General features: G+C 55.3%; 15 protein-coding genes and 1 non-coding gene across 33 annotated transcripts; 4 read left to right on the forward strand and 12 right to left on the reverse strand.

The window, feature by feature from the left end:
• The first annotated feature begins 7,718 nt into the window (after positions 1–7,718).
• Positions 7,719–16,395, forward strand: GIPR (gastric inhibitory polypeptide receptor). 4 transcript variants are annotated; one of them, XM_037058770.1, is made up of 13 exons: positions 7,719–7,834; positions 8,239–8,338; positions 8,867–8,974; positions 9,482–9,585; positions 10,410–10,513; positions 10,716–10,860; positions 11,849–12,008; positions 12,216–12,276; positions 12,604–12,673; positions 12,869–12,957; positions 13,049–13,187; positions 15,474–15,515; positions 15,613–16,395. In XM_037058770.1, exons 1-13 carry the CDS (start codon positions 7,757–7,759, stop codon positions 15,817–15,819), a joined length of 1,407 nt encoding a protein of 468 aa, XP_036914665.1. In that variant the 5' UTR covers positions 7,719–7,756; the 3' UTR covers positions 15,820–16,395. The 4 variants fall into 4 exon arrangements, with proteins under 4 accessions (XP_036914665.1, XP_036914670.1, XP_036914663.1 ...); XM_037058775.1 differs by lacking the exon at positions 8,867–8,974; XM_037058768.1 differs by lacking the exon at positions 12,216–12,276 and having other exon boundaries at positions 10,410–10,860.
• Positions 16,396–19,084: 2,689 nt separating this feature from the next.
• On the reverse strand, positions 19,085–25,613 carry SNRPD2 (small nuclear ribonucleoprotein D2 polypeptide). The gene is made up of 3 exons (XM_037058787.1): positions 25,507–25,613; positions 23,502–23,681; positions 19,085–19,350 (listed from the first exon to the last, which is right to left on the reverse strand). Coding segments are annotated over exons 1-3 (357 nt in total). The 5' UTR covers positions 25,509–25,613; the 3' UTR covers positions 19,085–19,175.
• A 422-nt stretch (positions 25,614–26,035) lies between these two features.
• QPCTL (glutaminyl-peptide cyclotransferase like) lies at positions 26,036–33,207 on the forward strand. The gene is made up of 7 exons (XM_037058815.1): positions 26,036–26,539; positions 27,012–27,155; positions 27,668–27,949; positions 29,486–29,638; positions 29,741–29,840; positions 30,269–30,385; positions 32,422–33,207. Exons 1-7 carry the CDS (start codon positions 26,327–26,329, stop codon positions 32,565–32,567), a joined length of 1,155 nt encoding a protein of 384 aa, XP_036914710.1. The 5' UTR covers positions 26,036–26,326; the 3' UTR covers positions 32,568–33,207.
• A 4,617-nt stretch (positions 33,208–37,824) lies between these two features.
• Positions 37,825–52,520, reverse strand: FBXO46 (F-box protein 46). 3 transcript variants are annotated; one of them, XM_037058804.1, is made up of 3 exons: positions 52,448–52,511; positions 40,569–40,623; positions 37,825–40,261 (listed from the first exon to the last, which is right to left on the reverse strand). In XM_037058804.1, the coding sequence occupies exon 3, from the start codon at positions 40,183–40,185 to the stop codon at positions 38,374–38,376; it is 1,812 nt and encodes a 603-aa protein (XP_036914699.1). In that variant the 5' UTR covers positions 40,186–40,261; positions 40,569–40,623; positions 52,448–52,511; the 3' UTR covers positions 37,825–38,373. The 3 variants fall into 3 exon arrangements, with proteins under 3 accessions (XP_036914699.1, XP_036914693.1, XP_036914705.1); XM_037058798.1 differs by lacking the exon at positions 40,569–40,623 and having other exon boundaries at positions 52,448–52,520; XM_037058810.1 differs by lacking the exons at positions 40,569–40,623; positions 52,448–52,511 and adding an exon at positions 52,370–52,435.
• Positions 52,521–59,702: 7,182 nt separating this feature from the next.
• MEIOSIN (meiosis initiator) lies at positions 59,703–75,332 on the forward strand. Its single transcript, XM_037059734.1, has 13 exons — positions 59,703–59,707; positions 60,387–60,531; positions 65,698–65,809; positions 66,993–67,127; positions 67,994–68,164; positions 69,232–69,340; positions 70,029–70,129; positions 70,837–70,992; positions 71,404–71,477; positions 72,931–73,065; positions 73,130–73,374; positions 74,139–74,228; positions 74,789–75,332. The coding sequence occupies exons 1-13, from the start codon at positions 59,703–59,705 to the stop codon at positions 74,955–74,957; spliced, it is 1,647 nt and encodes a 548-aa protein (XP_036915629.1). The 3' UTR covers positions 74,958–75,332.
• Positions 75,333–75,658: 326 nt separating this feature from the next.
• On the reverse strand, positions 75,659–79,870 carry SIX5 (SIX homeobox 5). Its single transcript, XM_037058819.1, has 3 exons — positions 79,028–79,870; positions 77,266–78,068; positions 75,659–77,012 (listed from the first exon to the last, which is right to left on the reverse strand). The coding sequence occupies exons 1-3, from the start codon at positions 79,834–79,836 to the stop codon at positions 76,393–76,395; spliced, it is 2,232 nt and encodes a 743-aa protein (XP_036914714.1). The 5' UTR covers positions 79,837–79,870; the 3' UTR covers positions 75,659–76,392.
• Positions 79,871–80,751: 881 nt separating this feature from the next.
• DMPK (DM1 protein kinase) lies at positions 80,752–91,270 on the reverse strand. 9 transcript variants are annotated; one of them, XM_037058836.1, is made up of 15 exons: positions 90,955–91,269; positions 88,614–88,705; positions 88,291–88,374; positions 88,106–88,201; positions 87,384–87,532; positions 86,953–87,046; positions 86,531–86,737; positions 86,200–86,448; positions 85,226–85,311; positions 83,803–83,914; positions 82,750–82,907; positions 82,565–82,662; positions 82,354–82,400; positions 81,980–82,065; positions 80,752–81,608 (listed from the first exon to the last, which is right to left on the reverse strand). In XM_037058836.1, the coding sequence occupies exons 1-15, from the start codon at positions 91,112–91,114 to the stop codon at positions 81,449–81,451; spliced, it is 1,878 nt and encodes a 625-aa protein (XP_036914731.1). In that variant the 5' UTR covers positions 91,115–91,269; the 3' UTR covers positions 80,752–81,448. The 9 variants fall into 9 exon arrangements, with proteins under 9 accessions (XP_036914731.1, XP_036914737.1, XP_036914726.1 ...); XM_037058842.1 differs by having other exon boundaries at positions 81,980–82,069; XM_037058831.1 differs by having other exon boundaries at positions 83,803–83,932.
• A 1,455-nt stretch (positions 91,271–92,725) lies between these two features.
• DMWD (DM1 locus, WD repeat containing) lies at positions 92,726–99,893 on the reverse strand. 2 transcript variants are annotated; one of them, XM_037058857.1, is made up of 5 exons: positions 99,411–99,893; positions 98,074–98,256; positions 94,676–95,944; positions 93,599–93,673; positions 92,726–93,293 (listed from the first exon to the last, which is right to left on the reverse strand). In XM_037058857.1, the coding sequence occupies exons 1-5, from the start codon at positions 99,843–99,845 to the stop codon at positions 93,246–93,248; spliced, it is 2,010 nt and encodes a 669-aa protein (XP_036914752.1). In that variant the 5' UTR covers positions 99,846–99,893; the 3' UTR covers positions 92,726–93,245. The 2 variants fall into 2 exon arrangements, with proteins under 2 accessions (XP_036914752.1, XP_036914762.1); XM_037058867.1 differs by lacking the exon at positions 93,599–93,673 and having other exon boundaries at positions 99,411–99,892.
• Positions 99,894–102,492: 2,599 nt separating this feature from the next.
• On the reverse strand, positions 102,493–117,688 carry RSPH6A (radial spoke head 6 homolog A). The gene is made up of 6 exons (XM_037058880.1): positions 116,854–117,688; positions 114,279–114,513; positions 108,782–109,546; positions 107,842–107,986; positions 106,058–106,175; positions 102,493–102,737 (listed from the first exon to the last, which is right to left on the reverse strand). Exons 1-6 carry the CDS (start codon positions 117,513–117,515, stop codon positions 102,500–102,502), a joined length of 2,163 nt encoding a protein of 720 aa, XP_036914775.1. The 5' UTR covers positions 117,516–117,688; the 3' UTR covers positions 102,493–102,499.
• A 188-nt stretch (positions 117,689–117,876) lies between these two features.
• SYMPK (symplekin scaffold protein) lies at positions 117,877–151,362 on the reverse strand. Of its 2 annotated transcripts, none has more exons than XM_037058900.1 (27): positions 151,241–151,362; positions 146,789–146,912; positions 146,618–146,683; positions 145,092–145,145; positions 144,928–145,001; positions 142,839–142,965; positions 141,966–142,215; positions 140,429–140,599; positions 139,015–139,254; positions 135,418–135,572; positions 134,239–134,389; positions 132,949–133,153; positions 131,751–131,901; positions 130,764–130,999; positions 129,749–129,830; positions 129,495–129,608; positions 128,462–128,609; positions 127,447–127,607; positions 125,743–125,851; positions 125,395–125,495; positions 124,824–124,914; positions 123,799–123,900; positions 120,146–120,333; positions 119,096–119,272; positions 118,805–118,900; positions 118,208–118,543; positions 117,877–118,052 (listed from the first exon to the last, which is right to left on the reverse strand). In XM_037058900.1, exons 2-27 carry the CDS (start codon positions 146,891–146,893, stop codon positions 117,906–117,908), a joined length of 3,837 nt encoding a protein of 1,278 aa, XP_036914795.1. In that variant the 5' UTR covers positions 146,894–146,912; positions 151,241–151,362; the 3' UTR covers positions 117,877–117,905. The 2 variants fall into 2 exon arrangements, with proteins under 2 accessions (XP_036914795.1, XP_036914787.1); XM_037058892.1 differs by having other exon boundaries at positions 130,764–131,002.
• A 785-nt stretch (positions 151,363–152,147) lies between these two features.
• On the forward strand, positions 152,148–159,351 carry FOXA3 (forkhead box A3). The gene is made up of 2 exons (XM_037058911.1): positions 152,148–152,356; positions 157,611–159,351. Exons 1-2 carry the CDS (start codon positions 152,288–152,290, stop codon positions 158,604–158,606), a joined length of 1,065 nt encoding a protein of 354 aa, XP_036914806.1. The 5' UTR covers positions 152,148–152,287; the 3' UTR covers positions 158,607–159,351.
• A 7,829-nt stretch (positions 159,352–167,180) lies between these two features.
• On the reverse strand, positions 167,181–169,954 carry IRF2BP1 (interferon regulatory factor 2 binding protein 1). Its single transcript, XM_037058923.1, has one exon. It carries the CDS (start codon positions 169,340–169,342, stop codon positions 167,576–167,578), a length of 1,767 nt encoding a protein of 588 aa, XP_036914818.1. The 5' UTR covers positions 169,343–169,954; the 3' UTR covers positions 167,181–167,575.
• A 2,624-nt stretch (positions 169,955–172,578) lies between these two features.
• Positions 172,579–181,277, reverse strand: MYPOP (Myb related transcription factor, partner of profilin). Of its 3 annotated transcripts, none has more exons than XM_037058935.1 (3): positions 181,090–181,277; positions 179,631–180,193; positions 172,579–173,864 (listed from the first exon to the last, which is right to left on the reverse strand). In XM_037058935.1, exons 1-3 carry the CDS (start codon positions 181,101–181,103, stop codon positions 173,170–173,172), a joined length of 1,272 nt encoding a protein of 423 aa, XP_036914830.1. In that variant the 5' UTR covers positions 181,104–181,277; the 3' UTR covers positions 172,579–173,169. The 3 variants fall into 3 exon arrangements, with proteins under 3 accessions (XP_036914830.1, XP_036914850.1, XP_036914840.1); XM_037058955.1 differs by having other exon boundaries at positions 179,631–180,307; XM_037058945.1 differs by lacking the exon at positions 181,090–181,277 and adding an exon at positions 180,922–181,054 and having other exon boundaries at positions 179,631–180,307.
• Positions 181,278–194,789: 13,512 nt separating this feature from the next.
• Positions 194,790–195,326, reverse strand: NANOS2 (nanos C2HC-type zinc finger 2). The gene has a single exon (XM_037059831.1). It carries the CDS (start codon positions 195,324–195,326, stop codon positions 194,910–194,912), a length of 417 nt encoding a protein of 138 aa, XP_036915726.1. The 3' UTR covers positions 194,790–194,909.
• Positions 195,327–207,358: 12,032 nt separating this feature from the next.
• Positions 207,359–207,465, reverse strand: LOC118996508 (U6 spliceosomal RNA). The gene has a single exon (XR_005068504.1). It is a non-coding gene; the product is annotated as a U6 spliceosomal RNA (small nuclear RNA).
• A 10,463-nt stretch (positions 207,466–217,928) lies between these two features.
• NOVA2 (NOVA alternative splicing regulator 2) lies at positions 217,929–247,206 on the reverse strand. Its single transcript, XM_037058970.1, has 4 exons — positions 246,949–247,206; positions 238,332–238,475; positions 232,713–232,879; positions 217,929–222,453 (listed from the first exon to the last, which is right to left on the reverse strand). The coding sequence occupies exons 1-4, from the start codon at positions 247,031–247,033 to the stop codon at positions 221,371–221,373; spliced, it is 1,479 nt and encodes a 492-aa protein (XP_036914865.1). The 5' UTR covers positions 247,034–247,206; the 3' UTR covers positions 217,929–221,370.
• Between the last annotated feature and the right edge of the window lie 11,231 nt (positions 247,207–258,437).

Consider the following 258,437-nt stretch of genomic DNA (forward strand, 5'->3'; position numbering starts at 1 on the left):
AAGGAGGAAGCTGGGAGGGGTTCTTCTGAATGAAAGTCCATTGGAGAAGAGCCAGAGTAGGGGAGGACCGTTTCTCATTGGCTAAACTGCCGGGGTAGTGGATTTCCAGCATGAGATGCAGGGCACACCCTCTGCTGGGCCCTATGACTGATGCTTCTTTTCTAGGACATTCTTCCAGTGGGGTGTGCAATTGACAACTTCCTGTAATTGACATCAAGCACTACTGCGCCAGCGCTCCGCCTTCTGGCCTCCCGACTCCATTTTAGTGAGGTTTCCCTGTTTTAATTTTGGCAATCAATCATGGGTTTCAAGTGATGACCAAAATTGATGCGGGCCATCATTCCACGATCACAGCTAATTGTGTTACCGACAGAAGCAAAGCAGGATATCATGTTTCAGGCCTTCCAGACTCCCAGTTCTCCCAACCTCCACCCTGATGAGCTCAGATTCTAGGAGAGGGGACGTCAGACTCCTGCATACGGAACTCTGCAGCAGGCGGCAGGGTGCTGAGGGCTGCTCCCGAGTGTCCCCAGAGGACTGTGGGAACCCAGCCCTTAGGCGATCCACTTGGGGGGGCTGTGGACCCTGTGCTGGTTTAGGGAACCGCCAGCAGGAGTTTAGGCGGGAAGCCTGTGTACGCAGAAAGTGTGGGGGTTGATACACAAAGATGAGTTAGGCCTTGCCCTTGGGGTGTCAGGAGTCATGGGGACACAGTGACCTTGGCCAAGGAGCTTGGCTTTTCTTTCTCTGCAAAACGGGAGTCATCCCAGCACCCACTTCCCAGGGAAGAAAAGCAGGTTCCGTGAGCTCATGCCCGTTAAGTGCTCAGCACAGGGGCTTTGAGTACAGCTAATGGAGCTGATGTTATTACAAGGGCTTTCACGAGCAGTCTTGGGGAGGAGGCTGGAGGGTAGGGGACAGGGCTCAGGGCCATGCTTTGTCTTTCCCCTCTGCCTCTAGGCTCCCTTCTTCATGCTGCCTTCCTCTCTCATCGCTATGTCTGTCTCTGGAAATTGGATCCTTGGTCCATTGCTTGTGAGCTACGTCCCCCTGAGCAAGTTACTTACCCTCTTTTTTTTTTTAAAGATTTTATTTATCTTTAGAGGGGAAGGAAAGGAGAGAAGGAGAGAAACATCAATGTATGGTTGCCTCTCATGAGTCCCCCTCCGGGAACTGGCCTGCAACCCAGGCATGCTCCCCGACCGGGAATCGAACCGCGATCGTGTGGTTCGCAGGCCTGCACTCAATCCACAGAGCCACACCAGGCCAGGGCTACTTACCCTCTTTGAACCTCAGTTTCTTCCTCTGGCAAAGAGAGATGCAAAGAGTCTGTTATGAGGATTAAATGAGACAGATACATGTAAAATGCCCATTATTTGGTACTTATTATTATTATTATTATTACCATGACTACTATTAATCTTTAAAAATATTTTTTAGATTTTATTTATTTACCTTTAGAGGGGAAGGGAAGGAGAGAGGGAGAGAAATATCAATGTATGGCTGCCTCTCGTTCGTCCCTTACTGGGAACTGGCCTGCAACCCAGGCATGTGCCCTGACTGGGAATCAAACCTTGATCCTTTGGTTTGCAGGCCCGTGCTCAATCCACTGAGCTACACCAGCCAGGGCTTTAAATTATTTATTTGTTTATTTATTTACTATTAATCTTTGCCTTTGCTTTTCTCTCAGCTTCTTTTTTCCCTTTTCTGGCTCATTCTTTCTTTGCATTTCTCATCTGTTCGTCGGTCTCCCTATTTGGGTCTGTGCCTAGGCTCCGTGAGGCCAGGACAGGGCCTACTGCCTCCACCCAGGTCCCCAGCACTGTCACGCCCAGGTCCTGATATGTGCCCTGTACCCCAAATGAATGGAACCCTGGTCTGTGCCACACCATGTTGGGCAATGCTGGGGACCAAGAGTGACTGAGCCAGCTGCAGCCCTGCCCTCACAGAGCTCACAGTCTAGGAGGGAAAATATTTATTTATTTGTTTGTTTGTTTGTTTGTTTATTGAATAAATGAATGAATGAGCTAACTTTGAGATGGGCTGGGAAGACTCAAAAAATTGGGCGGAGGCATTGGAAACAGAGAAAGCTATTAGAAACAAGGTTGGTGGGCACTCCGGGAAGAATTTGAAGAATTAAGAAGTCATAGAAAGAAGGGCTTGGAGGCTGTGGAGAGGAGCCCAAGCCTTTCTCCTGAGGGCACTGGGGAGCCATGGCAGGTTCTGGGCAGGGGTGGAACGGGGTCCCCTTTGTTCTTTAGCATGACCACTCTACCTCGCTGCCCTATTGGAGGGCGGGGATGCAGCGAGATGGAAGGGAGAGAGGCCCGAATCGGGTAGGAGACCTCGGAAAAGTGGAACCTGGGCCAGAGCAGGGGCTAAGAGGAGGGAAATGGAAGAGGAACCAGATTCTACGATAGAAACCTGGAGGAAAATGCTTTAGACCAGCCTGCTCTCCTTGAGCTAGGAAACGGGCTTCGGGGCTCACTCGCCACCACCACCAGGGGGCAGCCAAGGCTACAAGTTTCTCAGGGGCTCCTCCCAGAGCGGGGAGGTTTACACCTTGATTTGGAGGTGGGAGAAGGTTGGAACTGTCTGTTGGGCCCCAGACGGGAGCCCCTCTGCTATCCTGCCCCCATCCTAGCTTCTCGGGCCCCTGGAGCCCCCACCCCACCAGCACGAGATTATGTCAACACAGACCCGCTGTTTCTGGCCGGGGCAATATTTGTCCTCCGGATCTGGGGAGGTCTCTATGGAGACGTGCTGCAAGCAGGAGGGGAGGCTAGGTGGGGGGAGCACTGCCCACCCCCGTCCGGAAGGGGGCAAGGGGAACTGGGCATCTTGCCTCATCTCTGTGGGGTCGTGTCTGAGAGAGTTCTTACCCCCACATCCATCTATCGGGGTCCCAAGTCCCTCTCTCTCTCCATCTCTGCCTGTTTTTCTGGATACCTGCCTCTCAAGTCTCATCTCTCTGGGCGTCTTCCCCCACCTTTTACTCCCTCTCCCTGGGAGAGGGACACATAGAGGGTCCCCACCTCTATGTGTCTCCACGTTTCTGTCTGGCTGGGCTTCGTGTCCCTACGCCTCCATGTCTTTCGGATCCTTGTCTCTCTCTTAGATGCCACGTTGTACCGTGTTTCTCTCTCTAGGCCCCTGTCTCTGGGTTCCCGTCTTCCTCTGGGTTGTGTGTGAGTGTGCGCATCCCTGTCCCCGGAGCACTGTCACTGTCTCCCTGGGCCTGTGTCACAGGCCTCAGCCTCCATCTCTCTGCCTGTCTCTGGATCCCCATGTTTGTGAGTATGTCTCTCTCAGCCCATCTCTCAATGGCGATCTCTCACTCTCTGTGTCTCTCTGTCTCTGTGTGTGTCTCTCTCTCTGGGTCTCTATCAGATCTGCTCTCAGCAGTCCCGAATCTCAGGGGGCCGGCTCAGCCTTCCCTTTCTGGTCTCAGTCCCCAGGGGGCACCCCCTCTCCCCATCCCTCTCTGCCTCATTTCTCCTGCACCATCTGCTGGCCCTCCAGGCCCCTGCCTGCTCCCTCAGGCTCTGCTTGGCTGGGCAGCCCCCTGGGGGAGGCACAGGCCCTCCAGCTTCCTCCCCGCATGGCATCCTCGGGTGGGGGCGCTGCCTGCTCATCTCTGGGAGGTGGAGGGAGAGGGCAACAGGCTAGAAACTCAGAACCAGGGCAATGGAGGGAGAGAAACAGACAGACAGACATGCAGTGAGAAGATGGGGAAAAGGGGAAGAGAAAGGAGAAAGTTTAAAGACAGGCGAAAAGAGTCTGATCTGGAGAAGGTGAGAGAGCAAGAGAAATAAGCAGAGGAACAGAATGAAACAGGCGGTGGGGGGGGGGCGGCGGATGGAGAGAAAAGACAGCCCGGCAAGCAAGAGAGGAAGACAGACAAACGGAGTGTGAGCTTGGAGAAAAGGGGGCAGGGGGATTCGAACCAGGGAGATGGGGAGAGAGATGGACAGCGAAGGAGAAGGGTGAGGGAAAGGGCATGGCTGTTCCTATCGGCAGTTTCCTGAAACCCTGAGCATAGGCACTGGGGAGGCCATGCTGTCCCCTCCCCAGGTCCCAGGAGACTGCAGAGGACCCCAGGAGAGCTGATGAGGGCAGGGGGCCAGGCAGGGACCCAGGCATCTTCCTCCCGCCCCACCCCCGCTCACCCCCGCTGCCCCCACTTCATGCGCAGTTCTGTTCTGCGTTCTCTGGGAAGGCGTGATGGAGGGCCTCCGGGCTCTGAGCCCAGCATGGCGCTCATGCAGCTCCTGCCTTGCTCATCTCTCTTCAGGGCCCGTATTTCAGGCACCCTCTCCATCTTCATCTCCCCATCTTCATCTCTCAATATCTCCATCTCTGTTTCATTTTTAGAGAGGGAGGGAAGGAGAAAGAGGGAGAGAAACATCAGTGTGTGGTTGCCTCTCACGCGCCCCCTACTGGGGACCTGGCCCTAAACCCAGGCCTGTGCCCTGGCTGGGAATAGAACCGGTGGCCCTTTGGTTCCCAGGCTGGCATTCAATCCACTGAGCCAAACCAGCCAGGGCCCCTGGTTCCTCTCTTTTTGTTCTCTGTGTATTTCTGTCTGTTTCGATTTCTTNCTGCGTTCTCTGGGAAGGCGTGATGGAGGGCCTCCGGGCTCTGAGCCCAGCATGGTGCTCATGCAGCTCCTGCCTTGCTCATCTCTCTTCAGGGCCCATATTTCAGGCACCCTCTCCATCTTCATCTCCCCGTCTTCATCTCTCAATATCTCCATCTCTGTTTCATTTTTAGAGAGGGAGGGAAGGGAGAAAGAGGGAGAGAAACATCGGTGTGTGGTTGCCTCTCACGCGCCCCCTACTGGGGACCTGGCCCTAAACCCAGGCCTGTGCCCTGGCTGGGAATAGAACCGGTGGCCCTTTGGTTCCCAGGCTGGCACTCAATCCACTGAGCCAAACCAGCCAGGGCCCCTGGTTCCTCTCTTTTTGTTCTCTGTGTATTTCTGTCTGTTTCGATTTCTTTCTGCCTGTCTCTTTCTCTTGGTCTCTCTCGTCTCTGTCACTTCCTGTCTGTTTCTGTTCTTTCTTGATCCTTGGTCTTTTTTCTTCTTCCTCTCATCACCTCAGTGTCTCTCCACTGCTTCCCCTCCCTCCTAGTCAGTTCCCTCCCCCGTTCCAACCTCCTCCCCACCTTCCCAGCCCTAGCAGAGAGACCCCCCCCAGGTTCCCTGGGGACCAAGGAGAGACTCCCTCCCACCCCAGCCTCTCCCTGAGGTACTGGGCAATCCCAGACTTGGCTCCCTCTCCACCCCACGAACGAAGCCTTTCCCAGGACCCAGAGGGAGCCAGGAATGTGGGGCAAAGAGCGGGAGGCGATCTGGAGGCCAGGAAATCAGGACACCCCCCATGTTGTGCACCCCCCACCCTCGCCTCCTTTTCCTTCCAGCCTCTGGTGCTGGACCTTATGCCACCCCTTACTCCCTGCCTCTCCTCGGGCCTCTAGGCCTCAGTGTCCCCTCCGAGTCGGAGACAGACTCGCCTCTGACCCAGTTATCTCTTAGGTCCCAGGGGAGTGTTTGCTCTCGAATGTTGATACATGATGAATGTGTACCCACTGGTAGTTTGTATTAACAGGAGCCAAGAGCGCCGAGAACTGGGCCTCCATTTCTAAGCCTTCCCCGCACATGTGCAGATGCCCCTCATATTTTAGGGCGAAGGAAGGGTCTGGAAGTGGGGACTGTGAGAGGCGGAAGTCAGTGGTGATTGGAACCATGAGGCCGGGGAGGCTGCGGGTCCCTGGGGGACTGTGGGGTGATACTGTGTGACTTCCAAGTGTGGGAGAGGCTGTGATGGAGAGAGTTGTGTATCAGTAGACCCGCGGCACTGGAGGTGACTGTGTGAGGGGGACCGCCTGACAGTGTGCTGCTGGGAGTCTGCGAGACTGTGTGCCTCAGTGACAGTCGGGGCCTGGTGTCATTGGGGTGGTGATGTGACTAGGCGAAGTGTGTGAAGTGCTGGGAGAGAGTTCACGGGCATGGCTGTGTGACCTTGTGAGTTACCTATTGTGTGTCATTGAAGGATTATAGGGCTGTGTGAGGAGCCACCATGGAACTGCATTTATTTAAACAACAACCATTCTTTGAGTCTTTCTGCCTCATGCCCAAACCTGTGCTGAGTGACACTGGGGACCCAGAGATGCCCTGGGCCTGTCTTCAGGGGGCACACAGGCCAGTGTGCCCCAGAGGGTGTCCGTGATGTGACCTGGTGGCTGTGTGAACATGTGTGATTCACACATTGTCACTGGAGCCGTGGGAAGTTGCCGTTTTTGTCCACGCCCCAGGACGTGTGGCTACATGTCCCTCAGGAGGAATGCTAACCTGCAGGCGAGAGACCCAGGCTCTCTGCATGAGACTGTACATTGTACAGCTTGAACATAGTGAGGGACATGTTGGGCGAGGAGCAGGATGTGGCATTCTGTGCCGAGCCTCTCTGTGTCTGTTAGTGGGACTGTGTGGGACATCGTGTGTGTGGCTCTGTGACTGCCTGAGACTCTGCCCATGATGGCTGGGTGGGATGGTGTGGGATGATGACTCCACCACTGCTCTCCCGTGTGACCTTGAGTGAGTGGGACTCTCACAGGCGACTGGCCCCCTGCTCCCGGTCCCTGTTCGCCGCCAGCCCTGGCCCCGCCCCCTCCCACCACCGCAGGCTGTCGTCTCTTCCAGAGCCCAGGCGGGGCAGTGGAGGCAGCACTGGCAAAGGCGGCAGCAGGACTGGTGAGGGCTCCCCCAACCCCAGCCCAGCCCCCTACCCCCTGGCCCCCTGAAGTTTTTGGGTCCCTCTCTCTTAGCCTGTTCGCCCCCTCTCCTGCCCGCGGCCTCTCACCTCCTATCTGTCTGTCTGTCTGTCTCTCCGCATCGTCCCAATCCCGGCGTCACCTCTACCTAGCTCCGTAACCTCTGCCTCTCCCCCCATCGTGGGCTGTCTCCACGCCTCTCTCTCCTCCTCATCTCCCAGCCCACGTTTTTGCCTGTTTCTCGGCCTTTTGGTCCCTGGTCCCGGCTGTGCCTCCCTAATTTGACCGACTGCTGCCCATGGGCTGGTCTGAGACGCCCCCTGCCGCCCTCCGCCGGCCCCCCCCCCCCCGCCTGGAGCTGGGTAGGGGCTGTTCCGAGTGGGGCAGATCTGCAGGCTGGGGGCCCCTGCAGACCTGGGCCCGCGGTCGGACGCCTCTCCAGTGCCTCAGCGGAGGGATGTCCCATGCACTCTGGGCTTTACGCACAGCAGGGAAAGTTTTATAAGGCCGGGTTTCCAGCCGTGATTCGAACACCCTTTGGGCTCCGAGAGTGGCAACTCCAAGGGTCGTTTCAGACTCCGCGCCCGACGGCTTCTGCGCCTCCCCTGCAGGGCGCCCCCAGGTTCCCCGGAGCCTCCACGTCCAGACTCGGGGCGGCGTTAGCGCTTCCCCCGGGCGCAGCTCTAGGGCAACCGCGCCCTCGGCAAACAACCCCCTCCCCTTTCCGCGCGGCCTCTCCGCTCCGGTGACAATCCGGGGCAGGCCTGGGGGTCACGTGTCCGATCCCAGCCTCCCCCCCCCCGCCCCCAATTCACCACGCGTGGGGCCGAGGTGCTGTCTCGGAGTCCACGTGTATGAGTCCCGGAGTTGGCTGGCCCTGGGGCTGGGGGCAGCGGGGTGGTGGTGACCCCTGACCCTGCCTCCGACCCACAGGCCGGCTGCCCCCGCGTGCCCGGACCCCCGCCGCCCAGGCGCCCGCACCATGCCCAGCCGGCCGCCCTGGAGGCCGCTGCTGCTGCTGCTGCTCTCGCTGTGGGGGCCGCTGCTCCGGAGGGCGGAGGTGAGGACCCGAGCAGCCCCAAGAGTTCAAGGCTTGGAGGAGCGTCTGGGGCCGGTTTTAGGTCTTCCCCCACTGCAGAGAAGGGGGAAGGCTGGCCCGCAAGTCCAGATTCAAGTTCTGACGGTGGTTTCCAATCCCCCCTCTTTCCTTCGTAAACCCTCCCGATGATTTCCAGCCACCACTTCCCCTGCTTTTCCTGAGGGTTTTCAGTCCCTCTCTCGCGCCTGGTGGTTACTAGGCACCCCTCAAGAGACAGAAGAGGTTTCTCTGCCACCCAAGACACCGTGCTGACAGGACAGCCCCTCCAAGTCCCTCCAGGGCTTCTGGCCCACACGAATCACGAGGCCTGGGTGGGAGCAAAGGTCGGCGGGGGGGTAGGGGTCCTCTCTTCTCTTTTTCCTTAGACAGGCTCCGAGGGGCAGACGGCTGGGGAGCTGTACCGGCGCTGGGAACGCTACCGCTGGGAGTGCCAGGAGACGCTGGAAGCCGCGGAGCCCCCAGCAGGTGTGACTGGGGAGGAGGCGGGCTGGGGGGACGGGAAAGGCTAGGGTTCGGCGGGGTGGGCCTGGGGCAGTCCAAGGACTAAAGGGCAGGGCCCGATAGCGTTGTCTGGGACGCAGATGCGGACTGGCTCGGGGAGGCCTGGGTGGGCTTGGCCTCGGTGGGAAGGGCCTAGACCTGAGGGCGAGGCAGCTTACATTAGCGTGAGAAGCCCGGGAAGAAGCTTGCAATGGGCGGGGTCTTCGGGGTGCTGCACTGGGGGAGCGGAGCCTGTAGTGGCCTGCAAAGGGACTTGGGGGTAGAGCCGAGGAATGGCCCAGCGGAGTGGGAAGCACGTGCGAAGGGAACTTGCTCGGTGTAGAGCCCCGAGTAGGGCTAAGGGGGTGGGCGGGGCCTTTGGGGTCTTGTGGGCGGAGCCATGGCGACGCAGGTGAGGATCCCTCTGGGTGGGCGGGCCTAGGGCAGGGCTTGTGTGTGTAGGGGGCGTGGTGCGGTAGGTCCACCCGACGTCTGGCCCCCACGCCCACCCAGGCCTCGCCTGTAATGGGTCCTTCGATATGTACGTCTGCTGGGACTACGCTGCGCCCAACACCACCGTCCGTGCGTCCTGCCCCTGGTACCTGCCCTGGCACCGTCACGGTGAGGTGCTCCCTGGACCGCGGGCCCTTCCTGGCACAAACAGCTCCTAACCCTTGCGCCAGACACCGCTTCCCCGAAACTCACCTACGCCCCATCTCTTGCTCCCCTCTTTCCAGCTGGGTGCCCCACCCCCGCGACTGTCCAACACTGGATGGGCCGCCCTGATCCTGGCTCTGCCTGATAATGCCCCTTCTCTGTCTCTACCTGTCCGAGGACCACCCGGTTCTTATTTCCTCTCCTTTTTCTGAGAATGTCTCTGGGCATCCTGGTCTTCCTTTCCTAACTAGCCCTGTGGTCCAGGGCAGTTTAACTTCTTTATGGGATTGATGATAGTATCCCCTTCATAGGCTCTTTATGAATATAAAATTAATACTGTGCACAATTCCACATAATTGAGGGCCTATCCCCATCACCATCACATTGGCTGTCTCAGCCTTTGCCTCACAACTGGTCGTTCTGTCTCCCTCTCTCTCTGTGCCTCTGATCCCCTCCCTCAATTCCCCGCAGTGGCTGCAGGCTTTGTCCTTCGCCAGTGTGGCAGTGATGGCCAGTGGGGACCTTGGAGAGACCATTCTCAGTGTGAGAACCCAGACAAAAATGGGACCTTCCAGGTAAGAAGAGGTGAGGGATTCAGGTTGGATGTCCAGGGAGAGGTAAAGAGGCAGCCCCCTCAGACCAAGCCTGAACCCCTTGTACTGTTCAAGATTCAGGGTTCCAAGTGATAGAAACTCAACTTAAACTTGCTTGATGGAAATAAAATGTATTTACTTCTACAGCTTCAGGCACAGCTGGATCTAGATGCTGGAACTATGCTGTTGGAAATCTTTTTTTTTTTTTTTTTTGGCTCACCATATTGTGCCTATGTTTTTCTTTTTGCTGGTCTGATCTTTTCTGTGGAGTGGAAAAGATTTTCCCCATTAACACTGGACTCACATCCCACCCAGCAGGCAACACTGTGGGGGGACTGAGCTTCATTCTCAATAGCTCCAGCATAATGTCCCAGGACTGCCTTTTGAGGAATTTTATTCTTCATTTACAGTTGACATAAAATATTACTTATATTGCTTTCAGGTGTACAGCGCGGTAGTTAAGCAATCACACAATTTACAAAGTGACCCCCTCAATATTTAAGTATTTCCCTGGCTCCAAACTCACAGGACTCATGGCTCTTAATGGTTTGGGTCCGATGGCCACCCTGGACTAATCGCTCTGTAGGAGAGTGTGGGGGGGGGCAGGGTGTTACAATGCTCTGATTGGCTGGTCTCACGTCCAGCCCTGGAGCTGAGTGGTGGCATTAGCCCCACTCAGACAAGGGGAGTTGGATTCTCAAGAGAAAACTGAGGCACTGGGCGAGAAGAGCGGAAGTCCGTCTGGCCCCTTGGTGGTCCCAGGGAAACAGCCGAGTTCTCTTCCTGTGTCTTCCCCACACCCCCAGGACCAGAGGCGGATCTTGGAGCGGCTACAGGTCGTGTACACCGTGGGCTACTCCCTGTCCCTGGCCACGCTGTTGCTAGCCCTGCTCATCTTGGCTTTCTTCAGGTGGGACCCCCGAGCCGTGAGGGGCAGAGGCAGAGACCGAGCCTCAGTTTGGCGAGCAAGATGGGGTGGTCAGCCTCCACCAGCAACGAGCTCCCGGCCAGTGGTGGTTCTGTGGGAAGAAGGGCTGGGAGGTGGTTTAAGGGGCTCTGTGTGGCCAAGGACAGGTCTCCAGGAGTCCCCAGACTGCCTCCCGAACCCGCAGGCGGCTGCACTGCACTCGAAACTACATCCACATCAACCTGTTCACCTCTTTCATGCTGCGGGCGGCAGCCATCCTCACCCGAGACCGGCTGCTGCCTCCGCCCGGCCCCTCCCCTGGGGACCAGACTCCCGCTCTGTGGAACCAGGTGAGCCTCATCCTTCTGCTCCACAGACTGCGATTCTGCCCGCTGTAGTAGGCTAGGCGGTTCCCCTTCTAGTGACTACCCCGTACACTCTAAGTTTTTCTGTCTCTTGACCACTCCAGATACTTTGGGAGAGGGACTCCCAACTCAGCCCCCTCCATTGTTAGCCCCATCACTTCCTTAATTGGAAATTTCCATTCTCTTTCACTGTATTACCAGTCATGGGGCTTTTCCACCAATGGGAAAGTCTTCTGCCGGAGGTGAGGAGAAGACAGGATAGGAGAAAGCAGCTGGTGGTGGTGGGGGGGGGGGTTTGATTGATCTTTGTTCCTAAGAGACAGTGTGAGAGAGGCCAGAGGCTGAGGGCAGAGTTGAGAAAAACTGTCCTGTAGCCGTTTGGCCCACTCCAGCTGTTAGGACACAGTGGGGTGGGGGAATCCGTATGCGGGTGGGTAAGGGGTGATGGAATGGAAGAAACCTTTGGAGAGATGGAGATGGAACCTTCTGAGAGGTTCCCACTCTAACCTCTCAGAAGGAGAGAGGCTGGATTTGGGAGGGTCTGGGAGAACTTTGATAGCGAGATGGAAGATACCAATTGTTGAAGAGGTTAGAGTGGGAAACCAGACACAAGTACTGTCCTTTGGTAACGGGGAGTGGGAGGATATTGGATGACAACAGATAGGGGTGGGCCCTGCCTGACCTGCAAGCCAAAGGGCTGTGGGTTGGATTCCCAGTCAGGGCACATGCCCGGGTTGCGGGCCAGGTCCCCAGTAGGGGGCGCGCGAGAGGCAGCCACACATTGATGTTTCTCTCCCTCTTGTTCTCCCTTTCCCTCTCTCTAAAATCTTAAAGAGAGAGAGAGAGAGAGAAACAGAGAGAGAGAGAGAGAGAGAGAGAGAAATGGAGTGGAAAGACGACCAGGTGGAGGAGAGCTTGGGGACACCTGCAGCTCTGACTGCCCCCTCCCCATTCATGTCTCGCCACCCCTTAGGCTATAGCCACCTGCAGAACGGCCCAGATCGTGACCCAGTACTGCGTGGGCGCCAGCTACACGTGGCTACTGGTGGAGGGCATTTACCTGCACAGCCTCCTGGTGCTCGTGGGAGGCCCCAAGGGGGGCCACTTCCGCTGCTACCTGCTTCTCGGCTGGGGTGAGCCCCGACCCTGTCCCCTGCCCAGCCCAGTGCACCAGCGCGCCCCGACTACCCTGCTTGTCTGCCTCGGGGAGTCTCTTCCTCTCTCCAGGCGGTTGCCTCCCCACCTCGGCCGGGGAATTCCGCGGGTCTTGGGCCAGGCGGGGCCCGTGCGCGTGCTGACAGCTGCGGCGGGGTGGGGGGCGGGGCTCGGGGTCTGCACAGGGGCCCCCGCGCTTTTCGTCATTCCCTGGGTGATCGTCAGGTACCTGTACGAGAACACGCAGTGAGTCGCGGGTCCCGGGCCCAGCCTGGGCGGTGGGCGGGGCTTTGAGGCACCTGGGCGGGTGTGATGGAAACGCGGGGCGGTTCTGATGGCTTCTGGGGGCTTGGAGGGACGGTGGGTGGGGGTCTAAAGAAATGGCAGCTTGGAAAGATGGTGTCCGAGGACTACTGGAAGGGGCGGGATGAGCGCGGGGCCAGCATAGTAATAGGCGGGCTTTAAAGAATGTGGGTGTGGCATTGAGGAAGAGGGGCGGAGCCTGGCGAGTGAATAATTGACCTGTGCCTCTAGCAGTTTCAACCCCTTAGCTTTCCAACCCCTCCTCTGCAGGTGCTGGGAGCGGAACGAGGTCAAGGCCATTTGGTGGATCATACGCACCCCTATCCTCCTGGCCATTTTGGTACGGCCGGCCCTGCCTCCTCCAGGCTGTCTTCAGGGATTTCCTATCCTGGGAAGAGGGGTGCCACCCTCTACCTCCCAGGACAGGATCCGAAGGGCTCAGCTTCTCTCTCTCCCCGCAGATTAATTTCTTTCTCTTTTTAAAAAAATTATTTATTTAACTGTTGTTCAAGTACAGTTTTCTGTCTTTTCGCAGATTAATTTCTTCATCTTTATCCGCATTCTTGGCATCCTCGTGTCCAAACTGAGGACACGGCAGATGCGCTACCGGGACTACCGGTTGAGGTAGGGAAGGGAGGGGGATAAGTAGGGATTGAGGGCCGGGCTGGAGATGGGGACCCGGGGCCACGGCACCGCTGCCACCCTTTCCCTCTAGGCTGGCTCGCTCCATGCTGACGCTGGTGCCCTTGCTGGGTGTCCACGAGGTGGTGTTTGCTCCCGTGACAGAGGAACAGGCCCGGGGCCACCTGCGCTTCGCCAAACTCGGCTTTGAGATCTTCCTCAGCTCCTTCCAGGTGCTCAGGCTGGGCGCGGGGGCTCCACCCTTCCACCCAGAGGGGCAGGAGGGTTACAGCCATCCTCTGGCGCAGCTGCTGAAGGGGGTGTGAGGACTTTGAATGGATGGACTTTGTTCATTCATTCTACACAAAAGACGGAGCTGGTGCTATCCTGAGCTGAGGAAGCAGCAGGGACCAAGACAGGAGGCGGGTGGCCTCAGCAGTACTGCCTCCTGATGAAGACCTAGGGCTTTAAGACCTGATAGGGCTGGGGCCACACTGGGGTCTGGCACTGGGCTGCTCTGTGGCCTTCACCTGAAGGTCGGAGCTAAGGGTGGGCAAGAGAGTTACTTAAAGGGTAAAATGTAAGAAGGGCCTCCCTCCAAAATTAAAGGCTGACCTTGCACTTGCTTGCCCTCACCCAGGGCCCCACCCTGCTGACCCTCCTCAGGCCCAGTTTTCTCAACTCTAAAGTGGGGACGACACTAGTTTCACCCAAGCCTGTTCCTTTCATGAAATTCAGCAAACATTGACCGAATATTTACTGTGTGCTGAGAGCACTTTTCCAAGCTCACTGTGGGCGTGCCAAAAAGAACCAAATGGTCTCTACTTTCTAGTGGGAGAGACAGATGCTAAACACACCACATAGGCACTGGTTTGGCCAGAAAGTCCATTCAGATTCTTTCCATAAAAGACACATTGTTCATTTGCACCAATAACTTTATTGATGTGGATAATTATGAGTATGTCCAGTATCTCCCGCTATTGGCTTCTAGTGGGTAGAGGCCAGGGGTGCTGCTAAACATCTTCCAGTGCATAAGACAGCCCCACTGCAGAGAATTATTTGGCTAAATCTCAATAGTCCCAACAAACTTTGCAAACCACTTTTGACACATTCGATCTCTCACAGCATCTTCCCCGCACACTGCACAAATCTTTTTATTTTTTACATTTCAGTTGCACTTTTTAAAAAATATTTTATTTATTTTATTTTTTTTTAGAGAGAGGGGGAAGGAAGGAGAAAGAGAGGGAGAGAAACTTCAATGTGTGGTTGCCTCTCACATGGCCCCCACTGGAGACCTGGCCTGCAACCCAGGCATGTGCCCTGACTGGGAATCAAACCGAGATCCTTTGGTTCACAGCCTGCGCTCAATCCACTGAGCTACACCAGCCAGGGCAGAATGGCAGATGTTAAGATATGCCTGGGGGGAGGGGAGGCAAGAAAATAGAGGTGAGCATCAGATGAAGGGCAGGGGTATAGGTGGGGGGTCAGGGAGGGCCTCCCTGAGAAGGAGATGTTGGAGCAGAGACCAGAAGGGGCAGGGGAATAAGCGAGGCAGATACTGGGGGAAAATGTTCCAGTAAGAGAACCCTTAAGGGTAAGGTCCCTGAGGTGGGAGCGAGGGTCTTGTTATGATGAAGGCTGGCATGGCCGAAGCAGTGGAAGCCCGCGGGAGAGAAGACAATAGCTTAACAATGACCCATGTAAATGATCAACTTGCAGTAATTTATCCAGTGATTTTATTATTAACTATAAATCCAAGTGTATTTATATTTATTTAAATTTCTATGTGAACTGTATCCAAATAGAAAACAATGCATGATTGTGAAAACTATTAATAATGTATAACCAATCATTAACATGAACTGATATCCACAATTATAATAACAGGTTTGTTAATCATTGATAATGATTATATAATATGTAATAACAGAAAAGTCATAGTAAGATTAAGAAAAAGGTTCGACACTATGTCCCAGGCACTACAGCTTCTTGCATTTTTTTAAAATTTATTTTTAGAGAGTGGGGAAGGGAAGGAGAAAGAGTGAGAGAGAAATATCAGTGTGTGGTTGCCTCTCATGTGTCCCCTACTGGGGGCCTGGCCTGCAACCCAGGCATGTGCCCTGACTGGGAATCGAACTGCGAACCTTTGGTTCACAGGCCGGTGCTCAATCCACTGAGCCACACCAGCCAGGGCACTTCTTGCATATTAATACCTCAATTCTCTCACCGCCACCACTGTATTATCCATTTTCCAGATGAAGAAACCGAGGCTCAGAGGGGTTAAGCAGCTTGCCCAAGTGGGATAGAAAGTAGGGAAGTGGTTATCACACGCAGGGTCCTTTTTATTGCTCAGCAAACCAGACAGGGCAAGGGGAGGGGAGGGCAAGTGTGGGAGCCAGGGAGGTGACTACAAAAGTTTAGGACTTTTGTGGTCTAGGGCCTGGCAAGGGTCTGAGCTCTGAAGGGGTGTTTATAATCCTGTCCTCAACCCCCGATTTAACCGCTGCCTTCTTTGACAGGGCTTGCTGGTCAGCTTCCTCTACTGCTTCATCAACAAGGAGGTAGGGAGAGCCCTGGCCCGCCGCCCGCGCCCTCTGGCGGCCGCGTGGGGAACGGCGTGCTGGGCACCGCCTCTGAGCGTCGTCCTGTTTGTTGCAGGTGCGGTTGGAGATTCGCCGTGGCTGGCACCGCTGCCGCCTGCGCCGCACCCTCGGCGATGGGCCGCGCCAGCCCCCAGAGCGTGTCTCTTCGACCCTGCCGTTGGGCTCGGGATCCCGCCAGATGGCAACTGGCTACACCATGTCCTCGGGGAACCTCGCAGGGCCTGGGGATGAGGCAGGCCGGGCCTTGGAAAGTTACTGCTAGGCAGGGGATTGCTGCGATCATTCAGTTAGCATGTATTTATTGAGTACCTACTGTGTACCTGGCCCCTTGTGGAGGGCGCTGGGGAAATGGGGGCCGGTGAGGGTAGGCAACAGAAGACAAGGTCCCTGTCCTAGAGTTCACAATTGAGTGGGGGGAAGCAGACCGTGAAGACAGTACAAGTTATATACACACTGTGTGGAATGGCTGATGAAGAAAAATTAGAAGGGTGCCGGGGGTGGTCAGGGAGGGCATCTCTGAGGAGGTGACATTTAAACCACGATTGCAAGCGGTGAAGGAGACAGCTTTGGGAAGAACTGGCAGGCAAGGTTCTAGGCAGAAGGAACAGCATCTACAGAGGCGCTGGGGCAGGAAGGAGCTTGGCCTTGTCTTGGGAACAGAGTGGTGGCTTTCACGGCTGGAGCTGGGATGAGTCAACAAATGGAGAGAGAGCGGGCAGGGGCACAGGAGTTGGGGTTTATTCCAGGTGCATTGAAAATTCTTAGCAGGAGCACCTCATGGGCTAATGTATTTTTAATTTATTGCATTTTATTTATTTATTTTTAGAGAGGGGAAGGGAGGGAGAAAGCGAAGGAGAGAGACCAATGTGTGGTTGCTCCATGTGTGCCTCATACTGTGGACCCAGCCCACAACCCAGGCATGTGCCCTGATTGGGATTCGAACCGGCGACCCCCTGGTTCACAAGCCTCGCTCAATCCACTGAGCCACACCAGCCAGGGCCTAATACTTTAAACAGAGCTTTCTGTCTGCCCTGTGGGGGAACAAAGTGTTAGGGAAACGGGAGCCCAGCGAGGGCACTGCAGGCGGAGGCAGATGATGGCCCAAGCAGGGTGGTGGCCATGGAGGGTGTGAAGCAGCTGGACTCTGGAGCTGTTTGGATGGTAGAGATGAGCGTTTGGCAAGGGATGGCATGAGCAAAGTTCGGCAAGAAGTCCAGGAAGGCTGGTAGGTTTGAGACCATGGAGAGAGGAGATAGGGAGGCTGCATTCGGGATGGGGCGAGCCAAGAGTATTCTTTGGACACGTTAAGCTGGGACTAAGGGCCCGGAGCTCACGGGAGAGGTTAGAGTGTGAGACAGAAGTGAGAGTCCACTGGGGTGCAGAGGATTCAGTGTGCAGACGAAGGCCTCGCCCAAGACCTGATATCCTGCGGCCAGGACCATGGCTAGGTGGGGAGTGTGGCTGCACATTCCCACCTTCCTTCGGGACCCCCGGGGCACTGGGAGAACTGGGGGGAACCTAGAGCCACAATGTAGTTGGACCACCTATACAACATGTAAAGCCCTCACTTCTGAATCCTTCACCCCCACAGCTGCTCACAGATTCAGTTAGTTCCTGGGTGTTGCTGGTTCCTCTCCTTGGGTCTCCAGCTCCATGGGCAGATGAACTCAGTCCTTTAAGCGCAAAGTGGCCTTGTTGGGCCCCCTGTGTGGGTTCTGGGAGGGTAAGGCCCCAGGGCAGGGCCCTTGTGAATAAAGCATGACGAAACAGTTGTGTGTGTGCTTATAAAAATTTTTTTTAAAGATTTTATTTATTTATCTTAGAGGGGAAGGGGAGAGAGGGAAATATCAATGTATGGTTGCCTCTCATGCGCCCCCTGCTGGGAACTGGCCTGCAACCCAGGCACGTGCCCTGACTGGGAATCAAACTGCGATCGTCTGGTGCACAGGCCCGCGCTCAATCCACTGAGCTGCACCAGCCAGGGCCAGTTGTGTGTTTTTAATCCTTATCTGAGGATGTTTGTTGATTTTAGAGAGCGGGGAAGGGAGAGAGACATCGATCCAACCCACAACCTAGGTATGTGCCCTGACTGGGGATCAAACCCAAAACCTTTTTGGTGTATTGGATGTTGCTACTATCACGCCACCCAGCCAGGATAGCAGTTGTGTGTGTGTGTGTGTGTGCGCGCGTGTGTGTGTGAGGATCTTCCTGGCCAGGCCTTAAAATGATTGAGACAGGCTGTGTGGTCGGGCACCCGTGGTGGCCACACCCCCTAGAGGGTAGCACTGTTCATCCTGCCACATGTTGCCATGACAACACGGACATCAACAGGACATGATGGGACCACTGTCCGCCCTGCATCAGAGAGCTGCCAATGAAAACATCCGTGTGATCTGACGCTTACGTATAAACATGTACAGTGTACGCAATTAAGATTCCATGTGTGGGCCCTGGCTGGTGAGGCTCAGTGGATTGAGTGCTGGCCTGCAAACCAAAGGGTCACTGGTTCGATTCCCAGTCACGGCACATGCCTGGGATGGGAGCCAGGTCCCTAGTGTGGGGAGTGCGAAAAGCAACCACACACTTATGTTTCTCTCTCTTTCTCCTCCCTTCCCCATCTCTAAAAATAAATAAAACCTTAAAAAAAAGATTATGTGTGTGGGCCAAACATCTTCTGAGGGCTGCCCCCCTAGGAAGGTAGCATTGAGTGAGGCTGCAAGCCTCAAGTCTTCAAATCAAGTCTGATTATTCGGCTACTGAGTACCTAGCTGTGAAAGGTTACATATATTATTTACATACAGCCATTTTTACTTAATTGTAGTTTTAACCATATTTTTTTTATCGTAAAATATATACAAGTATGCTATTTTAATGAAAAGAAAAAGAGTAAAGCTGCAGAAAACAGCCTGGTTCAAATCTTAGTCTGGCTACTTATTAGCTGTGTGACTTGGGGAAAATTCTCAGCCTCTCTGTGCCTTAACTCCCTCTCCTGGGAACAGGAGGTGGTAAATGACAGTGCCTGCTCAGAGCTGTTGGGAGGGAGCCTAGGGCTGGCAGTGACAGCTCAGCAGGTGACAGACAGCATGATGGCCATCAGTATTTGGGTACCAGTGGCTTTTAATGTGTATCTCTTCCCGTCAGTGAGGGCAGGTTGGGGGCTGTCCCAGGCCCTGATGTGTCCCCAGCATGACAACACAGAGCTAAACACAGAAGAGGTATTTAGGGGACATTTCCCCGATTCAACAAACAGAAAAGAGAACAATCGAATTTTTGAACAAGGATGACGCAGTGCGAGGCAGGAAGAAAGGCGAGAGTAGTAAGCACAAGCTAAGAAAGACTAAAATGGGGAAGAGCAAAAGCTCTAACTGATTCACTGCACAGATGGGGAAACTGAGGCATGGAGGGGGCAGAGACAGGGCCTGTTCGCCTGTTCGAGGTCCTGATGCCGATGCCAGGCCCCACACCCAGCTGTATCCCTCCCCCAAGTCCGCCCCACTCACAGGGCCCTGGGAACAGACAGACGCCACTAGAAAAAAAAAACCCAGGAGTTTATTGTTTTCACATCAAGGGTCAAGTCTTTGGAGGGCGGGCGGCGAGTCCTGTGGGAGAGACGGGGCCCTACTTGCCGGCGATGAGCGGGTTCCGCAGGACCACGATGACCGAGTCCCCGCGCAGGAACATCTTGGAGATGTAACGGTCCTTGTTGACTGGCTTGGACTTCTTCTTGCCCTTGCCACTCTTGGGGACCTCGGTCCACATCTCCTTCACATTCTCTAGCACCATGTTGCAGTGCCTGGTGGGGACAGGGAGTGGGAAGGGCGGCGGGCGTGAGGGGGCAGCCTTCTCTTTGAGGTGCTGCCCCTCCCCTCCAGCAGCGTGGCTGCAGGCCCTGGGCCAGGACAGCTGGGCAGCCACCGCCACCTCTGCAAGTCCCCACGGGGAGGCTGGGGCAAAGGACTGCATGGCTCTGTGCCTCAATTTCCCCCTCTCCAAAGCATCTCACAGGGCCAGTGTGAAGGTTACATGCACCAACACAGGGTTCTGGTGTGAAGGACTGAGAACAGGGCCCGGCACAGAGCAAGGCAGACGACATGGTTCTGCTTGCACTTTTTAACTCGAAGTATTTCTAGAGGCATCTGCAAAGGAGCTGCTTCCCTTTGGAGAACCAGAGGCCCCTGGGGCCTGAGGCGGCACCTGAGCCTCCACTCACCCTGCTCTGTCCCAGTCGTCAGATTGCTGGGCGGGCATGCGTGAAGGCAGTATGGAGCAGCTGGCTCAACAAACGCTTGTAACGAACAAAACAGACAATACCCTGCCCTCGTGGGGGTGTGCATTCTAGTGAGGCAGGTGAACAGAGACCTGGACCTGGAATGTGCTGTCAGGTGCTAGCCGCTAAGAAGAAAAACTAGCCCTGGCTGGTGTGGCTCAGCGGGCTGAGCGCCAGCCGCTGAACTGAAAGGTCACCAGTTCGATTCCCAGTCAGGGCACATGCCTGGGTTGCAGGCCCAGTCCCTGGTTGGGGGGCGGGGCGGGGCGAGGCGGGGGCGCCAGTGAGAGGCAACCAATCGATGTTTCTCTCACACATCAATGTTCCTCTCCCTCTCTTTCTCCCTCCCTTCCCCTCTAAAAATAAAATCTTAAAAGAAAAACTAAAGCAAGGTGAAGGGATAAGAGGATATACAGAATTATCTCCAGCCCTGGCTGGTGTAGCTCAGTGGATTGAGCACAGGCCTGTGAACCAAAGGGTCGCCAGTTTAATTCCCAGTCAGGGCACATGCCTGGGTTGCAGGCTAGGTCCCCAGTAGGGGACACATGAGAGGCAACTACACATTGATGTTTCTCTCCCACTCTTTCTCCTTCCCTTCCCCTCTCTCTAAAAATAAATAAATAAAATATTTTAAAAAAAGAATTATCTCCAAATAGTAAGAAAAAATAATTAAGAAGAGCACGGAAGCTCTGTGCCTTGCTATGGAGTAAACCCCAGGAGACACCGTGGAGTGAAAAAGGCACGCGCGGAACAGTGCGCATGGGAAGTTATCCTTTGCAGGGAAAAGCGGGTAAGGGCGGGAGAAGACTCCTGCCCACATGCTTTATTTTTATTTAACATATTGCCTTTAGAGAGAGAGGAAAGGAGAAAGGAAGAGAAACACCGTCAATAAGTTGTTGTCCCACTTATTGACACATTCATTGGTTGCTTCTTGACATACACCTTATGGGGGATCGATCTCCCAACCCTGGCTTATGGGGATGATGCTCTGACCAACTGAGCTACGTTACCGGGCCATGGCTTGCCCATGTGCTTCTCCAAGGCAGAATCTTGGAAAGACACCTAGAGATTGGTGGCAGTAGGGTGACCCAGGGGACAAGCCAGATAGAAACTTTTCACTGGACTCTTGTTAAGTGAAAAAGCCAAAGTCAAAAACTGTGTGCTGTGCCATTGGCAGAGACTTAAAAATAAAAAGCATCATCCTCTATCATTATGTCTGATGCTATGTTCAAGCAATATTCCAGGAGGGAACCTGAGCAATTAGCCACGGGGGCCCTGGGGCCTGCAACTGGGGGCAGGGGGCAGGGAGGAAAGACTTGCTCATCATTGGGTGCCTTTTTAAAAAAAGATTTTATTTATTTATCTTTAGAGGGGAAGGGAAGGAGGGAGAGAAACATCAATGCATGGCCGCCTCTGGTGTGTCCCCTGCCAGGAACTGGCCTGCAACCCAGGCATGTGTCCTGACTGGGAATTGAACCACGATCGTCTGGTTTGCAGGCCCGTGCTCAATCCAATGAGCTACACCAGCCAGGGCCACTGGGTGCCTTTTGTAGCTTTCAAATTTGGCTCAGTAAGTGCACTACCCACTCAAGAAAGCAACATAATTAAGTAAATAAATAGGGTGGTTGAGAACGCAGTAGCTGAGTTACAGCAGTATCCTCAGCCCACTCGTATGTGTGAATAGATGCCCCAGAGCACAGGGAAAGTTCTCTTTTAAAAACAACCAATTTATGGTACCAACACCATGAAAGACTCCCTGAGTGAAATGTGACAGGGTACACGGTAGGGGGGAGGCTGGGTCGGCGGGAGAGGTGGGAGGTTCACATGGGGGCAGACAAGAACTAGGGGAGGATGGAAAGGAGTCAACTTAAAAAACTGAAATAGCCCTGGCTGGTGTAGCTCAGTGGATTGAGTGTGGGCTTGCGAACCAGATGATCAGGGTTTGATTCCCAGTCAGGGCACATGCCTGGGTTGCAGGCCAGTTCCCGACAGGGGCCAGCTCCCAGCAGGGGATGCACGAGAAGCAACCATACATTGATGTTTCTCTTCCTCTCTCCTTCCCTTCCCCTCTCAAGATAAATAAATAAATATTAAAAAAACTAAAATAAAGCTTGTATATATATATATACACCGCCACCTGCTGCATGCCTGCCAGGCGCCCAGGCCTCCTCTAAGCACTTTCTAAGCATTAAGCCATCGATGAGGGCATCTCACCCCCGGGAGGTAAACACCAGTGTCGTCCCCACCTCCAGAGCAGGCACCTGGGCACCCCAGGTCACACAGACTACGTCCGAATCCACGTTTCTCTGCCTCCTTGTGCTCGCACTTCCTGTCACTCTTAATCTCATTTTACTCAAGGAAAGTGAGGCTCAGGGGGCAAGACTTGCTCATTGTCACGCAATAGCCAGTGGCCAAAACATTGCAGAATTAAGCCGGAGCGTACTCCTGTGAGGAAAGTGCTTCCCCAGTGCTAACTAAACGCTGCGGCTTCTGTTTGATGAGCATTATCCCACGATAGATACTGAGTCCAGTGCTTTTCCTAGTATCTGTAGTCCTCACAAGTGTTCTCTGAGGGGCACGACAGGGAAAGAGGCCCAGAGAGAAAACCCACTTGCTGCTGTTCCCTGCCGCTGGAACACCCAAACCCCAGCCTGCGAGTTCATTTTACTCAGGCCTGCTCGCCGCCGCCGCCTCTTCAGAGGGGGCTTCCCTTTGCAGTACTCCACACTCTCAGCTGGCTTTACTTTTCTCCGGAGATGCTATCACTTCCTGCCGCCTCCCTACCTGTGACAAGCTCCCCGAGTTTAGGGACCACGTTTGTTTTAGTCGCTGCTGCATCTCCAAGCCTGAAACAGCATCTGGCATGGCGCACGCTCTAATTATGGAACAGCTGGATGGAGAACACCCTGTGTGCCAGGTGCTGGACTTAGTGATTACCACACTTGACATGTATTAAGCCATTGAGTCTCTGCAACCACTATGGTTACTGTCACCATACAGATGAGCCACGTGACTTGCTGAAGGTCACACGGCTGCTAAGAGGCAGAGCTGGGACGTGCACCCATGGCTTCTAAGCAGATGACCATAACCTCTGCATGGCACAGCTGGAGGGGAAGCAAGAGCTGGTCACACCTCGGGTATTACGGTGCTCCCTCTCCTGCCTTCGGAGAAACCTGGTGGGCAGCCTCCTCGGACTGGAACTGGGACTGCTTCTCCAGGCCTAGACAGCACCCCTCCCAAGACCCTGTCAAAAAGCCTTCTTGGGCACTAGCTGGTGTAGCTCAGTGGCTTGAGTACGGGCCTGAAAACTAAAGGTTCGAGGTTCGATTCCCAGTCAGGGCACATGCCTGGGTTGCAGGCCACTTCCCAGCAGGGGATGCACAAGAGGCAACCATACACTGACATCTTCCTCCCTCTCTCCTTCCCTTCCCCTCTAAAGATAAATAAATAAAATCTTTAAAAAAAAAAAAGCCTTCCCAGAGGCCCTGGCTGGTGTGGCTCAGTGGATGGAGTGCTGGCCCGAAAACCGAAGGGGTCACTGGTTCGATTCCCAATCAGGGCACATGCCTGGGGGCGTGAGAGAAGCAACTGATAAATGTATCTCTCACACATGATGTTCTCCCTCTCCTTTCCTCTTCTCTAAAAATAAAAATCTAAAGTCCATAAAAAGCCTTCACCTGTCAAAAGCCTTCACACGTCCCAGGAGCTTCTTGTTGTTGCGACAGTTGATGAGCACCTGGGTGTTGTTCTTGACCGACTGCGTGAGCACGGACAGCGGGCCTGTGTTAAACTCCTCCTCCTCCCGCTTCTGCAGCTCCTCTGGGGTCATCTCACTCTTGGGCTTGTTGAGGAGGCTCCTGAGTGGGCAAGCATGGAAGTCAGAGGTGAGAGAGCCCAGAGCTGGAGCATGGGTGGGCACGTCTTGGGCTCCAGGTCTCTCCAGCCTTTCCCCAGCACACCCACCCTCCTGCTTAATCCTTCCTTGGCACCCCCATTTGGACGCCTAATACGTTTCCAACCTTGCACACCCCAGGCTGAGCTCCACAATGCCCAGCCACCTCAATTTACTCTATCTGCAGCCTTCCTCATCTCCATACATGGTGACTCCATCCTTCCAGTTCTCAGAGCAAAAGCTCTGATGTCAACTTCATTCTTTTTTTTTTATATTTTATTTATTTATCTTTAGAGGGGAAGGGAAGGAGAGAGGGAGAGAAACATCAATGTATGGTTGCCTTTCGTGCGTCCCCTGCTGGGAGTTGGCCTGCAGGGAACTGGCCTGCAACCCAGGCATGTGCCCTGACTGGGAATCGAACCTCGATCGTCTGGTTCGCAGGTCCTTGCTCAACTTCATTCTTTTCATTCCCGCCCATCCTACATTTCCATCTGTCAGCAAATCCTATCATCTGCCCATCTTTTACCGTGGCCTGAACCTCCATCATCTCTTTCCTAGAGTCTTACTGGGCTCCCTCTCTTCACCCACACTTCCCAACGTGTTCTCGCAGCAGTCTCAGGGGTTGTGCCAAGGCCCAAGTCACATCGCCTCACTGATCAAAACCCTCTCATGGCTCCCACCTCACTGTAAAAAGTAAATCCCAAAGTTTTTACCATGCCCTGCATCTACCCATCTTTCACTCTGTTCCAGGCCCAGTGGTCTCCTGGGTGGTTTAGAGATGAGGCATCTTGGGCCTCTGCATTTGTTCTTCCCTCTGCCTGGATGCCTCCCCAGGTACCTCTGTGGTTTGTCCTCTCATTTTCTTCAGGTCTTTTGCTCAAAAGTTGCCTTCTCAATATGTCCTGTGCTAGCTTTGAAGTTCATGTCTCTCAAAATTGGTATTAGTTATTGTTTTTACTCTGCCCTGATCACCTAACACACCATATACTCTACCAGTTTATTAATCATTACATGTAACCACCTGTCTCTTCCCATACCATAAGCTGCAGCAGAAGCCCTAGCTGGTGTAGCTCAGTGGATTGAGCGCTGGCCTTCGAACCACATGATTGCGGTTCGATTCCCAGTCAGGGCACATGCCTGGGTTGCAGGCCAGTTCCCAGCAGGGGACTCACAAGAAGCAACCATACATTGATATTTCTCTCCTTCTCTCCTTCCCTTCCTCTCTAAAGATAAATAAATACAATCTTTAAAAAAAAAAAGCTGCAGCAGAGGATTTTTTTTGGGCGGGGGGGGCGGTGGATATTCACTGATATATCCCATGTTATATATAACAGCGTCTGGTTCATGGGCACTGAATACATAATTGCTTAATTGATAACTAAGTAAAATCATTTCTGTGTCTCATGCTCCGGAAATGTCGCGAATTATGGGTCGAAAAGCCAACCGTCTCCAGCTCAAATTACACGGATCGTCTCAAATCGTTCTTTCTAAAACCCCGCACTTCCCTCTCCTAGGTTCTTTATTCGTAAAGTCGCTTGCACTTAGAATTCATTTCAATAAGACTAATTATTTGAGAAAGCCCCCAATCTATCATATGATAACGCTGTTCCTTCTCTGGAACTCAGGAGCCGTCAAAGGCCCCACGCCCTTTCTCAAACTCAGGAAAAAAATCGCCACTTGACCCCGAAAATCGCCGCCCCCGCCCCCCATTCTGCCATCCCCTTCCTCCGGTCAATGGCCAAATTTACACCCTCCACCCACTACCGCCGTTTAAGCCTTGCCCATCTCACATGGTGCCGGTAGCTACACTCGCAACACCTCCGTCTCCTCCGCGTTGCCTCTGCCTCCGTAGAGAGCGCGCGAAGGGGCGGGACTTCCGCTTCCTGCAACTCACTTCCGTGGGCCCCGACGCAAACTCAAAGAGCAATGTGGGCGTGGCCTGTTGCCATAGCGAGGCCCCCCGCCTTGCCCAGCGTTGGGGTTAAAGCCTGGCTTAGTGGTTCAAGGCCATTCAGTATCACACGGCTTAGGTGTTCACAGCAATGGAGGGGGGAAAAAGCGGGTCTGACTTAAACTATTTCATTGTAGATCAGCACAGGTGGCAGGGAATAAGAACACGGCTTTTCCAAATGCCCGCCGGCCCTCTTTTGGGGGCCCGGCCTCCGAGAAGCCAATCCGCTGTTCAGTTTCAGGAATAGACTCCACCCCTTTCCCTTAGGGGAAGGTTCGTTGACGTGTCTATTGATCTTTAGGACTACGCGAAACCAATCCTTTGCCTACATCCGGGGGGGGGCGTGGACCTGCGCCCGGGAGTCCGATTGTTTTCCATGATCAAACGCTTCTAATTGGCTTCCCCTCCAAAGCTGAGGCGGAGCCTATCCTTTCGCGCTCCCTTTTGGCTTGTGCAACTCTCAGAGGAACCGACGCCGAAAGCCCCAGGGAGGAGAGGCGTGTCCTCAGAATGAGAGTCCCCATTGGCTTCACTGCTGGCAGAGGGTTGGATGGTGCAGCCGCTCTTGTTGTTCATTCGTCCAGTGATTCCATGGGGTGGGACTTGGCTGGGCCTAAATTCGATCCGCGGTCCGGGACCGGTTTCTGGGCCAAGCTGCCATGAGTTCCCGGGGCCGCGGGCGGCCCCGGCTACGGCTCGGGGAACGCGGCCTCTTGAAGGCACCCACGCCCCCCAGTCGCCGCCTGCTACCGCGGGCGCAGCTGTTGCCCCTGCTGCTGCTGGCGCTGGCCGTGACCTCGGCGTTCTACACTGTCTGGAACAGCTGGCACCACCACCGGAGTGAGGAGCTGCCTCCGGGTCGGGATCTGCGGGTGAGGACCGGCGGGGGCACAGCGGGGGCTGTCAGTTCTTCATCTCCCCTTACCTAAGATCTCAGGTGGACGTGGCTTTATCATACGGCCCTAGCCGCAGGTGTTGCCGTTGTCTTTAGGACGCCTGTCAGTGGAATGTATCTTCGGGCTTGTTCTGTAATAGTGGCTCTCCTTTAAGATGAGGGGTCTGGATTAATGAACGTGGGAGTTCTGGGTTGTAATCCTAAAGACAACTATTTGGAAGTGTCTCTTTCTCTTTCTGGGCTTCGATTTCCCATCAGGATTGGGGTTGGCCGGCCCGGATGGGCTTCGAGGGACTTTTCCCGCGTCTAGGATTTATCCTAGAAACCTCTAAAGCTGGAAGCCGCGATGAGAAAGCGGAACCGGGCCTTCTTGGAGGCGACGGTCAGAATGGGGTTGCTCACACGCTCTGTTCTTCTCTTCCCTATCGTCCCCCCAACCCCAACGCAAGGGCCAGTTGGTCGGAAGCCTCCCCGAAGCCCGAATGCGGAGGGTGGTGGGGCAACTGGACCCACAGCGTCTCTGGAACACTTATCTGCGCCCCCTGCTGGTTGTAAGGACCCCTGGCAGCCCAGGCAATCTCCAAGTCAGAAAGGTAGGTAATGGGCCGCGCTTGACTCAGACCGCTAGAAAATGGGAAATGGGCATTCTGCCCAAGATCCCAAAGCATTGAGGGCAGAGCCGTAGCTCTGAGTGGAGCTAGTCTTCCTCTAGAGGAACCACCATACTGTACTGCCCTCCGTTACTAGGCACAAGTAACAGCCCGACTGAGGTGGCTATCATTGTGATATTTATGCAGAGAGGGAAACTGAGGCAGTTGAATCACTGATAGTCCCTACCCTACAGAGTTCCTAGAACAGGCCTTGGCACACAGTGAGTGCTATGGAAGGTGAGCCTGGATCAGTCTTGGCATCAAGAGGTGGGGTCATTCCATGTCTGGCACTTAGTGGGTACTCAGCAGAAGTGTGCCAAAGGGATGATTCAAACCCAAATGGGACTTGTGAGGCAGCCCGACTGGACTGCTCTGCATGGCCCAGGTCACACGGCCCCTCTCCTGACCTCCCCCCCCAGTACCCCCGCCCACCCTCCCACCTCTCTTGCCACTAGTTCCTGGAGGCCACTTTACGGACGCTGACGGCAGGCTGGCATGTGGAGCTGGACGCCTTCACAGCCTCGACACCCCTGGGGCACCTGAACTTTGCCAACGTGGTGGCCACGCTGGACCCTGGGGCTGCCCGTCACCTCACCCTTGCCTGCCATTATGACTCGAAGCTCTTCCCATCTGAGTCGGCCCCCTTTGTGGGGGCTACGGATTCAGCTGTGCCTTGCGCCCTGCTGCTGGAGCTGGCCCGGGCCCTCGACCAGGAGCTGAGCAGAGCCAAGGATCGGGTGAGGAGTCGGGGTAGGGTAGGGAAGGGGTGGAGGGCTGGTGCCGCCTCTCCCTTGATTGAAGTCACGACCCTCCCCTGCCTGGTCTTGTCTTCTTGCATCCTGGACACACACAAAAACAGGAATCTTTCTCCATCTTGAATGTCAGGCCCTGTCTCTCCCCTGCCCCAGACCCCCCATGGCTCCTACCTCATTCCATGCATTAGCTGGAATTCTTACAGGGGCCCAAGAGGTGTGCCTTGCTACCTCTCTGGTCTCATCTGCGAGCCCTTGCTCGCTCCACTCTGGCTACTTGCTGCCTGTGTATCTCAGATCCATAAGGTTCACTCCCATCTCAGGGCATTGGCACTTACTGTTTGCTCTGCCAGGAATGTGATTTTCACAGGTGTCTCCCCAGCTGGCTCCCATCCTTCATTCAGGTGTCCATTTCGACGTGACCTCTCCAACCAGGCCTTCCCAAGCCCCCCGCCCCTGTCCCATGACTTGTGGTGCTTATGTTGGTTTGTCTGTCCCCACAACTGGAATACGCTCCATCTAAGCAGGGACTTGGCTGCTTTGGTTCCTGCTCTGTTCCCTGGGCCCAGAGTGTTGCCTGGAATAGAGTAGGATGTCAGTTAGCATGAGTGGAATGAATGAACGAAAACCCAAGTCTCCTCACACTCTTCCCCTGCTCAGACCCGCTCCTGTGGCTTAAACCCCAGGGTCCCAAAGCTCCCTGGTCCTTGCTGGCCCCCCAGGCCTCTTAAACCTCTCTGGCCTCAGCCCTGGTCCATATTGCTTCCTGGCCTGGGAACACTCTTCCCTCCACTCCGTTTTGCCAGGCCAGCTCCCACTCACCCTCAGTGCAAATGTCCCTTTATTTATTTTATTTAAAAAAAAAGATTTTATTTATTAGGGGAGGGGAAGGAGAAAGAGAGAGAGAGAAACATCAATGTGTGGCTGTGCCTTGCGCGCCCTGCACTGGGGACCTGGCCTGCAGCCCAGGCCTGTGCTCTGACTGGGAATCGAACATGATTCTTTGGTTTGCAGACCTGCACTGAGCTACACCAGCCAGGGCACAAACATTCCTTTCCAACAGACCCAACATGCTCCCCAGGCCCGGCTATCCCACTCCCTGGGCTCCTTTAAGACCCTGTAGTTCTGGGAAGCATTTGTCTCAATTGCATTTTACTGCTTGTATAACTTTTCACTTTGGGGCCTGTCTCTTTTGGTAAAGGGGCCATAGGATTTAATGGTGATCATCACAGCCAACCCTTACTGAGTTACTGTATGCCCGTCACTATTCTAGGACCTGGATTCGAATCCTACCCCTATACTGTTATAACCCCATTTCTGCATGAGGAAACTGATTTGAGGAGTTAGTAACTTACCGGTGACTAACAGCCGCTGAGCCAGGATTTGAACCCAGGCAGTCTGGCTCAGAGCCTGTACTCCAGGTCTCTGTGTCTGTGAGTGAGCAGACCGAGTTTGTCTCATTCAGCTCCCCAAGTGGGCAAGAAATGGGGGAGGGCCCACACTGAGCCCCAGCTCCCACAGGCAGCCCCCGTGACCTTGCAGCTGCTCTTCTTGGATGGCGAGGAGGCGCTGAAGGAGTGGGGACCCAAGGACTCCCTCTATGGCTCCCAACACCTGGCCCAGCTCATGGAGTCTGCGCCCCACAGTCCCGGCCCCACCAGGATCCAGGCTATCGTAAGACCGGGGCCCCCGCTGGGTTCCGGTGAGGGAGGGAGGAGGCGAGGCAGGGTGGGCAGCCTCCCTCCCGGCCTCTCCCACCCTGGCCTCTCTCTCTAGGAGCTCTTTGTGCTGCTGGATCTCCTGGGCGCCCCCCATCCGACCTTTTACAGTCACTTCCCTCGCACAGCCCGCTGGTTCCATCGGCTGAAAAGCATCGGTAAGGCTGGCGGAGGAGGCAGGCTCCAGCCTGCGGTGCGGGCGGGAGGGCTGGGGTGGGGAGGCATGCGTCCTCAGAGGGCTCGTCCAGTCCTCCCCCTGCCTCCCTCTGAGGCACTAACGCAAAGGGCAGAACACAAACCGAGCACAGGTCAGATAGTCCTGGGTTCGAATCCGGCCTCTCCTCACCAGCTGTGTCCTCTTGGACAAGTGGCTTCATCCCTGAGCCTCAGTCTCCCGTCTGTGAAGTGGGCACAATAGTAATGCCAGCAGGGAACACAGGCCACCTGCAGGAAGGGTAACTGTCATTCTCTCCGTGGGATAATCGTGCTTTACCTTCAGATCCTCTGCCCACCTCTGATTTGTGAGCAGGGGAACCTTTGACCCCCGAGGGGCTGACCTTTGCTCTCTAACCCCCACTACCCCCAGAGAAGCGCCTGCACCGGTTGAACCTGCTGCAGTCTCATCCTCAGGAAGTGATGTACTTCCAGCCCGGGGAGCCGCCCGGCTCTGTGGAAGATGACCATGTCCCTTTTCTCCGCCGAGGTACTGGCCGCGGGAGCAGGGGTGGGGCTGAGGTCCGCAGGAGCCACAAATGGGAGCAGGCCCCGGCCCCTTCCGAGCGTGGGGGACTCGTTTCAAGTGGCTTAATCTCCCTGTGCCTCAATTTTCTCATCTGTTGGATGGGAACGATGACAGCCCCTGTCTCGGTTCCTGCCTTGCTGAGGGGCTGAATGCGCTGGCACAAAACGTGAAGACCTTCCCCTTGGACCAGCGCCCGGCACACGACGAGCATTTATTTGAGAATGTGAGATCTCGTGCGTGCGTCAGGCCCCGGCAGCCCAGCAGAATCACCCAAGGAGCTTCGAGAAATGCCCAGGCACATGCCTACCACGTCACGGTCTCCCGTCTTCCTGTTAGAGCTCCGGGGTGATGCCGAAGCACAGCCAGGGTGGCCGGCGTCTGGCTGAGGGGTTCAGAACATAGGTTTCAGGACTGGTCTGGGTTCTAGGGTCTGCAGCTTAGCACTGGTTGACCTAAGGCGAATGATTTAGCCTTTCTGAGACCCCATTTCCTCAGGAAAAAAATGAAGGGACTTTTACATAAAGAGCACATTTATGTTGTATATGGGTAATCACAGGGTTGCTAGGAGCTGAGATTAGGTGTGTGAAATGCCTGCTTACTCAGTGCTTGGCTGCTTCTTAAATTTTCACCCTGCAGTTGACTCTTTCAACTAATATGCACTCCTTACAATGCCTTCTTTTTCCTTTTTTTAGAAAGAGACTATTAGCCCTGGCTGGTGTAGCTTAGTGGATTAAGCTCGGGCTATGAACCAAAGGGTCACCAGCTCGATTCCCAGTCAAGGCACGTGCCTGGGTTGTGGGCCAGGTCCCCAGTGGGGGCCGCATGGGAGGCAACCACACACTGATGTTTCCCTCCCTCTCTTTCTCCCTCCCTTCTTTCTCTAAAAATAAAAAATAGAATAAATAAAATCTTTTTTAAAAAAGAATATTCTTTTAAAAAAAAGAAAAGAAAAAGAATATTTATTTATTTTTAGAGAGAGAGGGAGAGAAACATTGATGTGAGAGAAATGCATTGATCAGTTGCCTCCGGTATGCTCCTAACCGGTGGGGCCAGGGGGGCTGGCCTGCAACCCAGGCATGTGCCCTGACTGGGACTCGAACTGGCAACTTTTCAATTCGCAGGCTGGCACTCAATCCACTGAACCACACCAGCCGGGACTAACAACGCCTTCTTTACTGATCCATTCAATGAACACCCCCCAAGGCGCTGAGTGATGTGTCAGGGATACAGTGATATGCCATAATCCACCTGCCTCCTGTCTAGTGGGGGACCGATATTTAGCAAATCTGGACACACACAGAGAGAAGTGCTCCGAGCACAGGAACCCAGGGTAGAACGGTGGGTAAGAGCACAGACCCTGGAGACAGGTGGCCTGGGTTCAAATTCTGACTGTGCTGTTTACCGGAGGCGTGAGCTTAAGCAAACCTCTCTGCCTGCCTCTTTGCCTGCGTTCACACCTGTACAATTATTATAAGGGTAAAATGGTATGTGCGATGGACAGCCTTGGACTACGGCCTGGAATAGGACAAATGCTATGTGAGTGCTAACAACTAGCAAAGAAGAGAAAAAGAGCCTGATAGATAGACCTGGCGAGGAAGGTCAAAGACATCCGCCCCTTTCCCTGGTCTTCCCTAGTCCATTGTTGTTTTTTTACATCCTTTCCTGGGGGGTGCATTTATTGCTTTTAAAGAGGGTAAGGGAGAAAGAAACATCAGTCATTTGCCTCCCATATGCACCCCAACGGGGGATCAGACCCACAGCCTAGGCATGTGCCCTGAACAAAGGATCAAACCTGCCCCCTTTTGGTGTACAGACGACTCTCCAGTCAACTGAGCCACCCCACCAGGGCACTGGGTGTTTATTTTTTAGCTAACGTGGACCCTCTTGCACTTATAGTTCGTTGCCAGGACAAAGTGCTTTCTGCGGGGGAGGGCTGGCCTCAGCCTGGGCTCCTGGGTCAGCCAGGGGCCTGACCCAGCCTTCTCTCTGCCCTCCAGGGGTCCCCGTGCTCCACCTCATCTCCACGCCCTTCCCCTCCATCTGGCACACGCCCGACGACTCGGAGGCCAACCTGCACCCACCCACGGTCCACAACCTGAGCCGCATCCTCGCCGTGTTCCTGGCCGAATACCTGGGACTCTAGCCTGCCGGGCTGACCCTGAAGGAGAAGCGTCCAGCAGGGCCCGTGGCAAGGACACCCAGAGCCAGCAGGGTTCAGGCTGGCCCATCACGGGGGTGTCGGCTTGTCCTTCTTAACACCTTAGGCTCTACTTGTGCTGTGATCGGAAGACCCTCTTTCCTTTGACCACCTCAAGCTGCTGCTCCCCAAAGACCTAGAAGAGACCGCTGTGGGGTGAAAGCCAAGGGAATATGAGGTTGGGCGCTGCCCTGTGGGAGACACTGGGCTGAAGGTTTGCAGGGCCCGAGTGCCGTTCTCAGGTTTGGTCAGCAAACCACGGACCGGCATGTGGACCAGCAACACCACCGAACCCAACACGAGGTCTCTCCGGCCTTTCTCTTGGTGGCAGTTCATTCTCCAGAGTGGCAGCCTGGCCATGGCACCAGTCAGTCCGAACCTAACTCCCACAGAGGGCGCGCTCAGAAGCAGGAACAGAGGGCGGGAAGCCTGTCCTTGGGAACTCCAGATTCTGCAGACCCAGTGGGCAATGAACTGGTGTTTATGCAAAACATACTCTGCAGAACTAGCCTAGTAGGTGTTGCATGAAAAAAGACCAAAGAAGCCGGGTGAGGCCACATTAAATGAGTTTCTACATTGCATGATATGAGTTTTCGAGTGTAAAGCGATGCACTGTTTCCCCATGTAGTTCACCATGGAACCCCTTGCTGGGAGCACCGCAGAGAACCACAGGTACGTGAGAAGATACTTTGGGAAACATCGGGTTTTAATAGTTTGAGTATGCCTATAGAAAGGACAAGACAGACCAGGAGTCGCTGCAACGTAGTTGCACCAAACCACGCTGTCCCCGTTAGTTGTGCGGATAGGAGTGCGAGCTAGTGGCTCTAACTATAACTAGCCACGGCCTGAGGAAGTATTTCCAAGTGCTACCTAATCTCCAGACTCAACTGGGGTACTTACGAAAACCTGCAGACTGCCAGGTTCCACCCAGACCTAATGAATCAGAACTGTAGGGAGGGGCCGGGACTCGAACAAGCACCCAGGGAGATCTCGTGAGCAGCAACGTTTGGGACATGATGACCCTCCTTTGCTACGCAGCTGGGGACGCACCTCCACCTCCTCCAAGGACATGGAGGGTCCTTGGAAAGGGCGCCCTGTGCTGGCTCGGCACCTGTGGCCTCTGACTTGGAGGGAGACCTAGTTGGTAGCAGGGATGCCAGGCCAGGATGGAGGGTTATTAATAGTCAAGGTGAGCATTGGCCTCCTGAGGCAACTCAGGGCTGAAGATTCGAGAACTCAGTGGGCTGAAACTCCAGATGCTGACTGAGAGGATGAACCGAAGGTTCTCGTTTCACATTCTGCCACAGTCACTGACATTTGTTGGGTACCCACCACAGGCCAGGCACCAGGAGCCCTTTATATTATATATTCCAACTCAGTCTCCCACAAACCCTGTGGTAGGTGTACTTCCGGGTCTCATTTTGCAGGTGAGGGGGTCAGGTCCAAGACTTAGGAACCATTGTTCACACAGAGCCCAGATTCTCATGACTGTGCCCCTAACCCTGTGATCTACCTCCCTTCCAAGTCACCTGTGTGGGACCGACAGATGGTTAACAGTGACTCCTCCTGAGACTTTTTACTGGGTGCGGACGGATGGCCTCTTAGAGGTGGGATTGGCAGAGGTTCGGAGTTCAGAAAGGGCTACTGGCAAACACCAGCCAGGGGGCTTCACACCACAGTTCTTTCATTTCTTGTGTGATAGGCATGGCGCCGTGCACTTAAAAGTACACCCTGTCGCCCTGGCTGGGTGGGTCAGTTGGTTGGAACGTCATCCCATACACCAAATGGTTGCAGGTTGGATCTCCAGTTGGGACACAGACCTAGACTGTGGGTTCGATCCCTGGTCTGGGTGCATACACAAGGCAACCGTTTGATGTCTTTCCTTCCTTCTTCCTCTAAAAATCAATAAACATGTCCTTGGGTGAGGATTACCAGAATAAATGTGCCATGTCCCCTTAGCCCCACAACCATAAGCAAGTAGACGAGCATCATCTCCAAGTCCGAGAGGGGAAGCAGTGTACTCGGCTGCATCCCCAGCCCCGTCGCGCTGTAAGGCACCCTGGTTGATGGTACTGTATGCCCGGCCCCAGCAAAGGGCCTGATGCAGTTTTTCGTGAATCCGGGGCAAGGATTCTGAGCTCCACTTCACACACGGCTGCTGCTGCTTGGTCAGGCGTTTTCCCCTGCTCTCATTTGTGGCCCGAATTTGGGGTCCCTCAGCCTCATACAATGAAGGGGCCACTGTTATGTATTTAGTAAACACACTTGTTGAGCACTCTGGATGTGATGTATCACGTCAGTCTTTTGAAGAACCATCAGTGTTCTAAGTTTTCAGATTAAGAAACTGAGCTTCACACTGACTGGTGTGGCTCAGTGGGTTGAGCGCCGGCCTGCAAACTGATTGGTCGCTGGTTCCATTCTCAGTCACTGATTGGCCGCGGATTCCATTCCCAGTCCGGGTACGAGCCTGGGTTGCCAGCCCAGTCCTCAGTTGGGGGGAGTGCGAGAGGCAAATGGTCGATGTTTCTCTCCCTCCCTTCCCTTCTCTAAAAATAAATAAAATCTTTTTAAAAAAATGATAAGAAACTGAGCTTCAGAAGAATCCGTGGCTGACGAGCACAGAGCTGGACACTGGCTGCAGTGTCTAGGTGTACATTTCTTTTTATTTATCCTGCCTATGATTCCCTGAGCTCACTGGCCTTTTCCCAGCCAGGAGTAAAGGAACCATCATCTTTAAATATTTTTGCCCTGTTCTCTCTTCTGATTCTAGAATGCCAACTAAATACTAGACTCTCACTCTACTCCCCCTACAAACTTTTTTTTTTTTTTTTGCCTCTGCTACTTTTCCGACTTACCTCTGGCTCAGTAAATCATCAGTTGTGTCTAATTTGCTGTTTAGCTCAGCCACTGAGTTTTTAACTTCTGGTTATTACCGTATTTTGCTGTGTATAATGTACCCCCATGTATAATGTGCACCTACATTGTAGTGCTAATTCCCACGTATAATTCTCATTATACGTGGGAATTAGCACTACCCACGTATAATGCACACCCTTATTTTTCCCTCAAAAATCTGGGCGACAGACACAGGTGAGTGTTATACAGGGCCGAATACGGGTCTACGTGGGCATTTTCCTTTCCTATCTGCTAGGCCATTATTCAGTTCTGAGTTCCTGTGGCTATTTCCAAGCTCTTGTCGTTTTCTGATCTGCCATGCAGTCGTATCCACCTGAAGATGCTTTCGCTGCTGTTTCTGCCGGCCCTGGCTCCTGCTGGTTTATCTCCATGCGTATTTGGTTAACTGTATACTCCTTATTGTCTGCACAGTATTTGTGGGGACTCTAGATGGCAGTTCCTTTTACTGGAGGATTTATGTCAGACACTTCAGCTGGAAGTATCGCTGATGCAAACCCCAGCTAAGGGCCAGTCTGCGAACATGAGTGTTCAGGTCTGCTTTTTTCTTTCTTTCGTTTTGTGTTGCCCTTGGTATTTGGAACATCCTTGCCATCTTCTGGGTCATCCTAACCTCGGTTCAGGGTGGGGATCCCAGCTCCTAGGAGGCTTCCCACCTTGGACAGGCATTGGCCTTGACTTCTCTGCCTGCCCCAGTAAGGCTACAGATAGGAAACCCAGGTTTGTCCACACCAGCAACTGCCCTCAGAGCAAGACTGGCTTCAGGGCCCCATAGACTTTTCCCTTAAATTTTCAGCTTAGTGTGTCCCTAGTTATTTTATTGGCTATTTGATGCTTTTAAGATATTTTTGACTTCCAGAAGGCTCCAAATAATCCGGTCCTCCCTCCACAGGAAACTGAAGTCCCAGAAAACTAAGCCAAGATTCAAACCCAGGTCTCTTTGATTCTAAAATCTAAGCATTCAGTAACTACTATGATCCATCCTAGTCTCTCTGGAAATTGTGATTCCCTGATAAGATCATCAAAGAATGTGAGCTGCCTCTCAATATCCATTTTCCCTTTTCTTTTATACCCGAGGCTTTTAAATGTCTTAATGCCCTTCATACTTAGTAAATAATTAAGTGGATATTTTAAAACTACCATTACAAGGATCTTTTTTTATAAAGAATCCTTTATGCTGGGGGCATAATGCAGCTAAAAGACTACACTTCCCAGTCTCCTCTGCGGCTCTTCACATGGCCAAGTTCGACCAGTGAGAACTGTGTAGAAGTAGAGTAAGTCCTCACTGAACACTGTTGACAGGTTCGGCAACTTGAAGCAAAGTGACATATAACAAAACCGACTTTACCACAGGCTGATATAAACAAGAGTTAAGTTCCTGTGTCATCTCATCAATATAATGAAATGATGTTGAATGAACTGTTACTGGAGGGCCTACTCTTCACTGCAGGACCCCCAGGAGGAAGGGGGGTTCCCTTCCTGAAAAACCGGTGATGGCTGGAGCGCCCGCAGTTCCCTAGGGCCGGGTGTGTAAGGGCAACAGGCAAAGAACGATCCGGTGAGCTAGGAGGCCTGGGTTCCTGGTGACTTCGGGGCCACTGGATTCCTAAAGAAATACACACTTTCCTGTTTAAGCTACTACTATTTTGAGATTTGAGTCCAAACCGACACAGATGAACCGTCAAAAATAATTTCATGCTCAGAATCCTTTTCCCTCAGCCTCTTCTGTCTCCCCACGCATGGACCCGGGGCCCCCGCCCCTCCCAAGTCCCCTCCCTAAACCCCTCCTTGAACAGCATAAAACCAGTCTGGGCCCAGCCTTATAAATACGGATTTTATAGAAAGGACCAATTCAAAACTGGTCAGATGCCACACGCTAGAAGCTTCCAGAACCATAGGGATAGAAAAATGAAGGACGACAACAAAAAAGCAGAAACAAAAAATCCAAACAGAACAAACAAAAACACCCCAGACCAAACCGCCTGAAAAATAAAGGTCTCAGTTAACCAGAGGCTTCTAAAGAAATACGGGGCTGGGGGCGGAGACCCCAACGCCTGAACAAGTAACCAGAGCGGAATGGAAAGCAACCCAGAAATTCAAGCCCACAGTCCCTGCCCACCGGCCCCCCACGCTGTCAAGAGCGAGGCAAGGGGCTTCACAGCTTTTTTTTTTCGGGGGGAGGGGGGTGATGGCAGTAGCTTAAATAAAGGGAGGGGAAAAATTTTTATAGTTCATCTTTTTTTTCTCTTCCCCTTCGGGGGCAGTGGAGAGACTGGTAACTAACTTAAGGTTAAAGAGAAAACAGTGATTTTTATTTTGTGATGGGGAAGACATCTAGAGATGGCAGGCTGCCAGGAAACATGCCCAGTCTGATCTGGGATCAGACGCTCCCCGCCCCCCAGTTTCTGAAGAGGGGAAGCCTTCACAGGGTAGCTTAAGAGAGGTGCCAGCCTTGGGTGCTGTGGCCTCTTGGGAAAGAAAACTCAGCAAACTGGGGGAAGGTGCAGGACGGGGCCAAGATGGGGGAACCCTTTAGTAGTACCAAAATTAGCTGCCGTCTGCTCCCTGCTGGTGGGTCCCTGGGGTGTAGAGAGTGGCAGGATGGGTGCTAGGGCTGAATGCAGAAAAACTTGAGATGCTGATAAAAAAAAACACCCTCCTTGAAACCCATAGGGGTCAGTCAGGGTGCTTTCTTAGGTCACCCCCTGCGCCTGGGGTCAGTCCTGGAGAGGGCGGTCAACACTGCCCGGACCGGGGGTATGGGCTGGTGACCCAGTCCTGGCTCTCGGCTCCCACGGGGAGGGGGTGGGCATGGTGGGCACTCCCCCTGCCCCCGACTTCACCTCCCCTCCTCCCGGCCGGCCCGGCCCCCGCCGGGCCCATTGCAGGGCAGCACCCAGTTGTTATCGTGCAGACCCAGGCGGCAGCCCGGCGTCTCGCGGTCGGCCCGGCGGCAGCACATCCAGTAGGAGCGTCCGTAAGGCAGGTCGTGGTGGTAGGGCTTCGGGTGCCAGCGGCAGAGCGACACGTCGCCCTTCTCGTATCTCTTGCGGCACTGCTTGCACGGGTCATCGCGGTAGAGGGGGTCTCGGCTCCAGCGTGAGTCTATGGCCCGCACGCCGAACGCCTCGATGATGCCCTTGAAGTGGTGGCAGGTGCACTTGAGGGCCGCCAGGGCCCGGGTGGGCAGGAAGCTGAAGATCTTGACCAGCACGTGCTCGGGCAGCAGCAGCATGTACTGCCGCGGCTCCAGCAGCCTCTGGATCTTGAAGCGGATCTCGAGGAAGTCGTGTGACACATGCCGGTACAGGCGGCACAGGGAGGTGTCCGCGGTGCCCTCAGCATCGTCCGGGCCCGGCGCAGTGGCTGGGGAGTCAGCTGGGGGCGGTTCAGGGGGCCCATCGGGCCCACGGGACTGGAGGAAGAAGAGCTGGCCAGGCGGTGGGGGCTCCTCGGGGCTCACGGTCAGGCACACCGTCTCCTCCTTCACATTCTTGGTACCGTCCTTGCCAAAGAAGATGCACTCGTCCACCACGCCCGTCACCACCACGTCCACGTGGAAGCCCGATGCTCCGCAGTCCCGGGCAGGGGGCGGAGGGGGGGCTGGGGGAGTGTCCTCAGGCCTGGCAGGGGCTGGGGTCTCCCCCTCACTGGCTTCATCTGCCCTGGCCAGAAGGAACTCCACATTGCTGGGGAGGGCGTCCCGAGAGGGACTGATGAGCTGGTACAGGTCGCAGGTGATCTTGTCCTTGGCTCGAGCCCCGGGGCCAGGGCTGCCCGGGTAGGCACAACCCTGCCGGCCTGCGCTCCCGTTGGACAAACTGCCATCCGGTGCCCGGGGCTCTCGGCCGTTGGAGATACGGAAGGCGATTCGTACCTCCCCGGGGCCTGGCCCAGGCCGCTCCTCCTTGTGAAGGCCCTTGGCCGGAGGGTTGTCCCGTTGGGCCTCAAAGTGGGCCACTGCCTCAGCCACACGGCTGCAGTCCCCGCCACCAGACCGCCGTTCAGAGCCCAGGCCCTTGGCAGGCCCACCCTGTTCTGCCGACACGAAGACCATAGGTGCTGGGGTACCGGGGTGTGGGTAGTTCTGCAGGGCGAGAGCGGCCCGCTGTTCCACCAGGGCCACCATCTCGGCCACAGAGAGGAGGTCCACATCCTCCCCAGTGGAGGCTGGGGTCCCCTGAGCAGCAGCAGGCCCCTCCCGGCCCCCTGGGTCCGGGGGAGCTTTCGTAGGCTCGAGACAGCGCCTCCTCCGCTTGGCCTTGGAGCTGTCACTGCCCCAGTGCCCCTTGACCTTCATGGAGCTGGCCCGGCTGCCGCTGCCGCACTGGTGGGCCACAAAGAAGGCCACCTTCTCCTTTGTATTCCCAGGCTTGATAACATACCACGTGTCCAGCAGGACTCGACCCTCATCGCCAGCAGCCGCAGCTGAGAGGAGCGGGGTGGGCTGGGAGGCCGGGGCCTCCGTGGCCAAGGCGGGTGGTGTGTTCTCTGAGTGGGCAGGCCCGTGGTCTGGCTCGGCCCTGCCGCCTGCCTCGGGGCAGGCTGCCGGCTTGAGGGCTGCGGAAGGCGGGCGTGGCTGGTTCTGTGAATAGGTGCCAAAGGGCCGGGGGCACCAGAGCTGGAAGGGCAGGAGGCTGCCACGGTCCATGCTGGGGAATGGTGGCAGACAGGCAGGGTCACTGCATCTCAGGACCTGGATGGTGGTAGGGGACTCCACAGGCCACCTGGAGACAGGAAAGAGAAGGTTGGGGAGCTGGGGGAAGCCTGCCCTTCCAGTACCACCCTAACCGCAACCTCCTCCGATGGAACCAACCAAATCACACCACCAAGAACGCTGCTCCTGCCCCACTGCACAGGCAAGCCAAGGAAGGGTCGCAGAGGAAGCGGGACTTGCTCTTTTAACACCCAGAGTGTGAACAGAGCAGGCAGCTCGCTCCACGCCTACGGATCCTACTCCACTGCCCCTGCCTTCAATGCCGATCCGGGGACCTCCTGCTGCCATGGCCCCTCAAAGTCAGTGAAAATACCAACCGAACAGACAGACGGCTCCTCCCTTTTCTGTTTGCTCCTGCACAGTAGCCAGTTCCTGAAAAGACAAGAATTCCCAGCCCTGCCCACAGCTATGGCGACTGCAGCCCGCAGACGAAACAAGGCGGGCTGGGCGGGGGAAGCAGATCGGAGGCCAGAGCCAGCCAGGCCCTGAGGAAACTGGTTCCTCGCTTTGTTCTGCTTGTGGGGCTCTTTCAGGATTTCTTAAGAGTTGTGTGTCCTCCTCCAGAAAAACACGTACACTTGCACCACATCATGCAGGTAGTTCCCCTAAGTACATCCGCAGACCCCTGGGATAAGAAGGCCTGCTCTAGTCTAGCCTCCCCTCTGAGCTGCACAGAGGCCCACAAGACCAGGCCCTCAAACTTGCTTTCCAGACTTTTTAATTCAGGCTGTCTTAATAATGATCACTTTATTTTGCAGCAGTTTTTGTGCATGACCTAATCTGCAGACAACTCTGCTGCTGAGTCAGACACGACCATTTTCCACTGCAGGGCCAGCAGGGAGCATGTCCCTCAGTCTCCATCTGTCCTTGGCCCACCTGTGACCAGACCTTGCGAAACCAAAGTTCCTTCCACACCTGAGCCCTTCCACGTGTCTACAGACCAGAGGTCAGCAAACTGTGGCCCTGGGGCCAAATCTGGCCTACTGCCTGTCTTTGCAAATAAAGTTTTATTGAAACACGCTTAGTTGTTTATGGCTGCTTTCACACTACAATGGCAGAGCTGAGTAGTTTCAATGGAGATCATATGGCCTTGCAAAACCTGCAACATTCATTATCTGGCCCTTTATGGAAAAAAGTTTGCTGACCCGTGAAGTATAGATCGTCCTGAATACAGGCAATTCCACAAATACCACTAGAAGCTCATCATTTTGTGGTCCTGTAGTCTCCATTAAAAATCCAGACACCAGTTACAAAGAGTCCTAATCCTAAAAATCCTTACCCCCATTAGCCCTAATCTCACCTACCACTAAAATACTCACAGCCTCTGCTGGAATTCCAGTTCCTTGCTAAAAGAAAAATCACCATATGGCCCCTAAAACTTACAGATGCCTGAGGTTACTAACCACCAGGACATGCGAATGCCCTGAAACAGACACCAATACAGCGAAGGCCATTTCCTATAGACATTCTCCCTCTCCAACTGGACCACCTCCTGGAATCCTCCAATCCGTTCCTAGTCATCTCCAGAACATCAATACCCCCCAAAATATCTAGACACTCCCAAATCCCACTTTAGACCTCCAAACCTATAAATATCCCCTCTAGCACAGAAGGCCCCAACCTCAAGGAACCCCTAACAAAAGCCAAGGCTACTAAGAACTCTAACATACTACCACAATTTCCCCAACTCCCAGATGCCCCAAAACCAGTTTCCTGAGATTCTATACTCAGCTCAAACCTCCACATGTATTCCCTAATTACACAGACGCCTCTCAGATAGCAAAAGAACCCACTAAAACGTAAAAGCTCCCTAATACAATTTCAAACCATATATGTCTCCATCAAAAGAACCCCCCCCCAAACACTCCCAAAGAAACCCTACAAAGGTTTTAATAGCAGACATGCTTATTGCATGCTCATTAATTAGATACTGTTCTAACAATTCCCGCTGACCCTCCCAGTCACTATGAAGCAGGCTGGGTGTTCACCCCTCTGTCCAGATGAGGCACTGAAAGGTTGAATCCCAAGTCTGAAAAGTCAGATAAGTAGGAAGAAGTCAGAAGAAGCGAAAGCCCAGGCATTCTGGCTCCAGAATTAATACTTGTGGAGTCTACGTTGCTTCTAAGTCTCTCTGTGAGCTCCCCAAATCACATACACACCGAATATCCCCAAACACAAAGGAGACCCCTACAAAACACAGAACCTGCCACATTACAAAAGAAACCCAAACCCAAACCCCAAGGCGCCCTCTAAGCTCAAGGGAAGCATCCTCCAAACACACGCAGTTGCCCAAGGCCCAAAATATTGTTTCAATGGAAAGGGAATCCCCAAATTTTGCAACTGCCCTGGAATTCGCCAACCCCCTCAGACCACCCTCAAAGGCTTGACACGCCCCCACGGCACCCTCACGCACCAGCCCCGCCCCCCCACAGCGGGAGACCAAGGCGACCACACGCAGGCGCAGGAGAGGGTAGAGGGCCCGCCCACCCGCTCATTTCCTCTGGCAGTGGAGCGGGCGGGAGCAAGACTAGTTTCCCTCCGCCCCTTTGTTGACAGACTCGCGCGTGACGCCCCCAGCCAATGAGCGGCTGCCGTTCGGGGTTGTGCCCATATAAGGAAGGCCTTGGCCAAGGGGCCCAACTTTGAAAGAGGGAGGAGTAGGCAAGAGGTGACAAGGAGGTGTGGAAACAGCAGCGTGTAAGAGAGCATGGAACAACTCCCAACTTCCTGCTAAAAGGAGGAACCAGGCCAGGACGGAGGCCACCGCGTTCAAGGAGATGTTTATTACAGGACGTTCCCTTGAAGCAGGAGCCCTGATTGACAGTTGAGATTTAAAGGTCCAAGCCGCTCTGGGACTGGACTCCAGGGCGGAAGGAAGCAAGCAGAAAGATCTGAGAGTGCCTAGCTTGGGTTGGGAACCTTGGGGGCCGAGGTTTCCTGCGGGGAGAACTGGACAACCAAACTGCAGAACGCTGCGAAGGCCACCGCGGCACTGAGTCCAACCCTCTGGGCATGGCATTCAAGGCTCAGGCCCTGTGGCCGAAAGAACTTCTCTGTCCAGCCTTACCAATGAGGCACTCAGATCTGACTCAGTACTAGAAAAGAATATGAAACACCTCAGTAATGACTTTTAAATATTGATTACCTATTCAGTTAACATTTATATAATGTAGTTAAGTAAAATACTTCAAGTTAACCATCTCTCTTTTGACCTTTATGTGGCTATCGGAAGACTTTAAATTACACATATGGTAGCATTACATTTCTATTGAACAGTGCTGGTCCAGATCCTTTCAATGCCAGGCTGACTGGAAAGACACCCAGAGGTCCCCTTACTGCAGGATCCTGTCCAGACATCACTTACTCGTTGACTGCCCTGTCCCAGCGTTACCGGCTTCCAACCATCCCACACATCACCACTGGAAGGTCTTCTTAAAGCACAAACCTGACCCTGTCCCTACCCAGTTCAAAACATGCCAGGACAAAGTCCAGGGACCTCCCTCATCCAGGCTCATCCCTCCCTACTCCTCCACCCCCAGGGGACCCCCACAGGGGCCCTGAATCTGGCATAGAGAGTGGTTAGAATACTCAGCCTTGTCTGAGGCTCAGTAGGAGCAGGGAAGACAATAGTATCATCTATACTATATGAGGAAACTGAGGCAGGTCAGGTGGGCTAACCAGGCCAAGGTCACCCAGAACTGGTGTGACTGGAGCAAGGATGTGAACCCGGGGAATGTGATTCCTGATTATGGTGCTCTCTTGTCTCACCATATGTTCTCTGGGGTCTCAGCTCGGCCACCCTCTCCTTCCAAGTCGCTAACCCCCCAGGCTGGGTAAGGCTCCAGCTCCGGGCTCCCACCCTGGCCTTGCTATGGGAGTCACCTAGCTCTTTCCTTCTACGGCCTTTGCATTTGCTGTTCCTGCTAACCAGAATGCTTTCCCCACAAATCTCCATATAGCTCAATTCCTTACTTCATTCCTGTCTTTGCTGAAATGGAAGTTTCCCAGAGAGGCCTTCCCTGAGCCCCCTTCGGGTCCCTTGTCCCAGGGTCATAACTGCCTAAAGGTGGGTCAGTCTCCTCCACTGAACCGGAAACCCCTTGGGGCAGAGCTATTATGGTCATCATTATCCCCATGGTGCCCAGCATGGGACCAGACTAGTCAAAGCTCCCTTCCCTGCGGCTCCACGTCCTTAACTTCACAAGGCCTTGGCAGGGTGACCTCTGTTTCACACCCAGGTCTGTCTGAGTTCTAGCTGGAGGGGTCACTGGGGCAGAGTTTCTGAACTCCTCACACACTGAACCCGAGACAAGGCCCTACACTAGGTCAGCTTTCAGAAAGTGCTCTACAAAGATCCACTTATTATAAAACATCACAACACAGAAAGACAGAGTGAATAGAGGGAAAAAGACTGACCAAGCAAACACGAACCAAGAGGCAAATGGAGTGACATTACCACTGAAACGAATATAATTGACAAATCCAAAAGGCATTATTATGGACCAAGGTCGTGACAAAACAAATGTACCCATTACTTACACAAAAAGGTTCTCAACAGAAGTGCTGCTAAGGTAGAAACTTTAAATAAGTGTCATGTCATAATTTGGCTGCAGAGTGGAAACAAATCGTTTTGACTTTTTAAAAAACCTGCTTGTGCCCTGGCTGGTGTAGCTCAGTGGATTGAGCGCGGGCCTGCGAACCACACGATTGCAGTTCAATTCCCAGTCAGGGCACATGCCCAGGTTGCAGGCCAGTTCCCAGCAGGGGACTCACAAGAAGCAACCATACATTGATGTTTCTCTCCTTCTTTCCTTCCCTTCCCCTCTAGAAATAAATAAATAAAATCTTTTAAAAAAAATCTGCTTGCCCTGGCTGGTGTGGCTCTGTGGATTGAGCACCTGTCTGCAATCCCAAAGGTCGCCGGTCCCATTTCTGGTCAGGGTACATGCCTGGGTTGCAGGCCAGGTCCCCAGGTGGGGACTCCCGAGAGGCAACCGATCAATGCATCTCTCAAGACACTGATGTTTCTCTCCCTCTCTTTCTCTCTCCCTTCCCCTCTCTCTAACACTAAATAAAGTCTTAAAAAATCAAAATTAAAAAAGCTGTGTAGATTAACTTGATAGTAAAATAAAATAAAAATAGGCAGTCGGTGATCTAAATTAAAAACTCAGAACACACACAAACACACACAAACTCAGGACAGGTGCTAGAATGCACTTGCAACAACTTTTAGGGCTGTTTTGATGAATGCGTTGTGACATCAGTCTTAATGAATTCTCTCTCTTTTTTATTTTATTTACTTACTTTTAGAGAGAGGGGAAAGGAAAGAGAAAGAATGGGAGAGAAACATCAATGTGTGGTTGCCTCTCATGTGTCCCCCACTGGGGACCTGGCCTGCAAACCAGGCATTGCCCTGACTGGGAATCGAACAAGCAACCCTCTGCTTCACAGGCCCGAGCTCAGTCCACTGAGCTACACCAGCCAGGGCTTGAATTCTTTATGTCTAAAACATAGTGTAATATACAGAGTATTCCTGCCACTGAATAGTCTTCAATAAGAGATTAATTGCAAAATAAAAACAGTAAGTGCTCCTAATACTATGGCCTCCAAATATATACAGCAAAAAAAACATGACAAAATTTGGCACATCCACAACTGTCATGAGAAACCTCAACATAGCTTCCTCCATACAGATGAGCTGAAAGGATGACATGAGCAGGGACCTGACCCACACAGTAACACCCCTGACGGAATGCCCCCAACAACCGGAGAATCCACATTTTACACCCCTAGTCCGACATCCAGAGGTCTTCCTCCGCGCTGGCCCTGGGTCAGGCGCGCGGGACAAAGAGACGGCACTGAGCTCACCAGGGAGAGCTCATGGGAAAGGAGGCAGAAATCCAAATAAACAGTCGTGACCAACAAGCATAAATTAGAGAAAACAATGACCACCACAGCCGCTATCACTTGTGAGCCGCGCTTTGCTGAAGTGCTCTATAAACATTAACTCATTCGATTCCCACATTTCCCTATTTTTTTTAAAGATTTTATTTATTTATTTTTAGAGGGGAAAGGAAGGAGAGAGAAATATCAATGTATGGTTGCCTCTGGTGTGTCCCCAGCCTGGAATTGGCCTGCAACCCAGGCATGTGCCCTGACTTGGAATTGAACCGCGATTGTGTGGTTTGCAAGCCAGCGCTAAATCCACTGAGCTACACCAGCCAGGGCCCACATCTCCCTGTTTTTCATCTCACGTTAAAGATTAGGAAATGGAGCGGCAGAACGGCTAAGTCCTTGGCTTTGGACGCAGCTTTGTGGCGGAGCTTTGAATCGAACGGGCTCAGCTGTCTCCAGAGCACAGTTGCTGAGCGTCCGGAGCACTTAGTGAGGATCAACTTGTTCAGTCCTCAGGGCCTTTGCACTCTCTGCCCACCCAGCCCCCAGACAGCCCTTCCCTGGGAACCCACAGGGATCACCCCCTTCGTTCNCACCAGCCAGGGCCCACATCTCCCTGTTTTTCATCTCACGTTAAAGATTAGGAAATGGAGCGGCGGAACGGCTAAGTCCTTGGCTTTGGATGCAGCTTTGTGGCGGAGCTTTGAATCGAACAGGCTCAGCTGTCTCCAGAGCACAGTTGCTGAGCGTCCGGAGCACTTAGTGAGGATCAACTTGTTCAGTCCTCAGGGCCTTTGCACTCTCTGCCCACCCAGCCCCCAGACAGCCCTTCCCTGGGAACCCACAGGGATCACCCCCTTCGTTCCCCAGGCGTGGCTCACAAATCACCTTCACAAGACCTTCCTTCATTCAGAACTGCAGCGCCCGCTCCCCTGCATCCCGCAACAGACACACACACACCCTCTCCTTCCCCTGTTCTGATTTATATTTTCTCCTTCCCACGCATTGCTATATAATATACTATAAACTTCGTTAAGTTTGTTGTCAGTCTCCCCCTCACTAAAATGAAAGGTCCCCCAGGGCCAGCTCTTCTGTCTGGTTTCGTCACTGCTGCGTCCCGTCACTGCTGTGTCCCGGCCTTCAGAGCAGCACTGGGCGCCTGGCTGCTTAAAGCTCGGTGCCAGGGCGAGGTCCCTGGGAGTGTCTGTAAATGCTCCAGCCCACACCTGCTGAATCAGGACGTGATCTCCCACAAGATCTCCAGGGCGCTGGTATGCAAACTTAAGTTCGAGAAACAATGCCCTTAGCACCTCATAGGTGTGCCATGCATAGCTGTCGGAATTAATGAACGAACTTCTGAAGCGGCCGTTCATTCAGTACATGATCTGTTTGGGGCCTCTTGTAAAAACAAAAAACAAAAACAAAATATAGCTGGTTCCATCCCTGGGCGACAGGCCTGGGCCTGGGTTGGGACCCAGTCCCAGGTCCCCGGCCCAGGTGGGCACAGGTGGGCGTGTGTGGTAGGGGCCTGTGCAAGATGAAGCTGATTGGTGTTTCCCTCCCTCTCTTCCTCCGACCCCTCCCCTCTCTCTAAAACAAAATAAATACAATCTTAAAGAAGGGGAAAAAAAAAAAAACCAAACAGCTGGTTCCCGCCAAATCCACCTGTGGAAATCCTGTCCCCAAGATGAAGATGTCCTTGCGCCCTCCCAAGCTACATGGGACCTCTTCCTCCCGGGGCCTCCTCTTGCAGGACCTGGCCCCGCTGAAGGACAGCACCTCCTCCCCACCCTGCGGGTTTCTGGAAAGCGGGACCGCTCCTGCAAGGCGCAGCTGCTCCAGCCTCCACACTTGGCTCGCTGGGAGAGCTCAGCCCTTCCAGCTCCATGCTGGCCGGGGAGAGCTTTCCAAACACAAACCGGGCCCTACCACTCGCCTGCTTAAAACCCTTCCATGAGAGGCGCAAGTTCACAACAACTACATGTCCGTGAACCCTTTGTCAGGAAGCTACTGGAGGACTTGCTCCCCGCAAACGAAGGAGCAAAACAAGAAAAAGGAAGCAATCAGATCAGGGAAATATGATCTTGCCCCCCCAAAGGGGCCAAAGGAATCCCAGATGAAGGCTGAGGACCAGGTCTAGGGAAGTCTCCAAAATGCACAAAGACAAGGAGAAAGGCGGACAATTCTTGAGCTAAGCGTGGAACAAGATGTTGGAAACAACATCAATGGCAAACCAAAGAAAGGAGAAAGAAAATGGTAAAAACAGATGTCTGACCCCCTCCATGCTGAGTCAGGTGACGCCCTTCCCCCACCTTGGGCCCCCCCCACCCCCAGGTGCTCTAGGAACATGCTTCCTCACACTCACACAGCAATCAGTGACAGGGCACCAAGGCCGTATTCCTATTCCTTCTGTCCCCTACCCTCTCCATACCCCCCGACCCACCCCACCGCAACCCTGCTGGAAATCCTGATCCATCTGCACCCTCATCTTGGCTTTTCGGCCTCAGGGCCTGCTGACCTCTCTCCCTGGCAAGTTTTCCTTCCTATTAGCTAGCTCCCTAACAGTAGGGACCACGTAAACCCAAACCATCAGGTACTAGAGGTCCAGGAGGCACACAGCCTCCAGGAAGGGCCTGCCGGCACCCAGTGCTCCCACGTCTGGGGGCGTGACCTCAGGCAGGATGCTTCACCCTCCATGCCTCGGTTTCCCCCACTGTAAATGCAGGTCATAATAGCGCCCACCCCTGGGCTGACTGATGACTCCCTGAGATCAACCTAGGAGAGCGCTCAGTGCCAACTAGGCCCCAAGGAGAGCCTCATTATGCAGGTGCTGCGATTTATTAAGAAAAAGGAAGACTACCTAAGAGTTTAGAAATCACTGACCAAGCCAAAGGCTTCTTCCCTCTTTATTTCACGTTCTGAACCTAGTCCTGCACAATAACCAAAGTGTGGCCCTTCCTTTGCTGTGGTTGGTTATCGGATGTCACTTGTTAATTGCATAGATATTTACAGAGCCACTACTGTGCACCAGACACTGTTCCAAGCACTGGGGATATGCAGGGAAAAGGAAAACGGAATCCTTGTCCTCTCAGGGCTGACAAACCTACAGTAAGTTTCAAGGTGGCAAGTGCTATGAGGAACAGACAGCAAGTAAGAGGGGTCGGGAGTATTAAGGGGGAAGTTACGATCTTAAGGGGTCAGGGAGGCACCACAAAGCAGGTGCTGAGCCATCTTTTTACAACACCTGTGCTCTTAGGAATGCTATGGCTTTAACCACAGCTGCCAGAAGTACACCATTAAACACGGTAAAAATATCATTTTGTACAAGTAAGCTTCAGACAAGCACAGGCTGAAAATACATTTAAGATTTTAAGAAAAGGCGAAATGACTCGGAAAGCAGACGTATTTTCTAAGACAAACAGACAAAGGAAAGGGCGGAAGAGTGTTGCATCGCCCCCGGGTGCCCAGATGCGACACACGGGAACAGGGATGAAGGAAAGATTGGCAACTTCTCCCCAAAGCAATAGGAGTTCAGATAGTTCACTGACCGTCGGAGACAAAGGGTGAAAAAAGTCCACGCAAACAATGACGAGCAGGCAAAGCTGGCATGAGGGGCTGAAAATGAATCACGCAAACCTGACAAACGAGCACAAGTGCCACCAGCGCTGTGACAACAGGAAGCTCCCCAAGGGCAGGCCCTGGCACACAGTAGGTGCTCTCACACCGCTGTGGACTCCTCGAGAAATAAACTTACATTTTCCAGAAGAGGAAACCGAGGCCCAGAGGGGTTAAGTGACTTGCCCAGAGTCACACAGTTGGGGGGTGACAGAGACAGGGTTCAAATGGGATGTTCTGGTTCCAGAGTGCATGCTCAATACATTTTTCTTGAGAGCATACAAATCATTTTTTTAAAGATTTAAAAAATTTATTTATCTTTTAGAGGGAAAGGGAAGGAGAGAAGGAGAGAAACATCAATGTATGGTTGCCTCTCATGGGTCCCCTGCTGGGAACTGGCCCGCAACCCAGGCATGTGCTCCAACCGGGAACTGAACCACTATCGTGTGGTTCGTAGGCCCGTGCTCAATCCACTGACCCACACCAGCCAGGGCAAATCATTAAAAGACTGCGCACTTATTAAGGGCTTCAGAAGCCGTAGGCATTTCACATGTTAACCTCACCAACTCCTCAAGAGCCTCAGTTGGAATGTAGCCCTATTTTACCTATGAGAAAACTCAGGCCCAGAGTGGGAATCCAACTCGGCCAAGGACACACAGCAGCAGCGATGGGGATTTGAAACTGGACCTATTTGACACCAAAGCTTTCCTATCAGAGTCAGAGAGTTTATGTGATAAATGCAGGACCAAACTGTTTCATGATGCATTACAAAGTTGCCAAATTGTCCAGTGAGGCCCTAATGTCCAAGAGGCTGGTGGGAGGGGGCGGTGATTAAAGAAAAAAAAAAAAACACAGTTGTAGAAATATTTCCTATTCATTGAAATACCTGGAGTTGGGCCAGGCTGGGCATTGGCAAGTGAATTATTTACATTTGGCTGGGGATACAGATGGGAATGAGGACAGATTGAGTTTCTGAGCACCCCCTTGGGGAGCCACCTTGGGAGCCCAGGGGTAGAGGATGGGGAACCAGAAGAGTCAGGATATGGTGGGGGGGTTGGGGTGACCTGGGAGAGAAAGGAAAGGAGGCGGCCTGGCTGATGTCTTGCTCACGGGTACCTCTCTACTGCCTTCTCTCTCAGGGCTGTTTCCCATTCATGTTTGTTTGTTTGTTTTTAATTTACAGCTCATGTACTGAGCACTTACTCCAAGCACTTTACCTGCTTACCCCTGTGAACCTTTGTCGCAACCTTCCTAGGGTTGCCGATCCCATTCTATAGCCCAGGAGAGGCCAAAACACTCGCCCAAAGTCACACAGCAAGGAAATGGCAGAATTAAACCTCAACCTGCAGACTGCTTCAGTTCTCGAGTCTCTGTCCCACTCCTGAGTCCCCTCAGGACACGGTACTTCAGGACAAGGAGAGGGGACTAAATCAGCAGTAAAAGGCAGATGCTGGGCTGGGATGTCTAGGCTGCAATCCTGGTTCTACCATGTAATGCTGGATGGTCTTGGGAAAGTTGCTTTACTTCTCTGTGCCTCTGCTTCCTTTCCCTACAATGGAAATAGTTACAGCACCTACACCTTAGGGGTGTTGTCAGAATTAAAGTGAGTTAAGGCGCTAGAACAGCTAAGAACAGGGCCAGGCACTTCCTCAACAACAGACTGCCAGGAACCCCTGCAGGGTTCTGACCTGGGGTGTGCCCAGGTCAGTGTCCGGTGTTGAGAAACGCCCCTGGGGCTGAACTGAAAAGGAGGGAATCCATTAGCACCTGCGACCCAGTCACATTCCTAGGGTGGGGAACTTCCTACCAACAACTCTCAGAGGGAGGATTTACTGCTGGCCAGGGTAACGATCTCATGGCACCTCCCCTCTTCTCAGTGACAAGTTGTTCCCACAACACAGATAAGGGCACTGAGTTTCACAGAGAGGAGCCTCGCACAGGTCACAAAGGAGTGGCAGAATGAGAGATCTGAATGCCGGGCTGCCCATACACATAAACCACTACACTTGCCCAAATCCCACTGGAGAAACGAGAGTGCAAAATGTTGTCTCGATGGCCCGTCTGGCCATATTCTCTTACAGTTCTGTGCCTGTCCAGTTTATCAGGAGTCTCTGGCTGCGCTAGGAAAACTATCGCTACATCCAGGCCGCTAATCCCACGCTCCCATCCCACCCCCAGTCCTGGAGCCTAACCCACACAACACTCTACCATTGATTTCACTCTCCCACTATCTCAACTTGCTCTCCAGTTCTCAATCCGATCCAGGGGCCCCCACCCACCATCCACTGCTGACCTCTCCCTCGAAACCTCCAGCCCCCCGTCATTCATCTAGCCCTGACCACCCAGGTCTTTCCATAATACCCCCAGGTTAACTCCCTCAAAACTGCCCCCATCAGGGCCTCTGCCTGGACGCCTAGCCCCTTCCCCAACTCGGGACTCTCTTCCCAAAGCTCTCAGCTCCTTTACAATCAGTCCCAAAGCTCGACTCCGTCCCCACCTTCAAGACTCATCCCCAGCCCCCATTCTTTTACTACTCCCTCCGCTCCTTTCCTCCTAACCCCCTCCCCGAAACGATCTCCCTTCATCCAGCCCCTTCTTTAGCCCCTACCTCTCCCTTCACGTCACACGGTTCCGAACCCCCGCCTCGGCTATTAAGCGCCCCTCGGCCCCCGTTCGCGGTCCTCACCATCTCCCCGCGCCGAAGCTCTCTCAGCTACGCGGGTTTCCCCCCACTCGCTCCTCTCCAGCCTCCCCTTCCGGGTTCCCGCCCCGAAGCCCGCTGGGAATTGGAGTCCGTGCGGTCACGGACTACACCTCCCAGAAGGCAGCACGGTCAAGCTTGGAGGTGGGAGAGGAAACCAACTGGGCGGGCTGGAGAAAAGAATGACTAACTCTGGAGGCAGAGAGGGAGCTTGGCAGCGCAGGCGCAGACAGCGCTCCCGCCTGGCGCGCTGGGAGATGGAGTTCAAGCTCCTCCATTTTGGCCCCAGGCCCTTGGAAAGGGAATTGAGAAAACTGCAAAAGGGAGGTTTGTGAGAGGTGGAGAATTGGGAAAAGACAGGTTTATCTATGTACGTAAACTTATCACTACAATAATTAACAGTGCCCTGTATTTTCTCAAACACTCTTCCATCCATTTACCCCCCGGGGTTTTCTTGCGACCATCCCCTAATTTACAAATGAAAAATTAAGCTTTAGGAGGGAAGAAAGCCCGACGACCAGGAACTTGTCCGCATCGTAGTTAGACTAGAAGCTCCATGACGACAGACACCTTTGTGTATCTTGTTCAAGCACCTAGAATAGTGTAAAGAAGTGTTGAGTAAATATTGCATGCTAATTATATGCGAGACGACCCTAGTAAGAATTATTCTAAGGGTAGAAATGAGGCAGAAACAGATTGAGCCTCTTCTCCATGGCAACAACACAGCGAGAAAGTGACTGGAACTGAAATGTGGTGGACACCCTGGCTTCTACTCCTCCCTCATTTTCCAGTCTCTCCTCCTCAAGAGCCATGAAAGGACTTTCTAAAATGGAGAGTTTGCTATATAAGGGCACATTCATCTTCGTGAGGGGAACTGCTGCTGAGGCCCAGTTCCAATGGCCCTCTAATTTGAATGTTTTCTCGATGTATCGCACTTTAATGTAGCCCCTGCCTCCCTAGACTCTGAAGGTCTGTGAGTCTCCCAGACTGCACCGGGAAGATCGCGGCTAGAGTCCCAATCTGCAGCACGCGGTGCTCGGCAACCACGGGCCCCAGTTAGATGTGCGCGGCAGGGGAAGGATGGAAATGGGACACCTGAGGGTCTGGAGGGTGACAGGCCAGATCTCTCTTCCGGAGAGTTGGCAGTTGGGGACACCCCGCCTGCCATTGAGTAGGATCCGCAGATCCAAGACCGCTGGAGCCATCGTGGGGCGTGACCATGCAGGGCGGGGTCCCCCGGAAAGGTGGACATCTGACTGAGCTCTGATTGGTCGGCACTTTGGCGCCCTCCAGGAAAGGCTGTCAGAAGGTGCGAAGTCAAGGTCAGACCGTGCTAGAAGAGAGGACTCTCCGCCAGACGCGCGTGCGCCCGGCCACTCGCGCCTGGCTCTTTCATCTTTCCAGTCTCCAGCTCCTCACTCTTGGCGGGAACTGGTGCGGGGCGTGGCCTGGCCTCAGGAGTGAAGTCTTGCTCTTCTCCTCAGGCCTCGTGCAGGATCCTTGCTCCAGAGCATTCGCGCCCGCGCCACGCTCGAGGCCGGACCGGGGTGACCGAGGCCGGCCTGAGGCCCACACACACCGCCAGCCTTCCAGGACCGGCAGGAGTCGCAGTTTGCTCCGGCTCCCACGTGTGGCACTAAACCAGAAGGGGGCCTTCACGCCATTTTGCACAAGCTGAGGCGTGTGCTGGAGGCAGAGGGGAGCCGGGGTGAGGAACCAAGCGGCACTACGGGCCAGAGGGGAGCCTGGGGTCCAGTCAGGAGCAGAACTTGGCAGAGATGACCTCTGTCTGGGGGCTTTAGAGGGTAGGGGCCAGCGTGCCTCGGGTGCAGGGTTGTGGGTGAGGCACGATTGAGGCAGCAGAGCTGAGGTAGAGTTTGAGGCTGGGTCTGGGTTTAGGGATCCAGACTCCAGCTCGAGATACTGCAAGGCTCTGTTTGTATAGTGTTAGGGATCAGGGGTTTCAAGATAGATTTCGGGCGGGGGGGGCGGTGTCTCAGGATTTGTGTCTGGATATAGCTAGTTTTGGAATCTGAAGTCTTGGGTTTTGTGACTGGAAGCTTTCTTATTGGAATCTGGAGACCCTAATTTTGAGATCTGAAAGCCTTAGCTTTGAGTTCTGGTGTATCATTTTGAGGATCTGGGGGTCCGATTTAGAAGGTTGGAGGCCTCGGAATAGATTTAGGGTCTAGAATCCCAATGTAGGGTATAAGGTTTGAGAATTAGGATCTGGAGTCACATTTGGGGACCTTGAGAATTAAGTTTAAGGGCGTGGAGTCTCCGGAGTATGGGGCTTCAATTTTAGAGTCTGGCCTCAGAGTGGGACTCATACGTGACATCTCTGTTTTGGGGTTGGGCTTACAACTTGAGGGTCTGAAGTGAGAGTTTGGGGGTCTTGAGGTCTGTATTTGAGGCTCTGAGGTCAATTTGGGGTCACTGAGGTTTGCTTTTGAGGGCTGAGATTTCTTTAGGATTTGGATTCTCTGTGTTAAGATCTGTGGTCTGTTATCTTAATATTAGGACTAGGGCGATATTTGGGGATCAGAAGTTGACAGTTGAGGGGTCTGCAGTATCTCAGTATCAGAGTTTAGGGTTTTGAGGTTTGGAAGGGCTCCTTTTTGGGTTCTGAGTCCTTACTTTGGGAGTTTAAAGCCATAGTTTCTGTGTCCTAGTATCTCAGTTTGGAGATCCTAAGCCACAGTTTTCAGCCTGGTGGTCTCTGTTTCAGGGCCTGACATCTGACTATTGAGACTGAAATTCTGAAATCAAAGTTTGGGAGTTTGCTCTTTTGGTTTAGCTTTGAATCGTGACGTAGAGATCCCAAATTTACAATGTGGGATTCAATGTCGAGTTTTGGGGTTTTTTGATTTGGTCTCTGGGCCCTTATTTTGAGACCTCTGGGGCTCAAAGGAACACCCCTGGGAAAATGAAGGCTGCTCGTCAAGCTGCCCATTTCTCCTGGAGTCCCAGGGGTCACTAATGTCTTCCTTTTTCTTCCTTTGCAGATGTGGGGTTCCAGCAGCTATTTGTGTTCCTCGGAACGTCCCAAAGTCAGTTCCCTGCGTTCCAATGACAGGTAAGCATCCCCCACCCCTACTCTTCCGTATAGGTCCAGCCATTCTGGTGGAATAATAATAATAATACTAGTAATGTTTACTGAGCATTTTGTTTTGCCAGACTCTTTGCGAAGCCTTTTGCTTGCATGGGATGATTTAATCCTAAAAACAACTCCACAAGGAATACAGTATAACCACCCCTGTCAAGATGAGAGAAGTCTGAGGTGATCAGCAAAGATCATCCCTGAGCCCTTGCAGGCTTTGGCATTCTGCGTGTCTTAGTTGCTCTTCCCCCCTTTCTCTTTTATTCACATATTCATTCATCCACCGAACACCTAGCAAGTGTCAGGAGCCTTATAGAGGAGATTTTCACAGCAGATGGAGGGTTGGATCTGTTTTCTCCCTCCCTTTGATGTCAAGATAAAGAAAAAAATTGCCAAAGGTCGTCTTATCCCTACTGTCTTCCCCACCCCATCTGCGCCAGTGACCTTCTGTTCATTCATTCATTAACTCCCAAAATAAGTGTCCACTTTGTTCACATTCTCTACTTAGGTGCTGCGCCCGGGAGGAGCACTATGAGGATGAAGAACACCTGCCTTGCTGCCCATTCCTCCTGGAATCCCAGAGGTGACCAGCAACGCGTTCTCTTTTTCTGCTTTCTAGATACGAGGTCCTTATATGAAGAAAGATGCTTAGTGGCAATGAACAAAAACCTAGCTGAAACTCCCTTAAGCCTAAGAGGGGGTTTATTGGATTCTATAAACAAAAAATTCAGGGGCATCAGGCTTGGCTGGTTTCGGGTGGGGGTTAAATTGTGTTGCCGTGAAACTGTCTTTCCCAGCTCAGCTTTGGCCCTATTGGCTTCTTTCTCAAGCAGGTTCTCCCCTTGCCAGGGCAAGGTGGCTTCCAGCAGCTCCAAATCCCCATCTTGTTAACTTGACAACCCCAGCCCAGCGGCTCATTCCAGAATCCATTGACTCTGATTGGCCAGACCTGGGTTACGACCTCACTCCTAAACCAATCAGTGTGACTTGTTGCTTCTGTGCTCCCTAGTGGAAGAGAAGGTTGATGTTAGGTTCTCTGAACCACAGGGACTGAGCGCGGGGGAGGGGTGGTTCACCAAGGAAAACTACTACCAGAAAAAGGGGGATTGGGTGTTGGTCAACCCAAAACAACAGTTTCATCAATCGTAGTCACACAGTAAATACCTCCACCCCATTCTCTAATATTCCTTATCCCTAAGTCATTCTGACAGATGACTGTGTATCTTCTGTGTGGAGCCAATATTTTGTGAGGACTCCGTGTTCCAGGTGTATGTTAAACACCTTTCTGACAAGATCAGTCTTGCTAGCCACCTGCATTGGATAAATGAGTTAAAAACAGGCTCAGAGAGATGAAAGCAGTTGTCAAAGGTCACACAGCTAGTGGCGCGGAGCTGGAATTTCCATCTAGGTCTGTCTGCCTTAAAAGCTGGGGCTTCCAGCCAGGTGTTATGCTGCCTCTTGGGACCGCTCCCTGGTTTGTTCCACTTTGGGGCAGCTCTAACTGTGATGTTTCTGTGTGTGTTAGAGCAAATTAGGGACCAGGCTTTGTTTTTCCCATTCTTAATATGAAAAATTTGGACTGGCTCTTGGGTCAGGCTCCTGTCAGCTCCCATAAAATAAAGGAACTGGGGAGTGTGTAGGCTGATTACTAGCTCAAAGAAGAAGAAACCTAGGAATTGGAGTCATTTGTCATTTCAAAGCCTAAGAGGCCATCACAAGACAGGAGTATTTGTTAATTCAACAGTTCTTTATTGAGCACCTACTAAGTGGCAGGCATCATTCTAGGAGCTAGGGATACAGCTAGGGCCATGCATTATGACTTTCATGGGCCTTCTTGGGCCCCTTCCTCCACTAAAAACATATGAAAAAGTATAGTTAACAACAACACTGGTATGAAGACAAATATAATCCCAGTTGGATGATATCCACTTTTTTCTTCTGATTTAAAAAATACTAGAACATTTTTATGAGTTCCTAAAGGTATCACAGGCCCTAGGCACCATACTTACTATGCCTAATAGATAAGTCAGCTTGGGATATTAGCAATTTCCCCTTATGGAGTTTATAATAAATACGATTTCGGGTGCTGATAAATGATATGGCATGGGACCCAAAAATGTGCTTATTTCGACCGAGTGGTCAGAAAGGGCCCCTCTGAAGAGGTTCCATTTAAGATCATCAGTGAATGAGGAAAACGAAACCAGCCATGCAAACATCAGGGCAAAGGAGCATTTCAGGTGGAGGGAAGACTAAGACCCTGAGGCAGAAATCATCTTGGCAGTTTAAAAACAACAACAACAAAAAGCAGAAAAAGGATCCACGTGGCTGGACCAGTTTCCTGCCGACTCAGAGGGCAGAGCTGGGGTAAGAGGGTGAAAAGTGTAGAGACGATGAAGAAAGAACTTGACTAAAACCAGAACCGCCCAGTAAGGAAAGGGGCAGGAGCGTATGGCTCCCAGAGTCCCCTGCGAGCACAGCCCAGGTCATAACTATTCAGGACCAGTGACCAGGAAATGCCAGGATTTGCCATTCTTAGTCATCCTCTTGTTCCCTCCAAACGCTTCTTCTGGAGGGGAAAAAAGTTGCACAGAAGACTCTCTTGTAGCTATGCAAAACCCAGAGCAGACACCTGGAGGCTACAGGTGGCATAAAACCCCTTTTCTCAGACAGGGCCAAATAATGCCTAGGCCTGGGCATGTTTTCTTCCTTGCTTTCTGTGCTGGTTCTCCCAGGGATGCCCCTAGAATAGAAGGAACGTGGTATGCAAAATACAAATATCAGGGCTGGGCAGGACTTTCGAGGTCAGCCTACCCTGTTTTTCCCCAAGGGTAGAACCCCAACACCCTTGCCCCTCAAAGTTATGGTGTCGACCAGGATGTAGCCAGAGACCAATTAGTGATTTTTTTCTTTCACTCCTTCATTCAATCGACTAATATGTGGAGTTTTATGTATTCATAGCACACCCCCTGTGTAAAGCCCTTTAATGGCTTCCCATCGGTCTTAGGATAAAGGCAAAAGTCCTCTGTGCCTCGAACCTGCAAGCCCCTGCCTCTCCTGGCCCCTGTGTCCTTCCCCAGTCTCGTCTAACCCTATAGGGCTCCCTGCTTTCTAGGCTGTAAACACTCCAGCTTTATTTCTTTTGAAAATGCTCCATGCTTCCTTGGGCCCCAGGGCCTTTGCACATGCCCTCTCTATCTGAAACGTTCTCTTTCACTCTTCACCTATGCCTTTCCACTAAGCCTTCGGAACAGGTTCTGCCCAGGTGTACTTCTCCAGGGAAAACCTCATTGATGAGGTCACCTATTACAAGCTTCCATTAACACCAAGGAGTATCTTGCCTGTGTCCCCGTCAGGATCAACTTCATGGGCAGGTGACCTATGTCATCACAGGGTCCTGTGCTTAGAGGAGCCCAATGCTTGGTTTAATGCTCCGCCCTCACGATCTTGAAATAATCAATTTTTGGACAAGAGGTCTGACATTTTTATTTGGTGTGCTTTTCCCCAAGCAAATTGGGTAGCTGGTTCTGGTCCTAGTTGGGATTTTATGTTTGTTTGGGTGACAATTTGAATAATGGTTTTATCCCTGGCTAGACCATGGGCATATTTATCTTTTGTATTTTTTGTCCCTGTCACCTGTCACAGTTCCTGGCACATAGATGGTGCTCAGTAGGAAGTTGCTGAATGAATGAGTGAGAAAGAATCTTTCAGGATGTCAGGATTGGATTAGGGAGATAAGTGTGTTGTCCACGCTGTTCCCCTGTCTCCTCAAGGGCAATGACAGTGACTCCTCTCCATTCCCACTGTCCAGCCCAGGGCCTGGCAGCAAGGCAAGGGAGGTTGGGGAGGCTTCCTGGGGCAGGCGGTGATTGAACTGGGCCCCGAGGGAAGGAGAAGTAGGGGCTGGTGGAGACAGAGGTGTTTGCACGTTCCGGAGGGAACAGCATAAGCAATAGCAGTGGCCTGTAATTTAGGACAGAGACTCCAATGTGTTTGTGTCTCCCTCTGTCAGGAGAGGGTACGGAGGTGTGTGCACACGGGTCTGTGATGAATTAGGGATCCGAGGATTAGATCCCAGAAATTCCTCATCTGCCCAGGAGTCAGCTACTCTCATGCCCTTTTTTGTTCATTCATTTAGCAACGATGCAGTGAGTTCCTGCACCAGAGCCGGTTCTAGGTGCTGGAGATAGAGGGAACCCCCTCCCCCACAACCCAGCTTTCGACCCAGTCCAGGGAACAGAGAAGTTCATGAACACGGGGGATGAGGGACCACAGCCGAGGTGCCTCACCTGTCCTGGGCAGTTAGGGTCAGACAATGGGAGAGAACCAAAGGAAGTAAGAGAATGGTCAGCCAGGCCAAGCCATGAGGGGCATTGCAGACCATATTGAGGATTTAAACTCGGTCCTTAGTGGGATGGCATGGAGAGGCTGAAGCACGTATTAGGCACCTAATAGACCAGGTTGTGCGCTGGGTGATTTCACACACTCTCATTTATTTAATCCTGTTGATAACCCCCTGAGCCTGAATGGGTGTGCTCATTTCCATTGCACAGATGAGCAAACTGGGCAGGTTCGTGTTTGAGACAGATTCTAGTACAGAGTACGGATGGGAGGAGGCCAGGCGGGAAGCTGGAGGGAGGCCTGGGAGGATGTCAGTAAAGGGATGAAAGCAGGGGCTGTGGTGGTGGAGAGAAGGGACCAGACGAGGAATGGGCAAGATTTGGTGACCGATTAGACAAGAGGATCAGGGATCACGTCCAGGTGATGCCCGGGACTTTGTCTTGGGTGCTAAGGCTGTGGTCCCTGAGATGGGGAACAACGAGACAGGTGCCAAATTCCATTTGGATGTCATCGTCAAAATCAGTTCTTGTGCCCAAACAGGAAGCAAAAGAAAAACCACACCAGCAAACTCCGTGAGTTGGCGTTGCTGCTCCCTGTGGCCCCGAGGACCAGTAGCAAGAAGCTCACCAAGGTATGTGGACTGAAAGAGAGGAGGTATATTTGGGAGGTGGATGTTAAAATGTCAGTAAGCAGGTTCACTCCCCTTGTCCTGAGAAACAGTGACAGACCCTTCCCAGAACAGCACCATGATGGGCAGGGGCACGCTCTGGATGGGAATTCCACTCTGGACTGCGGCATTGTCTCTCGAAAAGGAGGCAGGGGGAAGATGGGCAAGGAGCCAGGCACAGGTCACTGCTTTGGGAGTCCACCAGCCATGGGTTCGAGCCCTCCGGCTTCACAAGTGCAGAATCCCCGGCAGGTCACTCCCGTTAATCAGCCTCTCAAGCTTGGGGTTTCCCAGCTGTAAATGCGTAAAGATAACTCCTCCTGCTGAGAGATATGGTGAAGCCAAAATGACACCATAACCGCGGCGGGCCCTGAATACATTCCACTTCTCTCCCTGTTTTGTGACCTGTGGGTGTCACCTCCATGATGTAGATGCAGATAAAGAAAGTGCCTCTGCGTGTCCCCACTGGCTACTCCATAAACCTAGCCAGTGCCGAGCTAACATCTCACCCCCTCGCGGGGACAACTTAACGCGAGACTTGGAGATCCTGAAGGCCTGGCATGGTGTTTCCTTGCTATATAGTCCCTCTCATTCAGTCATTCACTTATTCGTTCATCAGCCAGGTATGGAAAGACTGTTGGATGTCAGAACTTTTATGATTGTAACAAGAGGAAGCAAAGGAGTTGGAGACCCAGTCCTCATCCTCTGGGAGCTCAGAATCTGGTCAGGAAGATAGAGATTTGAGCACAGGACTAACCGATCCGGGCTAGAATGTGCCACTCGCCTCCAGAGAGGTTCACAGGAGCAGGTGTTCTGGAAAGATTTGCCAGACTTTAACCCTGACCTTCTCCCCACACGGCGCATTCCATCAACCCCCAGTCCTGTTGAAATGCCCCCCAAATAATTGTTTTCATTTTTAAAGATAATTATTATCTATTTATTTTTAGAGAGGGGAAGGGAGGGAGAAAGAGAGGGAGAGAAACATCAGTGTGTGGTTGCCTCTCAAGCACCCCCTACTGGGGACCTGGCCTGCAACCCAGGCATGTGCCCTGACTGGGAATCGAACCGGCGACCCTTTGGTTCACAGGCCATGCTCAATCCACTGAGCCATACCAGCCAGGGCCCCCCTAAATATCTCTTAATCATAAGTGCTTATAATAGTTTCTTGTTGCTACTATCACAAATTACCATGAATTTAACATTTAAAACACCACAGATCTATTCTCTGACCATTCTGGAGGTCAGAACCCCCAAACGAGTCTAACTGGTCTAAAGTTGGGGTGTCGGCAGAGCCACTTCTCTTTGGAGGACCCAGAGAGAGTCCATTGCCTTTGCCAGCTTCTGCAGGTCACCGTGTCCCTCGGCTCACAGCCCCTTCAAAGCCAGAAGTGTGGCATTTCCAAATCTCACCTTCTCTCTCTGCTTCCACTATCACTTCACCTTCTCTGCCTTTGACCCTCCTGCTTCCCGCTTATAAGGAATCCTGATGCTGTAGGGCCCACTCGGATAATCCAGAGTAATCCCCACTCTGAGGACCCTTATTCAAGTCACATCAGTCACATTTGCAAAGTTCCCTTTGTCCTTTTTAAAAAAGGTTTTATTGATTTATTTTTAGAGGGGAAGGGAGGGAGAAAGAGAGGGAGAGAAACATCAGCCTGTGGTTGGCTCTTGTGTGACCCCTACAGGGCACCTGGCCCACCACCCAGCCATGTGCCCTGACTGGGAATCGAACTGGTGACCCTTTGGTTCCCAGGCCAGTGCTCAGTCCCCTGAGCCACACCGGCCAGGGCTCCCCTTTGTCTTATAAGGCATCATAATCATAGGATCCGGAGACGGACATAGACATTTTGGGGGGCGTGGCATCACACAGACCACCCAGTGCTCAAAATTATTTGAGGAATTTTGTCCTCAGACATTTGAGTATTTGGGGTATGTAGGTGCTGTCACAAGCTCTTGGCAGGGAGTGCAGAAATGTCTAGGACACAGTCCCTGCTCTGGAGGAATGACATTCTGGTCAGGGACAGGCACAATTTTATCACTGACCGGATGACCGCGTCTCCTCGTGGAATTCTGCCCAGGCCTCGGCCTACTTTCTTTACCACGGGTTCTCTACTGTAAGGGATCCCTCTCCTCTCCCGCCTTCCCCCTTCCTTAGTTCAGTCCCGGACCCTCTGCACCACATACAACCTGAGTTCCCTTCAGCCCCCAACCCCCACTGGACCCGTCTGCTTGAAGTGCATCATCGCAGCCCCTCGGGGCTCTGGGGCTTGCTCCATCCATCACTCAGTGAACGTACTGGTGCAGCCTCTCCCGAGTTTGGGACGGGACACAGCTTAGACTGTGGCAGCCCGCTCACCACCCTGGCTGATTAAATGCCCCCTTCCCCCCGTGGTACTGCAGCTTCCTCTCCCTCTGACCACCAAAGCCTTCAGCATGTCACTGCGACTGCTTTCTGACCTCTGACCCCCGTCAGGTGAAGAGGTCTGAGATGGCACGGACCGTAAGGGATAAATCCTTATCCCCGGTGCCTATGGGGCTGAGCACCGAGCAGAGAATACTAACAGTTGCTCCCAAAGGACGGGGAATTCGAGGTGCCAAGCAGTTTGTATACATTTTGTCATTTACTCCTCCCCACAAAGCTTGTGAGATGCAGATGTTCTTTTTTTTGGTTTGAGGAAACTGAAGCACAGAGAGGTCGTGTTGCCCAGGGACACGGCCGGCTTAAGACAGAGTCAGGTGTCTCTTCACACAGGTCCGCGCCCTCAACCACTCTGTCATTCATTGCTCAGTAGGCGTGTGTCGAATGAATGAATGAATGAATGAATGAATGAATGAATTTTCTCTGTTGGGGAAGTTGCAGGACTTGTCCATCTGACCCTTAGAAGATCGCTGGTATTTGAAACTTTGGTGCAGCCCCCAAGCTAACCTTCCTGAAGTTTCAATTACTGAACTTTCTGTCTTGAAATCTCAGACGAGGCCCAGTTGCCTCCTGCATAAAATCTTTATCCTAGCAATAATAAGTAACATTTTGTATTCCTTTATAGTTTAGAGACTTCAGCTTAGTGAGTGCCTACCATGCGCCAAGCCTGGTGGTGGAGATATTAAACTAAACACACAGTATCACACCCTTGCTGGTGTGCATCAGTGGACTGAGCACTGCCCTGTGGACCTAAGGGTCGCCAGTTCGATTCCCAGTCAGGGCACACGCCTGGGTTGCCAGTGAGGTCCCCAGTAGGGGGTGCAAGAGAGGCAGTCGAGCACACATCCTGTTTCTCTCCCTCTCTCCCTCCTTTCCCCTCTCTCTAAAACAAAATAAATAAAATATTTAAAAAACAACACTGGGAAGCCCTGGCTGGTGTAGCTCAGTGGATTGAGCACAGGCCTGCAAACCAGAGGATCGCGGTTCGATTCCCAGTCAGGGTACATGCCTGGGTTGCAGGCTGGTTCCCTGCAGGCGAGCCTCCAGCAGGGGATGCATGAAAGGCAACCGTACATTGATGTTTCTCTCCCTCTCTCCTTACCCTCTAAAGATAAATAAATAAATAAAATATTTAAAAAAAAAACACTGGGAAAAAACATGGTCTGGATATAAAAAGTCACTCCCTTGAGAACCTGGTGAAGGTATACCCACTGTCATCCACAAAGCATGTATTAGGCAACCGAAGTATCAGGCTCTGCACTGAGCGATCTCACATCCGCTGCTTTTTGACTCCTAACGATAATCCTCTGAGCCTGGATAAGGATCTCATTCCCATTGCACGGATGGAAAAACTGAGGCTCAGAGAAGTGGAACCACCTGCTCCCAGTACACAGCCGGTGAGGGGCAGATTGAATCCGGATACTTCTCAAAAAAGCAAGTCTTGTCCATGTCGCATGTACTCCCTAGTGAGGTCGTAGCTGCCGCTCATGGCTCAGGTCAAATAATTTCAGCGACCGTCTGTATTACAGTTTACGGGGCAGTTTCACCTGAGTCCCCTCGAGGGACCACGTTCCCTGATTTGCAGTTTGGACTCTTACTGCTAACAGTTTTCTTGTTGTTCGAGCGTTCCAGTAGGATCCCCCCCCAAATCCTTCTTGCTGTTCTTCCCTCATGTCTGCACCGGGCTAACGCCTTTCATTCTTCAGGTCTCCGTTTAAATGCTGATGCTTCCAAGGGGCCTCGCTGGACATCCACCCGTGACCACAGAATCCTGTGTTATTATACTCTCTGATTCGTGATGCTTATCACACAAGCCAGGAACTTTGTTTGATGTATGAGTTTGTTAAGGTCCGCTGCCCTCACTAGATTGTAAGCTCTGTGAGGCAAACGGAAGTATATCTAAAAAAATCAGTATTTCCAGGTCACCCCTACACACCCGACCCTGAGTAGGTAGCCGTCTTATTTGGCTGCTCCCAACCCGGTCGGTATTTAATGGCTGGACGGGTGCTGCGTGCTGGGCAGGAGGTATCGCGCTTGGCACTGTGGGAATATCTGCCTCTCCAGCAGTCACTGGCTAAGGCAGCTCTCAATTCTGTGTGCTCGGGACACAGAAATCCAGTAGCTACCGTCTGTACCCTCAACTAGTCCACGGGCAGCAGGAGAGAACCATGTATAGACAGACCGTTATAAAACAGTGTGGCAAGTGCCTTGGTGGAATTCGGTCCCAGGGTGTTGCGGCAGTGCCTAGGAGGGACATCTGACCCAGCCTGGGCGAGAGGGGTCAGGAAGGAGGGAAGCTCCTTCCTCCTGGAAGGGGGATCCCTGTGCTGAAGTTCCGAGCAGATGCCAGGTGAGGGAGCGTGTGGGAAGAAGAGGAAGACTGCAGATGGAGAACACAGCACGTGCAAAGGGCTGGGGGTGGGAAGCTGGACAGCACGTGCCAAAAAAGTGGACCAGGAGAGAGGCTGACGTGGGTGTAGAGCTCGGCTCCACCACTTGCCCTCTGTAACCTTGGCAATCCCATCACACCCTGAGCCTCGGTTTCCTTCGCCGTGACCGCTGCCTCGCTGGGCCGCCATGAGAACCAAACGGTGAAGCAGGAAGGTGCCTATCAGTGGAGGGGTTGCTGGGGTCGGGGACGGGGCCCCGGAGCCCTCCTCACCCCGGTGCACGCCCCTGCCGTGCGTGACCGGCCTTTCCTTTGCGGGCAGAAGGAGATTCTGCTGCATGCCCTGCACTACATCCAGCACCTCCAGAGAAACATCGACGTGGCCCAGGCCCTGCTAACCTTCCACGCCGCCAGTGGGAAGGGTGAAGTCCAGGGTGAGTGAGCTCAGCCGGCACTGCGCAGGGCCCGCGCTAAGTATTGTCCTTTGGTCCGGGACCCTCCGAGACTTAGGGGTCAAAGTCAGAGGAGGGTGTCTGGGGAGACGGAGGGAGTAGGGGTCTCGGAGTGGGGCCTTTGGGGGTAATAGAAGGGGAGCCCTGGCAAGTAGAAGAAACAACCCGAGCGAGAGCGTGCAGGCAGGAGAAGACACGTGTGGAATGTGTGGGGACAGGCAAGCCGAGGGTGTGGCTACGGGGACCGTGTAGCATCAAGACGACGTGCACAGGCTCTCGCTCCGTGAGCCAGGTCCTCAGGTACTTGTCTGGGTACGTTACCCTCTCTGAGCTTCGGTTTCCTCGCCTGCAAAATGGGACCGATACTCAGGCCTGTCTCCTGGGTTTGCCTGGAAGATGAAATGAGTGAACACACGTAGAGGGTGTTGGGACGCCATGCCTGGGACACGCCAGCCGCCCAGGACTGCAAGCGCTGGCTGCTGCCATTACTGGCGCAAAACCACACAGGCCGGAAGGGGAGCCGCTGGGGCAGAGACGAGACCCCCGAGGGGCTTCGCGTGCCGGCTGCAGAGGGAGACGAAGTGAGAACCACGGACTTGCAGGCAGGGCCAAGCCATCGATTTTCTTTCTTTTCTTTTTAAGAAAGAGTTCTCTAACATCTAGGGTGGAGGGCCGGTTATTAAGAGAGAAACTGGAGTCTGGGAGATCCGTGGCGATACTTTTAGGGGTGATCCGGCCCCGTAGCTGAGTGTGGACAGAGCGGGTGCGTCTGGGAGACGTTAGGGAGGAAGAACGGAGAGGCCTGAGGGAGAGGCCCTGGGCGACCCAGGGCGGGAGCGGAGCCCTCACTGTCTCGAGGAACTGGTTTGGGGTGCAGAATATGGGGACACATTTGGGGAGCACTGAGTCCGTCTTCTCTCTGGGCTAAGACCCAGAACGGCCCCGGAGAAACCCCAGTTTTTTTGCCTGTCCTTTTGCCACCTGACTGTGGAACCTCATAGTTTTGGTCTCCGTTTGGGACATCAGTTTCAACCCCTGTAAAGTCGGCCTGCAGAGGGTGGCAGACCGTCCCCACCCCTGCCACCGTTGGGAGGGGCTGTCCAGAACGGAGGGCTTGGGAGGGGGGCGAGGGCCTCTGACCCGTCTCCTTCTCCGTCCTGTGCAGGGCGGGGTCGGAACCCTACCGCGGGCTCTGCGAGGCGCAGACACCTCACCCCATCCAGCCCCCCACACTCTTGTAAGTGCTGTGTCTGGGGAGCCTGTCAGAAACCTCGGAAGAAGAAGCTGACCCGAGCCACAGGTACAGGCTGTCAGGGGAGGCAGAACTGGAAGTGGGGGTCAGATGGAAGTGGGGCTCCTTCCCCAGGGCCGCCACGCTCCCAGGAGGCCAAGTCAGCAACCCTGAACCCCTGGCGAGGCTTCAGAGTCCGGCATGCCTGGGTTCGATTTCGGGCTCCTCCTCTATTAGCTCTAAGACCCGGGGTGCTCACTGTCCTCTGAGCCTCGTCTTCCTCATCTGGAAATTGTAGTGCCTGCCACAGCGGGGTCTTAGGGGTCAGAGGCTGGGGAACATCCCGCTCAAGCGATGCGTGAGAGGAGAGGAGTGGGGTCTCTCTGATGGAAGCTGCCATCAACATGTATGGTCTCCATGGCCAGGGACCTGTCCCTGGGCCAGGCCGTCAGGGAGGAAAGACCCAGGCGTGGGAGGCCAGTGTCCAGGGCCCCGCCTTAGCCTGGCTGTAACTCCCCTACGTGTCCCTTTTCTTTTGCGGGCCTCAGTTCCCACGTCTTTAAAGTGGGAGTTGGACCTAATCAGTGATGTCCAGCCCTGGCCGCACACCCCGGTCATCCAGGGCGCTTTAAAAAATGCCTATGCCCGAGGCTCACACCCAGAACGTCAGGTTTCCATGGTCTGGGGCGCCAGCTGGGCATCGGATTTTTCAGAGCTTGCAAGGTTAACCAGTTCTAACTGGAGGCACGGGAGGGAAGCGTCGGACTAGGCGCTCTCTGACTGAGGACCCGGGCTTGCCCGGGAAGTCTGTGAGTGGCCAGGCCAGGCACAGCTCTGAAACAGGCGGTTGGGCCCAGAGCAAAGGAGACCGCCACCTGAGCCGTGGTGACACTCAGGCCCCAGCTCCATTTGATGCCGTCTCTCTGTTGTCCCAGAACGCCAGACCCGGGCTCAGAACCCTCGTCGCTGTCTGGCCCTGGACAAGCCCAAGAAGCAGGTGGCCGCACCCGCAGACCAGAAAGGAGGAAATGTGGCGGGGACCGCCGCTCCTCTAAGATGCGCTGATTCCTACACGCACCCCGAGGCTGCGTTGTCCTGGCCTCAAGGTGACAGAAACGGGAGCAGACCCTGGCTGACACTGCTGGCTGTGGCTAAGGACAGGGTCTCCTGGGAGGTCTTACGTTGGTCTTTCCTCACCATGAACTCGGCCAGCCATTTATTCGCCACTTACTGGGCATCTGCAACAGCTGGGCACAGTCCTAGTAGCTGGGGACTGGGGCCTCAAGGGAGCACAGGAGGGACACTGTCTCTCGCCTTGCACAGCCATGGCCTCTTTCCCAGTGTCTCTTCCCTTTAGGGTCAGCCGTGGGTGTAAAGGCGGGACAGGGTCAGGGTCAGGGTCAGTGCAGCCCTCGTGTGAGAGCAGGGCCTCCTCAGGAAACGTTACTCAATGCAGCCAGACAGCCGCTCGAGGGACTCCCTGTCTCTGCACCGGGTTCAAGAGCAGCGAGGGCTCCCTCGGCAGAGAGCCAAGCGACAAAGTGGGCGACTGGAAGACAGGGCCTCGAGCCGTCCTACCCCATCCCTCTGTCCACTCAGCCCTTACTCCCTGGGCGCTGCCTCTCTGCCAGGCCACGTGCCAGCTGCTGGTGACACAGTCCAGTGAGGGAGTCCAGAGCGATCAGGCTTTTGGGGGTTGCCCAGAGAGTCTTGGGGACCCAGAGGAGGGGCCTGACCCATCTGGGGAGGGAGGGCTTCCCAGCCCTGCGTGACTTTGGGCAAGTTACTTAATAGCTTGACGCCTCAGTTTACTTAACTGGAAAATGGGGGTGATGGTGGTACTCCATCAGAGAGGATTACTGAGCAGCGTGTAAAATGCTTAAATAGTGCGCGCTGGCCCCGGGGAGCTCTTCATACTTGTTTGCTATCCTCTCCATCGACGTGATTCCACGTCAGGATTTGGTCTTCCTTGCAGCTTCGGATAGAGGAGTGGGATTCCAGAAACCTAGTGGTGATTCGGGTTGTCCCTGAGCCTCCTGCAGAGGTCCCAAAGGCAGAGGGGTTGGCCGGGGTGGGGCGGGGCGAGAGGCCGTGGCAGACCCCGCGCCCCTCCATCCCCGCCGCTGAGAGTCCAGACTGTGCCCGGGTCACAGGCCCCGCACTGCCTCCGCAGGCTGCTCCTGCAACAACAGCGCCCAGGATGATGGACCTCACCCTGCCCTCGGGGCCCCGCAGGGGGCTGAGAGGACCTACTTGGTCAACGGAACACAGTCATATCTCAGGTAAGGGAACCCCAAGGCTGTGAGTGGGGGAGACTGAGGTGTTTGGTCTGGAATGGCGGAGGGGCGCTGAGAAATGAGGTCGATGTACATCCGCGGCCTGTGTCTGCGGAGCGCGCACTGCTGTGGGCCCAGCTTCCTGCAGGTATCGTGAGCTTGAAGGAAAGACGGGCCACAGCGCCTCCCCGGCCTCCCCAGCTTCCCCAGCCTCCCTGCCTCCCGTCTCACCCTTCCAAGCCATCCTTACTGGTCACACAGACCTTGACCATGTGAATTCATGGCTTAAAGCCCTCCCCCAGAGCCCAGATATCTCCACCAGCATTTGAGAACTTCGCTGGCTTTATCTTACTGTGCCGCACCCTCTTCTGCCCCACACCCATGAATCTTGTCCTTAATACCTCGAACTATTCGCCACTACCCACAGGAACCCACTCTGGGCTTCTCACCCTCGGATCCCTCTTCTCAGCAAGCCTGCTCCCTCCTTCAGGCCCAGCTCAGGGCCATCCTCCCTCCTGCCCTGCCTGCCTCTCAGACGCCCCCCCCCAACCCCCACGTTGTCAGCGCCCGAGGACAGCCCCTCTCCTCACAAACCTTGAAGCTCTGTGAGGGCCGCACCTCAAACCGATAAGCTTTCTGCCCTGAAGCCACACCCCGGGGAGACAGCTCACCCAGGGAATTCCACCTCTTGCAGGCAGAAGCTGGCCTTCTACGAGTCCAGCGAGGAGGTGGACAAGGAGGCCGCAGACGCTGACCCTTGGCTTCCTGCCTGGACCCCAGAGGGCATCCCCCCAGGTGACTGAAACTCTCTCTCTTCTTTGTAGGCTGCTGTGGGGGCTTCTGGGTACCTTCCTTGGGAGGGTTCCAGTGGAAGCGGGGAAGCGGGAAAGGGTGTGACCACCTGCTAAGCGCAGGATGGCAGACACACAGCACCAGCTGTCTGTTGCCACAGCAGACATTACTAATCTGCCACAGGATGGCAGACATTACTAATCTGCCACAGGATGGCGGACACACAGCACCACTGTCTCTGTCTCGGGTGGTCCCTGTGATCCCAGACACTACCTCAGAGTATCATTCCTTTTTTTGTTCTGGGATTTATTAATTATTTTTTTAGAGAGGGGGGATAGAGAGGAAGAGAAACATGGATCGGATGCCTCTCCTGCAACCCAGGCATGTGCCCTGACTGGGAATCGAACCTGCGACCATTTGGTTCACAGGCCTGTGCTCAAGTCACTGGACTATGTGAGCCAGGGCCAGAATCATTAACACAGAGATCCAGTTACCTACAATCAGTCTAGTGGATCTGGCACAGTATGATACTGATTTTTTTTTTTTTTTGCCATTCCTGACATAACGCCAGGCCTTGTGCCTCATCATGTCTACCAAGCACTCAAAATGAGCGGTCGGCAGTCATCTTTCCTCAGCGTCTGGCATCGTCTCCCAAAAGCCAGCTGGGGGAGAGGCCACACCCCGCTCCAAGCCTGATGTTTTCTTTTCAGGGAGCCCGCTGGCTTTGGGCCCCCCTCAGATTGACAACCAGAGTGTGACGGGCCCTCTGAGCGAGATCCTAGGCCTCAGCCCTTCCCTCTTCAGCTCCCCAGGGAAAGCACTGCCAGCAGAGACCCTGGAGGACAGCAGCCTGTACCTGACTCAAGGTGAGCACACGCGGCTGGGCGGAAAACACATGGCGACGCCCACGGAGCGCGCAGCCCTGTGCTGGGCGGAGCTGGGCACCAGGGATGAGTCTCATCCAGGTCCTAATGCGAAGAGCCCGCAGCCTAGGCGGGGGGTGGCCCCAGGTGGGGAGGGAGAAGGCAGGCTCCTGGAGCCTGCTGTGGGGACCCACTAGCTTTGCCCAGGTTGGAGGTGGTCCAGGGGAGCTGGCCTGGGAGCGAGCTAGATTTGGACGTGGGGCAGGAGGTCAGAAACCTGGAGAGTGGCACTCAGCCAGCGGGCTGGCGGGACAGAGGCCTGGTGCCTTGAGGCAGGCATTTCCATCCCGGGGTGAGCACAGGCCCTCGTTTCTGAGGTTTCGACAAAAACCCTCTGGCCTCCCTCCCTGACAGCTCTCTTTGAAGAAATTTTCTTAGATGCTGTGCCTTTGCCTTCTGACTGCGTGCTGGAGGACCCGCAGGACGAGGTAGGCATCTCTCCACCCACCCGTCCCCAGACACAGTCATCCTTCTCCCCACACGTTCCACTCACCCGCCTGGTTCCCTCCTCCAACCCCTGGGCTTTGCCGGAGGTTCACCTGCTCACCCTTTGGATGCCCACTGCTGGCCACCAGACGCTCACTCTGGGCCGGGCACTTGGAATGAACTAGACGCTAAGGAGGAAAGCTAAAAAGTTGCTAAAATTACGTGCCTATGCAATGCCCCACGTAATTTTACAACCACTCTGAGACGGGGTCTCATTCGACAGAAAGCAGCAGGTCAACCCCGGGAATCCTCAGTTGGAAAGACCCGCCTCCCAGCCCCCCCCCCCCCCCCCCCGCCAGGGGCTCACCTCTGTAGCCACCATCTGTCCATCGGCAGCCCCAGCCCTGGTCCCCAAGCCCTTCTCCCTCCAGTGGGCGGGGGCGGGAGCGCTGTCTCAGTGAGTAGTTGAATGGGCAGTAGAAACAAAAACAGATACCCTTGAGGGAAAGGGGATCAGGGGCTGGGAGGAGGGGGGCAAAGGTAGGGAAAGTGGGGACGGCTGCATCAGTGCCAACAATAAAACAAAGAAAGAAAAATAAGCCCTGGCTGGTGTAGCTCAGTGGGTTGAGCGCAGGCCTGTGAACCAGAGGATCGCGGTTTGATTCCCAGTCAGGGCACATTCCTGGGTTGCAGGCCAGTTCCCAGCAGGGGACACACGATACATTGTGTGTCCTCGGTAGAGGCAACCATACATTGATATTTCTCTCCCTCTCTCCTTCCCTTCCCCTCTAAAGATAAATAAATAAAAATATTTAAAAATTTTTCTTGCCCTGGCTGGTGTAGCTCAGTGGATTGAGCGAGGGCCTGCGAATCAGAGGAACGCAGTTCGATTCCCAGTCAGGGCACATGCCTGGGTTGCAGGCCAGTTCCCTGCAGGTCAACTCTCAGCAGGGGATGCACGAAAGGCAACCATACATTGATGTTTCTCTCCCTCCCCTTCCCCTCTAAAGATAAATAAATAAATAAAATCTTTAAAAAAATTTTTTTTCTTTAAAAAAAAAAAAAAGAAAAATAGACACTCCGTGAGCGCCGGGCACTGTGCTGGCTCTGAAAGTCCGTCTACTGTTCTGTAGACACGTAGGGAAGTAAGGACTTGCCCCGGCCTCCAAGGCTGTGTCACTGGAGGCACACTGATGGCACGGAGAGATTCGGCCCCAGAGCAGGAGGCAGAAGACCCGAGCCGCATGGAGAGCTCCCCTCGGACCCCTGTGGGAACTCGGGAACATCGGCTTGGATTCCAAGGGTGTTCGGAGGGTGTCTTGGATCTGAACTGCTTCTCACGCTCCTGTCCTAGGAAAGCCAAGCGTGGGGGCGAGAAGGGCACCACGGGCTCTGCTCACGTCCCCTCCATCTTTCTCCTTCGCCTCCCAGGACTCACCCCGTGAGGCCTCCAAGGACCTTCCTGACTCCCTCGGCCCGTGCCAGTGCGTGGGGTCGCAGGAACACCCGTCGCTGAGGGAGGACAGTTCCAGCTGGGAGGACTCGGTCACCGACACGGACTCGGAGGTGGCGTGGGCGCAGCAGGGGAGGGCGTATGGCCATCGCAGTTGGTCCTGCCTCTCCCACTCACGCTATGTCTCTGCTCCCCACCCAGGACACTCCGGCTGACCCCGAGGGCCCCAAGTCCATGAGCGATGAGGATGGAGACTACACGTGGACTCCCAGCCGCCAGGTCTCGACCTTGCCCTCTGCCAGGAGGAAGAAGGCCCAGAAGGGCCAGGCAGGCAGGGGCCCCGTGAAGCCCAAGAACAAGAAAGTCCCCAGCTCCACTCAGACGAAGAAAAAGTGTGTCAACGGCTTCATCATGTTCTGCAGGATGAACCGGAAGCAGTATATCCGGTGGGTGGCCCCTCCAGCAGCCACGCCCTACCCCAGATCTCACCAGGGGCCGTGGCACTGGTCACGGCCTGTCAACTGGAAGCAGTGAAACCCCCTCCGACTTGAGAAAAAAAGGAAATTAATTGGCTTATGCAACCTGAAAAAGGGAGGAGGTGGATGGGGTTCAGGTGGGGCTGGTCCGAGGGCTTGGCCTGGAGTCCTTGCCCCCCTCTCTGTGCCACTGTCTTCCAGGTGAACTGCATTCTCGGGCAGGTGGGGCGCGGGTGGGGCAAGGTCACCCCTGGGAGGCCCGGGCTTGTGTCCTGGCTCCCACACTAGCACCGGAGCACAGCCCCTCCTGTCTGAGGTTTCAAGAAAAAGTTCTTGGGGCGGACTTGGTAGGTCAGGAGACCAACGCTGTGCCTGGTCGTTGGGGGCTGGGGGATGGGATGAGATGGGAGGCCCCCCAGGTCCCAGCGGAGAACCGTCAGCACCCTTACAGGAAGATGGGGAACTGATATTGGGACACGAGACCCCTACAGGTCCGGGGACACAGCTGTCCCCTTCCCAACAACCATTTAGCCCGGTGCCCTCTTTGACGCCCCAGCTCCCAGGGGTGTGACAGGGGCACCAGGTAACACGGGCGGGGGAGAGCCGGGTGCCCAAACGCAAAGCAGAGGCGCGGAGAGGGCACGAGCGCTTGGCGTGGTCAGGCCAGGCCGGTGGCCTTGGCCGGAGTCAGGCTGCCCCGCAGGCCTCTTCTTACCTCCTCCCTCCTGTCCCAGAGCCTGCCCGGGGACGGCATCCACGGCTGCCACTAAAGAGCTGGCCCAGCTCTGGCGGGAGATGACGGAGCAGGAGCGGAAACCGTACTGGTGAGAAGCGCGGCAGCCCGGCCCGCGGGGGAGGGCCCGCTGCTCCTCGGGGCTCCGGTCTTCAGAGCCTTGGCCTTCCTGCGATGGGGAGGAGGCGGGCAGTTCACTGGGGTGGGAGATTTGGGTGTCGCAAACTGTTGTGACATTCCTGGGGGTGACAGAGGTGGAGAGGCGCTCCACTTTGGGACTTAGAAGGACAAATACCTTAATTTGGGATTTGGACCCCACTGCCCTAAGTTGCTTTCGCCCTCTCTGCCACCGGGGTTTCTCGGAGCAGGAAACCGGGTCTTCCCTTCCGCTGGGCCTCCTCCCCCTCCTTCCCCAAATCCCCTCATCGGCGCCAAGGCCGGAGTTTCCACCTGCCTGTTTCTCAGCTGGGCCCTGAAACACACGGGTTTTTAACAAGAGCGCAGGGCTTCGGCGAAGAGCCCTCGGCGGAGTCCCCTTGTGGAGACCCGGACTCGGAGTCCCCGAGGCTCGCCCGCCCTGTGGGACCATATAGAGCTCCGGCCACACTGGGGACAGAGCAAGACCCCACCCAGCCCTCTCTCTCCCTGCAGCATCAAGGCGCGGAGATTCAGCCGCCAGCACAACCGGATTGTGAAGAGAGAGAGCTCCAGCAGCGGGGACGACGACTGGGGGGTGCCCAAGCCCTTCTACCAGCTGCTGGCGGACAGGGCCCGCTCCGCCTCAGGGCCCGCCGCTCAGCTGCCTTCGCGCCGTGAATGAGAGGGCGCCTCGCCTCGCCTCGCCTCCCCGCCGCCTCGCAGCTCCGCGGCTCGATGGAAACCGGGAGCGCGCGGGGAAGGCTGTTGCCCCTCCTGGGCCTCACGCCCGCCGGCGAGGTCCCCTTGGCCAGTTCCCTCGGGCCGGCAGGCGGAGGGTTTTCTGATTCTGATGTTGTGTGTGTGTGTTTTTACGTGGGCAGCTGAACCCGCCTGTCCACAGCTCCTTCCCCCCCCCCCCACCCGGGAAGGAGGCCCTGGATGAAATGCAGGGAGGTGAAGGTACGGAGAAGGGGCTCCCTACACCCCCGCCCGCTGACCTGCCCTGGCCCACCCCAGAATCAAATGGTTTCAACCCTGTTTGTTCTCACCTTAGCCTACTCCTCCCTCCAGTTCTATTTATAGGTTATTTATTGTTGCCAACAAAATAAAGTGGAACCCTTGTTACCAGCAAGGGACACTAAGCAAGCTGTCGTGGTCCCCTGCCCCCTCAGCCCCGGGGGGCGCTCCTTCTACCCTGGATCTGGGGGCCCCAGTTTGAAAGAAACTGGCACCCTCCCTGCCACAAGCCTCACTTCCACTCCCCCCCCGCCCCCCGGCCCCCCCCCCTCAGGTGCCGCGATCAGAAAAGCCAGGACCTCACCTTGAGCTTTCTGTGGTGGTTTTAATTTGGGCAAGCTGTTTGGAAAATAACCCACACTCCTGGAGGTTTTAGTTCTGTTAACTTTATTTTAATTGAAACGGAGGCTTAACATGTCCTAGAAAAATAAAGATTTAGGATACAAACTAGACACAAGGGTCAAGGTTGCCCCATAGGTGAGGGGATCTTTGGTCTGGGGCTGGCCGTGATAATGAGGGCAGTCGTCCAGGGGTGCTAATGGGGGACCCTGGCCCAGGCCTCCCCACACCTGCATCGTGTTCCAGAAGTGGCGGCGGAGGGGGCGGGCTCTGTAAGTCTCTAGGCATGGGACTGCCTGCCTTTCCTCCACCCTCGGATTCCAAGCGGTTCTGAGAACTCTAGATGTCACTGGAGCTATTAATAGTGTTTTAGGGAGTGATAAGGAGCGGGCTCAGGGGATTTGGAAATCCAGCCACTTGGCAAGGTTTTCAGCTCACAGCTCGTACCAGGTCTGGGGGGGAGAGGTCGGGCGGAGCTCCTGAGTCAGGACCCCCAGAGCCCCCCACATATGTGGGGGCAGAGCAAGGGGAGGGCCGGAACAGAGGCGGCTTCCCATCCAGAGGGACTGTGCCCCGGACAGAGTGCACAGGGGCGGACCCCCGCCCAGCACATCCAGGCCTTGGAGAGTTTAAGCAGCCAGAGTTGGGGTGTAGCGTGTGGGGGATCTTCAGCTCAACAGCTGTTTCTGAAAGGTCCCCTACTCCCAGCTGTCCGGGCTCTCCAGCACCACTGTCGGGAGAGGCGCTGCGGCCTGGCTGGGTCACAGTTCCAAGGGCTCTTCCACAGGCACGGACTGCAGCTGGGTGAGGACCTTGGTCTCAGCTTCCAGCCCCTCGTCCACCTCGCCCCCTGCCGTGGCCCCCAGGAGCAGCCCCTCAGGGTCGGGGTCTGGGAGCCTTAGCACAGTGTGGGGGGCCTGCGTCCCCAGCCCTTTCTCTGCTTCTAGCAGCCCCTCTGAACCTGTGGTCAGTTCCAGTCCCGACGGCCAGATGGGCACGGCTGCGGGTGACAGCAAGAGGCCCTCCGGTGGGGGTGCTGGGAAGCCGGCCAGGAGGCAGGAGGAGTCTGGGGAGAAGGGCAGGCTGGCAGCAACGGTGGCGGTGGGGGCAGGTGGCGGCTGTGGCAGCTGCTGCGAAGACAGTGTGCCTAGAGCGTGGGCCTCTGGGAGAGCGGGGCTGGGGGCCACGGGGAGGGCTCCTTCCGGCACTGAGATGGCCGTGTCTGGCTTCAGGGGCAGCGCCAGGCCGGGGGCAGGCGGCAGGACCTGGGAGACCAGCATGCTGGTGGGGAAGGTGGCGGTGAGGATGATCTTGCCCTGCTGCACGGCCACACCTGTCACAATGGGGCTGCCAGACACAGGGTTGGCCAGGAGGAAGTTTCCTGTGGGGAGAGGAGGCAGGGTCAGCTGGCCAGGAGCAGAGGGGGTGACTGATCTGCTGGAGGGCGGGAAGACGGGGATTAGAGGCAAACTGAGCCCCTTCAGAGCCAGACCAAGTCTGGGTGGCCTGTGCACTACCTGGCACAGGGGGGTTCTGGGACATACCAGGGACAGAGCTATTCCCCACCCCCAAGCACCCTCCATCCCTGAGATAACCACCCCTCACCCAGGCTGGAGGAGGGCAGAAGCAGGTACCTGGGGCAGCGGCTGAAGGCAACTGCAGGGCAGTCACTCCCACCCCGGAGTTTATCAGGTGCACGTTAGTAGGGCCCGCGGCAGCTGCCACCTTCACCGGGCTGCCTGGCCCAGCTGCCAGCAGCTGAAGGGGCCCCACGGCCTGCGGCAGGGTTACCACCTGTGAGGTGGGCACCACCTGGGGCAGGTTCAACAGTGGGGAGGTGGGGCCCAGGCCTGCAGGATACCCAGGGGGTGGGGACAGTGGCACCACCTGCGGAGCAGCCACAGAAGGCACTGGTCCTGGGGGCAGAGGGAAGGTGGCAGCCGGTGGGGGGCCAGGCACCACTTGGGGCAGAGGCCCAGGCACCTCCTCTCCAGGTGGCCCCAAAGCAGCCACCTGGGCCCCCTTGGTTTCAGGAGCCTCAGGCTGAGCCTCCTCCAGTCGAACCTCCCCGGTCTGAGGGTCCAGGACCAAGGAGGTCTTGCCTTCACTGGGGCCTGGGGGGCTGGGCTGTGGTGGCGGGGCGCCCCCACCCCCTGCGAGCAGCAGGGGGCCCAGGCTGGAGGCTTCACCCAGGGCCAGGCTGTTGATGATGACAGGGCTCCCGTTGAGGAGCACGGCTGGTGAGCTGCTGGCAGCCAGGAAGCTCCCGTTCACCAGGATGGAGGAAGAGGCAGGGCATGGCGCAGGAGGGGCGGCCCCAGCCAGGAATATGGAGCCCTGGGCAGGGGCCTCAGTGGCCATTGGGGCCACCCCCCTCTCCAGGTCCTCAGGACTGCGGCTGGACTCATCCTCGGTAGTGGGGTTCCCATCAGACTCACTGCCAGAAGAAAGGATTTTAAGCTGTAGCCCTGAACGCAGTGTTCCTCCATTGGCCAGCCAGATGCCTGCACGATTACAGGCGCCTCCCCAATTTTCCCAGCCCAACCTTTTGGGGACAGTTTCTGGGGGTTATGAAACCTCTTCTCTGAGACCACCTAAGGATCCCAGGGACAGATCTTCTGCAAGCCCGGTGGTGACCCCACTGGCATAAAAGCTAAAGTTGGCCAAATCTGGAAGGAGGAGGCCCTCCTCCATGTGTCCCAGAAGCTGAGCACCCAACCTGCCCTGAGTCTCCTGGGCCAAGGCAGAAAGCAGCCCAGCGGCTTTGGAGATCGAGGAGGCAGCCGCCTGCTCAGCTCCTGGTGCCCTCCTCCCAGGCCGTCAGAGAAGGGAGTGAGGCCGGGGTGTAGGGTGGGAGGGGAAGGGCTTGGGTTACAGGGAAACCGGAGCTGGGGAAGGTTCACGTTTCACAACAAAGACAGACTACGGACCACGCTGTTTGGGCCCCGAGGCGGGGGTGGCGGGGAAGGGGGTGTGAGAAAGAGCCACGGTCCGGGAAGGGCTCGGCTGTGCTGCGGACAGAAAGAAGCCCGCACACTGGGTAGGGTGGACAAAGGCCCCTCCCCCTTTCCCCGCAGCCCCTTTCACACTGCCCCCCAACCGCAGTCTAGCCACCCACGCGGATGGGATCTGGGATGGAGCCCCAGAGAAGCAGTGGAAAGAGATCTCCCAGCCTCTGTGAGAGGTGCAGCGATGGAGGGGGCGGGGAGGGCCCGGGGCGTGTGCCCGTCCCATCCACACTATCTCCCCCACCCCGCTTCGTTGGGCCCCAGAGGGTGTGAGCAGGAGGTGTCTGAAGACTTCGCGCTGGCTCCAGCAGTGGGCATGTGGGAGAAGGGGGCTGGTGGGCAGAACATTCCCAGGAAAGCAGGGCCTGCATTGCCAGGGTCCCCTCACCTCTTGCAGGGTGCGCCGCCACCGCCCCCAGTCCGGTCCCGCTGTCGCCGGTTCTTGAACCAGTTGCTGACCTGCGTGAGCGAGAGGCCTGTGAGCGTGGCCAGGCGGCGCTTCTCGTCCGGTGTGGGGTAGCGGTTGCCGCGATAGCAGGCCTTGAGCGCGGCTCGGGAGCGCTCCTTGAAGCAGTAGACGGTCTCTTCTCCGTCCCAGATGGTCTTGGGCAGCGGGAACTTCTTGCGCAGACGGTACTTGTCCACTGCGCCCAGTGCGCGGCCGCGGGCCCGCTCGGCCTCGTGGTAGCGCGCGCGCAGGTAGAGGTCCTGCAGGAAGGCGTGGTGGGCGGCGGGGAAGGGGCGGCTCTCGAGCAGCCGGTAGAGCTCGGCGTACTCGCCCCGCTGGAAGGCCACCAAGGCCCGAGCGCGCAGCACCGGGTCGCTGCCACGTAGGCGCTCGGCCGGGGGCAGTGCACCCAGGAAGCGGCTCAAGCGGCCAGCGTGGCCCGCCTGTAGCAGCGCCTCACAGACGCACGCCACCTGCTCGGGCGAGAAGCGGAGGCCCGTGGGCGGCTCGGCAGCGGCCTCGAGGGGCGACCCGGGGACGCCCGGGGACACCGGGCCCTCCGCTCCCGCCGCCGCTTCGCCCGCCCCGGCCCCGGCCGCCGCCGCCGCCTCACCCTCGGCCGCCTGCAAAGTCTGCAAGAGCTGGCGTGCTTCCTCCTCCTCCTCTTCGGTCGCTGCTGCCGCCGCCGCCGCCACCGCCTCCCCCCCAGCCGCCGGCCCCGCGCTCGGCTCCGCAGGCAAGGTAGCCATGTTTTGCAACTTTGGGAAGTTCCTCCCTCCTTCTCCTCCTCCCTCGGGCTTTCCCCAGCCCCCTTCCCGGCCCGTCCCCCCTCTCAACAACCCGCCACGCCGTTCCGCTTCCCGATCTTCTCCCCCTAAAGACTCTGCGTCTCCCCCTCAATGCCAGGCCGAGCGTCCGAGTAGGGTCTCTCTCCCAGTGTCTGTGTGTGCGCGTTCCACTCCCCGGCTGTCCGTGATTCTCCCTTTGTTTTCCCTCTGCCTCGGGCCGCTCTTTTTGCCTCCCCCCGCGTGTGCCTCTGGCTCAGGGCCTCAGTTTCCCCATCGGGACAACGGAGAAGGTAACGGGCCGTCCGGGAGGGCTAAGGGCGCGAAGCCACTTCTGCCCCAAGACTGAGCTTCTGCACGCCTCCGTCTCCAGGGTCCTCTGGAGGCCCCCCCACTCTCCATCTCTGCCTGTGCTCCGCCCCTCGGAATTCCCGGCTCCACAGGGAGGCGGGTCTGGAACGGAGAAGGGGCGGGCGGAGAGGCTAAAAAGTTTGCTGTAACTTCTCTGGAGCGTAAGTCCCTGGAACGGATGAGCGTGGCCCGCGCAAGCGCAGTAATAGGAGAATGGACGCGCGCACGACCAGCCCAGCCCCCTGCTTCCCGGAGATCCAGTGGCACAGCTGGGCCACAGCTGGACAACAGGCGGTATCTGGTGGTGTGTGTGTAGCGGCCGGGCAGGGCAGGGGGGTGGGGAGTACCCATTTGCGTTCTCCCATTGGCCGGGTGCTGGGGCCATGCCCCGAGCCCCACCCACGCCCCCGATTCGTCCGCTTCGCGTAGCTCCTCGCCAGGCGATTGGAGGCCTCCCCTCGCTTTCTGATTGGAGCACTGGACAACCTCTTTCTCGCAACGTAAACTCAGACAACGCGACCTCAGAGCTTTGGGCAGACAAGAGGGCCTTTTATTCGCGAGGATAGGGCGTGGGGGTCCTAGGTGGGGAGAAACAATAAATATCGAGGGAGGTCAGGGTTTCAGTGCATCCAAAACGTGGATTAGGGTGCTGGGGTCCTGGAACCTTCAGCGGGTCAGAAGTCAGGTCAATAAATACCCAAAACCACTCAGGAGGGCGCGGGAGGCCCCGAAAAAGCAGGGCTGGCAAAAGCGAACGATTCCCGAGAGAGCGGCGGGGCTCTCCCTACACGTTCTTCTCTCGCAGAGAACGTTGCCAGGGGAGCAGGGCCTCATGCACAAGGATTTGTGGTTTCTGAGCCGATGTGGGTAGGGTGCGTGGAGGGTGAAAAACGGATGGCTGAACTCTGCCCTGCTGCCTTCTCTAGATCGCATTTTGCCCATCCACGTCGTGGCCTCAGCCAGGCCGGAGGAAGTGGTCCGCAATTACTCCCAACAGCAGCAGCACCACTCCTGGCTACAAGCCTCCCTTTAGCCTCGCACTCCGGCCTCTGGCCCGGCTCCTCCCTCCCCGGCCGCTAGGGGGCGGGCCCGGATCACAAGGCGGAGCTGGGGCGGAGACCCAGGCTTGCTGTGGTGTAAACCCGGAGGCTGTGGGAGTGGCTTCTAGGCCATGCCTTGGGTCCCAATCCTCGAACGGGGCCTGAGTGGAGGACAGGCTGGGGTTCTAAAGTTCAGGGGGCGAAGGCGGCTCCTGAGCGGCACCAGACCGGAGTGAGACATCCTGCGCAGGCCACCAACCTAGTGCAGCCCAGGGCGGTGGTACCAACCAGAGCAGCGGTGAACAGGAACAGGGAACACGCCTCCGATAGGCCAGGCCTAGGGATCTGTGGGCAAAAGCGGGGGCGGGGGGCGGGGGTGGGTGGGTGGTCAACGCCGACACAGGGCTCTGATTCGCTGCTGGGACGCCCCGCCTCTGCTCACGGGTGGATCCACATTCCTTCCTGCACCCGCCCTGCCCCGCCACCCCAACCCAGACTGCTCCAGCAGCTGTGGTTGGTCAGCTCGCAAGCCTCTTAGTCTTGTCCGAACTCGTCATTGGCAACTTTCTAGCAGCCTGTGTTGATCGGCTGCCAGAGCACCCTTCTCTCCCCGCGGCAGCCGAGCCCCACAGAGGCGCAGCTAAGCAAAGGCGGCTTGGAGTGAGTGGAGCGGGGCAGGGGCGCGGTGGCGGGTGAGTGTGAGCAGCCGAACGTACCCTGGCAGGGAGCAGCAGGTGGCGGCGGTGCATGGGGCCTGGCCCCACCAGTGGGCCCTGGCCCAGAGCCACGGCCGGGGGGCCATCTAGCTGGAGAGAGAAGGGACAGGTGACCCAATCCAGAGCCCAACCACCTCAACGTGGGGGAAAGAGAGGGGAGCTGAGGTTGGGGAAGGACTCGAAGGAGCTCCCGGGTGGGATTTGGTGAGAGGCCTGAATCATGGGAGATCTGGTGGATGTGGGGCTGAATGGAAAGTTCTGTTGCTTAGAACCCCAAAGGGACAGGGTAAACCCTAAAATGCAGGCGGGAAGATGGGGACAGGGTCTACAGAGGGGGCAGCAGGCTTGACGCAGGGGAAAAAGAGGGGTCTTACATGGGAAGGTGGATCCGTGGCCCGGGGACTGGGGACCCCTGTGACAGCTGGAAGGAGAAGAGAGAGGCATAGGGCGCGTGGAGTGACGGAGGAGGGCGGTGGCGCAGTGTGCCCCAGCCTGGGCCCCTCGCCCTCCCCTAGGTGTCCACACACGCTCACAGGCCCATTTCCCCCCCATGCCCTCAGGAAAAAGGGCGAATGAGGGACTCACCAGCGGCTCCCTCCCCCTGCAGCCCCTCCATCCGCTCTTGCAGCTGTTGGATGTGCGCCTCCAGGTCTCGGTTCCTGGCCTCCGCCTCATGGAGTTGACTGAGGGGAGGTAAGGATCGTGAGCCCTTGGGGATCTCGGAGAGAGGCTGCTAAGTAGTGCCAGGCCCCTGCGCCCCGGCCCCCTACCTGGCGAAGTTCTGGTTGGCCGCGCGGATGGCCTCCAGCTCCCGGCTCAGGCTCTGCCGGGTGAGCATCTCCTCCTCCAGGGCCTCCTGGAGCTCCTGCAAGGTCACCTCCGCCTCTGCCACAGCCGCTGGGATGGCTGCTGGAACTGCCACTTCAGCCTGCGTGGAGGGACTGGGCTTAGGGCTGCCTGTAGCTCCTGGGGCACCCGAGACCTGGGCATAGGTTCCTGGCCTGGGCTCCTCACCTGTCCTGTACTTTGCTGTACACCCAGACCTTTCTGGAATCCTCACAGCTCCTGCAACGATCCCAGCACCCTCCTTCCCTAACCCAGCTCCCACCCTGGTCTCCAGCCTTCAGCGGGCTCCATACAGGAACTAAAATGCTAACTCAGCTTGCCCGTCAGTCCCTTGCTCAGAATTTCTCCAGCTCCTCAGTTCCCTCTGAGAAGGCCTGCTGCACCAAAAAGCCCTGTTTCATTCGTTTCAGCTGGCCTGTGCAGCCTCCTCTCTCCTCACTCGTCGCTCCCCCTTCTCCTGGAACAGTTCAGCCTCAGCACCCTCCTTTCACAAGAACAAACCAGCTGGGTCCCTAGTGGGTAGCTCAGTTGGTTAGAGCATCATCCCGATATGCCAAGGTTGTGGGTTCGATCCCTAGTCAGGGCACATACAAGAATCAACCAAAGAATGCATAAATAAGTGGAGCAACAAACTGATGTCTTTCTCTCTCTCCCTTTCTCCTCCTTTCTCTCTCTAAAATCAATGAATAAAATTTAAAAGAAAAACAACAGCCCAGCTTGTTCTCACCTCAAGACCCTTGCCTTGGAGGTTTCCCCTGCTAAGCAGTGGGTACTGTCCCTCCTGTGGGTGGTCCTTCTGCAGGGCGTCCCCTTCCCAGAGAGCCCCCTGCAGACACACTCAGTGCCCTCTGATCATTTCTGACTGAAGTAACGTCTCTTTCTGGGAGTAGCTCCCAGAGGGCTCAGTGCTCCATGGCACGTACCTACCCTGGGGTCTTTGCCTTTTCTCTGGCTGACCCTCTCCTCCAAGAACTCACCGTTTCCTCTGATGAGGGCACCATGGGCTCCAGGCTGGGCACTTGGACAGGTGGCTCAGCTAACGGCTCGGCCTCCAGTTCCATGAGCGTGGGGCCCTGGACCTCATCATCCCTGAGGAGAGGGAGAGGGCTGGGGGGAGAGCCAGGGCTCCCTAGCCTGTGGGCACGGGACAGCCAGATTGAAAGACCCCACGGTTTGAGGGGGGAGGTGGCAGAGTGAGGGGGCAAACTGCTAGATTGGTGTGGCAGGCCCTCCGCGAAGAGAAAACCCCTGTTCCTTGCCTGGCCTCAGGCCCCCGGCAGCTGCCCTCTGCACCTTCTGCGGGAACTTGGGGTACAGACACCCCTGTTCTAGGGTCCACTCAGCTCTTTCTCTATGTGACCTTTGCAGACTCCTCTCCTTAGGGCCTCAGGACAGTGATGGGGACCCAATGAGGGGAACATTGCCCATCTCTGGCCACCTCCAAAGATATAGTCATAAGACGGGGTATGGATCTCAAGACTGTGACTCTGGACATTAGCCACTGGGAGGGGGACAAACCCTCCCTATAGATGCAAAATGGCAATAAAAGTGGATGCCCCGCCCTGACCGCTGCGGTTCAGTTGGTTGAGCATCGTCCCACAAAGTGAAGGGTCACGGGTTCGATTCCCAGTCAGCACACGTGCCTAGGTTGTGGGCCAGGTCCCCTCTTGGGGACATGCAAGGGGCAACTGATGGATGTTTCTCTTGCATATCAATGTTTCTCTCCCTCTCCTACCCTCCCTCTAAAAATAAATAAATAAATCTTTTAAAAAATTTTAAATGGATGTCCCTCTCAATCCAGCAGCCCCCTCATGGAACTAGGTCCTGGGGACCTAACAATTCTGGGCGTGTACCCAGACCAACCTGTGGCTGTTCATCCAGCCTGGCTTAGGACGAAGAGGGCGGGCTGAGTCCTTACCCACTTGGTAAGGAGAGTATGCACAGCGGGTCAGGGTCAGGGTCAGGTTGTAGTTCATTCACGATAAGAAATAGTGTCTGCAGTACGCTGTCCGGCAACAGCACTCGTTAGAATGTGGCCTGTTCTCAGTGTCGGATGGATGCATGGGCACGACCCAGGGACCATTGCTGATGGTGGGCTTCCTTTTTCCTATATTCGTTTCATAATCTGCTAGTGCTAAGCAATGTGTTATCAGTAGGGTTAATATCAGAAGGAATTTTAAGAATGCCTTATGGCCATGTGAGTGATTCAGTGAGTTTTTATTGTAAGATTGATTTAAAAACGCTCCTTTTCTAAGATTCTCAGGTTCCATGCCTCTGTGTACAAGAAACCTCAAAGTGGAAGGTTGGCAGGCCGAGGCTAAGGCTCGGATACTTTTCAATCGAATCTAACATTTCAAAGCGCTGGGGTCTGAGCTCCCCACAGGCGGCACAGGGGCTTACCTGAGGGCCATGCAGGAGTAGGAGTAGCCCACAAAAGGCAGGTGGACCCCCAACGGTGCACCCTCCCGCATGTCTGACAGCGTCTCCTGTACAAGACAGACGGGAGGTGACCCCCGGTTGTCAGGGCCAGACCCTTGCCCTTTCCCAGTCTTGGCTTCAGTGCTGCCCCCAATTCACCCTTACTTAGAGCCTAATCTTTCACTGCCTCCCGCTGTTTCCCTTAGGGCACTGTCACATTATCATTACATTCTTCTTCAGACTGGAAGTGGATGAGGGCCCAGCCNCCTGAGGGCCATGCAGGAGTAGGAGTAGCCCACGAAAGGCAGGTGGACCCCCAACGGTGCACCCTCCCGCACGTCTGACAGCGTCTCCTGTACAAGACAGACAGGAGGTGACCCCCGGTTGTCAGGGCCAGACCCTTGCCCTTTCCCAGTCTTGGCTTCAGTGCTGCCCCCAATTCACCCTTACTTAGAGCCTAATCTTTCACTGCCTCCCGCTGTTTCCCTTAGGGCACTGTCACATTATCATTACATTCTTCTTCAGACTGGAAGTGGATGAGGGCCCAGCCCAGGGGCACCCAGGCTGAGTAAAAGCACTCCGGGAGGGCTTGTGTGACAGTTGAAAGAGAGATGCCCGAGGGAGGGAGATTTCTCTACGGGGCTTGCCTGTCTTCCACCCCTCATCTTTCCGGGTCTCAGCTCAGACGGTGCCCTCCTCCAGGAAGCCCTCCAGGAAGCCCTGCCCCCTGCACTCCCTCATCTCAGCCCTGATCTCTTGCAGGGTTTCACTGCCTCAGGACACGTGTCCCCCACAGGACTGTGAGTCTAGATCACTGCTGGCGTCCCAGCACTTGCTCAGAGCAGTTGTTCAGGGGACGAAATGATTGCAGGAGCCCAGGAGGTGGACGCTCTCCTGACGGGGGCTTTATGGAGCGGGGAACACGGGTCGCAAGTACCTACCCCGCCCCCGCTCACCATGGCAGTGAGCCCGTCTTCCACCACATCGAAATTGCACGTGTCGGTGGCACCCTCAAAATCCGGAGTGAAGGGAGGCACGCTGTCTCGGAGACTATCCCAATCGAGGCCAAAGAAAAAAGGATGTTTCTGGAAATCGCCTGCTCCATGCCGGCCCAGCCGTGTCTCCGGGGGACACAGCAGTCGCTGGATGAGGTCCCGAGCCTCCTCAGGGACTCCGGCGTCAGCCAACGGTATAGTCAGGTGTTCCTGTTCAGAGGGAGAGAGAAAGCAGGGACGTTGGGCTGGGAGCAGGCGCAGATTGATCAGGGGCTCCAGGGGCCCTGCTCACCTTGTAGTGCACGATCTTGCCGTAGGTCTCTGCCGTGGAGTCGGCGTAGAATGGCGTCTGCCCGTAGAACATTTCATAGGCGAACACACCCAGTGCCCACCAATCACACTCGGGCCCGTAGCTGCCGGTCCCCGGCCCACCGCCCACGGCCTGCAAGATCTCTGGGGACAAGTAGTCGGGGGTGCCCACAGCCACCAGCGACGGCACCTGAGCCAACAGAACAGAGTTGGGCTCAGCCCCGCCCCTCCAGCATGACCCCGCCTCTTTCGGGGCGTAGCCCCAGCACCTAGCCCCTCCCCCTGCCTGTTGCAAACCAAAGCCACTCGCAGGCCTGGGTCTGGTCCTGCCTCCACCCTAGCTCCGCCCTTAAGCTTCAGCCCCGCCTCCGCACTCCGCCCCTGACCCCACCCCTCGCCGCTCACCGTCCCGTCGGGCCGCAGCTTGAGGCAGGAGCCGAAGTCGGCCAAGCGGATGTGGCCACAGCGGTCCAGAAGGATGTTGTCCGGTTTGATGTCCCTGCATGGGAGTGGAGGGGAAGCAAGTGAGCCCCCTTCTCATCTTCTCGCCAGGCTTGGACTCCGCCCTCTTAAGGACTGGGTTCTCCAATTCCAGAGCCTCCAGGCCTTGCCCTCGGGCCTCCCGTCATCATCGAATTCCACCCGGTCTACAAATTCTACAGTTCTGGACCCAACTCCCCAGGCCTGTCTCCAATGGATCCGCCACAGCCAGGTCCCTCTCCAGGCCCCGCCCCCTCCGGGGTCCAACCGTTGTGGTATCCTTCTGGGTCCTGCTTTTGCCGTCCCTCTCCACGCCCCACCCTCAGGCCCAGCGCCCTGAGCCCTGCAGAGCCCACCTGTGCACGTAGCCCAGTCGGTGCACCGAATCTATGGCCATGACGATCTCGGCCAGGTAGAAGCGCGCCATCTCGGCGGGGATCCGCTCCCCGAACTTGCTCAGCAGCGTCAGCAGGTCCCCGCCCACGTAGTACTCCATGACCAGGTACTGGGAGGGGGCGTGTCACGGGGGTTGGTGACCACCCTAGGTGCCTATCCCTGTAGCCCTGGGCAAAGACCCCCAGGGACGCCCCGGTTCCTGGGCAGAGATCCCTCAGCGGCAGCCCCAAGGAGCACCGGAGATCTCCCAGGCCTTATCAGAGACCCTCTTCTCCTCCCCCAAACCCCGAGTTCTTCCAGATGTCACTAGGCAGTGACTCGCCCCCCTGAGAGAGGTAAGAAGAGGACCCAGAGACCTAATGCCCAGAATGGAGCCCCCCAGGTACCCCCTGCCCAGTGCACCCCCCCCCAGACTCTACAGAGCTCCCCGGTCCCATGTAAGACTCGCCTAAAGGCGGCAGCTTTATAGAGCACCCCCCCCCCGCCCTCCAATCATCCCGGGAGAAGAGCCGGAAGGACCACCTGCCGCCCCAGCAAAGGAGGCCTGTTCCTACCACACACGGACTCCCGCAGGCATTTCGAGGCAGCTCCCCCACCTTAGAACCTCTCGCTGCGCGCGCGGCGTTAATTGGTAGCCTTGGGGTAGAGGCCCGGCCCTCGAGTCACCGGGCCTCGGGCTCACCAGGTAGTTCTCATCCTGGAAGGCGAAGTGCAGCTGCGTGATCCAGCGCCGGTCCCCGTTCACCAACACATCCCTCTCTTCGCGGAAGCAGGACACCTGCAGGGCGCCCCGAGGAGCTGAAGCGGTTGGAGAGTTTGGCGGGGAGGACCCTCAGTGCCCTGCGCATCCAGTCCCGGGTCTCTCACCTCGCCTCTCTTCAGCATATCCCACTTATTCATTATCTTCATGGCGAACACCTGGCCCGTCTGCTTCATCTTCACCACCGCTACCTGGAGGCCGAAACGGGGTGCCGGGGAGGTGGGGCGGGGGCGAGAAACACCCCGGATAGCCGGGACAGGACTCCCAAGCCCCGCCCGCCCCGCCCTGCCCATTGGCCTTAAGCTCCGCCCCCACCCCGCCTGGTCTTGGGCCCCGCACTCATTCATCAATTTCTACGGCCCCGCCCCAACTCCTCGGTCCGGCCCAAGGCAACAAAAGTCAGGGCTCCCCTCTGTGGCTCAGGGTTTACCTCGCTGAACGCCCCTCGTCCGATCACCTTCAGAATCTCGAAGTCATCTCTCTGCAGCCGGGCTTCCTTAAGCCTCGCCGCGATGGGCTCCACTGGGGCGCAGGGGGGCGGTGAGAACCGGGGGTCACTGGGACTGACCGCAGAGACGAGGAGGAAGCCCCACCCACCGTCCTTCCATCTCCCTCTCCCTGCCCTTCGTTCTGTCCTCTCGGTCTCTCCCTCCCTCTCTCTGCCCCTCCCCTCACGGCGGTTTGCCTCCCAAGGGCTTCCCCACATGAACACTGTGTGTGGTTCGCGGGATGCAAACCTGCGCTCCTACAGAGAGAGGTAGGACGCCTGGGAACCCCTTTTCGGGACAAGGGACTCTTGTGGGGGCAGGATGGAGGAGGCCCCGGAAAACGGGAACGAGCCTAGTTCTAGAGCTCCCTGGGCTTCGGACCCCCAGCCCCACTAGGGGTGATGTGGAAAGGGCCCGCACGCGCAGCCTTATCCAGTCTCGCCAGGTTCAGAGGCAGGTGGGCTCTGGAACCACTCAGGGAAACACTGGACTTGGGGGCGGGGCCGGAAGAAGGAATTGAAGAGGGGAGGAGGCCGGAGTGGAGCGGTATCCTGGGCTCCAGGGCTCCAGGGCTCCAGGCCTGTTTCAAAAGTGTTCTCTTAGTCCTCCCAACTCCAGGAGGAGAGCGCTATTATAGCCCCTTATTTACAGATGGGAACGCAAGGCTCCCACAGGTGGAGTCATTTGCCCAAGGTCCTACAGCTAGGGGTGTTACACAGGGCAGTCTAGGAATGTGGCGGGGGGGGGGGGTGCAGGGGCAGGAAGCAGGAGACTGAGGGACACCAGAGAGTAAGACCTAGAACCCCCTGGGAGTGGAAGGCACCAGGGACCTGGGGCAGGGAGGAGAAAGGGATGGGAACGAGTAGGAATGAGGGGAGATACAGGGAGTTATGGAGGGGAGAGAGGGGCTCCCACGGGGTTCGGGAAGAGTGGGCTGACAGCGAAGAAGCAGCCAGGGCTCAGGATAGGGGAGGGAGGAGAGAACCAAGACATTGAGCCCTTTTAAGGCATCGGGAACCCAGGCCCCCCTCCCCCGCCCAGGCCAGCAAGGGAGGCGCTGGCGGGATGCTGCTCCTGCCACAAAAGGAGTGCTCCTCTCCGGAGAGCCAGACCCCTGCCCCCACCTCAGGTCTCAGTTTACCCTGCAGGCCAAACTCCATCCTCTGAGAACATGGTGCTAAGAGAGTCGCTAAGGGCTGGCGGGGGTGGGGGAATCTGAGGAGGTTCTTCCAGAGGCTGAGTGGCCTGGCCCTGGGCCTCCACCTTCCCATCTACAAAATGGGAGGCAGAGGGAGCCGGGGCCAGGGTCCCAAGGAGACAGACACAAGGAAAGAAGGAGAGGAGAAGGCAGAAAGAGGACACCACAGAGGGACAGAGGAAGCCTAAGGTCCAAGAGCAAGCCACTGTGGGACAGACCAGTGGAGGGACAGAGTGGCAGAGTGGCACAGAGACAGACACCCAAGGGAGCCTGAATCTTGGGCCAGCAGAGGGTGGGGACAGCCGAGGCAGGCGGCTACAGCTGAAGCATCTTTGCTCTGGGGGCTGGGACCAGCTTCTGGAGAAGACTGGGCAGGAGGGGCTTTGCAGGAGACACGGGAGGGTGGAGGCCATGGAGTAGGATTCAGATCTGGGGAGTCGGAGGGGAGTCGAGGCTCCCCCATGCAGACTGAGAGGGACCCAAATGGATGGGGGAACTCCTCCATCAGGGGGTAGAGAGGGTACTGGGTGGCACTTGTCTACAGAGCTGGTTGTCCCCCAGGGCCTGCCTGAGTCACTGAGCCCTCCCAGTGCCTGGGCACCTGTTGGGGCAGCTGGAGAGGCTGGCGCCTAACACCTGTCCGTCAGCCACACCCCATGGCAGCTGCCCCATCCTGTCCCTTACACTAGCCCCAGTGCTCACCAGGGTAGAGGGCCAGAGGTTCCGTTTTGGCAAGTAGGGGTGGCCTAGGAGACAGGGCTCCCAGCATGTCCCTAGGCCTAGGCTTGGGGAGAGAAGGGCAGGGGACCACAGGAGGCTGTCCCCAGCCCAGCCTCCCCCAGCTCTCCCAAGTCATGGGTCTGAGTCACGGCCGCCCTGACCTCTGCTGACCCTACTCTGTCCAGTAAGAGTGGCACAGGGGTAGGAACATGTCACCCCAGGTCCAAGCTCTGGGCTCCTGAATGGGAGGCTCTCCCCATGTCTATCCTGCTCCCCTAGTGTCACCCCTGTGCCCAGCTCCATTTCTTGCCTCTGCCCTGCCCCCACACCCCAGTCTGGGGGAGCCCATGCAGGCTGGCACTCACCCCACTGCAAGAAGTCGGCCACATACTTGTCCTGGGCCAGGTCGGAGGCCCCCAGCTCCTGGTGGACGCCCAGGAGAAGGTCGAGCAGGGCCTCCAGCCCCAGGAAGCCAGGGTCCAGCACCAGCCGCTGGAGCCGCCTCAGCCGCACCTCGGCTGACATGGCGGGCAGGCAGCACCATGGCCCCCTCCCCGGGCCAGGGGCTCGGGGTCCTTTGCTCAGGGGGCCGGGCAGCCCCTGACCAGGCCCCAGGGCCCTGGCTGCATGTCGGCCTGTCCCTGGCTGTCCCCTGAGCCTCTCTGGCCACTTCTCTCTGCTGGCTGCGAAGGCCTCCTCCCCTTCTCCCCACCCCTTGGCCAGCCCCCTTCTGCCTCCTAGCCTTAACCCCTCACAATCCAGGCCCCCCCAGAGCGTGTCAGTGTGCAATTGGGGGGGTGAGAATCTCAACCTTTCAACAGCCACCACCCCCCATTAAAAGGCAGAGCACAGAGGAACGCTACAGGTGTGACGGAGGCCAGAGATGAGCCCTCCCATTCCCTGAAGGGGGCCGATCGAGGTCCAGAGTGACCCGGTAACATGCCACCCAAGCCCTGATGCTTGGGGGGAGGAGAAAGGGGTGAGGCCTGGGAAGGGGAACAGGAGGCAGGGCAGCTTTGTGGGTGACTCAGCCGGGATTCAGACTTTGGGACAGTTTAAATTTAGCCCTCAGGCCCTCTGCTTTACATTGATTTTGTTTTTTCTTTTTGGCAGGAGGTGGGGAAGGGGTGGTGAGAGATTTGGGAAGGGAGGTCCTTAGCAGCCAAGACCAGGGGTGACCCACTGGCCAAAGCTTGAGGGAGGCAAAGGAGCCCCAAAATAGCTCTTTGGCCCCTGGCACACAGCCACATTCCTGCCCAGGCCAGGATTAGAAACAGAAACATTTCGGGGGGTGGAGGACAGAGCAGGAGCGCCCGCCAGGAGGGATTTCATTGTCCTTTCCAGGGTGGACAGTTCTCCTGGAGGAGACTGGTCTTGGGTTGGCTCTGGATGGCTGAGCCGGGAAAGCCAGATCCAGGACAGTGGGAGGCCAAACCGCCACCCCGGGGCCTGCCTGGGGGACCCTCCTTTGGGGAGACCCTGGAGTATCGGATTTGGACAGTTTGGGCATTTTCAAATAATTCTGCAAACTCCCACTGAGGAGTCTGAAGAGGGGACCTTGGTGGCTCTCTTCCCTCAGGGTTTGGGAGACCTGGTGCCCTGGGCAAGTCCCTCCTCCCCATTAGAAGGGAGTGGGAGTGGGGGTGGGGGTGGGACAGGGCCAGGCTCCCCCCTGGTTAAAGTGGGTTGATGTGGGCCCATTCAAATCTTCTTTTTGAGTGTACATTCCTAAACTCCAAGGGCCCTTCTTCTGCCTCTGTAACTTGTTTCCTGAGCCCACACAGCCTAGCTGGCTCACTTCTACTACCTCTGTAACTCTCTTATTTAAAGAAAAGGAAAAAAAAAAAGACCCCTGGCTGGTATGGCTCAGTGGCTTGAGCATGGGCCTATGAACTAAAGGGTCACTGGTTGATTACCAGTCAGGGCACATGCCTGGGTTGTGGTCCAGGCCCCCAGTAGGGGGCGTGCAAGAGGCAACCACACATTGATGTTTCTCTCCCTCTTCCCCCTCCCTTCCCCTCTCTAAAAATAAAATCTTAAAAGGGATTGATGCAGCACAGTGAAGGCGCACGTGTGCGCGCGCGCGCACACACACACACACTCCCTCCCTCCACGCCTCCCAGGAAGGAACAGAGACGCGGTGAAAACAGGGAACTTTAGTATAAATAAGGGGTGCTGGGGACAGGGAGGGCCCTGAGGGGCTTCCATAACTTAACACTCTTCAAAAGCACAAACAACAGCAATGGGGGGCAGGGACTGGAATTCAGGGTTGGGGAAGGGCAGGTGGCCCCTGCCCCACCCACAGACCCAAGGACACACGGCAGAGCTGGGGCTCTTGTGGGTGGGGGCTCCTCCCCGCCCCAGTGACCAGTCGCATGCTGGGGTCGGGGATGAGGCTAACACTGATGTTTCGGCAGAAGGGGTCATTGTACTTGGCAGTGGGTGGGGACAAGGCTGAGGCCACATGGGCCACTACAAGCCCCCAGGGGCTAGGCAGGTCTGGGGGGGACCCTCTGCCCCCCAAATTTGTGCAGAGCAGGGGCCCAGAGCAGTCCATCCGTCATGGTTAGTCTTGTTAATACGTTGATCTGTGAGGTCAGCGGCAGGGTTATGGCTAGGAGGTGGGGCGAGGGTGGGGAACCCGACATCCATGGCTTCACACCACTGTGCCACTTGGGGAGTTGCCTGGCTGGGAGGAGATGCCCTGGGGAAGATGAGAGGGGAGACAGAGGAGTTAGAGACCATCAGGGCTCCCACCACCATGGCCTTGCCCTTTGGTCCACCCCGGACCCCACACCCACCCACAGAGGCTGCCGCTCTGGGCTCCAGAACTTACATCTTAGCTAGCTTCCCTATCCCAGCAGGCAGCACTTCTTTACAATAATTAAAGTTCTCAGGTGACGCTGAGCAAACCATGGGGTATGGGTGGAGACGGGTAGAAGGAAAACTGGAGTCCCTTGGGCGGGGAGCTGAAGAGTCTGGGGGTAAAGAACTTGGGGACGGTCCTACCTCTACCACTGACTTGCTGGGTGACCTGGGCCAACTTCCTTCCCCTGTCTGGGCCTCGGTCTCCTCGTCTGTGAACTAAGGGAGACAGAGGGGTCGCTTTGAGGACTCTCTAGACCCCCCAAATCCCAGCACCTCACCTATGAGGCTCTGAGACTGCACCCTAAGTTCTAGGGATACCAGATGCTATGATCCCCAAACCTTCCTTCAGAGGAACCAAGCCTTGGCCCTCAGACCCGCTGCCCTGGCCCCGAGGAGCCGAGACAGGAGCCCACGGCTCCAAAGCTATGAGGCGCCCGGCCTGTGCTCCACCCAGCAGGGGCCTTCCTGAACCCCAGGGCTACCCAGGAGGTGGGCACATCAACTCCCTACCACCCATCTTCAAGCCTCCCTGTGCTAAAAGGTGACAGAGGCCTGAGGGGACAGGGACCTGCCCAAAGGCACACAGGGAGAAGTATGGGGCTGAATCCCACCAGGCATTCCACAATTGGTGTCTCCAGCCCTAGGCTCCTATCCCAATAGTGCTGGCCCAGACTGGAAGCCAGGCCCAAGGCGCAGTCCGACCCGTGGACCTTGACCCATGATATTAATAAAGTTTCACTATTGAAAAATCACATTTCCACCCTGGCTGGTGTGGCTCAGTGGATTGAGCACTGGCCTGTGAACCAGAGTAGCCAGCTCGATTCCCAGTCAGGGCACATGCCTGGGTTGCTGGCCAGGTCCCCAGTAGGGGGAGCACGAGAGGCAGCCACACATTGATGTTTCCCTTTCTCTCTCCCTTCCCCTCTCTAAAAATTTCCTTAGAAACACGGATCTGGCTGCAGTTGACAAGTGGTAGACCTGTCGGTTCTGGGCCCATGGCACCCCCCCCCCCACTCCCAGCTGTGTCTTCTACCCAACTGACTGCCACCAGGGGTCCTAGAGCCAGTCCCTCAGGGTGGGAGAGGGCTTGCTCTGAGACACGAGGATTTCCTGGTTCCCCTCAGCCCTCGGGGCTGGAGGCTGGGGTAGTGACAAACCCCTCCTCTAACACCCGCCTCTTCCTGGGCCCTGGGTCTCGTGGGGGCAGGTGCGACTCACCGCCTTGCCGGGCCGCGCCCAGGTGCAGATGAGGCCCTCCTGGCAGGCGGTGATGATGCAGTCCTCCAGGAAGAGGAGGACCGTCAGCCGCTCCTGGGCGATCTTCTTGCACACCAGGGGCTCGAGCAGGGGCACCTCGTGAATGCGCGGGCACAACGCCGTCCCCAGCACTTTGGCTGGGTCCAGCCGACTTCGGGGAACGGGGCCACTGGGCTTGTCCCCACCACTGCCACCCCCGCTGCCCCCACGGCTGATGTTGCCCAGGCTGTGGTAGCGCTTGTGCTCCTTGTCTGCCCCCCTGTCCCGCCGCTCCTGCAGCGTGAGCGTGGCAAAGCGGCCGATGCTGAATGGCGTGCCTGGTTCGGTCACCGCGCCTGGGCCACCCGCCTTGCCACTGCCTGCTGGGTGTGGGAGGCTGTTGGAGCGGGACAGGGAGCGGGGCAGGGGCCCAGGGCCCGGCTCACCACCCCGAGAGCTGCTTGTGGCCGGTGGCGTGGTGCCAGGGGTGCCAGTGAGCGTGCGGGTGCGGGCCAGGGGTGGGTGTGGGTAAAGCACGTCTTCGGTGAGGTCCCACAGGCAGAACTGCGTGTCCTGGCCGGCCGAGCCGAAGCGGTAGGTGATGGAGCCGGCCTTGGGCATTGGGGAGAGAGGGGCTCCCCCATTCGAGCCTGGGCCGGCAGCCTCGGGCTCCTCTTCCTCCTCGACACTCCGGTCCCCGTCACCACTGGCTGCTGTCGCCTCCTCAGCCCTTGTAGTGTAGGGGTCGAAGGCCACAGCGTTGACCCAGGACTTGTGGCCGTGGCCGCGGGCCACCACGCGGCCCTCGGTGAAGGACCATACGGTGACCAGGTCGTCTTCCCCGCCTGTCACAACGTAGCGCCCATCGGGGCTCCAGCACACGCAGAGCAGGCCCCCGAAGTAGCTCTTCATGAGCCCCCGAAGGAGCATGGAGTCGAAGTGGAACACGCGCAGGCAGCCGTCCTGGCTGACGCAGGCCAGGTGCCGGCCGTCGGGCGAGAAGGCAAACTCGTTGAGGGGCCCCTCGCCCACTGCCCACTTGGCCAGCGGGTTGCGGGGCGCCTTGCTCTTGGCAGCGTAGACGGCGAAGCCCTCACCCTGCTTCAGCAGGCTGTACTGGGGCGGCGCCGAGGCGCACGGGTGGCTGACGTTGTAGAGGTACAGGTGGCCGCTGGCGTGTGATGCCAGGAACAGGCTCTCGGACTCGGGCAGCCACTTCAGATACGTCACCTTGGTCTTGTCGATCAGCCGCTGCCAGGGGAGATGATGGGGGTGGGGGGAAGGCAGTCAGCCCTCGGCAGGCTTCCCCCCCAGCCTGGGTCCTCTGGGACTCCCAGGAGGAGAGCCCCCGACTCTAGGCAGCGTGGGAGAAGGGCTGCTTGTAAGGCAGCCTTGGGTGCCCCACGGAGCCTTGACGGCCCGTCTCTGGAGAGGGAGCAATCCTGCCTCCCGGAGAGCTGCCCTCCGTCTGCCTAATGCCCCCACCACCTTCACCACGTGGAGCTCAAGGCCGAAGATGGAGTCACAGGACTCCTGCCTCTCTAAGGAAGGGATCGCTGTCTATTGGGCGCGCTGTTCCAGCCCCAGGAAACAGCTCTTCACCCAGGAGGCGTCGTCCCCTGGCCAAGGGAATGGCCACCCTGTCCTGCCTGAGGCTCACCTTGGCTCCTTTGCTCCTCACAACTCATGTCCAATGCTTTAATAATCCAGAACCTCACCTCTGCTCACCCCTCACCCCAACCACCCTGGTTCCAGGCGCCATCAGTCCTGCGATGGCCTAACTGGTCACCACTGCCCATGGCCACCCTTCCACTGCTGCCAGATGGCGCTGACAGTGGGAGTCGGCCCCAGCGCCCTCGCCCCCCTGCACACCAGGGCAGCCCTCCCTAACCGGGGCTCCGGAGAGAACTGCACTCTCACGCCCTCACTGATCGGAATGAATTCACTTCTCCTCTGGGTGTCCGAGTTGCTTCTCATCCCTGGGAGAACTGGGGAAATAATCAAATGGAAGCATTTCTACGTCCTAGGGCTCAGATGAACCCCAGGGAGAGAGGCTCTGAACGCCCAAGTCTCTCCCACGGCCCTGCAGCCCCTACAGGACCCAGCCCCTCCAGGGATTTCCCAAACTTGCCTACCACCCCAACCCCCCCAAAACTGCTCTGGCCAGGTCCTGCCTCAGGGCTGTGTTCTCGCTGTTCCCTCCACTCAAAATGTCCTGCCCCAGATAACTCTTCTTGCCTCCTTCACCCCACAGTGAGGCCCTTCCTGACCACACCACTCACAGCTCACCAAGCACCCCCGTGCCCTTTCCCCGCCGGCTTTTCTCCCCAGCGCTCCACACCTCCTGCCGTGCCGCACACCTCACTTCTCTGATAACTGTGTCTCCCTCGCTAGAGGGAAGCTGCGCCCCGGCGGGCGGCTCTGTCTGTTCTGTTCACTGTGGTGAGACATCCCCAGGGCTGAGACCGTGCCCGGCACTGGACAAATGCTCAATAAATACTGTGAGAACAGGCGAGCGGGCGCATTCTGGCCGCATTCACTGTTCCACTCCCTCCCTCCTTCCATCTGTGCACTGGTGTAGCTGGAACACCAAGGTGCCTCTGGACGGAGGACATGGGTAGTCCCTGCCTGCGAGACAAGGCCGCCCGCTGGCATTCCTGCTGTGCCAAGCCTGCCCAGGACTGAGAATCTCCCTGCGTGATTTTACAACGACCCTGTAAGGCAGGGCCGGAAATCTGCTTTGCAGTGGAGGAAAACCAAGGCTCAGGGAGGAGCGGTCAGCTTCCCAAAGCCACACGGTGAGCAAACGTGGTGCAGCAAGGACTTGAACCCAGTGCCCTCAGGGACCAGAATTTGAAGACCAAGGGCTCTGACTTCAAACAAGTCTGAACCAGTGATTAGCTTCAGTTGTCTAATCTGCAAAATGGGCTTTTTTAAAAAAAGATTTTATTTATTTATTTATCTTTAGAGGGGAAGGAGAGAGGGAGAGAAATATCAATGTATGGTTGCCTTTTGTGCGTCCCCTGCTGGGAGTTGGCCTGCAGGGAACTGGCCTGCAACCCAGGCATGTACCCTGACTGGGAATCGAACCGCGACAAAATGGACTTCTTGATCCCGAACCCACTGCTTGGTGAGAACCCCAGGAGTAACGTGTCCTGCCTATGGCTACCAAAGCACAGGGCCTGGGCACAGGAGGCACGGGTGTCACGGTCAGCTGCTACCATACTGACCGCCATCTGCCACCCACCCCAAATAGCTGCCAGTGCTCCCCTCCCTTCCCCCTCATCCTGCCCCTCTCAGAATGAGGGCACAGCTCCCGGGGGGCTGCAGTCCACTGTGTATGGGGGGGTGGGTGAGAGGGAAGGGAAGGGGCCCCTCACCTCTTCATTGAATAGCTTGCTGGTGTCTTTCTTGATGAGATCCAGGTACTGCACCTGGCCAGCTGAGAACCCCACCAGCAGGGAGATGGTCTCCGTGGCAGCAGTGAACTGGTTGAAGTCATGGCAGGTGGGCTGGGTGCCCTTATAGATCCGCTTGTCAATCGGCTTGTTGAGGTCAATGGACTTAAGTGGTGGGAGAGAAGGAGTTAATGGCTTCTACCACTGAAGAAGGAAGAGGGTGTTGAGGTTGGGGGAAACCACTAAGAGGAAGCAGGGTTAAAAACCCTTGAGGGAAGTGGGTAGGTAGATGGGTGAGTGGGGAGAGAGGGAGCAACCACAGACGGGAAGAGGAAACCAAATCTCAGACAGAGCAGAGAGAAAAATAGACAGGAAGGATGCCCTGACCCTGGCAAAAGACCACACGCCACCCCAAAGTTGGACCCTTCCGACTTCAGGGACATCCTTACCCACAGCATCAGGGTTGGGGTCCCCATAGTCCCTGAGCTCTGATTCCTTTCCAGTTGTGCCCCATAACCTCAACTTCCCTGGGTCTTAGCACCCCAACATTCCAAGTCCCCCCAAACTCAGGGTCATCCAAATCCCCAGGCCTCTAAAGCCCATCTCAGGAACCCCTTCACTTTGGAGTTCCCAATTCTCAGAGCCCCCATCATAGTTCAGGGACCCATTAAATCTCAGAGTCCCCCCACATTTAGGTACCTTCACCCCCTCTGGGCTCTCAGGATCCTCATCACTTCTGGGGACCACGATAAATTCCAGGGTCCCATCCCCTCTGGCACCTAGATCACTGTAGAGACACCCATCACACCTGAGCATGTCTGCTCTGGGCTCTCACCATCTCAGACCTCCCATCAGCTCAGAGGTTCTCATTTACCTCCAGAACCGTAATTTTTCTCTGGGATCCCTATTACCTCTGAGCCTCCACCACTTCAGAATCCTGACCCAAAGGTGAGGTGTGACCGCTCAAGTCTCAAGACCTTCTCCTAACACCTCCAGGTCCTACACCACCTCAGGATTCCCCATGGCCTGCAGAATGTCTGCCACCCAGAACCCTGAGTATCTGCATCATCTTGGATTCTCCATCATCTCCAGAATACTCGCCATCCCACAACTCCCAGGGATCCCACATGTCCCCAAGGTTTGCCATCACCTCTTAGAATTCTGCATTACCTCCAAGAACCCTTTCCCCCTGGGATGTCCATCATGTCTAGGATGCCCATCTAGGGCCCTAGATCCTTTCGGGCCTCCCGCTACCTCTGGATCACTTAGGGACCCTCATCCTTTCAGCACCCAGGCCGCTCGCGATGCAAGCCGCTCACCCGTTGGCTCCCGCGGCGGCAGCAGCCCGGGTAGAAATAGAGCTCGCGGCCCAAGTTGAAGCAGACGCGGTCTCCTCCGGCCCCCAGACCGGCGGGCGTGGCGGGCGGCTCCCCGGCTCCGGCGTTGTCCGGCTCCCCGAGGCGCACCAGGCTGAGGCGCACGGCAGGCAGCGCGGGCCCGGGCCCGGGGCCTGCGGGTGTCGGAGAGGATGCGGGGCCCGCGGCGCTGGAGGTGGAGGAAGAGCCGGGCGGGGGCTGCGGCGGCTGGGGCGGCGCCGGGGTCTGGGCGGAAGCCGGACCCGACCTGCGAGCGGCGCCGTCTCCGGGGAGCAGCTTGTAGAAGCCCTCTCGGGTGCGGAACTGCGACTTGATCTCCGCGCAGTCCCCCATGGAGGTGCCGGGGCCCGAGCCGCCCTCCGCGCCGCCCGCCGCCATGTTGGGCGCCCCCCCACCCGGGCCCCGCCACTGCCCTACCGCCGCCTGCCGCCCGCCACCCGCCGCCCGGCCCCCCGAAGGAAGCCGCGGGCCCGCGCCGGAAGAGGTGGGGTCGTCGCCCGGGCGACGTCCCTTCGATTGGCAATGGGATCGGGAGGCGGGACGAGCCCGGCCGTCGCTCGGGTAACGGTTCTGGGACTGTGGGCGGGGCGAGGTGGGCGCGGCCTTCCTGCCAGAGACCGTTGTGTGGTTGGCTGCGGGGGCGGGGCCCGCAGGAGAAAGAGGCGTGGTTTTTAAAAAGCACAAGTCCCTAGCAACGGCATTTTGGGAACCGTTTGCCTAGCAACGGGGATACTAAGGACGCAGCTTCTTTGCTCTCCTGGCCTCCTCGTAACCTCCCAGACGATCCCAGGTGAACCCAGTGTCTCCAGAGACTCCCAACATACACTCTACTGACTTCCAGTGCTTCCCATTGACGCCTTAATTTCCCCAACTGGCCATAGCATCTCCAGCCATTCCTCCGCACTGCTGATGATCCCCCAAATCTCGCTGATCCCCATGTCTCCATTAAACTCCAAGTACTTTTCATCTGACCCACTACTGATTAACATCAACCCCTTAAATATCTTCATACTTTCCATGAACCTCCAACGTATATCTGATTTCAAATTTTCACGGGTCCCCACAACCTCCCCAGTGTTCTAATGATCTGCCAGTAACCCCAAATCCCCTCCTGACCTCAACAGTCCCCAAAGATAGCCAGTACCCCAGACTTCTGCTGAAGTCACTCTGCCCCTACACAGGCCCTCCTGTCTCCCAGGAGGGGCCTCCCAGATTTGTCATCAGACTGTCCCAGAGGCATCTCACTACCAACAATCACTGCAATGAACTCAACATCTTACTCCAAATCCTACCCCTCTCCCGTGTCCCGTTCTTCCGGCCAGCACTGCATCCCCCCTACTTCCCTCACTCGGGCTGCAGACCTGAACGTCTGCCTAGATCCCTCCAATTTCCCTTCACCCACTGCTTCCTGTCCCCAAGTTTGCATTGTCACCTGAAGTCCTCTTTTCCAGCCCCTTCCTCTGCACAGCCACAGCCCAAACTCCTCCTCTCCTGCTCGGGGTCCTCCTGAATCAGCCTTGTCTCTTCACTCCCAGACTCCTGGCTTCCCCCTACTTGGCGTCTAGAGAGGAATGTCTAAAGCTCAAATATGATCAGACCCTCCCTTCTCTGCTTGAAGTCCCCCTGTAGCTCCCCAGTGCTCTCAGGGCAAAGGTAAGCCCTGAGGGATCTGTTTCTGCCAACTGCTTCCCAATCTCATCTCTCATTACTAACCCCCGACGCCTTGTCCCCCAAAATGAGGTTTGAGCTCCATCAGGAAGGGCGTCATTGTTGAGGAGACCGTACCTACCATGTCTTCTGACGCTTTGACAAAACCTCAGATGTGCGACCTTCTGGCTACGCGTCCGCAGTTTCATACTGTTGGAGTCATGCTTGTATTCCTGGGGGTTGCGACTTTCTATAAGTTTGCTGCAGTTGGACCAAGAAAGACGGCATATGCAGATTTCTACAGAAATTAGGATTCCATGAAAGATTTTGAGGACACGAGGAAGGCTGGTATCTTTCAGAGGGCAAAGTGGTCTTGGAATGTAAAGAATTTCTTTGGGGTGAATTCTGGGGAAGTTTGTCACTGACCTGTGTTCCTGAACTATGAAACATAAATGTCTGAGCTAAAGAATACTTTCCCTCGATAAATGATTAAGAAAATTTTAAAAAGTGAAGTTTGAGCCCTGGCTGGTGTGGCTCAGTCAATTGAGCACTGGCCTGCGAACCAAAGGTTGGATGGTTGGATTCAGTCAGGGCACATGCCTGCATTGCAGGCCAGGTCCCCAGTAGGGGGCGCGAGAGAGCCAACCACACTCTAATAGTTTCACTCCCTTTCTTTTTCCCTCCCTTCCCCTTTGTCTAAATATAAATAAATAAAATGTTTTTAAAAATAACATACAAGACTATACTTTCAGGGATCATTTCTATAGTTCATTGAAAAATAACATAAATTAAAAATGAGGTTTGAGAAACTTCCCCAGCACATCACACTCTCTTGCCCTTGGCCCTCTGCATGCACTGTTCCCTGTGCTTGGAATGCCGCTTCCCACTCTGCTCTTGACCCTTTAAGAGTCAGCTGAGGGGCTCTGTCAGGCCTCTGGGCTATCCCGTCTGGGCTTTCATTGCCAGTGGGTGTGTCTGTCTGCCCTGTGGACTGTGAGCCCTGGGAAAGCACAGTGGAGGCTGCTTGGTCACCTCTGAGTCCCCGGCACTGGGCTGGGCTGACAGGAGACATTATAATAGTTGTCTGACATCCACATGAGTGAATAAATAAAACAGAAGGGAGAGGCTATGTATTCGGGGCAACGTCGGCATTCCTAGCAGAGCCCGAGAGACCAGACCTGGGGGTCACATCAACAAACTGGCGAGTGAGTGAATAAGTGACTGGGCTGTAATGCCATGGAAACATTTTATTTACAGCAGCCGCCTCCCGGTTCTACCCCTGCCCTCCAGGGGTAGAAGGCAAACCAACAGTGAAAACACAGCCCATAACTAGGTAGAAGGAACCACCTGCTATCTACCTGCTTGGGGGAGGGGGCAATGGGGCCTCAGTCTTCCTGGTCCTCATCCTCATCTTCTTCCTCATCCTCCTCTTCTTCCTCTGCAGCTACTAGGGCCTGCTCCTGGGCAGCCTTGAGGGCCTGCTCCTCCTCCACCGTGGGGTCGCTCATCTCCATGATCTCCGGGCCGCTGGGGTACTCTTGTTGAATGGGGGCCGGCAGGGGCGGGTTGAAGTTCTCCGGACTGTACTTGTGACCCCAGCCAATGTAGATGTTCTCGAACTTCCTGTGATGGGCAGTGAGATGCTGGGAAGTTTTCCCTCCAAGGCCCCAGTCCGGACCTTCCCTAGCAGTGGGAGTCGGCGTAGACACAGTGTAACGGAAAGTTGCTCGTGGTGGGGTGATGTTTGCCGATGAGCCGGTGAGGGTGCTCTGCTCATCTGTTCCTGCAGGGTTTACTGTGCACCTACTAAATGCCAGGCCGTGTCTAGCGCTGCACTGTCCAACCGTGCATGTAGCTACTGAGCACTTGAAACGTGGTTAGTGCACCCCAAACACTGAATTTCTCATTTTATTTACTTTTCTAATTTCACTTGGGATTTGTTCTTTGACCCATTGGTGATTTAGGCATGTGTTACTTAATTTCTATGTGTCTGTGAACTTCCTTCCATTACTGATTTCTAATTTCATTCCACTGTGGTCGGAAAACTTCTTTTGTGTGACAAATCCTTTGCAATTTATTAAGCCTTTTGTTTTGTGGCCTAGCATACGGTCTATCCTGAAGATTGCTCCGTGTGCACTGGAGAATATGTATGCTGCTGTTGCTGGCCAGAGTGGATTTTATTTAATTTTAATTCATTTAAATGTAGCCCTGGCTGGGTAGCTCAGTTTGTTAGAGCATCATCCCATTACACCAAGATTGTGGGCTTAATCACTGGTCAGGACACATACAAGAATCAGTCAACGAGGCCCTGGCTGGTGTAGTTCAGTGGACTGAGCGCGGGCCTTCGAACCAGAGGATCGCGGTTCCATTCCCAGTCAGGGCACATGCCTGGGTTGCAGGCTGGTTCCCTCCAGGCCAACTCCCAGCAGGGGACGCACAAAAGGCAACCATACATTGATATTTCTCTCCCTCTCTCCTTCCCCTCTAAAGATAAATAAATAAATAAATAAATAAATAAATAAAATCTTAAAAAAAAAAAAAAAGAATCAGCCAATGAAGCCCTGGCCGGGGTGGCTCAGTGGATTGAGCACCAGCTTGCAAAACAGAGGGTCACTGGTTCAACTCCCAGTCTAGGGCATGTGCCAGGGTTGCAGGCTAGGTCTCCAGCAGGGGGAATGCGAGAGGCAGCCACATATTGATGTGTCTCTCCCTTCTTCCCTTCTCTAAACAGTAAATAAATAATATATCTTAATTTTTTATTTTTAAAGATTTTATTTATTTATGTTTAGAGGGGAAGGGAAGGAGAGAGGGAGAGAAACATCAATGTATGGTTGCCTCTTGTACATCCCCTGCTGGGGAATAGCCTGCAACCCAGGCATGTGCCCTGACTGGGAATCGAACCGCCATCCTTTGGTTTGCAGGCCTGCGCTCGATCCACTGAGCCACACCAGCCAGGGCTAAATAATATATCTTTAAAAAAAAAGAAAGAAAGACACCTGGCTGGTGTGGCTCAGTGGATTGAGTGTGGGCCCACGAACCAAAATATCACAGGTTTGATTCCCAGTCAGAGCACAAGCCTGGGCTGAGGGCCAGGTCCCCATTTGGGGGCATACAAGAAACAACTGATTGATGTATCTTTCGCACATTGTGTTTCTGTCCTTTTTCTTTTTCCCTTCTCATCTCTTTAAAATAAATAAATAAAACTTTTTTTTTTCTTTTTAAAGAAAGTTTGGACACCCCTGCCAGAAGGAGGAGACTGATAACAGACAAGGACAGAAAGGGTCGGGTCCCAGCCAGTTCACCTTCCTGCAGACTTTTAACTAGAAAGGAAAGAGGAGTAAGTGGGGGACTAGGCAGGGGACTGGAGACAGGGCGAGAGGCAGAGAGAAGTAGGGAGAGAGACAGCAGGACAGAGGGGGGCAGAGAGTTTGCCATGGGAGCAGTCGGCTTTGACCTTGATGTTCCTGAGAGGATAACTGTCCTCCAGGTCTTCCCCGGAGCCGTCAAATGCACGGAAGCCCCCAAGCCCTGCCCACCCTGGTCCTATGGTCCAGGAACCAAAGCCTCATCCAGAGGGCAGGATCTGGGGCTCCACCCCTCCCCCTGGAGTCCCAGAACTCAGCGTGTGAGAAGCTCTGGTCTAGACTGTCCTTCCACCTATTCCCCTCTGAGACACTTCTTTCTTTCCCAAGAGATTTCAGATCAAAGCTGCTTGTCTCAGGAATCCTTCCCTGATGCCCTCAAGGCACGACGGACAGATAGGAGCTGTCATTGGTCCCTCTACTGTCCCTAGCGGTATCATTTCAGGATATTGGGGGGAGTGAGGGGTGGTGAGAGGTGTTATACAATTAACACCTGTGCCCCCTCTGCCCCCTCCCAGGGCAGGACCCACACCTGTGTATTCAACAGAGGGCCTGGTGCCCAGCATTCGGCTGGCATTCAAGTCTTTTATAATGAAAAAAAAGAAAGGAATAGATAAACGGAAAGGATGTGTGGATGGATGAATGACTGGGTGGTGGACGGGAGGGTCGTGGACGGGTGGGCTGGGGTGGGGAGAGGATGGGCAGGTGAGTGGAGTTCCCAGTTTGGATCTTTTGCTTTCAGAGGGGTGTTGACAAATTAGGGTGTGGCCAGAAGATAGCTGTTGGCAAAAGCAAGCGTGCCTCTTCCCTGCCTCTGAAGAAGAAAAAAAATAATTTCCAAGTCTGCGGTTGAAGTACCAAGATGACATGAAACCCACCTGGACTATGAATCACAGTAGCCAGACAGAGCAGGGTTATCACTGAGATAGAAAAGGAAAACCTGTGAGAAATCGTCGCGCCATCTGGTGGGCAGAGCCGGTAAGTGTGCCCGCCCTGTAGCTGCAGCTGGCGCCCTCTAGTGGTTGATCAGAAAGGCAGGAATGTGCCCTGGTGAGAGGGGCAGACCGGCTGTTGCTTCCGGTGGGAAGACGCAAAAGTGACTTTGGCCTGCAAATCTTTGGGGGCAACTGATGGGGGATCCTGCTGAGGATGATTTCTGGCTCACAGAGAGAAGACCCTTTAAATTGGAAGACCTGGCCTGGGGGCCCAGGGAAGTAGTTAGCCCCCCCACAGAGAAGACCCCCCCAAAAGGAGACTCCTGAGTCTTGTAGGCTCTGTGACCCATACAGCAGAAAAGGCCTGGGCCAGGGTGCCAGAGAACCAGGTTCAAATCCTGCACATGCTGTGTTACCCTGAGTCAGTTCCTTCCCCTCTCTGATCCCCATTCTCTTATCTGAGAGGCTTACATTCTGGTGTGGGATTTCTCACTTTAGGCCAAGTGGAATCCATGAGAGAAGAGTGAGGGGCTCAGCCCTGGGGGTTTCCTGAAGGGGGCTCCCCTCCCAATCTCTGCCCACCCTGGCGAGTTGTCCCTGCTGCCTGTTGTAGGGGCTTCCTCTGCTGGGGGACCAGGAGACCTACTTGCCAGTGGCGTAGGCATAGGCCCCCGGCCAGAGATTGGAGCGCACGATAGCCACGGAGTACTGTGGGCAGAGGCTGCAGGACAGGCGGGCGGTCCAGGGTGACATGTGCATGATTTCTGCAGCGGGCGGGGGGGGGGGAAGAGCTTCAGGGAGGTGGGAGGCGCTCCTGCTGGCTCCCCGAGCCCTGCCCAGCACTGTGGAAGGCAGGGGAGGGAGGGGGGACGAGGGAAACTGAGGAGGGCCATGAAGGGGACTGTGGGGACTCAAGGATCTGGCTCTGGCTCTGGACCACCCTCTCTCTGCATGCCCCCAGAAAGCCATGCCCCTGTCTGAGCCTCAGTGCCTGCACCCGGGGAGGGAGACACTAATCTCCCTCCTGGGGGAGGGACAGGACAGACAGGGCCCCAGACAGGACAGCCACTGTCATTCTCCCTGCGGTTGGCCATTGGTTTGGACCAAGGGGCAGAGGGCAGGGCACAGGCACGGGGCTCACAGAAATCAGGGTTGAAATACGGGCTCTGGCCCTGGCTGGTGTAACTCAGTGGATTGAGCACAGGCCTGCAAACCACATGATTGCAGTTCGATTCCCAGTCAGGGCACATGCCTGGGTTGCAGGCCAGTTCCCAGCAGGGGACTCATGAGAGGCAACCACACATTGATATTTCTCTCCCTCTCTCCTTCCCTTCCCCTCTAAAGATAAATGAATAAAATCTTTTAAAAAGAAGAAAAAAGAAAAGAAATACGAGCTCTGCCCACTTGCCCACTCTCAGTCTCTCCTCCAGGTGAGGAGAGACTTCCTTCACTTCCTCCAGGTGCCTGAGGTCCCAACCTCAGGAAATGCTTGTCCCTTCTTCCAAAATCTAGGTCAAGTCCTGCCTTTTCTGGCAAGGCCTCCCTAATTCTCTCTCTCTTTCCCCAGTCCTCTGCTGGACTCAAAGAATACACCCCGCCCTGGCTGGGTGGCTCTGTTGGTTGGAGTGTTGTCCCCATACACCAAGGTTGCAGGTTCAATCCCTGTCCAGGGCAGGTACATGCAAGAATCAACCAATAGTCCTGGCTGGTGTGGCTCAGGGGCTTGAGCGCCTGTGAATAAAAGGTCGCCGGTTCGATTCTAGCCAGGACATGTGCCTGGGTTGTGGGCCAGGTCCCTGATGGGGGGCGTGCAAGGGATTGATATATCTCTCATACATCAATGTTTCTCTCCTCCTCTTTCTCTTTCCCTCCCCATCTCCAAAAATAAACAAATAAAATCTTTTAAAAAAAGAATCAGCCCTGGCTGGTGTGGCTCAGTGGATTGAGCACTGGCCTTTGAAACAAAGGTTCGCCAGTTGGATTCCCAGTCAGGGCTCATGTCTGGACTGCATGCCAGGTCCCCAGTAGGGGGCGCATGAGAGGCAACCACACATTGATGTTTCCCTCTCTCTTCCCCTTCTCCTCTCTAAAAACAAATAAAATATTTTTTAAAAAGAATCAACCAATGAATGCTTAAATAACCAACAAATCGTATCTCTCTCTCTCCCCCCACCCCCCTTACCTCTCTCTCTCTCTCTTTCAAAATAAAAAAAGAGCCCATCCCACCAGGTGGGTACTGCCTTGAGCCAGACCCAGCTCACAAGGTGGACACTTTCCCGTAGCCCCACGAGGAGGCACGGTCATCATATCCGTTTTATAGGTGAGAGGCTCAGAGGGATGACTTCTCAATGTCACTGCCCTCCCTTCCTCGTCCCCTGCACCCCGCCACCCCCTCCCAGGCTGGCGGTACCAGCTGAGGAGGGCCAGTACCTGCGTCTTCTGAGAGTGGAGTCAGCAGCGGGGGCCCAATCTCCTGCTCCACCTCCTCCATCCCCTCGTCGGCCTTCTCTTCCTCCTCCCCCAGCTCCTCCTCCTCCTCCTTCTTCTGCAAAGGGTTCACCCAAGTGCAGCGGCCCTGCAGGTGGGGGGAAGGTCAGGCGGCACCCCCAGGGGAACGGAGGCCCGCCTGTACCCTGAGAAGAGGTGAAGGACCAGGCAGGACACGGGGGTTGTCCTTAGGGACCCAGGTTATGGGTGGGAGGACCGGGTTAGTCACACAGGTCAGGGCAGAGGACGGGCCGAGAGAACCGCTGCCCTGAGGTGGGGACTCTTGCCTCCCGCGGGCTGTGGTGCCCCCATCGGTGCATCCATCCGTCCGTCCATCCACTCATCAGACATTTAACGAGCATCTACTATAAACAGGCGCTGCTCCAGGTGCTGGGGATGCGTCCTCCAGGGAGGAGACCACAAGTCTCTGCCCTTCGGCAGCCCGTGTAATCCTCTGTTTGCTGCTGCGACAGGAACGGCTGTGCCTTTGAGTACCGGCCGCGGCCCCAGCCCTGTCTGAGGAGTTGCACGCAGGCCATGGGGTCTATGCGCTGTCGCGTTTTTCAAATCAGACAGACTCGGAATTCCAAGATACATTCCGCCCAGGGGATTCTGACGAGGGACTGTCCACCAACACCTTTGATGGGATGAATGAGGGAAGTAACGAGGAGTGGAGAAATGAGTGAATGAATGAATGAGGAATGGATGATGAGTGAGTGAGTGAATGAGGAGTGGAGGGATGAGTGAAGGAGGGAAGGAGGAATGGAGGAACGTTAGGCACAATGGCCCGCTAGCAGGCGGCGGACACTTGGTATTCCCGGGAGTCACACCCGCGCCAGCCGGCTCTGAGACCGGACCGGTGGGGGCCGGCCCGCCCGCTCACCTGCGGGAGGATGTGCTGCGTGTGGTGCACCCAGTTGGCCAGGGAGTCCACCAGCTCCAGCACCGAGATGCCCTCGAAGTCGGGGTTCTCCTCGAACGAGTCGCGCCCCGCGCCGCCCTCCTCCTCCTCGTCGCCCTCCTCCTCGCTGAACTGGTAGAAGCCCAGGGGGCTGATGTGCGTGGCGGCCGAGATGCGCGCGATCTGGGCCCGCAGGTAGTTGGCCTCGTTGCCCGGGAAGGGCGGGAAGCTGACCACCGGCGCATCCAGGTGGCCGGTGAGGAACTTCTTGATCTTGCGCGCCTGCACGATCTGGTTCGGGGTGACGTGCGGCAGCCGGGCCCACGGCCGGCCCGGCTCGTTGCACACGAAGTACACGTACTTGTTGGCGCCCAGGCGGCTCTCCTCCTTGGGGATCACGGGCGGGGGCTTCCACGTGCGCTTGGGAAGGAAGTCGGCCACCTTCTCCTCATCCTCCTCGCCCTCCTCTTCGCCGTGCGCGTCCAGGACGTCGCCCTCGGTCAGCTCCTCCACCATCTCCTCCTCCTCCACGTCCTCCTCGCCCTCGCGGAACTCCACCTCCGCCACCAGGTAGCTGCGGCTGAGCCCCAGGATCTTGCCCCAGAAGCGGCAGGTGTGGATGGGCTGCTGGTCCACCAGCTGCTTCAGGGCCAGGAAGATGCGAAAACTCTCATCTGAGCTCAGGCCCACACCGGCCTGTTCGAAGTAGAAGGCTGACTCCATGACGTTGGGCACGGCTGTCTCCAACTGCGGAGGGTGGGTGGAGCGGGGGTCAGAGGGAGGGAGGCTGAAGCCCTGCCCTAGCCTAACGCTTCTAGAACCAGAGAGCTAAGCTACTGGGGGACCCCCCTGCTCTGCGACCCTCTGGCAGTTAGAAGCAAGGCAAGTCTTTGGGGAGGATGCCACTTGATGGCAAAGAAAAGGCAAAATCACGCTAAGGGGAAATCCTTTGTTCCTGCGTCCTCTCCCCCTCCTTCCTGCCTGGAGTGGGATGTGAGATCTGGAGCTAAGCAGCTATCTTGGGATCATGAGGCAACCCACATCTTACACTCTCATGGTGGTGGAGCTGAAAGGTGGAAACCGCCTGGTCCCCAAAGGCATCACGGAGCTGCCTTGCCTCCCCATTTCTAGTCACTGTTTCGGTTGCTTGCAACCAAACATGCTCTTAAGAGATACCCCAAATGACACGGCAAATTAAGGGAAGAGGCAGGCTTGAACTCAGGAATTAACGATGCTGGGGATGGTGATGATAGGTCCTGCCCTCACTGCCTCCTTTTTCACTGTCTGCTTTGTTCATGAAGTCTGAGAGAGAAAGAGAAACACTGATTTGTTATTCTACCCATCTAGGTGTTCATTGGTTGATTCTTCTACGTGCCCTGACCAGGGATCGAACCTGCAACCTTGGCGTATGGGGGCTAAGCTCTAACCAACTGAGCCACTGGGCTGGGGCCCAGAAATCCAGCAGGTGCCCTGGCCTGGGTGGCTCCGTTGGTTGGGTGTCATGAAAGGTCGCTCGCTGGTTTGATTCCCAGTCAGGGCACATGCTTGGGTCACAGGTTCGGTCCCCAGCTGAGGTGCGTGTGGAAGGCAGCCAATCAGTATTCCTGTCCTTATCCTTCCCTCCCTTTCCCTCTCTCTCACATTAAAAAATAAAATTAAAATTTAAGAAATCCAGGGGGTGCCAGCCCCGGGCCAGTGCAGGCACTGACGTGTTGTATGCTGGAGAACAAAGTGATGAGGTCTTTCCTCCTGAGGTCAGTGGACCTGCCCGTGGCCTTGGCCCTGGGCCAGGGAAACACCTGCCCCCTTGCCTGAATTTGAAAACAGGATGGAGAGAAAGGGCGTGTCAGGGGTGGAATAGTGACCTGAAAGAGTCCCTGTCCTAATCCTGAGACCTGTGCTCATGCGACCTTGCACGGCGAAAGGGACTTGCAGGTGTGATGCAACTGAGGCCCCGGAGATGGGGAGAGTGTCCCAGGTTATCGGCTGGCCAGGGGACAGCACAGGCAAACCAGCCAGAGAAGACATGATGGTCATGATGGTGGAAGCAGGGGTTGGAGTGGGAGGGAGACCTGAAGAGGCTGCCCCGCCCCCACCTCCGGCTCTGGAGATGGACCAGGAAGGGATGCAGGTGGCCCCTGGAATGGGGACAAGTCCAGGAAAAAGATTTTCCCCCGAGCCTCCATTAGCAAGGCAGCTCTTGCCTTCGCCTTGATTTTAGCCCAGGGAACTCCGGTTTCAGCTTCTGACCTCCAGAACAGCAAGTCAGTAACACATAAAGGTGTCTGCCCTGACCAGGCAGATGAGATGGTTAGAGCTTGGTCCCCACACGCCAGGGTTTTGGTTCCAATCCCCGGAGGGTCATGGCGCATACAAGAAGCTACCAATGAATGCATAGGTAGGCGGGACAACAAATGGACGTTTCTGTCTGTCTCTCATTGATCTCAAATTCCCTCCCTATGCACCCCCCAAAAGTTGTCTTTAGCCACGAAGTTTGTGGTGATTCATTCCAGTGGCAATGGGGAACCAAGTAAGGGGCCAACGTCTCGGTGTGTCTGGAAGTGAAACAGATGAATGTGCATTGGTGGACCCACCACGCAGCGAGGCGATGGAGGCCAGTTTGCAGAGAGAAACCAAGAAACTCAGGATCAGAGCTGGTGAGCTTGGGTCCAGCCATTCCCAGGGCCCAGCTCAGGTAAGTGTCCCTATTCTAACATAATAAGGGAAATGCCTTATTATCTTTATGATAAACCCCGCCCCTCCCCTTTATTTTAGCAAGCTCTCATAGGTGTCTTATTACCGTAAGCCAAATAGTTTTGCCACATACACCCATTCAGCTGTCTTAACTTAGCTCAGGGGAAGAGGCTTACTTGTGGTTCAAGAAAACATATAGCCTTGGCTGGTGTGGCTCAGTTGGTTGGAGCGTCATCCTGTAAACCAAAAGGTTGGGGGTTCGATTCCCAGTCAGGCACATACCTAGGTTGCAGGTTCAGTCCCCAGTTGGGTCATGTACAAGAGGCAACCAATTGATGTTTCTCTCTCACATGGTTGTTTCTCTCCCTCTCTCTCCCCTTTCCTTCCCCCCTCTCTCTAAAGTCAATAAGCATATCCTTGGGTGAGGATTCAAATAAACAAATATACATATAACAAAGACACACAAGCCCGACTTAAAGTCAGGATGAAAAAAATCAGACCAAAGAGGTGAGTTTCTCACTTAAGGTCTGTGGACAGTTTCTGGAAAGTACAGTGATTCCCACCAAGCACTCGAAAGCTCAAGGTAATAAAAAGTTTAAGGTGCCCTGGCTGGTGTGGCTCAGTGGATTGAGTGCCAGCCTATGAACTGAAAGGTCACTGGTTCTACTCCCAGTCAGGGCACATGCCTGGGTTGCAGGCCAGGGCCCCATTTGGGGGCGAGCGACAGACAACCGATCTGTGTGTCTCTTGCACATCGATGTTTCTCTCCCTCTTTCTTCCTCTCTTCCCCTGTCTCTAAAAATAAATAAATAAAATCTTTACAAGTCCCAGGTGGACACCTTTTCTTCAGTTGCTTTACACGGTCGTTGGGTCATGGGCCAGTTTTCTCGAAGAAGGAGAAAATGCTAGAGCTAATACATGTCATTGCTAACTTTTGCTAGGCACACCAAGGACTATTTGTCCCTTGTTTCAGATGAACTGAAATAGTACGCAAAGAGTGAAGCAAATCACAGAGAGGTGGCGTAGCGCTTTGCGGGGCTGCTGTAACCAAGCACCCCAAACGCTGGAGGCCAGACTCCAGCTGTGGGCGGCAACATAAGGCTCCTTCTAGGGCTGGGAGAGGTTGCTCCCTGCCCTCCTCCCTGACCCTGGTGGTTTGCTGGCGTCTTTGGCACTGCTCGGTTTGCAGGGTCATTGCTTCCGTCTCTGCGTTCATGCTCACCTGGTGTTTTCTACGTGCGTACGTGCGTGCGTGCGTGCGTGCGTGCGTGCGTCTATAGCCAAAGCTAAGCTTTATAAGGCCACCAGGCACACTGGACTAGGGGTCCACCCTGCTCGGGTAGGACCTTGGCACAGCTGATGACACCTGCAGCGGTCCCATTTCACGTCACAGGCTGAGGTACTGGGGGTCGGGACGTCAATGTGTGAGTTTGAGGGGGACCCGATTCAACCCACAGCAGAGGGTTAATGTGAAAGTGAACGATGGCGTTTGAATTGTAATAGCTAAATGTAAGAGGTTTGGCAACAAACACACGGAGGCCTTCCCTAACAGTGTATACTGCGTTCCCGTGGTAAAGAAAGCACTCTTTGTGAACAGAGTTAAAACGGACAGCTGATTCCTCTTCCGGTGCCTGCTGGGGATACCACTGTTCACAAAGGTTGGAAATCCCTACGCAAAGGATTGCACGTTCCCACCCCCGACGAATGCAGGGGCGGCCAGGCACCTGCTCTGACCATTTGAAATGGCGGGGACCATGTCTCACCCAGGCAGAAGCCCTAAGAACCCACACGGGGGTTGTTAGACCCTCTTTTTATTTATTTATTTATTTATTTATTTATTTATCTTTAGAGAGGAAGGGAAGGAGAGAGGAAGAGAAACATCAATGCATGGTTGCTTTTGGTGCATCCCCTGCTGGGAACTGGCCCCTGCCGGGAACTGGCCTGCAACCGGCCTGCAACCCAGGCATGTGCCCTGACTGGGAATCGAACCACGATCGTCTGGTTCGCAGCCCGCGCTCAATCCACTGAGCTACACCAGTCAGGGCAGACCCTCTTTTTTAAAAAAAAAAAATCCTGGTACTATTTTTTAAAATATTTATTTATTTATTTATCTTTAGAGAGGAAGGGAAGGAGAGGAGAGAAATATCAATGTACGGTTGCTTCTTGCATGCCCCCTACTGGGAACTGTCCTGCAACCCAGGCGTGTGCCCTGACTGGGAATCCAACCAGCGACTCTTTAGTTCACAGGTCGGCACTCAATACACTGAGCCACACCAACCAGGGCTATTTATTTATTTTTAGACAGAGAGGAAGGGAGGGAGAAAGAGGAAGAGAAACATCAATACGTAGTTGCCTCTTGTGTGTCCCCTACTGGGAATCTGGCTTGCATCCCAGGCATGTGCCCTGGCTGGGAATTGAACCCACGACCCTTTAATTCGCAGCCTATGCTCAATCCACTGAGGCACACCAGCCAGGACTGGAGTCAGCTTTCTAAAGGGCAGAGCTGACCCACCAGCCTTTCCTCTGCTTCAAGCCCTTCCGTGGCGCTCCAGTGGCCTCAGGAGGAAGCCTACAAACTCTTAGCCTGGCGTTCGAGGTTCTCAGTGGCAGGGTTCCGGCCCCCTCTGCTGGGCACTCAGACTAGACTGAGATGGTCTGTGTTTCCGGCCTGGGCCCTGCGTTCCCTCACTCCCAGGACTCAGCACCGGCTATGCCCAGGCCTGGGCTACCGCTCCCCGCCCCCAGCCCTGCCCCTGCGCCCGGCCCCACTGGCTGGCTCACTCACCGGCTCCTCCTCTACCTCCTGCTCGCCCTCACCGCTGCCGCCCCGCACGAACAGTGCCTTCTGCTTCTCCGCCATCTCATAGGTGGGCTGCATCTCCGGGTCATCCCGCAGCGTGTTCAACTTGGGGTGGAACCACTCCATCTGTGCCGTGCGGTTCAGTGATTCCAGGATAGACAGGGGATCCTGGGGCCGCTGGTTCAGGATTTTGGTCAGCACGTTCACCAGGTGCTCGTACCTGCCTCCCGGGGGGAGTGGGAGGTGGGGGACAGCACTCACTCAGCTTGCTGCTGTGCGCCTGGCCCTGGCCTGGCGCTGGGGACACAGGAGAGAAGAGACAAGGTCTCTGCCCTGGTGGGTGGAGCTAACATTCCGATGGTGGAGAGAGACATTCACCAAATAGGCACCAGAAACAAGAGTGTGGGGGGGTAATTTCCATAGAGAAAGACAAAGCAGGGTGTGGGGACTGGGAATGTACAGTTTGTGATTTTCAATAGGGAGGCCAGGAAGGCCTCACCAAGGTGACAGGAAGCTGAGATCCCAATGAAGTGAGGGGAGACCGGTGGTGCAGATGTTGGGGGGACTGTTTCAGTCAGAGGGAACAGAAGGAGCACAGACCCTGAGTCTATGACAGTCTTGATACCAAAACTCAAGGAAACTAGGGGAAAGGAAAATTGTAATTCCCTGCCAATCTCATTCAGAATTATAGATGCTGAAATCCTAAGGAAAATGTCAGCCAACGGCATCCAGCAATTGCTCAAGAGGATGACACGCGATGACCAAACGGGGCTAATGACAGAGATGCGAGACTGGGCTGACACTAGAAACATTGAAAAAACCCTGTAGTTCCTCATGTCAGTGTGTTAAAGAGGATGTATGTCAGATCACTTCAATAGGTGCAGAGAAATTGTTTGCTAAAAGTCAACACTCATTCATGATTTTTAAAAGCCTGGAAAATTAGGAGTAGAAGGCAATTTTTAAATAACCTGGTAAAGGTTATTTAAGTAACCTAGAAGTAACCCATCAGTAACCTAGAGCACACACCAGACATAATGGCAAAAGGTTATTTTCCGCCATGAAATCGGGATTGCGGATGCCTGCTGTCACGTCTATTAGATATTGCACTGGAGGTCTCAGCCAATGCAATGTGACATGAAAAAGTATTGAAAAGGAAGAAGCCAAACGGTCATGGTGTGCCGATGATATGATTGAGAATGATGTACAAAGGCCTTGGGCTGAGGCTGTGCCTGGCACATGGTGGGGGGGGACACTAAGGAAGTCGGTGAGGCTGCAGGAGCGAGTGGGGGGGGGGAGTTGTGGTTGGGGAGGAGGCTGGAGTGGTAACGATATGGTACAGTTTCCATTTGCCAAGTCAGGCACTATGTTGGGCACTTGAGAGTTGAATTCGCACCACAGTCATGTATGTAAAGAATAATTACAATCCCCACTCTCCAGATAAGGAAACTAAAAAAGCTGAGGTCATGAGACTTTGGCAAGTCTTGGGGGTGGTGGAGGGCCATCACTGAATTGCAAAGGGTAAGGAGAGGTGAGAATTTGGCCAGGGCTTTTCCATAAGGGGACTTGAAGCTCTGGAGGGCTGGGAACTGTCGAAGAAGTAAGTGCTAGTGGTTAATTTTGACTCAGTTTGAGATGAAGTTTGGAGAGCAGGCAGAGGCTGAATTGTACAGGGCCTTGAAGGCTGTCGTGAGGAGCCCGCGCCTTCCTCTGAGGACACTGGGGAACTGCGGCGGGTTCTGTACATGGCAGGGATGGGCTCCGCTTTGTGCCTCAGCCAGGCCTCCACCCTCACCTCCTCCCACCCCATTCCTTTTCCCTTGGTTCTCGTCACACCCGCTTCCTGGCTGTCCCTCGGAGCGAGCCCCAAAGCCTTCAGACTTGCTGTGACCTACCTCTGGCCCACACATCCTCCAGATGCCTGCAGGGTGCGCTCCTTCACTGTCTTCAGGTCACTGACTAAGTGTCACTTCCTCAGAGAGGCCGTCCCTGACCTCATGCTCTTAAACCTGCTCTCCCTATACCCGCCCCCTGCCTTAGGCTTTCACCTTTAGTTCTTATCCCCTTATTGTTTGTTCTACTTAGTGTCCAGCCTCCCACTGGAACGGGGAGAGTGGGCCAAGAGGTGTATGACGCCTGCAGCCAAGTGGCCTGGGCACGTGCCTTCCTCAGGCAGGACAGCTTTAGTGGCAGACGGGGCCGTGCGAGCCCACCCACTGGTGTTGGAACCCCCGCTGTGTTATTAGCTCGGATGTGGGACCTAATTTCTGGGTCTGTTTTCTCCACTGTGAAAAGGGGGCAGCAGATGTGCGGATCTCAGCTGTGAGAACTAGAGGTTCACGTGTGAAGGGCCCGCACCGATGTCTGCTAAGTCAATGTTGTTTTACTTCTTAGTTGTTAGCGTTTGTTGACTCCTAGTCTGAGTCAGGGCAGCTGCCGAGTCTCCCTGAAGGCCACCCCCCCCCCCCCAGTCTGAGGAGACCCTGGAGACTGAGGCAGGGTCTTGGCTGGGATCCATCCTGCTGGGGGCCCGCCCCTCCCCCACTCTGGAGCCCCCTCTCACAGGCTGAGGTCGCAACCGACGCTGGTCTGCTGCAGGTAGGCCTTGGCGTTTTGCACGGCCAGCTCCCGGGGCTCCGGCTCGTACACCTCCGCATCGAAGGGCATGAAGCCCAGCTCAGAGGATGAGAATTGGAGAGCGGGGTCATCCCTCGTGTAGGGCCCGTGCTGGGTGGCTCGGCGGAACTGCAAGTCCTCTCTCTGGTACTCGTTGAACTGGCCCAGGAAGTCGGGCCGGGGATCCTGGTAGGATGACTCCAGTTGCTGGAAGAGGTTGCCTTGGCCCCGCTGGAGCTGCTGCAGCATGAGGTCGGCATTGTAGGTGGCCTGGACCCTGCCTTCGTCCATGTAAGTTTGGCGCTGGAAGTCCGAGGGAAAGCCTGCACTCATGGACGGGTACTGTATGCCGCCCTGGGACACCGCCGAGTTGTCATACTGGCTCAGGCCGGCCCCTTGTGGCCACCCCTGCAGGGTGGCCTGGCTCTCGGGCACCTCGGTAATGCCGCTCAGGACCTGGGCGTCAAACGCCAGCTGTGGCACCTCCTGGGGCACCGCGGCCTGGGACAGAGAGTGCTCCCGACTGCGCCCCTGGTCGGAGACCTGGGAACTTCTCCGCCTCTCGGACTGCTGGTAAGGCAGCTCGGGGTCGTGCTGCGGGTCCCCCATAGTCCAAAAGCGGCGGGAGACTTCTCGGAGGGAGGCCTGCAGCCAGGCGGACCAGTCGCCCGCCCACACTTGTCCAGTAGCCGCTAGGCCAGCCCGCCCGTTTCTAAGGAGGGAGGGGCGGGCCGTTACCAGGGAAGGACACGAGGCGACGCAGGGGCCCAAGAGCAGGTGCCTGCGCAGGCGCCGCCCCAGGCCCCAGGGGCCCCCAGAGGTCGGCGGGCCCTTCGGCGCGCTCACTGGGTTCCGCGCAGTCCCTTGGCCGACTTACTGCAGAGATGAGACTACACCCATGCCCTAGGCCCGCGATCTGTTTTCTTTTTAATTTTTTTAAGGCAAAGCCCCGCCCCGCCCCCCAACCCCCAGTCCCACTCCCCTCCCCACCAAGCCCCGTCAGCTGTTCCCCTTGGTCTCGGGCTCCCCGGCTTCCTCCGCGACGGCGGCGGCGGGGCTGGGGGTCTTCACGGTGTCTTCTCCAGCAGGGGCGAGGGGCTGGGGGCTCCTCTCCTCCTTCGACGTCAGCCCGCCCGCTGCTGCCTCCTGGTGACAGAAGACGGAGGGGGTCGAAGATAGCCGCTCCCCTCTCGCCTTTCGTTGGGGCCGAACCCTCCCCCGTCACCCCAGTGTGGGCACCAGACACACTTCACCCCGGGGCCTGGTGCTTTGCTTTGCCGCCCTGCGGTTGTCATCCCTACCTTCGGCAGGGGCCCCTCAAGACTCGAGTCCAGCAGGGCGGCCTCTGTCAGCCCCGAGTCGTCGTCCATGCTGATGAAGATGGCGGGGGTCTCACACTCAGGCCCCTCCTCCCGGAAGTCCATGGCTTCCTCCGGCTGGGGCGCGCCCTGCGGGGGGCCTGGTCTGGCAGAGGAGGAGGAGGAAGAGGGGGGCGCTGCCAGGCCCCCAGGCTTCAGCTTCTGTTCCTCTTCCAGCTGCCGTTTTAAGGCCTTCTCCTGGGCCAGCCGTAGGCCGATGAGGTCCTGAGGGGGCCGGGGGGCGGGGGCCGGAGCCAGCGCCAGGGGCTCCAGGTCATCCTGGGGGTGGGGAGGGACACACCGAAGCTCAGGGTCCGGTGGGGGTTAGGCCTCAGGCTGCTCTCAGAGGGCGGTGGGAAAAGGAGAGGAGCCACCTGAGGCAGGCAGCAGGTCGGGCAGTGGGAGAAAGGGGCTGCTGTGTGTATGTGTATGCCCCCCACCCCACCCTACCCCACCCCACCCCCAAGCTTTCAGCAGGAGCCTGCTGAAGGGACGCAGGTGGCTAGGCTGGGTGGAAGTCCTGGGCCTGGAGACCCTCACCTCTTCCAGGGGCCCTGCAGGAGGCTCCTTGGCCTCCGGCTCCTGCTTGCCGCTGGCCTCCAGGATGGTCATGATGGAGTTGGGGATGTGTGCTTGCTGGGGGGAGAGCAGAACGGGTCCTGCTGGGAGCTCCGACCCAGAGCCCCCTCCTGGGCTCCCCCGACTCTGGTTGGCCCCTCCAGAACCCTTTACATTCTGATACTGCAGGGCTCCCCTCTGCACCGCGCCCCGCCCCCATCCAGCCGCCCAGGGCTGGACCCATGGGGCCACCCACCCCACACCTTGGGGTACCTGATGGGGGGTGAAGGAGCGGACATGGGCCAGCAGGGGCTCCCGGAGCTCTGGGCACTTGTCAAAGACAGCGCCCAGCTGCTGGGGCGGCAGCTGCAGGATGACCTGGAAGCTCTGCGGCTTGGTGCGCTGGCAGCACTTGATGAAGCCCTCCCACACCTTGGGGTACTTCCACACCTGCACGGGCGGGGAGGGGCGGGCGTGAGGGGGCGCGAGTAGCCACCCCGGAAACTGGGAGAAGGACCTTGCCAAGGTGGGGCCTTGCTGGGGCTCGATCCCTACCATCCAATAGAATCCTCTGGGCTACACAGCCCTGACCTCCCTCCAGAGAACCTTCTGACTTTTGTGTCCAGATCCCAAGCAGCTGGGACGTGAGGCCAACTTGGAGAGAAAACTGACAAGAGGCCCTTTCAGTCCGGCCCAGGCTGTTGGGAGGCTTGTGTCATCATTTCATTCTCACAGTAGCCTCCAGAGGGCGCCATTCGCCCTGCTAAACAGACGAGTCCCAGAGAGACACACGGACTTGTCCAGGGTCACATGGTAACTATGGGCAGAACCAAGGTTTGACGGCGGTCCTAGTGAACCTGCATTTGCTCTCTAAGCCAGATGCTACGAAGTGGGAACCTGTGGGCTGAATCCAGCCTGGGGGCCTGTGGATGAGGCCTGTTTTTTGATTCATCACCGTGTTCCTAAAAATGCAGATTTCTAGCTTCTCTGGGAAACGGACCACCTCTCAGCTTCGTGCCTGCGAGCACAGTGGGGGCCGAGGGGCAGCCATGCCTCTCCCGGGAAGTGCACCCCTGAAGTCTCCTGCCTGCTCCTACCACCTAACCTCCCTCCCTCACCTCGTCGCCACCTTGAGGCTGAACCACGACCCTTGGAGTGCTGCTTTGTCCCGGCCAAGGGCAGGGCACAGGGGCAGGCCAGGCTCCCTCGAGGGGGTGGGAGGCGGGCAGCCTAGAGAAGTCGGGGCTCTGCCTCCGGTCTGTCCGCAGTGTCCTGCTGCCCTCGGCCCGCTGCCCAGGGCCTGGGTGGTCAGGGGCAGGTTACCTGCTTCATGATGAGGCGGGACAGGATGTTCATGACGAAGCCCCCGAGGCGGGGGTACATGGTCAGGGACTGGATGACGGTCCTCATGAGCAGCATGGGCAGGGGGCTCTGCTCCATCAGCTGCTGCATCACCACGGCCAGCACCTCCGATGTGTACACGTTCCGCTCCGCAAAGCATAGGTTGGTGGCTGCGAGGAGGCGGAGAGTGGGCCTGTCCTCTTTGCCCAGCTGCCCCCGGGGGGCGGGAGGTCCACCACCCTAAGAGAGCCCCAGCCCTGCTCTCTGCCCGAGTGCATGAGACCAGACCCAGCCTGGACTTGGCGAAGCTCCGGGCAAAACGGATGACTCCCCCACCTGGCAGAGGGTCTCTCTCTGAGGGTAGACTGGCCTGGTCCTTGCAAAGCCTGGTGGCTTGGGCAAGGGAAAAGACACAGCCAGCTCCTGGAAGCCCCTCACTGAACACAGTGAGCAGACTGTGTCCCCTTTATCTTTGGGGACAACCCTTGAAGGGCTGAGGCACAGAAGACACTCTGCCAACAGCTGAGACCCGTTCTGGTTTGATCTGTGCCAAATGGCACCCCCAGATCTGGTGGCTTTGAATTCCATAGCTCCCCTCCCCCCACCGCCCCCGCCCCCATGGTGGACAACAGCGAGGGCCACCCACCAACAGGCTGGCCAGGAGACTGCCTATTCCCAATCTGGACCAGGGCCTGAGGGCCTGTGCTACTTCGGGGAGGGGGGGGGCGGGGAACACAACCCAGAGAGCAGTAAGGAAGGGAGGGGTGAGAGGAGGTAAGCCTGGGCACACATGTGCTCCCAGCTGGGCAGCACGGCCCCAAGGAGGGCTGGCTCGATGCAGATGCCTGAGGAAGCCTTGGGAACTGCTCCCTCAGAAGTGGGCTGTGGCACCCCAAAATCAGTGGGAGAGGCGGTGCTCCAAGCCACTGTGCCAGTAGGGGGACCCCACGAACTGCCTCTGACCACCCTCTTCCCCAAACACCACTGGTCACGTGAGTCTGTCGGCCAGGAAGTCTTTATTGAGCCAGAAGAAAGGCCCCCAAACCTCGAGAAGTTAAAGCAGCACAGGGATGGGCACCAATAAGAAATGGGGGCGCTCCCGTAGGAGAAAGGGAGGATGAAGGCACCGCAGGCAGACAGGCAGGGCGGAGGGTGGGAGGAGGTGAGGAAAGTGCCAGCGAGGACCTGCCAGACCCTGAGGAAGCTCCTCCCCCTCCTGGCTCCCAGGTGGTCCCTGGCTCCTGTCTATTTTGCCCAACAACCTCCAGCGCCAATCCCCTCCCCCACCCTCTATCCACCCCCCATACGGCAGGCTGAAAAGTCTTTGGGAAGCTCAAGCTGACCCTGCACCTCCCAGAGGCCCTCAAGAGATCAAGGCCAAACTCCCACTGTGGCCAAACTCTGCGCAGACCCTGTGTGGGCGGGGCCCAGGCACGGTTTGCTCAAGGATTACAAGCCATGCACACGTCTCTCTTGGCCTGTGTGTTCTTCCTCTCTGGGATTGTCTGTCTTCCTCTGCCTCACTCCTACTTCCCACTGAGGCGTCAGCTCAGGTGTCCCCCCCACCCCTCCAGGAAGCCCTCCCTGATGCCCCTCACCAGGGCAGATTGGGCTCCCCTTTCCCACCCTGGCTTACTCCGGGTTGTTGCTATCCGAGAATGGGCAGGGACAGGGCTGCCTCTGTTCCTGCTGTGTCCCTGGCGCAGCCCAGGGCTGAATTGCTGGACTGGAGGGCAGGTCTAGTTACAGAAAAACTCACCACAGAAAGGGTGGCTTAAGGGGCAGCTGGCGCCAGGAATGGCCGCTGATACTAGCAGCTACTGGGGAATTCTGCTGCTGCACAACACAGGATGGGACTTTGGGTCTGGAGCTCATGGTCAAGTGGAGTGACAAGGGCCTGAGTGGAGAAAGTACTCTGGGAACTGACTGGACTGGGTGCTTGGGATCTGCAGCTGGTGGGGAGTGCAGCAGCCCGGAGGCCACATGTGGGCCCAGGATGTGGGCGGAAGCAGGTGGGGTGCTCAAGGCCACACTGGGCCTGGCTGACATTTCCAGGGGGCGGGGGCTGGCTCCTGGCCACCTGTGTCACCTGCAGCAAGCCCCCTTTCCTCCTGGGGCACTGTTTCCGCCATGTGAGGACAGGCACTAAGTCTGGGTCCACGAGTGGGCTCAGTGGGTCTGTGAATCCTCTCAGATTTTATGCAAAACCGTGTGAGCGTATCGTCATTGGGAATGAGCCCATGGCTTTCCCGAGATCATCAAAGCAGCCAGGGAGTGTAAAAAGACTGCCCCTGAGCCCGGGCCGGTGCGCCTCTGTGGACTGAGTGCCGGCTTGGGAATCAAGGGGTCCCTGCTTCCATTCCCAGTCAGGGAACACGCCTGGCTTGCGGGCCAGGTCCCCAGTAGGGGGTGCGAGAGAGGGAACCGCACATTGATGTTTCCCTTCCTCTCGGTCTCCCTTTCCCTTTCTCTAAAAATAAATAAATAAAATCTAAAAAAAAAAAAGACTGCCCCTGGACTCCACGCTGCCGGACTTTTCGTGAGGGTCTGAACCCAGTCTGAGGGCCTGTGGACAAGGTCTCGTGGCATCACGGTTTCCTGAAAGCCCAACTTTCCAGCTTCTCTCCAACCCCAGCCGCCAGGAGCCTCGGCTCCTCCTCACTCCCAGTGCGGGCCGTGAATGTTCCTAAGTTCCTCCCTGGACCCCCAAAAGTGGCAGAGAGAACCTGCAGGGCAAGGCCTGGCAGTGGGTCACTGAAGAGGCTCTTCCAAGCTGGACAGGAAGCTGAAGGGTCAAGGCAGGGAACCCCCAACCCTCTTAAAGGGGACAGGAGGAATCAAAGGACAGACGTGTTGAGTAGAGCAAGTGACAGTAAGGGGGTCTGCCTCCACCTCCGTGGGAGAGCATGACTCCAGAGCAGAGACCTCCTGGTGGGGAAAGGGGTGGGGCTGCTGAGGAGAGAGAAGGGACAGGACTTCCCACAAGTGGGACCGGCAGGACCGGCAGAACCGGCTGGACCGGGATGCCGGCTCAGGCCTACTGACTGGGAGCCTGTGCTTCCGCAACCGCTGTGGTCCCGTGTGGCCCCGGGCCAGTCACTGGGCCTCCCTGGAACCTCCACGTGCTCCTCTAGGGAGCAGAAGCCGAATACTCACCGGCCTCGGGCAGCGGTGAGTGCACAGTAAACAGCAGCAGCTGCCATCTTGAAACCGCGATGGTGGCGAGCCTGTCAGTGTGTCCCCGTACCCCTCCCGCCCTGCTCTCCGGTCCCAGCTGGAGCCCGGGCAGACTGGCGTCGCCTCCTGGCCCGCCTGGCCGGTGCCCTCTGCCCCGCCCATCACACACACTGGGCGGTGGGCTCTGCTGCTGTGCTCCTGGGGCCGGGCAGGGAGGGCTCCCCGCTTTGTTGAGGACGACTCTGCCAGCACAGTCTGTGCGCTGTTTTCTTAGAGGAAGCCAGGGAGGGAGGGAGGGAGGGAGGGAGGGAGGAGGGAAGGCGGGGGGCAGGGCTCTGCACTGGGGGTGTAGGTGGCAGTCTCGGACTTTGCAGAGTCCAGCAGGGGCATGTGGGGGGCTGAGGTTCTTCCTGGGTCCACGGAGGCCAGGCCACTTAGGGGGGTGGGGGGCACCTCACCTTTGATGATGGACTTCATGTCGCACTTGGATGAGTCGATGTTGTGTAATGCAATCAGAAGCTCTCCAGGGTTCAGGGGGGACAAGGCCGAGTTCCCTTCACCTGTGGTGGGAGGTGGGGGGAGAAGACAGCATGGAAGCCTGAGAGAGGACGGAATCCTCCAGACTTTGGGGGCAGTGAGTGAGGTCGAGGCGCCCTCTAATTCAATGGGACTGGGGGACCAAGGGCTACAGTAGGGGGAGAGAGAGACTGAGAACACGGAGAGCTGAACGAGGCCCTCCGGAGGCTTCTCCCTCTCCTCCAGACCCTCTCTGGGCAGCACGTGACTGGTCTGACCCTTTCTGCCCCTCCCCACTGGGCCTCGCACCCACGGAAGCAGGGCTAGGACGAGCTCATGGGGCCTCCAGCACAGCGCAGGCACACGTGGGCCTCTGCTGGCCAGGCCGGGCTGGGGACAGGCAATGGGCCTGTGGCACCAGCACCTTGGGGATGTGACACTCTGCATGCGCCGCTCTGGGGTCCCAGGTACTCGTGTGTTAAATTACCAAGCTGTGTGTGGAAAGGTCTCCAACTCTAGTTTCAGCCACTGGGGTAGTTTTTTTTCTAGGTTCAAACTTTGGTATGTTTCTTTTTGACCATTATAAAGGCCCCCCACCATAGCTTGAGGGGTTCCGGCCAGAGTGCCTGAGGGAGACCGGGCGTAGCTGGGTCCCAGAAGGCAGACACCAGTACCGAGGGTCAGACCCCGGCTCCACCCCTGTGCCCCACTGCGAAGGGAGGCATCATCCGAATGTCAGAGGCTGTGGCCCGTGCGAGTTGGGGATCAGTGGTCAGACACTGCTGAGTGCGAGTCGTAGCTCCAGGGGTGCATGAGCCCCTTTCTCCCTAAAGGCGGCACCAGATCCCCCCCAGCATTCCATGCCTCACTTCCAGGGCCCATTCCTCCTGCCTGACCACCTGAGGGGCCTCCCAGAGGGGCTGAGGCACAGGAGCTGGGAGAGGGAAACGAGGTACCTGCCACCTACCGTGCTGGGTGCCCAGCAGGCGGTTGAAAACCTCTTTCACCACAATGGGGTTGAGTTTGATGAGCTTGGGCAGGGCCTGGATCACTTCTTTCTACAGGGAGCGGGCGGGCAAAGAGAACTTCAACCTCCGGAGTCTCTCCCTCCCTTTGGTCCCTCAGGGCTGAGCGCCCCCACCCCCCCCTTCACAGGCCTGGAGCCCCAGCCCCATCACTCCCTATCCAGGCCACACCCCCCAGGCCAGCTCACTGACTTCCCCCTTCAGCTCTCTTATCGCCCCCTCTTCACAAAGGAGGAGATGGAGGCGCACTCAAGGCCCCACAGCCCACTGGGAATGAAACTGGGGGAAACGCGTGCTGCGGGCACATCTGCCTGTGTGGCTTCGTTAAGTCTCCGGACAGGAGAAGCAGGCTCAAAGAGGGGAGCAGCCTGCGTGAGGTCACAGACGTGGCCAAGGCTGAGCTGACAGTGAGCCCGGGTCTGTCAAGCCCTGGAATGTGTCCGAAGCCTCTGACACCGGTCCCCACCAGCCGAGTCCTCATCAGTGGGGGCCTCTGGGCATCTGGGTCCGTACCTTCTCCAGCCCATTGAGCACGGGGATGAGGAAGCGGACGTCTGGCAGCCGCTTGTGGTACAGATCCCGGACCCGCTTTACCAGCTCCGGGGAGGGCGGGACTGCAGGCAGATGGAGAAGGCCCGGGTGTTGGGAGTGGAGGCGGGAGGGTGGGCACCGAAGCGAGGGCAGGTGGTGGGGGGCACGTGGGAGAGGAGGGCGGGACACTGCGTTTCAGAGCCGCCTCCTCAGCCAGACACTGTTCCAGACGGAGAGACCGAGGGCGGGGAGAGACCAGCAGCTTTAAAACCCAGGTGCTGGGGAGGCAGCTGGGGGAACAGGGGGACAGGTGGGGGTCCTGGGGGGCACCTTTATCTGTGAGGCTGTGCAGGCATCTCGTGACCAGCGTCTCTGCCCCCTTGGGACAGTTTTCCACCAGGAGCAGCAGCTCTGGAGAGTTCATGCCCATTCCTCGGATCTAGAGACAGAGAGGGACGACAGGGAGGGCCTGAGGGGGGTGCAGGGCCATGTGGGCAGGACTGAGGGACCCAGGGTGCAAGCTCAGGGAAACCCCAGGGTCAAGGGCAGGGCAGCTGGCGAGGCGAGGAGGTGCAGGCGCCCTGGGGCACAGACTGGTAACAGCAGACCCTAAAAGTTCTCGTCACTAGAACCAGAAGAGTCTGATAGATGAATGTTAACTAAACTTACATTGCTGTAATCATTTTGCAGTATAAACAGGTTAAATCATTATATCGTACACCTTAAACGAACACAATGTTCTACGTGAATTTCATCTCAATAAAACCAGGGAAGGAGGAGCTGGTGGCCGGGTTCAGAGTTGGAGAAGGTGGCGGAGGGCTGGAGCAGCGGCATCTGGGTCTCTTCTGCCCAATCTCATGTGGACACAGCTCTCGCACTTTTGCCAGCACCAGCGCCTACCCAGCAGGCCGTGTCTTTTCTCTGTGTCGTCTCTCCCTAACCTGCCCTTTAGCTCCCGGCCTGTCCTTCGATTTCTCGGTGAAGCACTTTTCTGGCTTCTGAAGGCATCAGGACGCCTGCCCACACCCTTCCACGGCGGCCAGGGCCCGGCTTGGCCAGTTGTTCCGAGCAGGGCTGGGCCTCTGCCCGACATTTACAACCGCGCGTGGACCCGGCCAGCCTTCGTCTTCGAGGAGCTCACAGTCCAGTGGGTCCACCTTCCGGGTGGGGAGCAGAACCTGCTTCCTCCTCACAAGGAGCCTGTTTGTTACCCCCATTACAGGCAAGGAGGCGGTCAGTTCTGGGGGCGCAGGTAGGTGGGAATTTAAGATACCGTACTTTCCTTTTAGTCATGTTGGCAATTACCCACAATAAAAAAATTCAGCCCTGGCTGGTGTAGCTCAGTGGATTGAGCGCGGGCCTGTGAACCACACCATCGAGGTTCGATTCCCAGTCAGTGCACATGCCTGGGTTGCAGGCCAGTTCCGAGCAGGGGACTCAGGAGAGGCAACCATACATTGATATTTCTCTCCTTCTCACCTTCCCTTCCCCTCTAAAGATAAATAAAATATATTAAAATATATATATATACATATATATTAAAAAAATAAAAGAAAATTCAGGGGCAGAGACGGAAAAAAGTGGTTTCCAATGCAGCTGCAATGGGCGGGACAGACATTCTGCATTTCAGGTCCAGTCTGCAACTGCGTGGGCTCTCGGGTGGGCGACCCTGTGGCTGCAGAGGCAGGGGAGGGCCAGCTCCCGAACGAGCCAGTGACAGATGCTTACACGGAGCCCCGACCACAAGCTCGGGGGACATTTTCACGGAAGGGGCGCAGGTTCTCAGTGAGAGGGGGAGAGGCAGAGGCGCCGCCGGGCCTGTCCAGCACCACGCTCTTGACCATGGGGCCCCCTGTTGTCCTCTCAGCAGGACGCACCCGGCCATGCGTGACCCACGGTCTACAGAGCAGCGCAGAGCGGCGAGTCAGGCCTCGGGGCTTAGCTCCGCCCAGGCGCGGGTACCAGGGGAGGGGCTGCAGTCGCGGCTCAGCCCCGCCCACGGCGCGCAGGGCCCTGTGAGCTCAGGGGCCTCACCGGCTGTTCGATGACCCTCAGCACCGTCCGCTTGATGTCCGCGATGGCCTCAGTGTACACAGCTGCCAGCTCGTGGATCAGCTTGTGGTTCTGAGGCAGGAGGGCCAGGTAGAGGTACAGACACTGCTTCACCGTCTCGTCGGTCCAGGGCGCCGCCACCTCTGGTAGGGCAGGGGACGGGATCAGGCTGGCCCCTTGCCCCTCCCAACTGCTCCCCCACCCCCATGTGTCTGTCCCTTTTTGGGGGACGGGCACAGAAGGGAGCTGGGCCTGGAAGCCAAGGGTAAGAAGCCAGTCATCAGGGAAATGGGGTGGGACCATCACTGCTCTTCAGAAGCCTCTGTTGGGAATTCCCACCTGGTCTCCTCAACCCAGCGGCACAGGGCAGCCAGAAGGTCTCTCTGAGGCGCAGCTCTGACTCCGCCCCCCGACCCCGCCCTCTCCCGCTCAGAGGTCTCACCACCCTGTGCCCTCGGGATAAACCCCTGGCTGGCTCCTCAACATGCTTTACCTGCCAGGCCCTGGGGGTGTGACTCCTATGGGGGGGCCCAGGCCACACCCCACTTCTGACAGACCCCACGTGGGGGCCTCTGTACGTGCTGCTCCTTTGCCTAGAAGGCTGCTGCCCAGCTCTTCTCCGCATACCACCTTGTCCTCCGGCCCCCCACACCGGGGCCATGCCGGGTACCCATGCTCCCCTCCACAGCCCAAACCTTCCAACTGAATGGCCTGTCCCCGCAGAACCCCGTCACTGGCCAGCTCTCCTTGTCCCCCAGCTCTCAGCATTGTCCTCTCCTCTAGGACCCGCTCCCTGACGCCTCAGGCTGGGCTCCCGAAGCCCCTTAGATTCACCGCCCCAGGCCTGCTGCTTCCGGTTATTATCATCTGGACAGGGGCTTCCCTAGCAGGCTGGGCAGGCTCAGCCTTGATCCAGCTCTGTGCCCACGGCCCGGCCCGGCCCAGAGCCCGGGACCGGGCACGTGCTCAATACACATCTGATGAATCTGCACCAAACCTGTGTCCTTGTCGGCCCCAAACAGCACGGACGGCGGGTTGGGGTGGACCAGCAGCTGCAGGTAGTTCAGGGCGAATTTCTCCACGTACTCTCGCAGCTGCTCCTTCTCGTACATGCGCTTGATGAACAGCAGGGCCTGGGAACGCACCTGAGGGGAGAGGGGGCGAGACGCTGGGGTGGGGGATGGCCGCCCCGCACTTGGCAGCACTGTGTGGACAAGCCCAAGCTCAGGAGAGGCCAGGCCCAGCAGCCACTCAGGGCCCAAGTCACCTCGCACCACCCCTTGCCCTGCTTGCTCCGCCCCAACCAGAACGAGCTCTCCTCAGTCCCTCCAAAGCGACAGCAGTCTCCCTGGCCGTGTCCTGTCTCACTCAGACATGCCCTGCGGGGAGTCACGAAGACAGACGGACTGGTTTTAGATACTGCTCTGTCCCCAACAGCACCACAGGGCGGAGTTGGAGTGTGCAGGAGGGTCTCCTGAATGAGTGGCCATGGGCGACCAGGAAGGAGGGGGCGAGAGGCCGCAGCAGGGATGGGTCCAGGGCCCGCCCCATCACACGCTGCTCCCCTGGGCCAGAGCACATGCATCCACTCATATTCTGGGTCTTGGCTCACACGCCCCCTCCTCCAGAAACCCTCCTTACACCACCTCCCACCCGCCCATCGCTTGGGTCAGGGCTCTCAGCCCTGCGCGCTGCTCTACTCCCCCGTCCCTGCTGTCTGCGGACAGCTCAAGCTGCCCCTCTCCTGCTCAGCGCCCCGACCCTGCACAGCGCCAGCCTTCAGGAGGGGCTCACCAGCATGGGTGGAGCAGAGTGAGAACGGGACTGCCCTTCCTGGGGGAGGGGGTGCACACACGTGTGTGTATATAGTCTAAGCAGCGTTGTGAAGTCACACATGGAAAAACCACCACCACCCCAACACTGATGCAGCCAGAAAGGCAACTTCGGGGAGCGTGGTTGAGGCCAGGCTGGCTACACGGGAGAGCGGAAGGGCTGTGTTCAGCGGGGCACGAAGGGTGGGGAGGGGTCACCTTGTCCTTTTCGTGGGAGCTGAGGTCCAGCAGGACATGCAGGTACTGGAACTGGCGGGACGGGCGCTTGAAGATGAGGTCTCGAAGAGTGGACATGCCCAGGTAGGTACGACTCTGCGGTAGGAGGGAGGGGCCGGAGCTCGAGCCAACCGGAGCAAGGCTTTGGGGTGGCTCCCTCTCCTGGCTGGGTCCAGCACTGCACCCCCCAGGCCCCGCCCCTGCCTCTGGCTCCACGACCCAGGCACCAGCCTCACCTCGTCCTCGCAGTACTTGCGAATCACCTCCAGGGCGCTCTCCGTGATCAGAGGCGCCTCCAGCACCACCTTGGTGAAGATCCTGCAGGACAGAGGGACAGGGAAGGGCTGCAGAGAGGCACCGGCCCCCAGTTCCGCTGATGGCCCTGCTCAGAGGCGGCAGGGCCCTCTGGTGGCCAGCTCGCTCAAGCCTGGTTGCAGAGCTTGGCGGGGAAGAGAGCGGCGGCCAAACAGGGCCAGCTGGGTGACCTGGGCAGACACTTCACCTCTGTGAAGCTCAGCTTCTACCCTTTGTCAGTGGGGACCCCACTCATTTCATACACAACGGGAGGGAAGGATGGGGGGGTTGCTGTTTCACATGTGGTGGCCGTCTGAGTCAGTGCTGGGGGGTGAGGGGCCAGCCATGCAGCAGGGGGGAGAATTCCAGGGAGAGAGAGAACAGTAAGTACCAGGAGGCCCTGAACTTGACACGTTCAAGGAACAGAAGACAGAAGGCCAGTGTGGTTACCAAAAATTTGGGGGCAACAAGGAGCAGAGGGGGAGGCTAAGGAGGGAGGTTCTGGATTCCACAAGGTCTCAGGGCATGGGAAGGAGCCTGCAGCTGATCCCAAGAGCAATGGAGAAGCAAGGAAGGTTTTTCGAGGGGAAGCAACCAGACAGCATTCACATTAGAACCCGTCAGCTGGCTGCAGTGTGCAGAACGCACAGCGTCGCTGGAGGCTGAGAACGGACAGGAAGGTTCAGAACCCGCTCAGGCGAGAGGTGGGGGGAGAGAAGTCGATGCCCACGACACGCCTGGGAGGCAGGCACTGCATTTACAGACGAGAGAACGGAGGCCCAGAGGGGAGGGGCCCAGGCGGTCCAACCAGCCAGTGGGGAGGGAGGGGCAACGCCGGATGGGCACACGAAGGCTGACAGGTGGTGATGAAGAGGGAGGCGGTCATGGACCAGGGAGGAAAGGCAGGACGCAAGAGGGCAGCTCCGGGGACAGGCAGGGGCAGGGCCGTCCCCTCACCCATCCTTCTGGTCAGGCTTCTCCTGCAGGCCGGAGAGCAGGCGGATGAGGCAGTCCTCATACTTGTCCAGGGCACCTGAGGCCCCGGCGGCCAGGTAGGCGCTGTACTCCTGGTAGAGCCAGGCGAAGGCCAGGTCCAGGCGGGCCCGCACGTCCTCCAGGATGAAGGCCAGGACCTCGGCCTTCAGGCCCGAGTCGAACTGCGTCACCAGGCTGGCCAGGATCTTGATGCGTGCCTGCTGAGAGAGCAAGCGTGGGTCGGCACGGGGTGGGCAACCCCAGTGCCCCCATGAGCGTGCCTTGAGACTCCTGCCTGGGCTCAGAGGACCCCAGGGCAGACCCAGTGCTACGTGAGGAAGGCAAAATGAAGGACCTTATGCCCCGAACGTCCCGTGTGTGGGGGAGAAAAATGAAGAAGGAGGGGAAAACCAATCATCACAATAAAACGGTGAGTTCCCAGGAGCAGTACTCATATGCACACGGAGGAAGGTCCTGAAGGGCTCCCTACTTTGTACATCGGTCATCTCTGAGGAGGAGGATGGGATACAGATACCCTGCGGCCTGGAAATAGGTTTGTAACATAGAACATTCATACACTATGTGGTTAATTAAAAACAAACTTCAAACAATGGGAAAAAAATCGCCTAAAAGAGGTTACAGTGCCGGCAAGTGACAGAATGGGGACTTAAGCCAGGTGTGTCTGACTCAACAAAGAGCAAGAGTAAGAAGAACTTGGACCCACGAGGAAGACAACCGCGGCCCTCAGTCCTGCGGCAGGCACACCCGAGCCTGCGCATCTCCTCCCCGCACTGCGGCGTGGAGCTGCTGCCGTCACCTCCGCCTTCCGGGGAGGACACGAGCGAGGCCGGGAGAAGCGGCTGGCCCGAGGCCCGAGGCCCTGTGGCCGAGCTGGGAACTGGAGCCAGGAGGCTGAGGCAGGCTCTGGGGAGAGGGACCGGAAGGGTAGACTGGGGGACAGAGGCGCACCTGGGCTGCCCCACTGCAGGCCACGGCCTTCTCAGCCCGCAGGATCCGCTTCACTGCGCCCAGCTTCATGGCCTCCACCTGTGCGTCGGTCAGGGGCTTCAGAACGTCGCTCAGACGGAAGATTTTCTTGCGCCCGCCAGCACCCGCCAGCCTGCATGGGACAGACGGACAAAGACAGAGGCTCAGACACTCTTTCTGGAGCCCAGGCCCACCCGGTGACTCTGCAGGCTACACAGAGACCCCCACGTGGCCTCTCGAACTCCCCGGGGCCCCGAGGCACAGAAGAGGAATGAGCAGGAAGGACCTTATGCCCAGCATGTCCCGTGTGTGGGGGAGAAAATGAAGAAAGAGGGGAAAAACCAATCATCACAATAAAACGATGAGTTCCCAGGAGCAGTACTCATATGCACACCAAGAAAGGTCCTGAAGGGCTCCCTACTTTGTCCATTGGTCATCTCTAAGAGGAGGATGGGATACAGATACCTCTGTGGCCTGGAAATAGGTTTGTAACACAGTACGTTCATATACTATGTGGTTAGTTAAAAACAAACTTCATACAATTGCAAAAAAGTCACCTAAAAGAGGTTACACAGGGATGGCACAGGGGGGTGAGCAGGAAGAGGATGCTGTCTTGTTGCTGTGAAGGGCATCTCGGGAAAGCGGCTACGAGGAGGCAACCGGGGAGCAGAGGGCGACGAAGGGCACAAGTCCCTGGCAGAGAGAAGAGGAAGGGCAAATGCCCTCCAGTGGGGACCTGCCAGCTGTCCAAGAACAGCAAGAGGGAACAGAGGGCCTGGGGTGCGGGGGAAACAGCCTGGGCGAGGCCCTGGGAACAAGCCCTGACTGGCCTCTGGGTGGGGACGGCTGGATCTGGGGTCCGTGAGGGAGATAATAACAGTAACAGTCACGACAGGCAGCACTTACGGCACATTCCACGGTCACTCTCAACCCCGAGGGTTAATTACCTAAACGTCACTGAACTGAATTTTATTCTCTGTTGATCCTTAGAGGCAGATACTATCGTCCCAAGTTTACACACCGGGGGAGGTTTTTACGCAAAAGAAACAACTGAGGCTCGGTGGCTACGGCGCTGACTCTGGAGTCAGGAGGACCCTCGTCCAGACCCACCTGTCTTTGCTGCACACACACGCACCACACTCAGGCCCCCGTCTCATACCAGCACCGCAGGCGGACTCACCGGGGCTGCGTGACCGGGATGATGGGCTCTGGCCTTCTCTTGGCCTGGGGGGCCTCCTCCTCCAGCGTGGACATGGAGCTCAGGGAGCCCACCACCGAGATGGCCTGGCCCTGGACCGACAGGCGTCGCTTGATCAGGACGCTCTCGGGCTTCGCCACCTTCTCCTCCTTGGGCTCCTCCTTGGACTGCTTGGTCTGCTCCACACCTGGGGGGGCAGCAGACGGGCTCCAGCACGTCTGGCCCACTGCACCCACCCAAGAACCTGCTGCGTCCAGGGGTCCGCTAAGCCTCGTACACACAAAACTCATCTAAACCTGCAAAACGTGCTCCTTGCACAGGTAGGCCTCTCATCACTGTGTGAGGCCACAACTGAGGCCCCCCCGGAAACAACCCTTGCTGCCAGAGGGGGCATCTCACTGCGCGGCACCCAGGGCAACGGACACACCCTAACACGTGACCCAACAATCCCACTGCTGGCACAGACTGGAAATGAATGAGGCACGTGCGCATCGGAACACGCACACCGGTGTTCTCTGCGGCTTGTCCATCATGGCCCAAGACCGGAAGCCACCACAGGTCTGTCCGTGGGGGGCAGATAAACCAACGGTGGCCTGGTCGCCTAAGGGAATCACGCTGAGCAAGAAGAGATAAATGCTCACAGGACCACGTAGATGAATCCCAAAAACTTCTGCTGGGCACATGAAGCCAGACTCTCCATGATCCTATTTCTATGGAGTTCAAGACTAGGAAGAGCCCCAATCTACAGAGACGGGAATCAGAACAGCGGTGATCTCTGCGGGCAGGACGTGTGAGTGCTGACCAGAGGGAGCGGATGGGACTTTGCAGAGCAGCAAAAACGTCTCTCTCTCCTCACTCTACCCTCCTCCGGGTGGTCGTCACACCGGTGTGCTCATTTTGTGACGGTTCTCCAAGGTGTGCATTAAGGGTCGTGTGTTTCCCGGCACAAAGTTTGCACCTCAAAGCACTGCTGAAATGGGGAAACACCTGAGGCTCAGAGAGGTTCAGGGCCTTGGCCAAAGTCACACAGCTATTGGTGGGATGGGACAGTCCAGTCCAACTCAGACCTCAAACCTAGGTCTGTTGGATCTCCAAGCCCAGGGCCCGAACTACTGAGCACTCAAAAGACCTACTATGGGGTCTGTGATTACAGAGGCCTTGGTTTCACATGGTCTTCATCTGCACCACCAGGAGGGGGCGCTCCTGCAGGAAGGAGAGCCCAGGAGGCACCGTGCCAACCTCAGGTCTGGGTTAGCTCCTTGTGACACTCACCGGGCCCCAGTCCTGCGGCCGTCATCTGTGTGGCCATGAGCCGAGCCAGGTGCTTGATCTGGGCTTCGGTGCCCGCGGACTCCACCGGGGTGTAGATGGCTTGAAAGGAGGCAGGCATGGTCTCCGGCAGGTACACCATGCTGATGAGGACCTGTGGGATGGCCGGGAAGAGCAGCCCTGCTCACTCACCGAGTAAGGCTCCACGCCCAGCACACTGGGACGTGACTAAGACAGACCCGGGCGGGCTCTCATGGGGCTCAGAGCCCTGGGGACAGCCGAGAGAAAACAAGTGGAGATGCCGCATGGTGCATGATGCAGAAGGAAAAGGGGGGAAGGACTAGGGGACAGGTCAAAGGGCTTAACGTCCAGGTTTCTGGCTTGGAAATTGGGAGCCTGGTGTGCCAAGAACTCAGGAGCGGGCACAGACCTTAGAGGATCATAGAAATTTCACGAGTTTGGTGCTGATGTGTGGAGTGTGAGGCGCCTGCGGAACATCCAGGAGGGAAAGATGCAGGAGGTAGCTGCGTACCAGGCCTGGGGCTCAGCAGAGAGAGCTGAGCTGGACAGAAAACTCCTCCTCACCGCCCTCAGGACAGACGTTCCACTCCATTCACGCAACAGCCAAAGCCCAGGCATTCTCCAGGCCGAGGGGCAGGAAGGCTGAGGGTGACTGCCAACGGGTGGGCAGAGTGCCCGAGAAGGTTCGAGCACTGCTGCAGTCGGAGGGCTGACCTCAGACCCGTCCACTCCAATCAACCCAAACCAGCAATTCTATCTGTGGAGTGGGGTAACTTTGAGAACCCGAGGAAAATGTAGGCCATCCTGCCCCCCGACCCCCAGTGCGAACCCCACACCACTCAGCACACAGGCTGTGGGCTCACACACCGGGTGGCAGACCCCCTGCCCCCTTCAAAGGACAGCAGAGAGCGAGAGGGTTTGGGTGGGAACCCTGACCACCTAAAGCGGGACTGTAGGGATGCTAGCAAATGACCCCTGCTGGAGTAAAGGTCAGAGAGGTCAAGGGTAGCTGGGCCCCGTGGCCCACACCTTCTCCACTGAGAACAGAGATGCTTTGGGCCTGGGGCAACCAGCAGAGGTGAAGAGTGTGGAACGGAAGCAGGAGAGGGACGACAGACCCTCCCTCCCGGCCCCGCAGGGATGGGCCCTACCCCTGCTCACCAGATTGGCCACGTTGTCGGGCGTCAGCAGAGGCTGCAGGAACTCAGCTGTGATGTCCGTGTCCGACTGGCCCGAGATCTGGGCTGAGGCCTTTGAGGTCCCCGACGGGCCTGGCTCCAAGTCCTTGTCCTCGTCATCTTCCCCCAGGTTGGGCTCTGGGAGAGGGAAGGAGACGAGATGCTGGCCGAGGAGAGGCAGCAGGTCCTCCCTCCTCAGGGGGCCCGGCGGCCAGCCCGACAGCCGCAGCCATCAAGAGCAGTGCAGTGGATGGAGACCCGGGCTACACGTCTGGCTCTGCCGACAAAGGGCCGGATGCCCCTGGGGACCAACTGCCTCTCTCTAGGCCTCAGTTCTCATCCGGGAGGTGGGAGTAAGCCAGAGCGGTCTAGCCGATCACACTAACCTCCAAGGAGATGAAAAGGGGAACTAATAATTTCCAGAGCTTTACTGTTTAAAAACCGCTATCTTTGAAACAGTGCTCAACTCCACAAGGTCCACAGAAATGTACAACCTAATCAGAGCATTTTTGCCTCTGTGAGCGACAAAAAATGAAAAAGACAGGCTCGTAGTCCTGGCTGTTAGTAAAGGTGTGGGGTGCAGACTACAGAAATGTAAATCAGTACAGTCTTTTGGAAGGGCAATTTGCTAGAAGGTCCAATATTTTTTAAAGATTTAATTTATTTATATCTACAGGGGAAGGGAGGAAGAGTGGGAGAGAAACATTATCGACGTGTGCTTGCCTCTCATGCGCCCCCAACTGGGGACCTGGCCTGCAACCCAGGCATGGGCCCCGACTGGGAATCGAACCAGTGACCCTTTGGTTTGTGGGCCGGCACTCAACACACTGAGCCACGCCATCCAGGGCCTAGCAGGTCAGAATTTTAAGTGTGCACACTTCTTCAACAGAGCAATCCCACTTCTAGTTACCCACCTACCGACTTAGAGCTGCACCTAAGGTGTGCTGTGCGGAGAACCCCCTGCAGCGCCGACTGCGCAGAGGGGCGGGACTCGGTCCCCACCAGCCTGTGCTGAGCAGGCTGGCTGAGTGCAAGCACAGTGGCCACAGTTCACGGGGAAAAGAGCCAAGTGTCTGAACCTTAGCGAAGAAGCTTTTAGGAACAATCATGTTCCTTGAAGCTGTATTTATAAAAGTGGAAAAAGCTGAAGTGTTCACTAGGGCGATGATTTATGTAATTCACGGCAAACACAAGATGAAATGTCATGCAGTCTTTTTAAACAGTTTGCAGCGCCGCGTTAACCAGGGGCATACGCAATCCCATTCTAGAACTACAGAAACTACTGGACGGACCAACAGGGTGGGCATTTCTCAGAAGGGCACACGGCCGACCAACGTGAAAGAGCGACACACGCACGAGAGCACGCACACCTGCGACACGGTGTGTGCCCAGAGTGCTTACACAATGTCCAGGGCTGGTGAGAGTGGAGTGTGTGAACCCGAGTGCAGTCTTTAAGGAAAAATGTTGGCAATGGCAAAGAATTCAAATGCACCCAGTGGCAATGCATTCAGTGCTCAGATCTGACTTCTGAAACTATCCCCTAATTAAAAGAAACCAGGGCTCCTTAGAGAAATGGTGGAGTCCAAGGTTAAGGGAAGGAAAACATGTATGAGATAAGTCTAGACTATCTTATGTCAAAAATAAGAAATGCTCAAAAAAACTTAGGAGCCACATTAAAGGGACATAGTGGCCAACTCAAAATCTCAATATTAAGGTAATGTGGGGAACAAAATGAATGACAATATGCCCTGGCTAGTGTAGCTCAGTGGATTGAGCGCTGGCCTACAAACCGAAAGACCGCTGGTTCGATTCCCAGTCAGGGCACATGCCTGGGTTGCAGGCCAGGTGCCCAGTGAGGGGTACCCGAGAGGCAACCACACATTGATGTTTTTCTCCCTGTTTCTCCCTCACCCTCTCTAAAAATAAATTAGTAAAATCTTAAAAAAATACAACAGCAATGGATTATAATCCAGAAAATAAATAAGAAATCACACATCCGCACTGATAATAAAGTGGGGAGATGGGAAAAAAATGAAAAACTCTTCCTTATAGCAAAATGCCAACTAATCAATGTAGAAAAAAATCTTTTCAAAACCAACCATCACAGCAATAAAACATGTAGGCAACAATCATCAATAGATGCTAAAACCACTGAGTCAAAGTTTGAAGAGAAACAGGTCTTTCACACAGTGCCTCCCTCATCTTATGTACAAAGGGAACTTAAAAATTATTTATTTATTATATATTTATTATAAAATTATTTATTTATTTTTAGAAAGCAGGGGAGGAAGGGAGAGAAACGTCGGTGCATGAGAGATATTGCCTCTCATGCGCTCACTACCAGAGACCTGGCCCGCAACCCAGGCATGTGCCCTGACCAGGAATCGAACTGGCGACCTTTTGGTTTGCAGGCCAGCACTCGATCCACTGAGCTACTTTTACACTAGAGAAACAGGGAGGGTGAAAAAGGGTACTTTTACACTAGAGAAACCAAGGGATCAAAGTTCCCCTCACCAAAATGGGCCTGACACCATGTGCTTCTTGATGCCGTGCACGGGTCGAGGCATCACTTCCACAGGGCTCCTGCCCAAGTGCACACTGGATGTACTCAGGAGGCAAGAGTGCATCCGGTTTGCACTTGGGCAAACCCAGGCAGATCCAAACAGAGGGACACTTTACCCCCTGGCTGCCCTGGACTTTGCACAATGTCAAGGTTGTGAAACAGAGGAAGGCCGAGGGAGACTAAATAAACATGACAACTAAGCCCTGGCTGGTGTGGCTCAGTGGATTGAGCGCTGGCCTGGGAACCAAAGGGTCACTGGTTTGAGTCCCAGGCAGGGCACGTGCCTGGCTTGTGGGTCAGGTCCCCAGTACAGGGTGCATGAGAAGCAACCACACATTGTTGTTTTTCTCTCTCTCTTCTCCTCTAAAATAAATACATACAAATCTTTTAAAAAAGGATTAGGTAGACTTCTATGTGCAGATATGGAAAGAGCTCCAAAAGGATCGCTCGGCAGAGTAAGGTACACACCACCCTGTTTTGTATGATTATGGAGGAACAAAAGATCCCTCCCTCACTCCTTATATCAAAATAAATTCCTTATTTTTTAAAATAAAAAAAAAAAAGAGAAAAAAATTCTTTCATACACAGTTTATAAACACACCCGAGTGATTTAAAAAGTGTTTGGAGTCAGGAAGTTTGCCAAGGGTGACATGACTGATAATAAGACAACCATGGAAGAATTACTTCGAAAGGAAAATCCACTCACGTGAAATCAAAGAAAGGAGAAATCGACACACAGGAGGCTACGTGTTAATACTGGGGGAGTGGTTACTTTCGGGGAGAGGGGCGAGAGGACTATTTTTATCTTGCTCCTTTTAGTATAATTTAAATAATTCAGTTACTTTTAAGTACATTCTACACTCTAATAATCCTAACTTGGCATCATTTATTTTGTTGTCATACTTACACAACATAAGTTATAATGTGAATGTAAATGCAGCTTACGGCTGAATGTAAGTGGCTGAGCGTGTCAATAAACGCGGCCCGTCCCGGTCACCCCCTCCCACCAGGCCTCACCCAGCTTCATCTTCTTGAGCGAGGAGTCTGAGTCGTCCCGGGGCCGCTTGCGGGCGTCCTTGCTGTTGGGCATGTTGCGGGCGATCTCGGTCTGCGGCGTGCCCAGGTCCACCAGCAGCGTAGTGATCTGGGCCTGGAACTCCAGGGAAGCCGGGTGCTTCAGCACACTCAACAGGTGCAACTTGAGGTTCTTGCGAACGCTGCTCACCTGAGACTTGGCCAGTGTCGGGGGCAAGTTGGCTGAGGGGAGAAACGGGAACGTCCTGCTGTGGACAGAGCTCGTGGGGCCTGCGTGTCACTTCCCGCACCCCGGCAGTGGTCACAGACACCTGTCTTCCAGGAAAGTTCTTTCACTCTCAAATCTTAACGGGTGGCCCTCCCCACTGTACCAACTTATGCTTAAAATCCTTGAGACACTCCCGTCAGTACTGGTCAACCTTAATGCAAAGGGCAAACTTACCCTTCCTCTCATTAAACACAAAGTCTCATCACTCTCCATCTCTGGTCTGGAATACGCCTCCCCTGGGGGTGACTATAATCACCGCCTTCACATCCAGAGTCCCCACTGAACCGCTAGGGCAATTCAGTGTTGGCCCCTGTCCCCAGAATGACTTTCAAATGCCTAACATAGTCACCTTGATGAGTGGGCCTTCCCTGTTCCAGAGTTGAAGAGGAGGCCTGCCCAGCGTCCTTGCCCTCTTCCTCAGCCAACAACACTCCCATTCTCCTTTGGGGGAACCACCCTGGCTCCATTCTCAGTCCCAGGGGGCAAGGTCTCAGGTCAGTAAGAGCCCTTAGCTACAGTGATTGGTTCAGAGACCGGCCTGAAATCTCTTCTCGGCCAATCAGAAACAATGAGCATCAGCCAGTGGACTTCTGCTGGAATGATGGGGAAGGAGACACTCTGTGAGGTTGCTGAGTGAACAGAATGGAAGCCTAGGGGTAGTGGGGGCCATCTTTGCTACCGCAGGGAAGGGGACACAGAACGAGTCCGACACGGAGAAAATCAGAGATGAGGGACGAAGAGAGATCTGTGACCTGCACTCACACCTCAATTCACCTTTCCAGTTTTGACACAGGCACAAAGGTAGAGAAAACGCACAATGAATCACCACTGACCCACCGGCATTTTGCTTAGTTTGGAACATGTATCCCCCTGCTCTGTGGCGTGAGCGGGGAGAGGCTGAAACATTTTAAGGTACTTCACAGACATCACACGGTTTCACCCACTCGTTCCTCACTATTAAAGCCAGCTTTGAACCGGGCTTCTGTCACCTGCAACTGAAAGACTCTTGTCTAATCCAGAGTCCACAACGGACTAGATCAGACGGATCTCTCAGGGGCCTACAACCAACAGCTCACATTTCCCCAGCGAAGGGCAGACTGGCCAGGCCGTGGAGGGGGACCAACCTACCGTGCAGGGTTTCGTAGGCTTGAATCACCTCGGACATGAACATGGGCCTCTGGCGGGCGATGTTGGCCAGGGAGCCCAGCGCTGTTGTCAGGTTGATGGAAGAGATGGCGGGGTGCACCATGAACTTGAGGAGCTGCTCCAAGGCCGCCTTGCCCTCCTCCCACAGCACGTCTACCGGGGCGGGGAAGGAAGGGGGCGAGTCAGCAGGGGCCTCTCTCTCAGGACTCTGGAGCGAGCCGACTTTGGGGCCAAAAAGAGAGACCCTGTATGTGAATGGCTGAAAAACAGAACATTTAGTGCTGATGGGCCTTAGGAGACTATTAATGATGGAAAAATGCAGTGACGAGGCTGCTCGTGGCATGGGCTTGCATCAGTGGTTGACTAGAAATACTCTCAACATCCAACCATCGGAACTTAAATGTGTGACTCTGGCGATGTAGACTCTGAGTGTGTGTCTGTGCATTTGCACACACAGAGGACCCAGAAGGTAACCCTCCCCAACTGTGCTGGGTACCCTTCTTCCCAAAAACACCCTGGATGCCACATGTCTTCATACAGTGAATAAAATAGAATGGGACATCAGCATACTACAGAACACTGTGTAACAATATGACCATGGTTTTCACAGGGAAATACATAGTTTAAGATAATGCCATCGACCTGGCTGGTGTGGCTCAGTGGGTTGAGTGCGGGCCTGCGAACCAAGGGATCGCAGTTCGATTCCCAGTCAGGGCACATGCCTGGGTTGCAGGCCAGTTCCCAGCAGGGGACACACAAGAGGCAACCATTCTGTCAACCAGCACCTGACAACAGCCGGCGGCCAAGGAATGCTGACTTGCCAGCCACATGAACTCCCCACAGCCCCAATCACCAATGAAGGAACAGAGGAGGCCGCCTGCCCAGCGACGGAGCAGAGATCCTAACACGAGCCACTAACTACTACACTCTAATGCCTCTGGGCTGAAAACAGAGAGCAGAGTCCTGTCTTTGTAAATAAAAAAGCCATCACACGTACAGACTGTGAATACACTCGGGCAAATGTCTGGGCAGAGGAAAACACAGGAAGGAAACAATATTCTCAGCAGCATTCATCTCTGGAAGCAGGATGCGGGGGGTGTGACTTCCCCTTTAGACCCCTCCGAATTTCTTGCTTGTCACTTTGGGAGTGGGCACGCACCACGTTTATGATTCGCAACCAGGAGAACTGTAAAAGCAGCCCGTGTTTGCTGCACGCTGCCTTCCTCCAGAACCTCACTATGGGCCCGGAAAGTCACTATCACCTCCACTTGACAAAATGAAAGTGAAGTTCGGAGGGACGTAACCTGACCAAGTTCACGCAGTATGAGTAATGTGGTACGTAAAGTGCTGAGGCAGGGGCTTGAGTTTCGTGTCCCGGGACGTGACCACTGTCTTACACTGTCTTGTCTCCAGAGACTGAAAACTGAGACACAAAGGGGGAGGGGGAGGGGGAGGAGGAGGGAGGAGAGAGGGGCCCACTCGGGGATGGACAACCAGCACCAGGTCCCGGCTTGCTCACTGTATTGGATGTAGGGGTGGTCGCGGGGGACGCGGTCCAGGCTGATGTCCTGCTCATGGCGCCGGGGCACTTCAGAGTCAGCCATGCGGGGCGACAGGGTGACAATGAAGGCCTCCACGAACTTGATGGCGTGGGTGCGGACACCATCGTTGTCCGAGTCCAACATCAGAATGATGTCCCCGGCCATGGCAGACACCATGTCCCAGCAGGCCTCCTGCAGCTCGCTGATGACCCGTGACTTCACCATCCACTGCGAGTGGGCCAGGAGGGGTGGACAGAGAGACACGGGGACAGGACGTCAGTCGCCAACTCCACCACTACCCACATGGTCCTAAGTGATGGTGAAATTTCACTTTGGAGACATTTACTACGTTCTGACTGTCCCCAGCTCTGTGCTCGGTGACACTGGGAACAGGACCCAGTGGTGACCAGGACAGGCCTAGCCCTGCCCTCACGAGGTTCACAGACAGGGTCAACCCTGAGGGATGGAGGCTTGGGTCTTAAGCCAGAGGAAGGAGCTCAGTGAGGACTGCCCGAGGCAGCACAGACTGAAAGGGATCATCTCTGCATGAGTGCAAGGGACAGCCCCACACCACTGTCCCTGTAGCTTGTAGATTGACCAGGGTGTGTCCAGGGCAGGACTGGCTCCACTCGGTCACAGAGGAGCTACCTGGGGAGTGTTTGCTGAATGCACGAAAAAACGGATCGATGGGCCAAGTGCGGGTTAGCGGTGACCCCTGACCCTGGGGCCCCTCTGCTGTCTGCTCCCAAAGATCAACAGTGCACCTGGCTCATAAAGAATTCAATTTGACCCTGGTTTTGAACACTAACAGATGAGTCTGTACATGAGACGTGTCGGGGCGGGATGCTCACCTGCAGGGCCACCTTGTAGAGCTGGGTCATGGTGAGGATGGCCCTCTTGACCACATTCACATTCTCGTCCCTCAAGAGCATGTTGAGGTTCGCAATCAGTTTCAGCAATAACTCAATGTCTCGCTTGCTGGGGGATGGAGGGAAAAGGGCAAGGTCAAGGTGGTCCTTGGGCGGGTGAAAGGGACCTGGGCTCCAGAAGAGTGGGGAAACAGGGTCAGCCTGTCAGGAGACCGGGATGGAGGTGGGCAGGTCTGGGAGTGCACCTGTCTGGTTTGCCGGCACAGCCAGGAGCTGAGAGCGATGCCCGGCACCTTTGGACATGATTGCCCCTGAACCCTGTCTAGACTGCTCATGCAACGCCCCCAGCTTGCCCTCCTAGGGCACTGCTCTTCACAGGAGGGGCAACAGGGCCAGTTAACTGGACGAACCTGGACAACCAAACTCATCTCATTTGCAAGAGTGCCTACCTCACACCTGATTGTATAAATTGTAGCAATGCACGTGACCTGCTTCGAACACTGCAGAAAGCGTCTGACACTAGCCATTACTGCTTTAAAACACTTTGCTTTATGTAACCACTGATTTTGTTTATCTAGTTTGTTGACCTAAGTCCGAGGGCTCTCAGAGTGGGGACCCCTCCAATCTGGGCACTGGCAGAGTCTCATTTTTTGTTGGAAGAATAAAAAGCCTTCAGCAAAGGCAAGAAATTCAAGAAGGCCACACCCAGAGCTCAGAATATGAACATCATTTTCCCAGCATGATACAACTTAAAATTGAATATTAAGTTAGTTAGTCAAAAAAAAAAACCAAAAAACCAAAAACCCCGAAACTCAACCGTCAGCTACAGGAAAGCAGGAACAAAATCCATCCTTGCTCCTGGCGCATTCCTGCAGCCAGACACAAACGCCCGGCGTGCAGTAGGCACGCAACACGTATCAGCTGAAGAAATAGGTTTTTTTTTAAATTTTGCAACTCAGAAAACTGAGCACGAGTCCTGCCAGTGACAGGTGCAGACTGAGAACCGGGCAGCAGCACGACTGGCAAGGGTTCCAGTCCCAGCTCGGCTGAGTACTGACTCTGTGACCTCAAGGAACTCACTTCTTCCCTCTGAGTCACAATTTTATCTTTGGTTAAACGGGCCAAACAGCTAATGCATAGTTTTCTGGGGTTTTTTGAGGACCAGATAACAAAGTGGGTAAAGCACCTGGTACAGCAGCCAGCAGCTAGAAGTTTCACGAAGTAAGGGCTACCTTGCTACATCCCAATTATAAAGCATCCAGTGAACGTTTAGCAGAGAAATGACTCAGGCTGAGCAAGTTGCCTGAACCTTCTGAGCCTCAGTTTTCCTTTCCATAAAAGAACAACGGTCTCCATCCTGAAGGCTACCGTGAAGCTTGTAAGTGATCAGAGGACAGGACTTAACACGGCGCGTGGCAGGGTGAGCGTTCCATGTGGGTACCGCTCTGGTTAAAGTCTCATTTGACAAATACACAGCCAGCCCCTCCTACGTGCCAACACCGTGCTAGACGCTGGGACAGGGCGGTCTGCAATACCCAGAGGTTCTGGCCCACGGAGCCCACGCTTTTGTGGGGGAGCACTCCGGCGGAGTGCCAGTGGGGTGCCGGGGGCGGGGCTGTGCCGGCACAGCCAGGAAGGGCTTGCTGACGACTCGGGAGGAAGTGAGGCACTGGCAAGTGGAGAGGCGGTGAAGCAGAACAGCAGTTTTGGAGGAATGGCAGAGGCACCAGGGAACATGAGGGAAGGTCGCAGAGGCCGCCGGGAGGAGGGAAAGCAAGGTGAGGAGCGTGGCTTTTGAGCTACCTGAGCCAGTGGGCTGGGAAGGTGTGAGAGCAGGGACGCTGTAGCTCTGGCAGGGGCACTCTGGCTGCCGCGTGCCAGAGGAAGCAGGGAATGGGCACGGCGTTTCTTTTGGGAGGGGGATGAAAATGTTTGGGAACCAGACTGTGAATGTTAAATGCCACTGAACTGTTCACTGAAAAACAGTTTATGTTATGGGAATTTCGCTTCAATTAAACAAAAAGGAGAGTGAGGGCAGGGGCGCTCCCAGGGGCCCTGGCACTGCCCGTACCATGCCTCCTCGATGAAGCCGATGACAAATTTGCGCACTTCAATCGACTTATCTACTTGGAAGGCGATGATCTCCTGCCAACATCAGAAGAAGGCGGGTCAGGACTGCGCCAGATCCCCCCGCTCACCCCCGCGCCCACACCCCCTCTCCCAGCGGTCACTCACGTCCAGGAAGTTGTCCAGCAGCGTGGGGTCTTTGTTGATGATCAGCTCCTGGACCTGGAAGGGGAGCGGGGATAGGGAGGAGGAGCACACAGGTAAAACCAGGTGCAGACACACGTGTGCAGGGACAGGAGCAGGCTGCAGCCACACTCAGCTCCAACCCTGGCTCTGCGCTCCTGACCATGGCCTGGCAAGCGGCTTCCCAGAGTCTCTTCTGTGAATGCAGATCTTAAACACCAACTCCTGGGCCTGTTGTGAGGCTCCAACAAGAAAACCCTACCACCTGGTTGGTGTGGCTGAGTGGCTTGAGCACTGGATTTCGGAGCAAAGGGTCACTGGTTTGATTCCCGGTCAAGGCACATGCCTGAGTTGTGGGCCGGGTCTCCAGTAGGGGGCGTGCGAGAGACGCAACCACACGTTGGTGTTTCTCTCCCTCTCTTTCTCCCTTCCTTCCCCTCTTTCTAAAACTAACTAAATAAAATATTTTTATTTTTTAGAAGATAAAAAAAGAAGATCCTACCAGGCACACATCCTGGTGGACAATGAAGCATGAGACACCCGGGGTACAGAGAAGAAGGCAGTGCCACGGGGCCCTGCCGTCCTGAGGCTCGTCCACCCGTCCGCCCCCTCCCGCTTCCACTCCCCACCCACACTGCCACAGGCACTCGTGACAGCGAGCCCCGTCCCTGAGGTCCTCGCACTTGCCGGGCTCTTTGGAATAAGCGCCTCTCACACAATGTCTCATGGGCCCAGTGCCGGCACAGGCCCGCCCCTGGGACCTAAGGCGCTGCTGTTTGGTGGTCCGCACAGCCCATGCCGCCTCCCCCTGCCATGAGGGCGGCCCATCGGCACCCCGCTCTACTGCGGAGGTAAAGCCAGAGACTCCGAGGTCACACGCTGAGCAAACAGCAGAACTGGGGTTCAGAACTGGGGTTCAGAACGGGACCAGGCCACCTGATCCTCCCCGACCTCTGAACTCCACCTGTCTCCGGTTCTGAACCACCACTATGCTGCCCCTGCCCCCTCAAGTTTCCCATATTCTCTTCTTAAGTCTCTCCCCTTCTTGGCCAGTTTCTCTCCTTATCCTCCAGGTCTCAGTTCAGAAGTCCCCTCTTCTAGAAAGCCCTCCCTGACTCCCCATCCCAAGGCTGGGCCAGGGGCTGCCTGGACTCCTCCACCCCAGCCTGGCTCACTCTGAGTCCTTCCTGTCACATGACCCGTCTTGCTCACTGGACAGGACCCAGGCAGAGAGCAAATGCAAGGATGAAGAGCACAGGCTTTGGACTTGGAACCCAGTTTTGAAGTCCTAGTTTTGCCAGATCCGGGATGACGGACCCCGGGCTAATTGTTTAAGATCTGAGATTCTGCCTCTTTCCACATAAACTGGGGTAAAGTCACCTGCCTCACGGGGCTTTGGTGAGGACTGGACTCGAGCGCACCTGCACGGCCCCGAGCATCATGCCTGCAGCACCGAAATCAGGGACACAGTGCTATTACCAGCATCTCCTTTCCCAGCCCCTCCCCCTCACCTGTTTGAGCACCGTGATCTTCGAATCGCTGGTGATCAGCGCTGCCTGGTTCAGGAGGTCCACCACCTGGAAGGAGGGGAGAGGCAGGTGTGGTGCTGGCCCACCAGCCCAGCCCCCTCTGCGCGCCCGGGGCTGTGCCTCCCCACGCAGAGCCCGTCTCCCCACACTCACTCTCTCTGAGGTGGTCATGACATCGATGCCCAGCCCCTCCTCTTGTGTGAAAAACTGTGACGCCACACTCCGGCGAGTGACGCTGTCCCCACTGCTGCCAGCCATGGCTGCTGTCCAGTATTCCCTGGAGAAGAAAAGGATGGGCCGGACCTTCATCTCACCACCCACACAGGCTCGCCCCTCCTCGCCAGCCTGTCTGGTCCCTGCCGGGTCTCCCGAAGGCCCTCCCCTGCTCCAGGGTCTCTCTCAGACTGTAAGTGGACTCCAGCACTGTAGTTTGGGGGAGACTGGGTCTCAGGTCGGAGGCAGTACCAAGCCTCAGCCCCAGCACTTTACACAGAGCAGGCCGACTGCAACCATCTGCTGAAGGATGGAACGAGGGAACGCATGGCAGCCACCATGCTGGTCTCAGTGCCCCCCAGTGCCCCCAGGCTATACACTCCGACAGGACCCAGAGCAAGCTTCCTAAGGCAGGGCCCTGAGGAACGCCAGCAGCAGAACCCTGCACACAGTAAGCACTCAATACATCCGAAAGGGCCTAGATAAAGAAAGTATGTTTCGCCCTGACCAGGGTAGTGCACTTGGCTGGGCATTGTCTGCAAAGCAAAGGTCACGGGTTCGATCCCCAGTCAGGGCACATGCCTGGGTTGCAGGCCAGTTCCCGGCAGGGGCCAGTTCCCTGCAGGGGATGCATGAGAAGCAACCATACATTGATGTTTCTTTCCTCTCTCCTTCCCTTCCCCTCTAAAAAGATAAATAAAATATTTTTTAAAATGCTGTGCGACTGTAAGGAGGAATGAGGGAGATCTCGGTACACTGATAAACAGAGGGCTCCAGCATGTACTAAGTGAGAACAGGCAAAGTGGAATACAAAGTTTACTGAGGGAATTATGTAGAATTGTTTTAAAAAAAGAGAAAATACCTGAAAGGATAAACCAAAATGTGGAAGAGAAAGGAAACAATAAAACATGATAAAATCCTCTGGCTCAGGGGATTGAGCATAGGCCTGCAAGCAAAGGGTCACTGGTTTGATTCCCAGGCAGGGCACACGCCTGGGTTGCAGGCCAGGTCCCCAGTAGGGGGCGTGTAAGAGGCAACCACACACTGATGTTTCTCTCCTTCTTGCCCTCCCTTCCCCTGTATGGAAAAAATAATTAAAATCTTTGTTTAAAAAAAAAACACTTTGGTGGATCTCAGTGTACCCTAATCATAAAAAGATGTCCCCAAGAGTCTTTTGTATCACAGAAAATGTGCCATTCTATTCACTTTTGTCAAGTCTCTGCATGACACACAGCACAACCCGAATCAGTTTCCTCTTCTGTGAAGCACAGGTGGTAACAGTGCTGATCTCTCCGGCCTGTCCTGGGAGCAGATGAGTTAGCATACCCAGCAGGGACGAGATAATACGGCTGCTACTTTCATGTACACGGGAAAAGATCCCAAGGGAGCCCTGGCCAGTGTGGCTCGGTTGGTCGGAATGTGGTCCCGTAACCAAAAGGTTGCAGATTCAATTACCAGACAGGGCACATGTGTAGGTTGCGGGTTCCATTCCCCAGTCCAGGTGCATAAGACCCCCAGTCAGGTGTGTATGGGAGGCAACCAACCAATGCTTCTTTCTCACGTCTATATTTCTCTCTCTCTCAAGTCAATGAAAAACGTCCTCGAGTGGAGATTAAAAAAAAAAAAGATCTGAAGGTACTGTGTAAACTGTAAATAACAATTTGAGGAGGGTGAAAATGAAAAAGATGCATTTTTTAACTCAAATTTTAAAAAATATTTTATTTATTTATTTTAGAGAGGGGAAGTGAGAAAGAGAGGGAGAGAAACACCAATGTGCGGCTGCTTCTCACGCGCCCCTTGCAGGACTTGGCCTGCAACCCAGGCATGTGCCCTGACTGGGAATCCAACCACTGACTGTTTGGTTTGCAGGCTGGTGCTCAATCCACTGAGCCACACCAGCCAAGGCCAATATCTTATAATAGGAAAACATACTGTGTGCTAGTTACTCAACAGGTATCTGCTGAATGAACGACCAGCCAACAGCCTCTTTCCTAGTCTCCCCTCCACCTGTACCCCCCACATCTTGCTTGAGTCAAAGCCAACATCTTCACCTTATATGATCTGGCCTTTGTTTCCCTCACCACTTTCTGCTCCGGCTGCTCCAGCCTCCTGTTGTCCCCTGAATACACCAAGCACGTCCCTTCCTCAGAACCTTTGTGGCGCCCTCCCGCCCGCCTGGACTAGTCCTCCCCTGCAGATACTGGCACAACCCTCTCCCTCCCCAGTGGCTTCAGCTTTCAACTAAAGCATCTGGGCAGTGAGGTCTTCCCTCACCGCCCTATTTCAAATTTCAATTTCCTCTCCTGCCCCATTTGTGTTGCTTTGCTTTTCTCCATGGCACTATTACCATCAACAAACCACCTATTTGTAAGCTCCGTTAGGAGGGCAGAGACTTGTGCAGGTGAGCAGTCACTTATTATTTCCTCACTACGAAACAGTGCTTGGCACCTAGTAAGTGCTGTGTGAATTGCAAAGGGCTTTTCACTCACTGGGCTTAGCATCCCTGCCCTTTGGCTCTAAAATGTTTGAAAAATGGCGCTATTATTAATTGAACATTTAATATGTGCTGGTCACAATTCTAATACATGGGCCAAATGTTAACTTATTTTTAACCTCACAACACTAACTCTTTCAGGTAGGTATTTTTAAAAAGATTTTATTTATTTATTTATTTTTAGGCAGAGGGGAAGGGAGAAAGAGATGGAGCGAAACATTGATCAGCTGCCTCTTGCACACTGGGGACCTGGCCCGCAACCCAGGCATGTGCCTTGACTGGGAATCGAACCAGCGACCTTTTGGTTTGCAGGCCGGCGCTCACTCCACTGAGCCACACCAGCCATGGCTGAGGCATTTATTACCTTTAATCTCCACTTTACAGCTGAGGACACTTGAAGATGAGGGAGGTAAAGTCCCTTGACTGAAGTTTGCAAGACAGACCTAGCAGTGCGGTTGCAGAAAGCATTCCCCCCTCATCCCGGAGCGCACTGCCTCTCCGCTAGGAACCACTTCTCAGCTGCAGTCTGTCCGTGCAAGCCGCAGGGGCACGGGTTCCCAAGGGCACTGCCGTCCCCCATCAGAACAGGATGAACCTTCTCATGATGAGCCTTCCCACCCTTTTCACGATGATAATTCAGTCAGACCCGCCAAAATGTTACCCTGTGTCCTTCCTCTTCCACTTAACCTTTTATCTTTCAAATGTATACACATTTCCCTTTCTTTTATAAAAAGGGAGTATATAGTAAATACCCCCCTTCCTGTTTTTTATTTATTTTTAGAAAGAGAGGAAGGGAGAAAAAGAAACATTGATGTGTGAGAGAAGCAATCAGTTGCCTGTGCCCTGAGGGGGGGCGCGGGGGAGGGAACGAGCCACCCTCTGGGTTGCAGGCTGGCCCTCAACCCACTGGGCCAGCCTGCAACCCAGCCAGGGCACCCTGTTCCTTTTCATTTGCTTTCACTTAATATATGCTGGAGCCCACTCTCCACATAAATGTACAAGGATTTTCCTTGTTCCTTTTTACAGTTGCACAGTATGTTATTATGTGGATGTAATTCGTTTTTTCTGCCAGTCTCCCGGTTAAAGAACATTTGGGGTGTTTGTAGTCTTTTGCTATTACCAACAGCCATCATTTCCCTTCCTTCCAGGTGCACTCCTCACGGAGTACCGCTGCCCCACTCCCACCTGGGAGTATGACGACTCCCCTCACATGCAGAATGACCCCACGAGTATCTTTCATTCATTCAACAAACATTAACTGGGCGTGTACAGTGTAACCGTCGCTGTGCTGGGAACACGGCGGCAGTGACAACACACACCCCATCCCTGTCCCCGTGGAGCTCACGGTGTTTGATTATTCAAACAACCAAACAAATAAAGGTCCAAAACCAAATCAGACCACACGTGACACAATGGAATGGGACGGGGACCTACGAGAGCGTTGAACAGGCGGATTTCGGGAAGGCAGGCAAGAAAGGAGGGCTACGCAGAGGAAGTGACGTTCGTGCTGAGACCCGAAAGATGAACGGGAGTTAGCCAAGCAGAATGAGTAAAAGGATGTTGCGGGCACAGGGGGCAGCATGTGCAAAATCCAGGAGGCCGGAAGGCGCGTGGCGAGTTTGAGGAACCGAAAGGCCAATGCGGCTATTCGAAGTGAGGCTTGAGTAGAGGCAGAGCCGAAGCCGACCGGGCGGATGAGCCTTGGGGGGGCCAAGTTGGAACTTTGCCCCGAGGGCACTGGGGAACCACGGAAGGGTCCTGAGCAGGGGAAGAAACTGGAGTCCCAAACGTTACTGCTTCCTTCTTTTCGAAAGGCCCCTAGCCCTCCGATAGGGCCCTTGCCGCCGCACGGCCCCTCTACCCTTGGTCCCTGGGCCCCCACACTATGCCCCGCTCACCGCGGCTCCGGCCTCTGTCGCGTAGTGCACCCTCAGCAGTACCTCTTCGCCGACGCCGCCACCGCCATCTTCCGCTTGCCGCCGGGACACAGCGCACGCGTCGCACACGCGGCGCCGCCGGGAAATGTAGTCCAAGCAGCAGGTTGACTCCACCCCCGCCACCCTCAAGCCGCGCCAGCGGCCTTCGGTCCTCCCCCAGACTACTCCGGGCGGCTCTTAGTTTCCGGCCTTCGAACCTCGTGCCTTCTGGGAAGTGTAGTCCCTGGGCCGAGGAAAGGAACACAGAGGATTCTGGGAAATGGAGTTCAGAGTGGGTCTGAGTCCCTGGACGGCTGGTGTTAGAGAGAATGGAGAGTCCGGGTTGCGAAGCTTCCAGGTCTTGGAGGTGGTCTGGTGCCCTATTGGGATCTGAATAGCGGCTCCAGTCCTCTCCATTTTTGGTCCTGATCATTTACACAGTTCAGAGCATTTCCAGCTGTCGGAAGCTTCAATATTCCAGTCCGTCCAATGGAAAGGTGGTTGCGAGGGTCTCTTCCCGGTTTCACAGCCGCATATCTGGAACCCCGGAGTCTACCGCGGAGGCCACTTTCCTCCGCGGCCGTCATGCTGAGCTCTGGCTATTCGCCTTCTCCTGTTGAGACGCTGCAAACCTCTGGGGTAGAAGGGCCCCAGAGTTCTGCCTTCAGGGCGTCTATAATCAGCAGTGTCTCCTACCAGTAGCTCCCTCACTCTTCAGACCTGTCCAGCTCTCCTCGTCCCGGGGTTGCGGCTCCCGGCGCCTGAGGTCTATCTCCTTGCAATCCCGCAGGGGGCGCCCCACTCCGAGCGCGGGAGGGGAGCTCGGGAGGGCGGGAGCGACAGGGGTGGGGGGGGGTGTCCCTGCTATAAAGCTGGGCCGCCTCCCGCGGCGCCCTGGACGGCGGGGACCCTGGGCAGTCGGACGGGCGGTTGCCGGTCGGAACTCGGGGCCGTGCGGGCTGGGAGATCCGAAGCGCTTGGTTCCCCCCCGGGCCGGAGCGGGGGCAGGTGGGGGCGCAGGCCCGGGGGATGCTGGGCTCGGTGAAGATGGAGGCTCATGACCTGGCGGAGTGGAGCTACTACCCGGAGGCGGGCGAGGTGTGTCCGCGGGGATGGCGGAGCGGGAAGTGGGGGACAGGAATTAAGGTGCGGGCTTAAATGGGGTCAAGGATCGGGGTGTGGGCTCAAAGGTGGGTTCCAACCAGAGTTTGGGGAGCAGAGGAACTAGAGACACGGAGACCAGGTGTAGGAGTGAGGGAGCGCGGTTTCCGTAGGTTAGTCGGAGTGAGGGATAAACGGGAGTCAGGAAAATTTAGGCAAGGGTCAGGACACAATTTCAACGTTCCACGCTGGCGACTCCAAATGAAAGAGAGCGAAATTAACAAATCAAAGCTAGGAATCAGACCTCCAGGATAGTAGGATAGGGGCAGCGCTGAGGGATTAGGAAGCGGGTCCAAATTGGGGGGGGGGGGGGTACAGGAACTAAGAGGTGGGAGAAGGAGGTGACCATTAAGGGAAGTCTGCGGTGGGAGCTCAGGGTTAGAATCTAGTGTTAAAGATGGGCGTTCCGGGCTAGAAATCCGAATTGGAGTTCAGGGATAGAGTGGGGTCTAAGATAAGGTCAGAGATAAGGGTTAGTGCTCAGGGATAAAAGGTAGAGTTCGGTTTTTGAGAGTATGAAATAACAGGTGGGTTAGAGTTGGGATTCAGATAGAGGGGGGGGCCAGAGCGGGACAGAGTTGGGGCCGGGAGAATAGGAGAGGGGTCATTTTCCATTCCCCACCCCCCATCCCTACGCCTGACCCTTACCCCTTCCTACTGAACTTCACTGGTTTAATTGTTATTAGAGACCCTCAGCGGGGATTCTACTTGTGAGAGGCTGGCGGGTTTCAGGTTTCGCACCTCTTCCAGTAATCTCCAGTAATTGCTAATGTCCTCACCAGCCCCATTTCTTACTAGACCACCCTGGATTGGGGGGGGGGTGCGGGGTATGGCTTTAATTCCCTCACTCCGGCAGACAGAAAGTCCTCCCCCAAGTCTAACTTGCATTCCTCTTACTGCAAGGACTCTTCCTTCGCTCGCTCTCTCTGTAATCAACATTGTGAAGTGGAGAGGAGAGCAGGGTTCTAGTGGAGGGTTCCCTGGAATCTGGACACTTAAATTCCCAACCTGGAAGGGGACTCTCCGCTTGGGGTGGGGGAGGGAGGCTGGAATGGCTGAGTTCTCCAAGGAGACTGAGATCTGGGGGTTACAGAGGCCCCCACGTGCCTGAGTACGGGTCTGGGGTTTGCACTGTAGGGTGAGACTCCCGGATCCCCAGGCCTGCAAGGCTTGGCACGGTGCCTGGGAGGGGCCAGTCCCGGGGCTGTAGAGGTGTGAGGTGCACGTGGGGTGGGGCAGGCCGACCAGGGAGGGGTTTGGGAGCGTGGAGAGGGTGGAGCCCCGTGGCCAGACGTGTCGGAAGGCAGAGACCAGGTTGGAGGTGAAGGTTCCCAGACGGCGGGGGGAATCCCAGCTGAACCCCGAAGAGTTTAGAGTCTGGGAACAGGATTCGCAGGAACCAACGAGAAATCAGTATTTAGGTGGACACATCTTAAGGAAATCGTGGTGAGGTCTAGGATGGAGGAGTCTGAAGTTGAGGGGACAATTTGTGTGGAAATTGTGTCAGAAATTGAGGGCCGGTCTAGAGATGATCAGCATTCGGGGACCTATTTTGGGAGCGTTGATCCACGGGGGAGTTGGAGAGGGAAATACTGTCTGAGGGTCCCCCCAGCCTTCTCTTCAGCTGAGCCACCCCCTTCCCTTTCGTCAGAACAGTGGGGAGAGAAACATGTGCACTCACTCAGCAACTGAGAGCTGAGAGGGCCCCCGTATTGCTTCTGGCCCTCCGTGCCTTCTTGCTAGGGTGATGTCGACACCCCCAGGCTGGCTCCCTGTCTGGAAGGAAATTGTCCCCGCTGGCCTCCACTTCTCACACATCAGCTGGTCCGACTCCTCCCCCCTTTTAGAGATGGAAAACCTGAAGCTTCCTGGAGAGTTGGGGGCCGCTTGAAGTCCTGGGTGGAGACTGGGACTAGAAGAAACTGGGCTTCTGGCTTCACACCGCCTTCCCCTGCTCCCGTCACGCCTCCCCCAGAGACAATAAGGAAATGAAAGGGGAGAAATTGCAGCCTCCTGGGGTGGGGGGGGTGCAGGTCCTCTGAGGGCTTTCCCCCCAATCTCAGCCCCGCCCTGGTAGGGAAATCCGGCTCAGACCCGGACACTGGGGGTTCATCCCAGCCTCGGGGCGTGGGAAAGCTTATGGTGGATTAGGGCAGCTGGAGTGCTGGAGGTCAGACCTCAGGGAGGACTTCCGGGTGGGTAGGTAGCCAGGAAAGGAGGGCTTTGGGGTCCCCATCTGTCTTCCTCTGTGATCCACTGATGCAAGGAAGTCTGAAGGAGAAAAGTGGGAGGGGGGTTGGAGAGGGATTTAGGAACTCTGTGTAGATCCTGTGAATCTCTCACCTTCTCCCCTTATCTCTTATTCTGGGGAGGGGGCAAAGCTAGCTAACTACGGGGGGCGGGGGGACCAGTGCGTGGGGGAGGGGAAGGGCTGTGGCTTCGATTTCAATGTGAGGCTTGTGGACAGAGAGATGGATACGAAGGTGTGCTGAGGAGGAAGCGGGTGGCAGAGAAGTAGGGTACAGAGAGACAGAGTGGGAGAGAGACAGGGTGGGAGGGGAGGCAGATGGGGTTAGGGAGCATCCCGAGCAGAGAAAGGCAGAGGGGAGACGTTGGGGAGGAAAGAGATGGGCAGAGATGAGGGACAGGAGTGTGGGGAGCAGAGAGAGACAGAGTGGGAAAGGGAGAGACGGGAGAGAGCCATGGGCGGGGGCGGGGGCGGGGGGGGGAGTGAAGGAGTGTGGAGGGAACGAGGCAGGGAGAGAGATGGACAGACATACACGGAGACGGGGAGAGTCAAACGGGCCCAGGATGGACACGTGACAGGGAGAGGACAGAGTTTCCGGCTGGAACTCAGACCCAAGCTGGCTACCAACTGTCCCTGACGTCCAGGGTGACCCTGGCAGTTCCCTTTGCTCCCTGGACATTGGGTCCTGCACACGCTTACAGTGACAGGGGCAGAGAGGGGACCCACCAGCTCACAGCAAAGGTGGCTCCCGCAGGGCTGGAGCAGCCCCCCCAAGGCCATGAGACCCCAGTGGGGACAGGGCCAGGGAGCAGGGTAGCCTGGCAGACAGACTGAGGGGGAGAGGATGGAAGACAGTGGGTGGAAGGAGTAAATACACACAGGAGAGAAATCACCATTCACCACACTTCATATTTTCCCCCCGCCTCGTTCCCTTCCTGCTGGACTGGCCCACTGCATGAGGGTCAGGGCTTTCACAGTGAGGCCCAGAGGCCGGCCTGCAGCCGGTCTGCCTGGACTCAGAATCCCGGTTCTGCCGCTCTTCCTTGCTGTGTGACCCCCAACAACCTCTCTGGGACTCGGCTTGCTCAGCTGTAGAGTGTGGGGGGTGGTCACAGTGGCGCCTCCCGGTAGTGCGGCTGTGAAAGGGGGCCTTGCTGTGCCGGGAGCAGCGCCTGGCACGGAGCAGGCGGCCGAGAAATCTTGCCGAGTGGATGGAAGGAAGACTATGCAGAGAGTTACTGAGACAGGGCAGCGTCTCCCATATTTCAGTGATGCACGTTTCCCCCCTTCCGAATGTTTCTGAAAATGGAATGGGCTTTACAGCCAGTGGTGCTCAGGGATTATCATTCACAATGGACCCCCCCCCCCGCCATTCTTACTGATAGTGAATACTGCAATTTACAAACAGTGGTGCCTTAGCTTTGATGACACAGACGGGGTCTGGCACAAGTAACGCCCCTCTCTATTCTGTAACAGCGAGATCCCACTGAAGCACACCACATGACATTTCAGGTGAAATGTTCCAGTCAAAACTATAAATTATTGCGCCCCTATTATTGCCCTTCCAAGCACACTCAAGCGGGTGTTACTTCTGCTGGACCCTGTATATAGTAATCAGAGGATGAGGTTGAAATGTGATTTCTGGTAAACATTTTTTTTTAAGATTTACTTATTTTATTTTTAGAGAGAGGGGAAGGGAAGGAGAAAGAGGGAGAGAAACGCTGATGTTAGAGGAAAGCATCAGTTGATCGGTTGCCTCTCATACACACCCCAACCAGGGACTGAACTCGAAACCTGGGCATGTGCCCTGACTGGGAATCGAACCTGCGACCTTTCACTTTGTGGGACGACACCCAGCCACCTGAGCCACCCCAGTCAGGGCGATAGTCAAACATTTGTGACCTATTAAAGATGGTAATTTTGTAACCTAAAAGATGGAGAGAGAGAGTACATGTATAGATTAGGTTATTTGATAAATCAGCAGGTGTCAGTTTTGGGGGTCTCAGGACCCTTTAGCACTTTTAAAAATTATTGAGGACCCCAAGTTGTTTTTGTTGGTGTGGGTTATAGTTATCTTAATGGTTATCTTATAAGAAATAAAAGCCCTGGCTGGCGTAGCTCAGTGGATTGAGCATGGGCCTGCGAACAAGAGGATCGAGGTTCGATTCCCAGTCAGGGCACATGCCTGGGTTGCAGGCCAGTTCCCTGCAGGCCAACTCCCAGCAGGGGACACACAAAAGGCAACCATACATTGATGTTTCTCTCTCTCTCTCCTTCCCCTTTAAAGGTAAATATATAAATAAAATCTTTGAAAAAAAAAGAAATAAAAACTGAGAAAAAATTTTAACGTATTAATTAGTTCTAAAATAGCAATTTGTTATTGCTATTTGCAATAGCGATTTGTTAGTGTAAATAAAGTATTTTTATTGAAGGAACGATATTTCAAAGCACAGAGTGATAGGAGAGGCACCGTGACAGTTTCGAGAATCTCTTTAGTGTCCGGTTGCACAGAAGGGAGCTGGATTCTCGTAGCTGCGTCTGCATTCGGTCTGGCGTGGGGTCCCGTGTCCCCTGGCCTCGGGTCACCTCCCCTGTACACTCGGCAGGGAAAGAGAGTGAAGAAGGCTAGTGATATCTTAGCGCCATGTGAAAGCAGCTTGACCTCTGGACACCTCAACCCCAGAAAGGTCTCCGAGACGCCCCAGGCTACACTTTGAGAACCACTTACAGCGTGAGCTTCAGTGCATTGGAGCGTGGGGGGCGGTGCAGGAGGAGGGGCGAGAGAGGGACTTCCAGAGAGGGCTGTTGACGGAGAAAAGTAAGGACGGAAGGGACTCAAAGTCGAGACAAGACAGACAGACACACAGTGGGTCCAGCCACCCTGTGCTGAGCAGCGACTGGGGCCGCACTGACCCCTCTCCGTCTCTCTTTCTCTCCATGCAGGTTTACTCTCCAGTGACCCCAGTGCCCACCATGGCCCCCCTCAACTCCTACATGACTCTGAACCCTCTGAGCTCTCCCTACTCCCCTGGGGGGCTCCCTGCCTCCCCACTGCCCTCAGGACCCCTGGCGCCCCCAGCGCCCACGGCACCCCTGGGCCCCACCTTCCCAGGCCTGGGTGCCGGCAGTGGTGGAGGCAGCAGCTCAGGGTACGGGGGCCCGGGCCCCGGCCCGGGGCTGGTGCATGGGAGAGAGATGCCCAAAGGGTACCGGCGGTCCCTGGCGCACGCCAAGCCGCCGTACTCCTACATCTCGCTCATCACCATGGCCATCCAGCAGGCGCCGGGCAAGATGCTGACGCTGAGCGAGATCTACCAGTGGATCATGGAGCTCTTCCCCTACTACCGGGAGAACCAGCAGCGCTGGCAGAACTCCATCCGCCACTCGCTGTCCTTCAACGACTGCTTCATCAAGGTGGCGCGCTCCCCAGACAAGCCAGGCAAGGGCTCCTACTGGGCCCTGCACCCCAGCTCAGGGAACATGTTTGAGAATGGCTGCTACCTGCGCCGCCAGAAGCGCTTCAAGCTGGAGGAGAAGGTGAAGAAAGGCGGCGGCGGGGCCTCCGCCCCCAGGAACGGTGCGGGGTCTGCCGCCCCGAGCGCCGCCCCGGCTGCCACGGTCTCCTCCCCGCCGCAGCCGCAGCCGCAGCCCCCAGCGCCCGAGCCTGAGGCCCCGGGCGGGGAGGACGTGGGGGCCCCGGACTGTGGCTCGCCGCCTTCCTCCACGCCCTACTTCACTGGCCTGGAGCTGCCCGGGGAGCTGAAGCTGGACGTCCCCTACAACTTCAACCACCCTTTCTCCATCAACAACCTGATGTCCGAACAGACACCAGCGCCCCCCAAGCTGGACGTGGGGTTTGGGGGCTACGGGGCAGAGGGTGGCGAGCCCGGCGTCTACTACCAGGGCCTCTACTCCCGCTCTGTGCTGAACGCCTCCTAGCGGGGGTCGGGCGCAGGGCCGCGGCTGCAGCTGACGCCGCCGTGGGGCCGCCGGGCCCGGTTCCCCGGCGGCGGCGAGGCCGCCACCGTCCCCGCCAGTTCGACGTCTCGGCTGGTCTCTTGCTTACTGTGGTGACTGCCGCTTCTGTGGGCGTCGTGGCGGTCCGTCGGGTACTGTGAAGTCCGCCGTGTGGATGGATGTAATTAATTGGTCGACCCACTGGGCGCTCCTGAGGGCCGCCATTGGGGATGACATCTGGTTGGCCCTCTGGACACGGATGGACATCCTCTCGGCTGACCCTTTGGTTGCCATGGTGATGCTGGTTCAGATGTATCTTCTTTGGCCTGTTGGGTCTGTGATCAGTTTTTTGGGGTGGACTTCTCGGCCCTGGTCCCTGCTGGCCGAGTTGGCCACCATCCCACGTAACATCTGTTTTGGTCCACTGGGGGCTACAGTGGCCACCATGCTGGCTGGTGGACATAATAATCACTGTCCCGTTGTGCACTGCGACGGTCACCACAGCCCCTGTGCTGGCCGCCCCATCACTGTCCCTTTGGTGTGAGCTGAGGGAGCGATGGAGAGGAGCCTGTGCCTCGGTTCTCTCCGGAGCCCCTGCCGGGCTCTGGCCCAGGAGAGACCAGGAAGGGCTACTGGGGGCGGGCGATTTCTACTGAAGTCTGAGTCTTGCCTGGGAAGTGGGATGCTGGCTGTGTTTCAACATTAAAGGCACCGTTTCTGCCTCACACAGAATGTCTCTTGTCCTTGGTGGAGGGGCCCTGTGGAACTTGAACCCCTGAATCGCTGTTTCCCTGGCCCCCCTCCTTCCCGCCCCCAAGAGCGGGCTGCCTCTGGGGGAGTGGCCGGGGGAGGCATCGACCTGACCTTTGGCTCTTTGCTGTCCCTGACCCCAAGGACAGTTTGCTCACAGATAGCAGCCCCGCAGCCGTGGGGCCAGGGCAGCAGGGGGAGGTGGCTGTGCCGTGACCAAGGCCATTGCCCCACCCCCACTGTGCAGACACCCCCCAGCTCTGAGGCTCGGGGAGCCCAGAAGCTGCTCCATTTGGGGTTCGGCTGTGGAGGAGGAGAGGGGACGGACACGGTGTTCCTGGAAAAAGACTGTGTTGGAGCCTCTGTGTCTGCGTGTGCATGTGCATGTGTGCCCCAGGCCCCTCGCTGTGCCTGGCGAGGTCCCACGGGGCGGCGACGATCGTCTCCGTCCTTCATCGTGTGGGTCTGCCGTCTGTCCCCACTCTGGGTGGTGCCCGGGGAAGCAGACTCTGGCATGTGTGTCTTTCCTATGTCGCTCACCTGTCCCCTGGGTCTCTGTGCATTGGCCTGCCTGCAGACCCGTGGCCTGCAAGAGTCTGTGTGTGATGACGTCCATGTGGCAGGCAGGCATGTCATGGCATGTTTCATGTGTATCTCCGTGTCAGCACCTGTCTATGTTGAAAAGAAAGGCTGTTCGTGCTCACGTGTGCCTGTCACCGCGGTCAGCTGGCCCTGGCATGTGTCTGTCGCTTTTGTAGGAGGGTGTGTGGGGGCCAGAGCCAGGTTCTCCTTCGGGGCCTGTGGGCCTGTCCCTCCAGGTCTCTCCCTGGGCTCAGAGTCTGTCTGTCTGTCTGTCTGTCTGTCACTCAGATGTTCTGAGGACGTGGCTCTCTCAGGAACACAACTGTGCGCCTCACGCCCCTCGTTCCACTGAGCGGAAGCTGAGGCCCAGGACGGGAGGGGACCGGACCAAGGTCCTTCAGTTTTTCTGGAACAGGTGGGCAGAAGCACATTTGTCTTTCGTGGTCATTGGCTCCCTGTCACTCCTGTTACTCCTTCAGTTACTCAGTCACCCGAAGCCCAGAGGCAGCCTGTTTATCCATTTGCGTGTGAGTGTGACATCTCTCCCAGGTCCTGTGTCTGTCTTTCTCTGTGTCCCTGAGTGACGTCTCTCTCTGAACACTCTGTCCCTAACCCTCTCTCTGTGTCTTTGTCTCTGTCCCTTGTTTTTGCTTTTTATATTTTTTTATTAGAGAGAGAGGAAACGAGACACACACACACACACACACACACTCATTCATACATTCCTTGATTGATTCTTGTGCGTGCCCTAACTGGGGATCGAACCCACAACCGTGGTGTATTGGGATGATGCTCTAACCAACTGAGCCACCTAGCAGGGCTCTGGCCCTTGATTTTTTTTTTTAAACCGTTCATTCATTCTCTCCATCTGTCTCTCATACAGTCTGCCTTGCTCTCTTCTCTTTCTCATTCTTTGCATGGCTTTGCCTGTGTCCCTCCCTCTCTCTGGGTCTTCCTCTTCTCTCTAGGGGACTCTCTAGGGGGCTTCCTTTGGGGTCCACGTATCCTCAACTCCTAGGATCTCTGGCCTCTCTCCTCCTTCTCTGGTCTCCCTCTCCCAGCTCCCCCAGTTTCCGCCCCTACCTGCCACCTCGCACTGGCCGGGCCCTCTATTTCTGTCCCTGTGCCCGCCCTGCCGGCTGCGTGTCACCCCCGCCCCCCGCCGTGCTGGCTCCCTGTCAGCCGTCCCACCAGCCTCGCTGTCCTGGGCAGGCTGGGGAATTCCTCCTGGTTCCTGGAAAAAACAACTGGGGCCGAGAGAAAGGCCCTCAGTCTCCCCGGGCGCCCGCCCCCCTCCCTCGGGCCTGGGGGTCTCTCCCCGAGTCGGGGCGGCCGGCCTGAGGCAGGAAGCCCTGCGGTTTCTGGCTTCTCCCAGGCGGCCTCCGGATCTGGCCCCCGCCCCCCACCCGGCCAACAGCCCAAATATTATTCCGCAGGAGGAGTCGGTGGCAGCGGGAGGAGGCCCAGGCTGAAAGAGGCTTTCAGGGCGGCCAGGCCTGGGGCTTCCTGTCCCCAGGCTCGGGCCTCAGGCCGCCCCAGTGGGGACCTCAGGTGGCCGGAGGGGCGGGTGTTGTTGTAGGGTCCTGGGGGGAGGGTGGGGCCATCCGTCAGGGTGTCTAGTGGCCACCGGCTCGGCTGGCGTGGGCAGGTGTGACCCCCACCCCAGGGACAGCCGGCTGGTGTCCAGCGTGGAAAAGTACCATGGTCAGACGTGGGACGCATGGACAGACATGAGGACGCCAGGGATCAGGGATGGAGGGATAGCCATGGGGACACGGGAGCCTGGGCTGAGAGCACATGGGTCTAGACACAGTTTGTGGGCCTGAGGTGACACGGTCCAAGGAAGGGCCCATGGGTGGGGAACCGGCCCGGGGCAGTGTCCCTGCCGTGGGCCGAGGGCCATCTGTGTCAGGAGGCAGGAGGTGATAAAGATGAAAGTAGCAATAGCTACTAAGGGTTACCATATGTCGGGCGTCGTGTGAGCACCTGACACGTCGTAAACCGAACCCCTCCTGCACCCCATTTTATTACAGGGGACGCTGAGGCATGGAGGGGTGAAGTGACTGGCCCCCCACCACACAGCTAGAAGTGAGTAGGGAAACGGGGGCTCGAACCCCACCAGTCCAGCCAAGAGTCAGAACCCTGGACCACCGGGCTGCTCTAGAGCCCAGGAGGGGTGGCAGCAGCCCAGGGCCCCCGGGTCCCCAGGCCCCCCACGTCACCCCCACTCCCGCCACAGCCTGCTAGAGGGGGTGCTCTGGAAGTCAGCAGTCTGGGCAGTTCAAGAGTGTGTGTGTGTGCATGTCAGCGTGTCACTGGATGTCATGCATGTATCCTGATGTCATTGTGTCCATGGGCTTATGACATGTCAACTGTGCCATGTCCACAGTCACCACGTCAGTGCGTGGTGTTTGTGCCTGTTCGTCTCTGAGTCGAGTTGGTCACGGGGTCTCTGTGGCTGTTGCTGTCTGGGCCCCTGTGTGTGCGTGGATGTCACTGTTCTGCCCGTTGTTATCTTCTGTGTGCCTGTCCCCGTGTCCCTCGCCTGTCACCGCTGGTGTGTGGTTGCTGTGTCTCTGTGCCTCACGACATGTTTGCTCGTCAGCATGTCCTGCTCTCTGTTACTGTGTGCCTGTCCCTGTGTCTGTCACAGTGTGTCTTTGTCACCCGGTTCGTATGTCTGTTTATGTCTCTAACACCTCGGGTCTGCCTATAACTGTCTCTGTGTGTCACCATGTCTGCCTCTCAATGTGTCACCATCTGTCCAGGTGTCACCGGGTTACTCACCGCCCAGGCCACAGGTGGGTGTGTCGGGCCCACTGGTGCCAGAGTGGGGCCCGTCCCATCCCGCCCTCCGCGGGCCAGGCCGGGCGCCTGTTTGCGAGGCCTGCCCCAGGTAAACACCGGGATCCGGAACTGAGGGAGCGCCGCCTCCCACACCCCCGCCCCTGCCGTGCGGCCTGCCCTGCACTGGGCTGGACCCGAGTCCCACAGGCAGTGCCCCCAAACTGGAGACTGGCCCTGGTCTCCCCCCACCCTCAGTCACCAGTCTCCCCAAGCCCCAGCCTTGGCCCTGCCCTGTCTGTCTGTCTGTCTGCTTCTCTCTCTGCATGTGCCTCTCTGGGCCGTCTGCTGGCCTCTCTGTTTCTGTCCTTACTTCCTCTCGCCTGGGTTTCTCTGTGGCTTTGCCCTTCTCCGGAATGACCCTTGTCTGCCTATGGCCACCGTCTCCCTACCTCGAACTTTTCTGTCTTTTCTCAGTGCAGGTTGATTTCCCGTTTTCCTGCTCTGTCTCTGCGTCCCCCCATTCTCTCTGCCAGTGTGACCTCTGGGGCTCTCTCTGCCTGCCTCTCTCTCTCTGGCACTTTGTAAGTTTCTTTCCCTCCTTCTCTCACCGTGTCCCTCTCAGCACCAGTCTCTCAGTGTCAGCCACGGTGTCTGTATGTCTCAGGGCCCCCAGGCCCCACACCCCATGAGATCATGCCTGGGCCCTTGGGGAAGTGTGTGGCCCCCAGCCTCCCGCCCCCAGCCCACTGGTGTATATATATCTGTATGTATGTATGTATATATATATATACAGATATATATATGTATTATTTATATCTGTACCGGGGGCCGGAGGGCAGACACTGGGGCCTTTGTGCAGCCGCTGCCCGCCCGCCGGCCCGCCCGCCACTCCTCTCCCTTCGTCCCTGCTGCCCGCCCGCCTCCACCCCCCCCCNCCTGAGGTGTGAGTGGGCACACCACGGGTGAGGCGGGCAGGGGAGCCTGGGGTTTTTTTCCAGCTTCAGGGAAGCTGTCCGGGTGGGGAGGGCTCTGAAAGAAGCGGGACTTCTCAGCTGGGCTACTGCGTCTGCTGTCCCTGGGCGTCCCTGGGTCCTTACCTGGCCTGTCCCTGGGAGCCTGTCTGTCCTTCTAATGCCGTTCTGACCTTTTCTCTGTCCGTCCGGGTCTTGTTCACACGTGCACACGCTGCCATCAAGCAGATGTGCTAGGTCGTCTACTCAGCCCTAGACACACAGATAAGCGCAAGGTGCTTTGCCATTTCTGCCTCACGCGCTCCATCCCTTCTTTCTGTGTTTCGGAACCCCTACCCCATTCAAAACTAAATGCAAAATCCTTACCATGGCCTGCAGGGCCCCCTTGCTCCCTCACTGTCTTTCTAACCTCAGAGCTGCACTGGCCACGCGGCTGCTTCTGGAACAGGCCGAGCAGGCTCAACCTCAGGGCCTTTGCACGTGCTATTCTCCTGGGTCTCTCCTGACTCACTCCCTCGTCTCCTTCACTTCTCAGTGTCATCTCCTCAGTGAGCCCTTCCCTACCTTCCTCTTTAAATAGCAACCTCCATCACTCTCTATCCCTTCTCTGGCTTTTGCTTCTTCTTAGGACTCACTGCTCCACAGCTGTTGCATTTTATGGGACTATCTGTGCCTCTCACCTGAACGTCAGCTGCACGAGAGCAGGGGCCACAGTCTGCTCCCTGCTGTGTCCACAGCACTCACCACAGTGCTAGTCACACAGTGGATGCTGCGTAAATGTTTATTGAAAGGAAGGAGACCATTAATCCTGCCTTTACACTAGCCCTGTGCGGGGGGCACTGCTGGGTCTGTCAGAGCCCAGAAGTGGCACCTGACACAGACTGGAGTGTCAAAGAGGGCTTCCTGGAGGAGGGGTCCCTTGAATTGTGACCTGGAGGAGGAGGAGGCGTTGAGCAGGCCTTTTTGAGGGGACCAAGTGACCAAGACAGATGGAGCTTGTCCTTCATCACGGTGCTCCACTCTCTCCTTCTGTCTCATAGAAGTTTTAGGTTTGAAGATGTCCTGATTCTCTGCCTCCAACCTGTACCTTTTGATTTCCTAGTGTCTCTCTCCCTCTCCTTTGCTCTTTATTCCCCTCTCCCAACCTCAGTCTGCTCTCTCCCTCCTTCTATCTCTGTTGTTGTATCTGGGTATTTCTTTCTCTTTTCTGAACTTCTGTTTCTACCTCATCCCCCTCACTTCAGAGGGTACCGTGAGCTCTCCTTGTCTCTCTCTAGATTTCTTTCTTTCAGTGACCTGGTCTCTCTACATTTCCCTCCCCACCTCTGCTGTCCCCCACTTTTCTTTCGGTCTCTTTGGGGTCTTTTTCTCTCTTTTGGGGAGCCTCACTCACCTCTTCATGGACCCCCCAAATAGGTCCAGAACCCCTTTCACTCTGGGCCCACCCTGGCATTGGGGGAGGGGGGCTGATCCAGCCCCTCACACCCACACAGGTCAGGTCTTCTGCTCTGTTAATGGTTAACCCAACCTCTATCTAGAATACACACACCCGGCCAGGCTGGGGATGACTCCCCTGCCCCCCACCCACCCACCAGCTGTTCTTAAAGGACCAGGTGTCCTCCACAGTTCTTTAACCCCCACTGGGGCGGAGGGCCTTGTGTTTGAAGGCCTCTGGCCCTGAGGATGGGGGAGGGAGAGCGACCCAGTTCTCGGGTCTGCAGAGCTGTGTCTGGGGCGGCCACCAGACTGCCCAGGAGGGGTGAACAGGCACGTTACACCATCCAGCGACTTGCTTGCCCCAGGCTTATCGCCTGGTGTATTTAATCAGGGGTGGTTTTCCCAGCCCTGCCCAGAGCCCGGGCTGGCAGTGCCAGGGGTGACTGAACACCTGAGACCTGATGGCTGCGGGAGGGAGGGGGACCCCTCAGTCCAAGAACTAGGGTTTTAAAAACTCAAGATATTGACTCTGGCGGGGAGCTCAGTTGGTTAGTGTTCTTCCCATTCTCCAAGGTTGCAGGTTCGATCCTTGCCCAGTTAGGGCATACACAAGAATCAGCCAATGAATGCATAATTAAGTGGAACAACAAATCGATGTTTCTTTCTCTCTAAAATCAATTTAAAAAACAACAACAAAACTNCCTCAGTCCAAGAACTAGGGTTTTAAAAACTCAAGATATTGACTCTGGCGGGGAGCTCAGTTGGTTAGTGTTCTTCCCATTCTCCAAGGTTGCAGGTTCCATCCTTGCCCAGTTAGGGCATACACAAGAATCAGCCAATGAATGCATAATTAAGTGGAACAACAAATCGATGTTTCTTTCTCTCTAAAATCAATTTAAAAAACAACAACAAAACTCAAGATGGGGAGAACAAACCCCTGCCAGGGTCCCTAATGACATGCGGGTCTGCGGGATGTGTGGGCGGGACACCTAGGTAACCAAGACGACAGGTCAGAACGCGCGGGCGGGGGGGGGGGGGGGGGGGGNGGGGGCGGGGGGGGGGGGGGGGGGTCTTCCAGATTTAGCTGAGGGGATACCCGGCTGCCTCCCGAGATCTGGAGGGACCTTGGGTCTGGGCTGCAGGACAGTGCTGCGCTGTGTCACGGCTATCACCCCCCCACCCCAGGCCACTGCTAGCCTTTGGGCCCGGCATTTCGCCTCCCCAGAGTAGCCACTTCAGGGTCCCAGGGGTGGGGGCTGGGCTCCTGGGGCTGCCCCTCCCCTTAACCCCTGCTCAGCCACGGCCGGCTCAGGCCCCGCCCCATGACATCAACGAGCAGGAAGTCCTGGTTAATGATCAGTCCACCCGGACAGGTGCGGGACAAGGCCTTGCACATCAGAGGCAGCCGCAGGTCGTGGGGGGAGGGCCTTTTACCCTGCCAGTCATGGTGTTCTAGGATGGCCACCGTTGAGGCTGGTCTCCCCAGATGGACGCGAGGAACCCGGTTCGCTTCCTAGGTGTCTGCCTCTGGCGCTCTTGCACCACGAGGCCAGAAGCAGCCCACCACCCGTTTCCAAGGACCTTGTTAGATTTACCCACGGAGGTAAATCTCCTCTCCTCGGGCAGCCCCTCTAGGAATCGTATTTAATTCTGACTCTGCCCAGCAAGAACTCACTCCCCATCCCTCCTAGAAAGCCTCCTGATGCATCTTCCCCACCTCTCCCGCCAAGGGCGCCAACTCCTCCCTACCTTCTGGGGAGGTACAGGGGACAGACCAGAAAGGAAGCCTAATTCCTGAGCGTGGCTATGGCTCCCACGCGACGGCCATCCCCTCTGAGTCTCAGTGCTCCCACCCGAAAAAGGGGCTCACGGCTAGACCAGTGGACCCTTGGCTGGTGTTTGTAGCCAGCCAGTGGGCTCGCCTGAGTCAAGGGCGCCACCTGGAGGAGACAACGCGAGCTCCCCTCCCTGCAGGATCAGCTCAGTCCTGGAGGGGGCGCAGCATCTCACAAACTAAGGGACCAAGAAGAAAAAACCCCCATCTTTCAGTTTATTCAAGGAGGAAAAGGGGGCAGGGGAGGGAAGCAATAAAATGCTTTTGCTTCATTTATAAAGAGCGAATTTCCAGGAGGCCCCTTCGCAAGGAGGAAGGAGGCACCTCTCCCCCAACTACCAGCAGCAGCAAAGCCAAGCCAAGGAGGGGAGAGGGAAACTGGAGGGGCCAAGGGACCCCAAACACACCCTCGCACAGAAGCCACGAGCTTTCTCCCCACCACCCTCAATGCGTTTACCCCAGGGGACCCGTCTGGGATGAGGGAGGGTTATGTACATAGGTGGGGTGGCACTGGGCTGGGTTGGGGAGGGAATAATTTATCCGCAGCAGCGGTGGGTGACAAGGGGACAGGGGGCAGTAGCAGTGGTGGTCTAGGGGTCTCGTTCTTTCTTAACCTTGATGTCTCCAGCAAGGATGGTGGCGATCTCGCCCTGCATGAAAGCCCAGGGGACAGAGGAGCCCACCAGCGGGCACTTGTCTCCACTGGGGCAGTACACCTCACCAGCAGGGCCCTGCGCCTTGATGAACTCTCGCGAGCAGGGAAAGCAGAACTTGTGTCCGGGCACTGAGGGGCACTGGACGAAGTGGGTGTCTTCCAGCCGCTCCCGGCATAGGGTACAGCACAGGGGGGCCCCAGGGGTTGCCCCGGTGCCGCCCCCACCCCCGCTAACAGCTTCTGCCCCGGCGGTGGGGCTGACTTCGGCCTCACCATTGCGGGCCACGAGGCGATGCTGGGCTGCAGGCTGGGCGGTGGATGCTGCTGGGCTGGCACCCCCTGCTCGGCCAGGGCCCCCTCCCCCACCGGGGTCCTTGGGGGAGTGGCCCAGGGCTTCAGCCACGTTCTTCAGGGCAGCAATGGGTGAGGGCACACCAGGGGTCTCGGCAGAGTATGGGCCACCAGGTGCTACCCAGTGTCGCTGCTGCTGCTGCTGCTGCTGCTGCTCCTCGGTGGTCATCTTCCCAGCTGCCTCACCCTCGGGCTCAGGGGATGCTTTGCGACGGCGTGCCGTGGGCGCCAGGTTCCTGGATGGGGCCCTCGGGGGTGGGCCACAGAGAGCTGCGGGAGCTGGCTCTGGGTACTGCTGGGGTAGGGCCTCGGCAGGAGCTGGCTCGCGGAAGCTTCGGACACCATCGGTTAGCAGCTCCCCCAGCTGGCGCCATTCCCCGGAGCCGTGTCGACGTTCATATTCAAGGTACTTGAAGCCTGATGAGGCCAGTGCCTTGCCCGGCTCCCGCAGAGCATCATGAAACATCTGGCGAGCCACGGCCAGGACTCCTGCGTACACGTTGCCAGAACCACAGGGATATTCGGTGAAGAGCTTCAGCTCAAACTCATAGCCTGGAGGGCGGGCAGTAGCATCGAAGGCGAACACCCGCCCCACCAGTCCGTGATCCTTCTTGAAGCGAACATTGAAGGGGGCGCAGGCGGACAGCGCCAGCAGCTGTTCCCGCACTGCTTTGGGGCGCCCGTGCCACTCCTCTGCCCTGCCCCGCATGGCCTCATTCAGTTCTGCCAGACAGTCTGCATTCCTCTGCTGCTTCTCCTTCTCAAAATCAGAGCTGAAGATCGGACGGGCAGGACTCAAGCCGGGTGCCAGCGTCAGACCTCGGCTTCCCAGGCCAGACACTGCAGCTGCCAGTAGCCCGGGGGGCACCAAGCCAGGCATAGAGCCAAGCAGGGCCCTTCTAGCCCCCTCCACCACTGCGTCCTCACGGCTCAGCCCATTGGCCAGGCGGGACCCCAGGGTGTACTCCAGGGCAGGTGAGGGCAGGGGGAGGCGGCCGGATGATGCGGCCCTGTCATAGCGGTCCTGGCCAGAGACGCTGCTGCCAGTCCCCGAAGGCTGCGGCTGTGCCTGCGGAGGTGGCAGCTGGGGCCCCTGCGCAGTAGCAGCAGCCAGGTCCTTGGTGGCCTGATGCTTGAGGGCCGGGGGTCCCGGCGAGCGGCCCTCAGGGAGCACGTGGCTGCGTTTGAGCTGGCGGGCCGCGTCGATGAGCAGCTCGATGCGATCCGCGCCCTCAAAGTTCACGCATCCGCGGCACACGGCCTCACTGAAGTCCCACACCATGGCCCACGGCATCTTGGGCAGATCGCACAGGTAGCACCACTGGCGGCGGGACGCCTGCACCGACGCCATGGCCCCCGCGCGCGCGCCGAAAGGCCCTCGAGTTTCACCCGCCGCCGACGTTCGATCCGCGCCGTCGATGTTCGATTTGTGTCTCCAGGAAAGCGCGAGCCACAGTCGGGCCTCAGGCTCGGCCTCCCCGCGGATCCAGGCCCGGCCCCCCTTCCCCGCCCCCTGGGCCCTAAGCCTTTTTCCTCACTCCCGCCTCCTTGAAAAGGAAGGCAGAGGCACGTCGGTGCCCCCGCCCGATCCAGGCTCCGAGCCGAGGCGCACAGCTCGGGGCCGGCCTTGGGCCGCGGGCGCCGCCGCCTCGGGCTCCCGCCGCTCCCGCCGCCACCAATGCAACGGCCACCGCCGCCTCCACCTCCTACTGCCCCAGAGGCCGCTTCGCAGGGAAAGTTACATAACGTGGCGGCAAAGCCTTCTGGGAAATGTAGTCCCGCCGGGGTCGGTTCTTAAAGGGGACCGAAGGAGGCTGGGGTTGGTGGAGGGAACTCGCAACTTCTCTCCCGCGCACCTCTTACCACTCGTCGCGAAGAGCAGTGAGTTCAGCGCGGGCAGGAGGACCTCGGGCACTAGAGTTGCGAGGAGGATGTGATACGAATGGCCAGCGCTACCAAAAATTCATAAACTGTAGGGGGCGGACATGATTCCGGGCGTCCAATTTCCGATCCGACTTGCTGTGCAGGTTTAAGCGAAAGCCTTGCCCTCTCTGAAACTCAGTTCTCCGCCCGTCAAAGGTAAGCCAATGACCAATTAAGAGGGCAGGCGCTCCTGGGGCGGGGCGGAGGGGCCCTGATTGGATGGTTTCTGGGTAAGGGACGGGAAGTTGGCAACTTGATGGTGTGTGTGTGTGTGGGGGGGTGGTTGTCCGTTTGGTACTTTGCTTTTCCGAGAATCCTGTGTATCAGCCTCTGACCCGGGCCGGCAACGGCCGGACAAAAGAGAGGGCTGAAGGCCTCTGCCTCAGTTGCCTCATCTGCTGGAGTTGTAAGAGCCCTTCAACTTTGCGGCTCTGTAGGCGCGCTTTGGTCTCCAAAGGGTTACACTGTCAATTTCTCCACCCGCCCCCAACTTCACTACAATTCCCAAAATGCTCTGCGAGGCGGACAAACTGACGCACTTCCGCTGTCTGGGAGGTCTGGCGGCGGCGGGGTTGGGGGGGGCGCTTCCCGATGCCTGTCCTTCCCCCACCTCCCCCCGTCGTCAATTTTGGGGGGCTTTTCGTGTTTTCGGAGCATGAAGTTGAGGGGATCTTCGCACTCTACTGCTCCCAAACTTGGGGGAAGGAGGCCAGATATGGCGAGCAAGAGTTCGTGGGGCGGGGGGGGATAGTTTCTGGGGGGAAAGGCGCCAGACCACCTTTCTACAACCTTGAGTGCTTAACTACCGGATAGGCCCCACCAGGCTCTGGGGACCCCTGTTTTTTCTTCCTGATCGGGTACAGTGTTAGGCCGGCTGGCGTGGGGGGGCTGGAGCGGGCAGACAGGTCTCGCAAGTTCTAATTCACATTAGCCTCTTCCTAAGCCTGGGTTTGTGTTAAGAACGTGAAAATATATGAGTGTTTTGCTAGAGTTGCGTTCATGTCTTTGAAACTAATCAGGGGCTGTCTACCCCTTTCCTCATCCAACTGAAACCCTAACACGAGAATGTTGAACTCATTTTCACCAGGGGCCACATCAGCCTCCCCGATGCCTTCAGAGGGCCCCAAATAATTTTGGGTCTGTATAAACGTAACTACTCCCTAACTAGGGGCAAAGATCTCGGTGCTGCCGATACAGAAACAAGGTGGAAGAAGGGTCAGATTCCACTCTTGGGCCTTGTGTTTGCCACCTGTGCCCCAGCAGCTTTGATTGTTACCCACCTGTATTATTTTTCTTAAAGCTGACTCCTTTGAAAAAGATCACTTTTGGCCTCATCCTAAGCAATGCCATGTGCACAATCCTGGGTTCCATGTACTGGCTGTATTTTTATGTAAGTCAAAGGTGCGTCTAGAACCATTGAAAAGACCATCAAAAGTATCACTGAAAACTGCCTCTAGGTCATTTTCTAGTAAACTCCAGTGCAAGTCAGGAGTTCTGGCCAGAGGCCAGCTTCAGGCAGACAGGATTGGTACTGGACAAGTTCAAGGAAAGTTTCTAAACTATTCAGGGAAAAAATGAGGACCCCTAGATGTTGCTTTTCACTGGGTCCGTTCGGGTTAAGGTGCAGATATTTGCCCTGGCTGGTGTAGCTCAGTGGATTGAGCTTGGGCCTGCGAACCACACGATCAAGGTTCGAGTCCCAGTCAGGGCACATGTCTGGGTTGCAGGCCAGTTCCCAGCGGGGGACTCAGGAGAAGCAACCACACACTGATGTTTCTCTCCCTCTCTCCTTCCCTTCCTCTCTAAAGATAAATAAAAATTTTTAAAAAGGTGCAGATATGCATATAAATGCTAAGCAGGGTGCTTGGCCCTGAAATGCACTATGGATGAAGGTTTTATATCAGATAAAACCATTATCTCATCATCTTAGATCCCACCCCTCTTCAGCTTTGGGAAATGCTGAGGATGCAGTAGTGACTGACATCAGCCTGGTGAGGGTGGCAGCTGTTCCATTTAAATGTACTCAAGTTATTACTTCACTGTGTTTTTTTGGTAACTGCTTGGGGAGGGGGTGTCAGGAAAGGCTTTCCTGAGGAGGTACCACCTGAGCTGAGGCCTGCAAGGTAAATAGAATGTAGTAGTAGGCAGTACAAATGCCTAAATCAAAAAGATGCCATTTTACAGATGAGGAGAACGGAGTCCCATGGATACACACTTGGCCGGGGCAACACCAGGGGTCGGGCCAGGTCTGGCTGAGGCCAAGGTGGCGGCTGTTACCTCCTTTGCTCCAGGCTCTGCAGCATGTTCAGGAGTAAGAAAACCAGCCCCAGCCTTAATGAACTATGGAGGAAACATGCCTTAAACAAAGTATGTTCATTACCTTAAATAAAAGTAAGAACAAGAACAAGAGTACACAGAGAACTTAAGACACAGACCCGTCCTAGCCTCGGGAGAGAATCCAGCATGTTTTCCTGGAGGAAGGTGGCGTTTTGGTGGTACCTGAAGGATGAGTACGTAGGAACGATTATTTGAAAATGGGCCTTGATGGCTTAAAAAAAAAAAGCTCTAACCCCCTTCACGTTCAAGGGGGTATCATCTGCCCACAGGGGAGCGAGGCAGGTGTAGGTGCTGGCACCCCAGGCCTGTCTCAGCCAGAGCCTCTAGTAATTGTATTAAAAATAAGTTTATTGATTATCTTGTCACCACCGAGGAGAAAGGAGGGCGTTGAGCTCTGGAGGTCAGACTGCAATGGGAGGCGGAAGGCCCAACCTGTACCTCCCCATTGAGAAGTCGCCCCCTCTCCCTCATTGTCGCCCACATTCTGATTTGTCTCGCATCCCCCACTCCCTCCCAAATCTGGACTAGGGATGTGGGGAGGCCTCCATAGCTCAATTCTCTTCAAGTCTAGACCAGGAGTGGTTAGGGAAGGGGGTATGTGCAGACCCTTGAGGTTCCCTCTGCAGCCCACCAAGGGCAGTAATAAATAACATCAGATTGATGGCTTAGAAGTCAGGGTCAAGGGAAGCAGCCAGGCAGACAGCGCTGTACTGGAGAAAGGGTTGGAGGGCCCATCAGGGAGGCCCCCCTCGAATCAGGCACTAACTAGTACAGGGAGTGGGGTGCTCGTGCCCCCGCAGCAGGGAGCCAGGGTGCAGCTGGCGTAGGGAAGGTGCATGGCCCTCCTCCGCTGGGCAAAGCTGGGAGCGGAGGTGCAGGCAGAAAGAGCGGAGACAAGCTTGAACCCAATGGCAGATTTCACGGAGATTTCCATCGCCCCCGCCTCTTCCGTGTGGGGAAACCTTTCCTCCTCTTGTGGGGGGGGGAGTCATGGAGAGGAAGTGGGGCTGTGGGGGGCCGGGGGGCCGCTTCCTCACTTCTAGGGGCAATGATCACCCCCCTGGCTGCCACCATGGCCCGATCCATGACAGCAGCCACCACGGACACAGGCTCAGGGGTGATCTCCACCTTGGGGGTGGGTGGGGGCAGGACAGGCCTGGGGGGTGGGGGTGGGGGCAGAGGTGGGGGCAGTGCATCGACTGGGGTTCCAGGCAGAAGGGGCAGCAGGGCGCTCAGGGCCTCACTCAGTTTGGTCAGTCCCTGCCGCAGGGTGCCAGCCAGCTCCCTGATGGCGTTGGCAGTCTCCTGCTGCGCCCGCAGGAAGTCCAGGGAGGGGTCCGGGCCGGAGAGCCCGGGCAGAGGTGGTGGAGGGGGCAGGGGACTGGGGGGCGAGGGTGCAGGTTGGACCTGCGGCGGTGGTGGGGGCGGTGGAGGTGGAGGGGCCGGGGGCGGTGGAGACAGTGCCAGCCGGGGCAGCTGGACGGTCTGCAGGGCTGGAGGGGACGAGGACTCACGCTCCTTGGGCGGGGGGCAGCCCCCTTCCTGGGGGTTGCAGGAGGGCCGGGCCCAGGGCTCCGGGCTGCTGGAGCCCCCCTTGCTGTGGGCTGGTGTATCTGTGGAGAGAGAGATGTGGGTAAGGCGTGCAGGACCCTGGGACAGTGTCTGCGTTTCCCCTTTCCACCTCCCACCCACCTCGGCCCCAGAGCCACGCTTTTTAAACTTAAGTTCGATCACGTCTTACAGCAGAAGCTCTTGTAGCCAGAGGAGAGGCGATATATTTAACAGGAACCTGGTGGCCTATGCCAGCCTTAGTGGGAACAGGGCCCTGGAGGTGCCCGGCTGAGCCGGCATTCTAGAAGGCTCTGAACCATCTGGATGCTCTGCCCCACCCATACCTCTCAGGCCTCCTTGCCGGATCCTGGGGAGGTAGAGAAGGCCGGGGAGAGAGATGTGGTGGCTGGAGCAGCAGGGGGCACTTCTGGAGGCCGGAGGAGGGGCTGTCTCCTGCCAGGACGACAGGATTTCAGCCTCAGCTCTGGTCTGTACCAGTTCAGCCCCAGGCTTGCTGGGCGTCCTTCTTCTCCTCTCACCCCGGGGCCTCACTCACACTCATGAACTTGAACACTGTCCACCTGCAGAGGCACGCAGACTTCCAGACCGGGCCTGCGCCTCTCCCTCCAGCTGTGTTTGTCTAACAATAGCTGACGCTCACGTGCCCACATCGGAGCTACTGGTCCTCCCCAAACCTGCCTCTCCCCCCACCTCGCCACCCCCATCTCAGCTGACCGCAGCTCCATCCTTCCAACTGCCCCAGCCAAAAACTTTCATTCTTTTTCTCTCCCAAGACCCCATCCACGTACAAACACCATGGGCTCGGCCTTCAAACGAATCTAACGTCCAACCGCTTCCGTCCACTTCCACACCCCCCACCCTGGTCCAACCGTCATCTCCCACCCAGACTAAGGCAACTGCCTCCTCACCGGGCTCCCTGCTTCCAGCCCTGTCCCTTACAGTTGGTTCTCCATGAGAGCCTCAAGGGTCCAGCTAAAATGCATGCCAGTTACGCTGCTGGGAAAGAAGCCAGTCACAGAGGACTCCATATCACATGATCCATTTATATGATACGTCCAAAACAGGTAAATGTACAAAGACGGAAAGTAGATTAGTGATTGCCTAGGGCTGGGTGGAGATGCGGCAGTGGGGGGGGGGGGAAGGCGAGGGGGTGAGGGCCCAGAGGTGCGGGGGGGTTTCTTTTCCCAGTGATGAAAGTGATCCGAAACTGACTACCGTGATGGTTGCAGGCTGTGAACGTGCTAAAAGCCACTGAACTGGAGGTGTGAAACGGGCAGGTTACATGGTATGGGAATTCTAGCTTAATGAGGGTGTTAGCCAATTCAAGTCAGCTGTTGTCTTTCTCTGCTCAGCCTTCCCCCAGCTCTCAACTCACTCAGAAAAAGCAAAGTCCTCAAAGACCCCCAAGGTTCTGCACATCTACCCCCACTGCCTCCCTGACCTCATCTCCCTCCCTGCTCTATCCCTTTTATCTTATTCGCTTGGCTCCACCATCTTGGTCTCTTACTGGCCCTCAAACACACTGAGGTGCTCCTGCCTCAGGGCCTTTGCATTTGCTATTCACTTGGCCTGGAAAGGTCTTTGCTGACACCTGCCTGGTGTCTTTTGGCCTCACCTCCTCAGGCCTCTGCTCAAAGGTAGCCTCTCTGGGAGGGCCTTCCTTCAGCCTCTGTCTTAAATAGCTTCCACTTCTGTCCTTTACCCTACCTGATTTTTGAAAAAAAAAAAAATCCTCACCCAAGGATATGTTTTTTAATTTTTTCTCTCTTTTTTAGATTTTATTTATTTTTAGAGAGAAAGGAAAGGAGAGAAACATCAGTATGTGGCTGCCTCTCACACACCACCTACTGGGGACCTGGCCTGCAACCCAGGCATGTGCCCTGAGTGGGAATCGAACCAGCGACACTTTGGCTCATAGTCCGGCACTCAATCCACTGAGCCACACTAGCCAGGGCTAGTGATTTTTTTTAGAGAGAGGAAGGGAGATATCCATGTGAGGGAGAAACACGGATTGGTTGCCTCTCGTATACACCCTGACAGGGAATCAAACTTGTAACCTGGGTATGGACCCTGACCAGGAATCGAACCGGCGACCTTTTGGTGTACTGGAGGACAAACCAGTCAACCAAGCCCCCTGGCCAGGGCCCCACCTGATCTATTGTGCCGATCTCCCCCTGGCATAGGACTGCTCCAAGCGTGTTGTCTGTCCCCTCCTGATGTCAGCTCCTCCAGGCAGGGCTTCGGTTTGTTCACTGCTCTTTACCCAGGGCTTTGAACAACGTCCAGCACAAAATCTGTGGTTTAGTGGAAGGACTGTGGCCCCCAGAGGGGGAGCACTGATGGGGCCGGCAGGCCCCAGGCCCTTGTAGCAACCTTCCCAAAGCTCCCTAGCACCCACAGGGGACAGCCCAGCGTCTCCTTGGGGCAATTCCTTGCCTTGGGACCAGTGCCCAGGCCGCCCCCGCACCTGCATCACCCCCACTCCCTGTACCACCCCTTGGCCAGCCCCAGCGTTCCCTCCTCAGGGAAGCCTGCTTCCTGGTCCTAGGTCACAGCAGAGCCCCCCTCTCTTCTCTTTTGATGACAGCCAGCCCCCTACAGCCCAGGATGCTGGGGGTCCGGCTCTCTGGGCCATGCAGGAGGGAGAGGAGGCCAGGAGACAGACGATGACCACAGCTCACAGTTGTCGGCCACTTTCCTGGCCAGGCCCTGGGCAAAGCCACTAAGCGCTCCTGTGTTACTTCCCAGAATCCTCTTAGACATTCTCTGGGGCAGGCTGCTGTCATTATCACTGCATCTTACAGATAAGGTGACTGAGGCCCAGAGAGGTGTCACAGAGCTGGTGAGTGGCCGAAGAGGGACTCGAACCCAGGCAGGCTCCCGATCCCACACTTTTAGTCACTCCCTGTGCAGGGACTGTGGGCTGGAGGGTGGCGAGTCTCACTCAAAAGGGGTCTGGGAACTGCTGTCACTTGAAAATGTGGCTTTACTGCCTACTAACTCTCCGCATCCACAGGGCTCATGGGGTCATGGGGGGTCATCACACGTTACAATCGTGTTTATTTATAAACTTTGAGCCTTGGGATGCGTGTGAGTGCCTGGGACCAAGGGACCCGATGACAGACCATCTTCCTGAGGACCATTACTGGGAGCCAGTCAGTGAGTTGCCTCCGGTACAGGCCTTAGTGCCCGACACACAGTAAATCCTCAGTGTCATTATTGTCATTGTTCTTCCACAGAGAAACGGTCCCTCCAAGGTCAACAAGCAGACCTCAGGCTGCCCCCGGCTGCTCAGTCCTCTGAGTTTTACACAGTGGGTATTCTGTGTGATATTGTAGTCAAGGCTGCTTTAAGCACATTCCTGCCTCAGGGCCTTTGCACCTGCTGTTTCCTCTATCTGGAGGGAGTGCTCTTTCCTCAAATGTCCACCCACTTGGCTCAATCCCTCTATCCAGGCCTCTGTTCAAATCTCACCTCCTCAGAGAAGCAGCCCTCCTCCCACCACTTAACACACTCTTAATGCTTTCTTTTTCTTCTTAGTTCTCACTTCCTGCACGTGACCTGCTTTGGATTCCTTGTTTCTGGTCTGCCTCCAGTAATCAGAATGTCAGCTCCATAAGACAAGGAAAATGGTCTTTCTGCACTGCATTCCCAGCATCCACAACACTGCCTGCCTCCGAGGAGGGGCTCAGTCACTCTCTGTGGAGGGAGAAGACAAGGTGTGACAAAGTGAGTTTGCTGTGTCCGCTCTAGCTCCACGGGGCCCTGTCACAGAAACACGGAGGTTTGAGTCACTCTGAGAACATGCGTTCTAAGTGACCATGTCTCTCTCCTGCTTAGGCACTTTCATGACCTCCAAATGCCCTCAAGATAAAGTCCAAAGTCTGACCTCCACTTACAAGCCACGTGTGAGCTCGTTCTGGCGTGCTCATGAGCTTTCAGAGGATCGTCAATGTTGTTATTGCCTGGCAACCCAGCCCAACAGTTAAGGGAATGGACTGTGAGTTGGACACAGCCTGTGTTCCAGTTTGATTCTTTTTTTTTCTTTATTTGAGAGAGAGACAGATACCGGTTTGTTGTTCCGTGTTGTTCCACTTATGTGTGCTGCATTCATCGGTTGATTCTTTATTTTTTCAAAGATTTTGTTTATTTATCTTTAGAGGGGGAAAGGTAGGGGAGAGGGAGAGAGAGATCCATGTATAGTTGCCTCTGGAGCAGTCCCTGTTGGGAACTGGCCTGCAACCCAGGCATGTGCCCTGACCAGGAATCAAACCACAATCCTTTGGTTTGCAGGCCCGCGCTCAATCCACTGAGCAACACCAGCCAGGTTGATTCTTGTGTGTGCCCTGACTGGGGATTGAACCCGCACCCCTGGCTTATCAGGATGACACTCTAACCAACTGAGCATCCTGCTAGGGCTGTATTCCGGTTTCAGCTCTACTATATACTGGCTGTGTGACCTTGGGTGGGTGAATGAACCTGTCTGAGTCACGTGATCCTGAACTGCTTTGTTTGATCATGTCCGTTCCTTTCTCAAAACCCTTCACAGTGTCTCCCCTCAGCACTTACGTATAACAGCCACACTCCTCACCTCAGCCTACAGGCCCTGCAGGGTCTGGTCTCAAACCTTATCTCCAAACATTTCCTTTCTCCAAGCTTTCCTCTCTCCCTCCTCTCCTCTCCTCTCCTCAGTGAATAAACTTCACAGTTTTCTCAACCAGTCAAGCTTTCTTGCTTCCCAGCCATTGCACATGCTAGTCCTTCTATCAGGAACACTTTCCCAGCTCTTCACCCTTACTCTGTGTCTCAGCTCTGATCTCTCCTCCTCCAGGAAGCCCTCCTTGACTTCCCAGGCCGGGTCAGCTGCTCGCTCTGAGTCACCACCGTCCATGCATCTGTCTTTCCCACTGGAGTGGAAGCCCCGGGAGGGTGGAGCTGTGGCGTCTCAGTCACAGACAGAAACACTGAGGTCTGATTCACCCTAAGAACAAGGGCCCAGCTGATCGTATCTCTCTCTCTTGCTTAACACACTTTCATGGCTCCCCAATGCCCTCAAGATAAAGTCCAAAGTCTGACCTTCAGTGTGTCCCCAACACTGCCCAGCACAGGGCAGGTGCCTGGGGAATAGCTGCAGAAGGAATAATGATCCAGGGTCAAGGCTAAGTGGGAAGTCTTGTGCTCAGCCCTCCACACCACCTCTACTCGTGCCACAAACTTAGGAGAGTTTCAAACCTCTATGAGACTTTGGTCTGTAAAAATGGTGAAACGGTTCCTACCTCATGGCACTGGCAATTGTATCGCGATCTAACAGTGTGTGTTCAGGAGGCTGTATATGAAGCAATTTGTGCATATTAATTCATCTTCACAGCAACATTTGCGTGGGGACTGCTTTTTATCCCCATTTGACAGATGCAGAAACTGACTCACAATAACTGAGCCAAAACGGCACAGCTGAGAGGCAAAGTTGTGCCTGGAGGCCAGGCTGCCTCCAGAGTCGCTGCCCCACAAGGGATTAGTAAATGCAGTCTGAGCCCATGACCCCCCCCACACCCCGCCACCAGGGTGGATTGTGGGGCCAGGACCTCCTAGGTCCTTACTCTGGTAGGCACTAGCTATGAGACCCGAGGCAACTCATCCCACCGTTCTGAGCCTCAGTTTTCCACGGTTTAAAATTGGGATAACAGCATCCACCTCACAGGGTTGTGGTGAGGATTCCACGCGCTACGTAAAGGGCTTGGACCAGTGCCAGACACACAGCAAACCCTCTGACTGTTGTGTCTTGCTAAGTTGATGGTGAAGGAACTCACCTGCCCGTCGGTCTTCCCTGCGGTCCTCCGATAGCACATAGCCTTGGGCGCAAGCGCTTGGGGCCGGTGGCTGTGAGGAGGCGGCCGCGGGGGGCTGCTCGGCCCCTGCACCAGCTCCTGGCCCTGCCACCCCTGGCCCGAGGATGGCAAAAATGGTCTCCTCCTCGGCGGAGAAGGCGTCCTCGGCGGCAGCCCCAGCACCCTGCGTGGAGTGCGGCACGCGGGCCAGCTTCTCCTTGGTGCGGCGCTTGAAGTCGTTCCAGCGCTTCTGCACCTCCTGGCCAGTGCGCTTCCAGCTGGTGATGCCGTTGATCTTGGCCGCGATGCCGTCCCACACACGCCGCCGCTCCGCCACACTCACCCGACGGCTCTGCGCGCCGTAGAGCTGCGGGTAGTGGGCGCGCACCTCCCGGATCAGGATCTGGTTCTCTTCGAAGGAGAAGCGCGGCTTGCGCAGCCGGGTGGTCTCTTCCGCTTCGCCCGCCACCGCCGCCGCGGAGGCCATGGCGCCCCCCAACGCCGCCGCCTTCGTCCGGCTGCCTGGCGCATGGGGGGCGCCGGCGCTGCGGGCACAGGGCACACTGTGCTGGAGGGGGCTCCGCGTCCTGCGCCGCCAGCCCCACCCCGGCCGCTGCGACACTGGCTCCTAAGTCCCCGGGCGGATGGGGGGCGATGGGCTGTGGGGGACAGTCAAAGTGCCTAATAATGACTGACATCGTTGAGTGATCCTTTCGTGCCCGTGCGGCGCAGAGTGCCGAGCCGAGGAGTTGTTGGAAATTGGGGGAGGGTCTGAAGGGGCGGAGGGAAAGGAGGAAACGCGGAAGAAGGGGTGTCTGCAGGAATTAGAGGAGAATGGGGGCACAGGGGAAATGGAAGGCGAATGGGGGTGTCTCGCAGGTTGAAGATGCGTGGGGGTGATGGGGCAAGAGATGCAAAAGGGGAGATGCAGCAAGGCGGGGGAGACGCGGAGCAGAGGGGCGCTCTGGGGGTTCCAGGCCAATGGGACGTCAGTAGTCAGCAATGCCGCTTTGAGACGGGGGTCCTCAGAGGGGATGCACGGGCATAATGGTGAGTTGGGGACTCTCAGGCAGTGGGGGAGCTGGGACGGCGAAATGTTAGGAATTAGGGTCTGCAGAGACTGCAGGGGCTCTGGGGATTGCCAGAAATTCAGGGGAGCTCTGGGGGAAACGGGGGTCTTGGATTAGGAGAGGACACGGAGGCCCGGGGGGACTCCTGGAGCAGTGAGGGTCTTGGGGTGGGGGGGGACCGAGTCGGGCCGAGGGTCACTCACCGGCGCCGCCGCAGCCCCCGCCTGCCCGCCGGTCAGGGCTTGGGCTTCTGCGGCCTCTTCCCTCTCCCCCGCCTCTCTCGGGCCCCCCACCTCTGGACCCCGCCTCCCGCGGCCGGGAGAGCCATGGCGCAGGCGCACCTAGGGCCGGTCGGTCCCCAACGCCCTTACCGCCTGGGTTTCATGCCTTCCCCCGGCCTCCGCCAGCGGGCCGCAGCCCCCAGATGCCATAGCGGCGCAGGCGCAGAACCCCATCTCACGCATGCGCGCCCCTCGCCTCCAGGCGCGGTACCCAAGTCTGCTTCCCTGCGCAGGCGTAGCAGTCCTCGGAGGAGGCAGGAGAGGTGATAGTTGAGAGCGTTGGGACCAAGCGGCATCCCCGCCTTTCGGACAGCCTTTCGGCCCACCAGTGCGATTACTCTGCCTGAGTCTTTATTTCTTGGAGAAAGGGGAGGGAGGCGGCCCTGGAGGAATGCGCTTCGCTTCCTGACAACTGTGTGGCGCGATGGGGGGGTGGTTGCCATGAGAAAATCGAGCTGTCGCCCCTTTATTCCCGCCCCTGCACGGGACTGCTTGGGATTTCCTAACCACTTATTACTCTTAGGGGCGGGGCACACTGGGGATATTCTACGCAGGGTGGGTGCAGTAACTATGGCAACGCATAAATCGTACAACCTTTCCTGGGGTCCCCCTTGTCCACACCTTTACCTGCAAGCACCTGGAAGGATATCTGAGTGAGACCCTCTTGAGTAGCGAGGGTGATCCTGGCGAGGGCATGACTTCGAGCCACTGCGTGGAGACAGGAATGACTAGAACATGAGCTAGGTGAGCTGGGCTAAGAAATTTGTAGTTTCCTATCATGCAAGAATCCTCAAGGTCATTCAGCAAACGGTGCTTCGTGTATTCAACAAATATTTATTGAGCGCCTACACAGTTCCAGGTGCAGTGAATACAAAAGAAACAAATCTAGTCCTCATGGAGCTCACTTTTTGATACTTGCGAGGATCAGACAATTAACAAAATAATAATTAAGGCACATAAGTGAGAAGGGGATAACTGTGATAAAAAAAATGGAAGGAAAAGGGTTTGGGGACTATGGTGTGCCTGTGTGTAATTTTAAAATAAGGTGGCTATAGCCCTGGCTGGTGTGACTCAGTGAACTGAGGCGGCCTGAGAACCAAAGGGTTGCCAGGTTCGATTCCTAGTCAGGGCACATGCCTGGGTTGTAGGCCAGGTCCCCAGTAGCAAGTGCATGAGAGGCAACCACACAATGATGTTTCACTCCCTTTCTTCCTCCATCCCCCTCTGTCTAAAAATAAATAAAATAAATATTTTAAAAAATAATATAACGTGGCCATGGGAGGCTTCCCAAGAAGGTGACATTTGAGTAGAGAGGTGAAGCTGATGAGGAAGCAAGTGCAATCAGGGGCAGGACTTTGCCTATTGTTTTCCAGGAACGTGCAGGAGGCCAGTGGGAATGGAGGGAGTCAGGGACGGGCAGGATGTGGAACCAGATGGTGCAGGGTCTTGTGGGTCACTGTGAGGACTTTGGCCTTTACCTGAGACAAGGTCCATGGGAAGACCTTGCACTGCAGAAGGCCTCTATTTGATTCTGGTTTTAATAAGATTCCTCTGGGGCCCTGACTTTAGGGAGCCAGGCTGGAAGCGGGGTGCCCAGTGAGGAGACCACTACAGTGGTTCAGGTGATGCTGGCTCCAACCAGGGAGGTAGCCAGGGAGTGGCATTGGGTACAGGAAGTGAGACAGAAGTCGAGGGTGACTCCAGTGTCTTTGGCCTGAGTAACAGGAAGGATGGACCTGCTAGAAGCAAAGATGGGCAAGGCTGACGGAAGATCAGGAGTTCAAGTTGGCCTAAACCTGAGATGCTCTTTAGTCACCCAGGTTCAAAGGGCAGATAGGTAGTTGAGTATTTGAGTCTGGACTTCCGGGGAGAGGTTCAGTCTTGAGATAGAAATTTCGGAGTTGTCGGTGTGTAAATGACACATAAGTCCCTAAGGCTGAAGAGGTTAACAAGGGAGCAAGTGCATATAGAAAATTAGTCCCACCCTGGCTGGTATAGCTCAGTGGATTGAGCACTGCCTGTGAACAAAAAGGTCACTGGTTCGATTCCCAGTCGGGGCACATGCCTGGGCTGCAGACCAGGTCCCCAGTAGGGGGCTCTTGAGAGGCAACCACACACTGATGTTTCTTTCCCTCTCTTTCTACCTTCCTTCTCCTCTCTCTAAAGATAAATAAATACAATCTTAAAGGGAAAAGAAGTCCATGCCCTGAGACCGGGCATTCCACATAGAAGACTAGGGACCACAAAGGATGGTGGGGAGGAGTTACAGGAGCACCGACATTGTCTGACACAGTGCAGGCCGAGCAACGGTGCAAATCAAGGAGGAGGGAAAAGTCAGCGATGCCTGACCCTGCCTAGAGGCCACATCTGAGGAAGACTGAGAACTGACCCCTGGAGCTAGCAAGAGAGAAGCCACCAGTCGTCTCAGGAAAGAGTGAGAGGGTGCCAGTGTAGGCGATGCTTTTTAGCACAGAAAAACGTGGTGGTGTCTGATGGGGGGATGGGGTCTTGATGTTACCTGAGCGGGTCTGCCTGGGGCCAGCCACTAGGGTGCGGGTCCTTGACTTCATTGTAGGAAAGATGTCACAACACGGGTCCAGGTGACCTGGAGATGTTTATCACAGCTGGGGACAGGGAAACAAGGGAAGGTCTTAAGGTGGAAGAAGCAGGAGGAGAGAGAAAGAGGAAAAGGGGGCCTTGGAGACAGGGTCAGGGGGTTGGCCCGGGACGAGATACCCGCTGCCCATTGCTCCCCTGTTGCTGGTCTCCTGGGGACCCTTGGAGCTTAGGAGAAAGTCAGCAGGGATACAAGGCGTGGGTACAGGCTCTCCAGCGAGAGCGCACAAGGGTCCTTCGTCTTGAGGCTTTTTATCTTTGCAGAGCGAATCCTAGGAGAGGCCTCAGGGGAGGGTCTTAACCGAATACTCCATTAACTTTCAGGGTGTGTCCTTCAATATAATCGATTCATTAAAATGTGCATATAGAGGGGTTAGGGTTATTTTCTGGTTAGTATTATTTTTATTTTTAAAGATTGTATTTATTTATTTTTAGAGAGAGGGTAACTGAGGGAGAAAGAGAGGGAAAGAAACATTAACATGTGGTTGCCTCTCGTGCGCCCCCTACTGGGGACCTGGCCCGCAACCCAGGCATGCACCCTGACTGGGAATCGAACCTGCAGCCCTTTGGTGCAGAGGCCTGCGCTCAGTCCACTGAGCTACACCAGCCAGGACTATTTTTAAAGAACATTCCTGAAGAGGGACCAGAACCAAGGCTGGGTTGTCCCATTAAGTCTAGAATGTGCAAACCGTTTGCTTCTAAGTGTCCTTGTTTAGGGAAGAGTCACCTTGTGATTCATTAGCTGGCTGTAAATCGCTCACATTGTTTAGCCTTGTTTCATTATTGTGTCTCAATTTCCCGTATTTCACTTGTCAAGGAACTTCACCAGCTGCTTAGGGTCCTGCCACATCCACGCGGCTCTTTTCAGATGGCAGATGGAACAGTATGTCGCCTGCCAATGAGGATGATCTCAAAGAGGGGAGATCGGTGCTACAGAGGAGAAAGGGGAGAATTGCCAGAGCCATGTCCTTGTGCAGGCGTGGAGGGAGGGGTCCAGGGCCCAAGTAGAGGGCCGGTTGGAGGGGTGTGGGCTGTTCAGCCACAGTGAGCAGGAGGAGGGGGCGCATGGGCCTGGAGGCAGACAGGCGGCGAGACGGGGTGTCAGGAACACACAAACTTTCTCCTCTGGTTCCTCACGTCATCTCAGTAGAGTAGAAAGCAGGGTCAGGGCGAGGGGGCGATGCTGAGGTTGGAGAGAGGAGAAAGCATGAAATCGTGAGTGAGGAGCCAGGGAAAGATAGACACATAGAAAGAACCAAGCACTTGAGGTGGTTGGATCTGAAATTGAAACGAGATGAGTCGCTGCGGCTGCGTGTTGTTCTCTGACCATACTGTTTTTGAGCGGGTGCAGGTACAGACTGGGTGGCAGTGACTTTCACCAGGGCTGGGGTTATAGGAGGTCCCACAATGTGCCCCATGAGGGGACAGGGTCCAACAGTCCGGGGAAGCCCCTGCAGGTCCTTCTGGGCAACATTAAGGAGCTTAAATGCTATCCTACAGGCAGTGGATTCTGAGCCAGCAACTGTCTAATGTGAGCTTTAGAAAGGTCCCTTGGCTGTGATGTGGAGGGTGGCTGAGAGGGGGCAAGACTGTTGTCCAGAGTCAGGTGAGGAGTCTAGAGTTGGGGGAGGGAAGGAGTGGGGGTGGGGGATACTGGGCCAGGGCAGGGATGGTGGGAAAGGTAGAAATTGCCCTGACCAGGTGGCTCAGTTGGTTGGAGCATTGTCCCGTACATCGAAAGGTTGCAGGTTCAATCCCCAGCTGGGGTGCGTAAGGGAGGCAACCAATCAATGTTTTTTTTTCTCTCTCCCTCTCTCAAGTTAATAAAATGTATCCTCGAGTGAGGATTAAAAATGAACAAAGGCCCTGGCTGGTGTAGCTCAGTGGATTAAGCACGGGCTGCGAACCAAAGGGTTGCCAGTTCGATTCCCAGTCAGGGCTAGTGCCTGGGTTGCGCGCCAGGTCCCCGGTGGGGGCCAGGTGAGAGGCAACCACACATTGATATCTCTCTAACTTTCTTTCTCCTTCCCCTCCCCTCTCTCTAAAAATAAATAAATAAAATCTTTAAAAAAAATGAACAAAGGAAGGTGGAAAGTAGTTGGGAGGCATCTGAAAGGCAGGCTGTAAAGAGCGCAAAGACTTCCAGGCTGGTGGGCGGGAAGGCAGATGAGGAGGTGGCACCCAGTTCTCTGGCCCAGGGCCCAGTTGGGGGGACAGGGTCATTTAGGATATGGTGAGCATTAGGTGCTCAATGGGTGACATGAGTTGAATTGTGTCCCCCCCCAAAAAGAGATTTGAGGTCCTACCCCTCAGGACTGCAGAATGTGACTTTATTTGGAATAAGAGATGTCATTAGTACAGAGGACATCATCCTACAGTAGGGCCCTCCACCCAATATGACTGGTGTCCTCATAAGAAGAGGAGAGCCCTGGATGGTATAGCTCAGCGGATTGAGCACGGGCCTGCAAATCAAAGGGTTGCTGGTTCGATTCCCAGTGAGAGCACAGGCCTGGATTGCGCGCCAGGTCCCCAGGAGGGGGTGCATGAGAGGCAACCACACATTGAAGTCTCTCCCTGTCTCTTTCTCCTTCCCTCCCCCTCTCTCTAAAAGTAAAGAAATAAAAATCTTTTAAAAAGGCACACAGAGGAAGGCAAAGGCAGAGACTGGAGTGCACCAGCCTTGGGCTGGGCTGCCAGATGCTGGGAGAGGCGAGGAAGGGTCCTCCCCCCCGAGAGACTGGGAGGGAGTGTGGCCCTCCCTGCTAGTGGCGTGATTTCAGATTTCTAGCCTCCAGAACCGTGAAAGGATACATATTTGTTGTTTCAAGCCACCCAGTTTGCGGCATTGCTACTGCAGCCCTCGGAAATGAACTCGCCGGGCACCTGGGATGCTGCTGGCGCCACAGGAGTCTGGGCTGAGGGACGATTTGAGTCTAAGTCAGGTGTGGAGCTGTGAGAAGACAGGAGTCGTGGCGTCATGACAGAGGGGAGACTCTGGAGTTGGGTAGGTTGTGGGTGTGTTGAGGCAGGGTGCAGGAGGTCAAGGGCAAGGTCTCTGGGAGAGAGGTGAATTGGGGAGGGCATCCTAAGGCACGTTTCCCAAACTGTGGGTCCTGACCCATGGATGGGTTCACAAAAACATTCAGTGGGTTGAAAGCCGCATTTACAAATAAAATAAAATGAAATGGAAAAAATCAAGGAAGATAACAAAACAGAATAGGAGCCCTGGCCGGGTGGCTCAGTTGGTTGGAGCATCGTCCCGTACACCAAAAGGCTGCGGGTTCAATTCCCTGTCAGGGCACACGCCTAAGTCGTGGGTTTGATCGTTGGTCAGGGCCCATGCAGGAAGCAACCAGTCGATGTTTCTCTCTCGTGTCCATGTTTCTCTCCCTCTTCCTCTCTCTCTGAAATCAGTAAACATCCTCAAGTGAGGATAAAGAAAAAACTATAGGAAATGATCAGAATACATTATAAGTAGTAAGGGAAGTCATGCTTTGAGGGACTTGTCTCAGTTGTTTATTCTCAGAGGTTTTTAAAAGACATCACGGGATAGTGGAAATCACTCCCCTCTGGAGCCAGGCTGTCTGGTTGCAGATTTTCCCACGTGACCCGAAACAGGCGGCTTAGCTTCCCTGGGCCATGGCGCTCCTCTCTGGGACGTGGGGATCCATCAACCCTCGTATCTGCCTCATGGGAGCGTTGTGAGTATTAACTGGGTCAATTACCCATAAAGTATTTGAACAGTTTCTGGCATGTAATAATTGCTTGGTTATTTTTTAAAAGATTTTATTTATTCATTTTTAGAGAGAGGGGGAGAGAAGGAGAGAGGGAGAGAAACATCCATGTGTGGTTGCCTCTCACACGCCCCCTACTGGGGACCTGGCCCGCAACCCAGGCATGTGCCCTGACTGGGAATCGAACTGGCGACACTTTGGTTTACAGCCCGCGCTCAATCTACTGAGCCACACCAGCCAGGGCTGCTTGGTTACTACAACTAAGATGACTCTTTCTGAACTTTGGTTTCCAAGGCGCGTGTGTATGTGTGTGTGTGTGTGCACACGTGGTGTGTCAGATCACGATGGGAAATTTCTCATTGTGGGGTGCAACAGAGAATGAAGGGAACTGGACCTGGGAGGGGAAACCTCAGCTCTGTCCTTTAAGGCTTTCCAAGCACTGAGTCAGGCGCACCCAGATTACCGGGGATAATCTCCCTTACTTAATGTCAACTAAGTGCAGTGTATAAGCTTTCTTTTTAAATCCTCACCGGAGGAAATGTTTATTGATTTTAGAGAGAGAAAGGAAAGGAGAGAGAGAGAGAAACATCGATTGGTTGAGTCCCGTATGCACCTGGGCACCTGGCCCAGGGCACCTGGGCACCTGGGCACCTGGGCACCTGGCCCACCGCAGCCCAGCTGTGAGTCCTGACTGGGAATTGAATCCGCAACTTTTTGGTGTACGGGGACGACGCTGCACCCGTCTGAGCCACCGGCCAGGGCAACCGAGGACTGACTCTGATTGCATCTGACTCTGATTGCATCTCAAATGCCTGCATGGCAACCCTGGGACCAGTGTTTGAATAGCTGGGGACGGGAGCCTTGCCATGTTGACACGTCAAACGGACCGTGGCAACCGCAGACATGATCAGTGACTAAATCGTGCAGCGTGTTTGATGGCGGTTGGGTGTTAAAGTGGAAAGAAAGGTGGAGCAGGTAAGATGGGGGTCAGGACTGGGAGAAGGGGAAGGCCTGAGAGGGAAGGTGACATTTGACCCAAGAGGAACTGCAGGAGGTGAGGGAGCAAGCCTTGTGGGAATCTGGGGCCAGAGTGATTGATCCCAGGAGGGGGCAGAGTGTGTGCAAAGGTCCCGTGGCAGATGTATCTTGAAGCATTTCAGGAGCAGGGAGAAGAGAATTGGTGAAGATGTCAGAGAGAGGCCATGGCGAGGCCTTTGGCCTTTACTCTGACTGAGGCAGGGACCGTGAGAGGGCTGCGTGCCGAGGAGGGGCATGAGCTGACTTGTGCTGTAACGGGATCGCTTTGGTTGAGGCTGGAATGGATGCTCTATGGGGTGTCCAACCCACGGCCCTGCAGGCTGCATGGGGCCCGGAATGGTTAGGAGTGTGGCCCAACACAACATTGTAAATTTACCGAAAACCTTTTTTTTCTTTTCTTTTTTTTAAAGATTTTATTTGTTTATTTATCTTTAGAGGGGAAGGAGAGAGGGAGAGAAACATCAATGTATGGTTGCCTTTTGTGCGCCCCCTGCTGGTAGTTAGCCTGCAAGGAACCGGCCTGCAACCCAGGCATGTGCCCTGACTGGGAATCGAACCACGATCGTCTGGTTCGTAGGCCTGCGCTCAATCCACTGAGCTACGCCAGCCAGGTCCCTTTTTTTTTCTTTTTGCTCATCAGTTTTCGTTAGTGTTTGTGTATTTAACGCGTGGCCCAAGACAGCTCTTCTTCTTCCAGTGCGGCCCAGAGACGCCAAAAGGTTGGGCACCCCTGTGAGAGGTCAAGAGCAGAAACGGAACCCAGTGAGGAGGTGACTGCATGTTCCTGGTGAGAGCGGGTGTTGGGGAGCAGGCGGTGGTGGAGCATTTTGGGGTGAGGTGGTCAGGGTCTGGGTGTATTCAGAGGGTAGAGCCGGCAGGATTTCCTGATGAGTATGTGATTTCCCTTTTGGACACGATGAGACATCCCAGCGGGTATTTCTTAGGCAGTTGTATAGGATGAGAGTGGAGTCTGGGAGAAGGGTTTGCGTTTGGCAGAATGCCTGCAAGAGAAGGGAGGCAAAGAGGGAGGAAGGAGAAGAAAGGGAGGAGGGAGAGAAGGAAGGAAGGAGACCGAAAGGACAGACTGAAAGACACCTAAAGAGAGAAACAGCCCTGGCTGGTGTGGCTCAGTGGATTGAGTGCCAGCCTGTGAACCAAAGGGTTGCGGGTTTGATTCCCAGTCAGGGCACATGCCTGGGTTTCGGGCCAGGTCCCCAGTAGGGGGCGTGCGAGAGGCACCCACACGTTGATGTTTCTCTCCCTCTCTTTCTCCTTCCCTTCCCCTCTGCCTAAAAATAAATAAATAAATAAATAAATAAATGCTAACAGAAAGCTGAACCTAAAAGTGATCTCTCAACATGCTCAGTACAGGTTAAAAACAAAGAGACTTTGGTTAACGGAGCTACCTTTCCCCCTCAATTGTGGAAAATTCTCTGGAATGGCCCAGATTCTGTTCAACATTGGACATCAGCTTTAACCTACAGTCGCAACACACCAGGACCCTTGAACCCAGGGCAGGTGCACAAATTCGGTTTCTGAGACCCACCAGACGGTGGGCACTGAGGACACAGCGGGAGGTGCGGTTAAAAAATTCAGGGCGCAGTGGTTGCTTTGTGGGGTTCCAGGGCGATCTTTAATGGATCTAGTTTTTCTTCCCCGTTGTAAGAGGGTGCAGAACTGCCCCTCCCCCTCCGGATCCCCAAGTGGTGCCGCAGGGAGGCGGGAGGGGGTCACTCGGAAGCATTTGCTTCCTCGGCCTATTGACCAGCCTCTGACCCTCTCTGTTCTGCTCTAGAATGCACAGAGGGGCTCCCCGGGCGCCTGAGCAGGCGTCCAGTCCCGTGGCTGCCCTCCAGGCCCGTTCTGCCCCTAGGCGGCCTGCTCAGGGCCCAGGAGGCTGCCCGCACTCCCCATCCCCCAGCTCCCTCGTCTCTGGTTCCTGGGAGGGACCCGAAGGGGGTGGGGGAGGTGCCGGAGTCGGAGTAGCCCTCCCGCAACCTGTCTCAACACGCTCACCGCTCACGGCCCCGCACAGCTGCATGAACAGACCTCTGCCCAGGGCTGCCTGGCTCCGGCCCAGATGGCCCCTCAGCCCAGACTCCTGCCGCGCCAACAGCCTCCCGATGCCCAGCGCCTTCATTCCGAGGGCTGTCATAACAACAGCACAAAACTGCACAAACTGGGTGGCTTAGAACAACGGAAGCGCTGCCCCTGGCCGAGTGGGTCAGTTGGTTGGAGCTTCGTCTCTCCTTACGCCACAAGGCTGCGGGTTCAATCCCCAGTCAGGGCCTGTAAGAAGGCAGCCAATTGATGTTTCTTTCCTTCTCTCTCTCCACCTCTCTTTAAAATCAATAAACATGTCATCAGGTGAGGACCCTTAAACAAAGGAAAAACAGAACTGCATTCCCTCACATGNTAACAACAGCACAAAACTGCACAAACTGGGTGGCTTAGAACAACGGAAGCGCTGCCCCCGGCCGAGTGGGTCAGTTGGTTGGAGCTTCGTCTCTCCTTACGCCACAAGGCTGCGGGTTCAGTCCCCAGTCAGGGCCTGTAAGAAGGCAGCCATGTTTCTTTCCTTCTCTCTCTCCACCTCTCTTTAAAATCAATAAACATGTCATCAGGTGAGGACCCTTAAACAAAGGAAAAACAGAACTGCATTCCCTCACATGAGGCGGAATCCGAAATCTGGGTGTAGGCCGTGCTGTAGTCCCCGCCCCGCCCCCCCCACGAAGTCTCTCGGGGAGGACGTCTCCCACGTCTCCCAGCTTCCGCCACCCGGGCCTCCGCCACCCGGGCCTCCCTTGGCTTGTGGCCGCATCGCATCACTCCAGTCTCAGCCTTAACTAATGATATTAACTATGATATTAACTAGTGCCGTCTCCAGATGAGGCCACACGCAAGCACTGAGGGAGAGGACCTCAACATATGTTCTTGAGTGTTCTTGAGGACAGCATTCAACCCATAGCACCCACAGACCACCTCGCACTCACCATGTCCTAACTGACCCCATGTCCCCAGCTGGGACCTCGGCCAGACACCTGGTTGTCGCCTAGGTGCCTCCCTTCCCCTGGGTGACCAGGGGCACTGTGGCTCCATGAGCCTCTAGGCTGAGGGGGGCGGGCGCTAGGTGGAGTCAGGAGAAGGTTGCAGGGACAGAGCGGGTGGCAGAGGTGCATGGAGCAGGGCAGGTGCGAGGTCAAGGTCAGGGTGAGGTTAAGGTCAGGGTGCATGACGGCCTCAGCCCCTGTAGTGTCCTCAGCTCCTGCCTGATGCTCTGCCACTTACCTATCTGTCAAACAAGTGGCTTAATTTAAAAAAAAAAAAACAGGCCCTGCTGGTGTAGCTCAGTGGATTGAGCGCGGGCCTGCGAACTAGAGGATTGACGGTTCGATTCCCAGTCAGGGCACATGTCTGGGTTGCAGGCCGGTTCCCTGCAGGCCAACTCCCAGCAGGGGACGCACGAAAGGCAACCATGCATTGATGTTTCTCTCCCTCTCTCCTTCCCCTCTAAAGATAAATAAATAAATAAAATCTTAAAAGAAAAAACCAAAAAACCCCACAAAACCCTAAGCCCTGGCTGGTGTGGCAGTGTGGTTCAGTGGATTGAGCACGGGCCTGCGAACCACACGATAGCAATTCAATTCCCAAGGGCACATGCTTGGGTTGCAGGCCAGTTCCCAGCGTGGGACACATGAGAGGCAACCATACATTGATATTTCTCTCCTTCTCTCCTTCCCTTCCCCTCTAAAGATAAATAATAAAATCTTAAAAAAAAAAAGACACCAGCTTGTGCAAGTCAATACTTTAAAAAAAAAACCAAAAACCTAAAACCCTCTAACTACAAATTGTTCCTCTCTAGCCCTCTCCTCCAAACCCCGGGACCCAGGTGTCCAGCAGCTTCCTCGTCTTCACCTTGTGTCCCCAGGTACTTCCTGGCATCTCCTACCCTCGCCTCTCCAGGTCTCAAGTGCACCCTTCTACCTGTCCTGACTCCAGCAGGTAGTGCAGAGACTGGTTGCTTTCCTTAACTGCGGCCCGCACTTCGGTCCCTTTACTAAACTAGCAAGCTCCCTTCTGACACCCCGTCTGAGAGGCCATCAGCTTCCTGCCGGATGCAGGGCCCGGCTGCCCGCTTCCCCCAGGGCACCCCTCCATGGGCCTCCACACCACAGCTGCACACTGAAGTTCCAGGGGTTAGGGTGTCCCTTTTTCCTATGGTTTGGCTTGACTTGGGAGTCTCTGTCATGGTCAGAGCTGTGTTTTTGGAAAAGGACCTGTGAGCAGAGTGCTAACTGGGTTTTGGGTTCATGGTGTAACGAGTGTAAGTGCGAAGGGGGAGTCCCGGGTGGGTTTCCGAGGCCGAGAGTGCACAGTCAGGGTCCCAAGCTCACCACAGTCTGCACCGTTCTCACTGCCCACCCCACTGGCTTCTGCGGTCTTACCTCTCGCTCAGCTGGCCTCCTGCTCGTTCTGCAAACACAGCAGCTCCCATCCCACCCCAGGGCCTTTGCACTCGCTGTCCTCTCTGCCTGGAATGCTTTCCCCCCAGATATTCTCTGCTTCTCTCACTTCGTTTGGACCCTGCTCAAATGTCACCTCCACAAAGAGCCCTTCCCTGAACACTGTGTATGTGACAGCCTCCCCTCCACTCTCCAGCCCTGTACCTGCCTTCTTTTCCTTCCTAACACTCGGCACCCTCTCCCAACATGAGGTATTATTATTATTATTATTTAGAGAGAGGGGAAGAGAGGGAGAGAAACATCAACGTGAGAGAAACATCAATTGGTTGCCTCCCATAGGCATCCCCACTGGGGACCACACCCACAACCCAGGTGTGTGCCCATGTGCCCCTGCCAGGAATCGAACCCACGACCTTTCGGTTTGTGAGAAGACGCCCAACCAATGAAACCACAATGGCCAGGGTTGCCAGGTAGTCACTGATTGTCGGCACTCCTGCTTCCCCACTAGAATGTCCGGGCGTTGCCTGTTTTGCTCGCTGCTGCACCCACCGGTGTCTAGGCTGGTACCAGTCACAAAGCAGGCGCTCAATAAATATTTGTGGAACAACGGAATGAAAGAAACCCTGATATTGTGTGTTACATTTTGTGCACATATGCATTTCCTTTGGGTGGGGACCGTACTTTTTATCACCTCCCCAACAGGGTTTTAAGAAGGACCAAAGTTGGTCCTGGACCACCTGGGGTCTAGCAGGGTGGGAGGCTGACCCCCTGGAAGGAGCCAGAAGAACAGGGGGGAGCCCTGTGGGCTGAAGGTGGATGCTGAGACTGAAGGACCACTCCAAGGGGGACCTGTGTCAGGGGTTGTATGACTGGGGGCGGGGGGCGCACATCCTGAGAGGAACGCAAGGTCCCTCCACCTCCCATTTCCCTCGTGTTGGGCTAAATGGAGTCCTCCTCCCGCCCCCAAGGGCTGGGTCGCGGGTGGTTGGGCAAGGGGGGAAGACACAAACAGACATAGCGATTTCAAAGACAACCAGAAAAGCTCTTTATTTACCAGAGAGACGTGGGATCCAGCCCCAAGCCAAAAACAACCGAAAATCTGACCGGGGCTCTTTTTGCCCCTTAAAAAAATAAAACAAACAAACAAAAAAGCCAGGCAGTTGCCATTCCCATCCGGGCACCAAAACCCCTTTCCGGTCGGAGTTTTGTTGACTTCAGGGTTGGGAGGATGAAAAATGCAAAAAAAAAAAAAACGGGAGCAAAAGACGGCCTTCTGCCAAGCTCTCGTGCTTGGGTGGGGTGGGTGGGAGGTGGCGGAGAGCCGTCCTCTTGCTTCGGGAAAGGGCCCACCGGTGAGCTGCGCCTGGGGGCCCGGGGCGCGGTGGAACGAAAGAACAGGGAACACAACCGCGGGAGCTGGAGGGTGTCCGCTGGCGCTCAGGCTCCCCACACTGCGGAGACGGTGCGCCCTGTGCGGTGTTCGCTCCCTCCCTCCGCTCCTGCTGGAAGGGAGGGAGCCGTCCGCGTGGCTCACGGTGAAACTGCGAACCCACAGCCGGGTGCACAAGGTGGGCAAGGCTGGTCTCAAGTCACAGTCTCGGCTCCAAGTTTGGCGCTGGAGGGCCAAGCCAGTCTCGTTCACCCTTTGCCAGTTCCATGGCTGGCCCGGGGGCCCACGGCAGGCTCCTGTGGGCCCCAGGCTCCAAGAATTCCCCAAAGAAGGGGCCCAGGGGCAGGGAAGTCAAAGGGCTGGTGTCCCCAGCAGGCCCGGGAAGGACCAAAGATCCATGAACTGTGGTTCATGGAGCCACAGGGCTGTGTGGCCCCTGGAGCAGGGTTCCTGGGCCACCAAGAATCCACAGACACTTGCAGAGCACTGAAGGCTGAGAGGTCCCAGGGGCTGGGCTGGCCTGGCTCCCCCACAGCCACCAGGGTCCATCAGGGCTGGAGTTCTGGGGACCAGAAGTTCCAAAAAGCCAGGTGAGTTGGGGGAAGGTCCGGGCACTTAGTAGGGACTGAACCAGGAGGGTTAGGGGCGCAGGGAGGCACCTCAGGGTCCTCAGCGCTTGACCTTGCGGCCGGCCGAGTTTCTCCCACTTCGGCGGTAGAGAGACTGGTGGCCCCCATTGAGTGGGCAGTACTTGAGCGTGTGGGCCTGGCCACCCGTGGCCCCGCACAGGGGACACACGTAGTGCCGCAGGATGGGGCACACCACCACGCCCTCCGGGGTCTTCAGCTGGTGCGAGGAGTAGACATGGCGGGACTCTCCGTTGTGCTTGCAGAAGTTGCACAAGGGCCCCGGGCCCCCACCGGCCCCCACCTCTCCCAGCCCAGGGTCCTGCCCCAGCTGGGGCTCGGGTCTCGACTCCCCGATACCTTGGGTCTCTGGCCTTTGCCCCCGACTCTGGATCAGGGCCAGCACCACCTGGCTCAGGTTGAAGTAGTCCTTCCACATGTCGAAGGGGGGCAGCTGCATGGTGGGCTGGGCTGCAGAGAAGCCGGGGCTGGGGGCCAGTGGCTGGAGCAGCTGGTGGTTTTCTGGAGCAGAAAGTGCACCCCTTTTATACTCCCCAAAAGACCCTTCTAAGCAAAGGTGGAGCTTAGGATTTAAAGGGCCCACACCCCGCCCACGAGTCCCATCCGACTTCAGTGGCTCACCAAGATCGGGAACGAGGTGGTTCTCTGTGTCTCTAGCTCTGGCTGGGCCTCCAAGCTGCTCTGTGGCCTCTCTGCAAAGGCCCTTCCCCTCCCTGGGCCTCAGTTCCTCTATCCAGTCAATAAAGCAAATGTCCTGCGCCCTTCTCCTCCCTTATTCCAATGTGGGATCCTGCTCCCTCCCTATACTCCAGAGCTATTCTTAATAGTAATAACAGCCTCTGACTGTAGCCTGACACTATGTTGCACAGTTACCTACAGAAACTGATTTAACCCTCACAAAGACTCCACGTGGGAGACGCAGTTATGATCTCGTTTCATGGACAAACATTTGAAGCCCAGAGAGGGAAATTCATTGGCCTGGAGACTCATAGCCAGAGCTGGGGCTCGAACCCAGGTTTATGGGACTCCGAAGAGTGTTCCCCTTCCTTTGTTAAAGTAAAACCTAATTGCGCTGGCTGGGCGGCTCAGCTGGTTAGAGCATCATCCTGAGATGCCAAGGTTGCTGGTTCAATCCCCGGTCACGGATGGAATCAACCATTCAATGCATAAATAAGGGGGACAATTAGCTGATGTATTTCTTCTCTCTCCCACTTCCATTCTCTCTCTAAAAAAATCAATAAATTAAAAAAATTAAAAACTATTTTCTTATGTCCCGAACTAGATAGGAGCCACTTATTCCACAAGTATTTATTGAGGGCATACCAGCGTTCAGTGCTTTGTAAATATTATCTGTAAAACGTGATTGGAACCTCATAACCACTTCAGGAGGTGGGCATGATCATTTCCAATTTACAGAGAAGGCTCTGAGGCTCAGAAAAGTTACGAAATGTACTCAAGGTCACACGGGAGGGACAGGAAAGAGCTGGGACTCCCATCAGGCCTGGGGCCAGAAACCCTGGGAGTTGACCTTAGGAGCAGCAGGGGACCTTGGCTGGCGCGTCTCACCGAGAAAGCCCCGCCTCAGCCCTGTGCGTTCGTTGTTCCAACCTTTCCCGACCGTCAGGACCAAGCAGAAGCCTTACTTTGGGCCATGTCACTTCAAGGAAGTTTTCTGCCACCGGTGATCGCTGGTGGTCACCTTGGCCTCCCAACGCAGTCCTTGAGGCCCCTGATGTCGGGCCTCAGAAACTCGGTGTGACCATGGCTACCCTGTGCCTGTTTCATGGGTGAGCAGCCCATTCTGGGAAGAGCCAGCGAGTGAGACAACAGTAGCTGGTAGACCCCTGATCACCACAGATAGGAGGCTCTGACTGAGGCTGCCCTGAGTGGGGTGGGGGTGACCAGGAAGCTGAGACCACAGAGAAGAACCTTCCACAAAGAGGAACACAAGATATGGAGGCCTGAAGTTTGGAAACAGCAACGGGGCTGGGTGGCCAGAACGCAATGAGGGTCCCCAGACAAGGCTAGGCTGGCGTGCAGGGGCCGAGTGCCGGGAGACTGTGGATCTCACTCTGGGGGTGTTTTGGAGATGGTGGGGACATTTGGATTTCTCACAGTGATTGGAGGTGTGACTGGCTTTAGTGAACAGGGGCCAGGGACTCCAGGGACTCCAGGGCCTGTCTCCACAGGCCACATGAGCAAGATCTGTCCCCAGCCCCACTTAACTTTCCTCCCACTGGACACCCGTGTAGGGAGGAAAACCCGTTTGTGGCAAGCTGGGCTAGAACGTCGCTGCGTTTTACGTATAAACACAGAGTGCTTTTGCAATAATGTGAGATGCATGGACCTTTCCCAGAATTCAACCGACCGCACCTGGTGGCCTGCCTACTCTTAGTTTTGCTGGGAACTTCATCCGGGGTTACTCACTACTTCTAGAAGCCACGTCACTGCAGGCAATGCTGGTTGCGGCCACTGTCCGAGCAACACAGTGTATTCCCATCTTGTTGTGATGGGAATACAAATGTGGCTCCCACTGAGCCACACCAGCCAGGGCAGGACAAGATACAAATTTTTGGAAGTAAAATTTGCGTTGGTGGGCCACATTATTTAGGAGTTTGATCTCAGAATACCAGAGGGGCATTTCAAAATGTTGTATAAAGTGGGTGTCAGGCTTCACACTGTTAAGAACCAGTGGACATAGGCCACGCTCAGCCTGTTGGCTTTTGCCTTCAGAGAAGTAGGGAGGCCCTGAAGGGTAGGAGCAGGGAAGGGACCTGAGAAAAAACGTGTTTCAGGACACTCCTCTGGTTGCCTCCTACTGAAGAGGGGCAGCGGGGTTGTCCCCGTCAGCTCACGTGGTGGCCATCTGGTCAGGGACCAAACAAAGTCTGAACACAGTGTTGAGAACTCCCTGTCCGTCGTGCCTCGGGACGAGCTTAATAAAATACTTATTAAGTGAGTTGTATTGTCTCATGGGTGGGCTCGCGGTTGGGAGGTGACAAGGGAGGAATTTGGGGATGTCACAGGAAAGGTCTTCCCATGATGCAATTTCCCAGCTTTTGGGAATTGCCTTTTCAAGTTATGATTTAGATGACACTTGTTTGATGTCTGTCCTCACAGGTAATCTGTGAGCCTGGAAGGTCGGAGACGAGGCTGTCTTGGTCACTGATGTGTCCCCAGCATTGCCCAGCTCAGGGCTGGGCAGAGAGCAGAGCAGGGGATGTTAGAAGGATGCATGAATGGGTGGAGGTAACCTGATTTAAATGCCCACAGACTAGCCCTGGGTGGTGTGGCTTGGTGGATTGAGTGCTGGCTTGCAAGCCAAAGGATCACTGGTTCGATTCCCGGTCAGGGCATGAGCCTGGGTTGCAGGCCTGGTCCCTAGTCGGGGGCATGTGAGAGGCAACCAGTTGACATCTGTGGCACCTCACACCGATGTTTCCCTTTCTTTCTCTGCCCTTTCCCCCTCTCTAAAAATAAATCTTTAAAAATAAACGCCCACAGACTAAGGGTATGTCCTTCACGTGGGTGGTTCCTATGTCTTCAGCACTTGCTCAGGTGTAACGTACCTGCCTTCAGGAAGCCGTCTGACCTTCAGGCTGGGTCCGCCTGAAGTCCTGTGGGTGACTGCATCCCAGCCCTGTCCTCTCCCAGTCATCGCTGACTAGGGAAGGGTCTCTCTCTGCCTCTGGCCTGTGTTGTCATGAAAGAGCTCCATCGGACCTTCAGATCACTGGTCCAACGCACCCCCATTTCTGAAGTCCCAGAGGCCTACAACGGGAAGGACCTGAGCTTCAGTATCTTAAAGCCACAGTTCCTGGCCAAGGTCCCAGAGTCCTGCGTGGACCGAGCACTTTCTGAAAACCTGTAAATAAAAGCACACTCAGGCCGTACGGCCGGCTGTGAGGTTTCCTGCCTGTCTACCTCCCTGCAGAGGCCAGTCAGGTCTCTCCAGCATGACGTTGGGGTCGCTGGGTCAGGCAGTGGGGCGCCTGGAGCACAAAAATACCCCCACAGTTTAGGGGATGGGCAGCATCGTGGGTAAAAGCTCAGCGATCAGGCCCGGGTTCAAGCCTGACTCTGCCACCTGCTTGCCAGGGGCTGTGGGCTTTATAACTTCACTTCTGCTTGCCTCAGTTTCCTCATCTCTCAAGAGGGGATGATGTGAGCCCCTGCCCTGGAGCACAGATTCGGGGGTGGCCTTAAATAACACAGAGCCCACCCCATGGGGTGCTCTCATTAAACATTAGCTATAGTAATGAAGGCACAATTGAGGCAAGAATCTTAAGGGCACTTATTTCTCGAGTGTCTCCTCTGAGCCAGCACGTGCTGAAGCAGGCCCTCCCTGTCCACTCCTTAAAACGTCCCCCAGACCCTGTGAACTGGAGTCTATTTTTTAAAAAGATTTTATTTATTTATCTTTAGAGGGGAAGGGAAGGAGAGAGGGAGAGAAATATCAATGTATGATTGCCTCTCCTGCGTACCCTGCTGGGAACTGGCCTGCAACCCAGGCATGTGCCCTGACTGGGAATCAAACCGTGATCCTCTGGTTCGCAGACCCACGCTCAATCCAGTGAGCTACGCCAGCCAGGTAAGTGGAGTCTATGAATAGTCCCATTTTACAGATGAGCCACGGGAGGCTCAGAGAGGCCAAGGAGCTTGTCCAAGGTTATACGGACAGGGAGGGGTAGGCCAGAGCCGAGCCTGGGGCTGTGTGGCTCAGACCCGAGGACTCTTCGTGAGACCCTGCAAGAGTGGCCAACAGAAAGCAGGGGAGTGTAGACAGCCTTGACAGATGTAGGGACGCAATGAGGTGGGGAGTCAGGAAGGATGGGGTGCATGAGCCACCCAGATCTTCACAAGAAGAACAGATGAGACCTGTTGGCCATCCATGGACAGGGGTGTTTTTTTTTTTAAATCCTCACCTGAGGGTATTTTTTTCATTGCTTTGAGAGAGAGAGAAAGGGAGAGAGAGAAGTGTCCATGTGAGACAGGGTTGCCTCCTGGTCATAGGCACCCAGACAGAGGACGGAACTTGCCTCTCAGGCATGTGCCCTGACCAGAATCAAACCTGAAACCCTTTAGTGTCAGGACGATGCTCCAACCAACTGAGCCACGCCAGCCGGGGCCATCCATGGAAGTTCTTTTTTTTTCTTTTTGTCCTCACCTAAGGACTCCCCCCCACCCCCCATTGCTTTGAGATAGACAGGGAGGGAGAGAGGAAGAGAGAGGGGAACATCAATGAGAGAGAGAGAGAAGCATCGTCTAGTTGCCTTCCCTGCGTGGGCGGGGACCAGGGATCGCAGGCGCCGCCCGGATCCGAGATGGAACCTAAAACCTAGGTGTGTGCACGCTGAATGGAACCCGCCACCTTTCAGTTACGGGCCGACGCTCCAACAGAGCCAAGCCGGCCCGGACCGTGGTCTTTCTGGAAGGCAGAAGAGGTGGGGTCCGCCATGTGGAAGAACAAGGTTCCTGGGGGCAGGAGCCAAAACGGGCATGGGGGTCTCTGTGTTAGGTGCTGTCCACAAAGTCATAGCTGAGACTTTCAGCTCCGGAGGCAGGAGTCCCTGCGTGAGGCAGGGCTGGGGCCTGGGGACCCAGTGCCGCTCTCTGCGGCTGTGGCATCTGCTGGATGTGTGAGAATGAATGGCTAAGGAGGGATGAGGCTTCTGAGGTGCCGGGACTCCCCTTAACCAATACACCTATGTCGGAAGACTTAGATTCTGTTCCTTGCCAGCCTTTTTTTTTTTCTGCTTTCTTTCTCTTTCCCCCAATTTTCCCCCCTGGGGCTCTATTATTGAGGCTAGGGCTGTGCTTCTCCTCCCCCTCCCCCATGGTGTTTTATTGGGTCAGTAATTGTAGGACGTCCCTGTTCAGAGGACCTTTCAAGGTGTGTTTGCTGCAGTGCACTAAGGGAGAGTCAAAGGTGATACTGATGAGAAATTCATCAGCCTGGGGTGTTTACTTGACCACCACTTCTGCTCCCACTGCGGGGCCAGCCCACGATGGGCAGCCAGGCTCCATCGCTGCCTTGTTTACTCGTGAATTTCCCTGGAGCCTGGTGTCTGGCAGGAAGCACCTCTTGGAGGTCCTTGAGAGGAGTGGGAAGGGGCAGGAGGGGAGAAACCTTGAGGAAGAGGGGAAGAGAAACATACAGAGGTGACAAGGACTCCCAGAGGGACTGAGGGACACCCCGTGCAGAGAGCAGGACATGGGAGATGAAGACCAGCGGAGAGAGAGGCCACGCCCCCTCAGACCAAGGAGTTCAAGATGCCTGTCGATGCAGTCTTGCCTTACCCGGTGCTGGCCTGTGCAATCTCATGAAACCCAACAGCCCTGTCAAGGGGACTTCTGATATCCCTATTTTACAGAACAGGAAACTGGGGCCCAGAGAGGGGACATCGCTCATTGATGTCACCCAGTTAGCCTGGATTCAAGTTCAGGTCTGCAGAGAGAAAGAAAGGGACACACAGGTACAGTGATGGCAGGAGACAGGTTCCAGGAGAGGGGGCAGAAACAGAAGAGAGAAAACAAGAACAATGTGTGAGATACTTAGCATGGTGGCTGGGAGCGTGGCTGCGGCAGCCAGAGCGCCTGGGTGCAGTCTTGGCACTGCCACTGGCATCCGTGTGGCTTTGAGCTAGTGATGTTACCTCTCGGGGCTTCTGTTTTCCTCCTTTTTTAAATAAATATTTTATTTATTTTTCTTTCGAGGGGAAGGGAAGGAGAGAGGGAGAGAAATATCAATGTATGGTTGCCTCTTGTGCATCCCCTGCTGGGAACTGGCCTGCAACCCAGGCATGTGCTCTGACTGGGAATCGAACCGTGATCGTGTGGTTCTCAGGCCCGTGCTCAATCCACTGAGCTACGCCAGCCAGGGCATGTTTTCCTCCTTCTCACAAAAAGAGAGAACATGGCAGACTCCCTGCTATGGGGCTGTTTTGGGATGACAGATGACATTAGAATAGGTACATGGTGAGTTTTAGCCAGTATTTTTAGTTTAGTTTTATTCCCTCACCCAAGATTTCCTGAAGGGTGCTGGGCAGAGGGGTGGAGACTGTGGGGCACAGAGTGATGGGAGAATATTTGCTCATTCATTCAACAGATATTTACTGGATACCCAACATGTCTAGAACTGTTCTAGGTGCTGAAGATACCGTAATGCACAAAACACACAAAAAAGTTCCCTGCTCTTGTGGAGCTGGAATTTTAGACAAATAGCAGGTAAAATAAACAATACACTATAGCAGGTAGGGCTGTTTGCTGTGGAGAAAAAATAAAGGAGGTATGGAGATAGAGAGTGGTCAGGGAAGGCTTCCTGGAGGAGGCAGCATTTCAGAAGTCTTAAAGGAGATAAGAAAGGGAGCCTTATAGATATGTGGAAGGAGAGTGTCCCAGGCAGAGACAATAGCCAGTGCAAAGGCCCTGGGGTCAGAGTGAGACTGGCGTGTGGAAGAAACACTGTGGCTTGGGTAGATTGGGAGGGAGAGTGGGAGGAGATGAGATATAATGCAGGACCCTGTGGGCCACTGTACAGCCTTTAAATGCTACAGAGCAGGATGAGATTTCCAGAATGTACATCAGAGTGTGCCAGAAATGCTCCTGGCTCTCAGGGAGCAAATATTTTAGTTGGGAGTGGGGTGGGGGAGGAAGACAACAGACCAGTGAATTAACAAATAGTTACGAGGTCCAGAATGTGAGCTCCGAGTAGGTAGGGACTTTGTCTTGTCCGTTCATGTCTTTGCCCAGAACAGCACATGGCAATAGTCTCAATGAAGACATTCTGAGATGGTCCTGGCTGGTGTGGCTCAGTGGATTGAGTGCCAGTCTAGGAACCAAAGGGTCATCGGTTCCATTCCCAGTCAGGGTACAAGCCTGGGTTGCCGGCCAGGTCCCCAGTAGGGAGCGCTCAAGAGGGGCCCACATACTGATGTTTCTCTCCCTGTCCCCTCTCTCTGAAAATGAATAAACAAAATCTTTTTTTAAAGGACATGTTGAAATGAATGAATGAATAGTGCTAAGTGCTGTGAAGATGATAAAAACGGCGTTCCCTAAAGAGACGCCAGGGAGGGGTGAGACGGGGGTGTGTGGCTATTTAAGGTAGGATGTTAGAGAACACCCCTGTGGTTAGAGATGTTTTGAGGTGGAAAGAAGGGTAACAGCAAATGCCAAAGGTCCCTGAGGCAAGACCAAATTTGGTGTGTTTGATGAGCAGAGAGAAAGCCGAGTCGAGATTGGGAGTGCAGGTGAGACTGAGCCCTGGCTGGCTCAGTCTGAACTCCTCCGGAGTTCAGGCCAGAGACTGCAGAGCACAAGGTGCGTGGATTTGACAGGAGAAGGCAGGGGCGGGGGCGGGGCGTGTCTTAGCGGAGAGGGATGTGATCCGAGATCCCTTGCTGCAGACACACCTTTCTGTCTCTTTATCTGTGCCCCTCTCACCTTTTGGGGGGCCCACCCATCTGATGAAAACTGTACGAACACGTGCCATTTTTCTGGGCGATTTCATGGGGTTCACTGGATACTCAAGTTCAGCTGTCTACGCCACGCCTCTCAGGCAGGTAAACTGAGGCACCTAGTTGTAATGACTATGATCTGCAGAGCACTTAGTCTGTGACAGGCTCTGTTTTAAGAGATTTGGGTTTTTTTCTAAAGGTTTTACTGATTTATTTTTAGAAAGAGGGGAAGGGAAGGAGAGAGGGAGGGAAACATCGACTGGCTGCCTCTCGCACGCCCCCTATCGGGAACCTGGTGGGAAATCCAGGCTTCCGTCTGAAGGACACCGCCCAACCGCCTGAGCCACACCAGTGAGGGCTGTTCTGAGTGTTTTATAGTCAAGACAACTCAGTCCAGACATCTCAGTCCTCGCAGGACCCCAAAGAGGAAGGAACTTGATGATCCCCATTATGCGATGGGAAATGAGATTCGGTGAGATTCGGCGAGGATAATTGCCTTTCCCACGAACACATAGGTAGCCAGGGACAAAGGAAGGGTAACGCCCTGGAGTCCCTGCTTTTAACCCTTAGGCCAGACTCTCTTCAAGTTAATCTTTTTTAAAAAATATTTTATTTATTTATCGTTAGAGAGGAAGGGAAGGAGAGAAGGAGAGAAATATCAATGTATGGTTGCCTCTTGTGAGTCCCCTGCTGGGAACTGACCTGCAACCCAGGCATGTGCCCTGACTGGGAATCGAACCGCGATCGTGTGGTTTGCAGGCCCGCACTCAATCCACTGAGCTACACCAGCCAGGGCTCAAGTTAATCTTTTTTAAAAAAATTTATTTATCTTTAGGGAAGAAGAAAGGGAGAGAAATATCAATGTACGGTTGCTTCTTGTATGTCCACTGCTGGGAACTGGCCTGCAACCCAGGCATGTGCCCTGACTGGGAATCGAACTGCGATCGTGTGGTTCGCAGGCCCGTGCTCAATCCACTGAGCTACACCAGCCCAGAACTCTTCAAGTTGATCTTGATCTCAGGGGTCAATGACCCCCTAGGGTTCATCCCAGGTCTTCCCAGGGGTCTCAGGCCAGGAGGTTGATTGAACAAAAAGCAGAGACTGTCACTGTTGGTTCAGGTGAGGACCCCAGTCTTGGGGGATGGACTGGGTTGGGGGAGGTCCCACAGCTGGCAAAGCGGGTGTGGGGAGAGGGTCATTCAGTCAGTGAATGCATCTGTGTTATTTGTTGCTTGTTACCTTGTGTCTGTTTCTGGGGTTCGTGGGAGTGTTTGAGGCTCAGTGAGTCAGCACATGGGCTGGGGAAGGAGGGCTCATGACTCTCAACTTACGTCTCAAGTTGAGATGAAACTCTTACGAATTTGAGCAAGTTACTGACCGTCTCTAGGCCTCTTTTTCCTTGTCTGTGTAATTGAGATGATTAGTTTCTACCTCGCAGGGCCTTTTGAGGATTCAAGGAGATAGTGCGTGTCGCGTGCCAGGCTTAGGGCCCAGCCTCTGGTGGGGGGCTCATCACGAGCGGGCTATTCGATTAGCTGTGTCATTCCACAGCGTGTCCTGGCTGGTTCTACCTCAGCTTCACTGTGGGTTACTATGTTTGCCATTCATTTTTCCCTGAGAGCAGTTGGAGGAGCCGCCTCGATACTTTCCGGATCTTCTGCTTCCAAGACTAGTTACAAGATTACCCCTGGGCATCCTCTCTCCTAGTCCTGTGTGAGCCAACTTCCTTTCTCCGACCCCCGTGTGAACCCAGCCAGGTGCGAACCCGGGCCCACTCCCCAACCCTCTAAACCCAGGGGTAAAGAGCGTCAGCTACCCTCAGGCCTAGACGGCTGCGTTCCTTAGCCACGCCCACAACACTACAACCACGCCCCGCCTCCGTTTTCCAATCACATCCATAAAGCCACGCCTCCATCAGTTTCAGATCTGGATGGTCCAGAGGACGCCACGCCTCCTGCCCATCCACTCTAGCCACGCCTTCTCCCACCCAGTTTCGCACCACGCCCTGCCGGTGAGAGACTAGCACCTCACCCGGCTCCGTCAAAGCCCTAAGCTTTGAGTGATCACTACTGTGGGGAAGGATTTGCCACTGGGAAGGTCTTGCCAAGGGAAGTTGGCGAGGTACGGCCTGTGCTGGGCAACTTGAATCTCTGGGCCTCGGGAGGGGGTTAGGCAGAGGCTGTAAAGGTCATGGACCCACCCCCTTTGTCTGTAAGTGTCCGCCTTTCAAAAACACCTCCAGGGTGGCCCTGGCTGGTGTAGCTCAGTGGATTGAGCAAGGGCCTCTGTGAACCAGACGATCGCGGTTCGATTCCCAGTCAGGGCACATGCTTGGGTTGCAGGCCAGTTCCCAGCAGGGGCCAGTTCCCAGCAGGGGATGCACGAGAAGCAACCATACATTGATGTTTCTCTTCCTCTCTCCTTCCCTTCCCCTCCAAAGATAATATTAAAAAACACCTCCAGGGTTCTGGTGGGGCGAAAAGAGCCCCAGGGTTCTGGTGGGGCGAAAAGAGCCCCAGGAACCTGGCGATGTTAGGATACCCTTCAGCAAAGGCCGCTTGCCTGCCACCTTCATCCTCAAAGTTCTGCTCTCTGGGCTCTGTAGCAAGAATGGAGAGGGTTTTTAAGGAATGGTCAAACTTGTAGGCTCCTTCTATTTCCTCTAAGATACAAACATTAAAAAGGAAAAAAAAAGAGAAGGAAAAGGAAGAGAAAATGACACTTCATCTACTAAAACCAACGAATTGGACTACCAACGAATGGACTACAGAAAATATCACTCAGAAGGACCCAGAGTACAGGTGAGCCCTCACTAAATAGAGAGAGAGGGGAAGGGAGGCTCAGGTGAGGGTGAGGAGGTGGTTTCTGAGACCCATCACCAGCCCCTTCCTGGAAATCCCCTTCCTGGATTTCTTTCCCCTCCCCTCCCCTCCCCTCCTCCTCTTCCCCTCCCCTTTCCTTTCTTTCCTACTTTCTTCCTTCCTTTTTTTGTGTGTGTTCTTTTTCTCTCTCTGGGTCTCTGTCCACCACTCGCCTGGGTATCTATTGTCCCCCACCCCATCCATGTCCCTCTCTCTGGCTCTCTGCTCTCCCTCTCTCTGGATCTTTGTCCCTTTCTCTCTCTAGGTTTCTGTCCCTTAGTCTCTGAGTTCTCCCCTCACTCTCTCTGGTCTCTGTCCATTTCTGGCTCTGCGTGTCTCTTTCTCATTCTCTCTCTGTCATCTCTTTGGACTTTTGGCCATGCCCCCTTCTCAGGCCTCCAACCCCAGGGCTAAAATTTGTTAATCCATCATTCTCCTCATCCATTCATGCCTCAGCAGTTCCTACTCTTTCCCACTCACAGCCCCGTTCTGCATCACCAGGATGGGCCATGTGACTAGTGTTTGTGAATGGAAGAGGTGACCCGTGTCACTTCCTTCTTCCCCTTCCTTGTGTTGACGGCAGAGGCAAAATACGTGGGGCTAAATATGCTTTGGACCCACATCACACCGTTGTCTTAAGCCCCTGAGATGTCAGGGTTTGTTTGTTACAGCAGCTAACTTAGCACCTTACCTAGCACCTCCCTCCGTGCACATTCCCACACAGAAAGATGACAAGATCTCGACACTAAAACTCCCAAACCTTCGACTCATCCACCTCCATCCTGCTTTAACCCTAAGTCAGAGGCTTAACCCAACCCACTTTCTTCTCTTCTTAATTTCAGACGTTCCCTTTTATTTAGAAAGCCTGTCTTTGTTTTGATCAAGTCATGTAGTCTTTCTTCAGTTGACTAAAAAAAATTCTAGCCCTGGCTGGTGTAGCTCAGTGGATTGAGCACGGGCTGCGAACCAAAGGGTCACCAGTTCAATTCCCGGTCCGGGCGCATACCTGGGTTGCGGGCCAGGCTCCCAGTATGGGGTGTGCAAGAGGCAGCCACACATTGGTGTTTCTCTCCCTCTCTTTCTCTCCTTTCCCCACTCTCTAAAGGTAAATAAATAAAATCTTTTTAAAAATTCTACCTAAAATACAGTTTAAAAAAAAAAAGGAATGCTTCACAAATTCGAGTGTCATCCTTGCTCAGGGGCCATGCTAATCTTCTCCGTATTGTTCCAATTTTAGCGCACGTGCTGCCGAAGCCAACACTTGTATTTTTTGGTTTGCAGGTTGCCGCTCAATCCACTGAGCTACACCAGCTAGGGTACACTTGTATTTTTTAAATAACAAATACATATAATGCAAGCTGAAAGAGATCTGGGAGATGGGTGTTGTCCAGGAGCTTTCATCTTTTCTCTACAAATGTTGCTGCCGCCGTTAGTGTTCATACGTCCCCTCTTGTCAAAGCTGCCAGTTCTTCAACCCCAGCATTTAATGTCTGTGTTTACCATTCCGTTACTTCCAGCCTTATTAAGGCATTTGAGGACACCATGCTTGCCGACAGCCCACGGAGCTAACTTCTGAGACTAACTCCTTTCACAGAGGCTGTTGCCTCTGGACTCGAACAGTTGTTTTTTTTAAAATATTTTATTTATCTATTTTTAGAGATAGGGAAAGGGAAAGAAAGAATGGGGAAGAAACATCAGTGTTTGGTTGCCTCTCATGCGTCCCCTACTAGGGAACTGGCCCGCAACCCAGGCATGTGCCCTGACTGGGAATCGAACCGCGATCGTGTGGTTCGCAGGCCCGCGCTCAAACCACTGAACTACACCAGCCAGGGCTCGACTTGAACAGTTTTTATTGGGTCCTGAAGATGTGGTTCGTCTGTGTCTTCATATGCAAAGATTATGGTCTTTTCGTCTACCGACATCGTATTCGTAAGTGTAATGTTAGTGGTTCTGTGTTCCACTATTTTCTCTCCAGGATCAGCTACAGAGTGCTCCTGAAAGCATGTTTGGGTTCTTGCCGCGCCGGTGAGAGATTTCACAGTGGAAGGCAATCCCCACCCCCCCACCCCCGCGTGCTGAGAAATCTGTGGCTGTGCACATTTCCAGAAGGATCCGCGTGTCTGTCCAATATACCACCTCCGACCACACTTGGGATCATAGGGTTTGGGTATTTCTGCATTGCGGCTGTTGTAACAGTTTCCCACTGGCGCTCAAAGATGTGCTCCGAAACCAGGTCTTTGCAGTGCCGGCCGCCTGTGCAGTGTCAGGAAGGTACAAGGCGGCCAAGAGGCCACACAGGCTGCCACAACACTCCTGTAGCCACCCCAACCTGCGTTCTGACAAAAGCTGGGTCAGTACTTAAGGGTGATCCTACCCATGTCCTGGTCTTAACTCTGCCTTTGGCCTGGCCTGACTCTGACCCCAGCTGTGACCTAGCCCTATCTCTATTATAAACCTGACTCTGACTTTGTCCTGAACCCAGCACTGTCCTTAACCCTAAACTGATAACTTGTTCTTAGCTATTATCCTTTAAAAAGAAGATTTTATTTATTTATTTTTAGAGAGAGAAGAAGGAAAGGAGAGAGGGAGAGAAACATCAGTGTGTGGTTGCCTCTTGTGCACCCCCAATGGGGACCTGGCCTGCAAGCCAGGCATGTGCCCTGACTGGGAATCGAACCAATGACCCTTTGGGTTACAGGCCGGCACTCAATCTGCTGAGCCACACCAGCCAAGGCTTAGCTATCATTCTAATATTGGCTGAGTTCTATCTCTAATGACCCTAGTCCTTAACTGTAAATCTGATGATCCTGATATACTCTAACCTTAAACCTTAACCATGGTCCTGACCAGAGATTGATTCACCTTGACCTTGATCCCAGAGAGAACCCCAATCCACTCCTAGATCCAAACACAGCCCTGATTTTAGCCATAATGCTATCCTTGACAATGATTCTAGCTATAGCCAGAGTCTTAACTCAGTGGCTAATCTTTACCTTTATTTTATATAATCCAACCTTAATCACGATCGAAACCCAAACACCAACGCTACTTGTCACCTTTACCCGAATTCTAACCCTTTCTTCAGCCCCAAACCAAACTCTGGTGATAGTGATTGCTATGGATCCTTAATCTTAGCTTTAGCCTGATTAATTTCGAATCCTGACTGCAACCAACCTCCAGTCCTAAGAGCCTGAACGTAACTAGAAGTCACCCTTGATTCTTCTTTGTCCTTCATGCCCCATACCCAGTCTGCCAGGAAATGCCGTCAATGCTGCCCTCAAATTCCATCCATAACCAACGACTCCTCTCCCATCTCCACAGCCGCTGCCATCTTCTTCCTGGACCCCTGCAGCCATCCCCTCCCTGGGCTCCCTGCTCTACTTCCTGCTCCTAGCCCCCACCCCGACAGACCGTTCCTCACGCAACAACCAGAGTGACATGGTTAGAATCCGGGTCAGCACACACCCCTCTGCTCAGAAGCCTCCCGTGGCTTCCATCGCACAAGGTGTAAAAGTCAAAGCCCACAGTGGCCCCCAAGACCTCCAGTTAAGGGGCCCCCTTTGTCTCCTCTCAGACCCAATTTCCTTGCACCCTCCGCTTGCAGACTCTGCTCTAGCTGCCCTGGCTTTCCTGCTACTCCACGTGTATTCCAGGCACATTCTCCCCCAGGGCCTTCTCACCTGCTGTGTTCTCTGCCTGAAATGCCCCTTCCCCAGGTATCTTCATTCTCACTCTCCTGTGGGTCTGTACTGACACGCCACATTTTCAGCCTTCCCGTTCATCTTATTGAAAATTACGATGCCTCGCTCTTCCAGCACTATTTCCTCTCGCTCTCTCTCATTTTTCTTCATGACATGTATTATCATCTGGTGTACTGTATAATTTACCCATTCATCTTGTTTATTGCCTGTTTCCCTCAGGAGGGTGCGAGTTCTTAAGGATAGGGAAATTTGTCATCTCTTTTGTTCCCTAGTGTCTAGAACAGTGCCGGGCAATGAATCAGGAGATGCATCGTAAATATTTTTTGAATGACCACGTGCTTCCTCAGGAGGATGGAACTCCATTTCCCTGCAGTTTCAAGATCACTAGGTACGGGGGAAGAACAGTGAAGAGGGAGGGGTGGAGGTAGTCACAGCTTCTAGGAGAGCTGGTTGTCAATATATGGCTGACAGAGGACCTGGCTCTGTCCCCAAGCCCTCCAGCTCCAACCAGGAGCTCCCCAAACTCTTCCCTATCTGGAGGGGCTGGCTTTTCCCACCGGCAGAGAGAGCAGCTGAGAGCCACCAAAGCCTGGGTCCTCTCCCTTCCTTGTCCGGGGAATCAGGGGCTCCCATACCTTCCCTTCCTTACACCTCTGAGCCTCTGGTTCAGCTGACAATGGGGTGAAGGCCGAGAGGGAGAGCACCCTCCATGTTGGAGCTGGACCTGGGGATAGGGGTGAGGGTGAGGCAGGGAGACTATGGGGCACGGCGCTGAGCAGCCAGCGATGAAAAAAGAGGACTAGAGACGGCCATAGAGATGAAGTATTGAAGTAAAACCGGACGGTGAAAAAGGGGAAAAAGAGCAGGCAGAGACGAAGAGGACTGAACGCGAGAAATACATGAACATAGGCAGTTGGACGTATAGCGTAGAGAATCTAGTCGCTAATATCGTAATAACTATGTATGGTGCCAGGTGGGTACTAGACTTAACGGGAGATCACTTAAATAAATGTCTAACCACTATGCTGTACATACACCTGAAACTAATATAATATTGAATATCCACTGTGATTGAAATTGCATATGTAAAACTGAATGTCAACTGTAATAAATTTTAAAAAAAAGAAAGAAATGGGCATTGAGAGAGTGCGTGCAATCACGGGGAGAAAAATGGGGCCCTGCAACATTTATTCCACTTTGCATCTATTTCGCACTCCTAGCATGCCCACTGCAGCGGTCGGCAAGCTAAAACTACAATTCCCAGAGTGCCTTGTGGCGGGAAGGGGGCGTTCCAGGAGATTTAGGTTCCACCAATCAGATGCCTCCGCGGGAAGCTTGAATTTCTAATTAGGTAGGGAGAGCTTGGCTGCCACTCTGCCGCCACCGCGGATCCCGGCCAGCCGGGGTGGTCACGGAACCTGTGGCTGGCCTCCTGATCGTGCAGGGGAGCGGCAGTTCCTGGGTGGCCTTTTGTGGGCAGTGGATTTGGGAGTGCCCTGGAGGCTCAGCCTGCAGCCTGTGTCTTCCTGCAGGCTCTGTGCCCTTCAACAAGTCCCTTTCTCCTTTCGCTGGCCCGAGTGGATTCTGTTGGTTGCCACTGAGCAATAACGGGTACACAGGGAGAACGAGATACGGACTCGGGCAGCGACAGGGAAAGCTCTTGGGAGAGAAACATGGATATCCCACCCCGAGAAGAGACAGAACCAACTGAGGCATACAGTGGGACGAAACTACAAAAACAAAAATGGAAAAGCCCTGGCTGGTGTGGCTCAGTGGATTGAACGCGGGCCTACGAGCCAAGGGATCTCGGTTCGATTCCCGGTCGGGGCACATGCCTGGATTGCAGGCCAGTTCCCAGCAGGGGCGCACGAGAGGCAACCGTGCATGGATGCTTCTCTCCCTCTCTCCTTCCCTTTCCCTCTAACAATAAATAAATAAATAATAATTAAAAAAAAAAACGGAAGAAAGGTGTGAGACAGAAACCCAGAGAAATACTGGCCAGAGAAATACTGAAGGTAAACTGAGGCAGCGAGGAACGCCTGCAGAGGCAAGGGGCCAGAAACAGTGACAGAGACCTCCCAGATTGCTGGAGTGGCGGTGCTGGGAGCGGCACTTTAGAGGCGAGACTCCAGCCCGCACAGCAGGTGGAGGATGGAGGACGAAGGGAGGCCCAGAGGCCCCTGGTGTGTTGGAATCACCTAGGCCCCGCCCGCTGGTGGAGCATTCTGGCGGGATGTCTCTTTTCCCCAGCCCCAGGCTTCAACAGCCTCACCCAGGACGGGTGTAGTGTCCCTGAATGCACTCCCCAACCTCTCGGTCACTTGCCTCACAGACCTTGTCTCTGAAGGAGTCCCAGACTCCACTCGACGACTTGGGAAGGGGTGAGAAGGGTGACCCCAGCACTTTTGATGTCTGAGGCAGACCCCTCAGGAGGACTGAGGGGCAAAGGAGGGGAGGGAACAGAGACAGGGCCTCTAAGAGAGGGAGGCTGTGACCAAGAGAGGGGTCTTGGGGACAGAGAGCTGGAGAGAGGGAGGACAGAGAAAGGAGGAGACCCAGGGGCGGAGAGAGGGGACCAGTGAGCAAGGTATGCCTGGGTCAGGGTACCAGACAGAGGACTGGGGGCACCTGGCCCCTCTCCTGGCTTTGTCATCGCCCCTCAGATCTCTGTCCTCCATCTAGGGTTCCCCCGATGAAATACAGGATGACTAGTTCCATTTGAATTTTAGGTAGTTTAGTAAGTACGGCCCCAATATTGCATGGAACATATTCAGACTTGGGATCATTATACTCATGTCGCCCTGACAGGTGTGACTCAGTTGGTTGGGCTTCATCCGGTGAAGAGAAAGGTCGCTGGTCCAACTCCTGTCAGTCAGGGCACATGCCCGGGTTGCAAGTTCTGTCCTGGTTCGGGCTGTGGGGGCGCGTTCGAGAGGCAACTGATTGATGTTGCTCTCTCACATCGGTGTGTCTCTCCCTCTCTTTCTCCCTCCCTTCCCCTTGCTCTAAAAATAAATAAATAAAACCTTAAAAATAAGAAAATTATACTCACTTTTAAAAATCTGAAATGCAAATCTCACCAGACAGGCTGTATTTTTATTTGCTAAATCTGGCCACCCTCTCCCCATCTCTGTTCTCTTTTGGCCTTTTTTGGGTTTTTTTTGTTTGCGCTTGTCTTTCTTTTGCTCTTCCAGTCCACCTCTGCCTTCCCTGTTCTCTTAATGACCTTGCTCCAACGTGCAAATGCTTCTCAGAACCATCCCTGAAGCCCCCCAAACCCCAACTCGCCCCCCTCCCTCCTCCATCCTCCCAGCCCAGCCCTGTCTCTAGGACATGTTTCTCCACCAGGAACCTCTTCTGTCTTCTCTCTTCATCTCTCTTCTCATGGAAGTCCCACACCTCTGCAATTCTCCCCCACCCCCACCCCCCAGCCCGCACCCCAGCCACCAGAAAAGGTTTGGAAGCTTTGAGTTAGGGATCCCCCAGTACTCACCTGTATCCTGACCTCACGTCCTCTCCATTCCTGCTCCTGGGCGAGAGAGGTCGGTCCTGGGAGTTTTCCAAAGTCACACAGCAGAACAGAGACTAAACTCCACCCTCTCCCCCAAATCCCTCCCCAGTTCTCAGCTTCCCGCTGGAAAATTCTTCTACTTTTCATGAAGTAGAAACCTGACTTGGTGATATTTCTGAACACCAGGCAATACTTGAAGGCCACAGGCCAGGACCAGAGGTGCCTGTGGAGCAAGTTATGCTACATTGTTGAGCATCTACTATGTGCTGAGTTGGGCATATGGCTCTATGGCTCACAGGCTGTTAACACGAGACCAATGACTGACTTGTCATGGTTGTTGCTACGTCCCTGGGCCTGAGAACATAGTAGGTGCTCGATAAATGCCTGCTGAACGAATGAATGAATGAGTGAACAGATGAAAAAACACACCCCAAGCAGGTGAGGACTCCTTTCCATGTCTTCCCTCCTTGTCTTTATCCCTGTCGCTATCTCTTGCTTTGTCGTACGTAGCCTGTCTTTTTTCCTTCCCCACCCCTTGGTTTGTCGTTCTCTCGAATCATGTCACTGTTGGTTTTTGAGCTGGGAACTTCTCTCCAGTGACCACTATCCACTGAGCATTTTCTCTGTGTCAGGTACTGAGGGGGCGATTCGCTCATGGCACCCTCCTGGAATATTCCAGAAGGTAAGTACAGCGTTAATGCATGTTTTCCAGACGTGGAGACTGAGAGCCAGAAAGAAGCAGCGAGGTGCCCTGGTCGCCTCAGAACCATCGCGTCTGGCCTCCCCCTGAACGTGTCTCTCTTGTCCTTTCTCCTGCTGGCCACATCACCACCTGCCCAGCCCCATCTCTGACACTTCCAGACACGCAAGGAGATTAGTGTTAAACGCTTACCACAGGGGTTGCAAATTCAAGTTCGTCTAGGGGCCAGGCATGTAAGATAACTCCCCCTCCTCTGGATGCTGGGCAGCGACTGCCCTGCTCACCCAGTTGAGGCCAGGTGGCTATCCCCACCCAGAGACGCCACGTTCGACTTCTCAAGAGGGGCTTGAAAGCCACATTTGCAGAAGTCTCCCAATGTTTAAATGCTGCCTCCAAATTCACACACACACGATTCGGAGGCCAAACAGCATAATATGCACAGCCGACATGCCCACTGGCCGAAGGTTTGCAGCCTCTGAGGTGCTTTTAGTTCCCCGTGCCAGGCTCTGTGCTAAGGAAGCGTCTCCAGATTCCAGTAGAATAACCAGGGACATTTGGGTCTGTCCTGTTAATTGCTTTATCCCCAGCACCTAGAACAGTGCCTTGCCCATAACAGGTGCTCAGTAATTTTTAAGTAAGTGGTGCTTTAAATCCTAGCACGAGCCATAGAAACAACAGTTTAAAAAATCTCCATTTCGCAGATGGGGATATGCAGGCCCAGAGGGGCAAAGTCCCAGGGTTACGTAGTAGCGCTGGGATTTGAACCCGGATCTCAACAGACTCCCAAACCTTAACCCTAGGCTGTCCAGACTCTGCTTGGGGTCGTGCATTTGCAATGCTGTGTGTGGGGGTGCCTGTTTGCAGGACTGTGGTGCTGAGGATGTGCGGTGGGCGTGGTGGTGGTGATGTTTACCCTCCTGCTTGGGCGTGAGGCCCGGAAACTAAGCCTGGAGCACCCTCGACCCTCAGACACACTCGCTCTGGGAGCTCACCCAGTCCAGGCAGAACAGTCCGCCCCTCCCCTCCTTGGCCCACCGTCAGAGGTCCCCCCACCCTCCTCCCCTGGATGCCCGGAGCCCTGGGGAAAAGGGGGAAAGAGTTTAGGATGAGGGTGGAGGTGTGGGAGGAGGGAGAGGGAAGGGGATGGGTTAAGGAGTGTGTGATGTCAAGCAAAAAAGACAACATTAGACACAGATGCTGAGATGGCGTTTATCGCGGCAAAAAAAGGTGAAGTCGCCGAGGGAGAGGGGGTGGGGGAAGGGGGTGTGGTGGGGGCCGGGGTGGGGGCCATGGAAGCTAATACATGGTGCACTAGGTCACACGACGGACACTGGGGGTGGGTGGGTGCGGTGGGCGTGGCCCAGGCATGGCAATGGGGGGAGGGGGGAGGAGAGGGCAGTGGGCCCCAGCCAGGAGCTTCTGGAGGTGGTGGGGAGGAGGCGGGCGCGTCTCTGGTTGCAGAGGATGGAAGGAATCAATTAGAGGGGGTTGAATGGAGACACTGGAGGCATAGCCACATGGTGGACGGTCTGGGCCCAAGAAACAGAATCTGGGGACGGGGTAGCAGGCAGGGGCCAGCCCTGGGCTTGGGCCGTTAATCTAAGGATCGGGGATACCCAAGGGACCTTCAAAGTCCTCCAGTCCCCTCCTTTTCCACGGGAGAGAACAAGCCTGGGAGAGACTAGCTTAAGATCCTAATAAGAATTTAGCAATCCGTTCCCCAGCCCTCCCCCACCCCCATTCTCCTTCTACCCTGTCTGACCCAAACAGAGCAAGGGAACAGAGAGATGCCAACTCCTGTCTGACTCCACCATTATCTCGCTGAGGCTCCTCGGGGAACCTGGAGGACAAACCCATTTCATAGACGGGGAAAACTGAGTCCTCCTCACATCACACTACCCCTTTTCACACCTTTCCCCACTCCCTTTCAGGGGATCCGTGCATTCCATCCCTCTAGGGCTAATACTGATAATCCGGACATCCTTAGCATTGGGGGCAGGTGAGGGGACACACCTTGGGCTTTTCCCAAATCACACCAGATGTGGGCCATGCCTCCAGTGGCCTGAGATGCCAACACAAAGAAAAAAAATGACTCCCCACGTCCCCTGGCTCAAACCCAGTACAAAAGTGATTATTTACAATGAAGGGGTGGGGAGTGGGCGGGGCACAGAAAGGAGTGGGGCCAAAGCGAGCTCTCCGCTTGGGGGAGGCCACGCCCCCTGGCCCCGACTTTGAAAGGGACAAAGCCAGACAGATATCAATACGGGGTCTCTATCCCCAGGGCGGGGAGGACCCTAGGGATGAGGGGTGGGGTGGGGCATGGGATGGGGTGCGGGTGGGGAGGCATGGGCGGTGCGGGGAAATGGAGGAAAGGTAGCTAGTGCCCCTCGCCCCCCCCTCCCCCACGCCGGACACACAGTTTTCCGTGGGATGAACACAGAAAGGGTTAATCAAAAAGTTCGATGAGCGAGTCTGACTGTCGAGTGGGGCGGGCGGGAGCAATGAGGCCGCAGGTCCCGGTGGCCGGTGGTGATGGAGTCACTTGGAAAATGAGAGGTTGGTGGTTTTGGGGGTGGGGGAGGGGGGAAGAGAAGGTAGGGGACGGGGATCAGGCGGTCCCCCCAATTATCTCTGGGAGACAAAAGTATCCTGGACTGGCTGAGAAGGGGTTAAAAACCAGCAGCCTTCACTGCCCCGACCCTCACAGAGGCTTCCCCAGCGTCCTCCCTGCCACCCAGCACAGAGACCGACCTTACGCGCACCGGCAGCGCGCCGCGGGAGAAAAGGACCCTCCCCCGTGGCGTCCAGGCGGCTGACTGGGGTGGAGAGGGATCGCGACAGCAGCGCTGGCTGTCGCGACTCCACGAGAGCCGTAGGCCTGGGCCCCTGGCCCGCTGCGCCCTAACACGGGCATCGCGATCCCGTTCCCCCCATCGTGACATCCAGTCCAGGCTTTCGCAACAGCCGAGCGGGGTTCCAGACGGCGGGGCAGGCGCGTGGCGGACGGCGAAGGCCTGCCTGGCGGTCGCGATAGGGGTGCACCCCATCAGCAGCCTGGACGCCCAAACTGCCATTGTCATCACCACTCTCGGCGAACGCTTTTTCCACCGCTCCGTCTCTCAACCGCCAATCCTGGTCTTGAAAGAGCAATAAATCAAGGTAGGGGAATCCTCTCACTTCCCAAACAGTAGGCCACCACGAGAAACAAAACACGGAGGGCGTGGGGTAGAGGACTAGGCAGGAGAAAGACAGCGAGGGCATATCGAGGAGTTTGGGAGTTAAGGGGAGAAAAAACAATACCACTCAGAGGAGAGCAGTACCGTATTGTTCCAAGTATAGGTCCCCAACCGTGTATAAATCGACTCTTAAATTCCAACTGTGATACTTGTAATTCTCACCTACTAGCCCTGGGCAGGTGTTAGGGCAGATACAGATGGCACGATCTTCGCCTTCTCAGCACTAACAATTATTGCAGCGAAGCCCCCTTGCCTGTGTAGAGGTGGCTGGGACAGGACAGAAGGTGGCTGGGGCAGGTTGGCTCAGAGCCCCCCTCACCCCCAGATGGGGGATGAAGGAGGTGAATTTGGCACATTGAACCCCTTCTTCTCCTAAGTGCTTTGAGGTCCTTCTAGGGAATTCAGCTGGCACCACCCCTTGGGTCAGCAGAGGAGGGGCTGAGCTTGTCTCCCCTCCCCCACCCTAATTTCTAGAGATTTGCCTCAAGGAGGCAAGTGGGGTTCTCCCTGGCTGGTGGAACTTGGGGGATCCAAAGGTTTAGGAGTTAGAGGAAGGGGAGGGTTTTTTTGTTTTTGTTTTTTCTTTTTTCTTACAAAGATTCTTAAGAAAAACTCAGGGTGGGAGGGGTAAGGAAGGGGACCCAATTGAGCTAAATGTTCACAGATTTTTTCAGCGCCTTAAGGGCCTCCTCAGAGAGAAATGGTCCCACGTCCTACCCCCCTATCTGAGGTTCCCTTCCCCCAGAGCGGCTCAGTTCCAAGGAAGTTTGGCACTTTTTTTTGTTTTTAATTGATGGGGAAATGGGGGGTGGAGTTGAGAGGAGGGGGGGAAGACCGACACAGATGAAGATAGAGACAGGACAGGCGACACTGGGAGCCACAGGGAGAGGAAGCAGAATGCCAGAGGGGGCCAGAGAAAGAGGGAAACGCTGAGGGGAAGAGCTGGGGGCTGGAGGGCGAATGGAAAGGAACAGGGAGACGACGATTCAATGCAGCAAACACTTATTAAGCACCTAATGGGTGCCGAAGAGCAGGGTGCAAGGAGGCCACTCAGAATCTCTGAGACCTGACTGGCTCACAGGGGAAAAAGAGGCGATGGGTTTTTCAACGACCCCCATTTCTGACCCCACGTCTGCGTCCCCTCTGGACAAACTGCAGCACAAAAGACTGAGGTCAGATTGCAGAAGGGACTTTTGAGAGATAGGGAAGATGGTAACTTTCCCAGGGTGAAATGGGGCAAGGTAGGTACCCCCAGCATGGTGAGGGAACTAGCTTACTGAGCTAGCAAGCTACCTTCCCCATAACCCTGGCTGGTGGGGTGGGGGATCCCCGAGAAATGTGAACAGGAAGGGGACTGTCACACAGATACCCCAAGGGAACACTTTCCAGGAGGCCCAGCCTCCAGAGATGTGTCTGTGTGAGAGGATTACTGGATGAATGAGTACAGAAAGCATCTGACAAGCAGAGGGCAGCGGAGAATGCAAATGATATGCAAATGAGCACGTTCAAATCCCACCTCCCCACCCCCAGACCTCACTTTACCTCTCCCTGGCTGCTTCCCCTCTTGGGGGCCTGGGGGTGGGAGTAGTAGGGGGGATATTCCAGCTAGATACTGCCACACCCACACATGGGTGAAGATACTGTGAAATACTGTAAGGTCTTTTTGACAGGCAGGAAGGAGCAAAGGCCCACAGGGCCACCTCCACCTCCAATCTCAGGAGCCCCCAACTGCAGAAGAAAATGTACAAAATTACATCAAGAATTGTTTTGGCACTCAGATCTCCATCTGGGTTCAGTCTGGAGATTAGGGGCAGCAGCGATGGGAGGGAGGGGGTGGGGGGTGGGGCCTGCCCCCCACCCTGGAGATGGAGAGGGCATGGAAAGAGTCACCCTAGTGCCCAAGCTACAGCCTCCCATCAGGTGGAAGGGCAGGGGTGGGAAATTCAGTGCAAGGTACCTTGAAGGCTATTGCTTTCCAGGGATTTTCACATTTTGATTTGGGGGCGGCTCTCTAGAAAGGGGCAGGGGCCTCCCAGGCTTTAGAGGTGGGAATCATCTCTGGCTTTTCTTCCCTCCCTTTTGGGAGAGAGATGAGGAGGCCGGATTCCCCCGAAGCCATGGAGAAGGATCTGGAAGACCTAGGTGGGGGCAAATGGGGGAGAGGGTGGGCATCGGGTGCCCCTCCCCCAGAGATGCTGATGATGGAACCAGGGCACCTGGGGCCCTGCTTTGGGAGGGAGGAAATGGAGGTGGTCTCCGAGGGGGAGGGGAGAAGGGGACAGGGTGGGGGGAGTGGAGGCGGATCTCAGCTATCCTAAGTCCATAGCGTGGGTGGTCAGGCCCTAAGTTTCAGCCCGTGACCCAGGCGAGCGAGCTGACCACAGCCGCAGCGCTCAGGGGCCACTCCCAAACCAACTCTCAGGGCTGCCTGGCTTGGCAGATTCCATCAGAACATTCTAGCTCCTCAGGGCCCATGGTGAGCGCACCCAAACATTCTGATTCGTCAGATACCACCAAAGTGCTTCAGCTCGCTGGAAACCACAAGCCAATCTAGTCCATCAGACCACGCGAAGCATTCTGGCCCAGGGGCCCTACCGTGGCTCACTGAACTCCGCAAGGGGCCACGCGGGCCTGACAGAACCACCCCATGCCAGGCTCACCAGACTCAATGAAACAAAGCCACGCAGACACAAGCATGCACACAAGAGGCGGGGTGGGGATGGGGGTCTTCAACAGTTTCCACCAGCTCCATCTCCCACCCCTCCCTGCCAGGGGAGTTCACAGCCTTGGTGTATTCGGGTGGAGATGACCCCGACAATGCCACAATGCCGGGTCTTTTTCCTCTGAGTCTTTCAGATTAGATCCAAGCCCGCCCCTCATTCTCCTCCTAGGAAGACCCCCAGGCCAAGACCCACCAAAGAGGGGTGGGGGTGGGGTGGAGAAAGAGGGTCGGGAACTGGCCATGGCCCAATACAGGAAGTGCATGCTTCATCCAATGACATCACAGGAAGTACCCCGGAAACACCATAGGAAGTGCATGCCCCCATGGTATCATTAAAGTCAGCTTCCAGGAAGCCTCTCTGAGACATCAGAGGAAGTACCTGTCTCTCCTATCATCACAGGAAGTGGCCTCTGGGGAACTTCCTGTGACGTCATAAGGAACGCCAGAAGCGCCCCAGAAAGTACTTGTTCAGTGACATCACAACGATACATCACGTCATTCCCATTCCTTCAGGAAAAGCCACAGGAGATGCCACAGGCGGTTGCTCCAGCCTTTCACAAGAGTCTTGCCCACTGGATTGGCCCAGTCCGACAGCCGGCCTCATTCCCAGCAGCAGAGCATCCCCCACCCCTCCCCACACAACCTGACAACAAAAGCGTCAAAAGTCCCACCTAGGAGGGGGCGGCTGTAGTGGGCGGAGAGTAGCTGAGGCAGTCTGGGAACTCTGGGGTCCCTGCTCCCAGCGCCCCATGTCAGCTCAGGCTCCTGCTACCTCTCCTCCCACTACATCCCTTGACCCGGACCTGCAAGCAAGAGAGGTGGGATGTTATTTTGGGGAGGCCCCTCATTCTGGGTGACCCAGAGGCTCCCTCCCCTCCTCCCATATGGAAACAAAAACTTATAAAGGGGAGGAAAAGGTCCTTACTGGAAAAAAAAAGGAGGGAAAGAAAGAGAAAATAACGCTTTGTTTTCTATTAAAATCAACAAAATGCAATATATACAGATATCACACAGACCTGGGCCCTGGGAGAGGACAGTCAGGCCCAGCCAAGCGTAGGGAGGGAAGAAGGAGGGGTCAGTTCAGGGCCAGGGAGGGAGCTTCCGGCTCCGTTCCCAGCCGTCTCACCATCCTGCCTACGACTACCCGAGGGAGGGGGGTGCGTCAGACCTACCCCAGCCCCAATCCCAGGAAGAGCAGGACCACACCGAGCTGAGGTCAAGAGTTGGGGGCGGGGGGAGGAGGAAGAGGAGGAAGAGGAGGGACAGGGAGAAGGGTGGGAGCACACACCACAGGCCTCATCCCACTTTCTGGGGGTTTGAGGCCCTCACTCCCTGCTCGTAGGTGACCCGCTGGCTGATGAGGTATTGAGCGGCTTGCGTGGCCGCGGGGCTGCCCGTGATGGTGACCCGCCGGTTCCGCGTGCCTGGCAGGAACTCGCCCTTCTTGGAGATCTGGATCCGGGCGCCTGTCAGCTCCTGGTACTCCACCAACGTCTTGCCCCCCTTGCCCAGGATGGCTCCCACCAGGTTCTCAGGCACGGCAATCTCCACCAGCTCCTTGGCACTCTCAGCTGCCAACTTCTCTGCCGTCAGGAAGCCACCAGCCGCCCCGGCCGCGGCCGCAGCGGCCACCAGAGGGCCGCCCCCTCCGCCGGCCCCACCGCCTGCCCCGGCCCCAAGGTAGCCATTGGCCGCGGCGGCCAATGCAAAGGACCCCAGGGCTCCGGGCGGCGGGGGTGGAGGTGGGGCGGCCCCTCCGGCAGGCCCGGCCCCCGCCTCGCCCGCGTAGGATGCCAGGAGGTTGGCGGCGGCGGCGGCGGCAGGGTTGGCACCGGCGGCCACGGCGGCCAGCACCCCGGAGGCTGCGGCCGAGTTGAGGCCCAGGCCGAGGGAGTTGGTGTTGTAGCCGTAACTGGCCAGCGTGTTAAGCGCCGTGCTGATGGCCAGCAGGTCGGTGCCCGAGAAGGCAGGCAGCGCGGCGGGAAAGGCGCCCACGCCCGCCAACCCCGCGGGGCCCAGCAGGCCGGAGGCGGCGGCGGCCGAGGCGGCGGCCGCAGCAGGCAGCACATCGGCAGGGCTGGCGTAGGGCGAGCCGGTGGGGTTGGAGTTGGCCACGGGGCCAGCCACGTTGGCGTAGCTGATGTTGAGGCAGCTGCTGCTCTGGGGGTCTTCCTGTACCTTCTGCACGATGGCGCTCACGGCCTTGTGCACCTGCTCGGGTTCGCCGCTGACTGTCACCACGCGCTCCTGCAGGTTGATGCCCTCCGGCTTCTGGGACAGCTGCACCCAGGCCCCGGACTGTTCCATCACAGCTTTCACCGTTGCGCCCCCCTTGCCGATGATCAGGCCTGCCGTGCTGTTGGGGACGATCAGCTTGGCCTGCGTGGGCAGCGAGGAGGAGGAGGATGGTTAGAGGGGCAGTTGGGGCCTGAACAATGATCTTAGTGTCATTCCCGTTCCTGCTGCCAAGTGTCCCAAATCAGGCCCCCTGGATATGACCAGTATGGTCCTACTGGTTGTTAAAAATATCAGAATTTTCCACACTGGCTGGTATGGCACAGTGAATTGAGTGCCAGATTGCAAACCAAAGGGTCCTGAGTTTGATTCCCAGTCAGGGCAACATGCCTGGGTTTTGGGCCAGGTCTCCAGTAGGGGGCGTGCAAGTGGCAACCACACATTGTTCTCTTCCCCTCTTTCTCCCTCTCTTGCCCTCTCTAAAAAAAAGTAAAATAACATCGTTAAAAAATAAAAAATATTAGCCCTGGCTGGTGTGGCTCAGTGGATTGAGCGTGGGCCTGCGAACCACACGATTGCAGTTCGATTCCCAGTCAGGGCACATGCCTGGGTTGCAGGCCAGTTCCTGGTTCCCGGTTCTGGGCAGGGGACGAATGAGAGGCAACCATACAATGATGTTTCTCTTTCTCTCCTTCCCTACTCTCTAAAATCCATAAATAAATCTTTAAAAATATATTAGAATTTTTCCATATCAGTTGGTTATGAAGCAGCTGGTACATCAAGTCCCCTCAGCAGCCTCTCAGCCACCCTGTGTCATGATCCTAGGTCCCCTGGAACCTCCCTTCCATCCAGCACCTCAAAGCCTTAATGGCTGGCCCAGCAGGGGCCCATCAGGTCTCTGCTGACAGTGCCCATGCCCTTCTGTATCGTGAAGTCTTCTGAGTCCCAGAAGAGGCATCATTAGCCTCACTTTACAGATGAGCCACTTGAGACCTAGGAGGTGAAGAGACTTGCTCCCAGGTCACCCAGATAGTGATGGAGCTGACATTCAGCCTCATGGATTCTGGCCCCGTTGTGCTTCCCACCCCTGCTTAACCTCTTCCTTGTGATGGGCCTAATTGTTCTTCCTCACTGCCCCCATTCATAAGTGAAGTCCTAACCCTCAGTATTTCGGTGACTGTATTTAAGATAGGCCTAGAAAGAGGTGATTAAGACTAAGTGAGGTCAGCCCTGGCTGATGTGGCTCAGAGGTTGAGAGCCGCCCTGCAAATCAAAGGGTTGCTGGTTCGATTCCCAGTCAGGGCACATGCTTGGGTTGTGGGTCAGGTCCCCAGTAAGGGAGAGACAACCACACATTGATGTTGCTCTCCCTCTCCTTCTCCCTCCCTTCTCTCTAAAAAAAATAAGAAGACTAAGTGGGGGGTAAGAAAGAAGCGGGGGGGGCGATTGGGGGGGGCTCCAATTCGATAGGACTGATTTCCTTATAAGGAGGAGATTAGGACACCGAAACAGACTGAAGACACAGGAAGACGGCAGACAAAGGCAGCCGCCTACAAGCCTAAGGAGAGGGGCCTCTTCAGAAGAAGCCAGACCTGCCAACACCTTGATTCCAGACTTGTAAGTAAATTTCTGTCATGTGAGCAGTCAAGTTAGTGGTGCTGTGTTACGGCAGGCCCGAGCAATCTAATACCGATTGTCTGATCTGTAAAGAGAGCTAAACCTCACTCAAACACGCTGGCCCCCTGTTCTAGGCAGAAAAGCAAAGCAGCCCATCCTGCGCAGCCACAAAATCAATGCATCTAAACCCCAGTGGGGGATCTTTCAACATTAAATGTTCTATGCACACATTCCTTCTTCTCCATCCTACCCCTGTGCCCTCAGAACTGTGGCCCTGGAAGCTCTCACCTCTGCCTCTCCTCTCCACCCCCAAGACAGACAGACAGACGCTGGGGTGTATTGGGGAACTTTGTGGGAACAGCTTTGGTTGTCACAAGGGTCAGCGCAGGGCAGATATGGGCATTTGTGGGCAGGGCCAAGGACGTGTGCACCTATGATGTGAGAATCAGTTCCTCTGTGACTTCTGAATGTCTCGCTGGACATTCATGCTGTAAAAAGTCTGTTTATAAATCTGAGCCCCTGGTAAATGGAAATGCCATGGTTTTTTTTTGCACGGTTTGAAGATCTACTGCGATTTCCAGGAAAGCAACTCTTGGTAAATCAAGGGACGACTGTATTTTGTTTTGTTCTGAGTTCTACCAAGAGTCTTTTGTCATTTCAGAAAACCGTGACATCAGCATTAATGCTACCTGTGTCACTTCAGTGTCCAGTACCACCCTCTGGGTTCCTGCGTTCGTCGCTGGCTCACTCGGGCGACGTTAGGGAGGAGCAGCTGACGGTTTCATTATTTTCTGCTACTGTGGTTGTGGCTGAGCATCTGCAGATTAAAATTCATCTCATTTTTATAACAAATCACTTTACTTTCATTTCTCCTTTATTTAACAAAAATCGAATGGGGTAAATAAAGTGTTCGTCCGTAGAACAGAACATTATTTGGCAGCCAATTTAAATGAATGGAGGACTGATACACACTTTGGCATGGATGAACCCAGAACACATGCTGTATGAGCGCACTGGGCACAAAAGACCACGTACTGTCTGATTCCACTCATGGGAATGTTCAGAGCAGGGAACTGCATAGAGACGGAAAGTAGATGAGTGGGGGCGGTGAGCTGGGGGCGACTGAGGGGTGAGAGCTAAAGGGGTCAAGATTTCTTTTTGAGGAAATGAAATGTTCTAAAATTGATCAAGGTGAGGGACACACAGCTCCATAGAATAAAACCACTGATCTCGCCCTGGCTGGTGTTGCTCAGTGGATTGAGCACGGGCCTGTGAACCAGAGGATTGCGGTTCGATTCCCAGTCAGGGCAGATGCCTGGGTTGCAGGCCGGTTCCTTGCAGGCCAACTACCAGCAGGGGATGCATGAAAAGCAACCATACATTGATGTTTCTCTCCCTCTCTCCTTCCCCTCTAAATATAAATAAATAAATAAAGTCTTTAAAAAAAAATAAAATAAAACCACTGATCTGTACCTTTAATGGGTGAATTCCATGTAAGGGAGTTATATCGGAACAAAACTTTAAAAAATCTTATATGGATCCTGTTGTGTGTCCTATCCATCTTTTAGATGTAATTGCAGAAAGTACGGTGGGCATGGTGAGTATTTGCAGGAGAAAGAAGATATGGGGACCCACAAGGCTGAGAACCACTCAGCGCTCCATGGGCTCTGATCCCTGTTGATCTGACTCCAACTCTGCCCACCCTCCCCCTTGCTGATTTGCACTGCAGATGCACCAGATTCCCTGCTGTTCCTCTGACTTGCCGTGCTCAGCTGGACTCAGGGCCTTTGCACCTGCTGTGCCCTCGCCTGGAACGCTTTTCCTCAGAAAAGGAGGCTCACCCCTCCCTTCATTCAGGTCTTTGCAAAAATGCACGCCCTCAGAGAGGACTGCTCTGACCACCCAATTATTAAAACCTGTTTATTTGCCTATTTTATGTCCCCAGCACAGACACCTCGAGACTCATATCCAGGCCTGGCTGGTGTAGCACAGTGGTTGAGTGCTGAATCAAAGGGTCACAGGTTCGATTCCCAGGCAAGGCACATGCCTGGGTTGCAGGAGGGTCCCCAGTAGGAGGTGCAGGAGAGGCAACCACACATGGATGTTTCTCTCCTTCTCTTTCTCCCTCCCTACCACTCTATAAAACTAAATAAACTAAACCTTAAGAAAAAGACTCATCCAATGGCTAACCCCACAGTTTCTAATCTCACAGCTTTAGATTGATGTTGAAAGGGTGCCCCAAATGTAAAGGCCAAAATGGAACTTCACATCTTCCCCCTCAAATGTGTTTTGGCCATGACCTTCCTCATTTCAGGATACAGAAAATGCAGCTTTCCATTACTCAGGCCCAAGACTAGGCATCCTCTCCTTCCCTCTCACTCAATATCCAATCAGCAATGCTGCTGCCTCTACTGTCAGAAATCTTACCTAGGCTATATTCTAGATCAAAAGAGACTAAGCAGGTATTGCTATACCAAACGGGCTGAACAAACACTGACTGAATCTTGGATAGAAAAATACGTACTCTTTTGATTCTGGGTTTTGGCCCCCAAAAGAAAAAAAGAATATGCACTCTATAGCTATAAAAGATAGTTTGGGCCCTGGCTGGTGTAGCTCAGTGGATTGAGGGCGGGCCTGTGAACCAGAGAGGATCGCGGTTCGATTCCCAGTCAGGGCACATGCCTGGTTGCAGGCCAGTTCCCAGCAGGGGATGTACGAGAGGCAACCATACACTGATATTTCTCTCCCTCTTTCCTTCTCTTCCCCTCTAAAGATAAATAAATAAAATCTTTAAAAAAAGATAGTTTGGGGCAATGAGAACATAAAACTTTTTGTCAAATAATGGTATGGAATTAATATTCATTTTTGTAGGTATGATGATAGTACTATAATAACATAGGAGACCGTCCTTATTATTGAGAGAGATATATGCTGAAGTATTTGGGGGTGAAGAGTCACGAGGTTTACAACTTACATTCAAATGGATCAGTAACTAACAAACAAACAAACAAGTAAAACAAAACAAAACAAGCCCCGTGTGTGTATAGTTATAAAGCAAATGTAACAACTATAAAGCAAATGTAACAACTGGTGATCTCAAGTGCAGTGTACGGGGAGTTCACTGTGCTGTTTTTTTAAACATTTGTAAAAAAGATTTTATTTGTTTTTAGAGAGAGGAGAAGGGAGGGAGAAATGCTGATCTGTTGCCTCTCCCATGACCCCAACCGGGGGACCTGGCCCACATCCTAGGCACATGCCCTGACTAGGAACTGAGCCAGTGACCTTTTGGTTTGCAGGACGATGCCCAATCCACTGACCTACATTGGTCAGGGCTGTCCTTTAAACATTTTAAAAATAAAAAGTCAGGAGAAAAAAAATACAGATTGACTGTGAGAGCCAGGGGTGGGCAGGGAAGAGGAGAGCAATGTGGTAAAATTGGGACAACTGTAATAGAACAACAATAAAAAAATAGACACCTCGATAATCCCTTTCTCCTTTCTCTGTTTGATTTTTCTTCATAGCATGCTTCACTCTCTGATATCTTACATATTTTACTTAGTTATTTTTCATCTAACCAGTTTTTTTCTTTTTTGTTGAATTTATTGAGGTGGCATTGGTTAATAAATTAGACAGGTTTCAGGTGTACAATTCTATACCATCTGCATATTATATTGTGTGTTCATCACCCCAAGTCAAGTCTCCCTATATATTTTACCTATTTACTTATTTTCTGTTTCTGACAGAAGATTTACTGCATTCTGTTGAAAGAATTTAACTGAAGATGCACAGGGGTAGAGGTTTTGTGTGTACTGTTTACTTCTGGGCTCTCAGTATGTAGAGGATAGCCTGGTACACACTCCGAAAAAGGGAGGGGGTGAATGAATGAATGGACGGAGGAAAGGATGAAAGATGGTATGCCCACAGGACCATGCAGGAGTGAAACTGGGTGGAGGAAACCAGGTGTGTGTCACCTGGTGGCGGTGTGGTGTGTGTGTCTGTGTGTGTTAGGATGCTGTGCATTTGGGTTATCAAACTCAGCCCTATCTAAGTTTTCTAGAGTAATGGGACATTCTAGTTTTCCATATGTGAAGCACCCAAGGTTTTAAATGTTGGCAACCTCTTAAAAATGTCTAAGAACCACTGTGTAGGAGCCAGGCCATCAGTCCGCAGCCTGTGTACACACACCCTGGAAAAACCGCCCTGAACTCTGGAGGCACCTGCTCAGGTTCAAATCCTGGTTGCATCACTGAGGTTAAGCAAGGGATTCAACCTCTTTGAGACTCAGTTTTCTCATCTGTAAAATGGGGGCATTCATACCTCCTCTTGAAGGATGCTCGTGAGGCCCAACTGAGATCATGCTTGGAATTCAAGCATGGCCACACTTAGCCAGAACTGGTTGTGGCTGCCCTTCAGGTCACTCACAGAGCCTACCACTGCCGGGATGCACTCGGCTACCTCCCCTCAGCCATGTTTCTGCTTGGCCCCTGTGGCCCTGTCACTGTGCGTTCATTCAAACAAAGAACATCTGCTGAGCACATCCTATGTGCCAAGCCTAGGGTGCCACGTGAATGTGCAATTAATATGAGCCCATGAGTAGGTACTCAAAAAAAGAAGATCATTGTCATTGTTACCCACAGACAGACAGACGTGGATTTAAATCTCACATCTGGGTTATGGCCACTTTGGAAAACAGCCTGGCAGAGTTTTAAAAGGTTAAACAGGTTTATCCTGCGACCCAGTAACTTCACCCTTACGTATAACCCAAGAGAACTGAAAACATATGGTCACACGTCAGTTATTCACAGCTCTGTTTATAATAGCAAAAAAGGCACAACTCAACTTTCTATCAGTTGATGAGTAGACTGTGGTTTACTCATACAATGAAATGTAATTTGTTCATAAAAATGAATAAAGTTTTCTTTTTTTTGGTAATTTTGAAAATTTTTTATTTATTTATCTTTTTAGAGAGGAAGGGAAGGAGAGAGGGAGAGAAATATCAGTGTATGGTTGCCTCTCGTGTGTCCCCCATGGGAACTGGCCTGCAACCCAGGCATGTGCTCTGACTGGGAATCGAACCGCGATCCTCTGGTTCGCAGGCGCGCCGCACTCAATCCACTGAGCTACACCAGCCAGGGCCTGAATGAAGTTTTGATATGTGCTAAACTTTGGATGAATATTAAAAACATTATGTTTTTAAGCTAGACCCACATAAATATCATTTCATTTACATGAATAGGCAAATCCATAGACATCCAAATAATCAGTGGCGGGAAGGGCCTGCGAGGGGGGCCCAAGGGAATGGAAAGTGACTGTTAATGGGTGTGGGGCTTGTTTTGGGGGTGAGGAAATGTGTCGGAATCAGGTAGTGGTGGTCAGTGCACACCTTGGCGGACACACTAGGACCACCGAGTCATGTACTTTCAACGGTGAACTTCACAGTAGGCGAATTATATCTCAATACAACAGTTATTTCAAAACAACTCATCAGGAAATAAGAATTCCGACAAGTGGCGCCCTGGCTGGTGTAGCTCAGTGGATTGAGCACAGGCCTGTGAACAAGAGGATCGCAGTTCGATTCCCAGTCAGGGCACATGCCTGGGTTGCAGGCCAGTTCCCAGCAGGGGACACACGATACATTGTGTGTCCCCAGCAGAGGCAACCATACATTGATATTTCTCTCCTTCTCTCCTTCCCTTCCCCTCTAAAGATAAATAAATAAAATCTTTAAAAAAAAAAGAAAATAAGAATTCCGACAAGTGAAGGGGAGAGAACAAATGAATGGACTAAGCCAGAGCCGTGAGCAGAGCAGCGTTTGGTATGTGATGCAGCATTTCAGAGCAAAGGGGGAAGGAAGGGACGGCTCCACCTCCACCCAAGAAACCGATCACCTAGAAACAGTGAAAGCAAATGCGTTCCCCGCTCTGCGTGTCAGTTCCCTCATCTCCCACCGTGACACAGCCTCAGCTACTCCATACAGCGACGGGGAATATTCAATGACTAAAGTGACCACCCCGTGCCTGGCACATGGGAAGCCCTCAGAATACAGTAGCTGCCTTCATGAGAGGCCCAGAGTGCAGAACCGCAGCATCTTAGAGAGATGCTCAGGGGCTGCTCCATGGGATCCTGGAGTCTCGGGATGTTAGACCAGTAGAAGCTCAGAATAATATAGCCGTAGAATCCGAGTATCGCAGGCCCATCGGACTGGAGGCATTTGAGGGCCAGAAGGACCTTAGAGACCATCTGTCCCAGGGATTTTCAAGTCGGGATGCGTGAAACGAATAGTAACCACCACAACAATGGCAATAACCACAGCAGTAGCAACAGCAGCAGCTAGCGGAGCTTACCACGGGCCAGGCACTTTTCTACACCTTCACAGAGTAACTTAATCTTTTTACAATATTATTTACTTATTTATCTTTAGAGGGAAAGGAGAGACGGAGAGAAATATCAATGTTCGGTTGCCTCTCATGCGTCCCCTGGTGGGAACAGGCCCGCAACCCAGGCATGTGCCCTGACTGGGAAACGAACCAGGATCCTCTGGTTCACAGGCCCGCGCTCAATCCACTGAGCTACACCAGTCAGGGCGTAACGTACTTCATCTTTGCAACAACCTGATAAGGGATGCACTATTATTATCCCTTTTTGTAGACTGGGAAATGAATCTAGGGGGTTTAGTAATTTACTCAAGGTCACACAGACAGTGAACACTGGAGCTGGGACCTAGCTCCCAGGCTAGAGTCCTGATTCAGATCCCCAGGCCTTAGCCTCAGAAATTCTGATTCAGAGTGGGGAATATATAGCAAGCTACCCGGATGAACTCAGACACCAGCCAGAGTCGAGCGTCATCGGTCAAGTAAGTCAGGTGGCAAACTGGTAGTCCCTAGGCCACAGCTGGCCCATAACCATGTAATGTTTTTAAAATCGAAGCTGACCTTTAAAAAGCAGTTGCTTTCAAATATTTCTGGCCTCTTAAAAATATGAAAGCTGTGACAGCACCATGTCCACATTCCCGAAGGGCACATATCAAGTGTACTTGAGTCAGCCGCTGCCCCCCGGTGAGGGGAGGCATTATATCTCTATGATAAAACCACGGTCCTCAGTCCTTCATGTTCCCTTTTCTGAATCCCAGAGGCATTTCAATTTATAATCCCAGGCTTGGCCCAGCTTCCACACTGAGGCTTATAGAAGGACAGAACCAGAGTAACACAGCGAGTCCGAGGCAGAGAATTGACAGCCCTGTTTCCTGACTCAAAAAGCCCATAACAACAACTACTACTGTTTTTTGAGAACTTTCTATGTGTTAGGCAGACACGCCAAGTGCTTCTCGAACGCCTGTGAACACTAACTTCCACCCTTAAGTCGGTACCATAATGAAACCCACATTCTAGATGAGAAAATAAGACATGGCAAAATCAAGTCCCCTGCTCAACATCACACAGGTAAGAGGTATCCGAATAAAATTCAACTCAACATCTCACTCTGGGGCCTGAGCCTTCAGTCATTATCTCCCTCATTCTCTGGAGCCCTGGAGTAATAAGGTGTAGGGAAAATTCTGGTTCTATAGCCCTTTGACTCCACTATCTCAGAGTTCCTGGGCACTAGGGGTTGGGGTGGGAGGTTCAGGCACAGCTGGTGCTGAGTCCATCTTCCCTGAAACATGTACAAAGTCTTGATGAGCCCAGAGTCCCTTGTGGCAGTGACCAAGGTGGAGGGAAGAGACAATACCCTGGCTTCCTTGTAAACTGTGGCCTGCTTGGAGGGAGAGGCCTGGCAGGGGCAAGGAGCGGCGCTGCTTCAGCACCAAGGACAGCGGCCACGCCCCAAGCCCCAAGCCCAGTTCTTTTTGGGACGATCTGCTGGGCAACGTTCTTCCAAAGCTTTCCTATGGGCTGGGGGAGGGGGGACCCAGCCCGTGGCCTCCCCCAGTTCAGGGTAACAAGAATTCCCAAGAATTCCAGATTCCTTTTTACCGAAGCCCTCTCTTTTGTCTTTGCTTGTAGGCGGACGTTAAGGAACCGCCTCAGGTGGCCTGTCTTCCTGCCCCGGGCTTCTCCCTGCTTTGCATCGCGAGTACAAGAATGTGGGAGCAGGACAGAGCAGAGAAAACCGGAGAGTGCGCGGCCAGCTAGCGTTCCCCTCCACCTAAGCCTCTACCCTCGGGACCTTGCGGCCAGGGGCGGAGCCGCCAGCCCACCTGCCCGACGCTACCGTTGTCATGGCAACCGGGGAGGCTCGGAAGGCTATTGGCCCGCTCCCTGCCACGCCCCTCCGCCACCGCTTCCCGGTAACTGAGGCAACCGAGGTGTTGCCTTCCTCCTTCCAGCTTTTCTAGAGAGGACTGTGTAGGAGAGGGACCCGCCTCCTCTCTTACTAACGAAACATCATTTCTCCAAAATGGTGGCTACACCCCTACAGTAATTGAGGGAGAGAGGGACGATGAGAGGCTAAGCTGTTTGGGATGCGGATGGGCTGTCGTGAGGTCACTTCCGGCGAGGACAGGAAGTGGGAGGCCGGTTGCTCCAAAAGACAATGGGGCGGGGTGGAGGAGGGAAGAGGATGCTGAGAGTCCCAGGAAGGAGGGATAAGCCTCCCAGACCTTCACACTCTCTCTTAATCACGAGGTCTGGGGTCCCTAGGCGGGCTCCCTAGTAATAGTGATAACACTGCGATGTATTTGATTGATAAACATTTCGTCGACACTATCCCATTGAACTCTCCAAACAATCCAGTGATGTCTTCTCCGGAACCTCACCAGCTTTACAGAAACCCCATCTGCCCCTGCTGACCTGCTTGGCTCTGTCGGGGTTCATCGTGGTTTGGGGTTGAAGGATGTTGACCACCTCAGGTTTGGTCATCGCTTGTGGGATTTCTCGGACCTTCTCGGCAATAAAGCTGTGCACAGCATTCAAGGCCTCCGCTGTGCCTTGTACCAGGCATACTCGTTCTGTGGTTCCTGTTGGGCAAGAAAGAGACAGGCCCCATTTAATGGAAAGAGAAAACGGAGGTCCAAGGAGTGGGCACACAATAAGCCTGGGCAAGCTGGCATGGGCTCCCCAGGTCATGGTGGGTAGCTGGGAGAGTGAGTGGAATCCCTGTTTCATAATCTCGACTTCATTGCCCGCCCCCCAGTACAACCCCAGGGGACGAAAGAATGATGGCTTGGCGATGCCCACAGCAGCCCTGGGCAGGGGAGACGGGGCTCAGCTGCCTCTTCCCAGTCCTTGCTGGCTCCTCGTTGCTTTGGCAACCATTCACTCACTCCCCCCTTCTATAAGCGGGAGAGCTCAGGCCTGCAACGGTTGCCACAGTAACTGGAACCCCCTTATCGGTCTGGCTGGCCGGGTCCTCAGCCCACCCCCAAGGGGATGAGGGATGAGGCCCCGTTACCATGGCAACCCCTGAAAGCCTGCAGCGAGGGCCTCTGGGCTTTTGGAGAGGATGGGGAAGGGCTGGGGGATGGGGGATCCAGAAGAGAGGCCTGAGTGCCCGCCTGGACCCACCAGATGGAGGGCTGAGGGTGGGGGAGGGCAGGGGTGTGGACCCAGGAGAGAGCTGAGGGGGGTCAAAGGCAACTCCTGAAAGAGTGGGCACTGGAGGATTGGGTGTCTTTGCTGGAGATTTTCCAGATATTGGCTGCAGTTCTGACCAAGGAATCTTTACTGTGTGTGTCTGAGTCTGCTGGGGCGGGGGGCAGTGGGGAGAAGAGAAGCTAACTCTGGGTAGTGTCGGGATAAGTGTGTGGGAGAGATACTCTGGGTGGCACTGTGCGCTACAGTACGAGGCTATTCGTGAGTCTGTCTGGGTGGGTGGTGTGTGTGTGCACGTGTGTGTGCGTACACTTGGGCAGGACTGGTTAAATGGTCTGTATCTGTGTACAGATACCGCGTATGTAAGAGAAAGAGCAGGACAGATGACATAGAAACAGGCTGCATGACACAGTGATTCCAGGAAAGAGGATGTGTACTCTTGCAGGTGAGAAAGACTATGAGTGTCACTGTGATGTTTAAGGTTAAGTTTACCATGACAGTTTGAGAGGAAGAAACAAAGAATCTCATGAAGCAACATTGAGGCCATATGATGAACGTATATCACTTTGAAACTGTAGGACAGTGTGTGTGTGTGTGTATACAGGTGTATCAGGGAGAGAGACAGCTTTTGAATACCCTAGGTGTTCAAAAGACTGTTTTGATTACGGGTGTGTGATACGCATGTATATGAGTGTGTGTATAGGATACACACAAGACTATGGCTGATGTGTATGAACGTAAGAGACCAGCAGGCCCCTCTTTCTTGCATCCAGGTGTCAGGATGTAAGACTGTTTGGAGGACTGACATGTCACTGTGTGTGTCCAGTGTGCGTGGCACAGCCAGACAAAGAAGACTCTGCTCTGAATGGCTGGCCCGAGAATTTGAGTGCCTGGGTGAGCTGGCCAGGTTTGGTGTGTGGAGCGTGTGTGTGTCTCTCCTTGGGTGGGACTCTGTCTGTAGGACCAGTCAGCTCCCCGGTTCCATAAAAGGACTTGAGTGTGTCCCAGGTGTCTGGGGTGAGTGTGCAGTGTCTTAGGGGCATTCTACAGCAGCGTGCTGGTTGCTACTACTCTGACCCCTCACTTGCCATCTCTCAGCCTGGCATGACAGTGTGTGGGTGTCACTGTCTTGGGTCACCCATGTAGTTGACATCCTCCACCTCCTTTGGGCCACTGTTCCTAACTCTTACTCCCCTTCACCCCAGAACAATGGCTTGGTCTGAGCCAAGGGTGAGTCAGCTCTCAGGCTGCCTCCGTCTGGGTGTAAATAGGAAAGGGTGTGGGTCAGGGTGGGAACTGGGGGCCGGTTCAGGGTGGCCCCAGGGAGAGCCTGGATGAGTGGTCAGGCTCTCTATCACTGCGATGTTTCCTTCCAGCTCAGAGAGTCTGTGACCTCCCACCCCCTTGTAGTTCTTAACCGGGGTCCAGAGGGGTTTTGTGGGGCTCAGCTAAACTCTGAAAGAACGTCCAATGATAACAGCTGGTGCTTACATAACAGCAAGCACCAGGCACCATGCTAAGCACTTTATATATATACTTGCTTACTTTAATATATAAGGTGGGAGGTATTATTATTCCTGACTTACTACTGAGGACACTGAGGTCCAGAGAAGCCTCGGGGTTTGTTCAAGTTCATTGAGCCAGTAGTAAAAGATCAAAAGGTTTTGAACCCAGGTGTCTGGCTTCAGAGTCTGAGCTTTTAACCACTGAACCACCCTGTCCTACATTTGGGAAGTGGGAAGTGTGTGTGTGTGTGATGGAGAGGGAGGCAGAACATGATTGCAATTTTGCTTTTGCATTTTTTAAAATTACACGTTTTTAAAAAGATTTTATTTATTTATCTTTAGAGGGGAAGGGAAGGAGAGAGGGAGAGAAATATCAATATATGGTTGCCTCTTGTGGGTCCCCTGCTGGGAACTGGCCTGCAACCCAGGCATGGGCCCTGACTGGGAATCGAACCTCGATCCCTTGGTTTGCAGGCCCGCACTCAATCCACTGAGCTACGCCAGCCAGGGCTGCTTTTGCATTTTTGATAGTAAAAAAGAATAGGTATGAATTTAGTAAGAGTCGCTTAGGATTTTGCACTTTGGGGCAAACATATTATAAAATCAATACTTCTTATTTTTATTTTTAGAGAAGTGTGTGTGTGTGTTTTCCTCCTGGGGGTAGGGTCCAGGGCTTCAGGTGATGCTCACACATTCAGAAGGAGTTTAGTGCCACAGGGTGTCTGGGGGAGTGCACAGGAATCATTGTGGCTTTGGGCAGGGACCATTGAATCTGGGGCTTGGGGTTTCCTGTAACAAGGAGGGGATGCTCTTTGTGTTCCGCTCCTCCCTTGAGAGGCCAGGTAGGTTTTGCAGTTGACACACAAGTGCAGTGCGTGCTGTCTGTGTTTGTGTGTGACNTTTCCTCCTGGGGGTAGGGTCCAGGGCTTCAGGTGATGCTCACACATTCAGAAGGAGTTTAGTGCCACAGGGTGTCTGGAGGAGTGCACAGGAATCATTGTGGCTTTGGGCAGGGACCTGTCTCTTTCTGGGTCTCAGAAACCTGAAAGGATTGAATCTGGGGCTTGGGGTTTCCTGTAACAAGGAGGGGATGCTCTTTGTGTTCCGCTCCTCCCTTGAGAGGCCAGGTAGGTTTTGCAGTTGACACACAAGTGCAGTGCGTGCTGTCTGTGTTTGTGTGTGACCCTCCTAGGCCTAGAGGACCCTTCCCATCTCTCCCCTGTTCTCTATGCTGCAGCCACACCGAGTACACTGCCCCTCCCCCAATCCTTGAACACGGTCTTTCCTCTTCCTGGGACACTCCTCAGGGCTCTTTACCTGGCTCACTTTTACTCATTGTTCTGGGCTCCTCCTTCAAGGATTCCTTCCTGACCTCCCCAGGCTGAGTGGAGCGCCCCATCTGAGCTCCCACCCCCCCCCTGGGCTTCCCCATCTTGCTGAGACCACTCTGGAGGTCACTTGGGTTGGGCCTGCCTTCCCTGCTGGGTGTGAGATTTGAGAGGGCGTGGCCGGGCCATCTCAGCCACTGCTGTGTTCCTACCTCTGTCCAGCACAGGGTGGCAGAGAGGAGCTGCTGAGAGAAGGTGTGTTGAGTGAATGAATGAAAGGATGTCAGCCAGAAGCAGAGGGGAATATGTTATCTGTTTTGAGCGGCAGCATCTTATTTCTCGTGCTCCTGCGGGTCCTGGGAAGTCATAGGGACAGGACTGGGACAGAGTGGGCTGCGTCCTGTCTCTGAGCCGGGAGCCGGCCCTCGCCACATGATTTGGAGTGGGGAGGGAGGCTGGTCACACGCCTGAGGGCTGGGGAGAGATGCTGGCTTATGTTGTTTGTTTGAATGGTGTGTGTCCCGGGAGAGTCTATGACTGTCCCATCCTCCGGGGTTCCCAGCTGCCGCCTGGTCTATGGGGGGTGTCACCGAGCTGGGAGGGGATGATGTGTCTCCTGTCATATTCTGTGATCCAAGTGTCCTCGGATGAATGTCCCAAGCAGAGGTCGTATCCGTATCTTACAGGCTGGAAGGGTACGGGGGAAACTGGGCCAGAGTAGAAGAGAAAACAGGGGTTTGCTTGGTTCCCGGGGACTGTTCTCTAAACCTCTTGCCAAAGCTGCTTACTGAGATGGGAGGTGGGTGGAGTGGAGGGTGGAAAAAGAGAGGGGGCTGGAGAGAGAAAGAGAGAGTGACAGAGAAAAAGAGAGAGAGAGAGAGAGAGAGAGAGAGAAAGAATATGAATGTGTCCTGACCCTAAGCTCCAGCTCTGGTGTTTGACCTAAAAAAATCCAAGGGGATTAAGGATGAACGAGAACCAGTGCGGGGCCAGAGATGCAGTAATTCGAGGGGCCTTCCCAGGCCTCCCAGATGCCGAAGCTCAAACACTGGTCTTGGGAGGGGGATGTGCAGGGGTGGGAGATACTGGGAGGGATCAGAGAGAGTGGAGGGGACTCGAAGGAGGTATGGTGGTGGGGAGGGAGCTAGAGATGGAGGGGAGGCAGGAAAAAGTCTGAGTTTAGAGAGAGACAAAGACCGAAACAAAACAACACACGAGGGAGCTGAGGTTTAGGAGGAGAGAAACGTAAGGGAGATGGGCAAGCAGAGGCAGAAAAAAAGGAGGGGCAGCCAGCAGAGAGTGACCCACGGAAGGCGCTCTTGGACACCGGTGGGATGGGTGGTTGAACAGAGTGAAGAGAGCAAGAGAAGGCAAGAGGAGAGAATGTGAGAGTTGGATGGAACGAAAAAGATGGGAAGACAGGGAGGGAGAGGGAGAAGCAGAGACGGATGAAAGAACAAGATCTGCAGGGTATCCCGACAGAACCAGAGACGTGGAAGGTACAGGCAGAGGGATGGAAGCCGAGAGGAGAGCAGGAGACAGAGAGGGGCCGATGGGGCTGGAGGCTAAGGGAACAAAAAGTGGGGAAGCCAGAGACAGAATGAGAGAGACACATAAAGCATGACACAGACAGAAAACCAGTGAGACTCAGATTGGGGTGACAGAGAAATCCAAAGGGAAAGTGGGAGGGTGTGTGTGACATGGATGGCTGGCCCCCACAAGCCCCAAGGAACACCCTCACACCTGCCTCCCCTGCTAGCTCCTCCAACTGACCCAAAGGGGCAGGTGTGTGGGAAGGGGCACATCTGCCGGCACATCATGCAAATGAGCTTATGAATATGCAGCAGGTCTATTGTCTTGCCCTGCCCCCACCCCCATCTGCTCCGGCCTGGCCCCAGGGGCTGAGGACAGCTCTGTTCCCCCGCCTTAGGGGAAGGAGAGATCCCCCCAACACTCTCACTGTCCCTAGGGCAGCCCCGCCCCCTCATCAGGGCCTAGGTGGGCGGGATAGGAGGCCTAGGGCAGAGTCCGTGGAAGGGGCTTACCCGGGTAGAAGTCTTTGGACTTGGAGAGCTTTATGGTGGCTCCTGTCTCCTTCTGTAGCTGCACGATGGTCTGGCCGCCCTTGCCAATGATGGAGCCCGCCGCGTAGCTAGGGATCAGCACCTTCAGGAAGTATTCACCTTCCTCTGCAGGGGCACATGGTGGGGGGAGAGTCAGGGTAGAGGGAGGTGGTGGAGGGAGGGATCTTCACCTTTAGAGAGTACCCCCTCCCTCCTTCAGGGGCCAGCATGGGGTGCCCTCGGAAACCCCATGATGCCCACTGGGATCACAGTAACACACAGGAGGGATGGCCATGAGGATAGCAGTAAGGAAAATAACAACAATCTTCATTCATTCATTCCTTCCTTCCTTCCTTCCACAAAGTTGCTAATCACCGGCTATGTGCTCGGCGCTGTTCTAGCGAAACAGCCGTGAGGAAAACAGACAAAGCTCCCTGATTCCGCGCGTAAAATAAAGGGCGAAAGAGTTTTGGGGCCTCAGCCAAGAGCTTGCACAGCTACATCCTTCTAGAAGGGGAAGACAGACAGTATGGCTTGTGTCAGACAGGACTAAGTACCAGGAAAACGAAGAGAGGCAGGGAGGATGAGGAGGAGGGCAGAGGCGGCACTGTGGGATGGGTGGCCGGGAAGGCCCTCCGGGAGAATGCGGCTTTCTTTGTTCATCAAACACTCTACAGCACTTAATATGGGCTGGACACTCTCCCACGTACTTACAAACACCAGTCCTTTGGGTTTTCACACTGATGCAATGAGGGAGGTACTTAAAAACTCCCATTCTACGGACGGGAAGCAAAGATGAAGAAATTGCCCCAGGTCACACAGCTGGCAGGCAACAGGCTGAGATGTGAAGCCGACCTGGCTCCAGAGTCCACGCTCTGAACCATTTATGATATACCGTCTCCGGGCTGTGAATGGGGGACAGAAACAGGTGGCTATGGGGAAGAGCAGGTACAAAGGCCCTGGGGTGGGGTCACGCCTGGGTTGTTCCAGGGAGAAGGAGGTGGCCGTGCGGCTGATGCTAAGTGAGAGAACAGGAGATGTGGGCTCGGGGAGACGGGAGTAGTGATGGGTGTTCAGGCTTGTGGTCCACAGTGAGGTCACTGGGTTCTACTCCAAGGAAGAAGGAAGCCACAGAGGGATCTGAGCAGAGGAGGGATGTGGTCTGACTTGGGTTTCAAGAAGACCCCTCTGATGCCCTGGCTGGGATGCCTCAGTGGGTTGAGTACTGGCCTTCAAGCCAAAAGGCCACCAGTTTGAATCCCGGTCAGGGTTGCGGGGGCCAGGTCTCCTCCGGTTGGGGTTGTGTCCCCTCTGCTCTCTCTAAAATATCAATGCAATCTTTTTATTTTATTTTTTTTAAAAAAAGAGATCCCTCTGGCACTCAGGAGGGGAGCAGACCGTGAGAAGCGCAGGGTGGAAGAGCTGGGAGCTCACTGAAAAGCCGGCGGCAATGGTCTAGGCAGGAGATGACCATGGTCTGACTGGTGGAAGGGGCGAGAGGTGAGAGCAGAGGGCTGGGTTCGGGAGATGTTCTCAGCACTCACTACGGACCTGACGGCTCTTGGCAAGCCTGATCTCTTCCATTCCTCACAACCTACCCGTCAGGTGGGTAGAACGAGCTCCATTTTCACGAAAGAGGAAGCTGAGGCACAGAGGGACTCAGAGAAGGAAAGGCACCGGCCCAGGGGCACCAAGACAGTTAGGTGCTGGGTTGAGATTCAAATGCAATTATGCTTCAGTCTTGGCCCTCCTCTGCTTAACAGCCTCTCTGGCTGGTGGCCAAAGACCAAGGTGTTCAAGGACAGTCGGTCTCAAGACCTGAGGTGGCCATGTGTGGCCAAGCGTATTCGTGGGGGTTTGACCATCCTTTGCAGTGGGCCAGTTTTCTTGGTCACATGAAAAGCGCTTTGTTAAGGCAGGTTCAAGGCACATGCTCAGCCCTCCTACCTTCTCACCAAACTGTTGTCCTTAAGTCCTTCCAGGGTACAATTTCTGGAGCCTTTCCCATGTAAGTCCCTTGGTGATTTGGCCCCGCCCACCTTGCCAGCTTCAGGTCCCCACCTTTCTCCATGGGCACTAGACATGCTTTGCATTCCTCCAACGTCTGTCTCTTCCTCCGCCCCATCTCAGGGCCTTTGCACATTCCCTTTGCCTGGAACTCCCCCGTCAATGCCTCCCGGTGAATGCTTCTTGTCCTTTAGATTCCCACTCAAATGCCTCTTATTCTTGGGAGCTCTCCTTGAGCTCTGAGGAGGGCATGGATTTCCCTGTTTCATGCATTCAGAGCCACGTGTCACAGAAGCCCATTGTGGGTCGTGTCACCAGAGCTCCGCTTTGTGTCCCAGTGCCCAGCAGTAGTAGGCATGCAATAAACACTGGGGAAAAAATGGGGGCAGGGGGTGGGGGGAGCCAGGTCGTTCTGTTTCCAAAGCTTAAGGTCTTCAACCACCCCCAGTGGTTTTCAACTGTTTCTTTTAAGCAGAGGAAACCTATTTTCAATGTTCTCCCATGAAACGCCGGCATACAGAGCAGGCAGGAGAGAAACTGTGTTAGTAATAGTGGGGGCAGGGCAGGGGCTGGGAGTCCTGCCCATCTCCACCTGGTCCCCTAAGACGGGAGGTTCTGAGTTCCCCGATGTGTTACGATGGGGGTTGGGGGGGTGAGGGTTGGATGTGGCTGTGCCTGCATGGGGAGGGGCCCCAGAATTAAGGGTTTCCCTGAGCCCAAGGCAATCCTCTTAAACTTGCCTAATCAGACCATTAAGCCTGTTAGGTAATTAGCCCCACCCACCAGGGTGCCTTCCCATCAATCACCCTGACACCGCCCCCAATTCACTTTCTTCCCTGGGCTCCCAGGGGCGGCCCCCTGCCTGCCCCGCTCCTAAACCCATCACAGAGATGGGGGCTGGCTCCCTAACTCTGGGAGGCTCAGAAACAAGGTTCAGTCACTGAGAGACGCAGCCCCTCTCGCTGAGGGCTCTGTCCTCTTTTCTTCTCTGACTCCACTCCCCATCTCTCCAGCGAGGACTGAAGACACTAACTGCTCTGCGGAAAACTAGGCACATCCCCACCCCGTTTCCAGTGCCCTTTCCCACACTTCCCGGGTTTTGCCATAAGTCCCATAGGAAATAGCAGGAAGGGCCCTAAACTGAGGGCGAAATTTCTCGCTGACAGCCTGTGTGACCCTGGGCAAGTGGCATCACCAGTTTGGGCCTCAGTTTTCTCATCTGTAAAGTGGGGGCGTGATCATGTCACCCCGCAGGGTTATTGTCAGGAATTGAATGATAAACTGTGAAGTACTCAGGAAGGTCACGGGCACCTAGAGCGTTTGAGGAATGTTAGAGATCATCACCAGCCTCGTCATGGTCATCACCCACTTCATGAATACAGGCCAAGTCCTTGTCACAGTGCCTGGCACACAGTCAGTGCTCTGTACGTGGGGAAAGGAGCCTGTAAGGTTTGCGGTTTCACTGGGAAATACAAAAAGGAGGGGAAACCCCACTTCCTCCATCCCCTTGCCCACTGGGAGGGGCGGCCCCTGCTTTTCCCTGCTTCTTGGACGAGGAACATCCTCTCACTGGTTGAAGTGAGACGCTGCTCCCCCAGCTCCCCTCTTCCCTGCCGTCTCCTGCCTCAGCGTCTCTGTAACTCTTCTTCTTCACGCCACCTCCTTGAATTTTGCCTTTCTTCTGTCCCTCTGTACCATGATTTCCTTCCTTCTTCGCTCCCTCTTCCTCCCCTTCCTGGGCACTCACGGTTCTACACGCAGCACATACATCCAGGAACGAGACAGGAGGACCCTTTACTTTAAATCCACTCACTTGCTACATTTAAATGCAATGATTTAAAGAGGATAGTAAACAATCATTACTAATAATCAGAGTCTGAGGGGCTGGTTATATTGTTTCCCCCCCACACACACACAAAAGCTCATTCATATACACATACAGTGGTTAAAAAAAGTTTGTATGTGGACCCCCATAAACCACCTTGTGGCTGTGGGTGGTCTCTGTATTGGACTCATGGAAACCTGGAGTCCCACCCTCTGGCTGGCCTCCTGTGGAGAGGCGCCAGCTGAGACGCCCCCCCCACCCGCCCGCCCCCAACCTGTTCTAGCTCTGAACTGTAGGTCCTGTCCACCCCCATGGTGGCCATCAGCCTGGTTCTCTTCAGAGTTTGCATGTCCTTCCTATTTGGGGACACTTTCTACTGTGAGTCCCACTTCCCCTGGGAAGAAGCCAGGCTTCTATTTCCCAGCCTGCCTTGCAGCAAGGACAGACATGTGACCTCGGCTGAACCTGCAGCCCCCAAGCCTCGCCCATCCCACCCTGCGTGAACATTCAAGACTGCCTGGGAAGAGTTGTTCCTTCTACTGAAGCAGAATCTAGATGTTGGAACTTTCCACCCGCCCCAGCCCTCCGCTTTCAGCTCTCTCCTTGGGGGTCTGGGCAGCCCCCTGTACTCATGACAGGGACTGAAGAACTGAAGACACCCACTTCCTCTCCTGATCAATCAATCTCTGTGCCTGTGGCTGCAGCTGCAACCCTGTCCGCCTTGGGAAGGGGTGGTCTCTCCTTTTCTAGTCTTTACGAGTCTCTTTTCCCCGACCCCCTGTGCGCCCACCCTCCTCAGGAGTGTTCCTGAAAGCTTCCAAAAAGCAACCAAAACTCCCCTACCCTCTCTCTGAATAATGGTGACCTCCCCAAAGTGGCGCTTTTTACTGTCAGAGAGTTTACCCTGAAAGGTGGCTTTGACCCGGAAGGGAGTTCATCAACGACCAAGGTCGGACAAGAGGGGTGTATGTGCTAGAGGTGCCTTCGGTGACAGTATGTCTGGGGGGGGGCAAAGTTGGGGTGTTGCCCTCATGGTACCCGCTCTCGTCTGGGGGTCAGGGGCGGAAGCGTCGCATGTCCATGCAGGTCTGAGGAGGGCGGGGGTGGCGGCGATGTTACTGGAGAGGCCTGGGAGGGAGCTTCTGCTGAAAGAGGAGAGATGGGGGCTGAGGTGTGGGCTGGTACCGCCGAGGGCGTGGGACACAGGCGTGCGACATCTTTCTATGAATGACGGTGTTGCCCGTTAGTGTCAGCGATGTAATACTACTGGAGTGTGCCCCCGAGGGGATGACATGCCGGAAAGTGCGAGGCTGTCTTTGTGCTGTGACACTGTCTGTGAGTGAGAGAAAGGTGGACGGGGTATGACTTCCTTGGGGCGCTTCACCACTGCGTGGCGAAGCAGCACTGTGACATTCTCAGTGACGATGAAGATGATGGTGATGGTGATAATAATAATAATCAATGACAGCTATTGTTTATTGAGTGCTTCTCATCTGCCAGGCCTCGTGCTATGGACTTCACACACGACAGCCCAGAGACGCAATGGGAGACCTTACAGTCCCCATTTCTCAGATGAGGAGACTGAGGCTTTAGGGCAGTGAGACAACTTGCCTGGGGGTCCCACGCCGAGCACGTGACAGTGATGAGCTGGTCCCTGGAAAATCTCACTGTAACCCGGTGCTGTTGTCTTTGTGTTAAAAAGTGTGGGGTATTGGGAGCAAGACCTGGCTACTGTGCTACGTTTCGGGTGTGCGGTGTGAGGTGTGTGTGTGTGTGTGTGTCAGTTTCTTTTCTTATATGGGGGTGACAGAGGTGGTACTACAGTCAGAAGTACAGGGCCCATTCTAGTGAGACCTTCAGAGTTACCATCTGTACTCAAGGGGGCCACTCTCTGTCACTGTCCCATGAGACTCGGGTCACTGGTTTTTCCTAAGTGCAGTTTCCATCCAACTCCTCACCCCATGGCTCCTGTTCTTAGTGTCCCATGTCCCTCCCAGTGACACTGCCAGCTTGTTTTACAGCCACCATCTCCTCTCTCAGCCCCCCAGAACCAAGAACAACTGGTTGCTTTTGTTAGTATTATCGTTGTGGTGATTGTTATATCCCAATTTGGCAGATGGTCACACGGAGGCGCAGAAAAGGGCGGGGCTGATCCAGCCTCCCGAAGCCACGACAGTGTTACCAGAAGGAGCCCTTGAGTTGGAGATGAAAATCCCGGACCCCTGCCCAGCCCTGCCCCTGTGTGTTTCTGTAAAGGGAGGGTTGCCCCTTTGCGTTTCTGGGCCTCAGTTTACCCATGGGTCAACGGGAAGGGAGTTGAGGCAGCAGAACCTGGAGGAGCGGGTCCCTAAGGGCTCATCCTAGTTTCCTTGCTGCCGAGAGTGAAGCACATGAGCCCTGGACCCCGGCACCCAGGGCTGACTAGATCCCAGTTGTGCCAGTGACCAGCTGTGTGACTTTGGGCAAGTGGCTTCATTTTCCTGAGCCTCAGTTTTATTCGTCTGAAAAAGCAGCTCAGATCCTCTCCCCAGAGGGATTTGTTGGGAAATGAACCCATGTCTCAGAGTCTGACTCAGAGCAGGTGCCAAGTACTTGGACTTGACCGTCTTTGGCAGCATCACTATCGATAGCTTGTGCTGTTCTGGGTGATCTGATTTTGAGCATCTCAGCCCCTTTAAGAGAGGAATGGATGCGCCGCCCCCCACTGGTGGGGGCGGGGCTGGACTGCGGGGCCGGGCTCTGGGACCACCTGGGTCCCTGAGCCCCCGAGGACTGGGAATGGCAGTGGGACCGGAAGGAGGGAAGGAAGTCGGTGGGGCCACATTCATGTGTGTGCTGGGGGTGGGGGAGCAGGAAGAAGGACAGGAAACTCGCTCCCAACACCTCCCCCAATTTCCTTTTCCTCCAATTTCTGCTGGACACCCTCATAGACGGCCAGGGGATCTGCAATTCCTGTCTCACCTGGGCAGGGATGAGGGGACTCCTGGGATGGGAGGAAAAGCCTCGACTGTGCTCATGTGAGGGGCGGATGTGGGAGGTGCCCACCGGGCCCACTACAGCGCCTGGCAGCGTGGGAAGGGTGCATTCTGCCTGAGGCTATCCCGCTCCCATCCGGAGGAAAAGGCCAGAGGAAGCTGAGATTTTGGCCAAGGTGACCGCCGGGAGGGGCTTGTCTGCTCTGGGGTCTCCTTCTTTCCAGGGCGCTGACGGGCTGGGCTCTGAGGACCCGGGCAAACCCCACTACCTGCTTGCTCCCTGAGACAAATGCCTAGCATTCCCAGCTTGTCTTTTATTCTCCGGGACACAGCCCTCCCCAGGTCACATACACAGTGAGGGCTCCCCTTCTCTCTCTCTCTCTCTCTCTCTCTCTCTCTCTCTCTCTCACACACACACACACACACACACACTTCTTCAGTGGGGTCAAGCATTTAGCCATCACACACACTCACACACCTTCGACATACACACACCATCATCCCCACCTTACTGATGTCACACACTCAACCATTTCGCACACACACCTCTCCTCTTCTTACAAATACACACACTTGGGTGTCATACACACACCCCCTTCCCTTTCCATACCCCTTGGGTGTCATCTGCACATGTTCCCTGTCACACACCCTCGTGCGGCTCACCCACAGAGCCCCAACCTCTCCCTTGTCATACACCCACCTCCCCTTGCCGCACACACCCCCTCTGATGTCACTGTTGCACACCTCCATGTGTCACACCCAGCCACAGCCTCTGTGGAGTCACACCCACACCATTTTCTTGTCATATACCTTCACTAGCTTCCCGTGGTCCCACCCCACCCCGGACACGCCTGGGTCACACACACTGAACTGCCTTCTCCGGATCCACACAGACTCTCATGGCCCACACAGAGTCAGCCCATTTGGCAACCCCCACACACCCCCTTGTGTATCACACACATCCTCTCACTCATGTGTCACACTCGCCACAGCCCCTTTTGGAGCACACACTTTCCCTTGTTACACATACCCACCCCTTCCAGGGTCTCAAACATGGATCTCAGCCCCTCTCATCTTGCCCCCTCTCTTACACACACACACACGCACACACACACACACACACACCCTCTTTTCATGTCATACCCATGATCCCTAATGTCACACATCCAGGCCTCAAAGGGCCCACAAGCACATTCAAACACACACACACACACACACACACACCTGTCCCAGCACACAGTTCTCCCACCCAGCTTTACACACCTACCCTTTCCTCCATCTCACCCAACACACCCACCCAGCTTGTCCCACGCACAATTCTGCCCACGGCCCACACATGTCTCCCTCCGGGACAACCCTTCCCCAGGACTTCCCCAGGGAGGGAGGCTGGGAAGCTCCGGGTCCACAGGCCTCCTCTACTCCTTCCCCTCCCCCCCGCCAGGACGCGCCAGTCGGGGAACACCCTTGCCCTGGAAGGGTCACATCACACACCCCTCAAGGACACAGACACCGGCTCAGAGAGACCCACGCCCCCCAGCCTTTGCGCCCCCCCAAGGACACTTACCACCCCCTCCCCCCAAGCCCTCTCGTCGCAGACAAAGCTCCCAGCCCCGGGTCTCGGCCAGAAGGGGAGGGGGTCCGGACCCTGCCAAACTCCCCTCTCGGTTCCGGGTCTAGGGAGGGGCGCCCTTGCCCTCCCCAGAGCCCTTGCACCTGCCAACTGGGGAGAGAGGAGGATGGAGAAAGGCGAGGCCTCTGCCGCTCCTCCAACCCGAGCGCAGCCGTTTCTCACCTCCTGTGTTGCTGCGCTTGGTGCAGACCACCTCGGGGGGCGTTTCGAGGGGCCTCTTGCGAGAATCCGGGGCCTCGGGCTCCATGGGGGGGGCCTGGGGCGGCGGCTGCTGCTGCTGCGGCGGCTGCGGCGGCGGCGGCGGCGGCTGCTGTGGCGGCGGCGACGGCTGCTGGGGAGGCTGGGGCTGCGGCGGCGGCGGCGGGGGCGGCGGCGGCTGCGGGGCCGCGGAGGCCGTGAAGAGGCCGTGCACCGCGCCGGCGGCCATCATCCTCATGGTGGGGGGGGCGGGGGAGGGGGAGGGGGAGGGAAGGGGATGTGGGAGGGGGAGGGGGCGGTGGTGAAGGGAGGGGGAGGGGGAACCCCCGGAGAGGGAAGGAGGGAGGGAGCTGGTTCTGGGGGGCTGACAGAAGTAGGAGAGCGGTTGTAAGCAGTGTGGGAGGACCCAGGGGGTCTCTCTGATGGGGTCCAGAGAAAACTGAGGGGTGGGGTCTCTCTCAAGATCAGGGAGCTCCGGGACTGGGCACGCCACTGGAGGGACGGGACCCCCTTATTTGCTACCCCGGGCAGAGGGCCGAGCCCCCCAGACCCTGCTCGGGGCGGGGGGCCGGAGGTGGAAGGCGGAGGCAGGCGCTAGTAGGGACTCGAGGGGCGGCGGGCACGGGAGGTAGCGGCGGCGGGGCTGGCTGTGGCTGCTGGCCCGAGCATCTTCTTCCCGGAGGCTCCCACCGCGGCCTGGCCCCGCCCACACGCGCGAGGCCACGCCCATGTCGGTTAGGTCCACGCCCATCATTGCCCCATTGGTTTTTCCTTGAAGCCAGATCACGCCCTCGCATGTTGGCCACGCCCCTTCTCACAGCTGCCTGTGGAACCCAGCTGCCTCAGGCTACAGTAAGGACCCTGGGCTTTGAAGCACTGGTTTCTCACCCTTCACCAGTAAAGAACGTTTATTGAGCACTTACTATGTTCTAAGAAAGCGCTTCTCAACCGTTAGCACATTTAAATCCTGGAGCAACCAACTCAGCGAGGTACTCTTATCCCCATTTTACAGATGAGGAAACTTAGCATCAGTAACTTGACATCAGATCAAGATAAGATTTCTTATCTTGGTCAAGATAAGAAATCCCGCATCACTCGTCTCCCAATTGACTACCGGGAAGTCCCTCCTCAAGTCTTTCATCCATCCCTTGAAGAATTAACACAGGGTTACTGCAAAGTCTCAAGGGATTAATTCAATGAACACCTGAGTGAAAGCATGTAGCTCTGAGCCTAGCACCCAACTGGCGCTCAATTCAATCAGCACATACTAAGTGCCAGGCACTCTCCCAGATGCCAGGATACAACAGAGAGGAGGATTGGACCTTGTAAAGTATGACTATCCAGATCATTGAGAAAAACACACTTTCCTACGACAAAGTGGAGGCCCATGGAATGCGGAGTGTGGCTTGTCCCCGGGCACACAGGTAGACCGAGGGAAACCTGGGATTTGAATGCAGGACAAGCTCAATTTCAGAGCCTAAAGTCATTGGGAGTCTGGGGTCTCTCCTTGGAATTGATCATTACTAGTATTCAATATTCTCCAATACGTGAATTTTCTTCTCCTTGGATCCCCGGCCTCCAAGGATTCTTTCCTTCCAAGGTCAGCCAGAGGCAAGATTAGGCTCAGAGGAGGCCGGGATGGAGGTGACGGTGGCAGCTGGGGGGCTCCTCCCTCTGTTTCTCCCACTGCTGCCCCTCCCCTGCCACGCTCTCGGGTCCCCAGGATGGGGCGGGTAGCAGATGGCCTGGGGTGGATGGGGTGGCTGCCCATCTGTCCCCTCCCCCATTGTCCCCAGAGCCCAGGGGGATGGTAGGGGGTTGTGGTCCACTGCTGTCTGGATCCTCCCCCTCCATCTTCCTGGAGGGAGCTGAGGAGCTGGTTGCCATGGAGATGGAGAAGAGGGAAGAAAGATGCAGGGAGATACTGGGGTCAGGCCGAGATCCACACCTTAGACCCCTCGAGTCATATATCCTCACAACACATGAGCACACATCCCAACATCCATGAAGTTGGGAGTGAAGCCCCCCGCCCCAGTCACACAGACCCTCTTGCAGACACACAGGTATACACTCAGCAGTTCCACACAGGCATACTCTGATGTATGAAGACAGGGGATAGGCGCACACACACACACGCACACTCATCAATAATGCATAATGCACATTCAGTTATGCAGACCCAAAGGCATGAGGAAGTTCTCACACACGAACAGACGCAGGCACGTCTACCATCCGAGCGTTTCCCAGGTGCACATATTCAGAGCCAAACAACTCCACACTTGGCCACACACACGCTGAGAAGTTACACAAACACGATCACAGCCACAACACAGGCACAACCCATGTTACATAAGGCATATATGTTGCCGACATGTGATATATAGACTGACACACAGACTCGACTGTGTCTTCCGTACACATTGGATAATCACACACATTTAGATACATGGCCCACGGAGTTAAAGGCACAGGAGATACGAGACATCAGAAGTTGCTCAGCAGCATGCACAATACACCTGCAGTCCTGTGTGCTGCTGAGCCCCTACCCCCAGGTCATGCCTGCAGCCCCAGCTCCACCTCCCCACCCCAGCACTGGAGTTTGGACACACAACAGCACGGTCGGTCATGCACTCACACTCACACACAAACACAAACCTCCTCCCAGATATTTTTAAACCCAGGCTAGTTCTGCTACTATGGCAACCGCCCCAAACCCATTGCCATAGCAACTCAACGTCAGCTTTCCAAGCACCAAATCCTGGGGGATTGCAGGGCCCCAATCAGAGGCAGGTGGAGGGAGCTGCAGCACCCTCCGCCACCATCCGTGCCACCCCAATACCCTCATCCCAGAGCCTTCAGGGGACCAGCCACCCGAGGCTGGGCAGGGGCTGGAGTCGGGGATACAACACAGCCAGACCGAGCTGGGACAAGGGCAACCGCCAAGTTGCACTTTGCTCCTGCTCCTCAGAGCTTTATGGAGGGGCTCATGGGACAAAAAAGTTTGCCTGCATCTGGACACACACACAAGCCTGGGTTCAAAACCTGGCTCTGCCATTTACATGCTGTGTGACTTGGGCGTGTCCTTGCCCTCTCTGGGCCGTGCATTCCTTAATTTGGAAAACAGTGCTGCTGTTGCCGTTGAAACTACCATCCCAAGGGCTACTGTGACTTGGAGGTGAAAAGTCCAGGCAGACCTGCATCCAGATTCTGACCCTCCCACCTTCTAGCTGTACGAACTCAAGAAAGGGCCTCCCCATCTCTGTGACCAAGTAGGGGACAAATAGCAGTCAAATCACACAGGTTGCTGGTAAGATTTCCAACAAGGGGCTGTGGCCACTGACCTAATACTTTTGCATGTAACCCAACATATTTAAGTCTTAAACATGGCCTTTCGGCGTAGGTGCTATTATTAATCCTGACGCAGAAAAGGAAACCGAGGCTCAGAGAGCTTGCCTGGGATCATACAGCTACAACGTTCGTTGGGAAGCCTGAGATTTGAACTCGGGTGGTCCAAGACACTTCTTTAGCCATTTCTCTCTCCCGTCTTTCAAAGAGGGCGGTTGGAAAAAGGGCGGTAGAATGGTGGATTTTCGGAAATGCTTTCTAGCCTCAGTTTTCTAGCCTGCTAAATGGGAGTTCATATGATCCTGCTGACTGCAGCGTTGGAGGATCCAAGGGCAGCTTGCATCTAAAGGGCTCCCAGGACAGGCTGGCACTCCCAAGCTCTCTGCGCAGGTGAGAAGCAAGTTGGGGAGGGGGGGCAGAGCAAGTGGGCGACTGGGTAGGCGCAGGAGGGAGGTTGGCTGGGGCTGGAGCGCTGCTTCTCTCTTTCCCAGCCCAGTGGCCTCAGGCATGAGCTCTCTCCCGTCTGAGCCTCGGTCTTACCATCTGTCCACTGGGTGGTGGGGAGTCTGAGAGCCAGAGGAGGTAAAACCACTTGGCACGGGTCCCGGGGAAGAGCTGATATTAGAATCACACATCCAGTCTGTCCGTGGGATTTAGAAGAGGCAGGACTGTGCCGTGCAGGGTTTAACAAACTTTTTGGACCCATGGTGAGAAATACACTTAATCATGAATCAGTGCATCTAACGCTGAAACAAAAGTTTTGTGGAACCATACTCTATCTGTATCTTAGTCTGTCCTCTGGCTACACTCTGAGCCCAGGCTCCGATCAGCTCTGTTCTACTGGGAAACAATGCTGGCTGATTTCAGTTCGCTCAGCAGTGGTGACTGACACTATGGAAAACCCTGGTGGTGCGGCTACCGGGTGGAACCGAGGAGTCGCTGGGGGATTTTAAGCAGGGGAGTGTCATGGGCTCCAAAGGGGTGATGGAGGAGGGGCCAGATGGGAGTTGGGGTGGAGCCAGAACAGATTCCAGGGAGAAGGGGTTCTTTGCCTGGACCCCAGCTGGGGCAGGGGAGATGGAGAGATGTGGTCAGTGGCTGATACATTAACTCGGTGTATCACACGCAGCATCTAGTGGTTACCACCCTGAAGGCAGCCTCTCACTCAGCCAGCTGACAAAAATATTTACTGAGCACTTACTTCTACCATGTGTTTAGGCACTGGAGATACAGGAATGAACAAAAAAGACACAAGTTCCTGACCTCCTGAGCTCACCTTCTAGGGAGATAGACAATAAACAAGCAGAAAAGTAAAACAAGTAGCAAGTTAGATGATGGTAGTGCCATGGAGAATAACACACCAGGGAAGGGAGTCAGGGGTTGGGGTACAATGGGTGGGAGGGGGTTGCAGTTTTTTAAGTAGAGCGAGCAGTGAAGTCCTCACTGAGGAGGTGACATTTGAGCGAAGACCGGAAGGAGGTGAGGCCACGTGGATCTCTGGGGAAGGAGCAGTTCAGGCAGAGCAGGTGCAAAGGCCCTGAGGCAGGGTGTACCTGGCAGGTTGGACAAAGGAGGAGGAGCCCAGGGAAGCTGGAGAGTGGGAGGGATGAGGTCAGAGAGTTAGGCAGGGCACCAAGTGTTCTGCCTTGAGGGCCAGAGTCAAGGCTCAGCTTTGACTCCGGGTGAGATGGGACCACGGGAGAGTTTTGGAGGCAGGATGTGAGTTGATGTAGGTTCTACCACAAGAGCGTCCTGGCTCCACTATGTCAGCAGGGTGGGGTAGAAGTAAGGAGCCCAGTGAGAAGGTGATCTGGACCGTCCAGGTGAGAGGTGCTGGGGGCTGGACCTGGGTGATGGTGGTAGTGCAGGTGGGGAGACATCCCCGGAGTCCTGCTTCTCCTACGTGACTTGGGGCAAATCATTTCACCCCTCCTGCATCTCAGTGTCCCCATTTACAAAGGGGGTGTGTGTGTGTGATACTAAAACACCTGTCTCTCAGAGCTCCTGTCTGGTGTCAGTGTGATGGAGCTGAGCCAGGGCCCTTGGCTCAGGATGCGTGCTCAACCAATATTGCCGGCCATTGTCACCGATATTACGTCCCAGGCTCCCAGACCAGGGAGAAGTGTCTTGTCCACTGGGACAAGGATTGGCTTTGGGGAGGATGAGGAAGAGAGAGGTCTGACTTTGCATAACGCTGTGTGTGTCTCATCCTGGGGATATTTGATTTTAGTACATGTGCTGCTGAAGCAAACACCCGGGGATTATTCGAGTCAGAGAATCTTGGAGCAAAATCTTTGCGCTGAGAGGACTTTTAGGGGTCTTTTGTTCCTAACAGCCTCTTTACAGGATAGGGAGATGGAGGTCCAGAATGGTTTTATTGTGCCCAGGAGCCCACCGTGAGCCGGGGGCTGAGCCAGGGCTGGAATCCATCCCGTCTGCTGTCTCTCAGGCCTGTGTTCCCAGTCCTGGCTGCCTCCTTGGTGATCATGGCATCTGACCACCTCCCCTCCCCCTCCCCAGCCTTAATATCTTCCTATGACTTCCTACTGCCTCTGGGATAAATTCCAAATGCTCCCAGTTGCTCAGGCCAAAAACCTTGCATTCGCCCTTGACACCCCCTCTTGGCCTCACATCCATGTCCCATCCATCAGCAAACAAACTCTAATGCACCTTTGATTCCAAATCTGACCCCATGTCGCCGCCTCTATCAATACCCACAAAGACCAGGCCCCCAGCAGCTCCCCCCCCCACATGCTCACGGGAGCCTCTCTCCTGCGCTCCCCGCTTCCCTTCCACCCTCCCCCATCGTTTCAAAGCAGAGTCGTTCTTTTAGAAAGCAAGTCGGATCATATACCATGTTGTATGCAAAAGAAGGAAATTTTTTAAAGAAAAGGATTTCTGGTAGGGACTTTGAAGAACGGTGTAGATTTCTTGCCTTAGGCGTGTGGAGGGAGAGGGAGTTTTCTGTGCATCTCTCCCAAGGGTGAGATTTTACGAGTGTTATGGATGGGGAAACTGAGGCACAGGAGGTTAAGTCACTAGTAGCAGGGCTGGAAATTGTACCCTGGCAGCCTGGCTGCAGAAGCTACCCCATTAACCACTCGAGCACCCTGCCTTCCTTTCTCAGATGCATCTCTTCTCAGCCAGCTTTCTCCAAGGTATTCACTCCCCCTCCCCTCAATCTAGATTCATTTCCAGCTTATCGTGGTGCATAGGGTTGAGCTGATTCTATGCAATCATCTCTGGTTGAGTTTAATTTTAGTAATTTCTCCCTTTCCTCTGCCCCCACCCCATACGCACCCACTCTAGGGTGCTGAGTTTTTGGCTCCCAACCCCTCTTCTATTCTTTCATTAAAATCCATGTAAAGCTTTAAAGTTCGTTTTGTCTTCTGTGGCTTTTACATTTGCAGAAATGCCTTTGAGCTACAAGCCTATCTTCCTTCCACTGTGCTTTCTGAGAGCTCTCTACAGGGCTCTGCTTATTCCTAGCTCGTGATGAGCGAGTCTGAAGGGGACTCTGGAGACGCTGCCTGGGTGGAAGTTGCAGCCTGGCTGCACTAGCTGGGTGCCTTGGGGCAAGTTACTTAATCTCTCTGGCCTCCAGTTTCTCCATTTGTAAAAATGGGAGGTGTTAAATAACAGTACTTTTCTCACTGGGTCCTTGCAAGCTGGCATCTTAAAGCATTTAGCACCAGGCATTTACTAAGCCCGGCACTGGCTTCTTTTATATCGCTGTGTGCTACCCCATCATACGCATATGTTCCCTGTTCTACTTCTTGAGGCCTGATCATGGACATCACATTCCTCTCAACTCTTTGCCACCTACACTGCCCTCATCGCTCGTTCTCGTACATAACCTCGTTCACGAGTCTGTGGAGAGTGGGGAAACTGGGTTGTCAGCCATCCTCACATTCAGTTTCTCCAAATATTGCCAGATTGCTCTCCAGAAAGGGTGCACTCGGTTGCACTCCTACCATCAGTGACGACTGACCTGTTCTTCCATAGACTTTTCTAGAACTGGGTGTTCTCAGACTGTCTAATTTTGGCCCGGCTAATGGATGTAAAAGTATTGCGTTATGTACTCTTTTATGTAGATCAGTTTAGCATTTCTGGGCTTTAGTCTTCATCTCCACCCAGAATTACTAAAAATGAACAAATGCCTCCCTGTGTGTGTGCAAGGCTTTGAATGCTAACGCTTTAATGTTTTGGCCCCTGTCACAGTAAACAGGGATCCGAACTGTACCTTTCCACCCACGTTGTTAAGGCGATTTGAAGAGAAGACAGTGGCTCCTGCTTGTTGAGTGTCCACTGCAGGGCAGGCAGGGTGCTGAGCACTTTGCATGCATTCATTCATTCATTCATTCCTCACCGGAAGCCTGTGTGGCACCTGCCACTGCTATCATCCCCATTTTACAGATGGGAAAACTGATGCAGGGAGAAATTGACTCTAAGAAGCAGAGCTGGGAGTCAAACCCAGGCAGACAGGCTCATTAGCCGCCTTGCTGCCTCTCATGGAGATGATACAGGAAGAGCCCCCAGTGCCGAATGGATCCCTGGTATTATCACAGCTTTAGGAATCAAACAGGCCCTGGCCTGTGTAGCTCAGTGGGTTGAGCACAGGCTTGCAAACCAGAGGATCATGGTTTGATTCCCAGTCATGGCACATGCCTGGGTTGCAGGCCAGTTTCCAGCAGGGGACACACGAGAGGCAACCATACATTAATATTTCTCTCCTTTTCTCCTTCCCTTCCCCTCTAAAGACAAAAAAAAAGAATCAAACAGGATGATGTAGATGGGTTTGAGCAGGGTTTGATAATGGATTTAGCTTTTGGGTCATTGTTTAGGCATAATAATAACAATAGCATCATATATATAACCTCAACCTTTTGGTGTGCGGGGTGGTGCTCCAACTACTGAGTCACCTGCTGAGAGCTCATATATATATATTTTTGTGTGTCTTTTAAAATTTGTTTTATTTATTTATTTTTAGAGAGGGGAAGGGAAGCAAAAGAGTGGGAGAGAAACATGAATGTGTGGTTGCCTCTCATGTGTCCCCTACTGGGGACCTGGCCTTCGACCCAGGCACGTGCCCTGACTGGGAATCGAAACTGCAACCCTTTGCTTCACAGGCCCGCGCTCAATCCACTGAGCTACACCAGCCAGGGCTCATATATATATTTTTAAAAATTGTGTTAGAGAATGTGAAACTCCGTAGGGACTCAACTGGGCCTCCCTGTCCCCATCTGTAGGCCCTACCCTTTTTACAGCCCTTCCATTTCCTTTATCAAAGCACTTGTAACTGTCACAGTTGGCCTCCTTTCCAGCACCCACCAGGTACTACATCCTGTTCCCAGCTTTTAAAAAAAATATATTTTATTTATTTATTTTAGAGAGGGGGAGGGAGGGAGAAACAGAGGGAGAGAAACATCAACGTGTGGTTACCTCTCATGTGCTCCTTGCTGGGAACCTGGTCTGCAACCCAGGCCTGTGCCCTGACTGGGAATCGAACCGGTGACCCTTTGGTTTGCAGGCTGGCGCTCAATCCACTGAGCCACACCAGCCAGGGCCCTTTCTCAGCTTTTATGTGAATGTGGTTGGTGGACAGGTGTCACCCACCTCTCCACCTACTCTGTGCCTGAACCCACTGAACATGTCTGGACAAAACCACACACTCCAAGGAAATCGTGCTCACCACAAGTTCAAGATCACTCATGTTCATTCCCTCACTCCTGCTCCTGGAAGACCTTCTCATCCCTTCTTTGACCTCTACCACCTCCTCCCAGTTCTCATTCTCACCTGTCCCCCGCTTCTATTTCACAGAGAGGGGAGAGGCCAGCAGAAGGTAACTTACACAGATTTCCAGGACATTTATCTCACCACCTGCACCTGAGCCCCTGTTCGCTGCCTTTCCTCCTGCCAGCGACAGTCACTCCCAGCCAAGGCCACTTCCTTCTGCGCACGCTATATCCCCTCCTTTCTCCCCTCTCCAGGGTCATAAGTCAAGCAGTTCTCTCCTGCATCATCAATTCTCCCCTTTCTTCTCGATCATTCTCTTTGGCAGAAAGACACTCTCTGATACAAATATGCTTTCTCACCTTGTCTAGTTCCACTGCCAACACTTTGCTGTCTTTTATAACAAAACCCTGAAAAAAAGCGATCCCTGCAGAGGTCTCCAATTTCTGGGATCACTCCGGTCAGCCTTTGGCTCCACCACTTGACCAAATCATCTCTTGAGGATACCAGTGACCTCCATGTGGCTCAGGCCAATAGTCCAGTGGCACGCCCTCATGTGACTAGAGTCTTCTCACTGGTGGCCACACCGTCTTCCTAGGTTTGTGTCTTTCCCTTGGCTTCCAAGACACCCCACTCTGATGATTTTACTCCTCTCTAAGTGACGATTCCTTCTTACTCTCCTCTGCTGTTTCTTCCTTATTTGGGGTTTTCTAAACATTGGAGGGTCTTGGGGCTGAGCCTTTGGTCCTCTTTTCTTTTCTCCCTCATCCCTCCTTTGGTGATGGCCTGCCAGGTTTCTATGTCTCTCTAGCTGGGACCTCACCCCGGAGTTCAGACTCATATATTCACCTATCTTCTCAACACTTCCACTTGGAAGTCTGTTAGGTTCCTCCACATGTCCAAAAACCAGCTCCTGATCCCCACTCTCCCCCGCCCTGCCGCCTAACCTCATAAAGGAAAACGTCATCTTGGCAGCTTCCCAGATCAAAAAACCTTGCAATCATACTTGACTTCTCCCTCGCAACACCCCATCCATCAGCAGATTCTGTCAGCTCTACTTTCAGAAGGTACGCAGCTTCTAACCCTGTCCCACAGCCCCGCCTTCCACCACCCTCGTAAAAGGCACCATCACCTCTCATTCCAATTATTATTATTTTAATCTTTTGCTGAAATGTTTTTTTATTGAGGCGAAAGCCACATGTAAAATGAACCATTGTAAAGGGCACAAGCTGGAGACATGTAGCCTATTTGCCATGTGGTGAAAGCATCATCTCTGTTTCGTTGCAAAACATTTGCATCATCCCCAGAGGAGACCCCACACCCACTGAACAGCGGCTCCCCATTCTTACTTCCACCCCACAGTCCCTGGAACCACTAATCTGCTTTCTGCCTCTGTGGATTTGCTTACTCTGAACACTTCGTCTGAGTGACATCACACAATAGGTGACCTTTGGTGTCTGGCTTCTTTCACTTAGCATAGTGTCTTCAAGGTCCGTCTATATTATAGCAGAGATCAGAACTGTATGTTCTTTTTAAATGGCTGAATAACATTCCATCGCACGGATATACTACATTTTGTCTATCCACTCGTCTAGTAACAGACATTTGGGGTGTTGCCATCTCTTTGGCTATTCTGCATGATGCTGTTATGACTATTCATGCTCAAGTATTTGTTTAAACATCAGTTTTCAATTCTCCTGGGTGTGTGGAATTGCTGGTTCATACAGTCATTCTATATTTACCTTTTTGAGGAGCTGCCAAAATGTTATTTCATCTGAATTATTTTAATGGGCCTGTTCTTCACACAGCCATCAGCAGGACCACCTAAGACATGAGTGGCTTTATGCTCCTGCTGCTCTCCACCTTCAGTGGGTCCCATCTCATTCAGAGCAAAAGCCAAAGACCTCACTCACTCACCCCTCCACCACTTGGCTTCTGGCTCCCTCCCAGCCATCTTTTACCACATTTCCACTCACTGAATACTGACCTCCTCACTTTCCTTTGTTTTATTTTATCTTTAAATTTTATGTATTGCCCTGGCTGGTGTAGCTCAGTGGATTGAGTGCGGGCCTGCGAACCAGGCGATCGCGGTTCGATTCCCAGTCAGGGCACATGCCTGGGTTACAGGCCAGTTCCCGGCAGGGTACACACCAGAGGCAACCATACATTGATATTTCTCTCCCTCTCTCCTTCCCTTCCCCTCTAAAGATAAATAAATAAAATCTTTAAAAGTTTTTTTATTTATTGAGTTTAGAGAAAGGGGAAGGGAAAAGGGAGAGAGAGAGAGAGAGAGAGAGAGAGAATCAGTTTGCTGTTCCACTTATTGATGCATTCGTTGATTGACTCTTGTATGTGCCCTGACTGGATATCGAACC

This window comes from Sturnira hondurensis, unplaced genomic scaffold, assembly GCF_014824575.4.
Source record: "Sturnira hondurensis isolate 20B ecotype Veracruz unplaced genomic scaffold, ASM1482457v3 Scaffold0001020, whole genome shotgun sequence".
Lineage (NCBI taxonomy): Eukaryota > Metazoa > Chordata > Mammalia > Chiroptera > Phyllostomidae > Sturnira > Sturnira hondurensis.

Coding starts and splice junctions, on each gene's coding strand:
- FBXO46 (XM_037058798.1), bottom strand. CDS start 40,185: ATGGACCGTGGCAGCCTCCTGCCCTTCCAGCTCTGGTGCCCCCGGCCC.
- SYMPK (XM_037058892.1), bottom strand. CDS start 146,893: ATGGCTGGCAGCAGTGGGGACAGCGTCACTCGCCGGAGTGTGGCGTCA. Junction 145,002..145,091: donor TGCTGGACAACTTCCTGGAC/GTGAGTGACCGC, acceptor TGATGTTGGCAG/GAGATCATCGCCTTCCAAGT. Junction 118,053..118,207: donor TTGAGGGGCCCCTGCCGAAG/GTAGGGATGACA, acceptor TTCTGTCACCAG/GAGGCAGCAGCGGGCGGGCT.
- MEIOSIN (XM_037059734.1), top strand. Junction 65,810..66,992: donor TGGGAAGGGTGAAGTCCAGG/GTGAGTGAGCTC, acceptor CGTCCTGTGCAG/GGCGGGGTCGGAACCCTACC. Junction 71,478..72,930: donor TGGAGGACCCGCAGGACGAG/GTAGGCATCTCT, acceptor GAGGCCTCCAAG/GACCTTCCTGACTCCCTCGG.
- QPCTL (XM_037058815.1), top strand. CDS start 26,327: ATGAGTTCCCGGGGCCGCGGGCGGCCCCGGCTACGGCTCGGGGAACGC. Junction 26,540..27,011: donor CTCCGGGTCGGGATCTGCGG/GTGAGGACCGGC, acceptor CCCCAACGCAAG/GGCCAGTTGGTCGGAAGCCT. Junction 27,156..27,667: donor GCAATCTCCAAGTCAGAAAG/GTAGGTAATGGG, acceptor TCTTGCCACTAG/TTCCTGGAGGCCACTTTACG.
- NANOS2 (XM_037059831.1), bottom strand. CDS start 195,326: ATGCAGCTGCCCCCCTTCGACATGTGGAAGGACTACTTCAACCTGAGC.
- MYPOP (XM_037058935.1), bottom strand. Junction 173,865..179,630: donor CAGGGAAGACCGACGGGCAG/GTGAGTTCCTTC, acceptor CTCTCTCCACAG/ATACACCAGCCCACAGCAAG.
- GIPR (XM_037058768.1), top strand. CDS start 7,757: ATGCCCAGCCGGCCGCCCTGGAGGCCGCTGCTGCTGCTGCTGCTCTCG. Junction 8,339..8,866: donor AGCCGCGGAGCCCCCAGCAG/GTGTGACTGGGG, acceptor ACGCCCACCCAG/GCCTCGCCTGTAATGGGTCC. Junction 12,958..13,048: donor TACCGGGACTACCGGTTGAG/GTAGGGAAGGGA, acceptor CTTTCCCTCTAG/GCTGGCTCGCTCCATGCTGA.
- SIX5 (XM_037058819.1), bottom strand. CDS start 79,836: ATGGCTACCTTGCCTGCGGAGCCGAGCGCGGGGCCGGCGGCTGGGGGG. Junction 78,069..79,027: donor GGCGGCGCACCCTGCAAGAG/GTGAGGGGACCC, acceptor TTCTTCTGGCAG/TGAGTCTGATGGGAACCCCA. Junction 77,013..77,265: donor GCCTTCAGCCGCTGCCCCAG/GTACCTGCTTCT, acceptor CTCTCCCCACAG/GAAACTTCCTCCTGGCCAAC.
- RSPH6A (XM_037058880.1), bottom strand. CDS start 117,515: ATGGGGGACCCGCAGCACGACCCCGAGCTGCCTTACCAGCAGTCCGAG. Junction 106,176..107,841: donor TCCACTCTCAGAAGACGCAG/GTACTGGCCCTC, acceptor CGCCCGCTGCAG/AAATCATGCACATGTCACCC. Junction 102,738..106,057: donor TATGCCTACGCCACTGGCAA/GTAGGTCTCCTG, acceptor TGCCCATCACAG/GAAGTTCGAGAACATCTACA.
- DMWD (XM_037058857.1), bottom strand. CDS start 99,845: ATGGCGGCGGGCGGCGCGGAGGGCGGCTCGGGCCCCGGCACCTCCATG. Junction 98,257..99,410: donor GCCGCCGCGGGAGCCAACGG/GTGAGCGGCTTG, acceptor CCACCACTTAAG/TCCATTGACCTCAACAAGCC. Junction 93,294..93,598: donor CCAGCAAGTCAGTGGTAGAG/GTAGGACCGTCC, acceptor CATCTTCCCCAG/GGCATCTCCTCCCAGCCAGG.
- NOVA2 (XM_037058970.1), bottom strand. CDS start 247,033: ATGGAGCCCGAGGCCCCGGATTCTCGCAAGAGGCCCCTCGAAACGCCC. Junction 238,476..246,948: donor CAAGCGCAGCAACACAGGAG/GTGAGAAACGGC, acceptor GTGCCCCTGCAG/AGGAAGGTGAATACTTCCTG. Junction 232,880..238,331: donor GTCCAAAGACTTCTACCCGG/GTAAGCCCCTTC, acceptor CTTGCCCAACAG/GAACCACAGAACGAGTATGC.
- FOXA3 (XM_037058911.1), top strand. CDS start 152,288: ATGCTGGGCTCGGTGAAGATGGAGGCTCATGACCTGGCGGAGTGGAGC. Junction 152,357..157,610: donor ACTACCCGGAGGCGGGCGAG/GTGTGTCCGCGG, acceptor CTCTCCATGCAG/GTTTACTCTCCAGTGACCCC.
- IRF2BP1 (XM_037058923.1), bottom strand. CDS start 169,342: ATGGCGTCGGTGCAGGCGTCCCGCCGCCAGTGGTGCTACCTGTGCGAT.
- DMPK (XM_037058822.1), bottom strand. CDS start 91,114: ATGTCAGCCGAGGTGCGGCTGAGGCGGCTCCAGCGGCTGGTGCTGGAC. Junction 87,047..87,383: donor CGACTGGGCTACGTGCACAG/GTGGGCTCTGCA, acceptor ACTCCCATGCAG/GGACATCAAACCGGACAACA. Junction 82,663..82,749: donor GCCAACCAGAACTTCGCCAG/GTAGGGGGCCGG, acceptor ACCTCCCCTCAG/TCAACTCCATGAGGCGGAGG.
- SNRPD2 (XM_037058787.1), bottom strand. Junction 19,351..23,501: donor CGTGTGAAGGCTTTTGACAG/GTGAAGGCTTTT, acceptor TGTCCCCACCAG/GCACTGCAACATGGTGCTAG.